Here is a 288,358-nt window from a genome sequence, read left to right as displayed (position 1 = left end):
TAACCCTTTTCTTTTCTGCTCATTTTAATAGCCCTGTTTTTAAGGATTCAGTCCTCTGAATTGATTCTTTTCTTCATTACATGGCAGCCAAACAGAAATGAGATGTGAAACGAGCCAAGAGATAACCGGCTAAATCGAGGCTTCAAACTCCAACCAATTTCATTCCAACCAGTTCCTTAGTGAGAAGCTGATTCTTGCTGTTATTTAAACCCATTATTTATTTTCATGACTTGTTGCTGCTCTCATTCTGCCACAGCAGACATTTCCAAAAACTGTTGATTTTCTGTTTTTTCTAAAGAACGCCCTCAAAATGTTTTGGTGACCTGAGAGACCTTACTGAGGCCTTCACCTCTCTTTATTTTCATATATTTGGTGATGGGCACAGGTGAGCTGGTCATGTGGCGGCTTGTTTTGTGTCTCATTATTGTTAGGCTGCTAATTAAGGTAAAATAAGCAACTAAGGGACCTGAGCCAAGTGAATTCAAACTAAGGCAAGAGAAGTTAATTAGCAGCTAAAACTGATCACACATTAAAAAGACGGTTAGAATGAAAACCTGCAGCCACTGCGGCCCTCCAGGCCCGGAGTTCGCCACCCCTGCCCTATGACATTACTCTGTAGAATCCCTCTGGCACCTTGATTTTTAAGAGTACAGTAATCACTCCTCGATTGCGGGGGTTGCGTTCCAGACCCCCCCACGATAGGTGAAAATCCGCAAAGTAGAACCCATATGTTTGTATGGTTATTTTTATATATTTTAAGCCCTTATAAACTCTCCCACACTGTTTATAAATATTCCCCACACAGTTATACAGCATAAACCCTTTGTATTCTCTTAGATATTAGATTCATTGAAATGATGTATGTAAACACACTGTTTATATACAGTAAAACCTAAATATTATTTTAAAGATATCGAGTGTCTTCCAATATCACATATGTTACAGACATTACGATAGACAGGCCACCAGCAATACGTACGTACAATGCAAGAAAAATAGCATACAGTAAATGTGTGTACAGTGACACTAAACGTACGTACATGTACTAAGTACTGTAAGTAGAAAATTAATTATGGTTACTCACCAACAATGACTTGTCCGATAACGGTGAGTTTAGTTTTACTGCACAACAAAGTAGAGCGTTACAACTCTTCTAAAGGAGCCTCTTCAGGCGACTGTGGAGCACCGCCGTTATTCTTCTTCAATCCAAATCCCTAAAGCAGATTCCATCCAGACTACTGCCTTATTACATCCACTTACAACTTGTTTTGCACCCTGGTTAAAAGGACACTGCGGCCATAGATCTTATATTCCTTTCCTACTTTTTAAATAAAAAGAATCGTAGCCTCATTGATGCCGTAATGGCGTCCTACAGCGGTGTAGCATTTCCCTTCCTTCAACATATCCAAAACGTTTACCTTTTCGGCAATCGATAGCATCGTCCGTTGGCGCTTGGGCACGGCCCCTGAGGCAGTAGCAGGAGCAGATCGTTTTGGAGCCACAATGAAGGGCTTGACTAAACACAAAAGAGCACAAAAGTTAACTCTTCACACAGCGAAACACGTTGATGCTGAATGAGCGAGACGAGACTTCCTGGTTAACGCCGCAGAATTAAATTCAGCGCTCCGTCGCTGAGCCATTCAGCACACAGGAACTTAACTCCGTGCTCTGATTGGTTAGCTTCTCAGCCATCTGCCAATAGCGTCCCTTGTATGAAATCAACTGGGCAAAACGACTGAGGAAGCATGTACAGGAAGTAAAAAGACCCATTGTCCGCAGAACCCGCGAAGCAGCGAAAAATCCGCATTATATATTTAGATATGCTTACATATAAAATCCGCGATAGAGTGAAGCCGTGAAAGTCGAAGAGCGACATAGCGAGGGATTACTGTACATGTTTTCTCTTTCAGAAAACTTTAGGCTATGTGATTCCACGCTGTCACGAGTGGGTGGTTTTACATGAGTGGGCCCTACAAGGCTCCAGCCGACCCGCATCCCTGCCCGGAATGCAATGAGTTTGGAAAATGGATGGACATTTAGAAGGTGCTAATCTATGTACAGTAGACTCAGACAGAATTCAAACCTCTACACCTTCTACACACTTAATTGAGTTGTTGACTTAAATATTAAGGTCAGCTCCTTGGTTTTACCAACATTAAGGGTGAGATTGTTGTCTTGGCACCAGTGTGTCAGCAGGAAAACATCTTCTGTGTAAGCGGCCTCATCGTTGATGCTAATCAAGCCTATTATGGTGGCGTCATCTGTAGATTTAATGATTTCTTGTATCTAGCTAGAAAATCATCAGTGAACAAAGGGTGGGTGCTTACTGTAGCACATTAGCTTGTGGAGTATCCATGTTGAGGGTCAGCATTGAGGAGGAGAGGAGATGTTGGCAGACGCAGCATAAGGTTAGGAAATCCAAAATCCTGGTGCCATGAGAGGTGCTTTGCTCTCTGAATAGTACTGTGGAAGAATTCTGTGAGGACACTGGGGTTCACATCCTGGTTCCTCCCAGCATGGAGTTTGTATGTTCTCCCTAAGTGTGTGTGTGTGTGTGTGTTTGGTGGGTTTCCTCCGAGTACGTTGGTTTCCTAATAACAACAACATTTATTTCTATTGCACATTTTCATAAAATTGATGGAGCTCAAAGTGCTTTATATAATAAAGAAAGACAAAATAAATAAGAAATTTAACAGTAATTAACAGAGAATAAAAGTAAGGTCCGATGGCCAAGGAGGACAGGAAAAAAGACAAAAACAAAAAAACTCCAAACAACTGGAGAAAAAAAAAATAAAATCTGCAGGGGGTCCACCCAGCCCCCTCTAGGCATTCTACCTAACATCAATGACCTCACAATCATTCGTCATCGTATTCAGAGATCACATGGAAGAACTTGATGATGATGATGATGGTCATGTGGACTTCTGGCCTTTAATCCATCATTTTGATTAGGTGGTGGTGGCGCAGATCACCATCACAGAAAACCGGAAAAAGAACAGAAGAGATAGTAGGGGTTAGTACGGATTACGGAGTCACCATGAATGATAATGATAATTAATTGAATATACACAGTTCAAAGACATGCAAGTTAAGTGGTTGGTGACTCTAAGGTCCAGGGATTGTTCCTGCCATGCTCCTTGTGCTTGCTGGGTCAGGCTACAGTTCACCTGTGACCCTGTCTTGGATTAGCTGGGCTTGGAAAATTGTATTTTGAAAAGTGAGGGGTTCCTGTCAACTAATACGCTGGTCAACATCCATTGTGCTACTGGGATTCTTTCACCTGTACTTTAACAAATTTTACTTGCTGATTCCAAATCTGAAAAGCGTTTTTGTCCAGCGCATCCCATTTTTTTAGTTATGATGTTCCAGGTCAGTAAAGGCGATGCATTTCAGCCTTTAAGAAATAAGTTTGGTCTCGAGAGAAGTGAAGCCAAAATGAAGGGAGGTGTTTTTGTTGGCCCTGAAATCCGTGAACTGATGCTTGACGAGGAGTTCAAAAGGAAACTGAAGCCCACTGAATCATTCGAGCGGGTTGTCCGGAATTTTCTTGACAGTCACAGAGCAGAGAATTATACTGAGCTTGTGGAGAACCTGCTGAAAGTATATTCGCTTACGGGAGCCGAAGGAGGAATAGGAATCGAGAAAAGCGGCGTGGGGTGTGTGGGAGGCTGCAGGCAGCGTGGGGAAGGGTTTGGAAGAGGACAAATAGGAATCGAGAAATGCTGTGTGGGCTGCGTTTGGGGGGACCGGTTTTGAAGAGGAAGCAGGACGAACCAGAAGAGAAATATATATATAAGATATATAGACACTGTGACGGACAGCCGGGTCCTATGCATGCATACGTCCCGGGGGAGCCATCATGGACATGGCAGTACCTCCCCCGGGACGCTTGGTGGCAGTCTCCCTGGCTGTGGATCTCTCCTCAATCTCCCCCGTGGCTCCATGGGACATGGAGTCCACCACAGCAGCCCGGTTGGGAGATGGGGTGGCCGCTAGGGGTGCTGCAGAGAACCAGCCACCACACTGGACGGTTTATCAGCCCCACCCGGAGGTGCAATTAAGGCCAGCTGGTCAGGCACCTGGAATACTTCCGGGTGGGGTATAAAAGGCCTGCCTCCCAGCAATCAGGGCCAGAATCGGGAGGAAGAGGACAAGGTTGCCTGGGAGGAGTGGTGGTGCCAGGAAGCGTTTGGTTTTTGTGTATTTTGTGCTTTGGACTGTGTTGGGCCTGTGGGACACGGGGAAGACGTGTGCCCACGGCTGAAGAACATAAAAATAAAAGTATTGAGTGTGAACTCGTGCCTCTGCATGGTCTGTGCCGGGTCGGGCGCTATAAAGCGCCTTTTTCACAACACACATACATGCGCACACACACTATAACTAATATGTATATAAAGAAGAGATTTCCATTTTTCGTTTTTAAATTTGTAAACCTTTCTAAAAACAGAATTTCCCTTTTTCTTTATCAGTTATTGTGTGTAAGTTGATGGACAAATATGGCAAATGTGTCCCATTAACATTAAATCTACAACACAGTAAAGTGTGCAGAAAGTGAAGAGGCCTAAATATGTTCTGAATGCATCCATCCATACATTTATAATCCATTTTATTATAGAGCTGTTGATTAATTCCCATTAAAACGTGCGATTAATGTGTGAAACATTGCGCAACTTTTAAATACATTAATCTGTCAAAAGCGCTTGATCATTTTCTGTGTTGTTTCTTGGTGATCATTGTGATGGACGGCCGGCATTTCAGTCCGGCCGGGACGTCCCTCAACAGAAGAAAACAGCCTTTTCAGGGCACTACAGCCCCCGGGACACTAGATGGCAGCTCCCCTGGATGGACATGGTTTCTCGGATTTCCGCAGGGCAGTGTGGGACATGGAGTCCGTCTCTTCAGCCTTGTTGGGTGCCAACAGGGGGAGCTCACCAAGAACCCAGGGAATATTACCGTGACGCTAACCTGGAAGTACTTCGGAGCCACGAGGACGGAAACCCTCAGTACTTCCGGGATACTAGAAGAAGGCATTTGACCCAGAGAAGGAATACTTCCAGGTCATGGACTTTAAAAGGACTGTGGGAAACCCAGCAGATTGAGCCGGAGTTGGGTGGTAGTGGAATGGAGCTGCTGGGTGGAGAGGAGGATTGTGTTTACTATTGATTATTGTATCGATTGGAGAATTGTGGAGTGTTTGGTGCTTGGTGCACTTTATTTGAAAGAATTATTAAAATTATTCTTATTGCTTTTAAACATGTGTCCTGGACATCTGTCTGGTGGGTTCAACGGGGCAACAGCGCCTCTAACATCCACACCATCTTCACTCCCACACACCAGTAGGGTTGCCACCCCTGCCTTATCACCCTGTATAGGAACATAAAAATGTACATTAAATCAATAAGAGACAAGTGATTTATGGAAATCAATAAGCAATGAAGCAATGAGACACCCCTGAGGAGTCGCAAACACCTGTGAGGCCAGTTGTCCCAAATATTATGGTGCCCCGAAAGGGGGGAGGGCCCACAATTTATGCAAATCCCTTTAAATAAAAGTCTGCAATTTCTAATTTAATCACAATGTCTGAATTGTTTGGTTTGTAATTTTAAACTGTGGAGCACAGCGGGAAATCAAGAAAAAAGTGTCTTTGTCCCAAACATCATGGAGGGCACTGTAACTGATTCTTCTGCTGGATTTTTTTTTTTTTGTCTTGTCAAGTGTTCAATATTCTTAGGTTATGTGCCATTTTTAAGTTGCCTGTTTATTTTTTTGTTGGTTATTATAATCTGAAGTCACCCAATGTCTCTTATTTTAGGCAGATGCCATCGTTGGAGCAAAAGAAAAGGAACACATTGCTTGTACAAAGTACAAATGCAAGTAAGTATCATGAAGCAGTGCAGTGACACTGGACAAAACATTACCTGCCTTCTCCCAGTGTGTGGATGGTAACACACGGGGAAATATATTTAGTGTGAATATCCCCTTGGGATTAATAAAGTATCTATCTATCTATCTATCTATCTATCTATCTATCTATCTATCTATCTATCTATCTATCTATCTATCTATCTATCTATCTATCTATCTATCTATCTATCTATCTATCTATCTATCTATCTATCTATCTATCTATCTCTTATACAAACAGATCATCAAAATTATTAATTGTTCTTCATAAAAATTTATAATGTGTGGGATTATATATCTTCTTTCTAGGGACTTTGGTGTCGTTTCACAGCCAACAACCCGTTGTAAGGTTGACTGTTGACTCAGTGAATGTGCTCGTGCTGGGGGCGCATCAGTGTGTCTTAGGTGGAGTGATGGTTCTGAGGCCAAGCATTTGCGCTGGTATCCGGAAGGTTGCCAGTTCAAATCCCATTACTGTCGGCAGTGATCCTACTCCGTTGGGCCCCTGAGTAAGACCCTTAACCTTAAAATTGCAGTGTATGTTGACTGACCCTACACTAAAGGTGACATGAAAAGACAATTTCTGCTCTGGGATTAATAAAGTGTGCCAAAAAAAATGAATCCGCTCACTCCAGAGCCAGGACAGGTTTCTGCATTGCACCGTTCACTATTTACCCTGAGCTGTTATTAAATGGATAGAAGACTGAATGGCTGCTTTAGCTGTTTTTGTCAAGGCTACTTAACACTAGAATCCCTGAAGCCTATGAAAATATTCGGAATGCCAGGCAACCTTAAACTCCCTCGCACCTAGTCAGCAGCGTCTTTGTTTTACAAATGTGTCAATTGGCACAAGCAGCAGGCAGCCTGTTATTTCATTCCCCTCATCGAGGCAGCTGAAGTCAGACGTAAAATTCTCAGAGCTGAAGTCTGCATATCTGGGAGTGTGGTGTCTGGATTCGTATATGGTAAATAATATATCGTTATTTGGAATACGTACATTTCATGTGTGCAAAATACCTGTGCTTCGCAGCGGAGAAGTAGTGTGTTAAAGAAGTAATGAAAAAGAAAAGGAAACATTTTAATAATAACATAACATGATTGACATTGTATATATATATATATATATATACACACACACACACGCGCATATAAACATATATATACACATATACAGTACAGGCCAAAAGTTTGGACACACCTCGTCATTCAATGTGTTTTCTTTATTTTCATGACCATTTACATTGGCAGATTCTCACTGAAGGCATCAAAACTATGAATGAACACATGTGGAGTTATGTACTTAACAAAAAAAGGTGAAATAACTGAAAACATGTTTTATATTCTAGTTTCTTCAAAATAGCAGAGTGAAGGCAAAGGGGCCAACAAGTGCTAAACACCTCTGGGAACTCCTTCAAGACTGTTGGAAAACCATTTCAGGTGACTACCTGTTGAAGCTCATCGAGAGAATGCCAAGAGTGTGCAAAGCAGTAATCAGAGCAAAGGGTGGCTATTTTGAAGAAACTAGAATACATATATACTGTATATACACATATATATACAAATCTACACATATATATATATATATATATATATATATATATATATAGGGGTGGGACTCGATTAAAAAAATTAATCTAATTAATTAGAGGCTGTGTAATAATTAATCTTGATTAATCGTATATAATCACACATGAAAATTTGCCCCAAATCGCAAATGTTTTTTTTAATTTAAAAGGGTTTTAGTGGGCGACAGAATTAAATAATAGACATGGACATGAATATTGTAAACTCAAGCTCTTTTAATTTCTGAAAAAAAAAATGCTTTTAAACTGCATTTCCATTCAAAACAGAAACAAAAATATCATCCCTGGCTAAAATTGGGCAGACTTAAAAATAAAGTGGTAGTTTAAGTACTTTAAGTATATTTTCATAATAGTATTGTCTTTAAATAATAATAACCAAAATTTCAACATAAAGTGCAGTTTTTCTTCTTAAAAAAATAAGTCAGAAACATAAAAGGTAATTTGACCAGCTTCACCTTTAAACTCTGAGTAACATTAGCCAAAATTATTTTGTACATTAGGCTAAAACAGTGTGATCATTGAACATTTTATAATTAGATGTAATTAGAATTACTAACGGTCACGAAAGTCCAATGATCCCCAGTAAGAGCCACAAAGTCCGCTTTCTGTAATGCATCTAATTTTGCTTGCTTTTCAGTGTGCACAAAACCACGCTTTTATCAAGACTTCGGTCGGGTAGTGTTTTGAAATGAAAGTTTCCTCCGATCAGTCGTAGGAACGCGCTTTATTCTGACTCTAACATTTTTGTAGCTCTGATGTGTGCATCAATGTAATCGATGTACCAGGAAATCATGCACTGACAAAAGTTTCCCTTTGCTTGGAATGCAAAGTGTGATTAAATGCGTTATTTTTTTTAACGCGTTATGGAGTACATGCATCGAAGCTTCTCAGCTGTGCTTGTGCTAAGAAAAGGAAACATTTTAAAAATAACGTAACATGATTGTCAAAGTAATAGTTTTGTGACCGTTATGAGTGTTGCTGTCATCAAGGATTTGATTATCATTATTTCTTTCAATCAGGTTCGTATTTGGAGGATGTGTTGTGTTCAAGTTATATTCCGTGTTTGTCAACCATTGTAAAGATAACAGGTTTCATTCATCGAAGTGTTCACCACCCAAATCGGTACTCGTCAATGTAAGATGTTCAACAGGCATTCCCAGGATTAAGTTGTGGAAATTGCCTGCGAACATTAGCGGTAGCGTGTGTATGAACTTAATTTAATCTTTTCCAATCCTGCAAAGTCAGTTGATGTGAGCCGCTCGGAGTACATACATCGAAGCTTTTCAGCTGTGCTCGTGTGATCTCGCGATGTCAACAGGTTCATTTAATATTAGCTAAGACCCGGCACTTAAAAGTTTCTTGCTACAGCAATTTTAACTCCGTTACAAAGTGATCCAAAATCTCGTTTATACCTTGTGTCTTTTCATTAAACTTGTATCTCGCGAATACCACATTCGTCGTAGGCATGACAAATGGCAGTGGGAGTGTGTCTATGAACTTAATTTAAACTTACTGTTCACACCGTGCTTTGTTTCCGCAGTAGCTGCACTTATGAATATGCTTGTATGCATCACTCGCTTCATAAACTTTTGCTGCCTTCTCAATTGTGAAATGGCGTTTTCTGTTCATTGATCTTTGGAGCTCTTCCTTGTTTTCTACGTACTGCGTTCACAGTCATTTCACGTGATAACGTGGGAGGCGTGATGATGTCAGACGCAACTCTGCCCCCCACGGCCATCAGGCTGAAGTCCATTACAGTATGTGTAGAAAAATAGGTTCCAGTTATGACCATTACGTGTAGAATGATACCTGCCTAACTTTTGTAAGTAAGCTTTAAGGAATGAGCCTGCCAAATTTCAGCCTTCTACCTACACGGGAAGTTGGAGAATTAGTGGTGAGTAAGTGAGTGAGTGAGTGAGTGAGTGAGGGAGGGAGGGAGGGATTGGGCTTTGCCTTTTATTAGTGTAGATATATATATATATATATATATATACACACAGTGATCCCTCTCTATATCGCACTTCGACTTTCGCGGCTTCACTCCATCGCAGATTTTAAATGTAAGCATATCTAAATATATATCACAGATTTTTCACTGGTTCGCGGATTTCTGTGGACAATGGGTCTTTTAATTTATGGTACATGCTTCCTCAGTTTGTTTGCCCAGTTGTTTTCATACAAGGGACGCTATTGGCGGATGGCTTAGAAGCTACCCAATCAGAGCATGTATTATGTATTAAATAAAACTCCTCAATGATATACGATATGCTTCCCGCACGGTGCTTGATTGTTTGCTTTCCTATGTCTCTCTCACTCTCTCTGCCTGACGGAGGGGGTGTGAGCAGAGGGGCTGTTTGCCTAGAGGATATGGATGCTCCTCTACAAAATGCCACTTTATCGCAGTGCTTCGGCATACTTAAAAGCACAAAAGCACGTATTGATTTTTTGATTGTTTGCTTTTCTTAGTGAGCGCTCTTTCACTCTCTCTGAAATTCTCTGCTCCTGACGCGCGCATTCCTTTGAAGAGAAGATATATTTGCATTCTTTTAATTGTGAGAAAGAACTGTCATCTCTGTCTTGTCATGGAGCACAGTTTAAACTTTTGACTAAAGGGTGTTATTTCATATCTAGAGGGCTCTAATAATGTTAACAGTGTGGGAGAGTTTATAAGGGCTTAAAATATATAAAAATAACCATACAAACATATGGTTTCTACTTCGCGGATTTTCATCTATCGCGATTGCAACCCCCGCGATCGAGGAGGGATTACTGTATATAAAATACAATGTCTGTATGTCTGTCCACTTTTCATGAAAGAACACCTTAACGGATTTAGATTTTGCAACCTCTCTCATGGTGCTAAGTATCATAGTTTGGTTGCGGTACCGATTTATTTGTGCAAATCTGAGAGAGAGACGCAGCAGGCCGATGGGAGGTGGACAGGGCCCTCTTCACTCACGTGCCATCCTCAGGGCGTATCTTACTTCCTCTTAGTTAGCGAACGAGAGAACTACTTAACGGATTTAGATCGGGTTTTTTTTCTATCATTTTCTTGAACATTCTGGTTGATTTTGCACCTTCTCTCATCACGCTAAGAATCATAGTTCGCTTGCAGGAGCGATATATTTGCGCTAATCCGAGAGAGGCTGCAGGCTGAGGGGAAGGGGAAGCGTGACATCAGGAGCGGTAGCCAGGCAGGGCACTTCTCACTGTCCTGTTTCACTGCTACACGGGTGGAGCTGCAGGGGATGGCTAGTTTATAATAATATAAATATAATTTGCTTGAACATTCCGGTTGATTTTGTGACTTCTGTCATTGCGCTAAGTATCTTAGTTCACTTGCAGTACCAATTTACTTGTGCGAATCCAAGAGAGACACAGCCGGCCGAGGGGAGGGGAGCAGGGGGCCCTCCTCACTCACGCGCCAACTTCGAAGCATTCCTTACATCCACTTGGCTAACAAACGAGAGAACTACTTAACGGATTGAACTGTTAAGGACTGGGAAGTCACTGTACCTCTGGCCACGTTTTGGAGCGTACCTTGCCTCCACTTAGCTAGTGATACCATTTTGTTTATTGATTTTTAAAGTTTGTCCTGTTTCACTACTACGCGGGTGGAGCCGCAGGGGACAGCTAGTTAAATATAAAATAATGCTCCGTTCCATTCACTGCGAAAGTTGGATGTCAGACCTGGGCATGATGTCACACTCGAGCTGACCATGTTCCATTAACACATTTGGAAAACCAATACGGACACCTTGCCTTGCTTTTTCAGAATAAATACCAGTTGATAACAACGCATTATGCCATGTTTTGCACATCCAGACATCATAGCAGCATATCCATGGATAGAAGTTGGAGAGTACTGTGTGTACGACTGATTTAACAAGACACAATAGACAAGTGTTAAAAATCAGTATAATACTGCAGCTTTCACTAAAGTTTGCAGTGTACGTCATTGTTTTGGATTGACATCATAATCTGACAGTGGATAAAGTCCAGGGGCCTCATGTATAAACAAAAATGTTGCGTAAGCCGGTTTCCACGGTCAAATCACGATGTATAAAACCTAAACTTGGCGTAATGCCATGCACATTTTCACGGTAGCTCCAACCCTGGCGTACACAAGTTCTCTGCTCGGTTTTGCAAACTGGCGGCACCCAGCGTCAAAGCAGTGCTACTGTTCCAGTGTTGTTTCCCTTTCTTTTTTAAATCCACATCCCTGACGCGGCTTTATAAATACACTGAAATTAACCGCATATTGTTTATTAGTTTAGTGCATCTGATTGTAATTAAACTGTAACAATATAATGGTCCACAGAATGATCAAACTATTCTAAATACCACAGCTGCTTTAGCGTTGTTACTCTCACTGCACTTTCTTCTTCTTCCTTCAGCTTACTCCTGTTAGGGTTGCCACAGCGGACCATCTTTTTCCATATTACTCTCACTGCACCATTCGGAGTATTTATATCACTGTATCTGAGTGGGGAATCGCAGATCTACAGCAGCTGATTGGAAAGAGAATTATCGATCTCTTAGATCATGCCTCTCAATGTATGCTTCACTGGGACTGGCGTGAAGGATAGAATAATTAAACATGTACAGTGGAACCTCGAGATACGAGTTTAGTTCGTTCCAGCACTGAGCTTGTATAGCGAATTTCTTGTATCTTGAACAAACTTCCCCATTGAAAATAATGGAAATCCAGTTAATCCGTTCCGCACCCCCAAAAATATCAACATAAAAATCAATTTTCCTAACAAATAACACTGATAAATAATATATACAAGTGGAACCTCGGTTTGCAAGTACAGTAACTTGGTTTACGAGTGTTTTGCAAGACGAGCTAAATTTTTTAATTCATTTTGACTTGATAAAACGAGCGATGTCTTGCAATACAAGTAGTATGGATACACTTTGTCTGCTGAGCGTCGTGTGAACATAACTGAGCTGATGGTTCTTCTCTCTCGTGCGCATCTCTCTCTCCTCATCTATCTCGCTCACTCGCACACGCCTCTCTCTCTCCTTATCTCTCTCGCTTGCTCGCGTATCTCTCTCCTTATCTCTCTCGCTCGCTCGCGCGTGCCTCTCTCTCCTTATCTCTCTCGCTCGCTCGCGCGTGCCTCTCTCTCTCCTTATCTCGCTCGCTCGCTCACACGTCTCTCTCTCTCTCTCTCTCCTCTTGAGGGCAATCGTCTCCTATTCTCCGTCTGCATGTTCGTGATATTTTTGGATACGCTTATACAGCGAACTGCTACAGCGAAACAATGAAATCACAAGTGCACAAACGCATAGATCCTCACACTACGGGAGAACAAGGAACACTGAGTGAGCTCACGGGCTGGCAGCGTCAGCAATCGGGAAACGCGTCACACATAACCACAGCCTGGCTCGTGGCTCATTACGCGAGCCAATGCTCATATTTAGATCCGAATTTTTCGCTCATACTTTCCTCTTATCTTGAATTTCTCGTATACAGAGGTGATCGTATCTAGACGTTCCACTGTACTACGAAGATATTTCAATCTTCCTTAAAAGTGGATGGCTTAACTTCTCTTACAGAGCTGATTGTGTGGCGATTGGGTATTTGGAGAAAGAAAGGTAAGGACAGGAATTGGGGGTTAGTACGTTTGAAAGAGACAGCACTGCTGCAATAAATTCATCGAAGGTCACGCCCAGTCACTGTGCCACCGTGTTTCCATGTTTAATAACGTGCTTTAACTCCTATCATCATGAAAATGATATCACGTATACGTCTCAGTATTTTAATTATTCAGAGAGCTGTAATATCACAAATGTAAAGAATTCTGTGTCCTGTCGGAGGAAGAGAAAGCCGGTTTAAGAAGCACAAGTGATTCACACACACTGAGCACATAGAAGATCAAATACAAAACAAAGCATTTAACGCGCTACTTTAGTTACGATGGGATTGAGAAACTGGTTAATTAAGTGATTTTAAGATGAAGTTTATGATGTTCTACTTAAATGACAAAGTAAACTACGTGATTAAAGTGGAAATTTTGAGATTAAAGTTGACATTTCGACCTTTATTCCACTGTGTGCCTATTTTTTTTTCTCTGTACCCTAATAAACTTTCACATGACACTCAGACGGTGGGCTACGATTTGCCCTTTTTTACGGCGACTCTGATATGTGACATCTTCTTTTTTATTTCGGGCACTGTGCGACTTTGTGAACGTGAGCTTTCAAGTTTCTCCGACATGCTATGTCACTCGATCGACTTCCTTTTCTTGTTTATACCACTGTTTAAACCAACAAATAGTACGTTTTTCTTTGCCTCCACTTGGTATTTCCTGAAATTCTGTTTTCCCCGGTGCTTTTCCCATTGTCTTTTCACAGAACGCTGAGCTTAAGAGCTGTTTATATTGATTTGCATATTCAAAGAGACGTAATTCTGGGAGGAGTTGGGGCGGCACAGCAGGCGCGTCCACAAGCGTTACTTTTCACTCTGACCGGGAATTCTGTAGAGGAAGAACATGGTAGTTGGTGAACGCACAGATTCCGGCATCTGGATTTTTCTGTGCGTAAGCACATTTCGGTTTTTGTGCTTACATCATATTATAGTGCGAATTCTACGCACGACGTTATGCATGAGACCCCAGGACTCTGTAGACTTGGACCTTCGTCCTTTTGAATAGATATCAGGAGCATCACACACCCCTTTCCAGCGACCTCATTACCAAACCCATGTCTCCCAATCTGTCTACTGACTTCATAGGAAGAGTCACCAGAGTTACATTAATGTCACTGCCGAGGTAAGTAAACCTCTTGACAAGGTCGACACTCTCTCCGCTGATAGACACGCTGCTGTGCCCATGAGGACATTAAAGGCCTGGCTCAGACTCCTCGCTTAGTCCCTTGAGCACCCCGATCAGATCCTCCATTAACTCCATGAAGACGACAGCATCATCAGCAAAGTCAAAACCATTGAATCTTTCTTCACCAACAGATGCCCCACAGCCGCCGGACCCGACGACCCTTCCCAACACCCAGTCCGTGCCAGCATTGAGCAGAGTAGGAGCAGAACACACGGCTGACGAACCCCAGAATCAAGTGGGAAAAACGCAAAGGTTCGGCCTCCACTCTGCACAGCACTCACAGTACCAGTGTACAGGCCGGCCATGATATCCAGCAACCTTGAGGGGATTCCTCAAAGTCTCAGGACGTCCCACAGGGCGGCTCAATCAACTGAGCCAGTTTATTACATATTGATTACTTGTATAACTGGATCAGGTAGATTTGTTACCTCATATTTGAGTCTGGGCTTTGTTACTTGTATGGCCTCCCCGTGTTTGTTTTGTCTGGTAGACCCCTGTGATCCTCCACCACTGTTGTGACAAGTAGCCTCATTGTTTGTGTTGACGATCGTGCTGGTGCAGTTTTATCTTTTTCTAATTTTTGATTCTTTTCTTGCAACATTTTCTTTGACGTCTTGAATAGCACGTTGAGCTACATCTTCTGTATGAAAATGTGCTGTAGAAATACATATTGTTGTTTGCGTGTGCTTTGTGGATGAGTGATTCTTACTTGTGCTCATTGCTATCTACAGTGGGTACAGAAAAAAATCCCCCCCTTCGAAATATTCACATTTTATTTGCTTTACAGCCTTAAATGAAAAAACACAAACCAATATTTTTTTCCAGCTTTACTTACTCAATGCAACCTCAAACATCCAAGTGAAAGACATCACAGCTACAGTTCAGAAGAATTATAAAAAATCAAACACAAGACCTACTGAGAATAATAAAGGACCCCCCCCCATGTCAATGTCATTTTATTGACACCCCTTTTGCTTTAATGACAGCCTTAAGTCTGTTGATTCTTCTCTATCAGCTTAACACACCTCGATTGTGTAATATTTGCCCCCCGCTTTTCATCACAGTTTAACTGTTCAAGTTCGGTCACATTGGCTGGTGAGCGTTGGTGGTCTGCTATCTTCAGATCTTTCCACAGATTTTCAGTGTGATTTACGTCTGGGCTCTGACTGGCCACACCAGGACATTCACTTTTTTCTCCTTCAGTCACTGTGTGGTCCATTTTGCTGTGTTCTTCGGGTCATTGTCGTGTTGAAAGGTGAACATTCTGCCATTTTTAAATTTTTGGCAGAGGGTAGAAGGTTTTCCTCAAGAATTGAATGGTATTTTGCCCCATCCATTTTTCCTTCTAGCCTAACGAGAGCCCCAGGCCCCCCACAATAAGATGCTGCCCCCCTCGATGCTTTACTGTCAGTATGGTGTGTTGTGGATGGTGAGCTGCATTGGTGGACCGTTTGGTGTTGAGGCCAAATAGTTAAATTTTGGTCTCATCTGACCAGAAGACCTTTTTCTACTTGGCATCAGAATCTTCAAGGTGCATTCTGGCAAAGCTCAAACGAGCCTTAATGTGGCCTTTCTTGAGAAGTGCGACCCTCCTGAACAAGCCACAATTGTGGAGCGCTTGTGAAATTGTTGCCACATGCAAACCATTAATGACCTCTCTGTGCCATCAAATCCTGTAGTGGCCATTGGCCTCTCAGTAGCCTCTCCTCCAAGTTTCCTCCTAGCTCTTCCATCCAGTTTGGATCCAGGGAGGGTCCTAGTATTACCAAACACTTCTTTATGATGGACTTTACTGAGCTCCTTGGGATTGATAAAGCCTTTGAGATGTTTTTTCTCCATCTCCTGCCTCGTGTCCGTCCACAACTCTATCCCTGAGATCTTTTGAAAGTGGCTGGACTCCCATAGTCAGGTGTTTGCTGTCAGTTGCTCTACCAAGCAAGGGAATGAATGGACCACGAACAGCTTCACTAATCACACTCATCACAACTGAGCACAGATGGGAGGAAGCCAGTAACCGCAATGGGAATGGTGGGCACTGACACCTGATTGAGTTTAGGAGGGGTGATCCTTTATTCATCTCAGTAGGTCTTGTTTTTTATTTTTTCAAATTCTTCTGAACTGTAGCTGTGATGTCTTTCACTTGAATGGTATAGTTTGCATTAAACAAGTAAAGCTGGAAAAATATTGGTTTGTGTGTTTTCATTTAGGGCTGTAAAGCAACAAAAATGGGAATATTTCAAAAGGGGGGATTCTTTTCTATACCCGCTGTAAGTTTGGATGGTCACAGTTCACACATTGCGGTACGTGAATACAACATGATACTAACCGTATTGCATTGGTTTAGTAAGTTATCAAACACATTTTACAGTCTTGTCAATCTTTTGCTTTAGGACTTGCCTTACCCACTAAGAGGATGCTGACTGAGATTGAAGACCTCATCAAGACTAGAACAGACCTCGGCTACCTGACACACAGCAGTGGATGATGTAGGAGTGCACCCTGACGGAAGAAGGGGTCTGTTCCGAGCCTGGGCTTTCCTGTTCCCGCCCATGCCTGTGATCCCCATTCCACGGCGGGTGCGCTCATTTCACGGCCCCCACACCACCTGCCTGCACTCAGCTTGCGGGCCCGTGCGCACCGCGCAGTTGGTACGCACCAAATACAATAACTTTGATCTTTACCTGAAGTCTCGTTGGATGTATGGCTTCATCCGCTTCCTGTTATACTTCAGCTGTAGCCTTTTCACTTCCCTCCTGTGGGTGGGACTCTCTGCCCTTTTCTGCTTGCAGTATGTGGGTATCCGGGTCTTCCTGCGGTTCCAGTACAAGCTCTCTGTTATCCTGCTGCTGCTAGGCCGGCGACGGCTTGACTTCAGCCTTCTGAATGAACTCTTCATCTATGGCATCCATGTAACCATGCTGCTTGTTGGAGGCCTGGGGTGGTGCTTCATGGTCTTTGTGGACATGTAGCTTACGGGTTTGAAAAGACACTGAAAACGGTAAATGTTACATTAATGGTGGACCATTCCATTTTATTTATTTGTGTGGAAAAGCTTTCCAATGCTGCATGTGTGGAGTTGCTATTAAAATTTTAAGTTGTTTTAATGATTTTGTTGTTTCTTTTATCATTGCGCTCAATCCACATTTTCCACATGGTGCAAAATTATTAACATTAATACAGTGGTGTGAAAAACTATTTGCCCCCTTCCTGATTTCTTATTCTTTTGCATGTTTGTCACACAAAATGTTTCTGATCATCAAACACATTTAACCATTAGTCAAATATAACACAAGTAAACACAAAATGCAGTTTTTAAATGATGGTTTTTATTATTTAGGGAGAAAAAAAAATCCAAACCTACATGGCCCAGTGTGAAAAAGTAATTGCCCCCTTCAAAAATAACCTAACTGTGGTGTATGACACCTGAGTTCAATTTCCTGATTACTGCCACACCTGTTTCAATCAAGAAATCACTTCAATAGGAGCTGCCTGACACAGAGAAGTCGACCAAAAGCACCTCAAAAGCTAGACATCATGCCAAGATCCAAAGAAATTCAGGAACAAATGAGAACAGAAGTCATTGAGATCTATCAGTCTGGTAAAGGTTATAAAGCCATTTCTAAAGCTTTGGGACTCCAGCGAACCACAGTGAGAGCCATTATCCACAAATGGCAAAAACATGGAACAGTGGTGAACCTTCCCAGGAGTGGCCGGCCGACCAAAATTACCCCAAGAGTGCAGAGACGACTCATCTGAGAGGTCACAAAAGACCCCAGGACAACGTCTAAAGAACTGCAGGCCTCACTTGCCTCAATTAAGGTCAGTGTTCACGACTCCACCATAAGAAAGAGACTGGGCAAAAACGGCCTGCATGGCAGATTTCCAAGACGCAAACCACTGTTAAGCAAAAGAACATTAGGGCTCGTCTCAATTTTGCTAAGAAACATCTCAATGATTGCCAAGACTTTTGGGAAAATACCTTGTGGACTGATGAGACAAAAGTTGAACTTTTGGAATGCAAATGTCCCGTTACATCTGGCGAAAAGGAACACAGCATTTCAGAAAAAGAACATCATACCAACAGTAAAATATGGTGGTGGTAGTGTGATGGTCTGGGGTTGTTTTGCTGCTTCAGGACCTGGAAGGCTTGCTGTGATAGATGGAACCATGAATTCTACCGTCTACCAAAAAATCCTGAAGGAGAATGTCCGGCCATCTGTTCTTCAACTCAAGCTGAAGCGATCTTGGGTGCTGCAACAGGACAATGACCCAAAACACACCAGCAAATCCACCTCTGAATGGCTGAAGAAAACAAAATGAAGACTTTGGAGTGGCCTAGTCAAAGTCCTGACCTGAATCCAATTGAGATGCTATGGCATGACCTTAAAAAGGCGCTTCATGCTAGAAAACCCTCAAATAAAGCTGAATTACAACAATTCTGCAAAGATGAGTGGGCCAAAATTCCTCCAGAGCGCCGTAAAAGACTCATTGCAAGTTATCGCAAACGCTTGATTGCAGTTATTGCTGCTAAGGGTGGCCCAACCAGTTATTAGGTTCAGGGGGCAATTACTTTTTCACACAGGGCCTTGTAGGTTTGGATTTTTTTTTCTCCCTAAATAATAAAAACCATCATTTAAAAACTGCATTTTGTGTTTACTTGTGTTATATTTGACTAATGGTTAAATGTGTTTGATGATCAGAAACATTTTGTGTGACAAAAGAATAAGAAATCAGGAAGGGGGCAAATAGTTTTTCACACCACTGTATGCATAAACTAAGGTTTTGTTTTATTGATGAAAACACATCAGAAGCCACTTTCCTTTAATGCTGTTGGGTTTTTTTCAGACTGAATATTCAGTCGTATGAAAAAGTTTAGGTACCCCTCTTAATTCTTTGGATTTTTGTTTCTTATTGGCTGAGCTTTCAAAGTATCAACTTCCTTTTAATATCTGACATGCCTTATGAACACAGTAGGATTTCAGCAGTGACATTAAGTTTATTTGATTAACAGAAAATATGTAATATGCATCATCACAAAATTAGACAGGTGCATAAATGTGGGCACCCAACAGAGATATGACATCAATACTCAGTTGAGCCTCCTTTTGCTCCTTTCAGCCTCCAGACGCTGTCCTCCTATAGCCTGTGATGAGTGTCTGGACTCTGATGGAGGTATTTCTGAACATTCTTCATACAAAATCTCTCCAGTTCAGTTCAATTTGATGGCTGCCTGCTTCAAATCATCCCATAGATGTTCAATGATATTCAAGTCAGGGGACTGTGACGGCCATTCCAGAACATTGGACTTCTCCCTCCGCGTGAATGCCTTTGTGTTTTGGCTCATTGTCCTGTTGGAATATCCAACCCCTGCTTCAGTAACTTCAACTTTGTGACTGATGCTTGAACATTATCCTGAAGAATTTGTTGATATTGGGTTGAATTCATCTGACCCTCGACTTTAACAAGGGCCGCAGTCCCTGAACAATAACAACAACATTTATTTCTATAGCACATTTTCATACAAATAATGTAGCTCAAAGTGCTTTACATGATGAAGAAAAGAGAAAAAAAAAGACAAAGTAAGAGTTAAAATAAGACAAAACTAATTAACATAGAATAAAAGTAAGGTCCGGTGGCCAAGGTGGACAGAAAGAACAAAAAATATTCCAGACGGATGGAGATAAGAATAAAATCTGCAGGGGTTCCGAGGCCACGAGACCACCCAGCCCCCTCTGGGCATTCTACCTCACATAAATGAAACAGTCCTCTTTTTATTTAGGGTTCTCATGGAAGGACTTGATGATGACAGTCACGTGGAAATCTGGCCTTTAATCCATCAATGTAGGAACATCACAGTGCTTTGTTCAGGTAGTGGTGGCGGAAAAACCGGGGTTAGTATGGATTTTGGAGCCACCATGAATAGTTATGATAATTAATTGAATATACAGAGCATCAGGATTAAATTAAAATGAAGTTATGAGAAGGCCATGTTACAGTAATGTGTTTTCAGCAGTGTTTTAAAGTGCTCCACTGTATCAGCCTGGTGAATTCCTATTGGCAGGCTATTCCAGATTTTAGGTGCATAACAGCAGAAGGCCCGCCTCACCAGTTCTTTTAAGTTTTGCTCTTGGAATCCTAAGCAGACCCTCATTTGAAGATCTAAGGTTACGATTTGGAGTGTAAGGTGTCAGACATTCTGAGATATAAGATGGAGCAGATTATTGAAGGCTTTTTAAACCATAAGCAGTATTTTAAAGTCAATTCTGAATGACACAGGTAACCAGTGTAGTGACATCAAAACTGGAGAAATGTGCTCGGAATTTCTTTTCCTAGTTAGGATTCCAGCAGCTCCATTCTGCACTCGTAATCGATTGATGTCTTTTTTGGGTGGTCCTGAGAGGAGTGCGTTACAGTAATCTAGTTGACTGAAAACAAACGTGTGAACTCATTTCTCAGCATCTTTAAATGATATAAGAGGTCTAAACTTCTAAGCTTCTTTCTCATCACCCTGCCATACAGATGTTCTTTGTGCAAGTTGAGCTGAATTGTAGAACAATGTCCAGATACACCATCTGCAGCGAGATGTTCTTGCAGGTCTTTGGAGGTGATCTGTGGGTTGTCTGTCACCATTCTCACAATCCTACTCATATGCCACTCCTGTATTTTTCTTGGCCTGTCAGACCTGAGTTGGTTTAACAGCAACTGTGCCTGTGGCCTTCCATTTCCTGATTCCATTCCTCACAGTTGAAACTGACAGTTTAAACCTCTCAGATGGCTTTTTTGTTGCCTTCCCCTAAACCAGGAGACTCAACAATCTTTGTTTTCAGATCTTTAGAGAGTTGCTTTGAGGATCCCATGCTGTCTGTCACTCTTCAAAGGAGAGTCAAAGGGAAGGAAGCACAACTTGTAATTGATCACCTTAAATACCTTTGACCACTCATGATTGGACACTCCTGTCTGTGAAGTTCAAGGCTTAAGGAGCTCATCCAGCATTGAGCAGTGACAGGCATTCAAATCAGCACAATGACAAGGGGACCCACATTTGTGCATAGCCAGTTTTTCACATTTGATTTCATTTCATACAACTAAATACGGTGTCACTAAAAATCTTTGTTCAGAAAACACCGCAGTGCTCAGATGTTCCTAGGAATTGAAAGACGTACCACTGTGATCTTTATTGTTGAAATGGAGAGTCAATTATTATGCAGGCTGAGAGGGGTTCACGGACTTTTTCATATGACTGTACAGAAAAAAAAAACTTTCTGCTTTGCTGGGTTTGTTAGTACTTTACGTATGTTAGGACTTGTATTGTAATAATTCTAGAAAGAGATTGGAAGAGCAAAACTCTGGTGGAAGTCAATTTGATTATCCTTTCCCAGTAACGGCACACTGAAAGATAACGTGCAGTGAATACACTTGACTTGAGCATTCCTAGTCTTCATCCTCTTTCTTTCTCTGTCTCTGTTTAGCATTTCGTTTGCTCAGAGGTTGATGTGCTTGCTGCTTCATGAGCAGCTCTTCTTCTCTCCACCCTAGTGGTCCGCTTCTTCTGTTCTTCCGTCGGTATCTTTTTGCATTAAAACTGATGAAGTCAGTGTTTGTGTTGCAATTACTTAGTAAGTTTTTTCTTAATTTTTCACTTAAGCTGACACTTAAGTCTTCAATCTGCCTCAATAAGATATTGTAACGACCGGTGGTTGAGTATTGAAGTTCTCGGAGCCGAACTCTACTGCGCACTTCCCCCAAGCTGGTCGGCCAGCGGAATGCCAGCACCATGCACGCAGCTGTACCTAGCTCATTAAGCAAGCGAGCACTCGTGTCCCATACACCGCATGACTCCGAGTGTCTCCGTACGTAATTGCATAGATGGAATCTAGCAACACACAGCTCTGTCCTTTTGTATCTCTTTATTAGAGCAGATAGTCAGAAACCAAGCTCAAGCTAAACACACTGCAAGGCCATTGTCAAGGTCATTCATAGAAACATCCCTCTCACTGATGGTAACTTGTTACACTTACTTATACCTGGGCTTCAAATGACCCAAGCCCACCCAAGCAACCGAAACATAAACACATGTAACATTTATAGAACAGGAAATCAATTACCTTGCTGGCCCAGTACAAACAGTAAACGTTACAGAAATATACCCACAATGCACCACCCTGTCAGCGCTGACTGCCGGGTCATTACACAATGAAGCGGTAGAGGAAATGATGGCGAAAGTGGTAGGGAATGAGAACCGCGCCCGTACGCATATGCCGCATTGGCCACCCTTTTGGCCGCTGCCGAGACTTGATTCTTCAATAAAATAAAATAAAAATATAAAGAGGAGTAACCTTGGAAGTCAATCATCAACCCCAAAGTGGATAGTAGATGTCACAGAGTATTTGTGTACCAAATTTCAGGTCAAACGGTTTGTGTGCTACAGGTGATTTAAAATCCCGGACAGACAAACAAACAGCCGCGGTAGCGTATTATATAAGACAGTGGCTCTCAAACTGTGGGACGGGCCCACCTAGCGGGGCGCGAAGATGTGAAAAAAAGAAAACAAGAATCGAAAATATGAAAAAAACATCTATCAAAACCAAAACAAATTAACTTAAACTACATTCTAATACTAGAAAAATAAATATAGAGTTAGATAAATGTCGTAAAAAGTTACGTAGGTATAATAAAATATGCATCTATGATATATCATTAATTAAAAAAGAACAAATTGGTATTAGTGGGCTGCTTTCAAAAAAACATTAGGGGGGCGTGATTAAAACTGTTATGAAAACTCGGGTTGCAAATACGTAAAGGTTGAGAAACGCTGATATAAGAAGATTACAAGGTGATCCCAAAATGAAGTAGCACTTTTCTCAAAGTCATTGTGCGAGGCAGTGGGGTCCTCCTTTGATAGGTGATCCCTTGTAGTTTTCATTCGGCCACACGCCTTTGTCCAGTGCACACCGTGCTTTCGCTGTCAACGCATTCTTCATAAACAACGAATCCATCATCACTACGCATGCAACGCGCCTTCCGAACGCACTTCAGCATTCCTCCTAACGGTGACGTCCCAAAATCGGAAAACAATTCTAAATTTAGACATTAACAGGAAATTTCCAGGCCGTCCTCGGATTGTACGAACGCCTGAAAACATCTGAGCTGTAAGGGCATCAATTCTGCAGTCTCCTAGACGTTCGGCGCACTTCTGCCTTCGGCGTTTCCTACACGTCTTTAAGGTGGATTTTGCACGAGGATCTTAATTTCCATTCATACAAAATGATGGTAGTGCTGGAAAAGCCGTAGGGAGTTGTGTGCCAACATTCTGCAAACCATTCATCGAGATACCATCGTCATGTGCAGCCACGAGGCACATTTCCATTTGAATAATTGTGTAAATAAGCAAAACTTTCTCTATTGGGCTGAAACCAACGCTCATGAACTTCATCAGAGATCCCTGCACAGTGAGCACACGTGTTACAGTTTGGTGGGCCATTGCAGAATTTGGCATTGTAGGCCCTTACTTTTTTGAGGAGGGGGTTAGCAACGGTCACCATCACTTCAGAACGTTACATTGAAATTCTAGAGAATTTTTTGCGGCCCTAACTGGAAGAAATGGATGTGGTGAAGGCCTGGTGTCAACAGTTCAGATCCATGCAAGTTTTGCAGGAGATGTTTCCAGGGAAGCTTTTCTCCCTACACGGCGATGTCGAGTGGCCTTCTCATTCGCCTTATCTCACTCCGTGCGATTTCATCTTGTCGGGTGATCTCAAGTCGAAGGTCTACACACACTGACCTCAAAACCTTGAAGCCCTCAAGGACGCTATACACCTTGAAATGGCCAAAGGAGTCATGCGAGCGTTCAGAAATCGTCTCGAAGAGTGGAACGCTAATGACTAATGAAGGCCACCACCTTGATAACATCACAGTAAAAGAAATCTTTTTTGTATATCCCTTTCTTGTGTCGTAATGAAATGTATTTTATCTTGCAGTGTTTTTGTAGAATCAATGTTTCAAATGTGCTACTTCTTTTTGGCTCACCCTGCATTTTAGGGGAAGTACACAATGACAAACACTTAAATGCAGAACTTCACTATGACGACACATTCTTGCACAAAATGTATTTTGAAATAATCACTAATGTCTTGTAATCGGGAGCCTATTTGCAATTAGATTTTAGTAGAGGTATTCTAGCCGGTATATTTATTTGAATTTTCATGTACTCGTGTACCATCCAGCAGTGCATGGCATCATCACCATTGGAACAGATTTAATACAAATGCCTTATAAGACCGGTCTAACAGGCAGAAATACCATCATCACTTTATACCGGGGTATGCAGCTCAAGTCCTGGAGGGCCGCAGTGGCTGCAGGTTTTTATTTTAAACTTTTTCTTAATTTGTTACCAGATTTTGCTGCTTAACTTCTTTTGCCTTAATTTTAATTGACTTGCTATTTAAGACTCAGACTCCTTAAATGGAGGGTGGCACGGTGGCGCAATGGGTAGTGGCACTGCCTCGTAGTAAGGAGACCTGGGTTTACTTCCCGGGTCCTCCCTGCATGGAGTTTGCATGTTCTCCCCGTATCTGCGTGGGTTTCCTCCCACATTCCAAAGACATGCAGGTCAGGTGCATTGACGGTCTGTATTTAAGGTTCAAGGTTTCTTTATTTAGTCGTGTTTACACAAGAAAACGTGAAATTTGCTTTCTCAGTTGCATCTAATAACAGACAGAATGAAATAAAACTGACAAATAGAATCAAGACAGGTTAAGGTGAGGCAGTTAAATAATACATATTGACACCAAAAAGAGAAAAAAAAAGGTTACAAGATATCTATCAAAAGCTTAATAAATATCTCCGATATTTCTTCTTGAAAAGTCGAATGGCACAAGGAAGAAAGGAGTTCCTGGAGCGATTTGTGTGGGTTTTCAAAGCGACTCTCCTTCCTGATTTACTGAAGTTTAGTTCTCCATGTAATGGATGTCTGTCATCCGTTGAGATGATTTCCAGTTTCTTTAACATTGCCTGCCCTCTGACATACGCTAGTCAAATCATCGCCATCAGCCCCAATTATTTTAGCTGCATACTTCATAATCTGCTGGAGCTTTTTTGAGTTTTGCTTCGTCAGAGTATTAAACCAGGCAATGAAACTGAAAGTGATGACAGATGGGATCAGACTGCGATAAAAGGACAACATGAAGTCCTTGTCTACTTTAAATAGTTTGAGTTTATGGAGGAGAAATAAGCGTTGGTTGCATTTAGAGAATATTTTTTTTTGTATTTGTATTCCAATTGGACAACACAGTGGCGCAGTGGGTAGCACTGCTGCCTCGCAGTTAGGAGACCCGGGTTTGCTTCCCGGGTCCTCCCTGTGTGGAGTTTCCATGTTCTCCCCGTGTCTGCGTGGGTTTCCTCCCACAGTCCAAAGACATGCAGGTTAGGTGCATTGGCGATTCGAAATTGTCCCTAGTGTGTGTGTGTGCATGCCCTGCGGTGGGCTGACACCCTGCACGGGGTTTGTTTCCTGCCTTGTGCCCTTTGTTGGCTTGGAATTGGCTCTAGCAGACCCCGTGACCCTGCAGTTAGGATATAGCAGGTTGGATAATGGATGGATGGATGTATGTATGTAGGTTAGTTCCTAAGTATTTATATTCAGTATTGTTGTAGTATTTCCCTCTACTTACCCTTTACCTTTTTTCCCCTCAAGGGTAAGTGTTCTTGTCAAGTTTGTTATCGGGTTGGTCTACTGTTGCACTTTAAGATGAACACTGTGGAGGACTGCCGGCTTCCCAGGCTGGTCCGCACCCCCAGGCCGCCAGGAGGAGCTCTCCCGATAGCAGGATCGTGCCCCAAGGTCCAGCAGGGCCTTATGGACTCTGTAGTGTTTATACACAGCCCTGGTGGATACCTTGGGGACTACCAGAAGTCGCTGTGGGGGGACTTATGGGCTCTGTTGTTCCTTATGACCCGGGAGTACGTCACGGTCACGTGACGGGAAGGAATGGCGTGCTCCCAGGGTGAAATAAAAGACTGATTGCCCTGACCCGGAAGGAATAAGGAACTGTGGATTGCTGGGACAGGAACTCCTCCGGGGCAGGGGCTATAAAAGGACGGTGCCTCAGTCCAGACACTGAGCTGTGCTGGGTGGGAGAGGAGCAAAGTGTCTGGGCGAGGAGGAGTGGTTTATTGTGTTGGAATTAGTGATTGTTTGTATGAGTATTGTGGAAGGTGCTTGGTGCACTGTGGGAAAAAATAAAAAGTCTTGGACTTTTACCTGGTGTCTGGAGTCATACCTGAGGGTTCAAGGGAGCACTAGCGCCCCCTACTGCCACAACACACACATACATAGCTATACGCATACACTCAGATCCTAACCACAACCATGCCCCATGAATGACACACACACGCTGATTAACCTTTAGCACTTTAAACCACACAAGTGCTTTAGGAATAACACAGCCTGTCAATCAGCACGTCAAGAGACTTATTTATTATCGGCACAAACAACAAACAATGTTTTAATGATATCTCAGACCTAAATGTTACTTTTGGTCTACAAGAATACATTTAAACATACAAAGACTCAGCACTCTTGACTATAGGCCATTTATCAGCCAAGAGTACCTTCTTTATGTCCTGTTCCCTACTATTGAGTAGAGCTCTCACCCTCAGCCTTAATACACCTCGCAGCACAGAGCGTATGGCAAACCTCTGGCTGCACCAGGTGCTCAAAGAAATCTAATTTATTACTTCGGTCACTCCAGACATTAAGACAAAGCATAGAAAGTTAAAAGCAGCATGGTATTTATTACAGGAATAATAATAATAATACCACTGGAACAAAGAATAATAGAAAATAGGTACTGATCGGAAAGTCTGGATATATATAGTCTTTAGATAAAGCTTACGAAAAAAGTAGAGATGACAAGGAATCAGAGATGTCAAGGATGAATGTCCCAGCGGCATTTGATTTAGCAATCGATGTTCCTGAAAATGCTGCTAACTGACGATCAGAAGAAAAACTGGTCATACGTGTCTTTGTTGTCTTTTCTGACGTCGCTCTTCTATCGTCGCTGTTTCTCTTCTTCTTCTGACTTTGTTTTCAAATGAGGCATATTTATTATGAAGTTTCATGCCGTGGTTTCACAACACATGATGGTTGCATGCACCTGATTGGCTGGCTGTCAATATGATGGATGAATTTTGCTCAGACTCTTTAATCTTTCTTTTCCCAGACTGTAAACCAAATTGTTGTCCCAGATGTCCATCCATAAAGTAATCAATACCCTGAGATTTTGGCTCAGTCTTCCTTTCCCAGACTTTAATACCATTTTAACACTATGCTGTGAACAACTGTTATAAAAGTGAGGTGTAAGGGAAGAGGAAATGCCTTTTTATTATTGTGCCTCCTACACCTGAATTCATCTTGTTGGGATTGAGCAAAATATAATAATAAAAATATAGAGAATAATATGTAGATTTTATACAGCATAACACAGTCCTAAATTGTCCCTAGTGTGTGCTTGGTGTTTGTGTGTGTGTGTCCTGGCACCCTGCCCGGGATTTGTTCCTGCCTTGCACCCTGTGCTGGCTGTGATTGGCTCCAGCAGACCCCCGTGACCCTGTGTTAGGATATAGCGGGTTGGATAATAACTGACTGACCGAGTGAATTATTTTCTCCATCCATCCATCCATTATCCAACCCCAACCTAACTACAAGGTCACGGGTGTCTGCTGGTGCCAATCTTAGCCAACACAGAGCGCAAGGCAGATAACAAACCCCAGAGCAGGGCGCCAGCCCACCGCAGGGCACACACTAGGGTCAATTTAGAATCACCAATGCACCTAACTTGCATGTCTTTGGGAGGAAACCCACACAGACACGGGGAGAACATGCAAACTCCACGTAGGGAGGACCCAGGAAGTGAACCCGTGGTCCCTAACTGTGAGGCAGCAGCGCTACCTGTTGCGCCACCGTGCCGCCCAATTATTTCCTCTCTATTATAAACAAAAATCTTGCGACTAGATGTGATCTTCTGAAGAGAGACAGAGAGACACTTCAGAGAGGCAGAGACACTTTCACTTCCCACGACACGACCAAGTCACGGTCAAGTCACGTCATACTGACATCCATTGGAAGCATGTTCCTGTGAGATGGTGACCTAAGCAAGGAAAGTAATAATCAACCCGGAACAAGTGGAATTGAAAACCTTGCAGGTCCAAAAATAAAAGAAATAAAAGACAAAGAGTAAAAGACACAGTAGAACTTCATAAAGACGTTCAAAAACGTTGGTGCCATACACATGCAGAGCAGGTTACAGATTATGACAGCAGTGGAATTCGAAAGGCTCAAAAAAACCCTTGGCGTGATACACACAGAGCAACATAAAAAATATGACAGAACTAAAAATTCAAAAGTTTTAAAAAAAAGAGAGTGAAGACCGCATTCGCGCAAACAAACGGAAATTATTACTCGGTGAAATAACAGAACAGCAAAAAGAGATCGAATATATGGACATAAGTGATATGTCGGAAATATGTATAGGGTGGTCCAGATCTAATTATGCAATTTTCATTACGCTATAACTTATTAAGTTTATTACATAGAAAATCACCTGAAAAATCCCGGACCATCGAGAAGTGTGTGAACTGACGACATGAAGAATTGTCCCCGCATAAATCAAAGTCATCCAGATGATCTGAATCTGCATAATTAGATCTGGACCACCCTGTAGATACTCTAGGGCTTTAAGGTTTAAGTTGGAGACTTGTAGATTGTGGGGCAGCTAGTGGCGCAGTGGTAGTGCTGCTACCTCGCAATAAGGAGACCCAGGTCCTCCCTGCATGGAGTTTGCATGTTCTCCCCGTGTCTGTGTAGGTTTCCTCCCACAGTCCAAAGACATGCAGGTTAGGTGCATTGGTGATCCTAAATAGTGTTTGGTGTGTATGCCCTATGGTGGACTGGCACCATGCCTGAGATTTGTTCCTGCCTTGCTCCCTGTGTTGGATGGGATTGGCTCCAGCAGGACCCTGTGTTAGGATATAGTGGGTTGGAAGATGACCGACTGACCCCTTAAATGTTTCTTTTTGCTTTGATTAGCAGCCAGACGACGGGGTACAAAACGAGCCAAAACATGACCAGCTTACCTGTGTCCATCATACACTATCTAAGAAAAAAATAAAAAAAGGATGAAGGGCTCAGTAATGTTGCTTCTGTTCAGATCAACAAATGACTGCTGTGGCAGAATTCAAGCAGCCACAGTCATGGAATCAAATAACAGGGTTAGGGAATGACAAGAATTGGCTTTGAATTAAGGAACGGGTTGCAGTTTGAGGCCCCAGCTTGGCTCACTGCACTTCTCATTTTTGTTTAGATGCCATTTAAGGAACAAAAAAGCAATTCGGAGGACCGAGTCTTTGAAAATGAGGCACTTAGAAGTTAATTAGCAACAGAAATTGGACAATAAATAAGGAGGAAAACCAGCAGCCACTGTAGCCCTACGGCGTTGAAGTGAGACGCCTCTGCTTTGTATTGTAGTAGTTAATGTAAACTGTAGTCTTGATTTATAATTTTTTATTAAGTTACATTACGATTGTTTTTTTCTTAGCATTTGTAGCACTTATATGGTTCTAAAGAAGAAAGGTATGGAAATCATTTTCTTGCGCCCTGTGGTGGGCTGGCGTCCTGCCCGGGGTTTGTTTCCTGCCTTGTGCCCTGTGTTGGCTGGGATTGGCTCCAGCAGACCCCCCGTGACCCTGTAGTTAGGATATAGCGGGTTGTATAATGGATGGATGGATAGAATCATTTTCTTTACAGCAGATAGATTTTTGCGATATGTTGTGGAATTGTAGGTTAAATAGAAGGACATTCTCGTATAGTAGACATCAAGTAAAACTGCATTTCTGTCCTTTTGGATTCAAATACAGTAATCCTAGAAAAGTTAGCAGCACCAAACATTGTGCTCAGAGATAGTTAACTCAGCCATCATTGTATTATGCTGTTAAAATGATAAGATGTGGCACCAAAAGCATTGTGAGTTAGAACTGGCCAAAATTCTAACAACATAGAGAAAACCAAATAAGATCTTCTCTATTATAAAATAAAATCTTGGGGAGGCAGACTAGGGAGACGAGACGTGATCTTCTCAGAAGACAATTTGAAGTCCTGCAAGAGACACTTTAACTTGCTCCCAGCTCTTAAAACAACGTCAAGCGACAAGCACAATACGCAGCTCGCAGCAGATGATCCGACCGCTTCTCCTTGCGTGTGTTCAGCCACCCTAACCCTCCCTCTTCACAACACGAGCAGCAGAGACACGAAGTGGCAAAAAAGACAGCGGCTGTACAATGTGACAGCAGCTGCCCCCCCTTCACAACGCGAGCAGCTTTATACATCCTGTGAGAAAGGGATGTAACCACGCCCGGGGCCGGAAATAAAGGACGAGTATTGTTTTTCCAACATCACACGAGACAAGGCAGTGAGCCATCATTTAAAACAAGTCCACGGACATCTAACCATAGCAGTTGTTGGATTGCTTTCGGCAGACACGCATCATGTGCTCCCAGCTCTTAAAACAACGACATGCGACAAGCAGAACAGGCAGCTCTCCAGCAGCAGAAAGCCAGCAGATGATCCGACGGCATCTCCTTAGCGTGCGTTCAGTCGCCCCCCCTTCACAACGCGAGCAAGAGATGTAACCACACCCGGGGCCAGAAATAAAGGACAAGTATTGTTTTTACAAAAGTTTTTAAAGTAAAAGTGAAAATAATGCATATGTAACAATTCTCATGAAAATAACAATCTCTTTAAATTGTATATCCGGTAAACCAAACACGGGGGTGGGCGAGCAAAGCGAGTTAGGGGGCGGAGCCTCCTAGTTATTAAAATAAAAATATAAAAGGAGATTCACTCGAAAGAGGCTCCCATTAGGATGAAGCAATCTGAACCAATAAAGATACACTCTATACCCTGACGTAGGTGTACAGTAATCCCTCGTTTATAGCGGGAGATAGGTTCCAAGGCCGGCCGCAATAACTGAATTTGCGAAGTAGGGACACCATATTTATTTAATAATTTAACGTGTATTTGGACGTTTTTAAACCCTCCCTGTACTGTTTACAACCCACCCTTTACTCTATTAATAACAGGGACAACTGTTAAGCAATATAAAATCGGTAGATAAGTTTACAGTTACTGTATAGTGAAGTACACGTAGCTATATATGACGTGATGATGGTGATGAATATGCTGTGCAGTAAAAATGATGACGATGAAGGTGATGATGACTTTTACTGCGCAGCCGATGACTGTATTTCCCGTCTCTTCAGATGGGGCACCTCTTCCACGGTTTCCGAAGGTGTATCCGTAGTAGTAGTAGGAACTGGCTCTTTTTTGCAAGGCTGCAAAAACATTGTGATCGGCAGCTGCTGCCGCTGCTTCTTTTTCCGGTCGAAGAGCAGCTTGTAGGCGGTCATGACGTCGGCGACCTTGTTGCAAAATTGGACCGATCGAACCCTAATCGTCGTCCCATTCCTGTGACCGCTCTTGCAGATCCTTAGCCAGTCTGTGGGATCTGGGCATCAACAACAACAACAACATTTATTTATATAGCACATTTTCATACAAACAGTAGCTCAAAGTGCTTTACATATTAAAGAATAGAAAAGTGAAAGATACAATTATAAAACAAAATAAATCAACATTAACATCAAATAAGAGTAAGGTTCAATGGCCAGGGGGGACAGAAAAACAAAAAACTCCAGACGGCTGGAGAAAAAATAAAATCTGTAGGGATTCCAGACCATGAGACCAGTCCCCTCTGGGCATTCTACCTAACATAAATGAAACAGTCCTCTTTGGATTTAGGATTCTCACGGAAGGGCTTGATGATGATGATGGTCACGTAGACTTCTGCCTTTTAATCCGTCCATCATTGTTGGAGCATCATGAAGCTTTGAGTAGGTGGAGGTGGCGCAGGCCACCACCACAAAGAAACCGGAAAAAGAAACAGAAAGAGAGTAGGGGTCAGTACGATTTTAGAGCCACCATGAATAGTTATTATGATGAATTGAACATACAGAGTATCAGGATTAAGTTAAATTACGATTAAAATGAAGTTATAAAAGGCCATGTTAAAGTAATGTGTTTTCAGCAGTGTTTTAAAGTGCTCTACTGTATCAGCCTGGCGAATTCCTATTGGCAGGCTATTCCAGATTTTAGGTGCATAACAGCAGAAGGCCAGCCTCACCACTTCTTTTAAGTTTTGTTCTTGGAATTCTAAGGAGACACTCATTTGAGGATCTGAGGTTACGATTTGGAATATAAGGTGTCAGACATTCCGATATATAAGATGGGGCGAGATTATTTAAGGCTTTATAAACCATAAGCAGAATTTTAAAGTCAATCCTGAATGACACAGGTAACCAGTGTAGTGACATCAAAACTGGAGAAATGTGTTGATTTTCTTTTCCTAGTTAGGATTCTAGCAGCTGCATTCTGCACTAGTTGCAAAGATTTATATCTTTTTGGGTAGTCCTGAGAGGAGTGCGTTACAGTAATCTAGTCGACTGAAAACAAACGCGTGAACTAATTTCTCAGCATCTTTCAGTGATATAAGAGGTCTAACTTTACTTATGTTTCTTAAGTGAAAAATGCTGTCCTAATGATCTGATTAATATGTGATTTAAAATTCAGATTACAGTCAACAATCACCCTAAGCTTTTTACCTCCGTCTTGACTTTTAATCCTAATGTATCCAGTTTATTTCTAATAGCCTCATTGTATCCATTATTGCTGATCACTAAAATTTCAGTTTTCTCTTTATTTAACTTGAGAAAATTACTATTCATCCATTCTGAGATACAAGTCAGACATTGTGTTAGTGAATCAATAGAATCGGGTCATCAGGTGCTATTGATAAGTACAGCTGTGTGTCATCAGCATAGCTGTGGTAGCTCACGTTGTGCCCTGAGATAATCTGACCTAACGGAAGCATGTAGATTGAGAATAACAGCGGACCCAGGATAGAGCCTTGTGGAACACCATATTGGATATCATGTGTCTTGAGTTGTAATTCCCACAACTAACAAAAATTTTCTCCCTGTCAGGTAGGATTCAAACCAATTTAAGACACTGCCAGAGAGGCCCACCCATTGACTAAGGCGATTTCTAAGAATGTTGTGATCAATGGTGTCAAATGCAGCACTCAGATCTAAGAGGATGAGAACAGATAAATGGCCTCTGTCTGCATTTACCCCAAGTCATTTACTACTTTAACGAGTGCAGTTTCTGTGCTGTGATTTGTTCTAAAACCTGACTGAAATTTATCAAGAATAGCATGTTTAATTAGGTGGTCATTTAACTGCATAATGACTGCCTTCTCTAGAACTTTACTTAAGAAGGCAGGTTAGAGATGGGTCTAAAATTTTCAAGAGCTGAGGGTCAAGATTATGTTTCTTAAGTAGGGGTTTAACTACAGCAGTCTTAAGACAGTCTGGGAAGACCCCAGTATCTAGTGACGGATTTACTATGTCCAGAACATTATCAATTAGCACGCCTGATACTTCTTTGAAAAACCTTGTTGGTATCGGGTCAAGGGCGAGGTGGAGGTTTTAATTGAGAGATTATTTTTTTAAATCAGGTAAATCTATCCTAGTGAAAGAGTTTAATTTGTTTATAACAGGATGTTGGGGTTTAGGAGGATCCTTAGTGTTGGGGAGATATACTATGTTATTTCTAATATCATTAATTTTTTGATTGAAAAATACAGCGACAGCCTCACAGGTTTCACTGGAAGCACTTAGGAGGCATTCCTTTGAGCTACCTGGGTTTAGTAGGCGATCAATTGTAGAAAATAAGACTCTGGGATTACTAGCATTGTTATTTATAATCTTTGAGAAATAGCAGCGTCTCTCAAGACGGACAGTGTTATTGTATTCTGTTATTTTGACTTTTAATATTTCGTGGTGGATAGTAAGTTTAGTCTTCCTCCATTGACACTCAGCTCTACGGCATGTTCTCTTTAAATCAGACACTCTTTGGGTCTTCCATGGTATAACAATGCTAGAAGATTTTTTCACTGTCTTTTCAGGTGCAACTATGTCAACAGCAGCTCTCACTTTGGTATTAAATTTTTCCACCTTACTATTTACATTATCCTCGCTATTATAGCTGGCACTATAAACGGACTGATTGCTTAAAATGTTTGTAAGTTTTAAAGCTGCTGCCGAATCAAAGAAGCGTTTTTTAACAATATGCTTCTCATGAGTGTTTTTTATCATTATTTCTATATTAAAAAGTAGAAGAAAATGGTCTGATAGACGAATATCAATGATCTGTTTTATATCAACTTTCAGTCCAAAGCACTTTATTCCTAAATGAATCTGGCTTGTCTAAATGAGTATTGGCATACAACAAGCGACTCTGTTTGTGGCGTGAGTGCAGAAAGGGCTTCTTTCCCATCACCCTGCCATACAGATGTTCGTTGTGCAAATTGCACTGAATTGTAGAACGATGTACAGATACACCATCTGCAGCGAGATGTTCTTGCAGGTCTTTGGAGGTGATCTGTGGGTTGTCTGTCACCATTCTCACAATCCTGCGCATATCCCGCTCCTGTATTTTTCTTGGCCTACCAAACCTGCTGGGTTTAACAGCAACTGTGTCTGTGGCCTTCCATTTCCTGATTCCATTCCTTACAGTTGAAACTGACAGTTTAAACCTCTGAGATGGCTTTTTGTAGCCTTCCCCTAAACCATGAGACTCAACAATCTTTGTTTTCAGATCTTTTGAGAGTTGCTTTGAGGATCCCATGCTGTCTGTCACTCTTCAGAGGAGAGTCAAAGGGAAGGAAGCACAACTTGCAGTTGACCACCTTAAATACCTTTGACCACTCATGATTGGACACTCCTGTCTGTGAAGTTCAAGGCTTAAGGAGCTCATCCAACCAAGTAATCAGCATTGAGCAGTGACAGGCATTCAAATCAGCACAATGACAAGGGGACCCACATTTTTGCACAGCCAGTTTTTCACATTTGATTTAATTTCATACGACTAAATACTGTGTCACTAAAAAATCTTTGTTCGGAAAACACCGCAGTGCTCAGATGTTCCTAGGAAATGAAAGACAAGCCACTGTTATCTTTTTTGTTGAAAGGAGAGTCAATTATTATGCAGGCTGAGAGGGGTTCCTAGACTTTTTCATATGACTGCATATATATATATATATATACAGTATATATATTGTGGCAGTAGGGGGCGCTAGTGCTCCCTTGAACCCTCAGGGATGACTCCAAACACCAGGTAAAAGTCCAAGACCTTTTATTTTGGTTCACAGTGCACCAGGCACCTTCCACACTACTCATATATCAATAAACTACTCTATTCACAAAACACTTAACCACTCCTCCTCGTCCAGACACCCCCACGTCCTCTCCCACCCAGCACAGCTCTGTGTCTGGACTGAGGCATCGTCCTTTTATAGCCCCTGACCCGGAGGTGTTCCTGTCCCATTAGTCCACAGTTCCTTATTCCTTCCGGGTCATTGCAATCAGTCCTTTTCTTCACCCGGGAGCACGTCGTTCCATCCCGTCACATGACCGTGACGTACTCCCGGGTCATATGGCACAAAAGGGCCCATAAGCCCCCCCACAGCGACTCCTGGTGGCCCCCAAGGTATCCAGCAGGGCTGTGAATAAACACTACAAAGTCCATAAGGCCCTGCTGGACCTCGGGGCACGATCCTGCTGTCGGGAGAGCTCCTCCTGGCGGCCTGGGGGTGAAGACCGGCATGGGAAGCCGGCAGTCCTCCACAATATATATATATATATATATATATATATATATATATATATATATATATATATATATATATATATATATATATATATATATATATATATATATATATGTGCAGTCAGCAGAGCCTCACCTGTCATCATGAAAATTAAAAAGCTAATAACGATAACATAAAATAAATGTGTCCATTGGTCTGTGCTGTAAATTTGTTTTCTGTATGATTACAGTAATTTTGATCATTTTTATAGTCACAATTGTTGAGTTGCCGCATTTCCTGTTCACATACAAGGGAGAAACACGAGGAGGTTCACCTCACCTTGGACTGCTCTCTCCCTCACATGCCGCAGGGGTGATGCCTGCGATTGGTGTGTGCCTGTTGCTGTCTCTCTGTATGTCGCCAAAGGTTTTCAGACACGTTTATTATACACCCTAACCTTCCACAGTCTGGCTAATATCTTTAATGAATGTGTGTGACATATTTAGTCTTGCTGATCGGACATAAAACCGCAGTGAAAAGGCACAAGGTGAGGCAGACAGTACGGTGCCAACCTGAAGGGGGCGCATGTGAGCCCAACAGGTGCTCGTTGCTGTTCTTCTACGCTGAGGCGCCAATAACTTCACGATATCAGAAAGTCAAGTGCACTGCAGCGCTCCATTTATTTTTATTTTTTGTTCCGACTGACTGCCAAAATTGAAGATTATGATTTTTAAAACTAAAAGAAAATAAGGAGGACTTTTACAAGAAAGTGACGGAGATTTTTGTGGAGAAGGATAGGCACATGGACTTCATTTACAAATAAAGGTAAGAGCATAAACGGTTTTCAATTTAATAAAAAATGGGATCAGACGAAGAAAAAAAAAAATCCAAAATTTTAAAACTAAATTTTGACCTTAAATAAAATATTCCTTTTCTTGAATGGTCTGTATTAAAATTGATTAAAGCGTCAGAATTAAAATCTTTTAAAAATAACTAAATATTTCAATTAAGGTCAAAACTGAAACCCTTTTTTTTTGTATATCACTCTAAACTTTCATTTGTATTGAATGAGTATGAATTGTGAAATTACAACAGCAAATTTAGAACACATGGAGGGTGAGGAGCAAATGCGGTCTCTCTCTCTCTCTCTCTCGCCGCTATAAACGAAACGTTCTTTCTTATCCAAATATGCGCCTCACCTGTTTATGTGTGTGTAAACAATGCTGATGAGATATGAAACATAACCCGTAGTCAATGTGCTGGCTGCCAACTGAATTGTGAATAAGCGACTCTTTTGGGTTCCTCTATTTGTAAATCTTACTCGGAAGGAGTCAGTGCCTCACCAGCCATGAACCTCACCGCACGTCACTGATACTTGTAGTCTAATTACACCAAAAAGTGGTAAATAAAATTTTCAACACAGCAGACTTATGAATCCTTAGACTCATGTTAACCTATAAATGAAAGGCAACCCCAGATCCCCATTTTGCTAATTAAGCTAAAGCAAATGTAACGGAAAAATCTGTGCACCTCTGTAGCGTGCGGCCAGGGCTCATGCCCGGCTAGGATGCCTCCATACTGGGAGCAAGCGTGGCCAGAGTGCTAACTCCCCCAGGATGCTCGATGGCAATCCCCATGGGTTGCAGTGGTGCCTCAGAGTCCCGCAGGGCTTCATGGGAGTTGGAGTGTGGCGCAGCCCTGTTGGGATCCGCAGGCGCCGCCAGAGGGTGCTGCTGAGCCCTTATGGGCAGTTCTTCCGCCACACCCGGAAGTACTGCCATAAACAAGTAATCAAGCACCGGGAGCACTTCCAGCACTGACAGACTAAAGAGATCGTTCCTCCCCCACACTATGCGACTCTTCAATTCCACCCGGGGGAGTAAATGCTAACATTAATTTTATTTGAATTTTTTTCATTTTTATTAATATTTAATTTAATATTGTTTCTTTGTATCAGTATACTGCTGCTGGATTATGTGAATTTCCCCTTGGGATTAATAAAATATCTATCTATCTATCTATCTATCTATCTATCTATCTATCTATCTATCTATCTATCTATCTATCTATCTATCTATCTAAAAGGAGCCAGTGGCCACTTCTCGGGGAGCCAGAGTCGGGAGGTTCTTCCTTTTAGAAGGCGTTTGCTCCCTAGTTGGAATAAGTTCTTTTGTAATTGCAGCGTTTTAAGTAACCGAAAACTATAAAGATATGATATTAAAAGGCGATATCTCTCCCATAGTGATACAGCGGTAAAAATCACATAAGAGAAAATAACTCAGCTTTCTTTAACTGACGATTTACGCTGCATTACAGACGGGAAGCCAATTGCAAGACAATACCAAGGTGGGATCTTGATCTATACAGTCTGCCATTTTTCGTTGCTGCGTTGGAAGGCTTTTCAGGACGGATGACGATATCACCCATCTGTCCATCGGCTTCAAAGTATTTGGCTGCTGTCCAAATCTTTTATACTGGTTTCTCCAAGTGCAGGCCCCCACGTCGGCAAATAGTCCATTACCAAACAAGGAAAGAAGATTTTGTGCTGACTATACAATCCTCCAGCTGTCTTTGTCTATCTTGTCCAATGCTTGGCCCAGCACTTCTAAATGCTGAGAGCCCCTGTGTGCTAACTTTGGCCTGGCCTGTACATGTGAGTGGATTTATAAAATTATTTTTGTACAGAGCACAGTGACATTAAACATATATTCTTATTACTGGAGGAGAAGCAATGAAGCTTGACCCGAGGAGTGAAGGAGTAGAAAGGAAAAGATTAAAGGAAGGGGTTCATTGTTTGTGCTGTGCTTGTGCCGGGACTGTGTTATACTTAACACCTTAACCTTAACGCCTTCCCCGTTCCCAACAAAGGAAAAATAAAAATAAAACCGTGAACTTGTGTTCCATGCGTGTCTGTGTCGGGTTCAGCTGTCGGTGTTAGCCTGGTGGGCCACAACATCATAAACAGGAAACATTTTGAAATGAAGATCCACCTCTTCCCCTCATTCATTGGTCAAGAGTCCTCTCCTTAATTAAAAAAACTCCAGTTTCCTGTTTATGACGTTTGTTGGTTTTTCCAGAAGCATTTAATTAACAATGTTTTAGCAAACAATGCAAGTGTTTTGCATGTTGTGGGCAAACGACTGGATAACTGACAAGTGTCTTATGTGGCGTGTATTAAAATGAGTTTTTTTCCCCCATAGACATTTTTAATATTGCTTAGGTTGTATTATATCATAAACTTTTTTTTTCTTCATTCTCCATGAAAACATGAGTTTTAAAAATGCTTATCTATCATTATTACACATAGGGTAAGTAACATATAAAGAAAATATTATTTCTGGGTAGTGTAATCCTTTAATTTTCATATTTTGTATACGGTGGGCAGAAATGTCTAAACACCACAAAGTAAAATAAATACAAAACTGCTAGCATAAGTTACTAACCTCAAATCTGATTCAACCCATGATATAAACCTCCCATTCCTCCTCGTTTCCTTCCTTTATGTCAGGCTAACTCTTGCTTCACCACTTCTAATTATAAACTTTGTGACACCATTCTGTTAGGGGATGAGGACAGCAACTTAATTGCACAATAAGATCAATGCTGAACTAAAGCTGGTCTCTAACTGCCAGAAATCAGACAAATAATGCAATGAAAAATATCCCACTTAATTATTGCCATCCATCCATCCATCCATTATCCAACCCACTATATCTTAACTACAGGGTCACGGGGGTCTGCTGGAGCCAATCCCAGCCAACACAGGCAGGAAACAAACCCCGGGCAGGGTGCCAGCCCACCGCAGTTAATTATTGCCATTGTGGATGAAATCTCAGACCCGACAGCAGGTGTGGTTATATCTTTATAACCACACCTGCTGTCGGGTCTGAGATTTCGTTCACAGTTTTGGCGCCCAAACGTGAGGCAGGAGACGGCAGACGGCTCCTCGTGCAGGATCGTCCAGAGGACCGTGGTGGAGCTGATTCCGGCCGGATCGGGTCCAGCTTCAGTAAATGTAGGATTGGCCTGCCTTGGGCGTTTCCTGCGTGGGGAGTCCCTGACCTCCTCCTAGCCGATACAAGGCACGACTTGACAGGCATTTCCATGCAGGTGGATGGAGTCACGGTGAGTAGATCGGGGGATTCCTGTTAGTTTGACTGGTGTGCTGGAAGTAATACGAATATAGAAGGAAAAGGAATAAAAAGCATATGCAAAATAAAGAATAAGAAAGCATACTGTATGGAAGATACATAGGAGGGTTCTAGGGGCTCACGGAAAGTGGCTTTGGGACCCTACTGAAAACAGTTTTTACCACACCTGCTGTCGGGTCTGAGATTTCGTCCACACCATCCATTATCCAACCCGCTATATCCTAACTACAGGGTCACGGGGGTCTGCCCGGGATTTCTTTCCTGACCCCTGTGACCCTGTAGTTAGGATATAGTGGGTTGGATAATGATGATGATGGATGGCAATAATTAGCTGCAGTGGGCTGGCACCCTGCCCGGGGTTTGTTTCCTGTCTGTGTTGGCTGGGATTGGCTCCAGCAGACCCCCGTGACCCTGTAGTTAGGATATAACTTGTTGAATAATAGATGGTTGGATTATTTTAGTATTGAGAGTGAATTTGATGATTGTAAAGAGTTTCATTTATGATTGTAAATGTCGTGTATGAGAAATGCACATTTTAAGGATGTAAGGATCTCTTGGTAAACTATGTTTGCAGTTCTGCCCTCGGCTTTCTGCTGAGCTTATTCTTGAGTATGCAACGTACAGTTGGCCGTTTGAGAGAAGCCATCTTGTGTCAAGTCAATGGTGACCTTTCTTAGAGTCTGGCCCTGTAACTTATTTATTATCATAGCGAAGCAGACCCTTACTGGAAATAGGAATGGGAGGTCAGAGGGTATGAGAAGGATGCAAAGAATAAATCCAGTCTCCTCTGAGTCAGCGCCAGTGAGGACAGTTGCCTCAATGAGGTTTTTGTGCAGAGATCCGATCTGAAGCCTGGTGCCGTTACAAAGTTTTGGTGATTGTAAGTTTTGTAGCAACATCGTTGGTGTGCCGACCTTCAAAAGTAGAGTATGCGGAGGCCTGCCCGGAGAATTAAGAATGTGAAGAAACTCTACCGGATAGTGCCCGGCGTCCTCTAATTCTACAATAGTCGACAGACTTGTATGTTTTTGTTTCGGAAGTTGTGAAGTTAGGTCATTTTTTGGTGTTAGAATAGCTCTCTCCCTCAACTATTAGACGTCCTTTTTTTCATGCAGATTTCGTAGGTTGGGGTAAACATTGTCAATAAGAGTTTGTAAGGTATTCACCAGGGGCCTCATGCATAACACCGTGCGTAGAATTCACACTCAAACATGACGTACGGACAAAAGCGGAAATGTGCGTATACACAATAAAACCCAGATACATAAATCTGTGCATTTGCCAACATCCACATTCTTCCGCTCCATAATTCCCAAAGCGTGAAAACTAATGCAAGTGCACGCGCCTGCTGCCACTCCCCAAACTCCTCCCAGAATTACACCTCTTTGAATATACAAATCAATATAAATAGCCCTTAAGCTCAGCGTTCTGTGAAAAGGCAACGGCAAAAGCACGGGGGGAAAATAGAAGAATTTCAGCAAATACCAAGGGGAGGCAAAGAAAAACGTACTAGTTGTTGGTTTAAACAGTGGGATAAACAACAAAAGGAAGTTGATCGAGTGACAGCATGTCGGAGAATCTCGAAAGCTGAAGTTCACAAAGTCGCACAGTGCCCGAAATAAAAAAAGAAGCTGTCAGATATCAAAGTCGCCGTGAAAAGGTGAGTCGTAGCCCACCTACGACATAATGAATATGGAAGCTCATTAGAGTACAGAGAAAAAAAAATATAGGCAAACAGTGGTAAAAAAGCACGAAATGTCAACTTTAATCTCGAAATTTCCACTTTAATGACGTAGTTTATTTTGTCATTAAAGTAGAATATCATAAACTTTATCTTTAAATCATTTACTAGTTTCTCGAATACCATCGTAACTATAGTAGCACGTTAAATACTTTGTATTGTATGTGTTCTTCAATGTGCTCTATGTGTGTGAATCATTACGTGCTTCTTCTTCCTCGGACAGGACACTGAATCCATTCAATTCATGAGATTACAGCTCTCTGAATAATTAAAATACCGAGACATACTTTAGCTTATCCTTAGTCATTTTAAATGCTAATTTGTTATTAGAGAAACCTTTATACAGTGGTACCTTGAGATACGAGTTTAATTCGTTCCGTAAGTCAAAATGCTCGTATCTCAAATCAGTTTTCCCCATTGAAATTAATTGAAATGAGATTAATTCGTGCCAGCCCCCAAAACACCACCCCAATTTTTTGTTAAATGTTTTCAACAGGAGAAAAATTTATTTATAATGAACAAATATTGTATACAAACAAAATAAAACCTAATACATAAAAGAGAATCGAAAGAAATAAACAGATGTTGGCGACGCCGATTAGCGTATTGTATTATTTTTTTCTTTCACTTCACTTTTGCTTAACTCAATTTTCTTCTTCACTGTTTTTTTCTTTTTTGCCACGCTTTCGTCACTTTCATTCACAGGGCGTTTCAACAGAAACCTGTAAAAGGAGCTTTGTTTCTTTCTCCCCTTAAGAATGTTTCTGAAATGAGTTAGGCGAGTGTCATTAAATTGCGCCGCCGCACGACCAGTTGTAACTTTTTCAGGGTGTGTCTTTTCTTTAAAGTTTGACACTTTTTCCCACAATGCAAACACTTCCTTAATCTCACTTGAAGAGAGAACCTCCTCCGCGATACCAATCTCCTGCAGAACCTCCGTATGTTGCCGCGTCTGTAGTTCTGTCAGCTCCTCTGTCGTCAGTTCCTCAGAATGTGCGGCGACAAACTCTTTGATGGCTCGTATTTCGAATTTTGGCTCGTAACTCAAGGCAAAAAAATCGACCTAGTGACGGCTCGTATCTCAAAAAACTCGTACATTGGGGCACTCGTATCTCAAGGTACCACTGTAATTGCATCAGCACCACTGACACCTGCTATTCTGTTCACTTTGTTTGCAAGACACTGGCTGTAAGAGCCCATCTTAGAAAGTTAAAGTTTTTAGTTAAACTCATATTAATGTTTGCTTAATCTGAATAGAATATACATTTCTTTCATAGTGTGACAGTTTAGGGCTTTGTCGTCCCCTTGAACCCTCAGACTATACGTCAGACACCAGATAAAAGTCCAAATCATGAATTTATTATAATAATAATTATAATAATTATTATAATAATTATGTGCACAAACACCCTCCTCTCCACAATACTCATAAACAATACAATTCTTAATCAATAAACAGTCCTCCACACTCCCAGACACGTTGCCACCCTTCCACCCAGCTCAGCTCGTTTGTCTGGGATTTCCCAGAGTCCTTTATTGTCCGTGACCCGGAAGTGCTTCTGAACCCTCAGTCCATGTGACTTCTTAGCACCTCTGGGTCAGATCAAAAACTCTTCTTTTTCATCCCGGAAGCACGTCATTCCTTCTGTCCATGTGACTGAGACGTACTTCCGGGGTGTAGGGAAAACAGATGTCCTTGTGCCTCCCTGCAGCGACTCCTGGTGGTCCCCATGGTAGCCAGGAGGGCTGTGCATAAAAACTTCGTTGTCCATAATTCCCTGCTGGCATTCGGGGCACCTCCATGCTGCAAAGAGGGCTCCATCTAGCAGCCTGGGGGTATGAATGACCGGCCATATCTCACAATAGTCATAACTTATGGTATAGTCTTTACCCCCTATAAGTTAGTAAGAGATAGAACCTTCTTGCTATAACTGAGAAACAGTGTGATAATAAGCTTAGTTGTTAAAACTGGTCCCAGTAAAGAGGGACTTGAAAGATCCATTTTCTACTCAGAGATGGGATAAGCATACAGTTTTCCGACCGTTTTGAAATGGTTCTGAAATGTTAAGTAAATAGTAACGATTTGAGATGTAACGAGATTTAAGCTTTGAACTGAACTTTTCTTAACATTCATTTTTTCCCTTTTTTGCTATTTTAATTTTCTTTTTTGTGTGAACTGTTTTACTTTGAAACTTAACTAAACTTTTAAAAACGAAGATATTTTGTCTGTGGAATCATTTCTGCGCATCAGGCTTTTGTTGAATGCCATTTTTGGAGTTGAAGCTGCTGAACTTTGGCAATTTTGGGAAAACGCAGCTACACTAGCATTCATAAAGTTCAGTTCTGAGTTCAAAGTATCCAAAATGAAAGTGCGTTCTCAAGAACTGATGTTTTGGTTTTTTTTTGCAGAATATTTTTTTTTCCCATGTGACAAGAAACTGAAGATTTCATGCAAAGGTGTCCATTACTGTCTTGAGAGATGAGGGCAAATAAGAGGACAAGAACATCGGAGTCTGTAGAGTGAGAAAAACAAATGCCTCACAGCTTCTCATTTGGCTTCTTCTCTAATTACATGTGGAAAAAAAACGGTGTTGTCTGCAGCACAGAAAAGATGAATCTGGGATGCTGGTCTCAGATGCAGAGTTTTAAAGAAAAAAAGCCATATGTGAAATTGGCAAATAAAAAGAAAAGCTTAAAAGGGGCAAAAGAACACAAACAGTGGACAGAAGATAACTGGAAGAGTGAAAATTATGTTAACATTTCAATGGCGGAAACAGTCAGTCAGTCATTACTCTACCCGCTATATCCTAACACAGGGTCATAGGGGCCTGCCAAAGCTAATCCCAGCCAGCATAGGGCACAAGGCAGGAAGGATGCCAGCCCACTGCAGGACCCACACACTAGGGACAATTTAGGATTGCCAATACACCCAACCTACATGTCTTTGGTCTGTGGGAGGAAACCCACGCAGACACGGGGAGAACATGCAAACTTCACATAGGGAGGACCCGGGAAGCGAACCCAGTTCTCCTAGCTGTGAGGCAGCAATGTTACCCACTGTGCCACCGTGCTGCCCATGGTGGAAACAATTTATTCACAAAGCATACTTCATATGTGCAACATGATTTATAGAAGGGGTCCTCAATCACGGTCCTGGAGGGCCACAGCGGCTGCAGGTTTTTGCTCCAACCCAATTGCTTAATAAGAAGCACTTATTGCTCAAGTGACACTTCTGCTTCACGTTAGTTGTCTTGCTCATTAAGATTTTGAACCTTTATTGCTTATTTTAGTCGAGAAATGAGGACATTAGAGTATCAGCTCAGGTTGGACGGTTGGGAGACAAAGTCAGAGAGGCGAGATTATGTTATTATGGACATGTGCAGAGGAGAGATGAGGGGTATACTGAGAGAAGGGTACTAAGGATAGAGCTGCCAGATAAGAGGAGAAGAGGAAGGCCCAAGAGAAGGTTTATGGATGTGGTGAGAGAGGACATGCAGGTGACGGGTGTGACAGAACAAGATGACGAGGACAGAAAGATATGGAAGGAGATGATCCTCTGTGGCAACCTCTAATGGGAGCAGTCAAAAGAAGAAGAAGAAGATTGCTTATTTTAGTCTTAAACAGCTGTACTCTTGGTCTTTAATTGCTCCTTATTAGGAATAACATGCAAATGACAAAAGACACCAGCATCTCTCCATTTATCTCATTTCCATTTACACCTCTGTGTGTATTTATCATGCACTATTGGGTTTAATTAAATACTTGGAAGGAAAGTGAAGAGAAAAAAGCGAAGGACTGAGAATTACTCCTCCATTTTTAGCCTTGAAATCATTTGGATGATATCCTTAGAAAGGGGAAGAAAATCAAGGATATGAGAATGAGCTGACATAGCAGCGTTAAAGCACTAACAAGCCATGAAAGTAAATTACTGGTAAGAATTGCAATATCTATCTATCTATCTATCTATCTATCTATCTATCTATCTCTATCTCTAAAAGGGTTGGAAGAAAAACCTGCAGCCACTGCCGTCCATCAGGACTGTGAGTTAGAGGAATGTCTCAACCTGTTCGCCATCATGTTCAACATTCAAAAACCAACGAGCAGCAGTGCCTTTTAAAGCCCGGACACACATTTTGCGTGGAATAGATCAGGGGTTCTCAATGTCGGTCCTGGGGGCCCACTGTGGCTGCAGGTTTTTGTTCCAATCAGCTTCAATGTTTAATTGGACTCCTGGGCTAATTAAGTGATGTGTTATTTGCTAGATTCTGTGTTTTGGGAAAAATGTAGAAATCAGAAAACTAAGGTTTAAAATGTATATATATAATAAAAAAATGTACCAAGCTGATAAATGAGAATATTTTCTTTTTTCTTTTTAATAATATTTTCATCTTGATTTTCATTCTACTTTTTGCCAGGTGTTCTAATTGTTTAATTAATTCATTACTTTCTAATTAAAGCCTTTAATTATTCAGTGTTGTTTGCCTGGCTGTCTGCTCTGCTGGTTGTCATTATTAAGATACAATGAAGGGAGCAAACTTCCCAGAGAAAGGGAAAATATAATGAAATCAACAAAAGGTAGTTAAGCATTTAAATGGAAATATTCCTAAATCTATACTAAGAAAAGGCAAAGCCCTCACTGACTGACTCACTCACTCACTCATCACTAATTCTCCAACTTCTCGTGTAGGTAAAAGGCTGAAGTTTGGCAGGCCTTTAAGTTAGGTTTCAGTGTAACTGGTTTGCATACTGGAAAAACTATTTGCCCCTTCCTGATTTCTTATTCTTTTGCATGTTTGTCACACAAAATGTTTCTGATCATCAAACACATTTAACCATTAGTCAAATATAACACAAGTAAACACAAAATGCAGTTTTAAATGATGGTTTTATTATTTAGGGTGAAAAAAATCCAAACCTACATGGCCCTGTGTGAAAAAGATTGCCCCTAAACCTAATAACTGGTTGGGCCACCCTTAGGCAATAACTGCAATCAAATACTTGCAATGAAATCTGGAGGAATTTTGGCCCACTCATCTTTGCAGAATTGTTGTAATTCAGTTAGGGTTTTCTAGCATGAAGCGCCTTTTTAAGGTCATGCCATAGCATCTCAATTGGATTCAGGTCAGGACTTTTCCTCCAAAATTTTGTTTTTCTTCATTCAGAGGTGGATTTGCTGGTGTGTTTTGGGTCATTGTCCTGTTGCAGCACCCAAAGCTTCAGCTTGAGTTGATGAACAGATGGCGAACATTCTCCTTCAGGATTTTTGGTAGACAGTAGAATTCATGGTTCCATCTATCACAGCAAGCCTTCCAGGTCCTGAAGCAGCAAAACAACCCCAGACCATCACACTACCACCACCATATTTTACTGTTGGTATGATGTTCTTTTTCTGAAACAGATGTAACAGGACACAAAAGTTCAACTTTTGTCTCATCTCATCATCTAATTGGGAAGGTATTTTCCCAAAAGTCTTGGGAATCATTGAGATGTTTCTTAGCAAAATTGAGACGAGCCCTAATGTTCTTTTGCTTAACAGTGGTTTGCGTCTTGGGTGCAGAGTCTCTTTCTTATGGTGGAGTCTGAACACTTTGAGGCAGGCCTGCAGTTCATGTCCTGGGGTCTTTTGACAGCTTGGGGTAATTTTTCGGCCGGCCACTCCTGGGAAGGTTCACCAATGTTTTAGCCATTTGTGGATAATGGCTCTCAGCTGGAGTCCCAAAGCTTTTCATTTACCAGACTGATAGATCTCAATTACTTCTGTTCTCATTTGTTCCTGAATTTCTTTGGATCTTGGCATGATGTCTAGCTTTTGAGGTGCTTTTGGTCTACTTCTCTGTGTCAGGCAGCTCCTATTGAAGTGACTTGATTGAAACAGGTGTGGCAGTAATCAGGCCTGGGGTGGCTACGGAAATTGAACTCAGGTGGGCCATGTAGGTTTCACACAGGGCCATGAGGTTTGGATTTTTTCTCCTAAATAATAAAACCATCATTTAAAAACTGCATTTTGTGTTTACTTGTGTTATATTTGACTAATGGTTAAATGTGTTTGATGATCAGAAACATTTTGTGTGACAAACATGCAAAAGAATAAGAAATCAGGAAGGGGGCAAATAGTTTTTCACACCACTGTATATACGGCCATAGCCTGCAGCTCAGTCGCCGTGTAAGGCGGAGTTGCGTCCCCCATCACCACGCCTCCCACATAGTTGGCTGCCTGCCCATATAGGGCCATCCGTCAGCAGCAATCCAATAGACACGCTGCCGCTAAATATTCACAGAAAAATCAAAAAGTTAATACCGGGAATGGGTGGTGAGAAGTCTATCGAGGTGGACTGGACATTTTTAACACATGGACTCTCACCCAAGAGGAAGCCAAGGTACTGAAAACTTATTATGACCGTTTTGAGATACAAGTTTAATGAGAAGACGAAGGGTATGACTTTTGATCATGAGTTAAAATTGCTGGTGAAGGACTGTGCTTATGCAAACGAAGATGAGATGGTCAGGGATAGAATAGTGTTTGGCACAAACTCAGCGAGAGTGCGACAGAACTTTTAAGTGCCGGGTCTGAGCTAACATTAAATAAACCCGTGGACATTGCGAGATCGCACGAGAGAGCGCAAGCACAGCTGAGAACCTTCGATGTATGTACTCCGAGCGGCTCACGTGAGCTGACTGTGAACGCAGTATGCAGAGAACAAGCAAGAGCTCCAAAGAGCGCTGAACAAAAAACGCATTACACAATTGAGAAAGCAGCAAAGAATATGAAGCGAGTGACGCATACAAGCATATTCATAAGTGCAGCTATCGCGGAAAAAAAGCACACGGTGGAAAAAGTCAATGTCCAGCTAAAGGAAGACAGTGTAAAAAATGTGGTAAATTGAACCACTTCACTGAAGTTTGCAGGACTGGGAAAGGTAAACCCGTGCATGCAGTGTGTGATGTCTCAGATAAAGAGGAAGACGAGCTGTTTATTGATGCAGTAAGAAAGGAACAACCCTCTGAAGCTGAACAAGCCTTTGTAGACATATCAATAGGAAGGCAAGGTGTAAAGCTTAGGTTTAAATTAAGTTCAGACACGCTGCCACTAAATATTCGCAGACAAATCCACAACTTAATACCGGGAATGCCTGTTAAACATTTTAGATTCACGAGCACCGATTTGGGTAGTGAACACTTCGATGAATGAAACCGCTTATCTTTACAACGGTTGACAACGAAGATGAGATGGTCAGTGATAGACTAGACAAACACGGAATATAACTTGAACACAACACATCCTTCAAATACGAACCTTTATTTGAAAGAAATAATGAGAATCAAATCCTTGATGACAGCAACACAACAAAACAATTACATTGACAATCATGTTGCGTTATTTTCAAAATGTTTCCTTTTCTTTTCATAATTTCTTTAACACAATACTTCTCCGCTGCGAAGCGCAGGTATTTTGCTAGTGTCTTATAAATTTAAAAATCATGCTGCGGTGCTTTCTTAATGTAGAATAAGAGAAGAGAAAAAAGAAATACTAGGTAATTAATTGAGATCACTGTTATCAGGTGTAGTCACTGATTATGAATCTGGTTGGAGCAAAAACCTGAAGCCATCGTGGGCCCCCAGGACCGACATTGAGACCCCTTGGAATAGATGATACCACAGTCTGTATTCTGTCCTTCAGGTCATTGATATCACGAACTCTCCTGCTATACACATCCATTCCTTCAACATACCCCATAATCAGAAATCACAATGTGACAAATTAGGGGAGTGTGGAGGCCATGGCAGTGGTCCACCATGACCTGTTCATCGACCTGGAAAGGTGTGGTCGAGATAAAAAGAATCCATTAGTGTTAACCTAATTTGGACTCACCCTGTATATTATTGTCAGCATTCTGCAATCATCTTTTCTTTGTTGCAGATGACACTGGGATTGAAGCCAACTGAGGACCTGTAAGGCATCTGCTTCTCAAAGTAAACACTCTGATGTCCTTGTCCTCTTACACCAGGGGTGTCCAACTCTGGTCCTGGTGGGCCGCAGTGGCTGCAGGTTCTCACTCTAACCCTTTTCCTAATCAGTCACCAGTTTTCACTGCTAATTAATATATTTTCCCTTCATTTTAATAGCCCTGATTTTAAGGATTCAGTCCTCGGAGTTGATTCATTTCTTCATTAAATGGCAGCCAAACAGAAATGAGATGTGAAACGAGCCAAGAGTTGACCTGCTAAATTTCAACATTAAACTCCAGCCAATTTCACTCCAGCCAGAAGCCAATTCTTTCTGTTAATTAAGTCAAGTTGGGCAGCATGCACTGGTTGCCACACCCACTACATGGCGAAACAACTCGGGATCCTGGTTGGCAGGGGGCAGAACCAGTACCTCCGTCTGGAAATGACCCTATATCTGCAGCAGCCAGGTGTTACGTGGGTGACCCCTTGGCCTGGTCCAGCCACTCGGGTCCCCAACAATGAGGATCTTATAAGTCGGATCATTGCGTCACATGGCCGTAGTGCCGTAACTGACGCTCCCTCACAATGCAGGTCATGTGCCTCATTCAGGACTCCTTGAGCAACACAAAGTCAAACCAACGGTACCCAAGGATTTTCCGGAGAGACACAGGAGTCCAGTCTTCATCTCAGGTCACTGGATAGCGTCCATGTCCCACAACCATATAGCAAGACAGGAAGCACCAGGACTCTAAAGACTTGGACCTTTGTGGTTATGCAGATATCGGGAGCGCCACACACCCCTTTCCAGCAACCTCATGACCCCCCCATGCTTTCCCAATCCGTCTACTGACTTCACAGGAAGAGTCACCAGAGTCACATGAATGTCAACGCTGAGGTAAGTAAACCTCTCGACGAGGTCAACACTCTCTCCTCAGACAGACACACTGATGTGCCCAAGAGGTCATTAAAGGCCTGGCTCTTTGGATTTTATCAGGACACTGGTAAGCCCCGACACACTCAGACCCCTCACTCAGAGCCTCCATTGACTCCATGAAGATCACAGCATCTTCAGCAAAGTCAAGATCCGTGAATCTTTCTCCACAAACAGATGGACCCCATGACCTTGCCCAACACTCAGTCCATACAAGCATTGAACAGAGTAGGAGCAGAATACATCCTGATGAACCCCAGAATCAACTGGGAAAAACACAGAGGGTCTGCCTTCACTCTGCACAGCACTCACAGTCCCAGCCACGATATCCAGCAACCTCAGGGGGATCCCACAAAGTCTCAGGATGTCCCACAGGGCAGCTCGATCAATTGAGTCGAACGCTTTGCGAAAATCGACAAAGGCTGCAAAGAAACTCTGCTGATATTCGTGTTTGTGCTCCATGTAAACCCTCAGTGCCAGGATGCGGTCAATGGTAGACTTCTTAGGTGTAAAACCAGACTGTTCTGGTCGCTGGTAGGTGAGCAAGTGATCACAGATCTTATTGTGGACAACCCTAGCAAAGAACTTACCCAGCAACGAGAGCAGTGTTATCCCCCTGTAGTTGCTGCAATCCAGGCGATCACCCTTCCCTTTCCAGATAGGGATAACAAGTCCCGTTTTCCTGTCAGTTGGGATTAAGCCTCTTATTTAATTCCATGGCCTGTTGCTGCTCTCATTCGGCCATTTCAAGACCACCATCAAGATGTTTTGTTGACCTGAGCAGACCAACATGGCTAAGATCTTCACCTTTCTTTATTTTCAGGTGAGTGGGTCATGTGGCGGCTCGTTTTCTGTCTCCTTACTGTTTAGCTGCGCATTAAGGAAAAAGAAACAACTAAGGGGTCCGAGGCGTCCTCTTAGATCTGAGTGCTGCATTTGACACCATTGATCATAATATTCTTAGAAATCACCTTAGTCAGTGGGTGGGCCTCTCTGGCAGTGTCTTAAATTGGTTTGAATCCTACCTGGCAGGGAGAAAATTCTTTGTGAGTTGTGGTAATCACATCTCAAAGACACATGATATCCAATATGGTGGTCCACAAGGCTCTATCCTGGGTCCGCTGCTCTTTTCGATTTACATGCTTCCGTCAGGTCAGATTATCTCAGGGCACAACGTGAGCTACCACAGCTATACTGATGACACACAGCTGTACTTATCAATAGCACCTGATGACCCCGACTCTCTTGATTCACTAACACAATGTCTTACTGGTATTTCTGAATGGATGAATAGTAATTTTCTCAAACTAAATAAAGAGAAAACTGAAATCTTAGTAATTGGCAATAATGGATTCAATGAGGTTATCAGAAATAAACTTGATGCACTAGGATTAAAAGTTAAGACGGAAGTAAAAAATTTAGGGGTAACTGTTGACTGTAATCTGAATTTTAAATTGCATATTCATCAGACCACTAGGACAGCATTTTTTCACTTAAGAAACATAGCTAAAGTTAGACCTCTTATATCATTGAAAGATGCTGAGAAATTAATTCACGCTTTTGTTTTCAGTCGACTAGATTACTGTAACGCACTCCTCTCAGGACCACCCAAAAGACATAAATCACTTGCAATGAGTGCAGAATGCAGCTGCTAGAATCCTAACTGGGAAAAGAAAATCCGAACACATTTCTCCAGTTTTGATGTCACTACACTGGTTGCCTGTGTCATTCAGGATTGACTTTAAAATACTGCTTATGGTTTATAAAGCCTTAAATAATCTCGCTCCATCTTATATATCGGAATGTCTGACATCTTATATTCCAAATCGTAACCTCAGATCCTCAAATGAGTGTCTCCTTAGAATTCCAAAGCTAAACTTAAAAGAAGTGGTGAGGCGGGCGGCCTTCTGCTGTTATGCACCCTAAAATCTGGAATAGCCTGCCAATAGGAATTCACCAGGCTGATACAGTAGAGCACTTTAAAACACTGCTGAAAACACATTACTTTAACATGGCCTTCTCATAACTTCAATTTAACTTAATACTGATACTCTGTATGTTCAATTCTTCATAATAACTATTCATAGTGGCTCTAAAATCCGTACTGACCCCAACTCTCTCTTCTGTTTCTTTTTCCGCGTTTTGCCTGCGCCACCACCACCTACTCAAAGCATCCTGATGCACCAACATTGATGGACTGAAAGCCAGAAGTCTACGTGACCATCTTCATCAGGTCCTTCCATGAAAACCCCAAATACAAAGAGGACTGTTTGACTTATGTTAGGTAGATTGCCCAGAGGGGACAGGGCGGTCTCGTGGTCTGGAACCTCTACAGATTTTATTTTTTTTTCTCCAGCTCTTGGAGTTTTTTTTTTGTTTTTTCTGTCCACCCTGGCCATCGGACCTTACTTATTCTATGTTAATTAATGTTGACTTATGTTTATTTTTAATTGTGTCTTCTATTTTTCTATTCATTTTGTAAAGAGCACATTTTTTGTATGAATATGTGCTATATAAATAAATGTTGATTGATTGATTGACTGAGTCACGTCAGTTAAAATGAAGGCAAAACGAGTTAATCAACAGCAATAACGGCTCACTGATTAAGAAGATGGTGAGAGTTGTCACACACGTGAGAATAGGGGGACGTTGTGTGGACCAAGTAAAGGTAATTCTACGCCAGGCCAGGGGAAGGCAGGGTGCATTAAACCTTCCCCTGCTATCCCTACAGACCAACCGCGGGAAAACCTATCAGAATCTAGAACATCACTTCTGGTCCCGGCTCCCAGGCTGATGTCAGAGAAACATCACTTCCGGTCAACCTACATCACTTCCAGTTAACATACATCACTTCCTGTCTGACCATTTAAAACCGCCATCTTTTCCAGCCTTCATCAGTTCTGCCTTGGACTCTCTACAATCAACTACTCTGTTAAATGAAAAAACAAACCTTTGCAGCTAGGAATATTATATGGGTGGCTGCCCCAAACCTTTTTACGTATGTCGAGTCTCTTCCTTTTTACAGAGTGAACACCTGTAGTCACTGTGGCCCACCAGGACCGCAGTTGGACACCCCTGTCTTATGCAGTTGTGCCTCTGGGCCTGCCCCTTCATTTTCTATCCTGTGTAGATCTCTTAAAGCAGGGGTGTCGAACTCCAGTCCCAGAGGGCCGCTGTGGCTGCAGGTTTTCATTCTAACCATCTTCTTAATTAGTGACCCGTTTTGCTGCTAATTTCTTCTTTTAATTAACTTGACTCAGGCCCCTTAGTTTTTTCTTTTTCCTTAATTAGCAGCCAAACAATAATGAGACACAAAACAAGCCGCCACACCACCAGCTCACCTGTGCCCATCTCACAATATCTGAAAATAAAGAGAGGTGAAGGTCTCAGTAAAGCTGATCTCTCAACTCAACAAAATACTTTGACAATGTTTTTATGAAAAACAAAAAATCAACAGTTTTGGAAATGTTTGCTATGGCGGAACGAAAGCAGCAACAAGCCGTGGAATTAAATAACGGGTTTAATTAACAGCAAGAATCGGCTTCTCATTAACAAACTGGTTGGAATTTGAAGCCCCAGTTTAGCTGGTCATCTGTTGGCTCGTTTCATGCCTTTATTTCTGTTTGGCTGCCATTTAATGAGGAAACGAATCAATTCAGAGGACTGAATCCTTCTAACAGGGCTATTAAAATGAAGAGAAAAAAGTGAATTAGCAGTGAAAACTGGTCACTGATTAGGAAAAGGATGAGAATGAATACCTGCAGCCACTGCGGCCCACTAGGCCTGGAGTTTGACACCCGTGTCTTAATTAAAGTATTAATAGACGCCTTTGTATGATATCTTCAGTCTCTTGGCAATCTTTCACATGGAATAAGCTTCATTCTGCAAAAAACAAATAATAGACCGACATGAAGCTATTTCATTTTGGCCATTTTTTAACCCACAAGTACTCATTAGGAATGCCAGTGCCTTGCAACCAAAGTGAACAGAATAGCAGCTTTCTGTAATTCTAATACAATTACAAAAGTTTCTCTAATGACCAATTAGCATTTAAAAGAACTAATTAAGGATACGCTAAGGATAGCTGACCATTAAGACACTGAGGGAATGGCTGCTGAGAATGGGGCTTTGCAGTCACATGTGAATCATAAATTCAAAATCAGTCATTTCAAGCACTAATAGCCATTAGCAACACTACTAATGTCTTGGCTGTATTTTAAATCAACGTAATGGTATCTTGCTATCAAATTTCCTGGGTGTGTCCAGACTCTCGACTGGCAGTGTATATGTAGAAGTACATGAGGACTAACTACCCATCGCTGATTGAAAGTCTCCTCACAAATATTCTTGACCTTATTCTACTCTCTAATTTGCAGCAATGGGAAAATGTGTCTCGTGTCAGCCCTTCTGAAATTCCATTTTAATACATACGTATGTACTTCATCATAGGAAAAGCAAAAATCTGCCTGCACTATCAGCTTTAGCTGTGAAAGTTAATGGCTAAGTGTATCTGAATCCATCCATCCATTATCCAACCCACTATATACTAACTACAGGGTCACGGGGGTCTGATGGAGCCAATCCAGGGTGCAAGGCAGGAAAGAAACCCCAGGCAGGGCGTCAGCCAACCACAGGGCACACACTAGAATCGCCAACATACCTAACCTGCATGTCTTTGGACTGTGGGAGGAAACCCACGCAGACACGGGGAGAACATGCAAACTCCATGCAGGGAGGACCCGGGAAGTGAACCCGGGTCTCCTTACTGCGAGGCAGAAGAGCTACCACTGCGCCACCGTGCATATCTGAATCATGTGGCTTAATTATATAAGCCACTAGCTGTCCCCCATGGCCCTGCCCACATAGTAGTAAACCAGGACAGCGAGGCGGGTTTGACCGGCTCCCCACTCCTGATGTCACGCTGCCCCCTCCCCTCGGTCTGCAGCCTCTGTCTCAGATTAGTGCGAATATATCGCTCCTGCAATGATTCTTAGAGAAGTCGCAAATTCAACTAAAATGTTCAAGCCAATTCTCGAAAAAATCCTGATCTAAATCCATTGTAAGAGATGGCCGGCAGCTCAACCCAGCCGGGACGGTCCTGTGATTGAATGATGGGGGATGGCAGATTTTCAAGGATACTGCCTCCCCTGAAATACTAGACGGCAGCTCCCCTGGAGTGTAAGGGTATCCCGGATTCCCGCAGGGCATCTTGGGACTTGGAGTTCAGTTTCTCAGCCCTGTTGGGTACCGTGGGTGCTGCCAGGAGGAGCTATGAGAGGACCAGAGGAGCCATGCTTCATCCATAGCCCAGGAATACTACCAAGTCACGTGGACGGGAGCCCTGAAGTACATCCGGGCTAATTAAAGAACTTTAATTCTCCTTCTGACCCGGAAGTACTGACAAGTCACATGGATGGAAGAGCAGAAGCACTTCAATAGTCAAGGACCATTTAAAGGACTGTTGGAGACCCAGCAAATGAGCCAGAGTTGGGAGGTAGAAGACAGAGCTTGCTGGGAGGATTGATTTTGAGAATTAAATATTATAGTGTTTATTTGTTTATTGTGGTGGAGGTGCTTTGGGCACTATACATTTAAAGAGAAGAAATTAAACAAATCCTTGGTGCTTTTAAAACATGTTGTCAGTGTCTGTGTGTCGGATTAAGTGCTCGTATAGCACCATCTAGTGTTACACCGTTAAGCAGGAACTATATGATAGATAGATAGATAGACAGATAGATAGATAGATAGATATGAATGGCATTATATCATAGATAGATAGATAGATAGATAGATAGATAGATAGATAGATAGATAGATAGATAGATAGATAGATAGATAGATAGAAGTGAAAGGCACTATATAATAGATAGATAGATAGATAGATAGATAGATAGATAGATAGATAGATAGATAGATAGATAGATAGATAGATAGATAGATAGATAGATAGATACTTTATTAATCCCAAGGAGGAATTCACATACTCCAGCATCAGTATACTGATAAAAACAATATTAATTAAAGAGCAATAAAATGCAGTGCAAGTTAAAAAATGCAAGGTGAAGAGTGCGAGGCAGGTATAACAGACAATAACTTTGTATAATGTTAACGTTTACCCCCCCGGGTGGAATTGAAGAGTCGCATAGTGTGGGGTCTCCTCAGTCTGTCAGTGGAGCAGGACGGTGACAGCAGTCTGTCGCTGAAGCTGCTCCTCTGTCTGGAGATGATCCTGTTCAGTGGATGCAGTGGATTCTCCATGATTGACAGGAGTCTGCTCAGTGCCCATCGCTCTGCCACAGATGTCAAACTGTCCAGCTCTGTGCCTACAATAGAGCCTGCCTTCCTCACTAGTTCTCTCGTTCGCTAGCAAAGCAGATGTAAGTTATGCCCGAAGGCTGGCACGTGAGTGAGGAGGGAAGGCCCACTGCACGTCTCTCGGATTTCACACAAATAAATTGGTACTGCATGTGAACTATGATACATAGCATGATGAGAGAAGTTGCAAAATCAACTGGAATGTTCAAGCAAATTATAGAAAAAACCCGATCTAAATTTGTTAAGTAGTTCTATCCATCCATCCTTCCATTATCCAACCCGCTATATCCTAACTACAGGGTCACGGGGGTCTGCTGGAGCCAATCCCAGCCAACACAGGGCGTATGGCAGGAAATAAACCCCAGGCAGAGCGCCAACCCACCGTAGTCCCAAAGGTATCTCGTCCTAGTGAGCTGAACGACTTCCGGCCTGTCACTCTGACGTCACATGCGATGAAGACCAAGGTTCGGCTGCTGCTTCACCACCTGAGGCCAAAGGTCCACCACGCCCTCTGCAGTTCGCATACCAGGAGAAGGTGGGAGCGGAGGATGCCATCATCTACCTGCTACACCGATCCCTCTCCCACTTGGACAGAGGCAGTGGTGCTGTAAGAATTATGTTTCTGGACTTCTCTAGCGCCTTCAACACCATCCAACCTCTGCTCCTTAGGGTCAAGCTGACTGAGATGGGAGTAGATTCATACCTGGTAGCATGAATTCGTTTGTAATGCCGCGTAAATCGTCAGTAAAGAAAGCTAAGTTAATTTCTCTTATGTGATTTGTACCGCCGTATCACTATGGGAGGGATATTGCCTTTTAATATCAAATCTCTATATTTTTCGGTTACTTAAAATGCCACAATTTAAAAGAACTTATTCCAATTAGGGAGCTTTTCCTTCTAAAGGACACAAGGCTGGTGAAGGAAATGATGTCGTTTATGCCAGAACTGGAAGTGACGTCTTTTGAACCGGAAATGATGTCATCGGAGGCATCAAAACCGGAAGTGACATCATGAGATTTCCCGGGAATGGTCTGCAAGGAACTGAGAGAGACAGTTAGCACACTCCGCCACCTTCTAGCCTGATGGAGCATTGCAATTATTCAAGCCCTTTAGCTGCCTCCTTTTCGTACATGTGTGACAAATTGTATGTACCATGTATACTGCACATATCACATTTTAAGAATGTAATCTAAGTAGACTGTCATGTAACTGCACATTGTAAGCATTTTAAGAATAAAATAGGATGAAATCTTGAAATACTGGATACTCTTCGGTCTGTCATGACACTGTTTGCCATCAAGCAAGTCAGATGTAGGAGGTATTATAATTAAAGGCATATCCTCTACCCTTACACCACACTTTTATAACAGTTGTTCACAGCATAGTGCAAAATTGGTATTACAGCCTGGGAAAGGAAGACTGAGCCATGCCTTAGGCCAGACGTTCTCAAACTGTGGGGTGCGCCCCCCTGGGGTGGCACTGAAGCTGTACAAGGGGGGCGTCAAATAAATGAACAAGACATCAAAATTAATTTTTTACATTTTTATTTCAAATTTAAATTTGCAAGCATATGATCACAACGAATGCATTATAAATAATATTAAAATAAAACATTTCTAAGGCATAGATCTAATGACTAATATGTGCCTACTTTAAAGTACACAACCTGTCCAGGTTTGGTTTGATATTCCAGTTAGACACTCTCAGCTCCTTTTCTATTTGAAATTTGTTTCTATGATGAGCGGCACCACTACTGCTGCTTTTATAGTCGCGTATTTTCAATCCAGAAAGTTCGACACGTATCAGCATCTGTCACAAAATTCGGGTAACAGTAGATCAGGTGATAATGCAGCGTGATTGCACCACATTGGCAGCATAGCCAATATTGACAAATTGAGTTAAATAATTTACTACGTATTGGGTTATTTTTTAGGATACAGCTAACAGAGGTACAATATTTGTCTAACGAAAATATATTCGTCTCACGCAGATTGACTTCATTGGTGTCCTCGTTTACGAGATTTTTAAAAATTAAAACATATTTAATCGTTTCTTTACATAAAAAAATTATTAAATAAGAATGAATAATTCATTCTTTGTTTTTGGGATTAGAATTACTACCAAAAACCACACAAGGCATTTTAACAGTTATTAAAGCACTTTAAAAAAAATAAATTGTAAATATTTCATCAAAGTTAGCCAAACACATGCAAATCTTATGGAAGTAAAAATGATTGGATACTGCGGCACCGCACTAGTATCATACCTTTGTTAGTTGTATCCTGGGTTATTCTCATCTATCTTATATTATGCAGGGGGCGCAGAATTATTCCAGGTAGAAAAGGGGGGACGCAAAATACGAAAGTTTAAGAACCGCTGCCTTAGGCTATTGATTACTTTATGGATGGACATCTGGGACAACAATTTGGTTTACAGCCTGGGAAAGGACATGAGGCAATGTCAAAAAACTTTATTATCTGGGAAAAAAAAGATTAAAGAGTTTGAGCAAAATTCATCCGTTATATTGACAGCCAGCCAATCAGGTGCCTGCAAAAATCATGTGTTGTGAAACCATGGCATGAAACTTTATAATAAATATGCCTCATCTGAAAGCAAAGAATTAGAAGAGAAACAGAGACGACGGAAGAGCGGCGTCAGAGAAGACAACAAAGACACATATGACCGGTTTTCATCTGATCGTCAGTTAAAAGTATTTTCATGAACGTTGATTGCTAAATCAAACGCCGCCCTGTGACATTCATCCTTGTCATCTCTACTTTTTTTGTAAGCTTTTTCTAAAGACTATATATATTCAGAGTTTCCTATCAGTACCTATTTTCTATTATTCTTTGTTCCAGTGGTATTATTATTATTCTTGTAATAAATACCATGCTGATTTTAACTTTCTATACTTTGTCTTGCTGTCTATAGAGTGATTGAAGTAATAAATTAGATTTCTTTGATCACCTGGTGCAGCCGGAGGTTTGCCATACGCTCTGTGCTGCGAGGTTTATTAAGGCTGAGGGTGAGAGCTCCACTCAATAGTAGGGAACAGGACATGAAGAAGGTATTCTTTACTGGGCTTAGCACAGTTAGAGCGGACATAGAAGCAAATACCTGTGGGAAGCAGAAAGGAGGAGGACTCGCTCTCTATGTGAATACAAGGTGGTGCAACTCTGGACATGTAAATGTCAAAATCTCCACTTGCTGCAGGGACATCGAACTGTTGGCCGTAAGTCTGCGTCCCTATTACATGCCCAGAGAGTTTGGACATGTCATTGTTGTTATTGTTTACATCCCTCCTCGGGTGGTTGTGGAAATAGCGGGTGACATCATCCATTCCGCTGTTGCTAAATTACAATACGAGGTGCATGTGCTAATCGCTGGAGATTTTAACCATATGACGCTGGACAAAACATTACCTGCCTTCTCCCAGTATGTGGATTGTAACACTTGGGGAAATAGGACTATTGACCTACTGTATGCAAATGTTAAAGACGCATACAGCGCCACCCCGCTGCCTGCGCTTGGGAAACTGGATCATAACCTGGTTCTGCTTCAGCCTCACTACAAACCAAAAGTGAGGGAGCTACCTACAACCACATGCTCATTCAGGAAATGGTCCCCTGAGGCAGAGTAGACTCTGAGAGACTAGAACTACGGACTTGGATATCCTGCAGGGATCTTATAGTGAGAACATTGAGGAGGTTGTTGACTGCACTACTGACTACATCAACTTCTGTATGGACATTGTAGTTCCAGTAAGAACAGTACACTGCTATGCTAACAACAAGCCATGGATTACAAGTGACATCAAGAGCTCTTTGAACCAGAAGAAAAGGGCTTTTAAAGGCGGTGATCAGCCTGAGCTCAAGCTCGTGCAGAAGGAACTCCGAGTCCAGCTCAGGGCGGCGAAGGAGCAGTACAGGAGAAAGCTGGAGCAGGTTTCAGAATAACAGCATGAAGGAAGTGTGGGATGGGATGAAGATCATCACTGGCTGCAGCTCGAAGCGGGGTGCCACCATCGAGAGAGACCTGGAGAGAGCAAACCAAATGAACAACTTCTTTAAGAGGTTTGACCACCCTAATCCACTTTCACCTCGGAGTACTGCACCCTCCACCTCTCCTTCTGCTGATTCCAGTATAGGAGAGAGTTTCCCCCACACCCACAATTACAGCAGCCCAGGTAAGCAGAGAGCTGAGGAGACTTCTTGCCAGCAAAGCAGCGAGTCCAGATGGAGTATCGCCATGACTGCTGAAGGCCTGTGCGTTGGAGCTGGGGAGTCCTCTACAGCGCATCTTCAACCTGAGTCTGGAACAGGGGAGAGTCCCGAGGCTTTGGAAAATATCTTACATCACCCTAGTCCCAAAGGTATCACGTCCTAGTGAGCTGAATGACTTCCGGCCTGTCACTCTTACGTCACAAAGACCATGGAGCGGCTGCTGCTTCACCACCTGAGGCCACAGGTCCACCACACCCTTGACCCTCTGCAGCTCGCATACCAGGTGAAGGTTGGAGCGGAGGATGTCATCACATACATGCTACACCAATCCCTCTACCACTTGGACAGAGGCAGTGGTGCTGTAAGAATTGTTTCTGGACTTCTCTAGCGCCTTCAACACCATCCAACCTCTGCTCCTTAGGGACAAGCTGACAGAGATGGGAGTAGATTCACACCTGGTGGCATGGATCATGGACTATCTTACAGACAGACCTCAATATGTGCATCTTGGGAACTGCAGGTCTGACATTGTGGTCAGCAATACAGGAGCGCCGCAGGGGACTGTACTTTCTCCAGTCCTGTGGAACCAATATACATCGGACTTCCAATACAACTTGGAGTCCTGCCACGTGGAAAGTTTCGCTGACGACACTGCTATTGTGGGCTGCATCAGGAGTGGGCAGGAGGAGGAGTATAGGAAGCTAATCAAGGACTTTGTTAAATGGTGCGACTCAAACCACCTACAACTGAACACCAGCAAAACCAAGGAGCTGGTGGTGGATTTTTGGAGACCCAGGCTCCTCATGGACCCTGTGATCATCAGAGGTGACTGTGCAAAGGGTGCAGACCTATAAATACCTGGGAGTGCAGCTGGATGATAAACTGAACTGTACTGCCAATACTGATGATCTGTGCAAGAGAGGACAGAGCCGACTATACTTCCTTAGAAGGCTGGCGTCCTTCAACATCTGCAATAAGATTCTGCAGATGTTCTATCAGACGGTTGTGGCGAGCGTCCTCTTCAACGTGGTGATGTGCTGGGAAGGCAGCATAAAGAAGAGGGACGCCTCACGCCTGGACAAACTTGTGATGAAGGCAGACTCTATTGTAGGCACGGAGCTGGACAGTTTGACATCCGTGCCAGACCGACGGGCGATGAGCAGGCGAGTGTCTATCATGGAGAATCCACTGCATCCACTGAACAGAATCATCTCCAGACAAAGGAGCAGCTTCAGTGACAGACTGCTGTCACCGTCCTGCTCCACTGACAGACTGAGGAGACCCCACACTATGCAACTCTTCAATTCCACCTGGGGAAGTTAACGTTAACATTCTACAAGACAAGAAAAACTCCCAAAAAAGGGGAAAAAATGGCAAAAACCTTAAGAAAGGCAGATTAAAGAGAGACCCCTTTCCAGGTAGGTTGGGCGTGCAGTGGGCGTCAAACAAAAAGGGCTCAATAGAACACACTACACAGAACAAGACACAAGTACTGTAATCCTCAATACAGTATAATAGTAAAATAAAAATATTACAAGTACAGAGCAGAATTTAACAGTAGGTGATATCCCATAATTCAGCACCACCACTGCGACACCATGTCTGCCTAAATCTCCTTTGTTAATTGTACACAAGCCCACCCAATCCAATGGCATTTGCTCTCCTCATTTAAAAAGCTTTATCTACATCTGTAATGTTTTTAAGTGATTGAGCATTCAGTTAAAAAATTACTGCACTTGGTGTTTGTCTAATTGACTGGGTGTAAAAATAGCAAGCTAATCCATGCCAGTTTGATTTTTATGTATTGTTATGTATGTTTATAAGTCACTGTGCAATGTTTGTTTTGTAAAATATGGCATTTTTGATATGGCAGGATCATTTTTCATTTAACTTCTGAGCACAGAATATGTTTCGGCATCAGGAGGGCCACCATCGTGCCATTTAATTTCAGCCGCCCCCTCACCCTATAATACTTTCACTTATTTTCTAAACCAGTGTATTTAAAATTTTAAATTTTTGCAATTTCCTTATTGTCAAAAAAAATTAAAGAAAATTTCTTCGTAGGTAGAAGAAAACTTGACTTATGCATTTAACGTAACGACAAATTTAATTTATTCATCACTAAAATTCCGATTATCACTACAAAAACTTCTGATTGATGTGCTGCGTACTTCAGCTGCCACAATTCACGTGTTGTGACTTGACCGTTTTTCTTTGAAGCAAGTCATCGACATTCAACGGGAAAAGACGAGCCCCGTGCAGAGCCTGCATTTTGTTGAGGGCGGCCGCGGCCTGTTTGTTCGGCCGCCTTCGTGCATGCACCCTTTGTACGACCGGCAGAACCGGGCCTGCATATACATACACGCACATATATATCTCTGTATATTTATATATAAAATCCACCATCTGTCTGTCTGTATGTCAGTCCGCTTTTCGCGACAGAACTACTTAACGCAGTGGTTCTCAACCTGTGTGGCGGGCCCCTAGGGGGGCGCGAAGATGTGAAAAAAAAGAAAACAAGAATCAAAAATATGAAAAAAACATCTGTTGAAACCAAAACAAATTAACTTAAACTAAATTCTGATACTAGAAGAATAAATATAGAGTTAGATAAATGTCGATAAAAGTTAAGTAGGTATAATAAAATATGCATCTACATTTCAAAAAAATGTTAGGGGGAGCGTGATTTAAACTGTTATGAAAACTCGGGTCGCAAATACTTAAAAGTTGAGAAACGCTGACTTAATGGATTTAGATCATGTTTTTTTCTATAATTTGCTTCAACATTCGAGCTGATTTTTCAACTTATAGTTCACTTGCGGTACCGGTTTATTTGCGTGAATCCAAGAGACACGCAACAGCCCGAGGGGAGAGGGTCGGTGCCATCCTCACACACGTGTCAGCCTCGTGGCGTATCTTACCTTCGCTTAGTTAGAGAACGAGAGAACTACTTTACGGATTTAGATTGTTTTTTTTCTTTAATTTGCTTGAACATTCCAGTTGATTTTGCGACTTTCTACTCGCGCCAATTATCAGAGTTCGCTTGCCGTACCGATTTATTTGCACAAATCTGAGATCTACGCAGTGGGCCAAGGGGAGGCTCCTTCCTCACTCACTCGCCAGCTTCGGGGCGTGTTCCTTAACTCTGCTTAGCAAGCGAACGAGAGAATTGAATTCAACTTTGTCTGATATTTAAAGTCAAGTGTTACTTAGGTCTTGATGAGTTTGAGTCCGGATATTCTCTTAAGTGTATGCCACATTGAAATGACAGATTGCAATTCAGATCGTGGATCGTGATTTTATGTTAAAAGGATCATGATATGATTTTTTGGAAAGATCGCCCACCTCTAATTTGACTAATCAAGTTTTCAGATTTATGTAGGATTCATTAACCCTTTGACGAGCTACTGGTAGCTCGTGAACGACGTGCTGGAGACCCCTGCTATACAGCCTCTGTGTTGGGACGCCACTAAGCCTGTCATTCAGATGCACCCTGAGGTATTTATATGCATCCTCATAACCTCCATATCTTCACCATTAATGAGAATCGGGGACAGAGTAGGCCTGACCTTCCTGAAGTCAATGATTACCTTCTTTGTCTTACTGATGTTGAGGTACAGGGAGATACGTTTGCATTATATAGTAAAAATAGTAGTTTCTCTTGGACAGAAAAAAATTTTAAAACTCTAAAATGTCAGATTTCTTGGGCATAAGTTTTGGATATTGCCTTTTCAATTTTGCATTTCGAATAAAGTTTGAGAAGTACATTTGAGAATTTATCCTTGTAAATATAATTTAGTTACATCTCAATATTGAATATTGAAGACAAATGTTTCTTTTTTAGTAGCAACTCGGGAAATGTCATACATTTAGAGTGGTGTTTGAAAGTTAGTGAACCCTTCAGAATTTTCCATATTCCTGCATAAATATGACTGAACACTGTTATGTTGTGGTATTAATGTTATCTAATTTGGGCAGTAGGGGGCACTGTACAAATATATATATAAATAGAACTGGAAGAGGGATGAAGAGAGTTCCCGGAAGGAGATTGTATGGGAGAGGCTTTTCTATAATAAAGAAGGTATTTGGAGATTTCTTTGTGTACTAATCAGTTTATAACAAACACATCATCAGATGTTTCTTTTATCTGTGGCACCTCTGCATGAGAAACACCTTTTCAACCTCACAAACATATGCAGTTTTTAATATCTGGAAAACATCCATCCATCCATCCATTCTCCAACCCGCTATATCCTAACCACAGGGTCACGGGATATGCTGGAGCCAATCCCAGCCAACACAGGGCACAAGGCAGGAAACAAACCCCAGGCAGGGCACACACACACATTAGGGACAATTTAGAATCGCCAATGCACCCAACCTGCATGTCTTTGGACTGTGGGAGGAAACCAGCGCAGACACGGGGAGGACATGCAAACTCCACACAGGGATATCTACCATCATGAAATACGACTTGAAATAAAACTGTCACTTTCACACGTTAAAGTTGAGAGGGTGGGCTCTAACACACCCTCTAGTTATTGATTGGTGAATCGATAGCACAAGAATTAATTAGGAAAATGCTTACTACTGCCGATGAAATGGATTCTGCCGAAGATATTTCAGAGAGAGAATTGAAGATTTATCGGAAGAAATTACAATGTTGCCTGCCCTTTTAGACTCCGATATAGATGAAACTATTTTTGAAATTATCGAAGAACAGGTGGAACGGACTCGACTACACTCCAGTTCAGGTGATGCAGTACCCTGCTCTGGACGTCCATCCTGACATTCCAGCTGAGTCAATAGAACACCTTCTGTTATGCGGTTTAAAAGTACGACAGATTGCAGATCTATATGGTGTATCGGAGAAGACGATCACAAGGTGAATGAGCCAGTTTGATATACGGCTCTACTGTATTAGTTTAGGTACTTTGACATGGAATGCCGAAAGCAGCTCCAACTAATATTTTGAGTATTTGACTCTTGTTTTACAATTTGAGGCATATGGCCAGCCGTTCATTCCAGCCAATACCCCCACACCACCAGATGGAACCCTCCCGGCAACATGGAGGTGCCCCGAATTCCAGCAGGGCATCATGGACATTGGAGTTTTCTTCACAGCCCTGCTGGATACCATAGGGGCCACCAGGGGATTCTGCAGGGAGGCTCAGAGACTTTTTGCCTTAAAACCCGGAAGTGCGTCCTGGTCACAGGAATAAGGGAAATGATGTACTTCCGGAATGAAGAAGAAGAGTTTTTGTCTGACCAGGAAGTGATAAGAATCACATGGGCTGAGAGGATCAGAAACACTTCTGGGTCAGGGACTATAAAAGGACTATGGGAAACCCCAGCGGGTGGAGCTGAGTTGGGAGGAAGGGAACAACACGTCTGGGTGTGGAGGATTGATTATTGTTACTGGATTATTGAGGATTGTGATTTATATGAGTGGAGTGGAGGGTGCTTTGTGCACTTTATTATAATAAAAAGTCAAATTATTGGACTTTTATCTGGTGTCTTGCGTCTGGTCTGAGGGTTCAAGGGGATGACAGCGCCTCTTATCTGTCACAGAGTATAAAGTCAGGTGCATATTCGCAGCTACTTTTTCAAACAACTTTACAGCTCTGATCAGTGGCATTAGTGATCGTCTTCCCCTTATTCTGCAATCTGTCGTACTTTTAAACCGCTTAACAGAAGGTGTTCTATTGACTCAGCTGGAATGTCAAAGGATGGACGTCCAGAGCAGGGAAATGCCTCACCTGAACTGGAGTGTAGTCGAGTCCCTTCCACCAGTTCTTCGATATTTTCAAAAATAGTTTAATCTATATCGGAGTCTAAAAGGGCTGCCAACGTTGTAATTTCTTCCAATTAATCTTCAATTCTCTCTCTGAAATACGTAATATCTTCGGCAGCATCCATTTCATCGGCAGTAGTAAGCATTTTTCTAATTAATTCTTGTGCTATCGATTCACCAATCAGTAACTAGAGGGCGTGTTAGAGCCCACCCTCTCAACTTTGACGAGTGAAAGTGACAGTTTTATTTCAAGTTGTATTTCATGATGGTTTGGAGGAATGTTACGGACAAAATGAAATAAATAAATAAGCAACGAAAAACATATTTCATGACACATTTATTTATTTATGCTCACATTTCACAGTACTTTTATTTATTTGCGGGTTGGATAATGAATGAATTTATTTGTGTATTTATTTATTTAATTTTGTCCGAAATATTCCTCCAAACAAGGGGAGTGGGAAGCGTGACGTCAGGAGTGGGGAGCCGGGAGGGGCCCTCCTCACTCACGCGCCAGCCTCTATTCGAATTGCTCTACAGTACCAGGGCTTAGCTCCCCTGTTTGCTTCACTCGCTCACACCCTCCCACCCTGGGGTGCATTAGGCGCCAGTGTCTCTGCCACTCGTGTTGTGGGGGCAGATGGTGAACGGAAGCTAAGGAGATTCAGTCAGATCAGCTGCTGGCTTGCTGCTGCTGCTGAGCTGCGTGTTCTGCCTTTCCTGCTGTGCGTCGATCATTTAAACGCCTGTACAGCTGCTGTTCTTTTGTCTCACTGCCTTGTCTCTTGGGACATTAAAGTGTCTCCGAGAAAATCATGTATCGTCTCCTTCCAAGCCTTCCAAGATTATTTTATTATTAGGTGCTTCCTGTCTTTAGAACATTAGAACATTAGAACACTCTGGACGAGAACAGGCCATTCAGCTCAACAAAGCTCGACAGTCCTATCCACATGTTTCCTCCAAGAAAACATCAAGTCGAGTTTTGAAAGTCCCTAACGTCTTACTGTCTACCACACTACTTGGTCGCTCATTCCAAGTGTCTATCGTTCTTTGTGTAAAGAAAAACTTCCCAATGTTTGTGCATAATTTACCCTTAACAAGTTTCCAACTGTGTCCCCGTGTTCTTGATGAGCTCATTTTAAAATACAAATCTCGATCCACTGCACTAATTCCCTTCATAATTTTAAACACTTCAATCATGTCACCTCTTAATCTTCTTTTGCTTAAACTGTAAAGGCTCAGATCTTTTAATCTTTCTTCATAATTCAACCCATGTAGACCTGAATCAGCCTAGTCGCTCTTCTCTGGACCTTTTCTAGTGCTGTTATGTCCTTTTTGTAGCCTGGAGACCAAAACTGCACACAGGACTCAAGATGAGGCCTCACCAGTGGGTTATAAAGACCTGAGCAGGACCTCCTGTGACTTGTACTCCACACATCAAGGCGCTATATAACCTGACATTCTGTTAGCCTTCTAAATGGCTTCTGAACACTGTTGGGAAGTTGATAGCTTGGAGTTCACTGTGACTCCTAAATCCTTCTCATAAGGTGTACTCTCGATTTTCCGACCGCCCATTGTGTATTCAAACCTAATATTTTTACTTCCTATGTGTAATTCTTTACATTTACTGACATTAAATTTCATTTGCCACAAATCTGCCCAAGCCTGTCTGCTATCCAAGTCCTTCTGTGATGATATAACGGATTCCAAATTATCTGCTAATCCACCTATCTTGGTATCATCTGCAAACTTAACCAGCTTGTTACTTATACTCTTATCTAAATCATTTATATACAGGTATATTAAAAATAGCAGCGGCCCCCGCACTGCCCCCTGCTGGTCACCACTCTTAACATCGGCCAGTTCTGATGAGGTTCCTCGCACCATCACCCTCTGCTTCCTGTGTTTGAGCCAATTCTGCACCCATCTAAAAACATCACCCTGAACTCCCACTTCTTTTAACTTGATGCCCAACCTCTCATGTGGCACCTTATCAAATGCTTTCTGAAAGTCCAGATAAATAATATCATAAGCTCCACTTTGATCGTAATAAGCTCCACTTTGATCGTCTTGCTATATGATTGCGAGACATGGACGTTATCCAGTGACCTGAAATGAAGACTGGACTCCTTCAGTACTGTGTCTCTTCAGAGAGTCCTTGGGTCCCGCTGGTTTGACTTTGTGTTGCTCATGGAGTCCCGAATGAGGCACATGACCTGCATTGTGAGGGAGCGTCAGTTACGGCACTACGGCCATGTGGCAAGGGTGATCCAACTCGCAGGATCCTCATTCTTGGGGATCTGAGTGGCTGGACCAGGCCAAGGGGTCACCCACGTAAAACCTGGCTGTGGCAAATAGAGGGTCATTTCCCGGAGGTTGGGACTGGACCACGTGTTTGCCCTTTTTGCCAACTGGGATCCCAAGCTGTTTTGTCGTGTGGTGGGTGCAGCAATGCGCTGTACCAGTGCATGCTCCCCAACTTGACTTGACTTGACATGGAAATGGGCTAGTCGTATAACCCAAAGTGAAGATTGAAGGCACTGTAGAGCGTCAGACATTTTACAGTGGATTTCCAACAAAGAAAAAAACAAGAAGGCACCCAAATGGACGATGGGCAGGTGAGATAAAAGTGACATTGGATGAGAAAAGATGCTGACTGTAATGTCTGCAATATTACAGGAGACGACTTCGGGGTGGAGTAAAGTGCATGTGCAGCTGCTAAATAATTGTTTCCCTAATTCAGATTTCCACTGACTAAACCCATTGTGGTGAGCAATTATGCATTATTACCTGTCCCGGGGCACTTCTGTAATAAAGAGCAGGCGCGCTCACTAAATAAAGTTCCCCAAGGGCAACATTTTTGGAATGAGACATAGCCTGTGCAGAGATTGGTTCAATGGTGTAGATTTGCATACCAGACAAACACATTCAGCTTTATATATTAGAACATAATCTCCATACGCATATTACACACAAACATGCACGTACACATTCTATGCTATGAGAGGGAGAGAGAGAGAGAGTACTATGAAGATACAGTGGCGTGCAAAAGTATTCAATCCCCTTGAATCTCAACCTGATTTTCAGCATGACAAACGATTCATTCAGTATTTTTAATGTGAGCTCTTATTGCTGTAACAATACATTGCCAAAGTCACAATAAGCCATTTTCTGTACATATTTAAATTAAGGAGAAAAATCTAAAGCTAGCGTTTGCATGACATATTTACATTTCTGTGATTTAGAAGCTCCAGGTTTACACCAATGACAAATGAATCACAAATGACGCAAAAGTCACAGTCATGTGACAGTCCTAATGAAACTTAATGAGGTCCTACTTGTGAGTCCTTTAAATCTCTCTGGATATAAAAAAGCCCCCTTTGTAAGGCGATAATCTGCAAAAATGAAGACAAAGGAGCACTCTGCTGATGTGAGGAACAAACTCATTGAAATGCACAAGGGAAGAAATGGCTACCAATAAAAATATCAAAGAGTTTGAATGTCCCATTGCACACTGCTGGATCCATCATTAGAAAGTGGAAGGTTCCTCACAGCACCCAGACTCTTACTAGAACAGGCAGTCCCTCCAAACTAAACATCAGAGCGAGACGTTGATATGTGAGGGAGGTGACTAAAAATCCCACAGTCACTCCCCGAAGTCTGAAGTAATCTTTGGCTGAAACTGGTGTGAAGGTTCAGGGGTCCACAATTTGAAGAGCTCTCCATAAAACAGGCCTCTGTAGGAAGGGAGCAAGAAAGAAGCCATTTCTTAAGAAAGTCCACATAAAAGCACGTATGGCATTTGCTACAACACAGGAGAAACAACCAGTTAAGATGTGGGAGAAGGTTTCAGAGTCAGATGAGACCAAAATAGAATTCTGGCCAAACTTCAAAGAGGTATGTGTGGTGTAAAACTAACACTGCCAATGTCTCAAGAAACACCATGCTATGGGGATCCTTTTTATGTGCTGGGACTGCTATCTCCCCCATGCTCTTAGATAGATAGATAAGAAAGACACTCTATATAATAGATAGATAGATAGATAGATAGATAGATAGATAGATAGATAGATAGATAGATAGATAGATAGATAGATAGATAGAGTGTATCCGTAAAGTATTCAAAGCGCATCACTTTTTCCACATTTTGTTATGTTAAAGCCTTATTCCAAAATGGATTAAATTCATTTTTCCTCAGAATTCTACACACAACACCCCATAATGACAACGTGAAAAAAGTTTACTTGAGATTTTTGCAAATTTATTAAAAATAAAAAAACTGAGAAATCCCATGTATATAAGTATTCACAGCCTTTGCCCAATACTTTGTCGATGTGCCTTTGGCAGCAATTACAGCCTCAAGTCTTTTTGAATATGATGCCACAAGCTTGGCACACCTGTCCTTGGCCAGTTTCGCCCATTCCTCTTTGCAGCACCTCTCAAGCTCCATCAGGTTGGATGGGAAGCGTCGGTGCACAGCCATTTTAAGATCTCTCCAGAGATGTTCAATCAGATTCAAGTCTGGGCCACTCAAGGACATTCACAGAGTTGTCCTGAAGCCACTCCTTTGATATCTTGGCTGTGTGCTTAGGGTCGTTGTCCTGCTGAAAGATGAACCGTCGCCCCAGTCTGAGGTCAAGAGCACTCTGGAGCAGGTTTTCATCCAGGATGTCTCTGTACATTGCTGCAGTCATCTTTCCCTTTATCCTGACTAGTCTGCCAGTTCCTGATGCTACCACCATCAGGCTTCACTGTAGGGATGGCATTGGCCTGGTGATGAGCGGTGCCTGGTTTCCTCCAAACTTGACGCCTGGCATTCACACCAAAGAGTTCAATCTTTGTCTCATCAGACCAGAGAATTTTGTTTCTCATGGTCTGAGAGTCCTTCAGGTGCCTTTTGGCAAACTCCAGGTGGGCTGACATGTGCATTTTACTAAGGAGTGGCTTCTGTCTGGCCACTCGACCATACAGGCCTGATTGGTGGATTGCTGCAGATATGGTTGTCCTTCTGGAAGGTTCTTCTCTTTCCACAGAGGTCCTCTGGAGCTCTGACAGAGTGACCATCGGGTTCTTGGTCACCTCCCTGACTAAGGCCCTTCTCCCCCGATCGCTCAGTTTAGATGGCCGGCCAGCTCTAGGAAGAGTCCTGGTGGTGTCGAACTTCTTCCACTTACGGATGATGGAGGCCACTGTGCTCATTGGGACCTTCAAAGCAGCAGAAAGTTTTCTGTAACCTTCCCCAGATTTGTGCTTTCTCAATTTTTTAATTTTTAATAAATTTGTAAAAACCTCAAGTAAACTTTTTTCACGTTGTCATTATGGGGTGTTGTGTGTAGAATTCTGAGGAAAAATGAATTTAATCCATTTTGGAATAAGGCTGTAACATAACAAAATGTGGAAAAAGTGGATGCAGTGGATTCTCCATGATTGACAGGAGCCTGCTCAGCGCCTGTCGCTCTTGAGACTGTGTTGGACTACCTGTGCATCCTGAATCGGCTGTAAGTACCACCTCATGCTACCAGTAGTGATAAGGACACTAATAAAAGAATCAGCCAGGAAGGATAAGGAGAGAGCAATTTTCTGTGGTCCCCGCCTACAAAACCATTCGTGTTTTAAGGGTTGTCTTGTTGTTGCCCCTGCACTGCACCTGTTGTCACTTTCATTTGCACCAAAGTAGGTGAACTGGACACACTGATATCCCAGAAGCTCAACTGACTTGGTGTTAGACTGGGATGATTAAGGGTTCCCTTTATTTTTTTGGGCATACACACACTCATAGGAAAAAAAAAAAAAGGGCGGAGTGGTGGATCTGAGGCTAAGGATCTGTGCTGGTATCCCGAAGTTTACTGGTTCAAATCCCTGTCACTACCAAAAGGCATCCCACTCTGCTGGGCCCTTGAGGACAGCCCTTAACCTTCAATTGCTCCAGGGGTGCTGTACAATGGCTGACCCTGTGCTCTGACCCCAAGGGGTATGCAAAAACTAACAAATTCCTAATAGAAGAAATTGCATAAGGCGAAATAAAGAACAAAAAAAAAAAAAAGAGTGGGCTCAGAAAGAATACAAACCCCTTCATTTTCTGCACACTTTATTGTGTGGGCATATAAATTTGCCATTTTTTCCATCAGTTTGCACTTAATAAACCATAATGAGAAAGTGAAAGCATGTTTTCAGAAAGGTTTTATACATTTGTTAAAAATTAAAAACTGAAATATCTCATTCACGTTAGTATTTAGACCAGGGGTCCTCAATCGCGGTCCTGGAGGGCCGAAGTGGCTGCAGGTTTTTGCTCCAACCCAGTTGCTTGATAAGAAGCACGTATTGCTCAAGTGACACTTCTGCTTCATTTGAGTTGTCTCACTTGTTAAGATTTTGAACCTTTATTGCTTATTTTAATCTTAAACAGCTGTATGACCTGCAAATGACAAAAGAGACCTGCATTTCTCCATTTCGCTTGTTTCCAGTTACACCCCTGTGTGTATTTATCATGCACCATTTGGTTTAATTAAATACTTGGAAGGAAAGTGAAGAGAAAAAAGTGAAAGACTGAGAATTACTCTTCAATTTTAGACTTCAAATTATTTGGATGATATCCTTAGAAAGGGGAAGCAAATCTAGGATATGAGAATGAGCTGACATGGCAGAGTTAGACCACTAACAGGCCATGAAATTAAATTATTGGCAAGAATTGGTTTCTAATTAAACAAAAGGGTTGGAACAAAAACTTGCAGCAACTGTGGCCCTCCAGGACTGTGATTGAGGACCCCTGATTTAGACCCTTAATTCAGTACTCTGTATAAGCCCCTTGGGTAGCACTGTCAGCTTTAAGTCTTTTGGGCTGAGTCTCTCTCTGTCTCTATATGTCTCTCTCTCCTTTTATGTATTGCTCTTGATTTTTAGGGTTGTTTTCATACTGAATATTTTTGCACTATATTTATAACTGTTGTATGGTATTACAGAGCACAATGGGTTCAAAAGTGTAAGTATGCTTAATAAGAATAACCTACTGTACCAGAACTGTCATAAGATAGCTGTGGGACACTTGCAATGAAATGCTGTAAGCATTCCTACCTTGTACCTTGTGATATTTAGTATAAATCATCCTTTCTTAAAGGTTTTTTAAAGCTCCATTTATTAAGTGTGTACAACATGTATTTTTAAAAATATCTTATTTTTGAGAAACGATAATACAGGGTGAGTCAGAATGAAGTGCCACATTTCAAAGGTTTATTTTGCAAAAATGCTACAAGAAAAAATAAATTTCATTATGACACAAGAAAGGGTATACAAAATAGAGTTTCTTTTTTCACTCTGTTTTAAAAATGATGTCTTCACGGTGGCAGAGGCGTAGCTGGGGTTTTCAGCGCCCGGGGACAACTGAAGACTCCACTTCCCCTCCTGTTTGCCAAAATGCAATGGGGAAGGGAAAGAAAATTTTTTAAAATGCATTTAAAATAATAGTATTTTAAGAAAAAAATTCATATTTTTTATTTTAAATAGTTTAAAATTTTTAAATATTTTAATTTTTTAAAGCACAGTATATTTTCAAGGTTTCGCTAAATTTACAAAGATAGAACGAAGTAAAATAATTAAGACAACAATGGTAGTTCAAAAATATAATTATCTATACTAATAAAAGGCTTGTGCCTCCTCCAGACCATGAGGGGGCGTCCGTCCTGGTTCTGTTGGGAGCCACGGGTCGAGGGCATGGAAGCCCTACCCTGTAGGGGCCCGTGGCCACCGCCAGGCGGCGCCCCGATGCCGGTTTACCCCGGGTGGTCTTTGGCCGGGGATGGAGCCCGGCCGGGACGCTTGGAGGACCAGAGGAGGGCGTGTGCCTCCTCCAGACCAAGTGGGGGCGTCCGTCCTGGTTACGCAGGGGGCCTCAGGTAGGGGGCTTTGAAGCCCAGCCCTGTAGGGACCCGTGGCCACCGCCAGGCGGCGCCCAAGTGCCTGTTTATCCCGGGAGCCCGGCACTTCCGCCACACCAGGAAGTGCCGGGGGAAAGACGACCGGGGAGACACGGATGGCTTCCGAGTGTGCAGCCGGCACTTCCGCCACACAGGGTGTGGCTACCGCTAAGTGCCGGGAAGCAGCTGGAACCCGTCCGGGTTCCCATAAAAGGGGCCGCCTCCCTCCAGTCGGTGGTGGACGTCCGGGAGGTAGCAGGACTGAACTGGAGAGAGAGGACGGGAGGCGGCCAGGAAGGCACAAAGACTGTGGGCCCTGGACTTTGGGGAAATCGGTGCAAGAGGCACTGGGGCTTGTGAGTGTGCACTGGACTTTTATGTTGTAAATAGTGTAAATAAACAGTGTGTGGGTTGAAAATATGTTGTCCGTCTGTGTGTGTCCGGGCCAGCGTTCGCAAAGGCAAAGCCCTCACTGACTGACTGACTGACTCACTGACTGACTGACTAACTCACTCACTGACTCATCACTAATTCTCCAACTTCCCGTGTAGGTAGAAGGCTGAAATTTGTCAGGCTCATTCCTTACAGCTTCCTTACAAAAGTTAGGCAGGTTTCATTTCGAAATTCTACTCGTAACGGTCATAACTGGAACCTACTTCTGTTCATATATACCGGCCATAGCTGCACCTCGGTCGCCGTGTGAGGCGGAGTTACGTCCCTCATCGTCACGCCTCACACGTAATTCAGTGCCTGCCCATATAAGGCCGTCCATCAGCGGCAATCCAATAGAACCACTGTACCGCTAAATATTCACGGGTGAAGGGCCGTGCTTATACAGACGAAAATGTGACGGTCAGGGTGGTGTTTGGGACAAACTCAGCGAAACTGCGAGAGAAACTTTTAAGTGCCGGGTCTTAGCTAACATTAAATAAAGCCGTGGACATCGCACAAGATGGCACCAGCACAGCTGAGAACCTCTGATGCATGTACACTGAGCAGCTCACATGAACTGACTGTGAACGCAGTACGCAGACAAAAAGCAACAGTTCCAAATAGCGCTGAACAAAAACCGAATTACACATTTGAAAAAGCAGCAAAAAATATGAAGCGTCTGATAAGCATATTCATAAATGCAGCTACTGTGGAAACAAAGCACACGGTGGAAAAAGTCAATGTCCCGCTAAAGGAAGACAGTGTAAAAAAAACCCGTGCATGCAGTGTGTCAGGTCTCAGATAAAGAAGAAGACGAGCTGTTTATTGATGCAGTAAGAAAGGAATCGATGAATGAAACCTGTCATCTTTACAACGATTGACAAACACGGAATGTAACTTGAACACAACACTTCCTACAAATACAAACCTGATTGAAAGAAATAATGATAATCAAATCCTTGATGACAGCAACACTCAGTAACACTCACAAAACAAATACTGTATATTGACAGTCATGTTACGTTATTTTTAAAATGTTCCCTTTTCTTTTTCATAACTTCTTTAACACACTACTTCTCCATTGCGAAGCACGTTTATTTTGCTATATATATATATAGTATATATATATATATATATATATATATAAACAGTATACTCCAATCTATATACTCTCAAATAAACGAACCATACGCCGTGGCGCAACGGAAGAGGCTTCGCCTCTAGTGCCGAGGTTCGATTCCCAAGAGGGAGTGCAGTGAGTGTGTACGCCTGATGAGCCCAGAATTAGGGCGAAACACGTGTTGCGTACTCTTTGCATTATTTGACAATAAAACTATTTCAATATATTTACTCTATATACACACACACATATATATATATATATATATATATATATATATATATATATATATATATACACACATACATATATATAGGCGCTTCCCGATTCATTTTACCCTCGCACTCTCTTTGACTGACGAGGCCGATTTCGCACCCCCTTGGTTTGAGAAGAAGTATGAAAAAATATGAGGTTAACGCAGAAAAACAGATCACCAATTGAAGCTTTATGAATAATCGATACTTTATTCGCCATCAATAATTGTTTTGGTAAAGCCATACTCAGTGTAATCCTCCTTCCATTTTCTAATTTTTCCGCGACTAGCCATGATTAAATGAATGGTAAAAAAGTAAGAGCGAAGTGACGGTGACTTATTGAGGGAGGCAGGCGACAGCACAATAGCAAGCAGGCTTGATGTAGTGCGCGTCAAGTCGATCTAAAATGCGCGATCAAATTCGAAAAAATATATCTTTTCAAGTTCTATTTGGATATAAGTAGGTTCTATTTAGTTGACAGAAATATCGTTGGTAGGAATGTAAGTTGAATTTAGTCTTTAAATTTCTATGGTGAAGAAAAATGTATGCAATGATGACTAAATTTAACTTACATTCCTACCAAAGATATTTCTGTCGACTAAATAAAAATTACTTATGCTGTATTTAAAATTTAAATGGAACTTCAACAGATACGATAGTTCATAATACCCACGCAGCACTAAGTGCACGTAAGAGCGGAAGTCATCTGTTTTAACAAGCAGTGTATTGCACTGATACGAAATAGCCTGCACATTTAATTATTTAGGAATGGATAGATAAATTAAGATTTTGTACAAATAATGCTTTTCATTTTTCATCCTCGATGGATTCTGGCACTCCCAGCAACAGCTGCTTGCACACCAAAGGGAATATATACTGTATATATATATATATATATATATACAGTATGTATATATGTGAATGTATGTGTGTGTATATATGTAGATATATATGTATATGTATATATGTATATATGTATGTATGTATATGTACAGTGGTGTGAAAAACTATTTGCCCCCTTCCTGATTTCATATTCTTTTGCATGTTTGTCACACAAAATGTTTCTGATCATCAAACACATTTAACCATTAGTCAAATATAACACAAGTAAACACAAAATGCAGTTTTTAAATGATGGTTTTATTATTTAGGGAGAAAAAATCCAAACCTACATGGCCCTGTGTGAAAAAGTAATTGCCCCCTGAACCTAATAACTGGTTGGGCCACCCTTAGCAGCAATAACTGCAATCAAGTGTTTGCGATAACTTGCAATGAGTCTTTTACAGCGCTCTGGAGGAATTTTGGCCCACTCATCTTTGCAGAATTGTTGTAATTCAGCTTTATTTGAGGGTTTTCTAGCATGAACCGCCTTTTTAAGGTCATGCCATAGCAATTCAATTGGATTCAGGTCAGGACTTTGACTAGGCCACTCCAAAGTCTTCATTTTGTTTTTCTTCAGCCATTCAGAGGTGGATTTGCTGGTGTGTTTTGGGTCATTGTCCTGTTGCAGCACCCAAGATTGCTTCAGCTTGAGTTGACGAACAGATGGCCGGACATTCTCCTTCAGGATTTTTTGGTAGACAGTAGAATTCATGGTTCCATCTATCGCAGCAAGCCTTCCAGGTCCTGAGGCAGCAAAACAACCCCAGACCATCACACTACCACCACCATATTTTACTGTTGGTATGATGTTCTTTTTCTGAAATGCTGTGTTCCTTTTACGCCAGATGTAACGGACATTTGCCTTCCAAAAGTTCAACTTTTGTCTCATCAGTCCACAAGGTATTTTCCCAAAAGTCTTGGCAATCATTGAGATGTTTCTTAGCAAAATTGAGACGAGCCCTAATGTTCTTTTTGCTTAACAGTGGTTTGTGTCTTGGAAATCTGCCATGCAGGCCGTTTTTGCCCAGTCTCTTTCTTATGGTGGAGTCGTGAACACTGACCTTAATTGAGGCAAGTGAGGCCTGCAGTTCTTTAGACGCGTTGTCCTGGGGTCTTTGTGACCTCTCGGATGAGTCGTCTCTGCGCTCTTGGGGTAATTTTGGTCGGCCGGCCACTCCTGGGAAGGTTCACCACTGTTCCATGTTTTTGCCATTTGTGGATAATGGCTCTCACTGTGGTTCGCTGGAGTCCCAAAGCTTTAGAAATGGCTTTATAACCTTTACCAGACTGATAGATCTCAATTACTTCTGTTCTCATTTGTTCCTGAATTTCTTTGGATCTTGGCATGATGTCTAGCTTTTGAGGTGCTTTTGGTCTACTTCTCTGTGTCAGGCAGCTCCTATTGAAGTGATTTCTTGATTGAAACAGGTGTGGCAGTAATCAGGCCTGGGGGTGGCTACGGAAATTGAACTCAGGTGTGATACACCACAGTTAGGTGATTTTTAACAAGGGGCAATTACTTTTTCACACAGGGCCATGTAGGTTTGGATTTTTTTCTCCTAAATAATAAAAACCATCATTTAAAAACTGCATTTTGTGTTTACTTGTGTTATATTTGACTAATGGTTAAATGTGTTTGATGATCAGAAACATTTTGTGTGACAAACATGCAAAAGAAAAAGAAATCAGGAAGGGGGCCAATAGTTTTTCACACCACTGTATATATATGTTTATATGTGTGTGTATGTATATATATATATATATGTGTGTGTACAGTACAGGCCAAAAGTTTGGCCACACCTCCTCATTCAATGTGTTTCTTTCTTTATTTTCATGACCATTTACATTAGTAGATTCTCACTGAAGGCATCAAAACTATGAACACATGTGGAGTTATGTACTTAACAAAAAAAGGTGAAATAACTGAAAACATGTTTTATATTCTAGTTTCTTCACAATAGCCACCCTTTGCACACTCTTGGCATTCTCTCGATGAGCTTCAACAGGTAGTCACCTGAAATGGTTTTATTTATCTGCCGAATGTCACTTCAACACAAGTCCAACAAATACTGTCGTAATTGAAGCAAACCATGAAACTCAAACCGATTACGACAGCAGCAATCCAAGCTGTGAGATTTGAGACAAGATTACTGTTCACATGGCCCGACTGTACGTTACATGCTCAGAGTAAGCTCAGCGCACAGCTTGATCATATTACAACCGGAGGGCCGAACTCACAATGTGGTATACAAAGAGATCCTTAACAAATAATTAGTGGTGTATTCTCACTCAGTTTAAAAAGGTTTAATTTTCTTCTTAATAAAAATTTTAAGGCAGTACCTCGCGGATATTTTGCTAGTATATATATATATATATGTGTGTGTGTATATATATTTATGTGTATATGTATATACAGTATGTAGATATGTATGTATATGTATATATATGTTTATATGTGTGTGTGTGTGTGTATATATATATATGACAGCAGCACTCATGACAATGACAAAATAATTTAATTGACAATCATGTTACGTTATTTTCAAAATGTTTCCTTTTCTTTTTCATTACTTCTTTAACACACTACTTCTCCGCTGCGAAGCGCGGGTATTTTGCTAGTTCTAAAATATTATTCAAATAGAACATTGCAAAAACTTAAACATTACATTGGATATAATAATACTGTATAATAACCTGAAAATGAAGTCAGAATAAGGTAAAAAAAAAAATAGTTTGATGCATAATGCTTTAAATGTAATTATTAACTTCAACGAGAAATTTTCCTAGCCTTTGCTGCTGCAAATTTATTGATTAGTTCATCAAAATGTCTGCTGTTGGTAACCTCCCGCTCCACACTCAGCAAAGCCAAGGCTGACAATATTTCCTGTGCCATGGATGATCTCAGGTAGGACAAGATAAGTTTTAATTTACTGAAAGATCTTTCACAACAATGGAGGTTCCAACAGTCAGTAAAATCTGAAGACCATCTCTCAGATTTAGAAATACATCTTCCCCATACTGTACAATAAAGCAAAGTCAGAAACAGACAAAAACATCGGAAAAAGATATTCCTCATACTGATGGAGTAATGGACTGAGTATGCACATATTTTTTATTTACTTTTTATTGCATTTAAGAATGGAAAACATTTCATTCTAAAATTTCAAAACATCAATTTGGCGCCCCCTAGATGCTGCGCCCGGGGACAGCTGTCCCCCCTTGCCCCCCCACCAGTTACGCCACTGCACAGTGGTGCCCATCATTAGCGATACACTCTTCAAGATGATTTCTGAACACTCGCATGGCTTAATTGGCCATTTCAAGAGGAACAGACACAATTTGGTGGTGAATATCGTCCTTGAGGGCTTCAAGGTTTTGAAGTCGGTGTGTGTAGATCTTCGACTTGAGATAGAAACCGTATGGAGCGAGATCAGATGAATGTGAAGGCCAACCGACATCTCCTGCAAAACTTGCATGAATCTCTGCTCCGTATGAACTGTTGCTCCATCCTGTTGAAACCAGACATCCACCGCATCCATTTCTTCCAAATAATAAAATAATCTCTTAAATAATCTCGCTCCATCTTATATATCGGAATGTCTGACACCCTATACTCCAAATCGTAACCTCAGATCCTCAAATGAGTGTCTCCTTAGAATTCCAAGAGCAAAACTTAAAAGAAGTGGTGAGGCAGGCGGGCTTCTGCTGTTATGCACCTAAAATCTGGAATAGCCTGCCAATAGGAATTCGCCAGGCTGATACAGTGGAGCAGTTTAACACACTGCTGAAAACACATTACTTTAACATGGCTTTTCATAACTGCGCTATTTTAATCCTGCTACTCTGTATGTTCAATTCATTATAATAACTATTCACAGTGGCTCCAAAATCCATACTGACCCTAACTCTCTCTTCTGTTTCTTTTTGTGGTTTCTTTGTGGTGGCGGTCTGCGCCACCACCACCTACTCAAAGCATCATGATGCTCCAACATTGATAGACTAAAAGCCAGAAGTCTGCATGACCATCATCATCAAGTCCTTCCGTGAGAACCCTAAATACAAAGAGGACTGTTTCATTTATGTGAGGTAGAATGTCCAGAGGGGACGGGGCGGTCTCATGGCCTGGTACCCCTGCAGATTTTATTTTTTTCTCCAAGCCGTCTGGAGTTTTTTTTTTTTTGTTTTTTTCTGTCCTCCCTGGCCATCGGACCTTACTCTTATTCTATGTTAATTAATATTGACTTATTTAAATTTTTTACTATGTCTTTTATTTGTTCTATTCTTCATTATGTAAAGCACTTTGAGCTACTTTTTTTGTATGAAAATGTGCTATACTGTATAAATAAATGTTGTTGTTGTTGTTCCAATTCTCTAGCATTTCAATGTAACGTTCTGAAGTGACGGTGACCGTTGCTCCCCCTCCTCATAAAAGTAAGGGCCTACCATGCCAAATTCTGCAATGGCGCACCAAACTGTAACACGTGTGCTCACTGCGCAAGGGCCTCTGATGAAGTTCATGAGCGTTGGTTTCAGCCCAATTGAGAAAGTTTTGCTTACTTACTCCAACCATTCAAATGGAAATGTGCCCCGTGGATTCACATGACGAAGGCATCTCGATGAACGGTTTGCAGAATGTTGGCGCTCAACTTTCTACGGCACTCCCAGGCTCTCCCAGTGAGCTCCTGTGCTACCATCATTTTGTATGGATGGAAATTAAGGTCCTCGTGCAAAATCAAGGACATATTGGAAATACCTAAGGCAGAAGTGCGCTGAACGTCTAGGAGACTGCAACATTGATGCCCTTACAGTTTGGATGTTTTCAGGTGTTCGTACAGTCCGAGGACAGCCTGGAGATTTCCTGTTCAATGTTGTACCCATCTGTCGACATTTAGCCACCCACCGAAGAATTGTTTTCCGATTTGGGACGTCACCGTTAGGAGGAATGCTGAAGTGCGTTCGGAAAGCATGTGGCGTAGTGATGATGGATTCGTTGTTTTTGAAGAACGCTTCAGCAGCAAAAGCACGATGCGCATCGCACCAAGGCATGCTGCCAACTGAAATGTACAAGGGATCGCCTATCAAAGGACCCCCCAACCCCAACCCACACGGCTGCCTCTACCTCACGGATGACCTTGAGAAATGTGCAGCATCACTTTGGCTTATCCTGTATAATATTTGTGGAACTTCACTACATCGTAAAATATGAATGCCTTATCATGCTTCAGTTATTTCTTAAAAAATGAATACTAATAGTTAAAAAGACATACAATTCTGAAACCTATTTAAATGATTACTGTTACTTCACAGGTCCCATTTCTCACTTTGCTACCGTCCATCAACCAAACCAGCAACACTTTCTTTTTTTTAACATCTTTATCTCTTGTGAGAGATGGCCGGCAGCTTATCCCGGCCAACATATCCAGGCCGCTAGATGGAGCCCTCCCTGCAGCATGGAGTTGCCCCGGATTCCCGCAGGGCATCATGGGAGATGGAGTTCTACTTCACAGCTCTGCTGGGTGCCGTGGGTGCCATCGGGTGACGCTGCTGGGCATTTCTATTTTCCCTGTAGCCCGGACGTACTCCCAAGTCACAGGGATGGAAGAATTGAAGAAAAATATAAGTCTTCATCTGACCCAGAAGTGCCATTAGATCACGTGGACTGAAAGACAGGAGCACTTCTGGGTCACGGACTATATAAAGGACTATGGGAAACTCAGCAAGCTGAGCCGGAGTTGGGTGGTAGAGTGACGGAGCTGCTGCGAGGAGAGGAGGATCATTATTGTTATTATTATTATTGATTTATTGTTTATGGTGGTGATCGTGGTGCCAACTGTGGCACAATATCAGAAAGAAGAAATTAAAATTATTTGTGATACTTTTACCTGGTGTCTGGACGTTTGTCTGTGGGGTTTAGAGGAGCGACAGCAACCCCTAGTGTCACACTCTATATATATAAAATCCAACGTCTGTCTGTCTGTATGTCTCTCCGCTTTTCATGAGAGAACTACTTAACGGCTTTATATCAGATTTTTTTCTAGAATTTGCATGGACATTCCGGTTGATCTTGCAACTTCTCTCATTTCGCTATGTATCATAGTTCGCTTGCAGTACCGATTTATTTACACGAATCCGAGAGACACACAGCAGGGTGGGGCCCTCCTCACTCACACGCCAGCCTCGGGGTATACCTTACCTCTGCTTAGCTAGCAAACGAGCGAACTACTTAACGGATTTAGATCGGGTTTTTTTTTCTATCATTTTCTTGAACATTCTGTTTGATTTTGCACCTTCTCTCAACACGCTAAGAATCATAGTTTGCTTGCAGGAGCGATATATTTGCGCTAATCCGAGAGAGAGAGAGGGAGGCTGCAGGCTGAGGGGAAGGGGAAGCGTGACATCAGGAGCGGGTAGCCAGGCAGGGCACTTCTCACTGTCCTGTTTCACTGCTACGCGGGTGGAGCCGCAGGGGATGGCTAGTTTATAATAAAAAGGTAAGAAACAACCAGTATGAAAAACGAGACAATAATTCAATTATAACAAGGTTGCAGCAATTAAAATATGAATAAGTAATAACAAAAAACAAAATAGACAATCAGGAGAGGTTAAATAGGTTATTATTAACATTAACAGTATAAACACTTTTCTAGTTTCAGTGAGGTTTAATGGAGTACTCCCCAAAAAATATACATTTTTTATGTTACTTACCCCATTTAGTTTGTAGTAATGACCTAGAAAAGTTTTTAATCTTATGCTTTCATGCAGAAAGAAAATTAACTTTACAATATAATAATAATCCATCCATCCAACCAACCTGCTATATCCTAACTACAGGGTCATGGGGGTCTGCTGGAGCCAATTCCAGTCAACACAGGGCACAAGGCAGGAAACAAACACCAGGCAGGGTGCCAGCCCACTGCAGGGCACACACACAAACACCCACACACACTAGGGACAATTTAGAATCACCAATGCACCTAACCTGCATGTCTTTGGACTGTGGGAGGAAACCCACGCAGACACGGGGAGAACAAGCAAATTCCACACAGGGAGGACGAAGCGAACCCAGGTCTCCTAACTGCGAGGCAGCAGTGCTACCCACTGCGTCACCATGCCACCCTCAGTCATTTCCCAACCCACAATATCCTAACTACAGGGTCACGGGGGTCAATCCCAGCCAACACAGGGCACAAGTCAGGAGCAAATCCCTGGGCAGGGTGCCAGCCCACCGCAGGGCACACACATACACACACACACACCCCAACACACCAAGCACATACTAGGGACAATTTAGGACCACCAATGCACCTGACCTGCATGTCTTTGGACTGTGGGAGGAAACCCACGCAGACACGGGGAGAACATGCAAACTCCACGCAGGGAGGACCCGGGAAGCGAACCCGGGTCTCCGTTTCCCCCCACAGTCCAAAGACATGCAGGTTAGGTGCATTGGCAATCCTAAATTGTGCTTGGTGTGTGGGTGTGTGTTTGTGTGTGCCCTGCCCAGGGTTTGTTTCCTGCCTTGCGCCTTGTGTTGGCTGCGATTGGTGCCAGCGTGACTCTGTGGTTGGGATGTAGCGGGTTGGGTAATGGATAGATGGATTTATAAGGCACTCTACATTTGTAGTAAACCTCAAAGTGCTACGTAAAAAAATTTAAACAAAGACACAACGAGATAAAAAGGTAAAACAATAATTAGAGGCAATCTTGTTAATATGCTTTCCTAAATTGAAAAGTCTTGAACTGTTTTTTAAAACAGCCCACAATCTGCTGTGTTCTCAGGCTGTCTGGTAGGCCATTCCAGAGCCGTGGAACAGCAACTGCAAAGGCTCGGCCACCCATTGTATGAAGTTTGGGAGGCGAAGGCAGCGGGTATTTTCAAAAAGGTTTCTTGTAGTGGATTGTAATATAAGAAGTTCCTTAAGGTATTGTTGAGCATTTCCATGGATACACTGGCGGGTGAGCAAACACAGTTTGTATTCAATACGGAGGTGAATGAAGTGACCAAAGGATTGGTGAAATGTGTTCATATTTCCGCACCCTCATCAGGATCCTTGCAGCACTATTTTGCATTTATTGGAGCTTTTGAAGGCTCTGCTGGGGATCCCAATGAGAAGTGCATTAAAATAGTCCAGCCTGGATGAGACAAAGGCATGAACCTGCTTTTCAGCTTCACAAAGAGAGAGGTAGGGACGGAGTTTGGCTATGTTTTGAAGATGAAGGAATGCAATTTTACAGTGGTGATGGAGATGTGCATCAAATGACAGCTGGGAGTCTAACTTGACACCAAAGTTAGTAACAGAAGCAGAGAAAGTAATGGCATGGCCAGTTAAGGAAATACAATTTATGGAGGAACGGAGTTGATGGGGGGTACCAATTAGTTTTGGTGCTGTTCATCCTAAGGAAGTTCTTGGACATCCAAGCCTCAATCTCATCCAAGCAGGAGGGAAGAGTTGATGGGTATATAATATGATATAACCCAATGTTGATCAATGCTATAAAAAATGAAATGATGTGAAAAATGTCCATAGAAAAAAAAGAGAAATTTATGGTGATTTTTCAAGCATTCATCAATATTTTAGCATAGAATACAAGTGTTTTGCATGTTTTGAGCATCTGACTGGTGTGGTGGATGGCCAGGGCCCCTGCCCAGCCGGGACGCCCCTTCAGCATATGTTCAGGGGATCAAGCATGGGAGACCCAATACCTCCCCCTGGATACTAGATGGCAGCCTCCCTGGGTTGCCGCTGTGTCACGGACTCCCGCAGGGCTTCATGGGAGTTGGAGTTTGGTGCAGCCCTGTTGGGTTGCGCAGGCGCTGCCAGGGGGTGCTGCAGCAGGAACTGCTGGGCCCTTGTGGGCAGTATTTTCACCACACCTGGAAGTGCAGCCAGGACTCAGCAATCAAGCACCTGGAGCACTTCCGGGCGCTTAATAAAAGGAACCAGTGGCCACACCTCAGAAGGCTGAGTCGGGATGAGGAGGACAACGCTTGACGGGATGAGTGGTGGAGAAGAGTTGTGGTGTGCTTTGCTTTAGTTATTTGGTGTGCTTGGGACATCTGTTGGTGAAGAGAGAGTCACTGATCTTGACTTTGCTGACGATGCTGTGATCTTCATGGAGTCAATGGAGGCTCTGACTGGAGCTCTTAAGAGACTGAGTGAGGAGTCAGAGGGTCTGGGCTTGTGAGTGTCCTGATAAAAACCAAGATCCAGGCCTTTAATGACCTCTTGGGCACGGCCATCAACAGTGTGTCTGCCTGCGGAGAGAGTGTTGACCTCATTGAGAGATTTACTTACCTTGGCAGTGACATTCATGTCTCTGGTGACTCTTCCTGTGAAGTCAGTAGATGGATTGGGAGAGCATGAGGGGGTCATGAGGTCACTGGAAAGAGACGTGTGGCATTCCCAATATCTATTCAAAAGGACGAAGGTCCAAGTCTTTAGAGTCCTGGTGCTTCCTGTCTTGCTATATGGTTGCGAGACATGGACGCTATCCACTGACCTGAGACGAAGACTGGACCCCTTTGGTATTCTGACTCTCTGGGAAATCCTTGAGGACCTTTGGTTTGACTTTGTGTTGCTCATGGAGTCCCGAATGTGACAAATGACCTGCATTGTGAGGGAGCGTCAGTTACAGCACTAAGGCCATGTGGCGCATTTCCCCCTGAGGGTGATCCGGCTCGTAAGATCCTCATTGTTGGGAACCCAAGTGGCTGGACCAGGCCAAGGGGTCGCCCACATAAAGCCTGGCTGCGGCAGATGGAGGGTAATTTCCGGAGGTTAGGACAGGACCACGTGTCTGCCTGGGGGGTTGCCAACCGGGATCCCGAGTTGTTTTACCATGTAGCGGGTGCGGCAACGCGCTGCACCAGTGCATGCTCCCCAACTTGACTTGAATTGACTTGATGTAACTAAATTATATTTACAAGGATAAATGTTGTGCACGATGCGTGCAAAATTCTTAAATGTACTTCTCAAACTTTATTTGAAATCCAAAACTTATGACCAAGAAATCTGATATTTTAGAGTTTTCAAATGTTTTTCTGTCCAAGAGAAACTACTATTTTTACTATATGGTGCAAACGGAACTCCCTGGACCTCAACATCAGTAAAACAAAGAAGGTAATCATTGACTTCAGAAAGGTCAGGCCTACTCTGTCCCCGGTTCTCAATAATGGTAAAGATATGGAGGTTATGAGGATGCATATAAATACCTCAGGGTGCATCTGAATGACAGGCTTAGTGGCGTCCCAACACAGAGGCTGTATAGCAGGGGTCTCCAGCACGTCGTTCACGAGCTACCAGTAGCTCGTCAAAGGGTTAATGAATCCTACATCAATTTGAAAACTTGATTAGTCAAATTAGGGGTGGGCGATCTTTCCAAAAAATCATATCACGATCCTTTTAACACAAAATCACGATCCACGATCTGAATTGCAATCTCTCTTTTCAATGTGGCATACACTTAAGAGAATATCCGGACTCAAACTCATCAAGACCTAAGTAACACTTGACTTTAAATATCAAACAAAGCTGAATTCAATTGTTCTCTCGTTTGCTAGCTAAGCGGAGTTAAGGAACACACCCTGAAGCTGGCGAGTGAGTGAGGAAGGACCCTCCCTTCGGCCGGCTGCGTAGATCTCGGATTTGTGCAAATACATCGGCACGGCAAGCGAACAAAGTCATAAAATCAACCAGAATGTTCAAGCACATTATAGAAAAAAACCCGATCTAAATCCGTTAAGTAGTTAACTCGTGAAAAGCGGACAGAAAAACAGACAGACATTGGATTTTATATATTATATAGGGTGTCCCAAAATTCACGCAAGAAGTAATTTTGATAGAGAACATAGGTTTTTAATTAAAAAATGTGAATAAAAAATTGTAAATTTTTAATTGATTCATAAAGTATACAGTATTGGGTTATGTATGGAATAGCATATCGGGTAAATGGCCTCCATGGCTTTGCACATACGCAATCTTTTGTTGAAATTTTCCATGACCGTTTTGCATAAATGTGGCTCAATTTCCTCCTTCAAGGCGTGGGTGGTCGTGGGCTTGATGGCATAAACCTTAGACTTCAAACCCCCCCCCCCTAAAAAAAGCCCAACGGGGTTAAATTGCATGATCTGAATTTTTTAATTAATCTCTGTACAGCTGATGAAGTTAAATCACTATTCTGACCATATTTTGTACGAAAATTGCGAAAAGTAGCTGCCAAACCTTCATTATTTTTAAAATATTGCTCAACAATGAAAACGCGTTGTTCTTTCGTGTAGCTCTCCATTTTTAATAACCCTGAACTGTGGGCTATCACGCTGTCTTTTTTTTTCATTGGCAACACTTTACCGCACAAATGGCGCCAAATTCAAATCTTGCGTGAATTTTGGGACACCCTTTATATTAGTTAACCTTCAAACTAATGTGCAGTTAAAGTCTCGACAGCATTTCGGGAGCTTAATAGAGCCAGCTAACTAGAAGAATCTTCACCAAGCAGCTCTGAAAATGTCTGCTTTGTTTGGGTCTCCATACCTCTGTGAGTCTGACATGAATGTCATCAAATCAAAGTCCAGATGAACACTTAAATGAGTGAACCTGAGGGTCTCCACTCCACCATACACCTCAGTGCCAGTACTCTGACTAACTAAAAAAGACATCACACATACAACTGGACCTGTGAATAAAGTGACACAGTGACATATGACAAAATGACAAATGAAGAAGTCAGATCTGTGGATTTGGAATTGCGTTGTTTTGTTTTGACAGCATTCGTGTTTTGATGCAATAGTGGGAGATGCATTCAGACGTACAAAATGCACTTGCAGGTCAACTCGATATTCTTTGTGATGTTTTAATGCAAAATGTGAGTTGTGGACACCAACATTTTGTAAATGTTCAGTCAAAACAAGCGTATTCAGCTTGGAATATGCAATGAGAATAAACGTTAGAAAACACGAGGAGCTCTCGGCCATTTTCAGGTGAATAAAGGTTGGAGACCCCTGCTGTATAGAATAAATTTCCAAGTTGCCTAGCTTTCCTGAAGGGGTTAAGGTTTTTTTTTTTTGTTGGTGTATGCAGGCCACTCTAACATGTTTTTGACCAGTCTGTGGTGGCCAGTATATTTTTTCTACAGTATGCAGTAGTGTGCTGGGGAAATAGTTATTAGTGTAAGTAATGCCAACAGAGTAAACAAACTGATTAAAAAGGCTGGTTTAATCTCGGGAGTCAGGCTGGACTTACTGGAGAAAGTGATAGAACAGAGGTCCTGGACAGTGGCTCTCACCGCGTAGGAGGTTTTGGTTGAACAGAGGAGCACATTCAGTAACAGACTGAGACGACTGTGTTGCTTCAGGGAGAGCCATGTGAGGCTGTTTCTACCCTTAGCCATCAGACTCCATAATGAGCCACCTCACAGCCAAGGTGGTCTTGTTCCCTATGTGCTGAATAGTACTGAGATGGTACAATAACTGACATCCTGTACTGTTAAAGTGTGGCAGTTCTAATCACTTTACACTTAGTAATACCTGCTCTTTATTAGTCTACTTACAGATCATTCATTATATATGTGTAACTGTACCTTGTTAGCTAGGGGGAGGTTGACATTTAGGCTTGGGGAGGCCAGATGAACCATAAAAAATAAGTCACAACCATACTGGTACATATTTATATCACATCTCAAATCATCTATACTAATAAAAGGCAAAGCCCTCACTGACTCACTCCCTCACTGACTCATCACTAATTCTCCAACTTCCCGTGTAGGTAGAAGGCTGAAATTTGGCAGGCTCATTCCTTACAGCTTACTTACAAAAGTTGGGCAGGTTTCATTTCAAAATTCTACGCATAATGGTCATAACTAGAAGCTATTTTTCTCCATTTACTGTAATGGAGTTGAGCTCGAAAGCCGTGGGGGGCGGAGTTTCATGTGACATCATCACACCTCTCACGTAATCACGCATTGCGTAGAAAACCAGGAAGAGCTACAAAAAGCGCTGAAGAAAACATGCATTATATAATTAAGAAGGCAGCGAAACAATTAGAAGCGAGCGAGTGACATATAAAAAAAGCATATTCAGCGGCTCACGTGAACTGACGCAGTGCGCAGACAAAAAGCAACAGTTCCAAAGAGTGCTGAACAAAAACCGAATTACACTGCTACGCTCAAATAGACAAACCACACGCCGTGGCAAGGATTCGCCTCTAGCGCTGACTCGAGGTTCGATTCGAGAGGATGCACTAAGTATGCGCGCGCTTCTCGATTCATTTTAGCCTCGCATCCCCTTGGTTTGAGGCATATGAAAAATATGCGGTTACGCAGAAAGACAGATCACCAATTGAAGCTTTATGAATAATGGATACTTTATTAGCGATCAATGATTGTTTTGGTAAAGCCATACTCAGTGTATTCATTAGATGAATGGTAAAAAAGTAAGAGCGAGGGGAGGTAACTTATTGAGGCACACAGGCAAAACCACAATAGCACGCGGCTCGATGTACTGTAGTGCGCGTCAACTCGATCTGAATTGCGCGATCACATTTGAAAAAATATATCTTTTCAAGTTCTATTTAGTCCATATGTGTCAAACTCAAGGCCCAGGCCACATCCGGCCAGTGTAATTATATCCGCCCGAGATCATTTTATATACTGTATTATTGTTATTAATGGCCGGGGATATGAAGCGCTGGTAACACAATAAACTACAGATCCCATAATGCAGCGCTTCAGCTGCCTTGCGAACACTTACCGTTAATCAAGTCTAGCTTATGATGCTGCAAGTTATTGCGAAGCTAGCCCACGATGCCAAAGAAAAGGTGATTCTGAACATAGAGCCTTTAAAACCGATGGGAGGCTGAGTATATGTTTACTGACATTGCGGTAAACCCGTGTGTCTCATTTGTGGAGCTAATGTGGCTGTAATTACAGAATTTAATCTAAGGCGGCACTATGAGACAAAACATCAAGATAACCTGAAAGACCTGAATGCAATGCACAAGATACAGAAAGCAGAAGAGTTAAAGAAGAATCTGACACTTCAGCAGACGTTTTTACCGTGCAAAATCACAAAGTGATTTCAAGTGAAGCTACTTTTATGGGAGACACAAATGCACCAGTGCAACTTGCCCCACTTTCCCTGTTGCCAAGTAATGTTGAACCAAGTCGGCACACGGTGTTCCCAAATCGCACTTTGCTGATAAACTGGCGCACTGCGCACTGAGTTGCACGGCGCTTTGGTGACTTTGAAGAACAAAAAGAATTTTGAGTTGTTTGCAACCCATTTGCCGTCGATGTGGAAACTGCACCTGTGCAGATTCAGATGGAGGTGATTGAGCTGCAGTGTAATGGCACACTGAAGGCAAAGTCGATACTGCAGGCCGCACAGTTTATTCACTCCATTCCCCAAATGCTCCAGCTCCGTCTACATGCGGCTCGAACCTTGTGCATGTTTGGTAGCACATATCTGTGTGAGAAGCTCTTCTCAGTCATGAAGACTAACAAAACAGCACACAGGAGTCGCCTCACTGATGAGCACCTGCAGTCCATCCTGAGAATCTCCACAACACAGAACCTCACACCAAACATAAACGAACTTGTTGCCAAAAAAAGATGCCAGGCGTCCAGCTCTGATAAAATGACATAAGAGCAAAGACAACTGAATGATTTGATTTGTTATTGCTGAAAAGAACACATTTTATTTATATTTCCAGGTTTTGTTATGCACCATGTTCATATTTGAATTTGTATAATTTTGACAGGATATATTTTTATGGAGAGCAAAATCTTTTGGGATATTTAAAATTTAAGTTTATTTTTATATAAAATTACATAAGAGTAAAAAGAAATTTGAATGTTTGTTTTTTTAACGTTTACTTTATTTCTAACTTGTATAATTTAGACAGGATATATTTTTATGGAGAGCAAAATATTATAAGTTATTTAAGGTTTGAGTTGTTTTTTTCCGGAATAATATTCTGTCGACTAAATAAAAATTCCTTCTATTTAAAGTTTAAATAGAACTTGAACAGATACGATAGTTCATAATATCCCGCAGACTTACGTAAGCGGAGTCATCCGTTTTAACAAACAGCGTATTGCACTGATACGAAATAGCCTGCCCATTTAATTATTTAGGAATGGATAAATAAATTAAGATTTTATACAAATAATGTTTTTCTTTTTTCTTCCTTGATGGATTCTGGCACCCCCAGCAACAGTTGCTCGCACCCCAAAGACTGTATATATGTGTGTGTATATATATGTTTATATATGTGTGTGTATGTATATATATATGTATTTGTGTGTATATATGTGTCTGTATGTATATGTATGTGTGTATATGTAGATATGTATATATATATGTGGATGTATGTGTATATGTGTATGTATATATATATATGTTTATGTGTGTGTGTATATATATATATATGACAGAAACACTCACAACAGTGACAAAACAATTACATTGACAATCATGTTACGTTATTTTCAAAATGTTTCCTTTTCTTTTTCATTACTTCTTTAACACACTACTTCTCCGCTGCGAAGCGCGGGTATTTTGCTATATATCATAAATTGTTCATAATACACAGTTACAATATAATCTAAATTTCAGTGTTTCACATTTCAAATGTATGAAAAAATATACAAGATCTGTTAATGATTTTGAAATGACAGAAAACGTTTTTTCTGCTTATTGTACTTTTGGCAAAATTAACGTTTTCTTATTGTTAAATCAGTAGAAAAATGTATGCAAGTTTTAATATTTAAGTGCTCTGGGATTGGGTCAGCTGTTTTAAAAACTGCGCAGGTTTGGCCTTTAATGTGTGTGCGTGACCACCTTGCGATTGACTGCCACCCTGTCCAGAGATTGTTCCTAGGTTTAGGAAATGGATTATTGAAAAGATGGAGTATTTTTGATTTACTTCATCAAAAGGACATTTTTGTTTACTAAATATTTTGTCATGGTTGTGTGTGTGATGTGTGACGTTTTCTCAGGTCAAGGTGGTACATTCAAGCATAAAATACGGACATGTCTGTGCGACTTTATAGTTATGTAAATATCTGTTAGAGGAGCTGTTTTGCCAACAGAATCAGTTATCAGACATATGAAAGAATTATATACAAGTTGAAGAGACCTCTCTCGGGCTAAATTTGAAACAGTAAACTAATATATGATTAAATTACCCAGAATGCTCCTGTGTTTTAAGGGTAGGTGGAGCACAAGAAAGAATAGGCAGGATGTATTAAATTGATAAAATCACTGCGTCCTTAAAATATTTCAAGGAAAAAAACAAACCTTTATTGGACTTTTTTTAGTAACATACTGCATTTGTTGTTGGTCTATCTATCTATCTATCTATCTATCTATCTATCTATCTATCTATCTATCTATCTATCTATCTATCTATCATATAGTTCCTTTCACTTCTATCTATCTATCTATCTATCTATCTATCTATCTATCTATCTATCTATCTATCTATCTATCTATCTATCTAAAAGAAAAAACAAATGCATTTGTTAGTGAATCTATTGCTAAAGATATTAATTCAAACTCCACACAGTTGGATCTAGGAAGCAGCACTGCTATTAATTTTATTTATATTATTATTATCCATCCATCCATCCATCCTCTTCTGCTTATCTGAGGTTGGGTTGCAGGGGCAGCAACTTGAACAGAGATGCCCAGACTTCCCTCTCCCCGGCCACTTCTTCCAGCTCTTTTGGGGGAATCCCGAGGCGTTCCCAGGCCAGCCAGGAGACATAGTCCCTCCAGCGTGTCCTGGGTCTTCCCCAGGGCCTCCTCCCAGTTGGACGTACCCGGAACACCTCGCCAGGGAGGCGTCCAGGAGGCATCCTGATCAGATGCCCGAACCACCTCATCTGACTCCTCTCGATGCAGAGGAGCAGCGGCTCTAATCTGAACCCTTCCCGGATGACTGATTAAGTATATTATTATTATTATTATTACTTATTTTTATCTTATTTTCTATCTATCTGTTATATTGCCTTGTCTACCTTCTCTGTATACCTCATAAGCAGCTTTTGCTATATACCCCTGTCTCATATGGTGCATTTACTACCTATATATCTCTACATTATATAGTGCATTTTCTATATCTTGTCTAGATCTCTACCTCTAATATATATTTAGTGCCTTTCACATCTATCTATCTATCTATCTATCTATCTATCTATCTATCTATCTATCTATCTATCTATCTATCTATCTATCTATCTATCTATCTATGTAAAAAAAAAAATTTAAGTGCATTTATAGCTAAGGATATTAACTCAAGCTCCACACAGTTGTATCTAAGAGCCAGCACTGCTATTATTATTATTATTATTATTATTCAGTTTTTGGATGATAACTTTAGCCAGTTTGATGTACAACATTTGAGATGCAATTGATTACATTTTTCCAAATGGGACACTACCAGATGTGACTTGCTCATAGTCACACATATGTATATAAAAAAAATAAATCAATCTATCTATCTATCTATCTATCTATCTATCTATCTATCTATCTATCTATCTATCTATCTGTTATAAAAAATAAATATAGATTTGTTAGTGCATTTTGGATAGTGCATTTATAGCTAAGCCTGTATTAACTCATACTCCACTCGGCTGAATTCAGAAAGAGGCACTGATATTACTATTATCCATCCATCCATCATTCAACCCGCTATATCCTAACTACAGGGTCACGGGGTCTGCTGGAGCCAATCCCAGCCAACACAGGGCGCAAGGCAGGAACAAATCCCCGGGTAGGGCGCCAGCCCACCGCAGGGCACACACACACACACACACACACCAAGCACACGCTTTTACCCAAAGACAACATTTGAGATACTACTGCATTCTTTTTTTCAATTAGAACACTGGCAGGTGCTCATGGTTACAGTGTGAATACCGGGAATTGAAATTATAACCGCATATCCACAACGCCACGCAAATAATAATAATAATTTAAAACATTGAAGCAGAGCCTAAGTTGCCGACCTTACGCTTGCCCATGGCACGGCGCGACAGGAGGGCTCGCCCCCTCTTGGGCATTTCGCGCCCGCTTCACTTCCTTACCCCTTCTCTCTCTCTTTATCTCTCACACACTCGGTCACCCACCCACCCACGTCTGCTCGTGCCCGTTCTTCTCCCGCCCTTTTCCCCCTTATCCTGACAATAGCCGGGTGCGGGCGTCTGTCCCTTTAAATGCCACGATGCTATGATGTCAAGGGGAAAGGAGGGGGGCACTGCAGTTCAAATGCAGTCCATGTGAGTTGCAATTACTTCCTGCAAAAAAAAAAAAAAAAAAAACAGCCAGCCAGCCAGAGAGAGCGAGTGAGAGAGAGCGAGAGAGAGAGAGAGGGGCCTGGACTCCTAGGGACCACGTAAAGTTTGCGTTTGAAGAAAATACTGCAACGCAGACCAGTGGTGGCGTGTCGCCTGGATGGAAGAGTAGAATTACCGCGGGTAAGCCGTTTTCTTCTTTTCCGCCTAAGGTTGGCGAGCAAGCCTTATTTTGATATTTTAGGAAATGGCTCGTTTTGTTACAGGGAGTGGACGGTTTCGTCCTGATGAGCGGTTTTGGCTTGTTTAATATGAGCAATAATAATACGTGAACGGGCTGAGATTGTGATCGTGTAGTTTTTATGTGTTTGCCCCCGAAGCCATTGCACATATTTTATAGATACATTTAAAAAAAAAAAAGAAAGTTGGCAAATGTCAAGTTAGAAGAAGTAAAGACTGCGATCCTGGAAAACAAAACAGAAGCCTATTTGTGCAGCAGGGCTCCGTTGGTGGTAGCTCTTTTGGAATGCCGTATTTGGACTAGTAAATGTGAACGGCGACCCCGGCGCTGTGTGATTTGGCGTCCCACAAGCTGCCAAGAAGTGACGAGGGCAGCAGTGAATGTACCTGTTTGGAATACACCGTCTGGGCTTCATAACAAGGGGCGTGACACGCTGTCTGGACTTTAGGGGGTCAGAGTCGCAAAGAATAACCTCAAATGGGATCGGGTGCAACTTTCCAAAAAAAAAAATAATAATAATAATAATAAAAGACATCTCCAGATTTGTTGACGTAGCGTTTAAATCAGGACACATCGTGATACGCTTGGGACGTCTTATGTACATTTACTTGCAACGCGTTCATCCATTTTCTTGATTGGCATTTCAGTTGTGGATTTTAGGGAGTCGGATCATAAATATCTAAACAGTAATTAACCCCGGAATGCTCCAAGCTATTTCTGTTGTAGAGCTGATGGCAAAGTGGTGCAGTGTTTAGAGATGCTGCCTCTTGGTTTGAATCCTGTGATCTTCCCTGTAGAACTGGCCCAGTTCACGGGACACAGGGCTGCATACATCACATGGGACAACCCAGTGCTACTGAACAATGGTTTGGGGAAATGCAGAAAGATGTGTCACTCAAGCTGATTGGCTATTCTAGTTTAACTTGATCTGGGGTGAGTTTGCAGATGATGCCACACTAGGTGGAATGAATGATAATCTGGAATCATTACAGTGGTTAGTTTGTATCTTTTGCGATTGCTACGATAGTTTTGTTCAGCTTCATTACAGAGTAACCATGGAAGATTGCAAGCCTGAGTTTGTGGCAGATCCTATTTAAGCTGATGCCACATTATGCGAGTTGTAGTCCTAGGGTACATCAGACTTGCAGACAGTCCACTATTTCTGATTGTAAATTTATAGTATTAGGGTGTTGTACTGTGTTAGCCGTTATGAATGTAGCGAGAAGTCCAGCAAAATGACCCCATTTATTGGCTAACTAAAAAGATTACAATATGCACGCATTAGAGGCAACTCGGGGCCCTTCTTCAGGCGAGATATAATTGTAAATTTAGCAACTGTGTACAGTTGTACCCGCCCCTTTTTCTGACAGCCAATAGCGTGCTGCCAGACAGAGCCAGCACTGTATGAAGGGTTAACAGGTACGGCGAGTTCAGCTACAGTCTCGGCCTTATTTAAAACACGAGACATCAGACGAGCTTACGTTCTGTTTGTGAGGTCCGAAACAAATGTGTTCCTTATTCGTTATTGCTGCATTGTATGCATTGTGCTTCTGGGCGAGTGTTTATTCGTTGTTAGCCCTAATGCATACATAGTCCGCTCCTGTGACTAAAGGCAAAATCGAACATATTTGATTTTATAGGAGCGAGTCGCAGACTAGTTAGAGTGAGTTGCAGGGTATGTCAGACTAAACGGAAGCGCGCCACTTGCTGCCTCCATTTTTCTAAGATTACGTAATTGAAGTCTACTCCAGAAAATCGCTGGAAATGTGGTCTAACGCGTCCTGGCCTTTGGTGTAAATAAAAGTGAAGTCAAAATGTTGGATTTGAATACAGAATGGTGGGTTTGAAACTTGAATGTATGCCTGATGAGAAGGACCTAGGAGTCGTACTGGATGTTTTACAGTCCACATCCAGACAGCAGTGAGAAATCATTAAGAAGACTAATAGGATATTGGGTACAATGAAGTTTTTTACACAATGTGTAGAATACAAGTCAAGGGGCGTTCTCTTTACGTTACTGTTAATAATGTACTATCCGTCCATTTTCTTTAATCTAATTTTTCAGGGGAGGATGGCAGGGCAGCAGCCTGCAGGGCCGTGCGTGGAGTCGGTAGATAAATCCTTCGACTCTGACTCCTTAGTTTCCGGTTCTTCTGACTCCGACTCTCTGAATACGACTACTCTGTATTTAATATTCTAATGTATTTTCCATGTTGATTGAAGGAAGGCAACATACACGTCACTTAACCACAGAACTACTGAATAGGAAGCTGACTCTCTCTACCGTATTGTCCAGTTGAAACAAAAGACAAGAACCCCTGAACACACATCAGGCCACAGCACACACCTCCACCTACATCATTACACTTGTTTACACTCACATGAACTTGGTTAAACACATTATATCTGAAATAAAATGAAAACACTTTTTGTAATGTACCCAAATCCAAATGACAATATGTGAACGTCAGGTTGTATAATAGCTCAGCTGAACTTCGCACTAGTAGTAACCCAACTATGCACTCGGCTTAATTCTTACATCAGAGAAGAACTTAATTATGACTTAATTAGGTCGTGTTTTACTAACATGCTGTGAGGAGGCGACAAAAGGATACGATCAAAGTGGAGCTTATGATATTATTTAGCTGGACTTTCAGAAAGCATTTGATAAGGTGCCACATGAGAGGCTGGGCATCAATTTAAAAGAAGTGGCAGTTCAGGGTGGTGTTTTTAGATGGGTACAGAATTGGCTCAGACACAGGAAGCAGAGGGTGATGGTGGTGTGAGAAACCTCATCAGAACTGGCCGATGTTAAGAGTGGTGACCAGCAGGGGGCACTGCTAGGGCCGCTGCTGTTTTTAATATCCATAAATGATTTAGATAGAAATATAAGGAACAAGCTGGTTAAATTTGCAGAGGATACCAAGATAGGTGGATTAGTAGATATTTTGGAATCCGTTATATAATCACAGAAGGACTTGGATAGCAGACAGGCTTGGGCAAATGAAATTTAATGTCAGTAAATGTAAAGAATTACACATAGCAAGTAAAAATGTGAGGTTTGAATACACAGTGGGCGGTCGGAAAATCGAGAGTCCACCTTATGAGAAGGATTTAGGAGTCACAGTGGACTCTAAGCTATCGACTTCCCGACCGTGTTCAGAAGCCATTAAGAAGGCTAACAGAATGTCAGGTTATATAGCGCCTTGAGGTGTGGAGTACAAGTCACAGTAGGTTCTTCTCAAGTCTTTATAACACACTGGTGAGGCCTCATCTGGAGTCCTGTGTGCAGTTTTGGTCTCCAGGCTACAAAAAGGACATAACAGCACAAGAAAAGGGTCCAGAGAAGAGCGACTGGGCTGATTATGGGGCTACAGGGGATGAGTTATGAGGAAAGATTAGAAGAGCTGAGCCTTTACAGTTTAAACAAAAGAAGATGAAGAGAAGACATGATGGAAGTGATTAAAATTATGAAGGGAATTAGTACAGTGGATCGAGACTGTTATTTTAAAATCAAGAACACGGCGACACAGTTGGAAACTTAAGGGTAAATTTCGCACACACATTAAGAAGTTTTTCTTTAATAATAATAATAATAAAAAAAATAGTTCATTACATTTATATAGCGCTTTTCTCAGTACTCAAAGCACTATCCACACAGGGAGGAACCGGGAAGCGAACCCACAATCTACCACAGTCTCCTTATTGCAAAGCAGCAGCACTACCAGTGTGCCACCTTTACACAAAGAAGGATAGACAACTGGAATAAGCGACCAAGTAGTGTGGTAAACAGTAAGACGTTAGGGACGTTCAAAACTCGACTTGACGTTTTCTTGGAGGAAATAAGTGGACAGGACTGGCGAGCTTTGTTGGGCTGAATGGCCTGTTCTCGTCCAGAGTGTTCTAATGTTCTAATGACTATTGTTTGTGTAATGGAACATTTGGACTTGCTGTATTTTTTTTTTCCCATTACAGTTTAAATTTTTTAGGAGTTGGAATCGGTACGTTTTTCCCGACACCAGGCACTCAAAATTGACTCCGACTCCACAGCCCTGGCAGCAGGAGCCTATAGTAATGCAATGGTGAGGCCTAACGTGGAGTACTGCGTGCAGTTTTGGCCATCATGTTGGAAAAAATGCATAGCAGTTCTAGAAAAAGTCCAAAAAAAAAGTGTAACTTAACTGATTAATGGACTGCAACCTATTAGGAAAGATTGAAGGAGTTGAACCTTTTTTAGTTTAAGCAAGCAGAGATGAAGAGGTAACATCATTTGAGTGTTTAATATTATAAAATAATTTAAGGCAGTGGAACAAAACAAGAACACCGAGACACCAGTGGAAACTTCACAACAGTAACTTTCACATAAATGCCAGAAAGGTTTTTTTTCTTCATACAGAGAAAAATAAACCCACACACTTGCTGAATAAATGACCAAGTAGTGTGGTCGAAACACAGATTGACGTTACTTTCTAGAAGTCCGGTGAGTAGGTGTAGCAAGTTTACTGGGCTGAATTTGACTAATGTTCATGTATGAATTGGATCGGGCAGGGAACATCCCAGGAAGGTGCCCGAGTCCAATTCTACCAGGACAGGCATTGGGCTTCCAGCGACCCTGAATTGGTTAAAAGGAGGTGGGGTGGTGGTGCTGTTTTTAATTTTTGTAAATTATACAGCGAGTAAAATGTTTTTGTAGATGTTGGTCATTTCATTTTCCCAATCAGAATGTCTAGTACGCTCCTAGGATTCCCCTTTCTCTGATAAACATCTACTCTGACAGGCAAATGCATTCTAGGAGACTTTTATTTAAAATCAGGCAATTTAGTTTTGGCAAGAAAACTATGAGAAAGCTGGAATCTTTGGATAAACCCTACAGAAAGGGGACTCCCACCTGGAATTGAATTGGGGATCCAGTTACAACACTGCGCCGGCCACTGGTAAACCTCACTGCCCTTTTCAAATAAAGAGATCCATTATATTATAATTTGTACTAACGGTGATCTGTGGCTTTTTCCTTCCTGTGCTTTCAACTACCAAGTAGTGATGTCTAGAGCATTTATTACCCGCACATTGAGATTTTCATCAAAAAAGGCTGCTGACCCATATATGAGCTTGAAATACAAAAGGCAAACCATGCCACTGAGATTGAGCAATCCGTTTAGAAATGAAAGAGAGAGAAATAATAAGTGAGATCCGAGCATAAAATCAAGTAACCACATTTCCTGTTTTAAGTGTTATTTAGTTTGAAATCCTCAGTTCACCTACTAACATTAGGTGCAGTAAAACTAAAATCACCGTTAGGTATATAATTAGTGTAGCATGTAGAAGTACAAACCATTGACTGTGCAAAGAAGATAAAAACGAAGGAAAAAGACAACTCCGTCTGCTTAACTCCACGTTTAGAGCTGTCCTGTCTGGAACCTCCTCACTAAGTGGTTAGTCTAGCGAGGTTCCTTTTTTACCATTCTAGCTTGTCTCTAACTTAATTATGATTAGATGGAAAATCTGTTAACCTCTCTCAGTTTCCCAATTATTTAGGGACATGCTGTACAATCTGAAAATATAATACCTTTTTTATTTTTCTTAATGTGTTTAAAGAAGTTAGTTACTCCCTCACAGCTCTGAGTTTGAAACCTGACCTTGTTACTATTGTGGGGAACAGGCCGGGCACAGACAGGTAGACATGATGTTAAGCACCACAACATGCTTATGTACAACTAGCTGAAGCCCGCCCTAGCATATGGCGGTGTAAGAATAGGAATGGAAAACGGTGAGAAAGGAATTCAGTATAGCAAAGGCTTAGGAAACCACCGTCGTAGTATAACGAAAAGAGCAAGGAGCGAAACCAATGCCATTGGTCGAGAGAGTACCTTCCTGTAGCAGGCTACGGAAAACATAGACATATATTAGATAGACGCCGCATTCACTGTGTTGCCCAGTTGACACGATAAGTCAGCGCTTCCGCCCTATTGCGAGTGGTAAAAGTGCCATCTAAGCTAATACAGGTAGACGTGGAAACAGGGTTTTCTGATGAAAAAACAATAACGTTTAAAACAGTATCGTTTACATACAACAGATTTTGGCGAATCGTTTACATGCAATTATTTATATCCATTTATACACTAAATACGTGCGTATCCCATGGTCTTAGAGTTGGTGGGCTGGGCTCTCTGTCTTGCGTTCACTCTCTGTCTTGCTTGCCCTTAGTTAGAGTTGGCAGTTGGGGCTTTGTGAGTTGGCGATCGTGGCTGTCTGTCTCGTGTGCGGTGTAAAGTCAACGTGGCTCAGAGGTGAATGTGGACAAAAACGACTGAGGCTGTGTTTGGTGAGCTGTTGTGTGCTCGGGACTCGGGAGGACAGTTACAGTTAGTGTGCGTGGCTCTGTCGTGCGTATCCCATAGTAGGAGGGTTAGAGTTGGCGGGCGGGGCTCTGTCGAGGCGGTTAGAGTTGGCGGGCGGGGCTCTGTCTTGCTTGCGCTCAGTGTCTTGCGTGCCCTTAGTGAATTATATATATAGATATATACAAGTGGGAAACACACACAACCCAGTGCCGTAGCACCAATCACCCTCAAGTCAAGGCCCTCAACACAATGTCTTTCCTCTCTTCAGGCCGCCTCTCTCCTCTCCTCCCGATCTCTGTCCTCTTCCACCCGACTCCAGCCATCGAATGGAGGGAGGCAGCACCTTTTATACACACCCGGATGCGCTCCAGGTATGTCCCGGCAATCTTCCATCGACACTCCCCCGTCTGGTGGAAGTGCCGGCTGTATCCCCGGAAGCACTCCGACGTCCGGGTGTGGCGGAAGTGCTGAGGTCCAGGGCTCTCAAAGCATCGGGGCATCCCCTGGCGGTGACCACAGGCCCCTACAGGGTTGAGCTTCAAAGCTCTGTGCCCGTGGCCCCCAAAGGTACCAGGGCGGTCGCCCCCATGTGGTCTGGGGGAGGCATAAGCCCTCCTCCGGTATTCCTCACCCCACCAGCCTATGTGCGACACTATCTTTGTGGTCTTCCAGTTTTCATACAGTGTGAATATGTGTATATTAGGTTAGCTGGTGACTTTATATTTGCTTGCATTACTCAGCATTTGTGTACGCATGAGTGTACAAGTAAAATCAATAAATGTACAGTAGAATATCGGTAACGGCGCACGATAATGTGCAGTGGATACACTTGACTTGAGCATTTATAGTTTTCCTCCTCTTTCTCTGTACGTTTAGCATTCGTTTGCTCAGAGGTTGATGCGCTTGCTGCTTCATGAGCAGCTCTTCTTCTCTCCACCCTAGAGGCCCGCTTCTTCTCTTCTTTTGTCGACATCTCTTCTCGTTAAACCGAGTAAGTCAGTTTTTGTGTCGCAATTACTTAGTACATTTTCCTTAATTTTTCACTTAAGCTGGCACTTAAGTCTTCAATTTGCCTCAAGAATGACTTAAGATATGAAGAGGTAGGGGAAGTGACGACGAAGGTGGGAGGAATGAGAACGGCGCCCGTACACATGTGCCACATGGCCACCCTGCTGGCCGCTGTCCAGAGTTGATTCTACAATAAAATAAAAATAAAAAGAGGAATAACCTGTAAGATCAATCATCACCCTGAAAGTGGATAGTAGACATCTCGTAGTATATGTGTACCAAATTTCAGGTCAAACGGTAAAATGGTTTGCGAACGACAGGTGATTTATTTATATATATTTATTTATTTATATATATATATATATATATTTATTTATATATATATATATTTATTTATATATATATATATATATATATATATATATATATATATATATATATATATATATATATATATATATATATATATATATATATATATATATATATATATATATATATATATATATATATATATATATATATATATATATATTTATTTATATATATATATATATATATATATTTATTTATATATATATATATATATATATATATATATGGCGCACGGTGGCGCAGTGGTAGCTGCTGCCTCGAGTTAGGAGACCGGGTTCGCTTCGGGTCCTCCCTGCGTGGAGTTTGCATGTTCTCCCGTGTCTGCGTGGGTTTCCTCCGGCGCTCCGGTTTCCTCCCAAATCCAAAGACATGCAGGTTAGGTGGATTGGCGATTCTAAATTGGCCCTAGTGTGTGCTTGGTGTGTGGGTGTGTTTGTGTGTGTCCTGCGGTGGGTTGGCACCCTGCCCTGGATTGGTTCCTGCCTTGTGCCCTGTGTTGGCTGGGATTGGCTCCAGCAGACCCCCGTGACCCTGTATTCGGATTCAGCGGGTTAGAAAATGGATGGATGGATATATATATATATTTATTTATATATATATATATATATTTATTTATATATATATATATATATACTATATATATATATATATATATATATACTATATATAATATTATATATATATATATATATATACACATAAAGATAATTGTGGGATTAGCAGGATAATACACAATTAACAAATTCTACAACAAAAATGTTACATTTGTGTAAATTTTCAGTTTCCATTAAAAATAACACTCACGTCTTGGATTGGAATGCCAGAATTCCAATCATGAATTGAATTAAATGGGTAAGAAAATTAATGTTTAAAATAATTTTTTTTGCCAGTCATTATCCAACCTGCTAAATCCTATCACAGGGTCACGGGGGTCTGCTGGAGCCAATCCCAACCAGCACAGGGCACAAGGCAGGAACAAATCTCCAGGCAGTGAGCCAGCAACACCGCAGTGCACACGCGTGCCCCTACACACCAAGCACACACTAGGGACAATTTAGGATCACCAATGCACCTAACCTGTATGTAGGAAACCGGAGCACCCGGAGGAAATCCACGCAGACACAGGGAGAACATGCAAACTCCACACAGGGAGGACCCGGGAAGCAAACCCAGGTCTCCTTACTGCGAGGCAGCAGTGCTACCACTGCGCCACCGTGTCACTCTAGTTTTTTTGTAAATCACTTTACAGAAAGGTAAATGTTAAATAACAATGGTGAGTAAGACGTGATCATTATAATGAGAGATGTTACAGTACATTCTCTAACCTCCGGCAACACCCAGCAAATCATAGCTGAGAGCAACACAAGTGGATGAAATGTTGTGCTGTGATGTGTTTGACCAATCACAAGTGGCTTCACCTGTTTTTCAAAATTACCGTCCACAATGATCACTGTGTGCGTCTATGCTTTACTGTTCATGAATTCAGCTCGTGAGTGCTGAAAATTTGCCTCTGCATGACATATAAACCAGCCTTCAACCATCAATCACTGTGTCAGGAGTTAGTCATTAGAAGGCCTCACGCTGGCCAGCTGCTCCATTTGAAACAGAGTGTGGAGCCAAGACGTTTCATTGATGACTCTAGAAGCTGTCCAGCCAAGGCTGACCTTGAAGTGATCAGTGCATTCGAGATGGTGATTAGAAACATTTGCAATTTTCAGTTTTTAAGTTCTCAAAATGTAATAAACGTTATATTTTACATTTGTATAGTCCAGGGATGGGCAATGTTGGTCCTGGAGAGCTGTGCAGTGGCTACAGGTTTTCATTCCAACCCAATTGCTTAATTAGAAACCAATCCTTGCCAATCTCAGATCTTATTTAATTTTATGGCTTGTTAGTCTTTCCCCTTGGGATTAATAAAGTATCTATCTATCTATCTATCTATCTATCTATCTATCTATCTATCTATCTATCTATCTATCTATCTATCTATCATATAGTGTCTTTCATTTTATATCTATCTATCTATCTATCTATCTATCTATCTATCTATCTATCTATCTATCTATCTATCTATCTATCTATCTATTTATCATATAGTGCCTTATCATCTATCTATTATCTATCTATCTATCTATCATATAGTGCCTTTCATATCTATCTATAGATCATATAATGCCTATCTATCTATCTATCTATCTATCTATCTATCTATCTATCTATCTATCTATCATATAGTGCCTTTCATCTATCTATCTATCTATCTATCTATCTATCTATCTATCTATCTAAGGCTCTTATATCGTAGAATTTTTCCTTTCTAAGGATATCATCCAAATGATTTGAAGCCTAAAACAGTTCATTTTCAGGCTGTCACATTTTTCTATTAAGTGTTTTATTAAATCAAACAGTGCATGATGAACACACAGAGATGTAATTGGAAAAAAGCTAGCTGGAGAACTGCTGGCTGATTTGTCTTTTACACATCATAGCTAATAAGCAGCCATTAAAACACTGAATGCAGCAGTTTAAGATTGAAATAAGCAATTAAGGGTGGGGAACCTTAACAAGCGAGACCACTAAAATGAAGCATCAAAATGTCACTTAAGCAACAAAGTGCTTCATCAGCAATAATTGACTTCTCATTAAGAAACTGGGCTGGAACAACAACCTGCAGCCACTGCGGCTCTCCAGGACCGACATTGCCCACCCCGGTTTAGCCCATTTGTCACTATTGTGAAGCTCATCTAGTGCTTGGCATCTCCCGCTTGACTCTAGTAGGACTGTGTTGTGTGTTTTCTTATACTTCATATGTTTTATCATTCTTCTTCTGGAACCTGACTTTTTGTGCATTAATGTCTAAAGTAGTTAAAACATTTTGATTTAACCAAACGCCATGCTAAATGTAGTTGGAAGACTGCTGGATGAGTTTGTTATTCATGTAGCGTCTAAGTCAAAAAACTGCAATGCTTCAGCTAGTTTTAGGTGTAATGTAATGTCAGCAACTGATGATAAAGAATAGTTCATGTAGTGAATAACTTTCTTTGGATTTCTTGGATTAAAAGATAGTGTACTTTGAATGTAACTGTTGTGACCGATAAGAAAACACAGAGAAAACAATCAGGGGTTTTGTTGGAATTCCCCGTGTAATATCTGTGTTTGGCCTTCCCAGGTCCTCCCTGCGTGGAGTTTGCATGTTCTCCCTGTGTCTGCGTGGGTTTCCTCTCACAGTCCAAGACATGCAGGTTAGGTGCATTGGCGACCCTAAATTGTCCCTGGTGTGTGCTTGGTGCGTGTGTGTGTGTGTGCATGCCCTGCCCGGGGTTTGTTTCCTGCCTTGTGCTCTGTGTTGGCTGGGATTGGCCCCAGCCAGACCCCTGTGACCCTGTAGTTAGGATATAGCGGGTTGGATAATTGATGGATGGATGGATATTTGGCTTTGTTGACTGTTGTAATTTGGTCATAAATGGCACAAGAATACATTTGACAAAGGCATTGAGTTTTCTGAAGTGTTCTATAGAAACAAGAAGTTGGATAAACACAAAACGGATCTGAATTGGCAGGGAGTGAAAAGGTGGAAATGACATCTTTCTTTGGTGGACGGGGTGACGTCATCAGTGGAAGCCGGAAGTGAAGTCATTGACGTGGGACCGGAACTGATGAGTATCACTACGGGATGGAGGTGATGTCTTTGATAATGGAACCCAGAAGCAGAGAGATCGTGGAGAGTACTGAGGTCACATGGATTCGAGGTACTTTACGGCTGTTCTACTTCCTTTTTTGGGTTGAAGAAAGAGAAAAGGCATTAAATGTTCCATCCCGGTCCCCTATCGTCTGTACTTTCATGCTCGTTTGGACCCTTTGGCTGCCCCTAAGTGCACGTGTTTGACACTGTGTATGATCTGACCACCACAAATAGTAGTTTGGGCTAATATGTCAGGTCAATAAACTGTATAATAATGTTTTGCTGATCCATTATTGGCAGGTATCTCTTAAGAAAACTGTAAGCCTTAAGGGTTATGAGTAGTGGCAGGTAGATCAAGGGCTTTGCATTAGGGTCATGATGGACTATTGCAGGAAAATATAACAGCACATGCTTAATGAGCTTCTTGTATTAACCTCCATGTTAACTAAAGTAGTATTAATGGTGCGTAAGCATTTTAAATGTAGAAGGTAATCAAAGTTTTACATGCCTGCACCTTTAACATTCAGCTGCATCTCACCAAAATATGAGTGTGCTGCATGTGGGCTGTATTGAAATAGATAGATAGATAGATACTTTATTAATCCCAAGGGGAAATTCACATACTCTAGCAGCAGCACACCGATAAAGAACAATATTAAATTAAAGAGTGATAACAATGCAGGTATAACAGACAATAACTTTGTATAATGTTAACTTTTACCCCCCGAGTCACATAGTGTGGGGTCTCCTCAGTCTGTCAGTGGAGCAGGACGGTGACTGCAGTCTGTCGCTGAAGCTGCTCCTCTGTCTGGAGATGATCCTGTTCAGTGAAAGCAGTGGATTCTCCATGATTGACAAGAGTCTGCTCAGCGCCCGTCGTTCTGTCACAGATGTCAAACTGTCCCGCTCCCTGCCTACAATAGAGCCTGCCTTCCTCACCAGTTTGTCCAGGCATGAGGTGTCCCTCTTCTTTATGCTGCCTCCTCAGCACACCACCGCATAGAAGAGGGCGCTCGCCACAACCATCTGGTAGAACATCTGCAGCATCTTATTGCAGATGTCGAAGGACGCCAGCCTTCTAATGAAGTATAGTCGGCTCTGTCCTCTCTTGTACATAGTTCATCAGTATTGGCAGTCCAGTCCAGTTTATCATCCAGCTGCACTCCCAGGTATTTATAGGTCTGCACCCTCTGCACAGTCACCTCTGGTGATCACAGGGTCCATGAGGGGCCTGGGCCTCCTAAAATCCACCACCAGCTCCTTGGTTTTGCTGATGTTTATTTGTAGGTGTTTTGAGTCGCACTATTTAACAAAGTCCTTAATTAGGTTCCTATACTCCTCCTGATGCAGCCTACGATAGCAGTGTCATCAGCGAAGTTTTGCACGTGGCAGGATTGTACTGGATGTCCGATGTATGTTGGCTGAACAGGACCGGAGAAAGTACAGTCCCCCCTACAGACCACAATGTTAGACCTGCAGTTCCTGAGACACACATACTGAGGTCTGTCTGTACGATAGCCCATGATCCATAGCACCAGGTGTGAATCTACTCCCATCTCTGTCAGCTGGTCCCTGATGAGCAGAGGTTGGATGGTGTTGAAGGTGCTAGAGAAGTCCAGAAACATAATTCTTACTACACCACTGCCTCTGTCCAAGTGGGAGAGGGATCGGTGTAGCATATAGATGATGGCATCCTCCGCTCCCACCTTCTCCTGGTATGTGAACTGCAGAGGGTCGAGGGTGGCGGACCTGTGGCCTCAGGTGGTGAAGCAGCAGCCGCTCCATGGTCTTCATCACATGTGACGTCAGAGCGACAGGCCGGAAGTCATTCAGCTCACTAGGACGTGATACCTTTGGGACTGGGGTGATACAAGATGTTTTCCAAAGCCTGGGGACTCTCCCCTGTTCCAGGCTCAGGTTGAAGATGTGCTGTAGAGGACTCCCAAGCTCCAACACACAGGCCTTCAGCAGTCGGGGCGATACTCCATCTCTTTGAAATGTCATGCTTTGAAAACGTTTCATATAAAATGTGGCAAAGGGGTGCTTGGGGATTCCCTAACCTTGAATAAAAATATGGGCTTAAATATTTAAACCCAAGGGAGAGAAAAAAGCACAAGGCAGAATATAAATAATCCAATAATCAAAACCTCCATTTGCATCTGTAGGCCTCATTTTACAGATTTAAAGGTTCCCATCTACTCAGTGGGATGACTGGCTAAGTTGTCAACTGTCCGAAACAGTATGCTCCCAATCGTTCCTACTCAATGTCTCATCTCTGACTGTACTACCCCTCTGCCAGGATAATAGCCTCACTTGATTAATCTGGCAGAGGCAGGTTTATACCCCAGCCAGCGGGTTATTTCGGTGGTAGACTTTTTGGGGATGTCCCCAGTAATTCCTTTGCCTTTTCCTGTCCCCGGCTCACAGGTCATTTTGCCGCACACATCCCTTAGGACAGTACTTCCCAAACTCCATCCTGGGGACCCACTGTGGCTGCAGGTTTTTGTTCCAAACAGCTTCTGTTTGTAATTGGACTCCAGGGCTAATTAAGCGAACTGTTATTTCCCAATTTCTTTGTTTTGGGAACAATATAGAAATTGGAAAACTAAGTTTGGTTAAGATAAAATTATATATGTATCAAGCAGTTATATGTGAATAATGTACTCTTTTTAATAATTTTTTCTTCTTGATTTTCATTCTATTTTTCTAGGTGTTCTAATTGTTTAATTAATCCATTATTTATTAATTCATGGGTCTGACACTAAAGTAGTTGCAGCCTTTGATTTTTCAGTGTTGTTTGCCGGGGGGTCTGCTCTGCTCGTTTTTAATTGTCATTAATAAGATACAACAAAACTGCGAGGAGAAAGAGAAATTAATAAAAGAGAGTTAAGCATTTAAATCTATAGCAAAAGCAAAAAGATTTCTAAAGGTCTTATAAATGTAAAAATCATGCTGTTGTGCTTTTCTGAATGTAGAATAAGAGAAAAAAAATAACAGCTAATTAAATGAGATCAGTGTTATCAGGTGTTAATAATAATAATTCTTTGCATTTATATAGCGCTTTTCTCACTACTCAAAGCGCTCAGCAATTGCAGGTTAAGGGCCCAACAGAGCAGAGTCCCTTTTGGCATTCGAACTGGCAACCTTCCAGTTGCCAGTGCAGATCCCAAGCCTCAGAGCCACCACTCTGTTGTCACTGATTATGAATCTGGTTGGAACCAAAATCTGCTGCCAAAGTGGGTCGCCAGGGCCGAGTTTGGGAAGCACAGCCTCCGGACAACCCTGTGCTGATATATGATGGTTTGGGGAAATTCTTCCAGGCCCACCTAATAACTTTCTGACCTTCCCCGTAGCATCTTGGGAAAGCACTGCATTCTTGCAGGCAGCACTCCTCATTTTGTGCTGGTGCCCATGTCTGTTGTCTTGTTAGGGTACTCCACATTTTATCCATGTTGTTTTTTTCTTCCACCTTTTGTAGGTTTTTTTTTTTTCTCAAGCAGGTTTGGCCAGGTTTCCTGTTATAACTTCTTATATTTTTTCCTCCTTTGTATCTCCTTGCCAACCTAAAGCCTGATCACAATGCATAAGAATGATAGTGACTGGAGAAATTTTATTCATTCTGGACTTCAATTATTGTTGCTTAATCTAGGCCATTTGAAAAAAAAAAAATATATATATATATCAGAGCTTTTTTATAACACATTCAATTCATTTTTGTATTTCATGGAATATACTTTTATATTACTTCGTTAGAAGGCTGGCATCTTTCAACATCTGCAATATGATGCCGCCGATGTTCTACCAGACGGATGTGGTGAGCGCCCTCTTCTACATGGTGGTGTGCTCGGGGGGCAGCATAAAGAAAAGGGATGCCTCACGCCTGGACAAACTGGTGAAGAAGGACCAGGCTGTATTGTAGGCACGGAGCTGGACAGTTTGAAATCTGTGACAGAGCAACGGGCGCAGAGCAGACTCCTGTCAATCATGAAGAATCCACTGCATCCACTGAACAGGATCATCTACAGACAGAGGAGCAGCTTCAGTGACAGACAGACTGCTGTCACCATCCTGCTCCAGTGACAGACTAAGGAGACCCCACACTATGCGACTCTTCAATTCCACCCGGGGTTAAACGTTAACATTATGCAAAGCTCGATGGTGCAGTGGTAACACTGCTGCCTCACAGTTAGGAGACCTGGGTTCGCTTCCCAGGTCCTCCCTGCGTGGAGTTTGCATGTTCTCCCATGTCTGCGTGGGTTTCCTCCCACAGTCCAAAGACATGCAGGTTAGGTGGATTGGCGATTCTAAATTGTCACTGATGTTTGCTTGGTGTGTGGATGTGTGTGTGCCCTGCGGTGGGCTGGCGCCCTGCCCAGAGTTTGATTCCTGCCTTATGCCCTGTGTTGGTTGGGATTGGCTCCAGCAGACCCCTGTGACTCTGTAGTTAGGATATAGCAGGTTGGCTAATGGATGGATATACAAAGTTATTGTCTGTTATACCTTTTATTTTTATCACTTTTTAATATTTTTTTTTTATCAGTATGCTGCAGCTGGAGTGTGTGAATTTCCCCTTGGGATTAATAAAGTATCTATCTATCTATCTATCTATCTATCTATCTATCTATCTATCTATCTATCTATCTATCTATCTATCTATCATATAGTGCCTCTCATCTATCTATCTATCTATCTATCTATCTATCTATCTATCTATCTATCTATCTATCTATCTATCTATCTATCTATCTATCTATCTATCTATCTATCTATCTATCACATTGGTGTCACCTTTTAATAAGAGGAGTATTATCTTGGCAGTTAGTAGTGGCATTGAGGGCTACAGCAGAATATGGAAAAATGTAACAGAAAAGAAGAGGGTCAGGAACAGTTCATGATGATTGCCAGGGTTTTATTTATGTGCAGACGACTAATACACAACATCACATGAAAAGCTAATTTAGCTTCTCTAATCAGGGTAAGCTAGACACAAATGATGAGTGACTCAGTCTGGATTTAAATACTGGGGTATCTCTGATACAGACATACAGATTTGGGCCTTGTAGCTTAAGACTTGGCCATCCACACTGGTTTTATTTATTTTTGAAATATTTACAAGACCAGTACCCTGAGGTCTTAATGTACACTGTGGTATTTATGCATTAATAACTTTTGTTAGGGAAAGAAGGGCCATGCCAACAAATTATATATCTTTCAGGATATCTTTATCTGATCTGGGGACCCTCCTGCTAAACACTTCATGGAAGGTCTCTGTCTTTGAACTGACATCTTCCTCTACCTTTGCTCTTAATACAGCCTTTAATTATGAGTGCATTACTGCAGTTAAGGTCAGCAGTCCTATTCGGTGACTAATTCTAGATGAGCCCATGGGCATAATTTATCGCAGACGTCTGATTACTATTGTACAATGCCTTGAAGTCAACTGAACAAAGACTTTGGTTTATGGCAATTCTGAAATAATGAATTGATGAAGTGAGGAGTTTAATTTCACAAAAGAGGCCTTAACCTATGGACACAAGGAAGGAGCGATTTATATGAATTTCCCCTTGGCATTAAAAAAGTATCTATCTATCTATCTATCTATCTATCTATCTATCTATCTATCTATCTATCTATCTATCTATCTATCTATCTATCTATCTATCTATCTATCATAGAACATTACTGCCATAGTTGGCTTTGAAAGTTGAAATTTCCAAAAATTTCCATCCATCCATCCATTTTCTAACCCGCTGAATCCGAATACAGGGTCACGGGGGGTCTGCTGGAGCCAATCCCAGCCAACACAGGGCACAAGGCAGAAACCAATCCTGGGCAGGGTGCCAACCCACCGCAGGACACACACAAACACACCAAGCACACACTAGGGCCAATTTAGAATCGCCAATCCACCTGACCTGCATGCCTGGAAACCCACGAAGACACGGGGAGAACATGCAAACTCCATGCAGGGAGGACCCAGGAAGCGAACCCAGGTCTCCCAAAGGTTACCACCGCCTTCCAAAAATTTGATTTGTTAATTTAGTTTTAGTTTTATTAAGTAATGTTTCCAGCATGTACCGATCCAAACATAAATCTCAATGTGTCCTGTAGGTGTTGCTGTTCCTTTTCTCGCATTATTTTGCACACACACTTCACATTTACTCAAAGAATCATCCAGCTTCCTTTGCAAATATGATGACCAAAAACCTTGATTTTTAAAGTTCTTTAATACCAACCATACCCCTTTCAGAAAGTGCGTCAGTAATGAGGATCACCAACAGCGATATAGGAGCAACAAGCATGCCCTCATGTGCACTCCAAATATTGAGGCAATCCTGGTTTTTCCCCTTTTGGAGCCAGCCGTTTTGTTCATAAGGTCCTGTCTGTAGATGAGTTAGAAGTAGCTCAGTAGCCACAAGTAGGGCAAGTATTGGTGTATGGCAGTCAGAAGCTTTCTTAGCTGCTACATCAGCAGCATTGTTCCCTTTGATTATGTACTCATTTCCTTTGTGATGTGCCTGACACTTAACAATGGCAAGTTTAGAAGGTAGCATCTTTGTGTTCATTAATGCAGTAATTTGAATCGAGTGTTTGGTGATCCATCAGTTTTCTTAAAGCCCGAGTTTCCATAATTCTCCAAGCAAATGACAGACACCTTGAGCATGGGCGTCTGTAAAAATGTTGGCCTGTTGATCTTGAGCCATCTTACAAGCAGCGCTAAGAGCTTTATTCTGTGCTAGTTGAGCTGAGCAAGGGTCGAGACAATGTTCAAAAAAATGGTCCAGAGGATGTTGCTGTACTACAGCAATGCCTGCATGGATTCCTAAGTGATCCCGAATGCAGGAGAAACAGAAGAGAGAGTAGGGGTTAGTACGGATTTTAGAGCCGCCATGAATAGTAATTATAATGACTTGAATATGCAGAGCATCAGGATTAAATTAAAGTGAAGTTATGAGAAGGCCATGTTAAAGTAATGTGTTTTCAGCAGTTTTATTTTAAAGTACTCCACTGTATTAGCCTGGCGAATTCCTATTGTCAGGCTATTCCAGATTTTAGGTGTGGAGAGGATTCAAGATCAGGACGTAATTTAGAAAAGATAAGGTAAGGTAATCAGCTATACATTCTTGTGGGGTACCCTTAAAGCCAAAAGGCATAGTTTCAGCTGCATTCAGGGTAGCTGGGGTGGTATCGGGATATGTCATTAGCACAGAATACTATAAACACCTGGCCTGCGTGAGGACAAACCTTCTCAAATCATATAGATAGATTGATAAGAACTTTATTTATCCCGAGGGAAATTCTTTTGTCATATACATGCTCAGTGCAACAAGAGGAATAAAGATAAGGTAATAAAGAGCTGAAAAGATCAGTAATAATAGTGCAAACAGAATAACTAAATAAACAGAATAACAAAATAACTCTAAACAAAATATCAAATAACTATAACTAATAGTTTGTATTATAACTATCTATATATATAATTCACTAAGGCAAGACAACCATAAAAAGCACGCCGGAAGGGGCGTGGATTCACTACAGCCGACAAGTGAGACACCTGCACACAGGAAGGAGCCACACCAACTCCAAGACCATTGGATACACGACCCTGTGCAGGGCCACGCCCACCAACTCAGACGACACAGAAAAATGGCGTCATTTATGTTCAGCCTGTTAGGAGAGGCCACATGCAGTGCAGGTCAGGTTAATGTCATGTACCTCCGAGCACGTTGACTGTTCATAGAAGCATGTTTCTGATGAGGTGAATCGCCATATGCAGCGTGTGAAAATTTTACAGGGTATCCCATGGGATCCTTAAAAGAATCCTTTAAAACTGAGGTTAAAGCACAATGAAGGAATCAGTCTTTAAAAACCAATAAGCCCTGTGTCTCTGTTTCATTACCGTCTCACCTGCTTCACCAATGCAGGCCCTGCAACAGTTGAGACGCTCTGTCAGCAGCTGACCTTCTCTGTGCCTGACTGGTTCACACAGAGGCAGCGCAAGAGAAAGCCGGGCCAGAGACAGACAGAGGCACACACAGGCAGTTGGTGGCCGGCTCTCCGTGAATTTCTCTTGCGAGCGGACACATGACCAGACGGTGTGTATGCTTCGGTGAGGGTGGACGCGACAGGACCATCTAGGAAAAATCATGTCGCAGATGTGAATCGCTGTATGCGGCGTATAGCCAGGGTGTCCCTGTGTCTTTCCAGAAGTGTTCAACCATCAATAAATAATTATGCGGCGTTTGTTATGCCGCGGGTTCACTATTGTGTTGTATTTTGCTCTCTCCAGAGTTCCATCTTTTCATTCACTTATTGTTGTATTCTCACACTAACCTGTTTTAGACAACTGTGTCATTCCAGAAGTGTTTACCATTCAATAAATAATTGTGCATGAGATTTGTGTCTAGCCTGTAAGCCGCTGAACCCCATTCAGGCTCCCACTGTTTTTGTCCCTACCCTTTGTGCCCACACGTTGACTGTTCATAGAGGCGTGTTTCTCACAGAGGTGAATTGCCATATGCAGCGTGTAAAACTGTTTGCGAGGGGTATCCCATGGGATCATTAAAACATTTCTTTACAACTGAGGCTAAAACACAATGAAGTGAGCAGTCTTTTCGGTTACGATGCACGACCGCGTGCACCATAGCAAAGTGTTGTACACGCTACATACAGCAATTGCAGACAAACATGCGTCTTCTTAGATGCTCCTGCACTTTGTACACACTGCACGCGCGCGGACGATTGTGTGTTGGTTCGTTTTGTGCATTGTTACAATGTTGCTTTTCTTGCTGATTTACTACATTACCGATTTTGCAAATGTTAAATTTTCTCCCTGTGATTAAAAATTATTACTGATTATGCGCGTATCTCTGATGTTAGCTAGTATAACTAATTTGTGCAAAGCAACAAACAACTATGACAAAAACTATAACAGATATAATAAAATTACAGATTATCAGTGCAGGTGGTAATAAAAAGTGGCTAGTGTTTATGCTATAAAAAAATGAGATAGCAGCATGTGATGATGAGAAGGATCACCTACAGAATGAGGAAGAATTATACAGTCTTATTGCCGCAGGTAGAAAAGATTTCCTATGGCGTTCGGTTCTACACTTGGAGGCAATGATGCTGTGCTCCGATGACCCATCATGGAGGCATGCATGGGGTGAGAGGGGTTGTCCATGATACCGAGAAGCTTTTTCAGCATTTTCCTCTCGGACACCTCTGCCAGGTTCTCCAGTCTGACACCCAGGACAGAACCAGCCTTTTTAATCAGTTTGTTCAGCCTGTTGGCTCAACTGTTTTGTGATGCGTATAATGAGTGACAGGGCACCCCATACTCATAGTGGGTGGTTTTTCCACATGAATAGAAAACAGCAGCTAACCCCTTGCTTGTAGTGTTATCCATTTCTCTGATGGAGTTGGGGTGGGTATATGTGAATGCCCTTCACTTGTGCCACTTAAATCATTGTTTTCTCCCACATCCTCCTTTTCTCTAAACACTGCAGTACCAGACACTATCAGGTATTGTCCTACTGAATAAGGCAGAGGATCCACTAGTGCTTTATTAAATTTATTCTCAGATTTAATCAGTTCTTGGGATACAAATTTCCATAACCTTTTTAATATTATCAACTGGTCTTAACCCTTGCTTTTAAACATATTCAGTACTTCTTTTTTCCTTTTCACTCTTTGCTTGTCTAAATTTCCCCTTATCTTTACGTTTATAATTTTTAATGAGAGTCTCCATTTCCTCAGACAACTATGCATTGAATGTGCTTGCTTCTGGCCATTGCATGCCTAACCTTTTAGTTCTTTTAGTCCATTTATCAGAAATAATTTTTTGCTTAAGGGAAATCATGCCATTAAGTTGTCTACTGCTTTAAATAGCGCTTCCATCTTTTTATCATTATTTTTGTCCATTTCTGCTGTATGGGTCCAATGACACAGTGTGTGATTATATACTGGTGCACACTTGTCCCAAGTTACTAATGCCTGTTTATTCTATACCACTGTTTTTAAGCAACTGGGCTCATACACATACAACTAGGTTTTCTACACAGTCGGACTCATATACATCCCGTTGTTTCAGAAGTTATAACCCTCTTTGTTGTGTCAAATGCCGCATCCTGTCTACCAGGTCACACTTACGTGATTGTCCAGGACAGATCCTCAAATATCCCCCTCTTGGAGGTTGCCTAAGACACAAACACACTCTTGTCACTAATTCAATTCCTTAACTCATTCTTTTCTAATGAGTGCTATTAGGTGTCTTCTTTTCTTGAATTCACTTCCTCGACACGGTGAAAAGCCCCAAAGCCTCCCTAACCCGACCATTCAGATCCCTATTGGTATAGTCCATCGACACAATATGGCAATATGGAGAAAACCACTGTCTTTGTCTTTAAACTTTTACTTTGTAACCCTCACCTTTTCACTGATACGCTTCCTCTACACAGCGGCGCAGTTTCTGTCAGTCACCTAGTTCCTTATATTCGTCCATCATATTAACCCTACAGACATTTAAAACTAATAGCAGAAATCTGCTTAAAGTTTTTAGGTGACCACCATCTATGAGGCTTAATGAGAGTCCCTTCATAGCTCTGGGTTCAGTTCACTTCCACTACAGTCTTGTTCATGACACCAAAAAGCTGTGTTGTGGCGGAGAAGAAACGTCAGAGATCCTTGTAAATTCAAGTAAGAAACAGCTCTTTATTCATACAGTAATGGAGCTTGCTCATGAAGCTGTATCATAAACATCATGGTACGTAGTCTTTTTATGTCCTTGTTCCAACCTTCATTTTGTGTAGGTAGGCACAATATTTTAGCCAGTCCTTCCTTTCTCCGAAGTAGACAGTTCTTTTTGCACAAACCCAGACTACCTCCTTCCTTCACATATTAAGTTCATACACAGGACATGCCTAAGGCTGTTTCTTGTTATACAGTATTTATAATGCATAGAAAACCATATACATTTTTAGCAGTGCTATGTGAAAAGGTACTACATATCCCAGTATAATGCTGTTGGACAGTTTCAGAGCACAGAGGGGCTGCTGGGAAGAAGATCGAGCCAGCAGGCCCCTTATTAAAAAGAGAACTGGTAAGACGCCGAGGGATTGCGATCGTCCATCTGTCTTTTCATATGCTTTTCTCGCACATTTGGATTACTGTTCCTGTCTGGATGTATGGTCTGTCTTGTGCTTGCCTGTTTGTGTGCATTTGTATAGATTTAATATGTCTTCCTCACTCCCAGTCGCCTCATCCCACACTGCCTCATGAAACCAGCAGGACAAACTTTACATTGCTTCTAGTGAACTGTTCACAGGATTTTTCACTCGCCCATCCATTGTCAACTGCCTCTGCTACACCGAACTGTGTCATTAGTGTTTATTGTTTGAGTCTATTGTTAGGTGTGTATTATTTACTGAGCTGTATTACAATTTATTATCGCCGTCATGAATGTGGGGAGGGTTGTCGCATTCATGTTTTTGTTATATTGCATGTTCTTTTTCCTTCATTTAATTAACTAGGGGGCTTTGCCCCCTACTCGCTTCGTTCGCCAACCCCTGTGTTTGGTTAACTGAATATACAATTTAAAATTTTTTTTTTATTTGGAATTGTTTCAATTTCATTATTTGCACTTTTACTTTAAAGCTTCATTAAAAACAATATTTTTTGGAGACACATTGTGACAACGCAACGTATAACTGCCCGTGAGTGAATATTGTTTCTGTTTCTCTAATAAATAATCCGACTTTTTCTAATGTTTGTCACTGTGATTTATTGATTGTCATAGCAAAAGCTATTCTCACAGTAAACTGTAAACATTTTAATACGAATGGCATATCACGTTCTCCTTTGGTGTGTAATGTTACTCGCGGAATATATACATTACCTTTTTTTTTGCTTGTTAAAATTTGCATCGCTTCTACGTGATTATAAATATACACCTGACCGAATTGTGTATTCTTTGAAATTCAACTCTTCGTTGCTTTAACTGTTGCGGGACCACTGATTCTCATAGCGTATGGCCTATTATTGTGTAAATCCACGTTTTGTGCATAAGAATGATGTGAATGTGAAAAGACTTTGTTGTCTACTCTTTGCCTTTTATTTCTGACCTTGATTTGTCCTGCTCTCTTTTCAATTACACCTGGTTCTGATGATTAATCACCTTTTGTTTTACGGTAATGCAATCTTTTCTATCTTTTCTTTGATACTGTAGCAACTGACATGATAAAGTGTCACAAAATTTATACAGTGATCCGTCGCTATATCGTGCTTCGACTTTCGCAGCTTCACTCCATCGCGGATTTTAAATGTAAGCATATCTAAATATATATCACGGATTTTTCGCTGGTTCGCGGATTTCTGCGGACAATGGGTCTTTTAATTTATGGTACATGCTTCCTCAGTTTGTTTGCCCAGTTCATTTCATACAAGGGACGCTATTGGCGGATGGCTTAGAAGCTACCCAATCAGGGCATGTATTACGTATTAACTAAAACTCCTCAATGATATTCGATATGCTTGATTGTTTGCTTTTCTCTGTCTCTCTCACTTTCTCTGACATTCTCTGCGCCTGACGGAGGGGCTGTTTGCACAGAGGCTGTTTGCACAGAGGATACGGACTCTACTCTAAAAAATGCCGCTTTATTGCGGTGCTTCGCATACTTAAAAGCCCAAAAGCACGTATTGATTTTTTGATTGTTTGCTTTTCTCTCTCTCTCTCTTTCTGACATTCTCTGCTCCTGATGGCGCTCCTTTTAAGAGAAGATATGTTTGCATTCTTTTAATTGTGAGAAAGAACTGTCATCTCTGTCTTGTCATGGAGCACAGTTTAAACTTTTGACTAAAGGGTGTTATTTCATGTCTTGAGGGCTCTAATAACGTTAACAGTGTGGGAGAGTTTATAAGGGCTTAAAATATATAAAATAATCATACAAACATATGGTTTCTACTTCTGGAACGTAACTCCCGCGATCGAGGAGGGATTACTGTACATGAACAATCGCTGACTTCGTAACCCCAAACACAAGTTTCTAGCACCCTCTTCAATCCCTCATCCCCCGCGTCTCGCCCCCCCACCCCTTACCGCATCAATCAATATCCCGCTATCAGTCTTCCGTGCTGTACTCCGCCCTCCCTCAATCGGATCAAACAGTCACTTAAAACCAAAAAGGCCACAACCTGGCTGGGATGCTGCAATACTTTCGAATTCCACTGCTTTCATAATCTCTTACCTGCCTTTATTTCTCTCCAACGCCTTTGAGTGTCTATTCTCCATACTGTCCTTAATATACTTTATATGTGTTGAGAGCACGGGATGTGTGTGCACTACGTGCTTTTACACGACTGAGTGTTTTTTGATGGATGTGCTCTAATATGATATCTGTTGTAAGTAGGGCATGTCTTGCAAGGCCCTGGGACGGTCTCTTGGCACCAAGTCTCATGTTTACGGTCCCTGCAAGACGCTCCGTGGCAAGTCTCTTTTTTGTCTCGCAGGTCTTTTAAATGTCTACCGAGAACTTCCGAAAATATCACGTATCGTCGCCTTGCTTTTGCTTTCCAGGATTTCTTTTTATAATCGAGAAGTATATTTCCGTATTATTTATTGATTCATTGGGTTACTAACTGTGTCTCTCTAAATGCGTGTGTGCACGCCGGGTTAAGGCTGGTTGTGTGCATGAAATTCCCCCCATAAAATAAATAAATCACCGTCTTTCTGATGGTATGAATCTTAAGGTCACTGTGGCTCCTACACATTCAATTAAGATGGTTAATTCGATAGCTTGATTATTAGCTCATAACATAACCTAAATGCTCATCGTTCACCACCCTAAGGTTGCATACTGACTTGGCAGGTGTTAGTGACAATGTGCTAAGCTGTACAGAGATGGAGAGTTGAACAGACTGGCTTGCTGGGAGAACAAGAATCTCCATCTTCATCAGTTTGTGGTGTAGATGGTGGTCCTTCATCCAGGTTGAAATATCAGTAAGACATGTGGAGACTCCAGCTGATACCGTGTTGACCTATGAAGAGAATGACAGATACAGCTGTGTATCGTCAGCATAGTACTGATGTGAGAAACCATGAGATTGGATGGTGGGGTCCAGTGAGGTGGTGTACAGGGAGAAGAGTAAAGGGCCTCTGTACATGTCTGTTGGTAGCTTTAGCCGGTCAACTATAGTCCAGTAGAGACTGTCTCAGTGGAGTGTTTCCTCTTGAACCATCCATTCCAGGGTTATACACAAGGTTAGACACACCACGTTCAAGTGTTTTGGAAAGAAAGGAAGGAGAGAGAGAGAGAGACTAGTATTTTCTGACTTGGGATGAATTTTTTGAAGAGTGGGAAAGGTGCCTGAGCTAAGTGAGGTGTTAATGTTGTATTGTAATTGTTGAGACAAGTCAGGTAGAGAGCCTGAAGGAGATGTGAGGGGATGGACATTTGGGGTGATTGGAGAGGTGGTTGGAAACATCAGTGGCAGAAAGTGGACAGAATGTGAAGAATCTGGGATGTGATTCTTGGGATGAGGCATAATAACTGTCCGTTATGATGACAACTGACTTCTAAATGCAGGCACCCTTTCCTGGTAAAGGATAGCAAAGTCATCTGCAGCCAAGGAGGATGAAAGAGAAGGCGGTGGAAGAGGGTTAAGAAGACAGGTATAACTGGAGAACAGAGAGTGTGTGTCAAAAGTGCTGTTAATCCGGGTCTGATAGAAGCTTACCTTAGCATTGTTGGTGGCAGAAGAGGAGGATGATAAATGAGATCGATACTTATCCAGGTCTGCCTGAGCCTTTGACTTCTTCTATTCTTCTAAGAACAGTCTATTGACTGGAAAGTGCTTTAAAAAGCCAGGGGCAGTATGGCCTTTCATGTGCAGGCCTGGAAGAGAGAGGACAGACGTTGTCAAGACATGGGGCAGCTGAATCCTATCCCAGCAGTCATTAGGCACAAGGCAGGAGCAATCCCTGGACACGACAACACATATACTCAACATATACTAAGGCCAATTTAGCAATGCTAGTTCTCCTAACCTGCATGTCTTTGGACTGTGGAACGAAACCCACGTGGGTATGGGGAGACCATGAAGACTCCACAAAACGAGCATCCAGGACGTGAAGCTCAGTTTCCTTACTAAAAGGCAGCGATGCTACCATGCCACCCAGCAATTGTATGCTGCAACAAAACTTCCATTAGTCACATGTTAGCAATGGCACACCAATGCAAACAACAGCATGGCTGGCACTATAAAAAAACAACACCAAAAATGGTTGCACCTATGAAAAGCAAAATGGTGGTACAAAAATAAATAAAAATGATGGTAAAATAACAGTCAAAACTAGAATTAATCTGCAAAATGTAAGTGGGAATACATTCTACATGGTACAATACCTCAAATTCATGATAGTAAAGAACATAAGATTTAAATGGAAGTACTATACATGTAAACAACAAAAGCCTTGTTTAATGCTCTCCCAAAATAGAAAAGCAAATGAGGAATGTTGGCCATTTGGGCCACATGTGCGCTTTTAGTTTAGCTTCTGTGGCACTTTGCTGTTATCAGGGCTGTGCTGTGCAGTAATGGCTGTTATCATTTGCATTTGACTATCTGAGTTGAGACATACGAATGTTTTATGTGATGACCCTGGGGCTACTTTTAAATTCAAATGTGAATGCCTTACATTTTGCATTTTCTTATTAATAAAATATTGATTATTTTATTATTACTATAGTGGAGTGAATCCAGTGTATGTTCTTCCTTTCTTTTTAATGGACAAACTTCAAGTGTTTACTGCAAAATGTCTATGCATTCTACCTTGTTAAAAGAGCAGGCTTCTCAATGATTAACTAACAACTAATGTATTTTCCATCTCGGTGAAACACATTATTTAAAATGAAAAACATGGCATAAAAGATTTAAAATGATTAAAAATATTAACCAGCAAAAATTGTCTGTTCACGTAGAAATTCAAAAATGATATTCTGTATTATTGGCCAGAGGAACAGAAAGATTTTCTACTTTTATTGGTGTTGCACTCATTGACCCTTTGAGAGTATTGCAAATATCTGTTTGTTTTTCTGACAGTTGTCAAGTTTTCAATACATCCTATTACATTTTAAAAGTCTCTGACATATGTAATGAAAACATTAATTGATGGTTTAAGGAATACTGTTTAAAAATTTACAAGGTGGACTTAATTCCATTAAAGTCTTACTGTTGTGGAATCTTAAGATAGACAGAAGGTCTTTAAGTAATCAACAGAATTTGGGACACCTGTGCAAATTGTTTGCTTCAGATTGCAAGGCTTCAATTACTTTAATTGTTGCAGAAAATCTGTATGTTGTAACCTATTAGTTGGTGTATTCTGAAATGTATTTTTTTCAGTTTTTGTTAACCTAAACTTTAAATTTAACCTCTGGCAGGTTGCTGCTTACCTTTTCACAATTTTAGATTATTCATTGCATTTCAACTTGTTAATTTGGAAGAAAAACTGGAAAAAATGAGGTGTTCTAAAACTTTTGACCGGTACTGTTTATAAACATATACCATTTTTACTCGCATACCACGAGCCCTCGTGTAAGACGCGCACCCTAATTTTTACAAAGAAAATCGCGAAAATTGTTTTGCCCCGTGTACGACGTGCGTTGTGATTGTATAGGAAGTGTTTAGAGAGAGAGCGCAAGCAGGAGAGAGAGAGAGAGAGAGCGCATGAGCAAGTGAGCGAGAGAGCGAGAGCAAGCGTGAGAGAGAGTGAGCGAGGGAGAGAGCGAGAGCAAGTGAGCAAGCGAGAGAGAGAGAGGAGTGAGCAAGCAAGCGAACGAGAGAGAGAACGTGAGCGAGAGAGCGAGAGAGAGAGAACGTGAGCAAGTGAGCGAGAGAGCGAGTGAGTGAGCAAGCGAGTGAGAGAGGGAGAGTGAATGAGTGAGAGAGCGAGAGAGAGAGAGAGCGCATGAGCAAGTGAGTGAGAGAGCGCATGAGCAAGTGAGCAAGTGAGTGAGTGAGTGAGTGAGTGAGTGAGTGAGTGAGTGAGTGAGAGAGAGAGCGTGAGTGAGAGCGTGAGTGAGAGAGCGAGTGAGAGAGAGAGAGTGATTGAGCCCAAGCAGAAGAAGAAAACATTAAAGAATTACATTTCCTCATGTATGACGCACACCTGATTTTCTAATGCTAATTTTCGGGAAAAAATGTGCGCGTAGTACACGCGTAAACACGGTATATAGTGTTTTTTTTTTTAATTCAGATGAACCATCATTGTAACCTAATTCTCCTTACCCATGTATTTATGTCAATTGAAAAAAATGCACTATATGTCAAGGTGTACCACACCATAAATAACACACTGTACCGATACAGTATTTAACTATACTTCCATTTTTTCATGGCCCAGTAGCAACAGTTTTCTCTCGCTGCCATATGTTTTTCTTCAGAATATTCCAAGTTCCACTGGTAAATATAACATTAATTTCGCTAAACAGCAGTTCATGGCAAGCTGTTTAGTGAAATGATGCTTCAGATTACAGGCTTCTTTAAATGCATTTAAATAGATGTATTTAATTCCATGCTGTAGTTCATTGTGCATAGCCTTCTGAATTAAGAGTAATTAAACATCAAATATAGGGTGAGCCAAACTGTAGTACAACATTTATCAAGGCCATTGCGTGAGGTAGAGGCAGCCAAGTGGGTTGGGGTGGGAGTCCTTTGATAGGCGATCTCTTGTAGTTTCCAGTCGGCAAAATGCCATGGTCTGGTGTGCACTATGCTTTTTCTGTCGAAGCTTTCTTCAATGACAACGAATCCATCCTCCTAACGGGGAAGACAATTTTTCAGTGGCTGACTAAATTTAGACAGACTGGTACAACACTGAACAGAAAATCTCCAGGCTGCTCTCGGACTGTACGAACGGCTGAAAACATCCAAGCTGTAAGGGCACTGATTTTGCAGTCTCCTCTAGACATTCAGCGCGCATTTTGCATGAGGACATTCATTTTCATCCATACAAAATGATGGTAGTGCAGGAATTTACTGGGAGAGACTGGAAGAGTTGTAGAGAGTTGTGCACCAACATTCTGCAAACCGTTCATAGAAATGCCATTGCCATGTGCAGTGACGAGGCACATTTCCATTTGAATGGTTGCGTAAATAAGCAAAACTTTTGCTATTGGCCTGGAACCAACCCTCGTGAACTTCATCAGACACCCCCGCACAGTGAGTGTGTTGTGCTACGGTTTGGTGTACCGTTTCTGAATTTGACATTGTAGGCCCTACTTTTTTGAGGAAGGGGGAGCAACGGTCACTGTTACTTCAGAACGTTTCATTGAAATGCTAGAGAACTGGAAGAAATGGATGTGGTGGAGGGCCGGTTTCAACAGAATGGAGCAACAGCTCGTATGGCGCGGAGATCCATGCAAGTTTTGCGAGAGGCTGATCTCCCTGCGCAGTGATGTCGGGTTGGCTTCACGTTCGCCTGATTTCGCTCAATCAAGTCGAAGGTGTACACACTCCGACCTCAATATCTTCAAGCGCTCAAGGATGCTGTTTGCTACAGAATTGCTGCTATTCCACTTGAAGTGGCCGAATGAGTCAGAAATCGTCATGAAGAGTGTATCGCTAATGATGGCCACCACCTTGAAGACCTCATTTTAAAAAATCTTTTTTGTATACCGTTTCTTGTGTCATAATGAATTTATTTTATCTTGTAGCGTTTTTCTAGAATAAACGTTTGAAATGCGGTATTTCTGTTTGGCTCACCCTGTATAAGGATTGATATGTATATTTTCTGTAGCTAAAACTTTCACCATGATGATATGAACTCAGGGCTGGTGATTTTTTTTTTTATTTTATTTTTTTTATTTTTTTTAATCAAGAATTGAATTATGTGATTTTTTTTTTTGGAAGTTTGTATTAGGGATGCTCTTATCTGTAAGCGAAAAAGGAATTCTGTCAGTCTTGCTTCCAGTTTACGGATGTAATAATTTAACAGATTAGCACATTTTTTTTTTTTATAAAAGTGCAAGTTTCTTTTTGGTCATTGAATCATTAAGTTTATTTTAGCTTGTTTTTATACAGACACCCGTTTCATCCCTTTGTTAACCAATGTTTGGCACAAGTCATTTAGTGAATAATAATTACTTATATATTTTACTTTTTGCATTGAATACAGCTCAGTTTGCTTTGCACAAGAATACGATGCCAATTGAACTGAGAGAGTATTAAATATTATATTGATACTAGTAAGATTCTACTGCAATAATAATAACATTAAGTACATAGAGTACCCAATATGTTTTTATATATTTATCTTACAGGTGATGATGTTATAGGGCGGCACGTTGGCACAGTGGTAGCGCTGCTGCCTCGCAGTTAGGAGACCCGGGTTCGCGTCCAGGGTCCTCCCTGTGCGGAGTCTGCATGTTCTCCCCGTGTCTGCGTGGGTTTCCTCCCACAGTCCAACGACATGCAGGTTTGGTGCATTGGCAATCCTAAATTGTCCTGGGTTTGTGTGCCCGGCACCTTGCCCGGGGTTTGTTTCCTGCCATGCGCCCTGTGTTGGCTGGGATTGGCTCCAGCAGACTCCTGTGACCTTGTAGTTAAGATATAGCAGGTTGGATAATGAATAGTGTAAGAAAGACACTATATAGCGCCAGACCCAACACAGATTTGACACGGGAGACACGTGTAAAATTAAATAAACTTTTATTTTCTTCGTCTGTGGGCTACGTCTTCCCCATACCCACAGACGCAACACAGTCCCAAGCACACAATAAACACAAATGTCTCTTCTTCTTTCTCCACCACTCCTCACCAAGCTTCCTCTTCCTCCCACCTGACTTTGGCCAACGAGTGGTGGTCGCTGGCTCCTTATAGTTCACCCGAAAGTGCTCCAGGTGCTTGATCCCTGATTTCCGGTTGCACTTCCGGGTGTGACGAATTGGTTGCCCACACGGGCTCAGGAGTCCCAAATACAGCGGGACCTGCGGGACCCAACTCCAAGTCCCATGATGCCCTGCGGGAACCCAAGGCACTGTTCCACCCCAGGGAGGCGTCCAGCTAGCGTTCAGGGGGAGGTATTGCAATGTCCAGGGCTGCTCCCCCTGAATATAGTGTGCAGGGGCATCCCAGCTGGGTAAGGACGCCAAGCTCCCTGTCACAATGGATGGATGATGTTATAGGGACATTATTTTTTAGCTGTAACTATGGCCAAATGACAGCGGAAAACATGAACACAAATCATCTATAAACATTTACCTGTGATGTTTCTTTACTGTGTTCACACAGTTGTGTACAAGTCAGGCAATTTTACCATCCACTCTTTGCACTCAATACAGTGAAAAAACAGCTACGGGGAACATTATTGCAAGGAGTGAATGTGAAGAGTGTCATCAGTCATGGTAGTGAGCAAAGGAGAATGGTTTTTGGCAAGATTTTAATGCAGGCTTTAATATTAGTTGATTTGGAAGATATTTAGAATGACCTCAGTCTTTAGTAATGCATGGAAAGCCTTAAAGAGTTACAGTCCTGTTGCTGTGTTGATTATTTTCTTTTATTTTACCACATCTGTGTCTCCTGTAGTACTCCAGTTGGATTTATTATTATTATTATTATTATATGTAATAGAAGACTTTTGCTATGCATTCCTGTAAAGCGCATGAGCAATGTCCAGAAAGTTCATGGCTCTCAACAAAATGATACAGGAAATGAATGGTTTTCTGCGGTGGGCTGGCGCCCTGCCCGGGATTTGTTTCCTGCCTTGCGCCCTGTGTTGGCTGGGAATGGCTCCAGCAGACCCCCGTGACCCTGTAGGTAGGATATAGCGGGTTGGATAATGGATGGATGGATGAATGGTTTTGCATGAGTTCATATGCTAAACATTAGAACATTAGAACACTCTGGACGAGAACAGGCCATTCAGCCCAACAAAGCTCGCCAGTCCTCTCCACTTGTTTCCTCCAAGAAAACATCAAGTCGAGTTTTGAAAGTCCCTAACGTCTTACTGTCTACCACACTACTTGGTCGCTTATTCCAAGTGTCTATCGTTCTTTGTGTAAAGAAAAACTTCCTAATGTTTGTGCGAAATTTACCCTTAACAAGTTTCCAACTGTGTCCCCGTGTTCTTGATGAACTCATTTTAAAATACAAGTCTCGATCCACTGGACTAATTCCCTTAATTATTTTAAACACTTCAATCATGTCACCTCTTAATCTTCTTTTGCTTAAACTGTAAAGGCTCAGCTCTTTTCATCTTTCCTTTATAATTCAACCCCTGTAGACCTGGAATCAGCCTAGTCGCTCTTCTGTGGACCTTTTCTAGTGCTGTTATGTCCTTTTTGTAGCCTGGAGACCAAAACTGCACACAGTACTCCAGATGAGGCCTCACCAGTGTGTTATAAAGACTTGAGCAGAACCTCCTGTGACTTGTACTCCACACATCAAGGCGCTATATAACCTGACATTCTGTTAGCCTTCTTAATGGCTTCTGAACACTGTTGGGAAGTTGATAGCTTAGAGTCCACTATGACTCCTAAATCCTTCTCATAAGGTGTACTCTCGATTTTCCGACCACCCATTGTGTATTCAAACCTAATATTTTTACTTCCTATGTGTAATTCTTTACATTTACTGACATTAAATTTTATCATCCACAAATCTGCCCAAGCCTGTCTGCTATCCAAGTCCTTCTGTGATGATGTAACAGATTCCAAATTATCTGCTAGTCCACCTATCTTGGTGTCATCTGCAAACTTAACCAGCTTGTTACTTATATTCCTATCTAAATCATTTATATATATTAAAACAGCAGCGGCCCCAGCACTGACCCCTGCTGGTCACCACTCTTAACATCGGCCAGTTCTGATGAGGTTCCTCGCACCATCACCCTCTGCTTCCTGTGTCTGAGCCAATTCTGCACCCATCTAAAAACATCACCCTGAACTCCCACTTCTTTTAACTTGATGCCCAACCTCTCATGTGGCACCTTATCAAATGCTTTCTGAAAGTCCACATCAATAATCTCCTCTGCTCCACTCCGGTCGTATCCTTTTGTTGCCTCCTCATAGAATTCCAACATGTTAGTAAAACACGACCTCCCTCTTCTGAGTCCATGCTGACTGTTCCTAATAACTCCTGTCCTTGCCATGTGTTGCTCAATCTTATCCTTAATAATTCCTTACATTAATTTTCCTGTGATGCATGTTAAGCTTACTGGCCTATAGTTGCTTGGATCTGCCCCGTCACCCTTTATATATAATGGGATGATATTTGCCATTTTCCAGTCCTTCGGAATCTCTCCAGTGCTCAGTGACTTCCTAAAAATATGTGTCAAGGGTTTATATCTGAACTCACTAGCCTCCTTAAGAACACGAGGATAAATATTATCTGGGCCTGGTAAAGTGGTATAGTGGGTGACATAAAATACGTTTATTGTAATGACACAACTGTTTTGTAGGCTACCCATAATTCAAAAGGATGTCATGTTCATTTTAGTTACACAGATGTACAGTAACATCTGAAAGAGCAAAAAAATGCAAAGAGCTTCATACAAGCAAAAGGAACATTAATATATTGTGAAATACAGGGTGAGTCAAAATTGTGTTAACACTAATGGCACCACTATGTATACACTTACATAAATCTTTTGTGGACAATTTAGATAGATAGATAGATAAATACTTTATTAATCCCAAGGGGAAATTCACATAATCCAGCAGCAGTATACTGATACAAAGAAACAATATTAAATTAAATAGTAATAAAAATGAAAAAAATTTAAATAAAATTAATGTTCGCATTTACTCCCCCGGGTGGAATTGAAGAGTTGCATAGTGTGGGGGAGGAACGATCTCCTCAGTCTGTCAGTGGAGCAGGACGGTGACAAAAGTCTGTCACTGAAGCTACTCCTCTGCCTGGAGATGACACTGTTCAGTGGATGCAGTGGATTCTTCATGATTGACAGGAGTTTGCTTAGTGCCCGTCGCTCTGCCACAGATGTTAAACTGTCCAACTTTAATCCTACAATGGAGCCTGCCTTCTTAACAAGTTTGTCCAGGCGTGAGGTGTCTTTCATCTTTATGCTGCCACCCCAGCACACCACCGCGTAGAAGAGGGCACTCGCCACAACCGTCTGGTAGAACATCTGCAGCATCTTACTGCAGATGTTGAAGGATGCCAACCTTCTCAGAAAGTATAGTCTGCTCTGACCTTTCTTACATAGAGCATCAGTATTGGCAGTCCAGTCCAATTTGTCATCCAGTTGCACTCCCAGATATTTAAAGGTCTGAACCCTCTGCACACAGTCACCTCTGATGATCACGGGGTCCATGAGGGGCCTGGTCCTCCTAAAATCCACCACCAGCTCCTTGGTCTTGCTGGTGTTAAGGTGTAAGTGGTTTGAGTCGCACCATTTAACAAAGTCTCTGATTATGTGCCACACATGGTACATGATGGTGAACAGGTTGAGACACGCCTGTAAATCATCTTGCACGTATGAAGTATGTTATGTGAATAAATTGTTTCCACCATTCAAATGTTAACATAATTTTGATTCATCCTGTATTGACCTGCATAATGCAACTTCTTAAAAAGATTTTGGGGTGTATGTTTAATGTAATGGTATCCATCCATCCATCCATTCATTATCCAACCCGCTATATCCTAACTCCAGGATCACGGGGGGTCTGCTGGAGCCAATCTCGGCCAACACAGGGTGCAAGGCAGGAAATAAACCCCGGGCAGGGCACCAGCCCACCGCAGGTCACACACACACCAGGGACAATTTAGGAACGCCAGTGCACCCAACCTGCATGTCTTTGGACTGTGGGAGGAAACCCACACAGACACGGGGAGAACATGCAAACTCCATACAGGGAAGACCCAGGAGATGAACCCGAGTCTCCTAACTGCGAGGCAGCAGCGCTACCCACTGCGCCGCCGTGCTGCCCTGTAATGGTATCCTTATGTACTAAATGTAAAAAAGCAAATAAAATGTGTAGACTATAATTTAAAAACTGTTGAATATAATAAATCAAGGGACATTGTGCTTATACATTACAATGACATCTGAAGTGCTTTGGCCATCACGCAACAAAAAGGACAAAGCAGCTATGCAGCTATAGAAGTTGTGCAGATAAAAGCAAGTAAGTGGAATCCTGGACTAAAGAGTTTGTAGTACTATGACAGGTTAATAGAATGAAGAATATTTGTCCTAAAGATCATATGTGGACCTAATCAGGGTCTTCAATGCCAATAATAAATGAATTAATCCAGCCGAATTCTTCCAGTGAAATTGTGAATTGTGTCCACTTTATGGAGACTAAGGAGAACTGCATGTAAGACAGCCAGGAAGCACCTCTTATGAGAAAGGGTCATGGGACTACAGAATCAAATAGATAAACTAGAAACCTTGTCCAAATTTTAAGGATATCTGGATGAGTTATTCGGACATTTCTCATCAGGACCGTGTCGTCTCCATTTATTATTTTTTTTAATGCCTTTATCAATTATTATTTTCTAATTTCTTACGTATTGTCCTTTCCCATAACAGTAAGTGTGTTTTTCACAAGGAAAGTTTTGCTCAGTATACCAAACAAGGATAAAGTCTGCTAAAAGGCTGACTTTGCAGCATTAGATATTGAAATGCTTTTTATTTGGTAAAAAGGTGTTTTGTAACACTATACTGCTTTTTGTAAGTAATAATTCTCAAGCATGCCCCCCAGAAAGTTTTCTCTACAGTATTTGTAACATTAGAATGAGTCTCTAACATTACTATTTCTTTATACTATTGATAACACAATGTTTTTGTTTAAAAGGTTCAATGTGGGAAACTTTCTATAAAGTTTTCTCTAATCACTATGCTCATTTTCTGCTTATTATCATCACAACTTGGATAATTCCGTGTGAACATTTGTATGCAAAGCAAAACCTGATGCAACACTTCTGTCTATCCCTACCTCCCAACATTTTTCACATGTCTTTGAATATTTAACACTAAATGCAAAATTAGGAGTTTCAGAAATGATGGAAGTGAAAGTTGGAAAAGGGTAAAATAAAGTCAAAAATAACTTATTCTACAAGTCTTTGCTTTGCTTTGATTGTAACGATTGGTGATACGGTATCATGCTGCCAGAGAATGTTTCGCCACTCAGATGTGTGCGTTTTTTGCTTTTGTTATTTGCATAGTCTATGAACATGATTATTGCTTGTGATTTACAAGCCCTTTTAAACATCCGAGCTAGTACTCGGGATTCAAATTTTAGCCTATTAAATATGAAGGTTCTTGGTCTTCACTGTATGAAATCCATCCATACATCCATTATCCAACTTAATATCCTCCCATATCCTAACTCCAGGGTCACGGGGGTCTACTGGTGCCAATCCCAGCCAACACAGGGCATAAGGCAGGAAACAAACCCTGGGCAGGGCACACACACAAACACACACCAAGGACAATTTAGGATCGCCAATGCACCGAACCTGCATGTCATTGGACTGTGGGAGGAAACCCACGCAGACACGGGGAGAACATGCAAACTCCACTCAGGGAGGGAGGACCCGGGAAGTGAACCCAGACGGGTCTCCTAACTGCGAGGCAGCAGTGCTACAGACTGCGCCACAGTGCCGCCCCTATATGAAATCAACACAACCAATCAGATTTAACTGGGTATAACAAGAAAGAAAGCTAGGAAATGGTTTTGAAGGGGAGACTTCCATGATGATAGCAAAATAAAACAGCAAGCAAACTCCTCTGCCTGGCATTTTTTCTAGCCAATGACACCCTTTCTAGATAATCAACCAGATGACATTCTGGCAAGACCTGCTTTACAAAGAGACATTGGAAAATGCTCTGATTGTTTTATTTCTCAGAAATGTGACTCACCACTGAGCTTCCAGAAACAGCAATACATCAAGTTGGCTTTTTTTTTGCCTTTTTGTATTGATCACACTTGGCTGTCAGGTAAAAGAGGATGGAGAACATGGCATGTGCTTATGGTAAATAAAGGAATGGTGTACAAATTTTAAAAATGTTTCTAAAAATTGTCCATTTGATCTAGAATATTTATTGATCAAGTCTCTCCTGTTTACCTTCCAAAGCAGTCCTCTAGTGTTTTATCGTAGTCGCTGTTTATACCAACTGTATGCTGAACAATCTGTGCAGCATTATCACTAAACACAAATGTTTACCTCCTGAGGGATTATTAATTGTTGCTGTGAACTACAACAAAAACAAGTTTTAAGTGTGGCTGAATGCAGGAATGACGGGTGAACTGTTCGATTATGTGGAGCACCAACCGGGTCATCCCATTAATTATGAGTCCAAAACAAATAAAGCTAACACCCATCTTGGCATGTTTGCACAGGCTGGAGCTAAGAAAAAATAAGAGAATCTATAAAATAGGAGGAAAACAAGGTTAATTTAAACTCTGTCAGTGCTTCAGGAGCTTCGTCTCACGGGTTGTCAGTCAGCCATGAACACACTCTCTTCCGGACACCCTGGGTCCTTCAAGGCGACCCTCTGGAAGGGGCAGAGTCAAGTGCCCACATTGGGTGGCTTTGTGTCGTTGTAGGAGAGTAGGAAGAGGATACTGTTAGCGATGGTTCCACCTCCCGTTCTGGCTGGTTCTTGCATATATTGGTCAAGGTAAGGAGGAGATCCTCAGATAGATACTTTATTAATCCCAAGGTGAAATTCCCATACTCCAGCAGCAGCATACTGATAAAAAACAATTTGAAATTAAAGAGTGATAACAATAAAGGTATAACAGACAATAACTTTGAATAATGTTAGTGTTTACCCCCCCGGGTGGAACTGAATAGTCGCATAGTGTGGGGTCTCCTCAGTCTGTCAGTGGAGCAGGACGGTGACAGCAGTCTGGCGCTGAAGCAGCTCCTCTGTCTGGAGATGATCCTGTTCAGTGGATTCTCCATGATTGACAGGAGTCTGCTCAGCGCCCGTCGCTCTGCCATGGATGTCAAACTGTCCAACTCTGTGCCAACAATAGAGCCTGCCTTCCTCACCAGTTTGTCCAGGCGTGAGGCGTCCCTCTTCTTTATGCTGCCTCCTCAGCACACCACCACGTTGAAGAGGGCACTCGCCACCACCATCTGATAGAACATCTGCAGCATCTTATTGCAGATGTTGAAGGACGCCAGCCTTCTAATGAAGTATAGTCGTCTCTGTCCTCTCTTGCACAGATCATCAGTATTGGCAGTCCAGTCCAATTTATCATCCAGCTGCACTCCCAGGTATTTATAGGTCTGTACCCTCTGCACAGTCACCTCTGATGATCACGGGGTCCATGAGGGGCCTGGTCCTCCTAAAATCCACCACCAGCTCCTTGGTCTTGCTGGTGTTCAGTTGTAGGTGGTTTGAGTCGCACCATTTAACAAAGTCCTTGATTAGGTTCCTATACTCCTCCTCCTGCCCACTCCTGATGCAGCCCACGATAGCAGTGTCGTCAGCGAGCTTTTGCATGTGGCAGGACACCGAGTTGTATTGGAAGGCCGATGTATGTTGGCTGAACAGGACCGGAGAAAGTCCAGTCCCCTGCGGCGCTCCTGTGCTGCTGACCACAATGTCAGACCTGCAGTTACCGAGGCGCACATACTGAGGTCTGTCTGTAAGATAGTCCTAAATCCACGCCACCAGGTATGAATCTACTGCCATCTCTGTCAGCTTGTCCCTAAGGAGCAGAGGTTGGATGGTGTTGAAGGCGCTAGAGAAGTCCAGAAACATAATTCTTACAGCACCATTGCCTCTGTCTAAGTGGGCGAGGGATCGGTGTGGCATATAGATGATGGCATCCTCCATGTTTACCTCCTGAGGGATTATTTATTGTTGCTGTGAACTACAACAGAACAAGTTTAAGTGTGGCTGAATGCAGTAATGATGGGTGAACTGTTCGATATTTGGGGCCCCAACCGGGTCATCCTGTTCATTATGAGTCCAAAACAAATAAAGCTAACACCCGTCTTGGCATGTTTGCACAGGCTGGAGCTAAGAAAAATAAGACAATCAATAAAATAGGAGGAAAACAAGGTTCATTTAAACTCTGTCAGCGCTTCAGGAGCTTCGTCTCACGGGTTGTCAGTCAGCCATGAACACACTCTCTTCTGGACACCCTGTGTTTTTCAAGGCAACCCTCTGGAAGGGGCGGAGTCAAGTGCCCACACCGGGTGGCTTTGTATCGCTGTAGGAGAGAAGGAAGAGGATTCTGTTAGCGATGGTTCCCCCTCCCGTTCTGGCTGGTTTTTGCATATCTTGGTCAAGGTCAGGAGGAGATCACATGCACGACAGAGGAATATTTACTCAAGATATGATCAGCATATCACCTGCCTCATGAGGAGTGCTAATACTCTAGATCACTACTACATGTTAGTAAAAGATGTATACTGCCAACTATTATACTATCTTGGACAATCCAATCAATCGACTGTACTTCTGCTTGTAGTTTATAAGTAGAATCTCACGTTGGGGAGCCATTGTAAGAAGTGTTTCAATGCTAGACAGATGAGGCAGAAGAAAAATTGTACAACTGATATGATTCTCTAAACTGGGACATAACTGGACACTTCTCATCAGAACTAGATGACACTGCATAACAGTTACAATGGAATTCATCAAAAAAGAGTTGATAATTGCCCACCTAAGAAAACAGTCTACATACACTCACCTAAAGGATTAATGCAATTATCTAATCAACCAATCACATGGCAGTTGCTTCACTGCATTTAGGGGTGTGGTCCTGGTCAAGACAATCTCCTGAACTCCAAACTGAATGTCAGAATGGCACAGAAAGGTGATTTAAGCCATTTTGAGCATGGCATGGTTGTTGGTGCCAGACGGGCCGGTCTGAGTATTTCACAATCTGCTCAGTTACTGGGATTTTCACGCACAACCGTTTCTAGGGTTTACAAAGAATGGTGTGAAAAGGGAAAAACATCCAGTATGCGGCAGTCCTGTGGCTTAAAATGCCTTGTTGATGCTAGAGGTCAGAGGAGAATGAATGGGCCGACTGATTCAAGCTGATAGAAGAGCAACTTTGACTGAAATAACCACTCGTTACAACCGAGGTATGCAGCAAAGCATTTGTGAAGCCACAACACGCACAACCTTGAGGCGGATGGGCTACAACAGCAGAAGACCCCACCGGGTACCACTCATCTCCACTACAAATAGGAAAAAGAGGCTACAATTTGCACGAGCTCACCAAAATTGGAGAGTTGAAGACTGGAAAAATGTTGCCTGGTCTGATGAGTCTCGATTTCTGTTGAGACATTCAAATGGTGGAGTCAGAATTTGGCGTAAACAGAATGAGAACATGGATCCATCATGCCTTGTTACCACTGTGCAGGCTGGTGGTGGTGGTGTAATGGTGTGGGGGATGTTTTCTTGGCACACTTTAGGCCCCTTAGTGCCAATTGGGCATCGTTTAAATGCCACGGGCTACCTGAGCATTGTTTCTGACCATGTCCTTCCCTTCATGACCACCATGTACCCATCCTCTGATGGCTACTTCCAGCAGGATAATGCACCATGTCACAAAGCTCGAATCATTTCAAATTGGTTTCTTGAACATGACAATGAGTTCACTGTACTTAAATGGCCCCCACAGTCACCAGATCTCAACCCAACAGAGCATCTTTGGGATGTGGTGGAATGGGAGCTTCATGCCCTGGATGTGCATCCCACAAATCTCCATCAACTGCAAGATGCTATCCTATCAATATGGGCCAACATTTCTAAAGAATGCTTTCAGCACCTTGTTGAATCAATGCCACGTAGAATGAAGGCAGTTCTGAAGGCGAAAGGGGGTCAAACACCGTATTAGTATGGTGGTCCTAATAATCCTTTAGGTGAGTGTATTTCATGGTAAAAAAATAATGAAATACTGGTAACATCAGAAATTTACTGAACATGGAGTATTGCATTTCATGATGGTGATAGAAAAGCATGCAAGAAGTGCAGCTACAACCTCCGGAAAGCATTTAAAGTGGATAAATATTAATTTGAAGATAAACTGGAGACAGAGTATTTCAGCAATTATGATTTGCACAAACTGTGGATTACAAAGGATGTCTGGTCCAATCTCTTCTGAATTTTCTCTCTTCAGTTAACTCAGCGCTTTGATTTCACTGCCAAGCTCCCCACCTTTTGAGTGCCTGCAGTGCCACATAATTCATCCTACTCTGTTTCTGTGCTGGGTATGAGGAAGATTTTTAAATGAATTAAAAAGAAATACCCCATGCATAAATGATACATGTCATATTTGTCACTTTCCTTATGTCTGTTGTAGTGATGGAGAGCAGAGGTTACAGAATTCTTGATACAATGGTCTTAAATGGAAACCCAGCTTCAATAACGGAAAACAATATCAAAATGTCTGCGAAAAAAATCTCTAATTATTTATGTTGCAGAATCCAAATTTCAGGTATCCAGTCATATTCTCAAAATGCTACAAATGCTTAACTTTGTTAAATTATTATTAATCAAACCACTTCAAGAAAATCCCCTCAGGCACGACAGTAGGGGTGTGTGGTACATCCATAGAAATGGGACATTTGTCAACCAATAGAAATATCTCATATATATTTCTGTGGACCCTGTAGTTAGGATGTAGCAGGTTGGAAAATGACTGACTGACTGACAAATATTTTAGATTTACTTCAGTTGATTAAAAGGGTGCTTATGAAAAGCACTATTAACCTAAATTGGGACAACAGAAGCACCTAAACAGGATTCAGTCTGAAATGTATATGCACATACATACCATGATATATGCATAATCATCCATCCATTATCCAACCTGCTATATCCTAACTACAGGGTCTCTCTATGGGTCTGCTGGAGCCAATCCCAGCCAACACAGGGCTCAAAGCAGGAAATAAACCCCGGGCAGGGTGCCAGCCCACTGCAGGGCACACTCACACACACAGACCAAGCACACACTAGGGACAATTTAGGACCATCAATGCACCTAACCTGCATATCTTTGGACTATGGGAGGAAACCCACGTGAACACAGGGAGAACATGCAAACTCCATGCAGGAAGCGAACCCGCCACCATGCATAACCATGATAACTTTTAATTATATTGTTACATACATTTTTGGTCATACTTACACAACACTGAGACAAGAACAAACAAGAGGTGCACTCATCTAGAAAGACAAGTCCTACATTGATGTGGTTATAGCATTGGTGTTAGGTCTTTTTTTTTTTTTAGTTTTGCTGCAACTCTGGACAAATTTACACTTTATACAGTGTCAAAATAGCCTTAAACATTAAAAATTGCTTATTATTTGCATGTTTGTGTTGAACGTGTGCAAAAACTGCAGCTCAGACAATTGTTTTGTTTTAAAATGCACCACTTCACAAAATACCTGTCCACCAGAAACTACAACTGTACTGGCCCTCTCAGAATCCTAAACATTTAATGTTTGTTGAAACACTTATAAAACTACTGCTAAGTTTATTGTGCTGTACTTTTACATATCCTGTTATTTATCTACTTTCTATTAGCAATATTTTTATAATCTTTGTACATTTTTAATCTTCTGTTCACAAAACTGTGTGCCAAATATTGATGCATCACTCAATGATTTTTATAATGCCACATTAAATGCAGTCATTTGTGTACCATATTAAGATTCGCAATGCAGGAAAGCCAGCTCTTTTTTGCGTAGTTGCACAGATTTTGTAAGTCTTCATATCGGTACAAATTAAACGAAACCACTGTGTTTTACATTCAGTTGTTATTTTTTTCCCTGATGAATAAGAATCTTCTTACATTCAAATAAAATAGGACTGGAGGAATTTGTTCTGACAGCCCTACTTTCTGAGTGGGATCCTAGAATGCAGTTCTTGCTTATCATTCTTTGGGTAATTCTGGGTTCATATCCTACAGTGGTGTGAAAAACTATTTGCCCCCTTCCTGATTTCTTATTCTTTTGCATGTTTGTCACACAAAATGTTTCTGATCATCAAACACATTTAACCATTAGTCAAATATAACACAAGTAAACACAAAATGGAGTTTTTAAATGATGGTTTTTATTATTTAGAGAAAAAAAAAATCCAAACCTACATGGCCCTGTGTGAAAAAGTAATTGCCCCCTGAACCTAATAACTGGTTGGGCCACCCTTAGCAGCAATAACTGCAATCAAGCGTTTGCGTTAACTTGCAATGAGTCTTTTACTGCGCTCTGAAGGAATTTTGGCCCACTCATCTTTACAGAATTGTTGTAATTCAGCTTTACTTGAGGGTTTTCTAGCATGAACCGCCTTTTTAAGGTCATGCCATAGCATCTCAATTGGATTCAGGTCAGGACTTTGACTAGGCCACTCCAAAGTCTTCATTTTGTTTTTCTTCAGCCATTCAGAGGTGGATTTGCTGGTGTGTTTTGGGTCATTGTCCTGTTGCAGCACCCAAGATCGCTTCAGCTTGAGTTGACGAACAGATGGCCGGACATTCTCCTTCAGGATTTTTGGTAGACAGTAGAATTCATGGTTCCATCTATCACAGCAAGCCTTCCAGGTCCTGAAGCAGCAAAACAACCCCAGACCATCACACTACCACCACCATATTTTACTGTTGGTATGATGTTCTTTTTCTGAAATGCTGTGTTCCTTTTCGCCAGATGTAGCGGACATTTGCCTTCCAAAAAGTTCAACTTCTGTCTCATCAGTCCACAAGGTATTTTCCCAAAAGTCTTGGCAATCATTGAGATGTTTCTTAGCAAAATTGAGACGAGCCCTAATGTTCTTTTTGCTTAACAGTGGTTCCATCTTGGAAATCTGCCATGCAGGCCGTTTTTGCCCAGTCTCTTTCTTATGGTGGAGTCGTGAACACTGACCTTAATTGAGGCAAGTGAGGCCTGCAGTTCTTTAGACGTTGTCCTGGGGTCTTTGTGACCTCTCGGATGAGTCGTCTCTGCGCTCTTGGGGTAATTTTGGTCGGCCGGCCACTACTGGGAAGGTTCACCACTGTTCCATGTTTTTGCCATTTGTGGATAGTGGCTCTCACTGTGGTTCGCTGGAGTCCCAAAGCTTTAGAAATGGCTTTATAACCTTTACCAGACTGATAGATCTCAATTACTTCTGTTCTCATTTGTTCCTGAATTTCTTTGGATCTTGGCATGATGTCTAGCTTTTAAGGTGCTTTTGGTCTACTTCTCTGTGTCAGGCAGCTCCTATTGAAGTGATTTCTTGATTGAAACAGGTGTGGCAGTAATCAGGCCTGGGGGTGGCTACGGAAATTGAACTCAGGTGTGATACACCACAGTTAGGTGATTTTTTAACAAGGGGGCAATTACTTTTTCACACAGGGCCATGTAGGTTTGGATTTTTTTCTCCTAAATAATAAAACCATCATTTAAAAACTGCATTTTGTGTTTACTTGTGTTATATTTGACTAATGGTTAAATGTGTTTGATGATCAGAAACATTTTGTGTGACAAACATGCAAAAGAATAAGAAATCAGGAAGAGGGCAAATAGTTTTTCACACCACTGTATATTGCAGTTCAGTAATGCTTGCTTCTATCTTTTGTAGGTAGAGTTTAGACTCTGAAGTGGATAAGTAGGTTAAGAAAGTGGAATTTTCTTTTTTAGGTCCATAATGTTTTCCATATTTGCTGCTGGTAACGTAAAATAACTTTGCAGTGCAGTCTTTTATATAATATCTATATCTTTATTGACCCCAGAGAATGGTTGATTTGGTTATATGGTGCATGAATTGTTTTTGTTAGAAAGATTGAAAGGTTGGATTGTTTGGTCAATACATTTCTAAGTCCATCTATTCTAAACGTTGTGGCAGTAGGGGGCGCTAGTGCTCCCTTGAACCCTCAGGGATGACTCCAAACACCAGGTAAAAGTCCAAGACTCTTTATTTTCACTCAAAGTGCACCAAGCACCTTCCACACTACTCATACGTTATTAAATCACTATTAATAAACACAATAAAACACTCCTCCTCGCCCAGACACTTTGCTCCTCTCCCACCCAGCACAGCTCAGTGTCTGGACTGAGGCACCGTCCTTTTATAGCCCCTGACCCGGAGGTGTTCCTGTCCCGGCAGTCCACAGTTCCTTATTCCTTCCGGGTCAGGGCAATCAGTCTTTTATTTCACCCCGGGAGCACGCCATTCCTTCCCGGGTACTCCCGGGTCATAAGGCACAACAGAGCCCATAAGTCCCCCCACAGCGACTCCTGGTGGTCCCCAAGGTATCCAGCAGGGCTGTGTATAAACACTACAGAGTCCATAAGGCCCTGCTGGACCTCGGGGCACGATCCTGCTATCGGGAGAGCTCCTCCTGGCGGCCTGGGGGTGCGGACCGGCCTGGGAAGCCGGCAGTCCTCCACAACGTGTTCAGTACATCCTTAAGCTTCAAAAATTCAGCAGAAATGATTAGAATTCTAACATACCATTCTCATGTTGTACAAGTGTACATGGTACAGAATTGGCACCAGTCTACTTAACAGGGCTTTTTTTTTCTCAGCAACCAAAATGAAACAGCATATACAATATTTTATGATTTTAGAAGAGTAATCTAACAGTAAATCTATTGATTTTTCGTAGGTTCAGAAAATGTATTCCCTGTTTTTGCTTTATGAAATGGCAAAATTAGCTCAAAAGTTTTAAGATTAATTGAAAGTAGAATTATTTTTCTTAATTAGTGCATTCATCTGCAGCATTAGTATATGGTTCTCTTTATGCTTCTTATTATTTAGGGTTGGTTAATGTTGGCTGTTTTAATTACTGTGGTCAGGGGAAGGGCCTAATTCAAAATACATTTGGGATGCCACATAACTAAAGTATTAGTTATTACTACGGTGTTAGTTCTAGTCATGTGGAATGAAGCACTAGTTTTAAAAATACTAGCGATACTATATTATCTACTCTTGAAATTTTTTTTTTTTTTTCACTGAAAAACTTTGGGACAGTTTCAGAGGGAGTCCTCTACCTTTTTTTATTACTTCGTCCTGCAAACAGCTATTGGTTTCTGGCATTGCATTAGCAGAGAGCTGGCCGGGGTTTCCCACTTCCAAAAAGGCCGTCTAGCGTTTTCTTTTTTGGGTACACTGCTCCACTACTCTGAAGGGCTTGTCTTGTTACGGTTTCAGTCGGCCCCATCGGTTTTTGTTTTGACAGTACACCTAATTCATTAGTTCATTAACATCACACTGGTGTGGAAAACGTGCATATTTATAATGAATTTAATTTGGAAAAAATCAAGTGGAGGCTGCCTTTCCCTGTCTAACCCTCATTAGACTGCTGTAGCTGAAAATTTCATTAACAGCGTCTTGTAGACGTCTGCAAACTTTTTCTCGCTATATTTTTGTTTTCTCTTAGTACTACCGATCGTCTTTTTAATATTTTTTTATATAGTGTGGTAGATAGGGGGCGCTCTCACTCCCTTGAACTCCTGTCCACGACTCCAGACACCAGGTAAAAATCCAAATTCTGACTTTATTAAATCTCCACAGTGCACAAAGCACACTCTCCTCCACTATAATCATAAATCACAACTGCTCAATAACAATACACAATCCTCCAGCTCCCAGACATGTTGCCACCCTTCCACCCAGCTCAGCTCGCCGTCTGGGAGCTCCCACAGTCCTTTTATATTCCCTGACCCGGAAGTGTTCCCAATCCCCAGTCCATGTGATTCTTAATCACTTCCGGGTCAGGTACAAGTCCTTTCTTTTCACCCCAGAAGCCCGTCACTTTTTCCTATGACGAACTTCCGGGTCATAGGGCACGAGGAAGTCTTTGTTCCTCCCTGCAGCTCCCTCTTGCGGCCCCTGATGTATCCAGCAGGGTCTTGTACGAAAACTCCATGTCCCATGACTCCCTGCTGGTCTTCGGGGCACCTCCGTACTGCAGGGAGGGCTCCATCTGGCGGCTTTGGCCGGGATGATAAGCTGGCCACATATCACAACAGTTACATTCCAAGAAGAAACAAAGGAGTGTTTGTAACAAGCTATTCATTTTGTGATCAAAATAATTCGGATATACACAAATAACATTGGGAGTACTGTTAACTGGATGATCAAAATGTTTCATCCCATTTCAGTTTTCTAAGCATCTATTATACTAGCATTTTTCTTTACTCTTTTCAGCTATTAATTCTAATTCACTCTTTCTCTTTTTCCCCTATCTATTTTATTTGTTTCACTTTTTGGGTTATCTTTCCATCTCCCCCAAAGTACACATTCTCATTTTTAAAGTTTAATCTTGACCCTGTTGCCACTTAAAAGAGACGCTGAGTTCGTAATAGCACATACAGTATGCAGTTTTATGTCTTTGGGGCTAGGATAAAAGAACATTTTTGGCTACCTGAAGGAGTATTTGAATGGAAAATGCTCTATTCCTGGCACATCTATACTAATCCTTTCCAGATATTAAGATGAACAAAATTCTGTTTTATGTGTGATTAAGAGCTTAGAATGAACAAAACAGTCCTTTAAAAATATCTTGATCTGTTTCTAGAATTAGATCAACATCTGGGTACATGGGTGTTGTACTTCTTTATATTTAATGTCTGGGCTAATTTCTATTTGAAGCATTCATACTTCTGTACTTTTCAAAATGTACATTTATATTCTACACGTTTTTTCTTGATTACCCTCCCATTTCTATCTTTGTATTCTTATAGCCACGGGAGCTGATCACTAATATTTGCCTTTATTTACAACAAAGTACTTTTCTTTTGGAATGATGTTATTATTCATAACTTAATTAAGATTCTTTGTTTCTTTTAATATTTTTGAGAAAATCTGTAACATCTTTTTTTTTTTAATCACCTTCTCGATCCTTCACCTTTACCTCCCTATTATTATGCAAATCATTATGCAAAAAAAAAAGTCTTTTACAATTCCAGTATCTTCATCAGTTCTATTCGCCTTTCTATTCTCATCTTTCATTTTTGTTTGCAATTTCCTGTTCCTCTTTCATTTTCTTAAGTATGAACACTAGCCTCTGTCTTTTCAGCTACCTCGCACTACTCGCACTTCAGTCTCACATCCATCCAGCCATCCATTATCCAACCCGCAATATCCTAACTACAGGGTCACAGGGGTCTGCTGGAGCCAGTCCCAGCCAACACAGGGCACAAGGCAGGAAACAAACCCTGGGCAGGGCGGCAGCCCACCGCAGGGCACACACACACACACACACCAAGCACACACTAGGGGACAATTTAGGATCGCCAATTCACCTAACCTGCATGTCTTTGGGAGGAAACCCACACAGACACGGGGAGAACATGCAAACTCCACACATGGAGGATCCGGGAAGCGAACACGGGTCTACTAGCTGCGAGGCACTGTTAGCCACTGCGCCACCATGCCGCCCTCAGTCACACAAGGCAGCATTTAATCTTATCAAATACATGTTTTGTTTAAATGATATGCTTGTTCTAACTCTTCTTGCATTTGTGAAAAGCTAGGGCCAGAAATATAAAAAAGATGAAGTCCCAGCTTAGACAAGGTTTGAGTCAAATGAACAAAATACAAGATGTGTGTTCTTTTTGATTCAGCATGGCTGTGGAGATCTGTACTCTATGGTTGCTGTGGTCCAAATGATGATCATTTCTTGTCTGTCTTTTTTTTATGTTGGCAAAAAAAAAAAAGCAGAGTTAAGTGGGAGTGGAAATGATGCCAGTTGTCTTAGGGTGGGATTTTCTCTGGTTTAGTAACAGGAATGGAAACTGTTACTATAACGAGTGTTATTAACAGTCACTCCGGTTTTCCTCTAAATCGGTCCTTATAAGACACTCGCCATGCCAGCATGATTAACGCTGTTCATTTGTTTTCCATTGTTGTTTACATTTTTCTCTTTTTCTTTTTAATTCTAGTTGAACACCACTCTGTTAACATGCCCACTTTTTAAATACCTTCCTTAGAGTTCTCAGTTTCTTTATTTTTAATACATTTATATTTGATTGTTTGACATTTATCGTGCTTATTGTCTGGGTCCACAGTAAAAAATCTTTTGATCTACAGAAAATATACCGGCTCTTATTGATGTTTATTTTGGCAGGTAACATTTGTTCTTCTAACTCCATTAGCTCCCTGCCACATAAATCTGTCTCCATTTTTTGTTATTTTCCTGTAAGACTCTATTAACTTAAAATCTTCTATAAGTTTCTTCATGAACAATGATTTTTTTCATTTAACTTTTTGTCCTTTTTTCTTTGGTGGTCAAATTATAACCATTTTCCAAGTTTCATGTATTTATTTGTCGGTTTACACACATTAATTCCAATCCAGTTTTAGAAGAGACTATCAAAACTTTTACCACATTCAAACTTTTGCATTCTAGCATCAGGGCTCTCAACTGATTCACTTACTTCTGCCTTTTTATTCTCATTGTCCTCAAGCAAACAACATATTTCTTAATGCCAATTGTTTTTCTACATTATATATTATTAGCCATGTGCGGCCAACTACGTTGCGCGTGTTAAAGTTGTCTGTGAAGGGCTCCCTGTTTAAATGCGGCTGCCAGTTGTGAACTGGGCCCTTCGTCGCACAGCATTATGATTTTTTATAAGGGAAACAAAATTACAAAAGAAAATCCTTGTATATTGATTCGATAGGAACGGCCTACTCAGAATCACTGTCCGAATCGTAATTATGTGGTGGTGTAGGAGCATTTCTGCTTCTGTCCGTTCGCAGTCCGTCTCGTTTTCACGATGCTATCGTTTCCTCTCACGTTGTATTCTCAACCTTTCTCCAATCTCGCAGGTTGCTTTGTGGCAATCCAAAGAGTAAGGCAACATACACGGAGCAATGGTTATAAAAGGGGGACACATAGGTATCCAGGCTCTTTAAAGCATAAATAGGGATCACTTCACTGACATGTGAGCAAGCCACGGTACAACTGTGAGACGCGCAGCACTCGCCGGCTACAACGTAACAATAATAATTTCCGGAACTTTCTGTTACGTTGTCATTCATTTTACCCCACTGTCTTTCTTTCATTCATATGTTACGTAGGCACGTACCTTTTATCTTCAGCAATCTCATTCTCTAACCAGGCCTCAGGAGCTAACCAGCGTAACACTGTCCGCCACCCCTTTCGTTATTCCAGCACATTGTTGACATCCGTGAGTAACAACAACATACTAAACTGGAAGGTGGTCTACGCATGTGTGGAATTCGCGGACAAACAAAGATCAAGATCTAAATGAAGATCTCTTTAGTTAATTTAAAGCACAACAGTTTGTTTAGTTTGAATGTCTGTGTTTTGAGGTGTGACTGGCGTACCACAGTCTTCAGTAGTATAAGCCTGGAGGAGATTCTTAATGCAATGCCTATGTTTTAGCTGTCTCTCTACTGCCATCTAGTGCTTCTTCTAATTCATTCGCAGACAAACAAAGATCAAGATCTAAATGAAGATTATATATAGAGACTAGCCAACCTGCAGCGTACCATACGCTGCATAATTATTTATTGATGTGTGAACACCTCCTGAAAGACACAGTTGTCCAAATGGGGAGGGTTTGAGGATTAAACTGTCAGTGAATGAAAAGATGGAACTCTGGAGAGAGCAACATAAAATTTGTCCGTGAGCAAAAACAGGTTTTGGCAGATACAGGCATATTCTTTTGAAAGTTTGGCCCTGTGCCTTATTAATAGTCATTGCAAACGCCAATCTAACAGGAAATTGCGCTCTCTATCTTGCGTGTGTCTTGCTTGCCCTTAGTTAGAGTTGGCGGGCGGGGCTCTGTCGAGCGTATCTCATGGTCTTACAGTTGGCGGGCGGGGCTCTCTGTCTTGCTTGCACTCACTGTCTTGCGTGCCCTTAGTGAATTATATATATATAGATATTGATTTGTACAGTCTATTTATAAAGAAATGTTAACTTGGTGGCATTTGAATAAGATAGATAGATTGACAGGACTTTAATTGTGTAGCTGTGTGTCATGTTAAAGTGTTTGTTTAAAGAAAATATTTAAAAAGAAGTAAAGGAAAAGTCAAAGTACTGAGAAGTATTTACGTTTTTTTTGAGATAGTACAGTTTATGATTTCTTGCAGAAAAGGAATATCTACAATATTGAAAACTGTTGCATAAAATACTCTGTAAATAAAGAAAAGTTTTGAGCCATCATTATTTATGAACTCCAAACTTGGACATCCTCTATTTACATCAGCTGGTGGAGACCCGCGTGCTCTTGTTAATGCAGAATGGCAGACTTAAGAAATCTAACAGAAGGTCTCCTTTCATCAGCTAGGTTAATTTAACATATAAAGCCTACAAAGCATTTCAGACATACCGATCAGTATACAGATAAATGGTATAATCTAGAAAAACACCTCTACCCATAACCTCCTGTTGAGGCTCATATTTTAATCCAAATTAATTCAAAACTCTGTTCATTTATTCTAACGTTATTTTTAAATTTGTGAGCACAATGTATTTTCAGTAATTGCTTTCAAGATTTAAATGGTAACATTTTCATAGCTAACTGCAGACAAAGAAATCCCTTTCACGTCCATTGGAACCTCGGGTGACGAACGTCTCTGAACACGTACATATCGGGTTACGACCAAGAAGTTCGCCAAACTTTTGCATCTGTTCACGACCAAACACTCGGGAGACGAACAAGCCAGTTTCCCTTCCGGTTCATACGAGCCAATGATTTACGCACATATTCAGTCTCTCCCTGTACAGTACATTGTTCTTGGTCAGACGTGCATCCTGCAGAGGGACTTTACCTCAAAACTGTAATCTCTTCTCCACCCAGTTCCTCCTCACTTCCTTCATGCCAGAACTTGACTCATGCAAGGTTAGTTTTCTTGGTTGTTTATGGTTAGTTTTTGTATAAATTACGGATTTTTCAAATGTTAATTTTTTCCCTGTGCTTAAAACTCATTAAAAAATAGTGTTTACAGCGAGCGGTTCGTAAGGCTGTAGCGTGAAGTCTTGCAATGTTAGTTTTCTCTGTTCAAGGTTTTCTCACTTTTATTCAATGTTTTTACATTTAGTTTACTATTACACTGTGCATTCTATGGTATAATTAACTATTTTTCTGCTTAAAAATCTTTAAAAAAATATATTTACATACAGCTCGTATGGTGTGGAACGGATTCATTGTATTTACATACAATCCTATAGGGTAAATTACTTCGGGTCACGACCAATCGGGTTGCGACCAGAGTTTTGGAACGAATAAAGATCGTGACCCGAGGTTCCACTGTGTCATTTTTTAGGCACAATACAACATTTTCAGACATATCCAGCATTCTTTTAACCCATTTAATCACTCATAACATGTCTTTTCAAACATTCCACCTTTTAAAAGCAGCATTTTCACCTTTCATTTATTTCAAACATTCTCTCAGTCTGTCTGACTCTCACTTCACTCTTTCTTGTGCGCACAGCTTTGCTGCGCTTTAAGATCTTTGCTTATTTTAAGTGTCTAGCTATTCAATCACTCACTCCCATTGCAGTGTTTGATAGTACCTTCCAAATCATTATACTTGCTGCTTTACCGTCACACAAATTTCAGCTTTTGTCTTAGACACTGTATGGAGTATAAATAAGTCTTGCCCTGGAATTTTTCTTTAACTGCTAGTTTTAGTAACCCGAATGTTTTGAATGTGCATCGGTACATACTGGTTTGCAAGTGCAGTTAAGCTTTCTGTGTTCCCATTTTTCAGATCTACAGTAACTCTTCAGGTACTTTTTACCCTTTGTGGTAACATGAGTTAAGAAAATCAGAGACAGGGAGTGGTTAGTCCCTCAGACAACACTCGACCAGGCTGCACTTAAAAGACCATTTAGCCACCTTCTCATTATTCAAACCCACCTGCACTCCGTGGCGCATCCCAGCAACTCCTTGAGACACAGTGTAAGCTGTCTTTTAGGTAGACAAGAGATCTCGGGTAAAGTTTTCCTTTTTGACCTCTTTTAGTTCACAAAAGTGAAACAAAAAATTCTGGTTTTAAAATTTTTTAATGGTTCCTGGAATATCCACACGTTTAGCCCAAAACTGTTGGGCACAGAAAAAATGTGATGACATCTGGGGTTTCAAGGCATCAAAACTGTTGCATAAAATACAAAGTAAATAATAAAGAATCTTGAGCCATCTTTATATATGAACTCTAAATATGGACGTCCTTTATTTACTCCAAATGGTGGAAACCCACATGCTCTTGTTAATGCAGACTGGAGAGAGCTAACAAAAATCCTTTGTTAATCAAATAGGTTAACTTATATATAATGACTAAAATGCATTTCAAACATACCAATCGGTATATACGTAGATATGTGGTATTGTCTAGAAACACACCTATATATTATGTATTACTAGCAAAATACCCGCGCTTCGCAGCGAAGAAGTACTGCCTTAAAATTTTTATTAAGAATAAAATTAAACCTTTTTAAACTGAGGGAAAATATACCAATAATTATTTGTTAAGGATCTCTTTGTATTCCACATTGTGAGTTCGGCCCTCCGGTTGTAACATGACCAAGCTGTGCACTGAGCTGACTCTGAGCATGTAACGTACAGTCGGCCATGTGAACATTAATCTTGTCTCAAATCTCACAGCTTGGATTGCTGCTGTCATAATCGTTTTGAGTTTCATGGTTTGTTTCAATGACGACAGTATTTGTAGGACTTGTGTTGAAGTGACATTCGGCATCTGTCAAGCGTTGTAAGCACACAACCGGTTTCATCGATAACTCCACATCCAGCTTTTGAGAGTTTAAACATTCATAAACATCAAAGTGTCCACTACACAAACCGTCACCTGTCAATCTATGATGTTTAAGAGGCATTGGCGGTTGTCAAAGGTGTAAAATATTTGGCCATTTCAGTACACTTGAAAGTGAGAACCGAACAATTCAGCGGCAGCCATCAACTCACATGCAGATCCATAGGTGAAGGGCTTAAGCATTTCACTCTTCTAGTGCTCCTGTGTAATATAATTATCTCCTGTACCGTCATCAGTCCACACCTTGAACCTGTCCCAGTCATTCAATACATAAGACACAATGTTCCTCCGGATATCAAGAGTGAGCCTGATATGGCCGTGCAATATGTAACAAAGAGAATGGAAAAGGCAGGTGCCATCTCCGGGCATGGAAACCACTCGGTAAGTGACAGTTCTTTGATCGATGGTGATCACCTCGATTGACATGTTAATGGGGGTACGGTTGGAATGATAAAGGAAATGGGTACCTGAACAATGTGAAGTAAGTCTAAAATACATCCACAATAACTATAATCATAATAAATGAACAATAAAACAGCGGAGAAGCCGTGGATTAAATAAAAAGGCTGCAGTTGTCAGCAGGGAGACGTGAATCCCGTGGCGATGCAAGGAAGGGAATGTAGAGACTGGAGCGACGTATGGCCTTATATAGGCAGGCAGCCAACAACATGGGAGGAGTTGGGATGGGGGACCCAACGCCACCTCACACGGTGACCGAGCTGCAGGCTATGGACGTATATATGTACGTAAGTAGGATTCAGTTAGCGTTGGGAACCCGCGTACCAAATTTCTTGAAGATTGGCCCATAAGTAACAAAGACCGTTGAAAAGTTCAATATGGTGGCCAACAGTGGCATCATACCACCGAAATAAGTACATACATTGGTTTCGGTTAGTGCAGGGAAACTGCCTACCAAATTTCGTGAAGATGGGGCCATAAATAAGAAAGTTCAACATGGCGGACGTTGCTGACCGTTATGCATAGAATTTCAAAATTAAACCTGCTTATCTTTTGTAAGTAACCTGTAAGGAATGAGCCTGCCAAATTTCAGCCTTCTACCTACACGGGAAGTTAGAGAATTAGTGACGTTGGAAAGTTCAATATGGCGGCCGACAGTGGCATCATACCACCAAAATAAGTATGTACGTCGGATCTGGTTAGCGCAGGGAAGCCACCTACCAAATTTCGTGAAGATGGGGTCAGCCTTCTACCTACACGGGAAGTTTGAGAATTAGTGATGTTGGAAATTTCAATATGGCAGCCGACAATGGCGTCATACTATCGAACTAAGTATGTACATAGGTTTCGGTTAGCGCCTTCCAGATTTCGTGAAGATGGGGCCATAAATAAGAAAGTTCAACATGGCGGATGTTGTCGAACGTTATCGACTATTATGACCGTTACATGTAGAATTTCGAAATGAAACCTGCTTAACTTTTGTAAGTAAGCTGTAAGGAATAAGCCTGCCAAATTTCAGCCTTCTACCTACACGGGAAGTTGGAGAATTAGTGATGAATCAGTGAGTGAGTGAGTGAGTGAGTGAGTGAGTCAGTCAGTCAGTCAGTCAGTCAGTCAGTCAGTCAGTCAGTCAGGGCTTTGCCTTTTATTAGTATAGATTATGTAAAGTCCCAAAATAATTAATCATTAAGGGTCATGGGTGAATACCTGGTTAAAAGAAATAAGACTTGTTATATGTGAACTGTTATTAGAGAACAAAATAATAAAGTCAATGTTATATATGATCTCATTGTCTAATTACAGTGGAACCTCAGTTCACGAACATCTCTGAACATGTACAAATTGGGTTACGACCAAAAAGTTCACCAAACTTTTGTATCTGTTCATAACCACACACTCGGGTGATGAACAAGCCAGTTTTCCTTCCGGTTCGTACGCGCTGGCAAAAGTGAATTAGAAGAAACAGGAAAGAAGGGAGGAAACAGGAGGACAAAGCCAGTGCAGGAGAGAGAGCGAGAGAGAGCGAGAGAGAGCGAGCGAGTGTGAGAGAGAGAGCGAGCGAGTGCTAGAGCGAGCGAGCGAGTGCTAGAGCGAGCGAGTGTGAGAGAGAGAGTGAGAGAGAGAACGTTTTTACATTTAGTTTACTATTACACTGTGCATTCTAAGGTATAATTAACTATTTTTGTGCTTAAAAATCTTTAAAGAAAATATATTTACATACAGTTCATGCAGTCTGGAACAGATTAATTGTATTTACATACAATCCTATGGGGGAAATTACTTCGGGCTGCCACCAAATCGGGTTACGACCAGAGTTTTGGAACGAATTACGGTCATGACCCGAGGTTCCACTGTACAATGTACTAGTACAAATTCCATGATGTCCTAGTTAAATACCCCGGCAGTTTCAAGTACATTTTTCTTTTACAAAAAGTAAGAATGCAACCTGTTTCTAGACATACTTAGTTATATAATTAAACAGTAAAGAAAATATTATGAGGGTGGCTAATGCAAAATGGCCGACTACCTCCGTCTGGATAGTGTTCCTTCACAAAAATACCTTTTATAGGACATTCACATGTTGATGGGTAAAATTGCTGCACTGTCTTTAGTAAAGTGGAATTAATGTGACCACAACATCAGAAGCTACTGTATATTACAAGATGGTGTTCAAAGAGCTATGGTGATTTGGTGGGATCATAGTGCCATAACCTACTAATAGCATTATTTTGTCTTGAATTATTATATTTTCTAAAATTTTCCTCCAGGACAAAGGAGGAATATTAGAGTTTTTATTAATCTAAAGTCAATTAACTTAGCAGTAGCAAGTGTGCCAACTTCTGCAATTTGCTAGTCCTTGGCAATGGCTGTATTAGCTATTCTCAAAACCCTGATGTCTTAAGTTCAGCAGCAATTCTTTTCCAGGCCTTTTTTTTTTTTTTTAATCTGGTTTCTAAACGCTTGTTTGTTGAATAGCACAGAGTTTGCATCTTCTAAAAACAGCTATCTCTTCCCATGTTTAAAAAAATCGCAAACATCCAATATGCCTTTCCAGTGTGGAATGGTGGGAAAAATGTGAACATTTGATGGAAGATTCTGTCAGTTGATGTTGTGTGCAGTACTTAGTGTCAGTGGAGGGAAAACTTTCTCTTGCTGTTTTATTGAACAGAATTGCATTTTTGCTTTGCTGCCAACTGTCTACTGCTAACATTTGAACACCGCACAAGGCCTACTTAAGAAGCCAGAGATGGTAATTGATTCAGATATGAGTTGGTAGGGCTGGACGATATGGAAAAAATCTGATCACAATAAACTTTTTCCTATCAGTCAATATCAATATATATCATGCTGTAAATGATATCACTATTTCTGTCAAGCTTAAAGGCTCCTTTTTACTCCTAAGTGAGATGCGAAGATATAAGGTTAACTTTAGTTTAAATATTATTTATTTTCTGTCAGAAGTTGAACATGACAGATGAACTGCAGAACATTATACAACTGTATTTCAAATAAATAAAATAGGTATATATAATGAATGAAAATTTAAAATGAAGCTGACCAGTCAAAAGCTGCTTAATTCTAAAAGCTGAAATGTACAACTAAAATCGTAAAGCTTTTATGTTTTACAGGAACACAAAGTAAACTTTTGGTCAGTTCCAAATAAATAAAGTAGGTATTAATACAAAATAAAATCTCAAAAAATTACCTCTATACTGTATTCTTTCTTTTGTATATATTCAAACTGTTGTAAAGGTTTGGGAAGCAAATCCACAAATAAATAACAACATTTATTTTTATAGCACATTTTCATACAAACAGTAGCCCAAAGTGCTTTACATAATAAAAAATAGAAAAATAAAAGACAATAAGAAAACAAAATAAGTCAACATTAATTAACATAGAATACGAGTAAGGTCCAATGGCCAGGGAGGACAGAAAAAACAAAAAAAAAAAACTCCAGACGGCTGGAGAAAAAAATAAAATATCTGTAGGGATTCCAGACCATGAGACCACCTGACCAGTCCCCTCTGGGCATTCTACCTGACATAAATGAACAGTCCTCTTTGGATTTAGGGTTCTCACGGAAGGACTTGATGATGATGATGGTCACGTAGACTTCTGCCTTTTAATCCATCCATCATTGTTGGAGCATCATGAAGCTTTGAGTTGGTGGAGGTGGCGCAGGCCACCACCACAAAGAAACCGGAAAAAGAAACAGAAAAGAGAGTAGGGGTCAGTACAGATTTTAGAGCCACCATGAATAGTCATTATGATGAATTGAACATGCAGAGTATCAGGATTAAGTTAAATTGAAGTTATATAAAGGCCATGTTAAAGTAATGTGTTTTCAGCAGTGTTTTAATGTGCTCCTCTGTATTAGCCTGGTGAATTCCTATTGGCAGGCTATTCCAGATTTTAGGTGCATAACAGCAGAAGGCCGCCTGCCCGCCTCACCACTTCTTTTTAGCTTTGTTCTTGGAATTCTAAGGAGACACTCATTTGAGGATCTGAGGTTACGATTTGGAATATAAGGTGTCAGACATTCCAATATATAAGATGGAGCGAGATTATTTAAGGCTTTATAAACCATAAGCAGTATTTTAAAGTCAATCCTGAATGACACAGGCAACCAGTGTAGTGACATCAAAACTGGAGAAATGTGTTCGGATTTTCTTTTCCTAGTTAGGATTCCAGCAGCTCCATTCTGCACTCGTTGCAAGTGATTTATGTCTTTTTTGGGTGGTCCTGAGAGGAGTGCGTTACAGTAATCTAGTCGACTGAAAACAAACGTGTGAACTAATTTCTCAGCATCTTTCAAAGATATAAGAGGTCTAACTTTTGCTATGTTTCTTAGGTGAAAAATTGCTGACCTAGTGATCTGATTAATATGTGATTTAAAATTCAGATTACAGTCAACAATTACCCCTAAGCTTTTTACCTCCGTCTTGACTTTTAATCCTAATGTATCCAGTTTATTTCTAATAGCCTCATTGTATCCATTATTGCCAATCACTAAGATTTCAGTTTTCTCTTTATTTAACTTGAGAAAGTTACTATTCATCCATTCTGAGATACAAGTCAGACATTGTGTTAGTGAATCAAGAGAATCGGGGTCATCAGGTGCTATTGATAAGATAAGTAGACAAAAACATTCTGTATATATCCTCAGTACAAATTCAAGCAGCTTTCAAATATAAACAAAATTGACAAATAAACTCAATTGTCGGTCAGCTTATGCTTTAAGGCAAAAGAAAAAGAAAAGCACAAGAAATGAGTACAGCACTTTCTTGGGTCTGGGACTGTAAAGCCTTGCATTGTGTGTGTGCTCTTAAGGATGGCACTGCTTCAGATGGTACAGAAGATTAGCAGTATTACCTGTCTTTCTGGGAACTTGCTGTCAACGCAGTTTGCAGTGCACACTACTCTGCTTCTTGTAGAACTTTTGAATAACGAAACTATCTTCCTCTGACCCTTCTTTTCAGCAATGTCCTCATCTTTTAAGCCTTGGGTTGTGTCCGTTGGGGTGTATTCCTTGGTAACGCTGATCTTTGAGTTTTTGTTAACATTTTCTCTCATCATTTTCTCTTTTTTCTTGCTCCCACTCCTGATGTACTGATGTTTATTGCTTCTGTAATCCAAACATTAACACATGTGCTGTCGCTCCTGTGCTCACTGCTGCGTGTGCGTCAGCCTCACCCGATGTGGCTGCACCTCTACTCTATAGTCACATGATTGGTTCAGCATGTCGCTATTCTCTTTAGCATTGGCTTTCTGTGTTGTCTGTCAACACTTGGATATTTTGCCTTTTATTGCACTAGAATATAAAATATAAATAACTAACCATGTGCGCCCAACTACGTTGCTCGTGTTAAAGCTGTTTGTAAAGGGCTCCCTGTTTAAACGCGGCTGGCAGTCGTGATCTGGACCCTTCGTCGCACAGCATTATGATTTTTTATAAGTGAAACAAAATTACAAAAGAAAACTCTTGGATATTGATTCAATAGGAACGGCCTACTCAGAATCGCTGTCCGAATAGTAATTATGTGGTGGTGTCCGTTTCTACTTCTGTCCGTTCACAGTCCGTCTCGTTTTCACGACACTTATCGTTTCCTCTCACAATGTCTTCTCAACCTTTCTCCAATCTCACAGGTTGCTTTGTGGCAATCCAAAGAGTAAGGCAATATTTACGGAGCAATGGTTATAAAAGGGGGACACATAGGTATCCAGGCTCTTTAAAGCATAAATAGGGATCACTTCACTGACATTCGAGCAAGCCACGGTACAACTGTGAGACGCGCAGCACTCGCCGGCTACAACATAACAATAATAATTTCCGTTATGTGCTGTTACGTTGTCATTCATTGTACCCACTATCTTTCTTTCATTCATATGTTATGTAGGCATGTACCTTTTATCTTCGACAATTTCATTCTCTAACCAGGCCTCAGGAGCTAACCAGCGTAACACTGTCCACCACCCCTTTTGTTATTCCGGCACATTATTGACATCCGTGAGTAACAACAACGTACTAAAGTTGAAGGTGGTCTACGCATGCGTGGAATTCACGGACAAACAAAGATCAAGATCTAAATGAAGATCTCTTTAGTTAATTTAAAGCACAACAGTTTGTTTAGTTTGAATGTCTGTGTTTTGAGGTGTGACTGGCGTACTACAGTCTTCAGTAGTATAAGCCTGGTGGAGATTCTTAATGCAATGCCTATGTTTTAGCTGTCTCTCTACTGCCATCTAGTGCTTCTTCTTCTAATTCATTCACGGACAAAGATCAAGATCCAAATGAAGATTATATATAGAGATAACAGCAACTTTAAAACAGTAGTATATTCATCAAGTAGTTACCCAACCATAATTTAAGTAAAATAGTATTGACATTCATAAATCAAAAAACACAATGCTCAATTTTTTTTTCTTTTCATTTTTTAATGAATTATAGACATAGGGAATCTACAAATGTAACAAGAAGTAGGGGTAATTTTATACCCGCTATATCCCAACTACAGGGTCACGGGGGTCTGCTGGAGCCAATCCCAGCCAACACATGGCACAAGGCAGGAAACAAACCCTGGGCAGGGCGCCAGCCCACCGTAGTATTTTATCATATGCACATTCCAAATTTATTCTCTGACTTTTTCTCTCCCGTAATTGAAACGCACTGCCTAAAATCAACCACAATAACATTTATTTCTATAGCACGTTTTCATACAAATTATGTAGCTCAATGTGCTTTACAAGATGAACATAAAAAAGAAAAAATATAAAAATAAAATTATGCAATACTAAGTAACAAAGAATAACGTAAAGTCCGATGGCCAGGGAGGACAGAAAAAAAACTCCAGACAGCTGGAGACAAAAAAAAACCAAAACAAGATCTGCAGGGGTACCGAGGCCACAAGACCGCCCAGCCCAGCCCACACTAGTTATTCTACCTAACATAAATGATCTAAATCAGTCCTCATGATTTTCAGGGTTCACATGGACGAACTTGATGATGATGGTCATGTGGACCTCTGGCCTTCAATATTACGTCAATGTCGGGACTGCATGGTGTTTTTATCAGAGCAGATACTAAAAGTAAAAATTCAAACATTGTTATATCTGTACTGTGTGTAATCCAATGTGTTTACTTGTGAGTTTTTTTATTTATTTGTCTTTTTGCCCTGATCTCTTTCTGATGATAATTAGTGGCATTAAACAAAACACACTGTTTGGGCATACAAGTGTCCAGGTTTGGCACTTTGAAAATCTGGTTACCCTGTGATTTATAATCAAGAGTGCCACATTCGGCTGGCATAATGGTCAGTCACATGTAATAAAGTTTGCGTTTCACTTCTGTTATTCCCTGATATTTACCATAACTAAATGGCTTTGCAAATCCTCTATCATGAAAATCACAATGACCAGACATGATGAAGCAAAGAAGGAATAAATGACAATTTTTAAAATTTGTTTTATTTAGGTTATGTTAACTGGCAAGTGCAAACTCTCATTGTGTGTGAATATGGTATATGTGTATGTGCATTTGTGAGTGAAGGGGCCTCTGTGGAGAACTATAGGGTGGTCCAGATCTAATTATGCAATTTTCATTATGCTATAACTTATTAAGAGAATTCACAAAAAATTCTTTTTGTTGCCGATAGATTGCAGCACCTGCCCTGCATTCCAAAATGGTGGGGAGACGGTTGTCAGTCGAACAGCGGGCGCGATGTGTTCGCCTTTTCATAATTGCATAATTAGATCAGGACCACCCTGTACAGTCCTGTTTTCAGCCTTTTAACCAATCCTGGCAAGATAGCCTTTTGCCCCCAGAACCCTGAAATGGATTGATAACGTTCAACAACTACCTATTGAACTCAGTCCATTGAGATCTGCAGTGTCTGCACAGGTCTCAAATGCACCTAAGTATTACATCACGAGTACATTGTCTAACTTATTCCATATAGTTTTTACTCACGTTTTTTTCACATAGTATTATAGGTAGGCGTCGACTTACTACCTACAGTATGCGTCTTATGACCATTTGAATTACGACTGCTACCGCACGTCGCGGGCACACAACAGTTTTTGCCATCAGCTCCATATGCTGTGACTTATTCATCTCGATCTTAGTTTATTACCTATTATTTGTTCTGTTACATTTGTCTTACAATTACAAGAAAAAAGGCAATTGATCTCAACACAAAAATGAAGGTGATCAAGCCTTATGAGGGACGAAAGAAAGCAAATGCAACCACATGTGACTTTAAAGTTATCTCATTGTAACCGTTGTTTGCCACACGTGCTGCACCGCTGCACTTAGGCTTTGAATCCGGTTAATTTCCAAAGAGTTTGTGGTGTGACTCATGATGTGCTGTTTTGTGTGAACTGCCACAAAGAGGTGATGAAACCACACTGAACTCCTTTATCTATTAATGTTTATTATTAACAGGCTGAAATATTAAAATAGAAAACATATGAGTTCTCAAACTCTCCCGGCACAATTCGCAGTTAACACAATGAACACAGAGAGGCTCACATTGATGACATAAAAATGATGATGAAAAGTTTGGCACCCATGTGAGCGACACCAGTAATGAAACCCATCCATCCATCCATTTTGTAACCCACTGAATCCGAATACAGGGTCACGGGGGTCTGCCGGAGCCAACACAGGGCACAAGGCAGGAACCAATCCTGGGCAGGGTGCCAACCCACCGCAGGACACACACAAACACACCAGGGCCAATCCAGAATCGCCAATCCACCTAACCTGCATGTCTTTGGATTGTGGGAGGAAACTGGAGCGCCCGGAGGAAACCCACGCAGACACGGGGAGAACATGCAAACTCCACGTAGGGAGGACCCGGGAAGTGAACCCGGATCTCCTAACTGCGAGGCAGCAGCACTACCACTGCGCCACCGTGCTGCCCGGTAATGAAACCCATCCATCCATTTGCTAACCCGCTGAATCCGAATACAAGGTCACGGGGGTCTGCCGGAGCCAATCCCAGCCAACACAGGGCACAAGGCAGGAACCAATCCTGGGCAGGGTGCCAACCCACCGCAGGACACACACAAACACACCCACACACCAAGCACACACTAGAGCCAATTTAGAATCGCCAATCCACCTGACCTGCATGTCTGGAAACCCACGCAGACACGGGGAGAACATGCAAACTCCACGCAGGGAGGACCCAGGAAGCGAACCCGGGTCTCCCAACTGTGAGGCAGCAGCGCTACCACTGTGCCACCGTGCCGCCTAGTAATGAAACGGAATAATAAAATAAAAAATAATTTACACAAAAAAAAAAATAGGAAATCTGGAAAATGTGCTAAGAATGGTAATTTTTAAAAAGGAGATAAAACAAACAATATGACTTAAGACAGGGGTCCTCAATCACGGTCCTGGAGAGCCGCAGTGGCTGCAGGTTTTTGCTCCAACCCAGTTGCTTAATAAAAGCACTTATTGCTAAAGTAACACTTCTGCTTCACTTTAGTGATTTTGAGCCCTTATTGCTTAATTTTGTCTTAAACAGCTATTTGAATTGCTCCTTATTATCAATAACATGCAAACGACAAGAGAGAGCAGCATTTCTCCATTTAGCTTATTTACATTTACACCTGTGTGTATTTATCTGCACTATTGGGTTTAATTAAATACAGTGGAACCTTGGTTCACGACCATAATTCGTTCCAGAACTTTGGTCGTCAACCGAGTTGGTTGTGAACCGAAGAAGTTTTCCCCCATAGGATTGTATGTAAATACAATTAATCCGTTCCAGACAGTACAAACTGTATGTAAATATGTAAATATATGTAAAGATTAAGCACAAATATAGTTAATTACACCATAGAATGCACAGTGTAATAGTAAACTAATGTAAAAACATTGAATAACACTGACACAAAACACCCAGGCTCCCTGCTCAGCTATAGGAGCTGGCTCGCTCGCGCTCCCTCCCTCCCTCAGCTACAGGAGCAGGCTGGCTGACGCCCTCTCTGTAGCGCGCACACGCGCACACACACACACACCCTGTACTCCCCCCCCCATCCCTTCCCTGTCAGCTGCCCCCTCTCTCTCTGCGCCTGCTCGCTCACGCTCTCTAATCTCTCTGTAGCACGTGCTCGCGCAGCATTTTTTTTAAAATGAGTTTTAAGCACAGCAGAAAAAAACGAACATTAAAACAAATCCGAAGTGCAGTGCATGCAAAAACCAACTCGCAAGCAACCAGAAAAGAAAGATTGCAGGAGATCACGCTATTAAACTTAAAGCCTGATCGCTGTAAACACTGTTTTTAAAATGAGTTTTAAGCACAGCGGAAAAAAGGAACATTTGAAAAATGATAAAAGTAACATTGCAACAAATCGCGTTATGAACTGAAAAATTTACTTTTGAAAAATCCGTAATACAAAAACCACCAAGAAAACTAACCTTGCATGAGCCGAGTTCTGGCATGAAGTGTTTTCCTTCAGGTGTTTTCTCTCTTGTGATTTCTTGGGTTTCTGGTGCTTTTAGCTGGTAGGAGTGAAAGCCTCATGCAGCCATTCCAAAAACAAACTCCTTGTGACCCAATCCTTCGTGTTTGCACCCCACATTACTGGCAGTCTGGCTTTGTTTACATCGTGCTGCTTGAAAGCACGAGGGTTCTCAGATTGGTAAATGAGTAAACTGGTAAACAGTTTTTCCACCTCTTGTAATTTCTTTCTTTACTTCGATTTCAATTTTCTTCAAAACTTTCTTCACTTGCTTAGAAGTCAATGGAAGGAGAACAATGAACAGAGCTCTTGAAGCCACGCGGCTTGCTAGCTTGCTTTCTCTCTCTCTCTCTCTTTCTCTCTCTCAGCACGTACAGCCTGCAGATAGGCAGGCAAACACGTGCAGCAATCTCCTCCTCCTCCTCCTCCTCCCCCTCCCCAGCAGGCACGTGCTCGCTCGCTCTTGCTCTCTCTCTCTCTCTCAGCTCAGCACAGCTCAGACAGGCAGGCAAGGGAAACTGGCTTGTTCGTATACCGAGTGCGTGGTTGTAAACCGAGGCAAAAGTTTGGCGAGCTTTTTGGTCGTGAACCGAGTTGTACGTGAACCGGGACGTTCGTGAACCGAGGTTCCACTGTACTTGGAAGAAAAATGAAGAGAAAAAAAGTGAAGGACTGAGAATTACTCGTCCATTTTAGCCTTCAAATCATTTGCATGATAGAAAGGGAAAGAAAATCTAGGATATGAGAATGACCTCACATAGCAGAGTTAATTTAATTTCATAGCTTGTTAGTGCTTTATTGGCAAGAATTGCTTTCTAATTAAGCAACCAGGTCAGAACAAAAACCTGCAGACACTGTGGCTCTCCAGGACTGGGATTGAGGACCTCTGACTTAAGGGAATTATTATACAGTACTATGCATATGGTCAGGTTTGAATACATATTCCCATTTTTTTACTTTACAGACTTAAATGAAAACACACAAAACAATATTTTTCCAGCTTTACTTACTCAAAATATCATAGCTACAGTTCAGAAGAATTTTAAAAAATAAAAAACAAGAAATACTCAAATTAATAAAAGATCACCCCCAATGTCAATATTTTGTTGACCTACCTTTTGCTTTAATGACAGCCTTGAGTCTGTTGATTCTTCTCTCTCAGCTTTGCACACCTAGATTGTGTCATATTTGCCCTTCACCCTTCTTTACAGTTTAACTGTTCAAGTTCGGTCAAATTGGATGGTGAGCGTTAGTGGTCTGCTATCTTTAGATCTTTCCACAGATTTTCAATGTGGTTTAGGTCTGGACTCTGACTGGCCACACCAGGACATTCACATTTTTCTCCTTCAGCCCCTGTGTGTCCATTTTGCTGTGTGCTTTGGGTTGTTGTCGTGTTGAAAGGTGAACATTCTGCCCATTTTCAACCTTCTAGCAGAGGTTAGCAGGTCTTCCTTCCAGAATCTGATGGTATTTTGCCCCATCCATTTTTCCTTCTACCCTAATGAGAGCCTCCAGGCCCCCCACAACAGGATGCTGCCCCCTCCATGCTTTATTGTAGGTATGGTGTGTTGTGGATGGTGAGCTGCATTGTGGTACCATTTGGTGTTGAAGTCAAATAGTTTGATTTTGGTCTCATCTGACCATAAGACCTTTTTCAGCTTGGCATCAGAATCTTCAAGGTGCATTCTGGCAAAGCTCAAACAAGCCTTAATGTGACCTTTCTTGAGAAATGCGACCCTCCTGAACAAGCCACAATAGTGGAGTGCTTGTGAAATTGTTGTCCCATGCACACCATTTGTCATCAAATCCTGTAGTAACTCCTTCAAAGTGGCCCTTGGCCTCTTGGTGGCCTCTTGGTAGCCTCTCTTACCAGTTTCCTCCTTGCTCTTCCATCCAGTTTGGAGGATCCAGGGAGGGTCCTAGTCATACCAAACACTTCTTTATTATGTACTTTACTGGGCTCCTTGGGATTGATGAAGCCTTTAAGATTTGTTTGTCTCCATCTCCTGCCTTGTGTCTGTCCACAACTCTAACCCTGAGATCATTTGAAAGTGGCCTGCCACCCATAGTCAGGTGTTTGCTGTCAGTTGCTCTACCAAGCAAGGGAATGAATGGACCAGGAACAGCTTCACTAATCACACTCATCACAACTGAGCACAGGTGGAAGGAAGCCAGTAACCAGGGTCTGCAGTGGGAATGGTGGGCACTGACACCTGATTGAGTTTAGGAGGGGTGGTCCTTTATTAATCTCAGTAGTTCTTGTTTTTAATTTTTTTTAATTCTTCTGAACTGTAGCTATGATATCTTTTACTTGGATGTTGGAGATTGCATTGAGTAAGTAAAGCTGGAAAAAATATTGGTTTGTGTGTTTTCATTTAAGGCTTTAAAGCAACAAAAAAAATGGGAATATTTCGAAGGGGGGATTCTTTTCTTGTATACCGGTCTGTCTTACATCTAAGATTGCCTTATGTCCGGTACATTGGAACTGAAAATGGTCGTAAGTCGACGACTACCTGTAGTGCCTTCCAGATAACTTATGTACTTGCAGTCACACACAAGTACAACACTCTTTAATACGGAAACCACCAAAAAAACTTAGCACTGCTATATTTTTGCAACTTTGTATTGACTTAAAACCAAAGCTTCAGTTCTTGTGATATCCTTGGATGTGAGTAGCGTAATCTAGAACATTGCACATTTCTAGGAGAAAAATGTCAATTTAGAGTGATCCTAATCTCCTTATGACTTGGGACTAGAATAGAAAAGTCCCGGAAATGTTTGGATGGTAGAGATTGCATTAGTCCAACAAAGGCAGTTTAAAGATTATAAAACATTAGATTGCACTTCCAGCATTAATATGTACACTGTAAACAAAAAAAACAAAACAGAATTGACAGTATTGTAGGTCTATAAAATGTTATTTTTACAATAAAAAACTGGCAGCTGGGTTGCCAAAATTGTACTGTAATAAATAAGGTGACAATATATTTAGGTCTACAGTATAACTTTGTAGTAAAAACTGTTTTCTTTACAACACATTCCAACAGAAATTCATGTAGTGTAATAAATATGCCAATCAATAAACCATTAGAAAGTATTGTCAGGGTTAAACCCCAGTACACGGCTTACATCAATAAAGTAACAACAACCAATAGCAAACACGTACCATTTAATTATACACATTGAAAACAATTGATTGTTTAAGGAAACTATGGCACATTGTCTGGTGGGGAAGTAAAGTTTGCTTTTGTGGTGTTTGGTGTCCTTACAGGTGTACCAGCTTATCGAATACAACCCACCGTAAATCAGCTTCCATAACCTCAAAAAACCTTCAGCACGCAGGGAAAAAGAAGTTTGTTAACTTGGTTTAAGTTTTTTTTCCCCACTATTCAAAGGTATGCGGTTCACCAGGAACACTACGGTAAAAGGGGGCGTGGCCTTACGCAAACATCGTAACTGGGTTTTACTGAAACAGCGCTTTACTGTTTTACATTTTACGGCCATTTAACAGTTTTGCAAAAAAAAAAAAAAGTTTTACGTGTAAAAGTTCGCTGACGACACTGCTATCGTGGGCTGCATCAGGAGTGGGCAGGAGGAGGAGTATAGGAACCTAATCAAGGACTTTGTTAGATGGTGCGACTCAAACCACCTACAACTGAACACCAGCAAGACCAAGGAGCTGGTGGTGGATTTTAGGAGGCCCAGGCCCCTCATGGACCCTGTGATCATCAGAGGTGACTGTGTGCAGAGGGTCCAGACCTATAAATACCTGGGAGTGCAGCTGGATGACAAACTGGACTGGACTGCCAATACTGATGATCTGTGTAAGAGAGGACAGAACCAACTATACTTCATTAGAAGACTGACGTCCTTTGACATCTGCAATAAGATGCTGCAGATGTTCTATCAGACGGTTGTGGTGAACGCCCTCTTCTACGTGGTGGTGTGAAGGACGCCTCACGCCTGGACAAACTGGCGAGGAAGGCAGGCTCTATTGTAGGCATGGAGCTGGACAGTTTGACATCCATGGCAGAGCGACGGGCGCTGTCCTATCTATCTATCTATCTATCTATCTATCTATCTATCTATCTATCTATCTATCTATCTATCTATCTATCTATCTATCAGTGTAATTGTAACACGTAATCAGTAAACTGTATTTAGCATATTTTGAAGGTAGAAAAATATTGATTTTACAGAACTTGGCTATAAAAAATAATGAAATGTATTGTTTAAGATATACAGGTAATTTTCATTAGAACATAAGGTAACTTTCCTTTTTTTCCGAAAAGGTCTTTTACTTTCACCATTTACAGTATTTTAACTGTTAAATTTACTGACATCTTTTACAGCGTAGTATACTGTTTCATTCCTTGAAAGACCACTTATGTTTTAATCATCTTTAAATTTAAAAATCTTTATATACATTTCATGAAATTGTATGAAACTACAGTCGCTCATGATCACAAACTGAGTGCAGAGTTTTGTGCCTGTGAACATTTACATTATTCTCATTTCTACCTTTTGAGGTAACTGTACAACCACACTTGGGCTTTGTATAAAATATCCTGACTAAGTGAACTTGATAAGCAAAGTCATTGCTGTGTAAAACTATTCCTCCCTATAGGTGTAACAAGAAGATTAGTGAGTTCCTTGTTCTTTCTGCATTTTTATGAGATCAGCCAAACTTAGGCGGGTATGAAATTTCTCCTACAGAAATGTTTTTGTCAGAAGGTTTTTTTCCACTCCCCTGTTTTGAACAGCAGCAGCATTGTTCATGAACATGCAGTAAGTCGCACTTTTCATTTTTTTTTTTTTTTTAACGGTCTTTTTTAATGTACTAGACACATTTCAAATGTAGACGTTTAACTGGCTATTAGATTTATAATCACCCTCTTCGACATTTCCAAATCCTTTCTAATGTGAGCTTCTTCATTTGTTATGTGCACTGTCCTTAGGAACGTCTTGTTACCTTCAGGGGTAAGAACTGTGATGTGCTCTATGAAGAAATACAAACATTTTCTCTGCTCCTGTATTTAAAATATCCCTTACTTGTGTAAATTTCATGATCTATTGACTCGATTTTAAAGGCATCTTGCTATTGTTACATTTAGCTCTGCAGACATTTTACTTGAAGCATTTTTCTAAAACTACTTTCATCCTTTTTGCTGCTGTCTTTAATGAATTTGCACATGCAGAAGGACAATAGTTCAAGATAGCTTTTTTTTTTTTTCTTGGTTCTCACTCACTGGACCTCAATGCAAACAGCAGAGGTTTAAAAACAAAAAGGCATTGAGATGGTTGTCAATTTGCCTAGCGCTAGTCAGACATGCTTTGCATAACAAATTCATCTGGATGTCAAATCTTCCCTTAAAGAATTTTCAGGAACAGACTTGATTGCTTTTTCAGTTTTCGAATAAAAGTAGTACACCATTCTGAAGGAGTCACTAGTGCTATTGTAATTCTGGCATTGCTGTTTTATGGTGGCGTCTATCACAAGTTGCTTGCGCCTAATTTACAAGCGGATGTTACTTCAAGTTTGCAGTATGCTCATTTTTGTTTCTGATCCGTTTCTCTATACATTTTATTACGTTTTTTGTTTTTTTCAATGCAGATATAACTATGTAAGATAAGAAGTAATGCTAGATGGGACACCGGTTCCATCATGGCACAAACAAACATAAGCAGACAACTTTTATATTACTTCCTTAGAAGGCTGGCGTCCTTCAACATCTGCAATAAGATGCTGCAGATGTTCTATCAGACAGTTGTGGCGAGCGCCCTCTTCTACGGTGGTGTGCTGGGGAGGCAGCATAAAGAAGAGGGACGCCTCACGCCTCGACAAACTGGTGAGGAAGGCAGGCTCTATTGTTGGCACAGAGTTGGACAGTTTGACATCTGTGGCAGAGCGACGGGCGCTGAGCAGACTCCTGTCAATCATGGAGAATCCACTGAACAGGATCATCTCCAGACAGAGGAGCAGCTTCAGCGACAGACTGCTGTCACCATCCTGCTCCACTGACAGACTGAGGAGACCCCACACTATGCGACTCTTCAGTTCCACTTGGGGGGGGTAAACGTTAACATTATACAAAGCTCGGTGGCGCAGTGGTAGTGCTGCTGCCTCGCAGTTAGGAGATACGGGTCCTCCCTGCTTGGAGTTTGCATGTTCTCCCCTGTGTCTTCTGCCTGTGTGGGTTTCCTCCGAGTGCTCCGGTTTCCTCTCACAGTTCAAAGACATGCAGGTTAGGTACATTGGAGATAACTTGTCCCTGGTGTGTGCTTGGTGTGTGTGTGTGTGCCCTGCGGTGGGCTGGCGCCCTGCCTGGGGTTTGTTTCCTGCCTTGCACCCTGTGTTGGCTGGGATTGGCTCCAGCAGACCCCCCGTGACCCTGTAGTTAGGATATAGTGTGTTGGATAGTGGATGGATGGATGTTGTTGGGGACCAAGTGCATTGAGGCAGCAACACTTAGAAGCTGGCCTTTTACCTCCTTTTCTTCTCTTTATTGTAATGATATTTGTCTTAATTGTTGTTCTTGATTGTGTATTGCTACTTGAGCAAATTCTCTGATGTTTTTTTCACTTATTAAGTAATGTCCCAATCGGGGAAAAAGTCATTAATCCCCTGCTGTGTTTCTAGAGTCTTGTAATCAAGATACCTTTTTTGCCCATTTGTCTGTGGGATTACAGATTGTTAGCCATAGCTGCAGTCTACTCATTCTGACATACATTGATTGTTACTTTATTTAGATATGGATTCAAAGAACAGCTGAGGCTTGCAGTGCCTTAGCATACTGCGATTGGCTGACCCCGGCTATAGTCTAAGCGTCCTGAAGGTTGACTAATATGTTCCTGTCTGTGCTGAGTGAAGTTTGACATGTGACTAAGCACAATGCTTTCATTCCTGAGCTATGCCTTGCAGTGATTTCTTAATTTCCTGTGTAAGTGCAAGGTACTTGAGGTTTTTGGACAGGCTGCCAAGAAACCTTTTTGCTCAGACAAGGGCTGCTTTTCAAATGGAGCTGATCAATGGCATTGCTTTTGTGGTAGTATGTAGACAAGTCTGGGGAAGGCATGAGAATGTGGCTAGTAGAGGGGCTCTATGCGTTACATTTCAATGTACAGTACTGGATCATAGTGGAAACAAAGCTGTGCATGCAGTTTTGTCTAGAAAACAAATTGATCATATTTAACTATTGCTATAGTGTACCCATGGCTTTGTAGTCTCTTATACTCTTCCACACTAGGGTGATTAACAGTTCCTTTAAAGGCAGAAGTGCACACAGTATAGGGTGGTCCAGATCTAATTATGCAATTCTCATTATGCTATAACTTACTAAGTTTATTACATTGAGAATTCACAAAAAAATTATTTTTGTTACCGATAGATGCCAGCACCTGTCCTGCATTCCAAAATGTCGGGGAGACAGTTGTCAGTCGAACAGCGGGTGCGATGTGTTCGCCTTTTCATAATTGCATAATTAGATCTGGACCACCCTGTATAAATGAGGCAATACCCTGCAAGGGATGGGAGGGAATAAAATTTGGTTCTGCATTTAAGAAAGCACATACTTTACTCTCAATGAGACGTATTTACTTTAAAGCGCAGGCTCCCTTGAGATCCTAGGCTTGGATTAAGTTGAGTTAGAAAATGGATGGATTGGTAATTTAAAAGGGGCAGTTTTGTATTCTAACCAAGGACATTCAGGTGTCATTTGTAAAAACCTTCTTGTTGGAAATGCATATGATGATGCACCAAAAATATAGTATTTATATATATATATATATATATATATATATATATATATATATTTGTTTTAATTATTGAATAATTGTTAAATAAAGCTATTACCTTATGAATACCTTATACGTTGTAGAGAAAAGCCAAGCAAAATGACACCTTTTATTGGCTAATTAAAAAGATTACAATATGCAAGCTTTCGAGGCAACTCAGGCCCCTTCTTCAGGGTTAGGGTTAGGATTAGGGTAGGGGATATAGCCAAAATTGGCAAGCACTGGTACACAGTCCAAGTCAAAAAATGCTTCTAATTTTATTTTTAGGTTTTATATATTTGCCGGTTGTTACCCTACCCAAAAAGATAAATCAATGATCCTTTAAGATATTTTTAATTTAACCTTAATGAAGGTTCAAACCAAGTAAAAAAATACCAAAGTACAAGTGGGAAATCTAAAAAAAAATGGATAAATAAATAAATATATCCATCCTATATCCAATTCAAAATTGGGAAAAACTAATCCAAAAACTCAGCCACTGCTTCCTCTTATTCATTATTTTAGCCTTATGTAAATTTTTATTATTAGGGTTATAAAGTCGTATTAACCTCAGGGTACCTATAAATAATCAATCAACATCCGGGCCTAATATTAGTGATATTATAGTTAGGGTATGGGGTGAGGGGTTGGGCATATCTTAGGGTTATATTGATCTATTTCAATTATTAACCTAAGAGACCTACAAATATGTTAAGAAGTTAGAGGAATATAACCCTAAGATAGGCCAACCCTACACCCTAACCTTAACATCACTAATATGAGGCCCTATTGTTAATAATTCATTATTCATAGGGTCCCTGAGGTTAATTTAAATATCCCTTTTGTTTATCCCTTGGGTGTTAGGGTTATGCCTCGAAAGCTTGCATATTGTAATCTTTTTAGTTAGCCAATAAAAAGTGTAATTTTGCTTGGCTTTTCTCTACATTCATGATGGTACAACACCCTTTGTATGTTCAATCAATCAATCAACATTTATTTATATAGCACATATTCATACAAAAAAATGTAGCTCAAAGTGCTTTACAAAATGAATAGAGAAATAGAAGACACAATAAAAGATAAACATAAGTCAACATTAATTAACATAGAATAAGAGTAAGGTCCGATGGCCAGGGTGGACAGAAAAACAAAAAACTCCAAAGGCTGGAGAAAAAAATAAAATCTGTAGGGGTTTCAGACCAAGAGACCGCCCAGTCCCCTCTGGACAATCTACCTAACATAAGTCAAACAGTCCTCTTTGGATTTAAGGTTTTCATGGAAGGACCTGATGATGATGGTCACGTAGACTTCTGGCTTTCAGTCCATCATTGTTGGAGCATCAGGATGCTTTGAGTAGGTGGTGGTGGCGCAGGCCGCCACCACAAAGAAACCGGAAAAAGAAACAGAAGAGAGAGTAGGGGTCAGTATGGATTTTGGAGCCACTGTGAATAATTATTATGAAGAATTGAGCATACAGAGTATCAGGATTAAGTTAAAGTGAAGTTATAAAAAGGCCATGTTAAAGTAATGTGTTTTCAGCAGTGTTTTAAAGTGCTCTACTGTATTTGCCTGGCGAATTGTTTTTTGATGAATAGAGATATGTATTTTTGAGGTGTGGGATCACAGGGAATTGGTGGTTAGTGGCACATTTTTGTACTTTTTGGAGGATACAGCAACACAGGGAGGACATTGTTTGTAGTCTAAAAAGTAATAGGATCATATCTTCTTTTGCTAGAATTAATTTATTCTTTGTTAAGTGTTGCTACTTGAATAGAATGCATATGTTCATAGTTGTCATAAATTATATAAACATGTAAAAGATCTGCCCACCCACCCCAAGTAAGTACAGTGGTTTGTATCAAATGTATTCCAATTTCAAATACAGGAAGTTTAGTAATGTAGAGCCTGTATATATGTGTAACTCAAAAGGCATGATGTTTTGTCACAACCAGATTTCTAAATGATGAAGTGGATTTGCTTTATTTTTGTACGCAGTGCGCGAACATAGTTTTAAAACGTATGCATGTTTATTGTTCTGATTAAAAATTTGCTGCCATATATTTTTTGTCAGAAAATAAAATAATTAAAGGCTTCAATAGTGTCAAACCATCTACAACCTTTGTTTAGAGCAAGTACAGATATTTTCTAAATTAATATGTATCAAAGTTGTTTATTAAACAGAAGACATAAATGCCAAAACTTGATAGTATTATTTTAAATGTAAATGTACAATAAAAAGTTTTCCATACTGTGTAACCCTGCAATAGAATAAAACATATGTTTGTGCCAGACTTTTGTTTAGTGGAAGCCAAGCATACGGTTTTATGATATGAATTTGATTAAGTGGTGAAATCCAACACCACTGCTTCTGCTGACGTTCAGTTTAACAACACTTGCCAGATTCTGCCTGGCTGCACTCATTGTGGTAGCAAAACTGAATCATAATGTTTTCTCATGAAAAAGAAGGGAAAACAACGATTGCTACTGATTTTGTTTTTTAACCTCACTTCTTGAAGAAGCTTTATAAACCTATGGTAATCTAATGACACTATATAAAAGTAGTATGACATTTAGTAAGCTGGTCAGTAGCCAAAAACAAGGGGGCACAAGTACCATCAAATGAAATTGCAGTATGCATTGGTAATGTGTAATTTCATAGGCTACTGTTGCTTTTTTCTTTCATTAGCTCAAAACTATGATCCAATGTGATGACATTTTCTGGTAATGGCTCCACAGTGGTTAATTAATACAGCTTTTGCATCTCTTTTAAACAGTTCTGTATTTAGCTCGTCCATCTCTCTCTCTCGCTCTGTTTTTCAGTGTGCATCTTCTCTTGCCTAAAAGCTGAAAACATGTTGGTTGCAAACAACTGATTTTTTTTTTTTTTACTTTAGAACCTGACCAGTGTTTCTGTACTGTTATTTCTTTTTCATCTCTACTTATAAAAGACAAAGCCCTCACTGACTCCTTACTAATTCTCCCACTCTCCATATAGGTGGAAAGCTAATTCCTTGCATTGTACTTAAAAAAGTTGGGTATGTTTCATGTCCTATTGCAACACCCATTGGTGGGGGGGGGGAGAACAGGTGTACCCCCTAACTGGATATATAGATAGGGGAAACCCCTCCTCACTATTTCTGCGACTTCCAATATACGTAGGAAGCCCAAATTTCCCATGCTCATCCTTTACACAGTACTTACATACGTTAAGAATGTTTTATTTCGCGCCATGCCCTGTAACAAACTTTCGAAAATAACGTCTTCTTTTTGGCGGTTCTCACCATAATGCCGCAAGGAACTTTCGGAACTGACCTCTCCTTTCGGCGGTTTCATTCCTTATTTCCGTTAACAGAGGATTTATTTCACGGCAGAGACGCACAAGCATAGACATATAAAGGTAGACGCCGCATTCGCTGTGTTGCCCAGTCGACACGATACGTCTGCGCATCCGCCGTATTGCCAGTGGCAAAAGTGCCATTTAAACTAATACAGGTAGATGTGAAAACCGGGTTTTCTGATGAAAAAGCAATAACGTTTAAAACAGTATTGTTTACATACAACATATTTTGGCGAATCGTTTAAATGTACAGTGGAACCTCGGTTTACGAGTAACTTGGTTTACGAGTGTTTTGCAAGACGAGCAAAATTTATTAATAAATTTTGACTTGATAAACGAGCGATGTTTTGCAATACGAGCAGTATGGATACACTTTGTCTGCTGAGTGTCATGTGATCACAACTGAGCTGATGGTTCTTCTCTCTCTCTCTCTCTCTCCTTATCTCTCTTGCTCGCGTCTTTTTCTCCTTATCTCGCTCGCTCGCACTGGCCTCTCTCTCACTCTCTCTCTCCTTATCTCGCTCGCTCGCTCACAGTGCAGTCTCTCTCTCTCTCTCTCTTCTCTTGAGGGCAATTGTCTCCTATTCTCCGTCTGAGTCTGTTTGCCTCACTCATATATTGTAGTCATCATCTGTACGAGCGTATACTGTTTACTACAGCATTGTGACTGTGTGTGTGTGTGCGTGCTGTGAAGTGCGAGTCCCCATCTTGCGCCTCAAAACACGAAGCTGAGTCTCATTACTTTAACAACACCAGCCGCCTTCAGCTTGAAACAGCAACAGCGCTGTTATTTATTGCAGCAGGATGTTTATAATGTTTCTTGTATCGCCCATTGACGGCAGGCGCTTATAGCATGTCTGTGATCTTTTAAATGTGCTTATGCGCTTAACTGCTACAGCGCTGGGAGACTGCGATTGCTTTGGGACGCTCTTCCGCGTGTCGTCCCGTTGGGTGGAATCCCACATGAGTTTAGAAACTCACTCACACCAGCCATGATTCTTTTTAAAGGTAAAGTGCAGGTTAATTTGTTTTATGTATTTTTACTTTATATTTTGTATTAATCATTTTTATATGAATAGTTTTGGGTTGTGGAACGAATCATCTGAGTTTCCATTATTTCTTATGGGGAAATTCGCTTTGATATACTAGTGCTTTGGATTGCGAGCACGTTTCCGGAACGAATTATGCTCGCAAACCGAGGTTCCACTGTATTTATTTATATCCATTTATACACTGATAATGGAAATTATTAAATAGTAATAATTATTATTTAATGATTCCTCCCATATAAGTAACATTTCTCGTACTGCCTTCTTCCATGTCCAAAACATTTCTAGACTATGTCCTGTTCTTAAGCAACACATTACTGAAGTATTTGGTTAATGCTCGAGTCACCTCACGTATTGATTGCTGTAATGCTATTCTATCTGGCATCCCACAAAAACCTACCCATGGCTTACAACTTTTTCAAAATTTTGCTGCCAGGATAATAACCGGCTGTTCTAAATCCACTGAACATATTGCACGGATTCTCTCTCAGCTTCACTGGTTCCCTGTTTACTATTGAATACAATACAAAATACCGCTCTTAACATTTAAAGCTCTCCACAGTCTCGTTCCCCCCTACCTCACTGATCTCCTACAGACTTACAGGATCTAAGTGAGTGAGAGGGAGTGTCATTTGAGGGTATTTAGTCTGGCAATATGGTGCAGCCTTAGTTTGTGGAAGACAGACACAACTAAAGACATGAGCATGAAATGATGGTTGTCAATTTCAAACTGTGTTTCCTCGATGTGCTCCTTGAGAAAAAACACATCATCTGAATCAATCTCAGCCCGAACAAACTGTTTAATCAAAGATACACTGACAGCTTGCCCTAATGTCGACTGTTGACTAACACGCTCAGCTACTTTGACCACCTTGACTGTACCCTCAGAAGGAATCGTCAAACCTCCTTTGTTTTTAAATGTGAGCAAGTGGTAGCTTTGATCATATGATGCCGGTACAGCATCTGTTGCCAAACTAGCATGGCACACATCACAGGACAGCTTTCTCAAAATCCCGTCAAAGGGCTACCTGACCTCCCACTGCTTCCTGAAGTGGATTTCTTTGGGAAACCTTCAGAGTTTGAGAAATGTTAACAGCTAACAACAATCTACATGGTTAGTGACTAAATACGTTTAGCCAAAACGTTGTTTGGAGGCTCACTTGAGCACATAAATGCGTAGCTTTGCTAGCTTAGCCTGGCGTAGCTAAAGTTAAGATTATAAAACAGGATTTTCTAATGGCCAAATATAACTAAAACAATTGTTCAGCCTTACCTATGAAATGTAATCCCCCGGGATCTGGTTTGGGGCGTACAGCGGTTTGTACAATCCCAATCAGTACATGCTTGAGGCATCTTTATCCATTACCACTCCACAGCAGTGCTACTCGCAATATGGTGGCGACGTTGACATACGATGCTGCTGGTCATGCGGCGTCTAGTAATTCTATGTCTATGCGCACAAGGGCCGCCCCCCGATCCCTCTTACATTTTCCGCATGGCCTCTGTCCGCGCACCTACCACGTGGTTGGCTCCCTGCCTATATACATTAACGACATCCCACGCTTTCAGCTGCTTGTATTCACAATCTTGTTCTTTCGGTCACTATCCACAGCTCATGACCATAGGTGAGGGTAACCCGATCTCGGATAAGTGGAAGAGGATGGATGGATGGACATCCCGTGCTCATGTGCCTCCACAGCCCGAGAGCAGAACTGCAAACGTCGTTTACAACGAGATCCTTACATCCTAAAAATGTGCATTTCTCATACACAGCATTTACAATCATAAATTAAACTCTTTAAAATCATCAAATTCACTCTCAATACTAAAATAAGCCTACGACAATTATATTGACAATCATGTAACGTTGTTTTCAAAATGTTTCCTTTTCTTTTTCAAAACCTCTTTAACACACTACTTCTCCGCTGCGAAGCACCTGTATTTTGCTAGTACACCATAACTGCCATTAGCCTAAAGCGTAGCTACGTCTCTTCCAGCCTCCCAAAATCGAGCAGCCTACTGAGTTGGCAAGGTAGGATCCTGGATGAGTCAAACGCTAAACAAAGTAAATTTCACAGTTCAACAAAGTTGATTTTAACAGAGCTTACTGAAAATTTCAAAAAGAATTAATCACAAAAATTCAGAAAAACCTTTTACAAAGTATACAAGCAAAAAGGGAAATTATTTTTTCTGTTTCAATGCAATCTTAGCTTTCTAATGTTAAACATCACTTTCTATACTTAAAAGTTGTGTTACTTTGCGTGTTGAACGTACATAGGCTTCACTTCAATACATTCACTAAGTTCCGTACATTCAGTGCGGTTTGAAACTGTTTGCCTTCCATGCCTTACCAGCTATAAGTCTCGAATTGATTTTAAAATCTTGTTGCTAGTTTTTAAATCTTTACATGGGCTCGCTCCTGCCTATTTATCCGAATTGTGTGTTTTACACAAGCCATCCAGAGTGCTTAGATCTTCTGGTCTCTTGTTGTCCATCGTACCAAGTGTAAAACTAAGGGGGACAGGGCTTTTGCAGCTGCTGCTCCTCGCCTGTGGAACTCTTTACCTCATCACATAAAGGAGTCGTCTACAATTCAAAACGAGATTAAAGACTCGTTTCTATTCACTTACATTCCGTGATCTTCAGTAATACTGATGGTTTCCTCATTGTGATTTTATAACATTACTTCTATTTATTATTTTATTTTTTTTATGTTCATATATTTTATTTCTATTTTTGTTATTTATGTTATTTTGTATGTTTTTTTATTTTGTTATTGTAAAGCACTTTGGCCATAGTATTCTTATGTTGTTTTAAATGTGTTATATAAATAAATTGACAAGTCAGATCATAGACAGAACTAGTTTGCTCCAACAATGATGGATGGATTAAAAGGCAGAAGTCTACGTGACCATCATCATCATCAAGTCCTTCCGTGAGAATCCTAAATCCAAAGAGGACTGTTTCATCTATGTTAGGTAGAATGCCCAGAGGGGACTGGGTGGTCTCATGGTCTGGAATCCCTACAGATTTTATTTTTTTCTCCAGCCGTCTGGAGTTTTTGTTTTGTTTTTTCTGTCCCCCCTGGCCATTGGACCTTACTCTTATTCTATGTTAATTAATGTTGACTTATTTTATTTTCTTACTGTGTCTTTTATTTTTCTATTCTTTATTATGTAAAGCACTTTGAGCTACTGTTTGTATGAAAATGTGCTATAGAAATAAATGTTATTCAGAATGACCAGAAATAATTAGAATATTCCATTTACAAGTTAGCTTCTAGGGCAGGGGTGCCAACACTTTTTCAGCACGCAAGCTACTTTTAAAATGACCAGGTCAAAATGATCTACCTACATTAAAAATGATATATATATACTGAATATACTTTATACATAAAATATATGTTGTTGTATGTTGCATAACTGAATAACCATTATGGCACAATACCAATTCAATACATTTATAGTCACTACAGTATTTGGATTTAATAATTTTCATGTGGGAAAAGACGGACTCTCATAAATAAGTAGAGCCGAAAAATGCAGTCAAGGAGGTCGTTCTTGGAAGGACTTCTTATGCTTAATGATCGAGTGACTCACCCGGAACGATGCTTTGGTGTGTCTTCCTTTACTTTTGAATTCAGCCGAGTGAAAAATGACAGCTGTCCGATTAACTGCGATTTTAGTTCCCTCTCCTTTCTCTTTCTCAGATCACTGTTCGGAAAGAAGTCAGTTTCGTAGTTTTTATGAACAGTTCGAAAGTGCCTTTCCACATTTTCCTTCTTTGGAATAGCACTGATAGATTGACAGATCAGACAAACGGGATTGTGACATTGTGAGAAAAAAAATCCTCTTCCAGTTCCACATCCAGCCCATACCCTCCCCAAACATTTTTTTTTTTAAATCCCTTCTTTAGTCGATACAAATTGGAAGGCTAACTAGATCACAGCCAGAGTTTTGCAGTAGCTCACGCGTTTGATCGTGCGTGTGGCATGACCAGTGTGTTAGAAGAAAAGAGATCTCAGACTGGCCGTCCTGTATGGCAATCAAGTGGCAAATGCACATACAAGTATGATAGACTAACGTTTTGAATGCAACGCGATCTACCTGCACTACCTTTGCGATCTACCGGTCGTTCGCGATCGATGTCTTGGGCACCCCTCTTCTAGGGGTTATTTAACCATAAAAACTTAACATTAACTGTGAACTTATATGTAGGCAAACATTTAAACACAACAAGGAAAATACTTCTATCAATTTAACATAACCTAACTAACTAACAAATGGCTCTTCCACTGCCTCTGGTATCTTTTTTCCAAATTCTCTTTTATCATCTACTATATTTATATTTGCCATTGTCATTGCTTGTTTTTTGTTTTTTTTTAAGTTACCATTTTCATTTTTTGTTAACTTCTTTTACTTTGTCATCCTCATGTACTAATGTGGTTGTTCTGTAAATGTAAGCTAATAATATATTTCTTGGTTCTGCTTTTATGTTTCTTACCACGTGCACATGCATTTTTCTTTAGGGACTTTAGTTTTTTTTTTTATTATTATTAAAAATTCAATATACATTTGATTTTGTTTTTTTGGGTTAATTGACAAATTATATTGGCCCTGTATGAGTAAGCGAAAGTGTCTAGGCTTGTGTGCAAGTGTGTCCTGCCGGAATTCCAAACAAGCTTTGGTGTCACTGGATTCAGTTTTCCCATGACTTAAGTTTTTTTATTATTTAGAAATGGATGTTTGGATGTTCTTTATATTTACTTTCAGCAGTCTGCCTCAGTAGAAGTACTTGAACTCTGTTCTTACTACACTTCCCGCTTCAGTGTGTAAACATGTTCTCCTCCTCTGTGACTTTTCTCTGTTTGGGGGTTTATAGGCCTTTAACTTTAATAGCATTGCATTCTTACATTTTCTCTTGCTCAGTTGAAGTGGGCCAAGTGCAGAAACTTGATCGCCCCGACAAGAAAAAGGTTTTAGGGCACTGCTCTGACCTTCAAAGAAAACAGGCCTCATGTAGCAATAGAGCTGCAAACACCTTCAGGTGTGTTAGGTTTCAGTCAATACAGCATATACCTCAGCATTTCATAGAAGGTCATTCATAAAATGGAGGACAGCTTTGGTGTTTGGCAAGTTTTCAGGCAGGCTGCAAAGATTTGGTAATGATAGTGACCTCTGACTGAAGTCTCTACCTTCACCTTTGGGCAGTGTATTCAAAAAAATTGTGAAAAGTGGATACAGGTACATTTTATTCTTTTATATTAAAGTTTTTGCAGGCTACATTAAATTGAAGAAGCACATATTATTTGTTGTATATATCAAATATCCTTTTATTTGGTTTATAGTTTTGTCCAGAAACTCATAATCTAGATGCATTTGATACACTATTTCCCCCAATCTCCACCAGCATCCCATAGTTTGTGTTTTGCTTTTCAGTTTAAAATACGTGAAAGGTTTCCTTCTCTATGGAATTTAAAATAATATCCCCTATTATCTTCTCTGAAAATTTCATTGATTCAGTTTTAGTGGAAGAGATTCCCGTTTGCTCATAAATATGTCTGGCTTGTATAGTTTTGCAGTTTTACATACTGTATATATAGAGTATAAAAAATGCTTATTTTATTTGATTATAAAAGCCTTTTCAAAAATTGACCACCCATTCATGGTATGGTCCTCTCTTCCATCAATCCATCCATCCATTATCCAACACGCTATATCCTAACTACAGGGTCCTGGGGGTTGGCTGGAGCCTATCACAGCCAAGAAAGGGTGCAAGGAAGGAAACAAACCCTGTGCAGGGCGCCAGCCCACCGCAGTATGTTGTATATTGACCTGTGAAATGGAGTCTTCATAAACCGTGCATCTAGTACAGGGGTCCTCAATCGCAGTCCTGGAGGGTCACAGTGGCTGCAGGTTTTTGTTCTAACCCGGTTGATTAATTAGAAAGCAATTCTCGCCAATAATTTAATTTCATGGCTTGTTAGTGCTTTAACTCTGCTATGTCAGGTCATTCTCATGTCTTAGATTTTCTTTCCCTCTCTAAGGAGATCATCCAAATGATTTGAAGGCTAAAATGGAGGAGTAGTTCTCAGTCCTTCACTTTTTTCGCTTCAGTTTCCTTCCAAGTATTTAATTAAACCCAATAGTGCATGATAAATACACACCGGTGTAAATGGTAATAAGCTAAATGGAGAAATGCCGGTGTCTTTTGTCATTTACATGTTATTGCAAATTAGGAGCAATTGAAAACCAAGGCTAAAATAAGAAATCGAGGGTTAAAATCGTAACGAGTGAGATCACAAAAGTGAAGCAGAAGTGTTACTTGAGCAATAAGTGCTTCTCATTAAGTAACTGGGTTGTGACCGTGATTGAGGACCCCTGATCTAGTATAATGTGGTCACTTCTTTTGTAAAGCATCTTACAATAATGTTTGCCCTGTAATATTAAATAAATAGCCGCCAAGTCCGTGAGATTTCAAGTGTTGTGTATACAATACAAGTGCTTTAAAAATGTCAAATTTGGCTTGCAGAGGGTTGAACATGTTAAACCTGACAGTGTAGCACTTTGCTATGATTCTGCCACAGTGTTAAAAGTCTGATGTCTTCTCACTTCTGTGGTAAAAACCCTCTAATGGAGGTGCATTTCTTATTCTATGCATTAATGAATGTGTGCTCATAAGCTGGGCTGGGAATAACGGGTGGCAGATAAATGATGAAAGTGTGACACATATGTGGTATTATGAATTGTGTAGGACAGTAAAGAGGAAACATTTTATGGACAGATATAGAAAGGGAGAAGTGTGGTTAGTAAAGATTGAGGGCTGGGTATATTACTTTGAATTCCATTGTAGTTATTTTATGCAAACGTAGTAATGGTATGCATGGCTTTTACAGTTTCTGGACCTTAGAAATCATTTGTTATTGCTATTCCATAGTTACTCTGAGTAACAGACTGTTGTGTAAGTTGAGGTGTAAAATGGGCAGTTTTGAGGTTTAGGATTTTAGAAGCAGAACAAACAACAAATAGGGTATGTGGGTCTATAACTTGATTTATACTTAACACAAGCTTGGCTGGTAGATCCTTTGTCGTATACAGTATACTTCACACTCTAGTACAGTAGATGGCATTAATGTACCTTTATTGTGGGATTTGAGGTTGCATAATAAGACAGAAAAAACATGGCTCAAACATTTCTTCTTTCTTTCATCTTGTATATCTTCAGCAAGTTTTTCTTGCTGTTAAGCTTTGCTTCTTTTGGTGCTTTTCCTTATGCTGCTGTTTAATGGTAGTATCTTTTGTGTACTTCCTTTAGTTTAAAGATAACTTTTGTTTGGAATCTGAGCAAGGTTGCTTTCTCTAACTGCGTTTTCTAAACATATCTGACATGATCAAAATTTCAACTTTGGGTTTTCAGTTAATTTGCTTGTTTTAGGTATCCCCAAATACAATTTTACATCAGGTTTGGAGCGGTGCCTGTCATTGGGTTGCCTGAGGCTCTGAATGTAACTTCATGAAGACACACACTCAGCAAAATCAATCATACAGAGTTAAACTTGCATGTTATTGTTAATATTGTAAAATGCTACAAGACTTTTGATTTTTGAGCACATGGCTTGCATTTTTGTACACATTTGTGTCCTAACAGCAGCAAAAATTGAGGAGAAGAAGAAGAATATACATTGAAAATTAAAATTCTGTTTCATTCCATGTTATATATCATTGTCCAGTAATATTTAGAGCAGAGAAAGTACAATGCTGGACAAGTCAGACTTTTTTCTGATTAGTCTAATCAGTGTTACCCAAACCTTTTCCTAGGGACCCCATACAGGTGTTTGACTATGGTTTATAATTGGACTCCCAGCATAATTAAAAGAAATGCGTGAAGAAACACTTCTGGGGTTCCTTTATACCAACAGCAATACCCCTGCATAATTCCGCACTCGTTTGAATTTTTTTTTCCCTTTTAATCTTTCTGCTGTGTGTTCAGACCATTGTGTGTGGGTATCTGTCTGTCTGTCTGTCTGTCTGTCTATTACAGGGGTCCTCAATCACGGTCCTGGAGGGCCACAGTGGGCACAGGTTTTTTGCTCCAACCCAATTGATTAATAAGAAGCACTTATTGCTCAAGTGACACTTCTGCTTCACGTTAGTTGTCTTGCTCATTGAGATTTTGAACCTTTATTGCTTATTTTAGTCTAGAAATGAGGACATTAGAGTATCAGCTCGGGCTGGACGGTTGGGGGACAAAGTCAGAGAGGCGAGATGGCGTTGGTATGGACATGGGCAGAGGAGAGATGCTGGGTATACTGAGAGATGGGTACTAAGGATAGATTTGCCAGGGAAGAGGAGAAGAGGAAGGACTAAGAGAAGGTTTATGGATGTGGTGAGGAGAGGACACCACATTGTCTTTTTAACTCGTATGCCTCACACTGAGTCGACTGCACCTACAATTTCATTGTTCCTTTGTAAAAGTGACAATGACAAGAAATATCTATCTATCTATCTATCTATCTATCTATCTATCTATCTATCTATCTATCTATCTATCTATCTATCTATCTATCTACTATATAATGCCTTTCATATCTATCTATCTATCTATCTATCTATCTATCTATCTATCTATCTATCTATCTATCTATCTATCTACTATATAGTGCCTTTCACATCTATCTATCTATCTATCTATCTATCTATCTATCTATCTATCTATCTACTATATAATGCCTTTCACATCTATCTATCTATCTATCTATCTATCTATCTATCTATCTATCTATCTATTATATAGTATCTATCTATCTATCTATCTATCTATCTCTCTATCTATCTATTTCAATTTGAAGATTTCTTTTCTTCTTTTCCAGCTGTTTTGCTCATTTAATCCACTGTTTACTACTAGGCGCATTAGTGGTTCCGACAACAAAATAGTTGTAGCCTTTCAGCATTTAGTGTTGTTTCCTCGGGTGTCTTTTCTGCTTATTGTCAATTGGTATTATTAGGATGCAGTTATATAGAAAATATGCAAGTTATTGTAACAGGAAAACAACAAAACATTGTTAGGCATTAAAAAATACAAATATTTCTAAATGTCTTATAAATGTAAAAATCACACTACTGTGCTTTTCTGAATGCAGTATAAGAGAAGAGGGAAAATAAGGAGAGCTACTTAAATGAGAGTAATTAGAGGTATAGTCATTAACTGCTTGTGAAACTGATTAGAACAAAAGCCTGCAGCCACAGGGAGTCTCCAGGACTTAATGTGTGAAACACTCCTCTAGATAAGTTGTTCCTCCTGTAACATTAATTTTGTTGGTGCATTTCACTGATTTGTGAAAGGGTGTTTTCTTTCTTGTTCAGAGGAACTTTTCTGTTCCTAAAAAGTTTAAGTACTACATGTTCTATGTTAGAGATTTAAAAATGCTCATTACATTTCTTTGACTATTTTTTTAGTGTAAAATTGCCCCCTATTTGCGATCTTTAATTTTAGGTAAGTTCTTAAATTCTTATTGAGATTAATTCAGCAGTAGGCATTACTTAACTGTTCACAAATTTTAAATGACTAATATTCCCCAAAAAGGAAGTATCTTTTATTGTGTACTTTTTATTCATCTAATTAATTGTGAAAAGTAATTATATAATTGATTTGTAATAAATGTTATTTTGGCAAGCCAAGGTGGTCTTATTAGCTTTCATTAAGATCCAGGCAATACTGTTAATTACTGCTGAGATTACAGAGACTCACAGGTCAGTTTAGCAGCAGTCTGTCATATTTATGTTCATAATAAGGAAACTGCAGTTGGCTCATTTAAAATGAACAGACAACACATTGATTAATATTTTGTAATTCAATAATACGCAAAAATGAAAATCCTGAAACGCTTTTCTGCAGGATTGTTCTTTATGCTGATTTATTTTTTTTTTTTTAAATTAATTTTATTGCACTCCAGACAAAGCAATCAAGTTTTTACAAAAAGAAAAATAGAGTTAAGAACAGATCCATGCTGATTTATTAAGCTGATTTATTAAGCAGATAAGACATGCATTTTCTTCTGTATTAAGCACATGTCTCATCAAAAAAATGAAGTGCTTTAAGTTAAGAGCTAAATTATAATCTATGTTTATTCCTGAAAAATCGTGCTTGTGTGTGTGTGTGAGAGTTTGTTTGCCTGTGAAGCACTGAGTGTTTTATGTTCTTGATAATGTGGGTAATCTCATCCAGTTTTCTTTTTTAAAAAGTTGCTTTTAACACTCAGCTGTGTTTTATGAAAACGTGTGTGTGTATATACAGTATGTATATATGTATATATGTATATGTCAGTCAGTCAGTCTCCAACCAACTAATATCCTAATACAGGGTCACAGGGGTCTGCTGGAGCCAATTCCAGCCATCACAGGGCACAAGGCAGGAAACAAACCCCGGGCAGGGCGCCAGCCCACCACAGATATGTTTATGTGTATATAGTGAATTCATAACTGCTTTATTTTCAAGAAACAGTAGAATTGTAATATTATGGGCAGTAAATGTGTGTATCTTGTTGTATTATTACCTATAGATCTCTGTTTTTGCAATTTTTTTGGTTGCATTATAGTTTAATTATTGAACCATTTATATATTTCAGGTTGCATTCATATTTTCTTAAGTGTAGGTAGTGGAAGCCAGCTAGACATTGGATTGTAAGTCTCTCACTTCTCTTTTCATGTATAATGGTTCTTGCAACACCTTTTTTTTTTCCTTTTGTCATGGTGAAATTTCTGGTAAATGACTTGGTCTCCATTTGGCCAGACGCCCAGTTAGATCACGTGACGATGACTGCAGCCAGTTTCTTGCCTGTTCATGTAAGCTTAGATAGAAATAACTTTAAAGTCTTTGTTTTTTAACATTCAATTCTAATAATGACTAATGACTCTTCATGCTAGGAATTTGGGTACGCTTATAATACACGTTAGCCTGCCATACAGCAGATGTGGATTCCTGCACATTATTTATGTTAAATTGTATTATCCAAAGAACTGCTGCCATACTGTTTTTGAATCCATAGGCTTACCTGTGAATACGGTTGTATGTATTCTATAGCAGACAGCTGGGTCCTTCATTATGAGCTCTTGATACGTGTCTAGGATTATTTTGCGTCCATTGACCAGTATTCTAAACGAAACTTTCTGGCACTGAAGGGAAAAGTTTTGTGACTGTGCCTTGGCCAATCGATAGTCTGAGGAGACATCCAGGTAAGACTTTCATTGTACTGTTTACATGATATTAGGCTTAAACTGGAAAGAACAGTGATGAGAATGATTATGTGGATGTATAGGGTGTCACAGTTATAGAATGATGAAAGTCGATTTGAGAGAAATACTTTGTGAATAGGTGATAGGCATTGTTCTAAGGAGAAAGAGACTAAGGTGGCTTGGCCATATGGAGCAAAATGCTGAAGGTGGTGACTGGGTGTAAAACGGATGCACCAAGGTGTTGGTGAAGGGGGTAAGGCCCAGGGGGAGGCTGAAGAAGACATGGTTGAAAGTGATGTTGGATGATATAAACAGTATGGGTCTAATCAGCAAGGATAATTAGGACTGCAGACGCTGAAGTAAACAGATTTGGAGAGCAACTCGCTCACCTGGGCAAACTTGAAAAATGACTGTTAAAAAAAAAAACTCTTAGTCCAGTTCATCCGTCCATTAGGGATTAGGGTAACGGGGGTCTACTGTAGCCAATCCCAGGGCACAAGGCAGGAACAAACCCCAGTCAGTGCGCCGGCTCACTAGGGACAATTTGGAATCACCAATGCACCTAACCTGCATGTCTTTGGACTGTGGGAGGAAACCCATGCAGACACGGGGAGAACATGCAAACTCCACACAGGGAGGACCTGGGAAGCTAACTCGGGTCTCCTAACTGCGAGGCAGCAGCACTACCCACTGCGCCACCGTGCCGCCCACCAGTTCATCCATCCATTTGCTAACCCGCTGAATCCAAATACAGGGTCACGGGGGTCTGCTGGAGCCAATCCCAGCCAACACAGGGCACAAGGCAGGAACCAATCCTGGGCAGGGTGCCAACCCACCGCAGGACACACACAAACACACCCACACACCAAGCACACACTTTAGGGCCAATTTAGAATCACCAACCCACCTAACCTGCATGTCTTTGGAATGTGGGAGGAAACCGGAGCGCCCGGAGGAAACCCACGCAGACACGGGGAGAACATGCAAACTCCACGCAGGGAGGACCCGGGAAGCGAACCCGGGTCTTCTAACTGCGAGGCAGCAGCGCTACCCACTGCGCCACCGTGCCGCCCACCAGTTCATTCAAATATTAAAAATAGAGCTTACTTAAATTCTCAAGCCTGGGCAATAAGGATGTAAGTAAAATAAGTTTTAAAACTTTTTTGAAAATGAAATCCATTTAGAATATATATAAAAAAAAAAAACCTTTCTCTGTGTAAACATCCAAGAGCCCGTGACAGCTTTTCATATTATTTCAGTACTTACATTTTTATAGAGTAATTAGAATCCACTCTTTCATTTTCTAGTAATTTGATATGATCGCCATCAAAACCTTTGCATTCTTTTCCATCTTCTGATGTCACGGCTATTTTAAATGCATTTTTCTGGTGCACACAGACTTTGTAAAGTTCTCTCAGAAAAGGCAAATGCTTTTTGCTGAAGGAGTCATTTCAGTCCTTTCCCAAAATATAACTAACATGAGTGTATGTTGCCATCCTCTTAAAATGATACTTAAGAACGATACTCATGAGAGGGAACTGACCCTACTAAATATAATGGCTTTGTACAGCAGGTGACTTAGCATTTTAAGCAAGTATTTTTTTTCATAAGTTTAGATTAGGTTTCAAGTTTCATACATTGACATTCACCTTCTGTTGTGTGCTTACCTTTTTCTGAGATTGTGTGTTTGGGGTCTTGTAATAAATATGTAAATGGCACATACTGGGACTGTGTAATCATTCTACCTGTAAATTAGTATCCATCCATCCATTATCCAACCCGCTATATCCGAACTACAGGGTCACGGGGCTCTGCTGGAGCCAATCCCAGGGCACAAGGCAGGAAACAAACCCCGGGCAGGGCGCCAGCCCACCGCAGTGAATTAGCATTGGAATGATAAATATTTGTAAATGTATCCTTTCCTTACATTGTACTTCTGGGCATGAGCACACGTATGAGACTAAGAACTGGTGTATTCCATCCATCCATTTCCTAACCCGCTGAATCCGAATACAGGGTCACGGGGGTCTGCTGGAGCCAAACCCAGCCAACACAGGGCACAAGGCAGGAACCAATCCTGGGCAGGGTGCCAACCCACCGCAGGACACACACAAACACACCCACACACTAGGGCCAATTCAGAATCGCCAATGCACCTAACCTGCATGTCTTTGGATTGTGGGAGGAAACCGGAGCGCCCGGAGAAAACCACGCAGACACGGGAGAACATGCAAACTCACGCAGGGAGGACCCAGGAAGCGAACCCGGGTCCCCTAACTGCGAGGCAGCAGCGCTACCACTGCACCACCGTGCCGCCCCTGGTGTATTCCACATTATGTAATTAGGTTGATCTTAATTTAATAAAATTCTTTCCACATTATGTAATTAGGTTGATCTTAATTTAATAAAATTCTTTCCAGAACATTCTAAATCAGGCGGCACGGTGGCGCAGTGGGTAGTGCTGCTGTCTCACAGTTAGGAGACTTGGGTTCGCTTACCCGGGTCCTCCCTATGTGGAGTTTGCATGTTCTCCCCGTGTCTGCGCGAGTTTCCTCCCACAGTCCAAAGACATGCAGGTTAGGTGCATTGGCGATCCTAAATTGTCCCTAGTGTGTGTGTGCCCTGCGGTGGGGTGGCATCCAGCCCGGGGTTTGTTTCCTGCCTTGCGCCCTGTGTTGGCTGGGATTGGCTCCAGCAGACACCCGTGACCCTCTATAGTTAGGATATAGCGGGTTGGATAATGGATGGACATTCTAAATCTTTTTTACGTTATCCCCCTTTTCATTAGTTGAAATGAGGGAAAAGGGCTAAAATAAAAAGCAAACAGAAATGACCAGAATTGGCCTCTCATTCCAAGCCGCTTGATAGTCCCCTTGCCATTTCCATCATGGAGGGACAGAGAGTAAGTATGCACAGCGAGAGTTCAAGAATGGGAAAAAGAGAAAAGCATTCAAATTTCAAATGCATGCTGCACATCTCAAACCCCACTTCCATTTATTTACGCATCAACCTTCTACTTAAGCATAAAATACTGAACAACTAGCAAAGCCTTTCTGCTTTCAGAGATTCCTAATGCATGGTGCAGGCCATGTGACCTGCAGTGTGCAGCAGAAAATGGAAAAATATGCTGAAAATTACATCGGCCAATTTTGAGCTAATGAAATTTGACATGAAGTTCAAAATTCCATGTAAACATCTCCAAGTTTTTGATTCTGTTTGCAAAACATTTTTCCTTGGATTTTTAACATCCCTATTCCAGATACCCCAATCCTTAAAGCAGAGCTATTCAGTTACATTTTCATTTGGGCCAGATTTTCAAACCAAGAAATGTAGCTGGGCCAGACATTTACAGCAGCTGGCAAGCAGCAGGAAATAACAAATTTTAAATCAACACAAATTAATGTATTTAAAAACATCCATCCATTATCCAACCCGCTATACGAGGTGTGGCAGAAAAGTAATGAGACTGATTTTTTATTTACCAAAGTTTTTCTTTTTTTCAAACATCAATGTTATCCCCTTCAAAGTAGTTCCCTTGGGCAGCTACACACCGATGGAGACGTTGTTCCCACTGTTGGTAGCAGCGCTGGAAGTCTTCAACCGGTATGGTCTTCAGCATGTCCGTTACACTCTTCTGGATGTTTTCTAAAGTCCCGAAATGACGTCCTTTGAGGACATTTTTCAGTTTAGGAAAAAGGAAAAAGTCACACGGACTGAGGTCAGGTGAATAAGGGGGCTGTGGAACCACAGGAATGCCTTTTGAGGTCAAAAATTCTGTTATGGAGAGGGCAGTGTGACATGGGGCGTTGTCATGATGGAGCATCCATTTGTCTGCAATGTCTGGTCTCACGCGAATGACCCTTTTTCTGAGCCTTTCAAGGACGTCTTTATAAAAAACTTGGTTGACAGTTGGTCCTGGAGGAACAAATTCTTTGTGGACGATTCCTTCTTTGTCAAAAAAACAAATCAGCATTGATTTGATCTTTGATTTACTCGTTCGAGCTTTCTTTGGTCAAGGAGAGTTTGCAGTGTGCCACTCCTGACTTTGCCTCTTGGTCTCAGGACCGTATTCAAAAATCCATGATTCATCACCTGTGATCACACGACTAAACAAATCTTGCTCATTAGCGATTCTGTCAAGAAGATCAAGACACTTGTTTTTTCGATTGTCCTTCTGCTCAATTGTGAGGTTTTTCGGCACCATTTTGGCACAGACCCTTTCGCATGTGCAAATGTTCAGTCAAAATTTGATGAACGGTAAATCTGTTCAAATTTAATTGTGCACTCAACATTCTTAATGTTAAACGACGGTCTGATCTCACAAGAGTGTTCACACGTTCGATGTTTTCATTCGTTTTCGAAGTTGAAGGCCTCCCTGAACGGTGTTCATCTTCAACGTGTTTTCTGCCTTCCAAAAATGATTTGTGCCAGCGAAAAACTTGAGCTCGGGATAAAGAATGTTCCCCATAGGCCTGTTTTAACTTTTCAAACGTCACACTTGCTGATTCTCCAAGCTTAACACAAAATTTAATGGCACAACGTTGCTCCAAATTCCGCTGTTCCATTTTGCGTGCCGCACAACCAAAAACACAATTTCGCTAATAGCAGTTACAAAAATCACGTAGTTAACGGAAGGAGTTGAAACTCGCACTGAGCTATGGGAGGGCACTGATACACGTGCTCTATCAAGGACAACAGCGCAGCGTTGCCAAATCGCTTGCAGTGTTGCCAGTCTCGTTACTTTTCTGCCACACCTAACTACAGGGTCATGAGGGTCTGCTGGAGCCAATCACGACCAACACAGGGCACAAGCCAGGAAACAAACCCCAGGCAGGGCACACACACACACACACCAAGCACACACACTAGGGACAATTTAGGATCGCCAATGCACCTAACCTGCATGTCTTTGGACACTTGGGAGGAAACCCATGCAGACACGGGGAGCTCGCCAGCGGCTCTACTTCCTGAGGAGGCTGAGGAAGTTTGGCATGAATGCCAACATCGCCTCAAACTTTTACAGGAGTGTGGTCGAGAGTCTGCCGATGAGCAGCATTACCGTCTGGTATGGGAGTTGCTCTGCCAGCAGCCGGAAATCACTACAGAGAGTGGTGAAGGCAGCAGAGCACATCACGGGCAAGAGTCACCCTGCCACTGAAGACATTTGCCTCCATCAGTGCTTGCATAAGACAAGCAGCATCATAAAGGACACCAGCATTCCAGTTGTTCTCCTTGTTACCGTCTGGCAGACGATACAGCAGTCTGGCTGCTCAGACTACAAGACTTAAGAACAGTTTTTACCACCAGGCCATTTGACTCCTCAACAGCAACACCTGAACACCCACACTTACACTTACATCACACTTACATTGCACTACTCACACACAAACTGTACCTGCACACACTTTGGATACTGACTGGAAGATACATCTACACTTTATGGAATATGCATTGTACTCTATAAAACATTATCTGTGCAATAACTGTGTCATTTGGCTAAGTGACTTGTTTTTCTCGTCATACACATTTCATTGTAATGTTGACCTTATGTTAACCTGTATATGACAAATAAATAAATGAATTAAAAACGAACATGCAAACTCCACGCAGGGAGGACCCGAGAAGCGAACCCAGGTCTCCTAACTGCGAGGCAGCAGCGCTACCCACTGCTCCACCGTGCCGCCCCATTTAAAAACAAGTCATGTTTATTCATTGTTTCCCTTTTACATTTGGTCACATCTGACACAGGCACATCAAAAATGTTTTAAAAAACAAAACAACAAAAAAAAAAAAGCTAGAACAGAATCTGAGGTAGCAGTAATACTCTTTTTTTCCATTTTTGAAATAATAATAAAAACATTTTGCTCACATCTGACCCAGGCACATCTCAAGGTGCATAAAATCAAAAAAGTGCACAGTATTAGCAATAACATTTGTTTCTCTTTTGAAATATGACATCCTACCCCAATTTAAATGGGAGGTCATGACAGACAAGGGATTTTTTTTCCATAGAACTCAAGTGACAGAAGTTAAATTTGAGTTCCACAACACAAAGCCTTTCCTGTTGAGATTGTTTCCCTGCGCCCCCTAGAGAAAAAACTACCTGAATAAATGTTTAAGAGCAAAGCACCACGTATGGCGTGAAAGTGGATCGGTACATTTATTTTAATGATTTGTCTTTAAAATGTCTGTACAGAGTTCTTGGATGTTAAGTAGTGAATTATTAATTATAATTATTACACTTATTTTTTTTTTAATAAATCTTTTTTTCCATGTTTCTTTGTTGATGAGCTTCCATTGAAGAATTTATTGGTAACAGAACATATATTGTGCACGCCAAAACGACTGAAGTAACAACTAACAAAGTGGCATTTTTGATTCCATTTTAACAAAGTTTACTCTCCAACATCAATCACAGAGCACCCCAGTAAAACGACAGTAATACACCTTCAACCCTAAAGCGCAGACTTCATCACATCGCTGCTCGTGACAAAACAGCGGGCAGGCGACTGCTCGTACATGTTTACTGACGGACAGGCCAGCATTTTGCATGGAGTATGCGTGAAATCAAAAGAGAAAAGGCGTTCAAAGATGGGCAAACACAAGGAGGAGGAGGTTAGGAGCACACACTGATACAGTGCATTGCTGCTCCCACCACAAACCAACTAAGGATCCAGATTAGTGCAATCAAACACAAGGAGATTGGTGACAATCACATCTTAGTGTGCCGTGCCAAATCAGAAGGGACAACTGAATTACACAGAGCACAGATGTTTTCATAACAGGTGACCTTTATGATGGGCAGAAGAATTTCAAATGTTTTGCATGGCTACTTTTTGTTTTGATGACTGGTTGCGTCATATTCAGCTCTACATTCATTAGTGTAACCAGCCTCTCGTTGAAATTCATGGCCGACCCTTCAGCAGCGCCATGTAAGTAGAAATATTTTCCTGTTTGCATCCTCAAGTCTTATGTCATTTTTGCCACCACTCCCTTGCACCCAGCACAGGGTATAAACCAACCTTTATACGGCTCAGGGATAGGCAAGGGGGAGCCTGTATCTTCACATATATTAACGCAACATCCGCTTAACAATAAAAAAAAAAGCACTTTTGCATCTGTTATAATATCAGTGGAACCTCGAGATACGAGTTTAATTCGTTCCAGCACTGAGCTTGTATAGTGAATTTCTTGTATCTAGAACAAACTTCCCCATTAAAAATAATAGAAATCCAGTTAATGCGTTCCGCACCCCAAAAATATCAACATAAAAATCAATTTTCCTAACAAATAACACTGATAAATAATATATACAAGTGGAACGTCGGTTTGCAAGTAACTTGGTTTACAAGTGTTTTGCAAGATGAGCTAAATTTTTTAATTAATTTTGACTTGATAAAACGAGCGATGTCTTGCAATACAAGTAGTATGGATACACTTTGTCTGCTGAGCGTCATGTGATCACAACTGAGCTGATGGTTCTTCTCTCTCTCTCTCTCTCTTTATCTCTCTCACTCGCTCACGCACGCGTCTCTCTCTCTCCTTATCTCTCTCGCTCGCTCGCTCGTGCGCGCGCCTCTCTCTCTGTCCATCTCTCCTCTTAATGGCAATCATCTCCTATTCTCTGTCTGCATGTCCGTGATATTTTTGGATACGCTTATACAGCGAACTGCTACAGCAAAACAATAAAATCACAAGCGCACAAACGCGTAGATCCTCACGCTACAGGAGAACAAGGAACACTGAGTGAGCTGACGGGCTGGTAGCGTCAGCTTGGGTGAATCCCCAAGTCGAGGCGGATCGGGAAACGCGTCACGCATAACCACAGCCTGGCTCGTGGCTCGTTACGAGCCAATGCTCGATTTAGATCCAATTTTTCGCTCATACTTTCCTCTTATCTTGAATTTCTCGTATACAGAGGTGATCGTATCTAGAGGTTCCACTGTAATTAGTTTAAAGTTTGTGAGGGATGGCTGGTGGTTCAGTTCGGCCAGGACGTCAATGAAAGAACAGAATGGAAGAAGGCAGCCTTTTTAGGACACTGCCTCCCCCGGGATGCTAGGTGGCAGTTCCCCTGGACGGCAACAGTTCCCTGGATTCCCTCAGGGCATCCTGGGACATGGAGTCCGTTTCCCTAGCCCTGTTGGGTGCCGTGGGTGCCGCCAGGTGGAGCACACAAAGAACCTGGGGAATCCTACTGTTACGACAACCCGGAAGTACTTTGGAGTCATGAGGACGGAAGCCCGCAGTACTTCCGGGCTTCTTCCCAGAAGTAGAAAAGGAACACTTTGGGGTCATGAACTATTTAAAGGACTGGTGAAAACCCAGCAAAGAGAGCCAGAGTTGGGAGGCTGAGTGACGAAGCTGCTGGGAGTGGAGGATTATTGTTATTGATTTATTGTATTATTATGTGGACTGTATCTGAAGAAAGATATTAAAATTCTTCTTGGTGCTTTTTACAAGTGTGTCTTGGACGTCTGTCTGGTGGGTTTCACGGGGCAACAGCGACCTCTAGCGTCCACAAGTTTCAATGATTTCATTCACACCTGGCAAACTAAGTAGAAATGATAATCACCAAAGCTTATTTTTGGTTGCATTTGAGACCATTTTATTTGCAGTTTGAAGCCCTGGGGATTACGGGTGGGCCACTCAGAGGTTGCTTCTGGGCTGCATGTGGCCAGCGAGCCACCATTTAAAATGGCCTGCCATTAAAGGAGAAGTTGGGTATTTTTTTTAAGTCAAGGTTGTTTCTTCACAATTATGATGTATATCAATTTGTCACATGAAATTCTGTACTGAAGTAAAGCAATTTTTATAAGTTTTTAAAAATACCTACTTTGGTCATGCACTTTAAAATGAAGGTGAAGGGTACAACGTTTCAGCATGAAAACAAAAGGCTTAAAGCTTACCAAATGTCCAGTTTAAAGCAACCAAATTTTCAATTTACTACAAAACCGTGCCTTCTGCATTTTTTTTTTTGGTATTTTGTATACAGTTTGGTATACTTTATTAAATAGTGTCACAAGAACGAGACATGGACAGATAAAGGTTTGGGGCATCCACCCGTATAATGTGGTATCCTGGCTGCAAAAGTCGTTTTAACAAATAATCAGCACTGAAGTGCATTCAACTGAGTCCAGAACAAGACTGAGGAAACAAAGGAAAAGGGGCAGGTTTTAAAGGGGGAGACAGGAAGTGAGGTCATATGGATCCGGCACGTGGTCTTCCACTATTGGTTCATAGCCGGACGTGACATCAGAGGGACTGGAGCTGGTGTGGCCGACTTCCATTGACTCAGTCCCGGAAGTGATGTCAGGAGAGCCAGGTGAAATCCTCCGGGAATGGTCTACAGGCAAGGGAGAAAAAGAGTCAGTGCACTCTGCCACACCCCGGTATGCCTCCGAACTGCCTTCAGTCAAGCCCTTTAGCTGCCTCCCATGCGCACGTGTGTGACAATAGATAGATAGATAGAGGAGAATTTCACAAGTAGTAAAAAGTGTCCTTGGAATGAGTCCACATAAAAGAAAGTGGTAGGAGTGATCAGTGAAATAGAGAAAAATAGAGAAAAAGGTAGAAAGATAGTCGTACACGGAGCTGCTGGAAAGGCTGCTACTCGCGGTTTGTGCCTGAGTCAATATGAAATTAATCCCCATACGGAACCTTTGGAGGTCAGGGTGCATGGTCAGCTATTGTACAGCCTCCTGGAGCAATTTTAAGGTTGAGGGTCTTGCTCAAGGGCCCAATAGAGGAGGATCCTTCCGGCAGTAATGGGATTTGAACTGCAACCTTACCAGTTACCAGTGTAGATCCTTAGCCTCAGAGCCACCACTCCGCCTTTTGAAGCGTACTTGTGACAAAATGAAACTCAAGTAATACATTTGATCACAGATTAATTTGCACTGTTTTCGTGAAGTAAGGATATGTTTCTTGTTCGCTTGTCTGATCTACACTGACTATTTGTTTGGAGGTAATAGAGGTATGGATGAGGTTCAACTTCCTTCAGCTGAACAGATCTAAAACAGAAGCCATTTCAGTTGGCACACCACACCATCTTCGTTCTTCTACCATCACCAGTATCACTTTTTCTTGTCAAAACATTCCTCTTTCTACATCTGTTACCAATTTGGGTGTTAAAATGGACTCTCGACTCACTTTTGACACCCACATTAAACATCTCTGTAAGTCATCTTTTTGCCATCTCAGGAACATTGCTAAACTTCGTCCAACACTTACCCTGGCAGATGCAGAGAGGCTTGTCCATGCCTTTGTCTCGTCCAGGCTGGATTACTGTAATGCGCTCTTCCTTGGGATTCCTGGCAAGAGTATCCAGAGACTCCAGTACATTCAGAACAGCGCTGCCAGGATCCTGATGAGGGTGCAAAAGCATAGCCACATCACTCCTATCTTGAAAACCCTTCACTGGCTCCGTGTACCACTTAGAATAGAGTACAAGGTTTCCCTCCTTACCCATCAGTGCATCTATGGATCTGCTCCCCTGTACTTGCAGGAACTCCTTATCCCTCATACTTCCTCACGCACCCTCCGCTCTGTGCATACTAACATTCTTCAAGTTCCCAGAACTAAGCTTAGCACTATGGGTGATCGGGCCTTTTCTTTGGTGGCGCAGAGGCTGTGGAATTCTCTCCCTGATTACTTGAGACCCCCACAGTCGATCGATGCCTTCAAACGAAACCTAAAAACTTATCTTTTTAGAAAGGCATTTTGTTAAATTATTTCCATAGATTATCTTGTTTGTTAATTTATTCTTATTTTGTAGCACTTTGAGATTGTTAAATATAAGGCGCAATATAAATAAAATGTCTTATTATTATTATTAGGAGGTTTGACATTTACCCGGGGCACTGCCCTAATAATGGTACTCATACTCAATTGTACAGAAGTTTATTCCTGACTTACAAACAAAAATTTATTGCATTATTTCTTTATATTGTTTGCTGCACTTGTGTGTTTCAGTAATGACAGCTGTTGAAGGAGAGGCAGAGCACATCCATAATGGAACATACATTAGTTTTAATCAGGTTCTGTAAGTTTAGCACAGATGGAGTCTGAGTATTGATATTCTAAAATGCTAAATGCTAAACAGCACTTGGAGACAATTTTTTGAGGTATAACCTGGAGGAAACTGCATCCCAGGGACTGAAAGGTTGTAGTGAAGGAAGACAGGTAGTGAGGTGAAGCGCACAGTGGTCAAATTTTAAAATGGCTGAATCTCGCAAAATTGTTTTTTTTTTTTTTTTTTCTTTTTCTAAACCAATATGGATATGTCATTTAGCAATATGTGTGATATTCCAAGATTTGGGTCAATGCTATTGGCTGGAAAAATTAACACATTCTGTAAGTTTTAATGTGGATTGGCTGTTCTGGTAACAGTATTGCTTCAAAGCAATAATAGAGACATAATAACCAAATTGTTTTTGCTCTCTCTTTATGTCCAGTGGATTTGATGTTGAGCTGCATCAACGTGCATCTGCAAAAGCTTAAAAAGATTATTTCCAGACTGACAAAAAGAAAAGAAAGTTGCAGACACAATATTTCAGCTGTATAGCCTTCATCGGGTGTAATGTGTTTTTGTCTCTTGACATTTTCTTCTTGCATGGGAATAGACTTCACTTTTTTCTTCCTTTTGCAGGTGCATGCTAGCGCAGCCCTTCACGAACTCCATTTTGTACAATACGTTCCTTCTTTGGTTGATCTCCTTCTAAAAAAAGGCTGGACTATAGGATTACAAATCATAATACAAGAATTTTCTCACAAGCTGATTCTTAAGACTAATGCTGGTATAAAGTGCTCCAGTTAGTTTCTGCTCACATGCCTTAGTTAACAGTTGTGACAGATAGGGGGCGCTATCGCTTCCATGAACCCCTGTCCAAGACACCAGACACGAGATAAAAGTCCAGATGTTGACTTTATTTAAATGCCACAGTGCACAAAGCACCCTCTCCTCCACTATACTCAACTATACACAAACCAATAATAACTACAATAATACAATCCTCCACTCCCTGACACGTTGCCACTAGTGATGAGCGAGCACCAAAGTGTTCAGGTGTTCAGTCCGAACACATCGCGATGTTCGTGTGCTCTACCAAGCACCCGAGTATAATGTAAGTCAATGGGAGACAACCTGCTCTGAAGAGGGAAGGGTGCCTGGTCCATTGGAAAAGGTCAGAAAGTGACAGAAACACCACCCAAATGGACCGACAACAGCATGGGGATGATGTCTGGATGCATCTTGGACTCCCAAGTCGCTGCTGGGAACCAGTTTGTCCGAGTTGTACGCCACTTTTACAGACTGACAAAAACACGCCCAAACCCCCCCCAAAAAATCTAATTTACTGGAAAAATGACGCTCTAAAACATGATATGCCAGTGCCTGCAGGTGAGCTGACGCTCTAAAACATTGTCGGGCAACGCACTGGTGCGCCATGGAATTTCTAGGGACGCCGCGAAAACTTTAGTAAAATATTTAAAATTGCTAGTGTTTTTGAACTTTGTGGTTGATTAAAAAGATTAGTTTAAAAAAAAAAAATTTATGTTGGAAAAACAGATAACGGAACACTTACGGAAATGAAGTCTAAGAAACGCGAGAGACTTCAAATGATCGACAAGGAAATGTGCATCTGTCTTTCGAAAGTTGATCCTCACATCTATCTCATATGTGATGAAAAACAATCTCAACGTTCACATTAATTAAATTTAAGATTTATCCTTTGATTCCTTTATTAATAAAATGTCTTTCAAACTTGTAAAATTAACTGTTTGTATTGGCGATTGTCCATAGATTTTGTCGTCATGACTTTATTTATGGGCAGTCCCTCAGATGCGCCGCAAAAGAAAATTTTTGGACTTAGTGCGCTGCAACTCGAAAAAGGTCGAAAAAGCCTTTCACTGCTCTAAAACATTATATGCGAGTGCATGCTATTTAGCACCCGATGACGTGTTCCGGCCAGTCAATCACTGTAATGCCAGTAGTAAATGTCAGGTGCTGGCAGTGAGGGCAGTACTTACCTACCCCTTGATTGGCTGTCTCCAACCCGCGAAACGTACAGCATGGCGCACGAGCACATGTGGTGCTCGTTCGAGTAGCGCCATGCTCCGAGCATAACGATGCTCGAGCCGAACACATGTTCGGCCGAGCATGTTCGCTCATCACTAGTTGCCACCCTTCCACCCAGCTCAGCTCCCACAGTCCTTTTATACTCCCTGACCCGGAAGTGTTCCCAATCCCCAGTCCATGTGTGCGGGTCAGGTACAAGTCCTTTTCCTTACCCCGGAAGTACGTGACTTCTGTTGTCGCTCTTCCTATGACGCACTTCCGTGTTATTAGGGCACATATGACTCTTCGGTCCTCCCCGCAGCTCCCTCTTGCAGCCCCTGTGGTGTCCAGCAGGGCCGTGTATAAAAACTACATTGTCCATGATTCCCTGCTGGTCTTCGGGGCACCTCCATACTGCAGGGAGGGCTCCATCTGGCGGCCTGGGGCTATTGGCCGGGATGACAAGCCGGCCAAAGACCACACAGTGCACTGCCATACACCTAAAGGTCAGGCTATTGCCTGTGGAAAAACAATGCTACAGTTGAACAATATCCATCAATCCATCCATATTCCTTTTTCAGGTTTTAATTTACCGTTAAAATAGATTTTTTAGGCACATCCACACAAAAAGATATATAATTATTAACAGATTAAAAAAATACATTTTTATGTATTGTGCACTTCCCACTGAACTGCCTCAGAGCACTTTATGCATCTATTACATTTTAATATTAAGCACAAACCCCATTAAGGATATAAATAATATATGCAGTACATATAGCATGCATTTAGACTTTAATGTGCTGTAAATTTCATGAAGCCTACGAGCTGGAGGTAATCTAAGTAAATGGTGATTACAATGCGAATTTAGCAGAAGAGTAGAGGAAACAGTATACAGTATATGCATTTTGGAGGGCAGACAGCCCACTTTCCAAGTGAGAACTGGAAATTCTTGGTACTCCCCTTGTTGGTTTCTCTGTATTCAGCAGTATTTCATACTGAATGGTATTATGCATGATTTTGGAGCATTCTTCTTATGGCCTTTTAACAATAATGTCCTTAAATACGTGATCTTTATCATATTGGAAAGTGATACTATCATGCACAAAGAAAAGAAAGAGACTAGGAAAGGCTTAGAAACAGATTTTTATAAAGATCAAAATAATTCTAGCTGAAAAGAAATGATATAATTAGAATAGTCACACCACCGTGTGCGTCTCAGGAACAGCAGGTCTGACATTGTGGTCAGCAGCACAGGAGCGCCACAGGGGACTGGACTTTCTCCGGTCCTGTTCAGCCAACATACATCGGACTTCCAATACAACTCGGTGTCCTGCCATGTGCAAAAGTTCACTGACGACACTGCTATTGTGGGCTGCATCAGGAGTGGGCAGGAGGAGGAGTATAGGAACCTAATCAAGGACTTTGTTAAATGGTGCAACTCAAACCACTTACACCTGAACACCAGCAAGACCAAGGAGCTGGTGGTGGATTTTAGGAGGCCCAAGCCCCTTATGGACCCCGTGATCATCAGAGGTGACTGTGCAGAGGGTACAGACCTATAAATACCTGGGAGTGCAGCTGGATGATAAACTGGACTGGACTGCCAATACTGATGCTCTGTGCAAGAGAGGACAGAGCCGACTATACTTCATTAGAAGACTGGCATCCTTCAACATCTGCAATAGGATGCTGTAGATGTTCTATCAGACGGTTGTGGTGAGCGCCGTCTTCTATTCCACGTGGTGGTGCGCTGGGGAGGCAGCATAAAGAAGAGGGACGTCTCACGCCTGGACAAACTGGTGAGGAAGGCAGGCTCTATTGTAGGCACGGAGCTGGACAGTTTAACATCCGTGGCAGAGCGACGGGCGCTGAGCAGACTCCTGTCAATCATGGAGAATCCACTGAACAGGATCATCTCCAGACAGAGGAGCAGCTTCAGTGCTGTCACCATCCTGCTCCACTGAGAGACTGAGGAGACCCCACACTATACGACTCTTTAATTCCACCCAGGGGGGGTAAATGTTAACATTATACAAAGTTATTGTCTGTTATACCTGCATTGTTATCACTCTTTAATTTGAAATTGATTTTTATCAGTATGGTGCTGCTGGAGTATGGGAATTTCACCTTTGGATTAATAAAGTATCTAGCTATCTAGCTAGCTGTTTATTTGTTCTAAGGAGAAATTTTAGCTTTTGCCGAAGGTTATAAAATACAGAAATACAGGGTACGCCAAAAAGAAGTACCATATTTCAAACGTTTATTCTACAAAAACACTACAAGATAAAATACATTTCATTATGACACAAGAAAGGAATATACAAAATAGATTTTTTTCACTGTGTTTTATAGATGATGTCTTCAAGGTGGTGGCCATCATTAGCGATATGCTCTTTGAGACGATTTCTGAATGCTCGCATGACTCATTCGGCCATTTCAAGGGGAATAGCGGTGATTTGGTGGCGAATAGTGTCCTTGAGGACTTTAAGGTTTTGAGGTTGGTGTGTGTATACCTTTGACTTCAGATAGCCCCACAAGAAGAAATCGCACGGAGTGAGATCAGACGAATGTAAAGGCCACCTGACATTTCTGTGTAGGGGGATCAGCTTCCCTGGAAACATCTTTCACAAAACTTGCATGGATCTCTGCACCGTGTGAGCTGTTGCTCCATGATGTTGAAACCAGACATCCATCACATCCATTTCTTCCAATTGGGGCCGCAAAATGTTCTCTGCCATTTCAATGTAATGTTCTAAAGTGACGGTGATCATTGCTTCTCCTTCCTCAAAAAAGCAAGGGCCTACAATGCCAAATTCTGCAGCGGCACACCAAACTGTAACCCGCTCACTGTTTGGGGAACTCTGATGAAGTTCACGAGGGCTGGTTTCAGCCCAGTAGCGAAAGTTTTGCTTATTTACACAACCATTCAAATGGAAGTGTGCCTCGTCGCTGCACCTGACGATGGCATCTCGATGAACGGTTCAAGAATATCCGTGCACAACTCTCTGCCGCTCTCCCAGTGAGTTCCTGCACTACCATCATTTTGTATGGATGGAAATTAAGGTCCTCTTGCAAAATTCTCCTCAAAGATGTGTTGGAAATGCCTAAGGCAGAAGCACGCTGAACATCTACGAGACTGCAGAATTGATGCCCTTACAGTTTGGATGTTTTCAGGCATTCATACAGTCCAAGGACAGCCTGGAGGTTTTCTGTTCAATGTTGTACCCATCTGTCTAAATTTAGCCACCCACTGAAGAATTGTTTTCCAATTTGGGATGTCTCCTTTAGGAGGAATGCTGAAGTGCGTTTGGAAGGCATGTTGCGTAGTGATGATAGGTTTGTTGTTTTTGAAGAACACTTCGACAGTGCAAGCACAGTGCGCACCAGACCAAGGCATGTGGCCGACTGAAAACTACAAGGCATAGCCTATCAAAGGACCCCCCCACCCCACTACCTCGCGCAATAACCTCAAGAAATGGGGTACTTAATTTCGGCTCACCTTGTAGTATAACAAACAACAAAATAAATCTCTTATATATATTTCTCTTCTGGTTCGTCCTGCTTCCTCGTCAAACCCCGTCACGTCACGTCACTGCCCTATATCTAGCCTGACTGCGTGACCTTTCACTTCGGCGGTGGCGTGACACCAATGGGGTCATGAGAGAGGAGTGGGGAACGCAGTAGTCCGAAAGAGGAATAGGACTCGAGAAAAGCGGCATGGGGGTGTATGGGAGGCTGCAGCCAGCGTGGGGAACGGTTTGGAAGAGGAGGAATAGGAATGGAGAAATGCTGTGGGGGGAGGGACTGTGTTTGAAGAGGATGCAGGACGAACCAGAAGAGAAATATATATAAGAGATTATATATTTAAAATGGATTATTGAGTGCAAACTGATTGCTATCCAAAATTCTGAAACAATCTTCATTCCCAGTATCTCTCTCCTTCCTTCCGACACCAATCTCCCTTTTAAATTTAAACGCACACAATTCCCACTCAGACTCGCCTTCTCCATGACTATCAACAAATCCCAAGGACAAACTTTTGCAAATATTTGTGTTAATCTACAACAACCAGTCTTCAGCCACGATCAGTTGTACGTGGCTTTTTCTAGGGTTAGATCTTTCGACTCATTGTCTGTCGTCTCCAGCAAAACACATATTCACAACTGAGTCTTTCAAGAAATATTTCTTTCTTCTCGATTTCTGAATTTCTTTCTCACCGTTTTCCGTTCCTATTCTTACTCCGCCGTATGCTACGGCGGGCGTCGGCTAGTAAACTATATTTAAACTTTGTAACAATCCAGTGTTATAGATTTTCAGGAGCCCTGCCCTGCCGGGACGCTTGGAGGAAGGACGGACCAGGAGAGTAGCATTATTCTTTCCTGGGCACCTGGACGGTCCTTGAACCCTGGAGGGCAGTGCTTCTGGTACACCAGGAAGTGCTGACGGACTAGGGATGGTGTAAGATCCGGAGTGCTTCCTGGTGCAAGGGCAGCACTTCCGCCACACTGGCGAGTGCTGCCGCAAGGACGTCATCATGCACGTGGAGCACATCCGGGGCAAGATAAAAGGGGCCGCCTCACTCCAATTGGGGTGCCGGAGTTGGGTGGAAGGGGATGGAGCTTGCGAGAGAGGAGTGGAGGCAGCCGAAGGACCAAGGACTGAGCAAAACCTGTAAATAGTTTGTAAATAAGTGTGAAATAAACGTGTGTGTGTTTTGGAGATCAGGAGTCGTGTCTGTCTGTGGCCAAGCTATCTCTGACACTAGTTTATGTGAAGGTTAATAGATTGAAAAAGCTAATATAATTAAACCACAAATATATACACTCTCTATGTGCGTGTGTGTATAAATGTGTGTACGTATAAAAATATTAAAATAACATAAACCTAATGGTACATTTGAAAATGAATTTTGAATTGTCACCATGCTTAATAGAAAAAGAGAAGTAGCCATTTGTGCAATGTGCTTGTGTCAGCAGCATTCAGCACATTCATTCTAATATCACTGTCTGCTTATATGCTGTTGAAATGTCAAAGTTATTGACTTTTTTTAAGAATGAGACTACTTTGTGAGCCCAAGCACCATCTATAGTAACTAGTGTGTTGCCAACATCGGATGACCTCATGACAGACGCAACAAAAAGATTGTGAGCACTAATGTTTAATTTAAAAATTTTTTTTTTTTTTGGGAAAAAATTGAAAGCCACTCATACAATTAGGTCCATAAATATTTGGACAGAGACCACTTTTTTCTCATTTTGGTTCTGTACATCACCACAGTGAATTTTAAATGCAACAACTCAGATGCAGTTGAAGTGCAGACTTTCAGCTTTAACTCAGTGGGGTGAACAAAACGATTGCATAAAAATGTGAGGGAACTAAAGTATTTTTGAACACAATCCCTTCATTTCAGGGGCTCAAAAGTAATTGGACAATTGACTCAAAGGCTATTTCATGGGCAGGTGTGTTCAAGTCCGTCGTTATGTCTTATCAATTAAGCAGATAAAAGGCCTGGAGTTGATTTGAGGTGTGGTGCTTGCATGTGGAAGATGACAACATGCGGTCAAAGGAGCTCTCCATGCAGGTGACAGAAGCCATCCTTAACCTGCGAAAACAGAAAAAACCCATCTGAGAAATTGCTACAATATTACGAGTGGCAAAATCTACAGTTTGGTACATCCTGAGAAAGAAAGCAAGCACTGGTGAACTCAGCAAGGCAAAAAGACCTGGACGTCCACGGAAGACAACAGTGGTGGATGATCGCAGAATCATTTCCATGGTGAAGAGAAACCCTTCACAACAGCCCACCAAGTGAACAACACTCTCCAGGGCTTGGTCGGCGTATCGATATCCAAGTCTACCATAAAGAGAAGACTGCATGAAAGTAAATACAGAGGGTGCACTGCAAGGTGCAAGCCACTCATAAGCCTCAAGAATAGAAAGGCTAGATTGGACTTTGCTAAAGAACATCTAAAAAAGCCAGCAGAGTTCTGGAAAACATTCTTTGGACAGATGAAACCAAGATCAACCTCTACCAGAATGATGAAGGCAAGAAAAAAGTATGGAGAAGGCGTGGAACAGCTCATTATCCAAAGCATAGCACATCATCTGTAAAACACGAGTCAGGCAGTGTGATGACTTGGGCGTGCATGGCTGCCAGTGGCACTGGGACACTAGTGTTTATTGATGATGTGACACAGGACAGAAGCAGCCGAATGAATTCTGAGGTGTTCAGAGACATACTGTCTGCTCAAATCCAGCTAAATGACGTCAAATTGATTGGGCGGCGGCGCTTCATGATACAGATGGACAATGACCCAAAACATACAGCCAAAGCAACCCAGGAGTTTATTAAAGCAAAGAAGTGGAAAATTCTTGAATGGCCAAGTCAGTCACCTGATCTTCACCCAACTGAGCAGGCATTTCACTTGTTGAAGACTAAACTTCAGACAGAAAGGCCCACAAACAAACAGCAACTGAAAGTAAAGGCCTGGCAGAGCATTAAAAAGGAGGAAACCCAGCATCTGGTGATGTCCAGGAGTTCAAGACTTCAGGCTGGCATTGCCAGCAAAGGGTTTTCAACCAAGTTTTAGAAATGAACATTTGATTTCCAGTTATTTAATTTGTCCAATTACCTTTGAGCCCCTGAAATGAAGGCATTGTGTTCAAAAAGTGCTTTAGTTGCCTCACATTTTTATGCAATCGTTTTGTTCACCCACTGAATTAAAGCTGAAAGTCTGCACTTCAACTGCATCTGAGTTGTTTCATTTAAAATTCATTGTGGTGATGTACAGAACCAAAATGAGAAAAAAGTGGCCTCTGTCCAAATATTTATGGACCTAACTGTAAATAAAAAAGAAAACAAACTTTAACTCCAGATTTTATTTTGCAAAACTAACGTTCGATTCTCAAAGGGCCCCTAACCACCAATATGTCTGCTACTGGCACTGGAAGAAGCACACACAACCACGCACACACCAGGGCTGATTTAGCAATAGTAATTCGCCAAACCTCCATGTCTTCAGCATGTGGGAGAAAACCGCAGAACCCAGAGGAAACCCACACGGCCACCAAGGACAACATGCAAACTCCATGCAGGGAACACCTGGTGTCCTTACTGTGAGACTACAGTGTTGGCACTGCACTGCCGCGCCTCTCTCTTTTAATCATCTTTGCCTCAAATATGTTGTTACCAAGCTTGAACTTGTGTAAGAAATATATGTGAACAGGCAAAATTAACCATTTGGAAGTCTTTCTTCCAGTCCTAATAAAAAATGAACAATGCTCCAAACTTGCAATATCTGTATTAGTTTTCCGTGCCTCTTATTATCCCCTCCTTGTGTTTTCTCTTGCGCTCTTTGTTCTAGTTTTACGTTGTGCTGATTCATAAACAAGCAGGCTTGCCTGTACGTCCTTAAAAGGAGGAGGTGAGTTGGGAGCTAAAGACTGGGTAGCCGCTGTAGCTTTCACAAATTGTCTTTTTATGGAATAGCTTCCTATGAATTTAAAGCTACTGTTGATCAGATCTTCCACGAGTATTTGTACTGTTTTCATCCATGCTGCTCATAAAACAGTGAGAGGCACTTAGTGGGCTGAAGTTTCAAGTGGTAAAAAGTCATTTATCTTTCACAGACTTCCTCCAGATAGTCTCTCCGAGCATGACTTGTTCGTTTGAACTTTTTTTCCCCAAGCCTTAGCTAATGTTGAGTTTGAAACTGAGTTCCAGCCAAGTCTGATGAATGACCATAATCGTGGTAATCTCTGGTGCATTTGTAGTCGATTAAAGGTACTTTTTTTTCAGATAATAGAAGGCATTTTATCTATTAAAGCTGTCACTGTGTCAAATTTCTTTTCATTTACTGAACATTGTGGTTCTGATTAATATTTTTTCTGAATATTAAAGTAATTATGACAATTTAGTGACAGCTTTCTACTATTTGTTAGACAAAGGATATGATTTATAGATAGATACTTTATTAATCCCAAGGGGACATTCCCATACTCCAGCAGCATACTGATAAAAAACAATATTAAATTAAAGAGTGATAACGATGCAGGTATAACGGACAATAACTTTGTATAATGTTAACGTTTACCCCCCGAGTCGCATAGTGTGGGGTCTCCTCAGTCTCTCAGTGGAGCAGGATGGTGACAGCACTGAAGCTGCTCTTCTGTCTGGAGATGATCCTGTTCAGTGGATTCTCCATGATTGATAGGAGTCTGCTCAGCGCCCGTCGCTCTGCCACGGATGTCAAACTGTCTAGCTGCGTGCCTACAATACAGCCTGCCTTCCTCACCAGTTTGTCCAGGCGTCCCTCTTCCTTATGCTGCCCCTCCAGCACACCACTGCGTAGAAGAGGGCGCCACAACTGTCTGGTAGAACATCTGCAGCGTCTTATTTCAGATGTTGAAGGATGCCAGCCTTCTAAGGAAGTATAGGATATGATGATATTTACATATTGAACATTTAAAAAATATAATCAGAACCAAAAACTATGATTTTCACAAGAAGAAGGAGAGTATATTTATTTCTAGAAGTTGTGGAAACCGTACCCCCAACACAGACAGACGGACACCAGGATGTATGAAACACGCTCCTTTATTTATTTTTCCTTTACTGCACCACAATGCCTTCTCTCATCAACTCTTTTCTTTCTTCTTCTTTCACCAACTCTTTCCTTTCTTCTTCTTCTTTCTCTTCTTCTTTCCCTCTTTCTTTCTCTTGGACCTCCTCCTCCTCCTCACAAGCTTCGTCTCCTTCCTCCCAACTCTGGCTCTCTGTCTGGAAGGAGGCGGCCCCTTTTATTAGGACCTGGATGAGTCCCAGGTGCTCCCCTTGACGTCACTTCCTGGTGTGGCGGAAGTGTCAGGAAAGCCCCTGGAAGCACTCCGGGTCGTCTTGGAACTGTTTCCGGGAGCACTTCCTGGTGTGGCGGAAATGCTGCCATCCAGGACTCCCCAACTGACCGGGCGCCCCCTGGCGGTGGCCACGTCCTCTCACGGCCATCCCAGCTCCGTCTCAGTGGCCCCCAAATAGACCTGAGCGGCTGCCTTCTCGTGGCCGAGGAGAAGTATTGTCCCCGTTGGGGACTGTCCAGGCGTCCCGGCCGGGCAGTGCCCCCGTATATCTGTGACAAAGTAAAGTAATGCTGTGGCCACAGTGGCTGCCTCACAGAACCAGCGTCTTCTGTTTGCATCCCTTGACTGTGGACTTTAGATGTTCTCCCTTTCTCTGTACCCATCTTTCTGTAGGCATTCCAGTTTTTCTCTCACGTTCAAAAGACTTGTGTATTTGGTTAATTGGTAACTAAATTGGCAAAGTTTTAGAGCATTTGTGCCTGGATGAGTGTGTGTGTGCGTGTGTGAACCCAGCAGTAGACTGGCACCCTGTCTAGGGCTGATTCCTGGAAAGGCTTTCCTGTGGCCCTGAATGGGATTAGTTGTGTTATGTACCGTACCATGCCAGACCTTACGGTTCCTGGTGGTTTGCAGGTTTTCAGACTAGTCACATCATTCTCTTTATTTTTCAGTTAAACAGGCTTCTACAGGATTTTTTATTTCTTCTTTTATCAAACTAAAAATTCCCAACATATTTTATCATTTTTTTTTTTTACCAGAGCTGCACAATTAATAACAATTAAGCAAGTTTGCTCAGTTTGCATGTCAAAAATCTGTTGTCTCATTTCTTTTGAAATACATTAGTCAGTTATGGATGATAATGAATGTGCAAGGTGAAATAACAGCAAAACAGCTGCTCCTTTTTGTCATTCGTTTCCAGTTTTATTTGCATTAACTCTTCATCTGTTTACCAGCATTGTTTGTAGATGTCCTGAATTGCAGATCCATCCATCCATTATCCATCATAAGTACAGAGTCACGGGGGGTCTGCTGGAGCCAATCCCAGCCAACACAGGGCACAAAGCAGGAAACAAACCCCGGGCAGGGCGCCAGCCCACCGCAGGGCGCTCACACACCAAGGGACAATTTAGGATCGCCAACGCATCTAACCTGCATGTCTTTGGACTGTGAGAGGAAACCCACGCAGACACGGGGAGAACATGCAAACTCCACGCAGGGAGGACCTGGAAGCGAATGCTGCCCACTGCGCCACCGTGCCACCCTGCAGATCCTCCATCAATTACTTTTCTGAACCTGTTTTTTTCTGCTATTGGGTCAAAGTGTAAGAAAACAAGTTCTCATGCATCACATTTGCACACCACACCAGGCTAATTCAGAGTTACCAATTTACACACACATGCACATCTCTGTTATGTTTGAGGAAATTGGAGAACCCATGAAAAACCTCAGTAAACTCCTAAAGATTATAAACACTCCACACAGGCATTGACTGCACTGGCTACCTTCAATTGCCAAATTTAGATCAGATTAGATAAACTGTACTAATCCCAGGGGGACATTCAGATGAATACAGCAGCAGAAACATAAAAAAAGATCCAGACTTACAGGACAAATAATACAGCCGTTCAATCCATTAATGTGATAGATAAATAAATAAATAAATAAATATATATTGTGCATAGGGGGCGGCGCAGTGGTAGCGCTGCTGCCTCACAGCATTGTGTTAATCAATGTAAAGTTCACTGGTTTATGAATACATATTTATAAAATACATAAAGACTGGCAGGTGTGGTAGCGCTGCTGCCTCGCAGTAAGGAGACTCAGGTTCGCTTCCCGGGTCCTCCCTGCGTGGAGCTTGCATGTCCTCCCCCTGTCTGCGTGGGTTTCCTCCTACAGTCCAAAGACATGCAGGTTAGGTGGATTGGTGATCCTAAATTGTCCCTAGTGTGTGCTTGGTGTGTGTGTGTGTGTGTGTGCCCTGCGGTGGGCCCTGGCGCCCTGCCCAGGGTTTGTTTCCTGCCTTGCACCCTGTGTTGGCTGGGATTGGCTCCAGCAGAGCCCTGTGACCCTGTAGTTAGGATGTAGCGGGTTGGATACTGGATGGATAGATTTTGTGCATATATTTCAAAATTAATTTAAAGAGTACATCAGGAGGAAGCATTGAATTGCTTGATAATAGTGGGTAGATAAGACCCCCAGAGGTGGAATAAGCCTTTGGCTAAAAGTGCTACAAGAGAGCACCTCCTGGGGCTGATGGAGACTTACCCCCAAATCAATTTCCACCTATTAATATATATATATATATATATATATATATATATATATATATATATATATATAGAAGTAACAGTTTGAGCCGCTTTCGTCCCCTTGAACCCTCAGACAATACGTCAGACACCAGGTAAAAGTCCAAAGTTTGGATTTATTATAATAATAATCTGCACAAAGCACACTCCTCTTTACAATACTCATACAAATAAACAGAATTCCCAATAATCAATAATCCTCCACTCTCCTAGACGCATTGCCACCCTGCCACCCGACTCAGCTCCCTCGTCTGGGATTTCCCAGAGTCCTTTATAGTCCTTGACCCGGAAGTGTTTCACTTCTCTCAGTCCATGTGATTGGTAATACTTCCGGGTCACATAAAAGGTCTTCTTTTCCATCCCGGAAGTATGTCATTTCCTCTGTCCCCGTGACCAGGATGTACTTCTTGGGTATAGGGCAAATACAAGTCTCTGAGCCTCCCTGCAGCATCCCCTTGCAGCCCCCATGGTATCCAGCAGGACTGTGAAGGAAAACTCCAATATCCATGATGTCCTGCTGGAATTCGGGGCACCTCCATGCTGCTGGAAGGGCTCCATCTAGCGACGTGGGGGTATTGGCTGGGATGAACGGCTGGCCAGCCGGCCATAGTTCACAATATATATACACTTCTTGTGCTCAAACTCACTACACAAAAGAGTTTTTAAAGCAGTTTGAAAGCACATGGGCATTTTGTTTCATTTTTGCCTTTTTGAGGTACATTTTATAGCAAAATAAATACAGGTAGTCCCCAGGTTACGGACATCCGACCTATGACTTACGAACGGGGCCGCAGCTGTGAAGCATGCGCCTCAATAACTGCCACTCCGTCATATTCGGCCTGGGGACGCTGAAAGACGTGGCTGGATGGATACTGGAGGGGGGCTTTTTCACTGCTTGCTCATTATAGTGTTCTTTGGGTGGCTCCTGGTGGCAAGCGGTGACCCGTGGTCCATAGTCACAGCTATTGCTCGTGTGCTGACCGGAGGCTTGATGCGGCAGTTCGCTGCCCGCCCACTACGCCACCGCAGCTACTGCTGGATGGAATGGGGGGGGGGCGTTTCACTGCCCACCCACTACACACGGCTGCCCCATTCGTTCTCGGTGGGCGACTGGCAATACTGCAAGTGGTGACCCGGTTGTGGCTGAACGGAGGCCATTGAGGGTGAACGGGGTGGCGGGGGGTAGTATTGTAGTGTGCCTCAGGTGGCTGCCTGTTGAATGGGGGCGGTGGTAATGGGTGATTCACTACCCGCCTTTGCCCGCAACATGTTCGTTCTTGGTGGGCGGACGCTGCAGGCAGCATACTGTAGTGGAGGTGACTGTGTGGTGGGCGAATGGTGAATCGCCCCTCGTTGCCCCATTCATTCTCAATAGCAAGTCTGCTTGTACTGTTACACACATAGCAGGAAGTTGTCTCTCATTTAGTACACCAGACGTGTTGACGACGGGTGCCTTCCTGCTGTGATGGCGTGTACAGTGCAGTGCAGAAGAGCTCATCTTAACCTTTTGTCTTCACTCTTCAAGAATGTCTCTGAAACACAAATCTGATGCAAGTGCTGGTGATACAGTAAAGAAGAGAAAAACCGTCACCATTGAAAATAAAGTAGAAATAATAAAAAGGTCAGAGAGGTGAAACTCCATCATTAATGGGCAGAGCACTTGGTTACAGTCGGTCAACAATAACATTTATTAATATAATGTACCTGTTCCGACTTACATACAAATTCAACTTAAGAACAAACCTACAGTCCCTATCTCGTACCTAACCCTTAGACTGCCTGTAGTTGTGTTTTGTTTTTAAAGAATCCATTTTGCTGGTTTGTGAGAAAAGATTTATAGACTACAGAAATGTCCCAAAAATGCTTGTTTCCTGTTACTACATCGGCAAAAGTGCATAGACTAGTTCTAATGAGTTAAGCAGAGGTTTTCACGCCCTTACGTAATTTAATATACAGAAATAATTGCTTAAAAAGATACACATGACTGCATTATCTTTTAATTATTGAGCAGTATAGTCTCTATGAGCAACAGCAGGTCAAATTGGGGTGAAATATTTGTAATTGAATTACTGGAAACCCAATGTAGCACTTGGGCTTCCACCACACAATACAAGTAAATTTGTGACTTTTATGAATACATGTCTTATCAATTTACTTACATCTATATAAGGATATTCTGTGTATCTGATTAGATATTTTACTTCACACTTTTATTTTCAATTTGTTGATGCTTTTATTAAACTTGCTTTACACATCATTTGTGTTCTCATTTTTACTGTGTTAATATCGGCATGTGATGTGACTTATTCAAAATCACAGAGTGAGTCAGAGGTGGAAAAGAGCCTGAGTGTGCTTTACTGTCTGCAGCCTTAGCCATTAAATCACACTGAATACAAAAACAGAAGCCTCTTAAAATGTTTTTGTTGAGCCTTGAGATGAAGCTACTTATGAAGCAACGGGGAAGTGATCTTTATATTTATTTATTTATGATGCGATTGTCTTTAATTTTTTTTTTTTCACATTTGCTTTACACTATTCAATCAATTATGATTATGAGATTGTGTATGGTGGTCCTCCCTATATAAAGTCTACTTGATTCCAATAATGCAAAGTTTTCTAGTGTGTTAGGTTTACTGGTGGGGCAGATAGGGTTACTTTGTTTGAAAGTTGTTTTGCTTTACAAGCAGCCAAGTTGTTTTGACACATTGTAAGTGAAGAAATACAGAAACTGATGTCCTGGCAGTCATCCATAGGCAGAGTTATGGGGGTCTCTCTAAGTGAAGAGAGATTGTCTTCAGCTGAATAAATGGTTACAGTAGACAGAGTAGCTGATAACTTTCTACTCATATATATGGTGCCTTTTTCCCCTTCCTGTCTTGTTGTTTAATACGTTCTCTTTCACTGTGACCTTAAATAACAGTTTCAGCCTATTGGCTTCTGTCACAGCGGTCCTTTGTTTCAATTGTCTCTCCAACCTCCTCAAAAGGCTGCATTCATCCTGCCCTCAGATATCTAATTAGTATGCACCTATCAGTCTCGGTTAATGCATTTATTTAAATATGGTAACATTTAGGTACTGCAAAAATGCATCTGTTACTCATTTAGTCTTATGTAACGAGACCTTAATAAAGGCTTAATAACACTTAAAAAAACATCATTAGATCAGTTATTCATCTTTGTGCATGATTCTTTTTATTTAAAAAGGAGGAAAAGAATATAAGATCTATGGCCACAATGTCCTTTAACCAGGGCGCAAAACGAGTTGTAAGTAATAATAATATAATAATACATTTTATTTATATAGCGCCTTTCCCATGCTCAAGGCACTTACAGAATATAAGAAAAAATGGCAGGGTATACAGTGTATGGCATTGTACAAACCAGATAAATAAAGAAGATTACGACAGTGAATTCAGAGAAAAAAGCCTAACAGACAACATAATTGATGGTCCAGCACACACACACACACACACACACACAGGTTACATGAGCATCTTAACATGGAGGTAAACTGAAAGAAGGGTAATAAAGTCAAGTAAAAGCCTTCCTGAGCAGATGAGTTTTGAGTTGTTTTTTAAAAGAATTCATGGAGTCAGCTGACCTGATTAATTTCAGGATGTCATTCCAGAGTCTGGGCGCTCGCTATACAGCTGAAGGCCCTGCTGTCACCCATGGAGTGTAGATTAGTGTGGGGCACAACAAGATTACCAGAATCAGAGGACCTTAGTGAGCGGACAGGCACATAGTGATGGAGAAGGTCACTGATGTAGTTTGGCGCGAGGTTATTTAAGGCTTTGTAGGTTATTAGTAGGATTTTATATTCAATTCTGTAAGACACAGGGAGCCAGTGAAGGTGAAGCAGGATGGTGTGATGTGCTCGCTGCTGCAGGTTCAAGTAAGGACTCTTGCAGCTGAGTATTGAATAAGCTGGAGCTGTGATAGAAGATTAGAAGGGGCACCTGCCAGCAGCGAGTTACAATAATCTATGCGGGATGTGATAAAAGCAGGGACAAGTTTCTCAGCGTTAGAAAAGGAAAGGATGAAAGAGAGATACAGCACACTTTGATCTGAAATCACAGAAGGTCATTTTAATATGCTACAACACTTTAGCCTAAAGCATTATCAGAGAAAAACGATGCTTCTCCATCATCAGCCCTGAAGACCATGCAGAGAATATCTCAGACTATGCAAACTAGCCTATTACAACAGTCAAGTATCATCATACTGCACAAGACTTCTGCATGCCTCAAAATGCCCAACATCGTACCACTGTCGAGGAAAATCAAATCGCATATCTAACTTAGATCCAGAGTGATTTTTTACTTTGTTGCCATTTCCTGCGAGATAGGCTGTGACCTTATGATGGTGATTTTGATTTAAACAGGTTTGAGAATGCATTATGGAAGTTGGACAGGTAGCTACCTATTTGTTACCTTTGTCAATATCTTCTTGGCCCCTTGTGAATTTCCCCTTGGGATTAATAAAGTATCTATCTATCTATCTATCTATCTATCTATCTATCTATCTATCTATCTATCTATCTATCTATCTATCTATCTATCTATCTATCTATCTATCTATCTATCTAATATAGAGTGCCTTTCTTATCGTTCTATCTATCTATTTATCTATCTATCTATCTATCTATCTATCTATCTATCTATCTATCTATCTATCTATCTATCTATCTAGAGTGCAGTTGGGGTTAGATTTGAAAGTGTAGTGGGGAGGACATACAACCTGGCAGTCCCCAGTCATTCCCTGTGGTATGAGAAACCCAGTGCCACAAAGCAGGACTCCTCAAGGGCACTTTGGGTGCTAGCTGGGTAACCCAGAAACATTTGTGAAGGATTTCCTGATCTTGGATTAAAATGCTCCTGCAGTCATTAAACAGGGGGCCTTCGAGCTGGGAGGGCTTTCTGTTAAATGGTTGGTCAAGTAAAGGAGGCTCGAAGCAAACTAGTGATTAAGGGGTAATTTGAAGGGCCAGAAGGCCTAGGTTATTGTTATTTTTAACACATTATATGTTTATGGCATAACTGTTTTGACTGTTCACCTGCTTTAGTAATAAAACCCTTCTCTTTTGTTACTTTTGTTCTTTTTGGTCATCATTTGGGGACAAAGTAGAAGCACCACCTGCCATCCACAGGATGTATCATGACCTTATTTCTGTAGACCTGCTCTAGTTTGTCATCTAGTTATCTGTAATTAAATATGCTCCTTATTAAGACAGCTATGTTTGAAAATGTATTACTATTCTTTAAGGACAGGTATTCCCATTAAGAAGACCTTGAAATTTTAAACAAAATATAATATTATCTACTGGACAGACATTAGCTGATAAAGAAAGAACAAAGCTGCAGTCATGTTGATATTTTTCATACTGGAGCTTATACTGGCTGACACCTCAGCCACTTTTCATTCATGGATGTACAAATATAGTAACCACATTCTCATTTTTTTCTGTTGAAACAACAGGAACTGAAGTGAGAAACAGTAATGAAAACATTACTTGCAGGAATGAGATGGCAGATCTGAAATGGTGGTGGTTTTGCAAGAATAAATTGAATGTTGCCATGAAAAAGCTCATTATGGTCAGTGTTACTGAAGCATAAGGAAGATCTTCTAGCTTGTTCAGCTTTCCAACCATTTTACTTTAACCAGTGCATCACTGAGACTGAAATAAAAAATGAAGAACAGTCTAACTTTCTCACGTTCCATAAGAAATAACAAACAAGTAAGAAGATACAGTCATATGAAAAAGTTTGGGAACCCCTCTTAATTCTTTGGATTTTTGTTTATCATTGCCCGAACTTTCAAAGTAGCAACTTCCTTTTAATATCTGACATGCCTTATGGAAACAGTAGGATTTCAGCAGTGACATTAAGTTTGTTGGATTAACAGAAAATATGCAATATGCATCATAACAAAATTAGACAGGTTCATAAATGTGGGCACCCAACAGAGATATGACATCAATACTTAGTTGAGCCTCCTTTTGCTCCTTTGAGCCTCCAGACGCTGTCCTCCTATAGCCTGTGATGAGGGTCTGGACTCTGATGGAGGTATTTCTGACCATTCTTCATACAAAATCTCTCCAGTTCAGTTCAATTTGATGGACAGCCTGCTTCAAATCATCCCATAGATTTTCAATGATATTCAAGTCAGGGGACTGTGACGGCCATTCCAGAACATTGGACTTCTCTCTCTGCATGAATGACTTTGTAGATTTTGAACTGTGTTTTGGGTCATTGTCTTGTTGGAATATCCAACCCCTGCGTAACTTCAACTTTGTGACTGATGCTTGAACATTATCCTGAAGAATCTGCTGATATTGTGTTGAATTCATCAGACCCTCAACTTTAACAAGAGCCCCAGTCCCTGAACTAGCCACACAGCCCCACAGCATGATGGGACCTCCACCAAATTTGATAGGAGGTAGCAGGTGTTTATCTTGGAATGCAGTGTTCTTCTTCCACCATGCAAAGAGCTTTTTATTCTGACCAAATAACTCAATTTTTGTCTCATTAGTCACTTGTCTAAATGAGCATTGGCATACAACAAGCAACTCTGTTTGTGGCGTTAGTGCAGAAAGGGCTTCTTTCTCATCACCCTACCATACAGATGTTCTTTGTGCAAATGGTGCTGAATTGTAGAACGATGTCCAGATACACCATCTGCAGCGAGATGTTCTTGCAGGTCTTTGGAGGTGATCTGTGGGTTGTCTGTCACCATTCTCACAATCCTGCCTCTCCATGTGCCGCTCCTGTATTTTTCTTGGCCTGCCAGACCTGCTGGGTTTAACAGCAACTGTGCCTGTGGCCTTCCATTTCCAGATTCCATTCCTTACAGTTGAAACTGTCACTTTAAACCTCTGAGATGGCTTTTTGTAGCCTTCCCCTAAACCAGGAGACTCAGCAAACTTTGTTTTCAGATCTTTGGAGAGTTGCTTTGAGGATACCATGCTGTCTGTCACTCTTCAGAGGAGAGTCCAAGGGAAGGAAGCACAACTTGCAATTGACCACCTTAAATACCTTTCCTCATGATTGGACACTCCTGTCTATGAAGTTCAAGGCTTCACGAGCTCATCCAACCAAGTAATCAGCATTGAGCAGTGACAGGCATTCAAATCAGCACAATGACAAGGGGACCTACATGTTTGCACAGCCAGTGTTTCACATTTGATTTAATTTCATACAACTAAATACTGGGTCACTAAAAAACACCCCAGTACTCCGATGTTCCTAGGAAATGGAAGACATGCCACTGTAATCTGTTTTGTTGAAAGGAAAGTCAATTATTATACAGGCTGAGAGGGGTTCCCAGACTTTTTCATATGACTGTACTTGGGGAATTTTGAGCTCCAAATTATGTGGAGTGTTTTGTCAAGTGTTATTGTCACACAACACTGACTAGCTACTTAAGAGTGTTATCACATTTGTACATAGTAAATAGGATCTAAATTACCTTCACTTGTGGAGATCTTCAATCCAATAATAAACGTGTGTTGTCTTATCTGCAGCCTTTCAGATTATACCACAGCAAGAAAGCATAAGCCAGATGTTTCAGAAATGTCATTTACTCTTTAGTTGTATGTGTTCTGCATAGCTAAATACCCCCAGTTGTCTTTCTTGTAACGACTATTATTTTGAATGTTTGCATTGTGTACTACACATTACGTACTGCATGGCAATGTGCATCTTTTATATTTTTGGTACTTGTACCAAGAGAACAATCAAAGATGATAATTCCAATATACTTGTTAGTTGCACATAAAACATGAATTTTAATAAGGCACAATCCACAACTAAAATATGGAATAAAATGTGAACCAGCATTTACTGATGACACCAAAATTATATGATGACAATCAAAGACTAAATAAATTGTCAAAACATTTCAAAACAATTTACTGTAATTGTTTTTATGTTTATGCAACACTATGATCCTCTAGGCAAACACAGTCAAGGGTAGTCACAAAGTAAACAGCTGTATTGCTGAGTGTCATTTACTGGGGAGATTACGTTTGTGCTATTCTCTTACCTAAAGGGCACATCTTTATCTAAAATGTTAAGCAAAGTGAACCTCAGTAGATGTGACCTGAAAATAGACCTACTTTACTTCCTTAGAATTAAAAGGTAATAAAATAAATACTGAAGCATGTATTTGGATCCAGCAAGGGGTGCTGTTGATTCAGAATTTGTTTCTTTTTAGGTATAGTCAGCAAGAAAAATTTCAAAGCAGAAAAAAAAAAAACAATAAAGGAAGGGTTGCGTGTAGGATGAAGTCTTTTACTGTTGATCTCTTAAATCTTCCTGTAAGAGCAGCTGATTTTAAAAATGGATGATTTTAGCTGGGTCACTTGAGTCTGTTGTCTTTGCTTGACTTTAAAAAGAGGAGTGGAGTGGAGTGAGATACAATGAAGATGTCTTTGTAAATTGATTTTTCCTTTAGTTGTCTTGTATCATTTGGGTTTTTATATCTTTTTAAATTCCTGTATCCTAGATTGAAGTAGGGGTGTCATACATCAATCAATAAATCAACATTTATTTATATAGCACATATTCATACAAAAAAATGTAGCTCAAAGTGCTTTACAAAATGAATAGAAAAATAGAAGACACAATAAAAGATAAACATAAGTCAACATTAATTAACATAGAATAAGAGTAAGGTCCGATGGCCAGGGTGGACAGAAAAACAAAAAAACTCCAAAGGCTGGAGAAAAAAATAAAATCTGTAGGGGTTCCAGACCAAGAGACCGCCCAGTCCCCTCTGAGCAATCTACCTAACATAAGTCAAACAGTCCTCTTTGTATTTAGGGTTTTCATGGAAGGACCTGATGATGATGGTCACGTAGACTTCTGGCTTTCAGTCCATCAATGTTGGTGCATCAGGATGCTTTGAGTAGGTGGAGGTGGCGCAGGCCGACACCACAAAGAAACTAGAAAAAGAAACAGAAGAGAGATTAGGGGTCAGTATGGATTTTGGAGCCACTGTGAATAGTTATTATGAAGAATTGGACATACAGAGTATCAGTATTAAGTTAAAGTGAAGTTATAAAAAGGCCATGTTACAGTAATGTGTTTTCAGCAGTGTTTTAAACTGCTCCACTGTATCAGCCTGGTGAATTCCTATTGGCAGGCTATTCCAGATTTTAGGTGCATAATAGCAGAAAGCCGCCAGCCTCACCACTTCTTTTAAGTTAAGCTCTTGGAATTCTAAGCAGACCCTCATTTGAAGATCTAAGGCTACGATTTGGAATATAACGTGTCAGGCATTCCGATATATAAGATGGAGCGAGATTATTTAAGGCTTTATAAACCATAAAACATAATCAAGTTAACTACATAACCCAATTAAGAAATCGTAGTTTAAAATGTATCACCTTGAATAATTTGCAAAATGGCAGAAGCAAGCAAACAATAGAAGAGGGTCTCAACAGAAAGTGTCAGTTGTTTGAAAGAATTTCACATAAAAGAAAATACAGTTATCTGTTGACGCCTGTGACAGTTTAGGGCCCCCTTGACCCCTTGAACCCTTCGGACCACTCGTCAGACACCAGGTAAAAGTCGAGAATTATTATTTATTATAATAATAATGTGCACAAAGCACCACGACTCCACAATACTCTAATAATATATCAATAATCCACAATAATTAATAAACAATAACAATAAACCTCCACTCCCAGCAGCTCAGTCACCCTTCTTCCCAACTCGGCTCACTGCTGGGATTTCCCAGAGTCCTTTTAAAGTCTTTGTCCCGTTTCCACGATTGTGAATTACCTCTGGGCTATAAGGAAAGTATAAGTCCCTGGGCCTCCCTGCAGCGTCCTCTGGTGGCCCCCATGGTATCCAGCAAGGCTGTGATGAAAGACTCCAAGTTCCATGATGCCCTGCTGGAATTCGGGGCCCTTCCATGTTGCAGGGATGGCTCCATCTGGCAGTTTGGGGGTGTTGGCCGGGATACACGGCCGGCAATCCCTCACGCGCCGTACCACTAAATTAGCATAGCATCACAGCCCAATTGCAATGTAGCAACATCTGAAAGATGGCATCTCGGTTTTAGCTACGACAACATTTGTTTTGTGTAGCACAATTTCATACAAAGAATGTAGTTAAAACACTTTACAAGATGACAAAGAAGAACAAATTGGAAACAGATAAAAAGAATAATTAAAACATTATATACCTCTAAAGTCTCTAAAAGTAAGGCCTATGGTATACTGTCATCCCTTGCCTATCGTGCCTATCGTGGAGGTTATGTTCCAGAACCCTCCCGCGATAGGTGAAAATCTGCGAAGTAAAAATCATGGTTATTTTTAATATATTTTAAGCCCTTATAAACTTTCCTACACTCTTATACAAATTTCCCGCACAGTTTTACAGCATAAACCCTTTGTATTCTCTTAGATATTAGGTACGATTTGTTGAAATTATGTATGTAAACACACTGTTCATATACAGTAAAACCTAAATATTATAGATAAAACATCGAGCGTCTCCGATATCACATATGTTACATGTTATGTTACAGTCATTACAATAGATAGGCTACCAGCAATAAATACGTACAATGCAAGAAAAATTGTATACAGTAAAATGTGTGTACAGTGACACTAAACATACCTACATGTACTAAGTACTGTACGTAGAAAATGAATTATGATTACTCACCAACAATGACAAGACGACTTGTCCGATAATGATGAGTTTAAATTTACTGCACAACAAAAGAGAGCGTCACAGCTCTTCTAAAGGAGCCTGTTCAGGCGACTGTGTAGCACCGCCGTTGTTCTTCTTCCGGCAGTCTTCAATCCAAATCCCTAAAGCAGATTCCATCTGTACTACCGCCTTATTGCGTCCACTTACAATTTGTTTTGCGCCCTGGTTAAAGGACGCTGCGGCCGTAGATCTTATATTCTTTTCCTCTTTTTTAAATAAAAAGATTCGTGGATTGATGCCATAATGGCATCCTACAGCGGTGTAGCTGTTCCCTTCCTTCAATATATCCAAAACTTTTACCGTTTCGGCAATCGTTAGCATCTTCCGTTGCCGCTTGGGCACGGCCCCGAGGCAGTAGCAAGAGCAGATAATTTTGGAGCTATAACGAAGGGCTTGACTACGCACAAAGATAAACACAAAAGAGCACAAAATTTAACTCTTTACACAGCAGAAGACGTTGATGCTGAATGAGTGAGACGAGACTTCCTGGTTAACGCCACGGAATCGAATTCGGCACTCCGTCGCTGAGCCAATCAGCACACAGGAACTTAACTGCGTGCTCTGATTGGGTAGCTTCTCAGCCATCCGCCAATAGCGTCCCTTGTATGAAAGCAACTGTACCAGAAGTAAAAAGACCCATTGTCCAAGCAAAAAATCCGCGTTATATATTTAGACATGCTTACATATAAAATCCGCGATAGAGTGAAGCTGCGAAAGTCGATGCGCGATATAGCGAGTGACTGCTGTAGTCAGATGGCTGGTGAGGACAGAAAAAGTAAAAAAAGGTGCTTTGTGGCTACCTGTAGACTATTAGCTTTGTCAGCCTACATAAATTTGTGGATATCTGATAGGTCTCGATGTGTTTCATTCCCCTTGTTTAAATATCATCCATCCATCCATTTTCCAACCCGCTGAATCCGAACACAGGGTCACGGGGGTCTGCTGGAGCCAATACCAGCCAACACAGGGCACAAGGCAGGAACCAATCCTGGGCAGGGATAACGGGCAATTTGGAATCACCAATCCATCTAACCGGCATGTCTTTGGACTGTGGGAGGAAACCGGAGTACCCAGAGGAAACCCACGCAGACACCATGCAAACTCCACGCAGGGAGGACCCGGGAAGCGAACCCAGACGGGTCTCCTAACTGCGAGGCAGCAGCACTACCACTGCGCCACCGTGCCGCCCTGTTTAAATATCATGACAAAAGTATTTTTACACTGCAAGCTCCAAATTGGATTTATTTTAGGTTATTAATGCTAGAACGAACCTTATGAACATTCTCAACCGAACTCGTATGGCACATAAACACAGCTTAATTACTTCTCTAACTTACAAATATTTGGTTGTACCTCTGTAACTCCAAGAAAACCATTGCCTGATGTCTTAAGATCTGTCTAATTGGGTTTCTGACAGAACTACACAAGTGGACAAGGGGAATTATTTTTTTAAGGTTTTGTCACTAAAACGTCAGCATATCTGCCTAACATTGCTGTATAATCAGTCCTTTGAAAATACAATTGAATTGAATTCCTTTTTTATTATTATTATTGTGTACAATACAAAAGATTCAATGTGCAACTCCTCCACAGAAAAAAACAATCTTCCCATGAAATGACAAAAATAGTACAATAAAAAATACAATATGAAAATATAGGTACAATGTAAATATACATTTAGTGCAAAGTGCTCTACCGGGAGCATTTAATGGACTGATTGAGTGTGTTTATAGCTGTTAGGATGAAACTGTCACTGAGCCTCACGGTCCGTGCAGGAAAAGCTCTGTAGTGTTTACCAGGTAGGAGAAGTTCAAATAGACTATGGCATTAGGTGAGTGGAATCCAAACAGATGCTGGTGACTTTCCTGAAGCAGCTTTTGCCTCCAGGGATGGAAGCTGCAACCCAACAGTCCTGTGCACTCTCGACACAACCCGCTGCGGAGTGCAGCAGAGATACCACACACAAATACAATGGGTCAGAAAACGTGCAGTGTTATCGGGTCAGCAGCACATGTCAATGGGGGGCCAGCTTTTTTCAACATTCTTAATTAAAACAACCATTGCTATGCATTCTTCTGCAGTGCCGTGGTGTTAGCTGTCCATGAAAGGTCCCTGGTGATGTATATCCCCAGGAACTTACAGCTTGATACACATCCTGTTTCGATGGATATCTTGTTCACTGAGCACCATCTCACTAGATTTTTCTCCTCCACTCTGTACGCTGATTAGTCATTATTGAAAATGATCCTAATCACTGTTGTGTCATCTGCGAATTTTGTGATGGTACTGGTGGAATATGCAGGTACACAATTGTGAGTGAAGAGGGAGTAGAGGATAAAGCTCAGCATACAGCCTTGTGGTGTGCCCATATTCAGGGTTATGGTGGAGAGGAAATGGGGGCGCAGCCATACCACCTGATGGTGCTCCGACAGAAACCTGAAAATCCAGTTACATAGTGGTATGCTGAGGCCCAACTTGTAAAGTGTATGGATGAGATGTGAGAGGACAACAGTATTGAAAGCAGAGCTATATTCTACAAATAGCACCCTCACATACACTGTGTGCACAATTATTAGGCAAGTGAGTATTTTGACCATATCATCATTTTTAATGCGTATTTTCCAACTCCAAGCTGTATTAACTTGAATGCTTATTGGATTTAAGCACGTCAGGTGATGTGTATTTGTGTAATGAGGGAGGGTGTGGCCTAAGGAGATCAACACCCTATATCAAGGTGTGCAGAATTATTAGGCAGCTAGTTTTCCTCGGGCAAAATGGGCCAAAAAAGAGATTTAACTGACTCTGAAAAGTCAAAAATTGTAAAAAGTCTTTCAGAGGGATGCAGCACTTTTGGAATTGCTAAGATATTGGTGTGTGATCACAGAACCATCAAACATTTTGTTGCAAATAGTCAACAGGGTCGCAAGAAACGTGTTGAGAACAAAAGATGCAAATTAGCTGCCAAAGATTTGAGAAGAATCAAACGTGAAGCTACCAGGAACCCATTATCCTCCAGTACTTTCATATTCCAGAGCTGCAACCTACCTGGAGTGCCCAGAAGTACAAGGTGTTCAGTGCTCAAAGACATGGCCAAGGTAAGGAGGGCTGAAACCCAACCACCACTGAACAAGAAACATAAGTTGAAACGTCAAAACTGGGCCAAGAAATATCTGAAGACAGATTTTTTCAAAGGTTTTATGGACCGATGAGATGAGAGTGACTCTTGATGGACCAGATGGATGGACCTGTGGATCAGTAATGGGCACAGAGCTCCACTCCAACGTGGAGGTGGGGTACTGGTATGAGCTGGTATTTTTAAAGATGAGCTAGTTGGACCTTTTGCATTGAAGATGAACTCAAAATCAACTCCCAAACCTACTGCCAGTTTTTCGAAGACACTTTCTTCAAACAGTGATACAGGAAAAGACCATGATTTTTATGCAGGCCAATGCTCCATCACTTGCATCGAAGTTCTCCACTGCGTGGCCAGCCAGTAAAGGCCTTAAAGATGAAGGAATAATGACATGGCCCCCCTTCCTCATCTGACCTAAACCCTATCGAGAACTTGTGGGCACTTCTTAAACGCTAGATTTACGGGGAGAAAAACAATACACCTCTCTGAAGAGTGTCTGGGAGGCTGTAGTCACTGCTCCACAAAAGCTGATCGTCAACAGATCAAGAAACTGACAGACTCCATGAATGGAAAGGCTTATGACTGTTATTGGAAAGAAGGGTGGCTATATCGGTCATTGATTGATTGATTGATTTTTTTTGAAATGTCAGAGATGTTTATTTGTACATTTTGAGGTGTTTGTTTATTATTCTCACTATAACAGATGAAAAGAAACAAGTGAGATGGGAAAATTTTCATTTTTCCTTTAGTTGCATAATAAATCTGCACACTAATAGTTGCCTAATAATTGTGCGCACATATGTATTCCCCTGATGATGTTCACACTCACATTTCCGTTGTGAAACATTTAGGTTTCAGGTTTATTAACATTTTGGATTGACTGATAGCACTGTGTTTGTTCCATATTAAAATTAATCCTCAAAAATACAACTTGCCTAATAATTCTGCACTCCCTGTATGTGCCCTGTCCCTCTAGATGTGTCAGGGTTGTGTGCAGAGCTAGAGAGATGGCATCCTTTGTAGATCTGTTTGCACTGTAACATGTCCATCTACTGACAGTTCAGACTACCGGTAACAAAGAAGATTCCTTATTTGTATTTGGACTCTTTCAAAAGCTGATAGGCTGAGGTTGGATTTGAGATATTTGATTGGAAAATGACACCCATCACTTTGCATTGAAAGGAGGCAGTTGAGTCAGTGAACAGCTAAAGCTGACCAGCACCAAATCACAATGGAAGAACCCTTTCAAGTAATCAATCCACCCATCCATCCATCCATCCATTACCCAACCCGCTATATCCAAACACAGGGTCACGGTGGTCTGCTGGAGCCAATCCCAGCCAACACAGGGCACAAGGCAGGAAACAAACCTCGGGCAGGGCGCCAGCCCACCGCAGGGCACACACACAAACACGCCAAGCACACACTAGGGACAATTTAGAATCACCAATTCACCTAACCAGCATGTCTTTAGACTGTGGGAGGAAACCCACACAGACTTTCAAGTAATCACTACATCAAAAAGAAGTAATTTTACCAAACACTTTTTTTTTTTTTTGTGGATAAAAGTTTGTCTGTTATCCAGTAGAAATTCCAGCTCTCCTTCCTGCCTGGTCAGAGTTGGCTGTGCAGCAGCCATTTTGACAAGCCTGAAAGAGGCCCATAGAAAAGCATGGAATATACCATTTTAAGTAGAAAATCTTATACATCAAGTTTTATGCCGTGAACTCAATGGCAACATCAGGTCAACGCAGCAGAGCTGAGTAGGTACCATTATCATTTGAAGAGCTTAAAATAAGGCAGATATTTAGAGAGACATTGAATAGCTTAACTCTTTCAGGGCTGATGTTGACTTTTGTCAAAAGGAGGACTTGACGATGGTAATCAACTGTAAACTGTGACAAAACCCACCGTTACATTTTAGTTGGACTCTCGTTGCTAGAAGGAAAGTTAGATTCATTGGTTTGACCGAGATTCCCTGCACTCTCGTGAGTTGCAAGGCGCACACCACGGCAAAAATGGCACTGACATCTGGCGAGAGATCAAAGCGGACGTGTAAATCCTTACCCGGACAGGAGGCTCCTAACAGGCAGATAGGCATCCCGGCCGGAGAGGAGAAGGGGATCAGACCTGGAAAGGAAAGACCAGAAGGAATGGATGGACAGCCCACTGAAAAGAGAAGATTTCGCTGGGGGTTTTTATCTCCCCCAGCACACTAGATGGCAGCTGCCCAGGATATCGGTGCCCAGTGGGAAGACATTAGGGCTGCTCTGCCGGACCACATCTCACTGGGTGCCGCAAGAGGGCACTGCAGGGAGACAAGCTCACTGTTATCTTATATCTTACAGACAGACCTCAATATGTGCGTCTTGGGAACTGCAGGTCTGACATTGTGTGCAGCAATACAGGGGCGCCGCAGGGGACTGGACTTTCTCCGGTCCTGTTCAGTCTATATACATCAGACTTCCAATATGACTCGGAGTCCTGCCATGTGCAAAAGTTCGCTGATGACACTGCTATTGTGGGCTGCATCAGGTGTGGGCAGTAGGAGTACAGAATGTTAATCAAAGACTTTGTTAAATGGTGCGATTCAAACCACTTACACCTTAACACCAGCAAGACCAAGGAGCTGGTGGTGGATTTTAGGAGGCCTAGGCCCCTCATGGACCCTGTGATCATCAGAGGTGACTGTGTAGAGGGTGCAGACCTATAAATATCTGGGAGTGCAGCTGGATGACAAATTGGACTGGACTGCCAATACTGATGCTCTATGTAAGAAAGGTCAGAGCAGACTATACTTTCTGAGAAGGTTGGCATCCTTTAACATCTGCAGTAAGATGCTGCAGATGTTCTACCAGATGGTTGTGGCGAGTGCCCTCTTCTACGCGGTGGTGTGCTGGGGTGGCAGCATAAAGATGAAAGACGCCTCACGCCTGGACAAACTTGTTAAGAAGGCAGGCTCTATTGTAGAAGTAAAGTTGGACAACATCTGTGGCAGAGCGACGGGCACTAAGCAAACTCCTGTCAATCATGAAGAATCCACTGCATCCACTTAACAGGATCATCTCCAGGCAGAGGAGTAGCTTCAGTGACAGACTGAGGAGATCGTTCCTCCCCCACACTATGCGACTCTTCAATTCCACCCGGGGGAGTAAATGCGAACATTAATTTTATTTTTAATTTTTTTCATTTTTATTACTATTTAATTTAATATTGTTTCTTTGTATCAGTATACTGCTGCTGGATTATGTGAATTTCCCCTTGGGATTAATAAAGTATCTATTTATCTATAATGGACTTCCTCGTGACTGGGAAGTGCTTACATCGGGAAATCGCCCTAGCACCGGACATACTCCTGGGTACATAATAAAAGGGACCACAATCCCTTTTCCAGGCGAGTCAGAGCTGGGAAGACATACAGCAACACTCAGTTGGAGGAGGACTGTGTGGTAGTGATAGTGAAATAAAGGTATTGTGAAGAGAGAAATCTTGTGCCTTTGTGCTTTTTGCAACTTTATGGAAGACGTGGTTTAATAAACTTTCCATTATTTGAACCCAGGACTCATTGTGTGTTTGTGTTTGGGGGACTGGGCCTCGTTGTCACCCCTGTTTCCATCACAGATCTGGGAAAGGAAACATGGCCATGTGCTTTTCACAATTTGGAATCACTCTAGAACTATGATGCATCTCAGGCCATCAGTATAAAGTCTTGCTGTGTAATCCATCCATTATCCAACCTGCTACGTCCTAACTACAGGGTTACGGGGGTCTAAACCAGAAGAGGCATTTATGTTGCTTGTTTATTTGTCTTGTTTCAGATACGGTACTTCTGTCTAAATATTCAGAGCTGCAGAGAGTCAAAAATATGTACAAAAGGCAGGTCCTTGCATAAGCATTAAAATATAATTGCTTCTTAGTTTCTTCTTCCATTAAAAAATTCTGGGTACCTTTAAACAATTTACCTAGTTTATTTACTTGTGACAATTTGAATGTGTAGCTTATTTTCATTATCTGTACAATTACTTGATTACCAGTACTGTAGGAGTGGCAGCTCTAGGTCCAGACTGTCAGGCATGTGTTGTTTTTCTTCTTGATAACAGTTTCTTAATAACAGTCTCTCTTGCCTATGTTCTTCATGGGTTTCCTAGAAGCGCCTAGCATGCTTCAGTCTGTTAGAATGTTAGGCATCTGTTCAGCAATAACATATTAGGCCACCAGCTGCTACAACATCTACAAAGTTACTTTAAACACAGTAATACATCCACACATTGATTGCTGCAGCACCCACAAATTGATTATGTTACTGTGATTTGTGAATAAGATCGCAAAACTTTTAACTCTGACCATACCAACGTAAAAGGCAATGCTCCATGAGAAAAGCAAAATGGCTTGTTATTCATGATGGAAAACCAGATAGGATTTCTTTGCATAAATTAGTGTGGGAGACCTGAAGTATCTGCGGTGGGTTGGCACCCTGCCCAGGATTGGTTCCTGCCTTGTGCCCTGTGTTGGCTGGGATTGGCTCCAGCAGACCCCCGTGACCCTGTATTCGGATTCAGCGGGTTAGAAAATGGATGGATGGATGGACCTGAAGTATGAACCATGTGTTTGTGTTGGTTTGTACAGATTTATTTCTTGTCATTTTCAAAATTGTCTTATGTTTTTTGCTCACATATTGTGTGACACAGCTAAAGTGTTAAATGCCGACTTTTTTTTTTTCTTCAAAACTGTAATTCAAGTCTGTTCTAATTTAAATTTAAATCAATTAATTCATCATTCATCTATACATCCATCCATTATCCAACCCGCTATATCCTATCTAGAGGGTCAAGGGGGTCGACTGGAGCCAATCCTAGCCAACACAGGGCGCGCAAAGCAGGAAACGAACCCCGGGCAGGGTGCCAGCCCACCGCAGTTAATTCATCATTGCAAACTTAAAATACCTGCGGTGGGTTGGCACCCTGCCCAGGATTGGTTCCTGCCTTGTGCCCTGTGTTGGCTGGGATTGGCTCCAGCAGACCCCCGTGACCCTCTTTGGATTCAGCGGGTTAGAAAATGGATGGATGGAAACTTAAAATACTGTACCATATCTTTTTATCAAAGCAGGAGCAGAAAATTCAGCCTTGAATGATAAAAGAACATTTGTGTTGGAAATAGGACTAAAGTTACAAAAGAGTATATTGAGGGTTTAATGAAGAAGTATTATTAAAACAGTACAACAAATGAACTTATAGGGTAAAATAAACAATTTTTAGTTTAGTTTATTCAAAAGTCACTGTAGAAATCTAAAGACACTGTAAAATATCTAAATATCATGGGTCAAATGTATCCTGTATGTCTTGTGCTCTTTGTCTGATGAGGTGGAAAGTAGCTCTTTTTTATTACAATACAATACAATACAATACAATACAATACAATTTATTTTTTGTATAGCCCAAAATCACACAAGAAGTGCCGCAATGGGCTTTAATAGGCCCTGCCTCTTGACAGCCCCCCAGCCTTGACTCTCTAAGAAGACGAGGAAAAACTCCCCTTGTAGGGAAAAAATGGAAGCAACCTTGGGAAAGGCAGTTCAAAGAGAGACCCCTTTCCAGGTATGTTGGGCGTGCAGTGGGTGTCAAAAAGAAAAGGGTCAATATAATACAATACAAAACAATACACAGAACACAACAAATCCTCAATGCAGTATAAAAATGACAATTTTAGAAGTACAGAGTAGAATTTAACAGTAGGTGATAATATAATATAATATGATTTGGATTTGTTTTGAGTCCTGGAGACCTCATCCTTCAAGCTGCCTCTCCCATTTGGCCATTCCACAGCTGAAACAGCGCTGGGCTAGCCAATCCGATGACAGGACCCCTCTTTCCCACGATTCCTGCGATCCTCCATCGGGGATGACTTTACCTTAGGCAGGCAAAACAACTTGGCAGGTGCGCAGTGGCACCAAGTGCCACATTTGAGTACCGAGAAACAGAATAGGTGAGGGTTACTAACAAATTCTAACTCTCATGTTACTTATGTTTAAGTGCTAATGACTAACAACAGAGATGCAGTCTGTACAGTTAATCAGCAGCTCTAGGCAGGGTGTGCTAAACTGAATTTGTGAGTCTTTGAAAGCTGAGACCAAAGGGGCATCTCTTATAGTAGCAGACAGACCACTCCACAGTTTAGGGGCCCCCTGTAACTAAAAGCTCGACCTCCCGCTGTTGTTTTATTAATCCTTGGAATCATAAGCAGGCTGGCATCTTGAGATCTTAATGTGTGCTCTGGTTTGTGAGTCATGATAAGTTCAGACAAGTAAGCCGGACCTCGGCCATTTAATGCTTTATATGTTAAAAGGAGGATTTTGAAATCTGCCTTAAACTTAACCGGGAGCCAGTGTAAGGATTTAAGAACTGGAGTTATGTGTTCATATTTTCTTGTTCTTGTAATAATTCTTGCATCCGCATTTTGGATTAACTGGAGGCTGAATAAAGAACAGTTTGAACATCCAGTGAACACCGCATATTAGATTACATTAGTACACAATTTTAGTCCCATGGGGAAATTCAAATGCATACAGCAGCAGAAACCTAGAAAACAAGGATACAATCTCACAGGACAAATAATACAGCCAGTAAATCAATCAATAAAAATAAATGTAGTGACTACATCGGAAACATTTAATTTCCTGATAGCAGTGGGCACGCTGTGGTGGAATGATCCTGTGGCTAAAAGTGCTCCAAGAGGGCAGCTCCTGGAGGGGATTTCTCATGATGGCATCCAAGTTCGCCATCTTCCTCTTTTCTCCAACAACTTCAGTATATCCAGGCATTGTAATTTACATTTTTTGATATTGCATTTGTGTCTATAATTGCCTCCTGACAACTTTGGCAGAATATTTCTTGAGTATTCCAGTTTCTTCAAGTATTGTAGTGATGTACATGTTAGCTTGATCTGCAAAAGCCCTAGTCTGAGTTGTGAACTTTTGTATGGGTGTGTGCTGTGTGGCTTACTGTCTTCCAAACCAAAGGTGGTTTCTTTCTTTCTTTCTTTCTTTCTTTCTTTCTTTCTTTCTTTCTTTCATCCCGTGCCCGCTGCCACCTTTCAACAGGTTATTCAGGTTGGAACCATGAGCTGACAACCTTAAACTATAAATGCAGGTTCAGGAAATATATGACTGGATGTAACTTTGTTAAAGAATCAAATACCAGTAAGTAATTTGATAATTTTGAAACATTTAAATTCATAAAGTTTAACTTGAATTAACCCATCATTTAATTTTATTGTACCCATTTAATCCATTTAACAATGAATTTGTTCTTTCAAGAACCTGTTCTGAACAGTATGCCAGGCTATCATAGGGCATACATGCTCACAGTGCCAAAATTTCCAACCCATTTATATATATCAAAAGGGTAAAAAATGAACACAGAAGGATGTGGTAATACATTTTCACTACATTATCCTGCCTTTTTCACTAGTAAATTATTAGTTAGACTTAAATGGGATCACATATTACTTTCCTATGTTTATAGTCAAGTAAGCACAATTCTCAGGGAGGAAGAAGGAAAGACATAAGAGAAATGAAAGACAAATTAGAGCTGGGTTGCAGAGTTTTTTTCCCCTCAATGAATATTTCTAAAGAGTAATGAGTACATCTTACATTGTGTTAATCAATTTAAAGTTCACTGGTTTATGAATACATATTTTTAAAATACATAAAGAATATGGGGACGGCACGGTGGTGCAGTGGTAGCGCTGCTGCCTCACAGTTAGGAGACCCGGGTTTGCTTCCTGGGTCCTCCGTGTGTGGAGTTTGCATGTTCTCCCCGTGTCTGCTCCGGTTTCCTCCCACAGTCCAGAGACATGCAGGTTAGGTGCATTGGCGATTCTAAATTGCGCTTGGTGCGTGGGTTGCCGCCCTGCGCGGGGTTTGTTGCCTACCTTGTGTCCTGTGTTGGCTGGGATTGGCTCCAGCAGACCCCCGTGACCCTGTAGTTAGGATATAGCGGGTTGGATAATGGATGGATGGATGGATAAAGACTAGGGGGTGTTAGTCCATGTATTTTGTTAGCAATTAGTTTTTGAACATTTCCAAAATAAAACATTCAATCAATCAACATTTATTTATATAGCACATATTAATACAAAAAATGTAGCTCAAAGTGCTTTACAAAATGAATAGAAAAATAGAAGACAAAATAAAAAATAAACATAAGTCAACATTAATTAACATAGAATAAGAGTAAGGTCCGATGGCCAGGGTGGACAGAAAAAAAAAAAAAAAAAACTCCAAAAGCTGGAGGAAAAAAATAAAATCTGTAGGGGTTCCAGACCACGAGACCACCCAGTCCCCTCTGGGCAATCTACCTAACATAAATCAAACAGTCCTCTTTGGATTTAGGGTTTTCATGGAAGGACCTGATGATGATGGTCACGTAGACTTCTGGCTTTCAGTCCATCAATGTTGGTGCATCATGAAGCTTTGGGTAGGTGGTGGTGGCGCAGGCCGCCACCACAAAGAAACCGGAAAAAAGCGGAAAGAGAGTAGGGGTCAGTACGGATTTTAGAGCCACTATGAATAGTTACATTAAATTAAACAAAAATAGTACAGAACATGTATTTTCATTTGCATCCTAAAGCAAACAACATGTTCTAAAATGAGCATTGAAGTATGAAAACATACACATGAGGGCACATGCATAGGCAAAGAGGGTACAGTTCTTTAAAAATGAGAAGTAAGACCTGATCACAAACGCTTAGTGGCCATCCTTGAACTGTTTCTACCTAGAGCAAAAAAAAAAAAGTCAGTTTTTCAAACATAAATTCATGAGAATGAGAGAACTTAGGCTATCCAGACAGCAGTGTGTTCACATACAGTAGTGTAACAAATTACTACTGCAATGACATCTTCAGACTTCTGGTAAAAATGGGATTGGGATAGAAATGGGAAATAAAAAAAGAGGAATAATTTTGATCATCATGTATTAGTTTCCGCCCTGCTCGGGGTTTGTTCCTGCCTTGCGCCCTGTGCTGGCTGGGATTGGCTCCAGCAGACCCCCATGACCCTGTGTTAGGATATAGTGGGTTGGACACTGACTGACTGACTGACTGTATTAGTTTCCTATTAATATGCTTATTCAATCATAAAATTAACTTGCTCATTACTTTTAGTGTAAATCTTGTAGCGGGGCCACATAGTTAGGATTGGGATAAATGGCTCCCCGAGCTCCGGTTTGCCCTGAACACCGCTGTGCATGAATGCCACAGGTGAGACGCCTGCTTTGGTTGCGCTGGGCAGACAGCTCAAGGGCCCGCTTGACCGACTCCTTCCCAGAGCCCCTAGTCCAGAAACCACCAGCTACAATAATTTGTTTAAAACGGAGGGATTTTAGCGGAGAATCCAACAGAGGTTGGTGAGTTCGACATCCAGACACGCCAAGTTATATAATGCCCGGCGTAAGGAAGCGCACTTTCAGCCGGGTGATTTGGTCTGGATTAGAGCTCACCATCTCTCAGATGCCAGCAAAAGGTTCTCCGCCAAGCTAGCGCCTAAATGGTTAGGTCCAGCCAAAATCATTTCTCAAACAGGTCCTGTCAATTTCCAGATTCATAGGGGTATCGGCACTGACTCCAAGTTAGACACCATCCATGTGGCCAATCTCAAGCCGTACTTCGGCCCTCCCTTGTCCAAGGTTGGGGGTGTAGCGGGGCCACATAGTTAGTGTTCAAATGTCAGTTCTGTGTGTGTCTCGTTTCATTGTCCCATTGGCTGTGTGTATGTGTATCAGTTAATACCGTCCCCATAAAGGAGGACGGATGATGGAAGGAGCCCGCAGCCGCAAACCTGGAAAACACCTGTGCTTAATTAATCAATTACTGCCGTCATTGACTATTTAAGAGGAAGGAGAGAGAAAGAAAAAGGACCGTTTTTTGTGTCAACTACTTCAACTTGCTTGCTGTCTCTTCATATTGCCCTTTGTTCCAGTTTGTTTTTCATTAATCCGGACTGTTTTTCAACCTGCATCTGCTGAGACCCCGGGGTCGATTCATCATCCACCATACGCCGAGGAATCACGGTGAGGTTGCTCCAAACGCCGGGAAATTCATACACCACAATTGCCGCTAGTTCAGTCATCCGTATTCAGGACATTTTAACTTTCGGACTCAAGTTCACAACCATTCTGTTTATTAGTCATTTTGTTGCTTGTGAGGTGTGTGCTATATGTTACAGGGACAAGGGAGGGGTTTTTGTATGTATATTTTTTGGTGCTGTCTTGAGGTTGCTGGGGTGGAGGAATATTTATATGTGCATTTGTTTTGTGGCATGTCTTGTTTCATTTAATTCATTTACTCCATTTAATTTTACATTCTGTTTTTTGTGTACTTGCATTTATACCGTCGATTGTGGGGAAAAGTTTAATTGTGTAGAGGTACGGCTTGATAGTAGGATTTCTCAGTAAATTATCCAGGCCACAGGTCTTGGAGGTGTAGCTGCCGGCTAGGTAAAGGGGTCGGCTGTTACAATCTTAATGGGATGTCCAGCTTGCAGTTGTATATAAAGACAGGGAAGTGTACTACAGGGGACCGGACAAGGGAGCAGCCCATTTACAACAACAACAACAGCATTTATTTTTATAGAACGTTTTCATACAAATGATGTAGCTCAAAGTGCTCTACAAGACGAAGAAAGAAAAAATATTAAAATAAAATTAGGCAATACTAATTAACAAAGAATAAAGTTAGGTCCGATGGCCAGGGAGGACAGAAATAAAACACACAAAGAAAAAAAAAAACTCAAGAGGGCTGGAGAAAAAAAAAACAAAATCTGCAGGGGTTCTAAGGCCACGAGACCACCCAGCCCCCAGTAGGTATTCTAGCTAACATAAATGATCTCAGTCAGCCCTTGTGGTTTTCAGGCTTCACATGGAAGAATTATATGATGATGGTCAAGTGGACCTCCTTCCTTCAATCCATAAATCCATTTAAAGAGAGGGCAACCCATTCCAGATAAATGATCATGATGTGATAATTGCACTTACTGTAAGTGGGTGATCTAGATTATGTAGAAGTCTGGGCGAACTTGGACGAATGTCAGTGAAATGCTAGGTTGTAACTACAGCATAAGCTTAGGAAAGGTGAATTTGTGCCTTACATGAAAGAAAACAGCCAGCCCAGAGGTTGCAATAGGTGTTAATCCTCTATAAATTGAAAACTGGGCTGAGTTGTCTAGGTTTACCCAGAGAACAATATATTCTGCCCTGTGGTGGGCTGGCGCCCTGCCTGGGGTTTGTTTCCTGCCTTGTGCCCTGTGTTGGCTGGGATTGGCTCCAACAGACTCCTGTGACCCTGTAGTTAGGATATAGCGAGTTATGGATGGACAATATATTCCCAAATGCAAATGCAAGTCCTAGAAATAACTCCAGATTTAAGCTTCAAATGTGCCCATTAACGTTGATTCAGGATGTGATTTGACGCAAAGGAAAGGAGGCAGAATTGTGAGGCACAGGTAGTCAGGCCCTCACCATTTAGCCAGTGGCACATTACAGCCTTGAATGGGAGGGTCTGTTATACAATTTGTGATTTTTCATGTAATTTTCTCTAAGACCTTGCTTTTTTTTTTTTTTCCTTTATTTCGTCTTATACAATTTCTCGTATTAGGAATTTGTTACTTTTCGCATACCCCTTGGGGTCAGAGTGCAGGGTCAGCCATTGTACAGCGCCCCTGGAGCAATTGAAGGTTAAGGGCCTCACTCAAGGGCCCAGCAGAGTAGGATCTCTTCTGGCAGTGACGGGGATTCGAACCGGCAACCTTTCGGGATACCAGCACAGATCCTTAGCCTCTGAGCCACCACTCCACCCTATTATTATTATTATACATTATTATTTAATGTATGTGCCACTATGAAGGTTTGCAGTCCCTACACTATGTTGCCCATTCCATTTTGAGCTCACCTGCTGCCATCAACGGGGTTATCAATTATACGAGGGATGCTCAAAACAGTTTCCTCACTTTTTTTAACTCTATTAAGAATTTCAAAAACAAATTACATCACTTTTCTACACTGTCCCTTTCCTTTGCAATGCAGTTTTCCCAGTGTCGTACCAACTTTTTAATGCCCAATTACTTGTCCTCCCGCCTTCGCCGTTTCCAACGAAAATACGAAAGTGCGAAAACTTTTTGAATGTCCCTCGTATTTGCTTCCAGACAGTATCCATAGCACATTTTTTAAATTGATATCATAGAAGGGCAATATCTCAGGGCATTTTTTTTACAAATACAGTCCTTATTGACACCTCTGTATCCAAGGTTGCCACTATCCATGGTCTCTGATGGAGTTATATATTCTTGGTGTCCTGCCTATGATACTTGGTGCCATTGCTATATTGACCAGCTGTATCATTATGGTCTTTGTATGTAAAATATAATTTCATTTTAAATATAAGATACATTTTTTATTCAAGGTACATTTATACTGTATAGAGCATGTTTCTCAGTGAACAAAATTTGTAATCCTTCTTTTTTTTTTTGCTTTTATATTTCCAGATGTCTTCTCAGTTGGATATCTAAGAACACCCTGAGGACCTACTGAATCTCTTATCGTCCCACATCATGTCACAGCTACTTCATATGGAGATCCCAAATTTTGGGAGCAGAGTACTGGGCTGTCTCAACGAGCAGCGACTGCTTGGCCAATACTGTGATGTGTCCATCTTGGTTAATGGTCAGGCCTTCAAAGCTCATCGAGCTGTTCTGGCAGCCAGTAGCTTATACTTCCGCGATCTTTTCAATGGTAGCTCCAAAAGCCTTTTTGAATTGCCATCCACTGTCCCACCTGCCTGCTTCCAACAAATCCTAACTTTCTGTTACACAGGAAAGCTGACAATGGCTGCTAGTGAGCAGTTAATCATCATGTACACAGCAGGGTACCTTCAGATACAGCACATTGTAGAGCGTGGCATGGACCTCATGTTCAAAGCTAATTCTCCTCATTGTGACTCCCAGACTGCTACTATGGAAGATCCAGGATCTGAGCCACAGAGTCCATGCAATAACAACCATGGTTCTGGCCAAGCCACCCCATTGCCCACTTCTGGTTGGTCTTGCACATTGCCACTACCACTGCGTGGCCGTATTAAACAAGAAGGGATAGAAGGCCCTCTGTCTCTTCAAGGGCTTTTCCAAAAGAGAGGCCAACCAGAACAGGTAGTACTAAGTGGCAAGCTTCAACGTACCGCCTCTCTGTACTATACAAGCAGCAGCGCTGGTCTGGCAGCAGCTCTTTCTGGAGTCCAGACATATCCTGCTACTACAGGAGAACGCTCTAGCCCTGGAGCCTCAAGTTTGCCTACTACCGATAGCCCCACTTCCTATCAGAATGATGAAGAAGAGTTTGATGATGATGTTTATGACAGTATCCCTGAAGAGACCTATGGACAGATGTTTGGCAGAGTACATCCTGGGTATTCTGGTATGTTTTTACAGTACTATTTGAATATTAATCATAAAATGTTAACATGTTCTTGTCCATTTTAGTCACTTGTTTAGTTTGGATCACCTCTTATGAAATACCACTTTCTCTAATGTTAGGTACGTTAAAGTCAATTTTAACAAAAACAATTTTTTTAAAAAGTATTGTCAAGCTTGGGTCACAAAGTTGCACAGGAGAGTACCGAAGGTTTTCCAAGGAGTAGAAACTTTATTGCTGCTCAGGCAGATCGAAACGCAAGTCTCTTTCAGAGGCGATCGGGCCTTGTAAGGAACAGCTGTCAAACTTGATGCATCGGCCCCAATTCCTGCTCAAAAGAACACAAAATCTTCTTCATAAAGATGGTACAGTGGCCCGGAAGCAGCGGTTGGAGCAGAAAGAGTCTTGGGGAAGAGAGACAGGAGAGTGAGAAAATAGGACGGCCATAGCTCAGTCTTTTAAATGTTTGATGCCCCACGTGAGGAGCACGTTGTGCGGTAAGCCAGCATGCCAGCAGCTGATCCCGCAATGAGGAACTGTTAAAGAGGGGGTATCCCCCTGCAGCAGCGGTTACAGTATCTAAATGGCTCACTGGGACAGTGTACATTGTAGCTAACAAAAAAACAAGTGTGATCCATGAATGGTCTCCTCTTGTTTGTGAAACTCAAGTTCTTATAGCTCACAGTAACAAATACCACTGGCCATCTTAAAATATTGGCATATGACAGTATGTGTATTACTCATGGTCCTAATCTAACTTGTTCTAACAGTTAGTTTCAAAATTATACCCAGATGAAATATGAGAAGAGAATATGAACTGAAACAGCATACAGACAGAATGTCTTCAAAAAAATGAGAAATAAACCATTAATCACACTCTGAAACTTATCTGTCAGGAGTTCAAGTAAAAAAGTCATGATGGGGAAAAAGAATCCATTTGGTCTGCAGTCAGCAAAATCTTTTGTTACACAAAAGTGTTCTATATTTAGCGCTCCTTCTAAAATGTATAGAAATCGCAGAAAAAAATCTCAAGAATGGAATAAGCAAGGGACACAAAAGTCTTAAAGGACAAATATTACTCATTTGAGCATCAAGATGCACCGCATGACCCAGAATACTGTGCTAAATCTCCTCAACTCTTTTAGGGCGGATGTCGACTTTTGTCGACAGGAGGGGTTGAGGGCGCATGTCAACCAAAGTCGACATCCAGGGATAGAGGGTGATAATCAGCTGTTAATGTCACGTCACAGGCATTCCCTCTATGCTTGAAGGAATGATAGACTCGTTGACTCGGCAACTAATCCTTGTGTGTGCGTGAGTTGCAAAATGTAAACAATGGCAAGATGGCATCGACATGTGACAAGGGAGCGAAGCGAGTGCAGAAAAGAAAACACTCGGCAGAAAATGTTTTGCGCATTATCGCGGAGTCGGACTCTGATTTTTCAGAATCAGATTTTATTGACAGTGATCAGGAGATCGAGCAAGAGAGTGAGAAGCCAGCCGGTGCCGCGCCAGCGGATCTGCTGCCAGTTGAGCGCCTTCGCGCAGCCGATGCATCTACGGCAAGGTTCGCGTGGGATAAATGCACAGACATTGATCCGTTGAGAGCCGATCTGGCTACTGCACTTCACAAGACGGCATGGCTTGCTGTTGGACACGACAGATCACCAGCTGCTGTACTTCAGGCTGCTCTCTCCTGATGCTGCTTTTCAGCTACCGTCAGACGGGACAAACAGGTAGGCAGAGAAATGTTTTGAATCGCGGGCTGCGTTTGCATCGCATTCTCGTTTTTCAAAGTGTAAACCCACAACAAAAGATGAGATGAAGCGTGCTGTGGTATTACAAATAGAGATGGGGCAGAACTGGTGATATAAGTTCAGGGAGCATTGGTCCAAACGTGCTTTGTCCCCTGGTGGCTTTGGACAGGTTATGCAGCATGGTGATAGGTACGTTCTGCTGCAAAGTTTTATTCACTTCTGTAATAAACAGAAGCAAATCCCACGGGGTGAGCCAGGCTATAATGCCATGCATAAAGTTCATAAAATTTCAGAAGATGAAAAGAGGTGACAATACGGTTTTCATGCGGGCAGAAAACTTGGTGGCAGTGGAATGGCACGATGGCAAAAGGGTGACTTGTCTCTCTACAGTACACACTAACAATACATGTGAGAAAGGGCAGCAACAGACAATTGAAAAGTAGGCACCAAAGCAACACGTATTGTAAGCAGTGCAATGTGGCAATGACTGAAATTGGCTGCTTTGAACATGCAAGACAGTAACATTTGTCAAAAGTAAGTATTTTTTGTTGATTTGATATGTTAAACAATTGCTTTGTGTTCTTTTTAAAAAAAATGTTAGTTTTTGGAAAAATATTCATCCCTGGGAGATAAGAAACAAAAAAAAAATTAGCCCTAAAAGAGTTAACACTACAATTACCAGAGCCTACTGTAGCGAGTTCCTCTTAAGTTGAATGAGGAGCCCGGCACACACAAAAATCTCCTACTCTTAGGAAAATTAATTCTATTAGGAACGGAAACCGACAGAACCTTAGCCCCAATTTGATGTCCTCAGCTGGAGTTGTCTTTTGTGAATTTATAAAAAAAAAATGGAAATAATCACCCCAACAATTCTTCAAACAATCAAAAAATATATATATATTATAAATCAAACAAAACAATAAACAGCCTTTTAAACAATCCTTTACTAATCTATAATAACTATACAAATCCTAAATAATATGCCACCCCCTTAAACCCTTTATAATATATTACCCAGAAAACAGCGAAAAGAAAAGAAAATGAAAGAAAGCAGGAAAGAAAGAAAGCAAGGCAAAGAAACGGATAGAATATCCTATTTATAAACGGTGCAAATATATTCACATGTACTTAACCTATATTACATCTATATTCACATATAAATTAGACACACACACACCCACAATCCCCACACGTTCCCCAGTCCCTTTTATCTTTGTTTTAGAAGTTTATATTCACACGGCCTGGGAAGTCTGCAGTGAATCCAGCGATCAATCCTGATGTGCGGCGTGGACACATTTACGGAATTTATATGTAAAGAAGCGATCTCACCGGCCTGGCGCCAGTTCCTTTATTGAAGGATGAAATCCGTCTCACCCGGGTAACTCGCCGTTAGCATCCATCCATGGCCGACGCCTGCTCCACAACAGAGAAGTAAAGCCGTGAGCTCCAAATATACTTTGTAAATGACCCAGATTATTTGTTCTATTTGATATTTTTTTTTAGATACTTAAATCCCTGAACGAATTATACCTTATAATGTTCATTAGACTCTTATTTTGAAATTGGGAACGGGCAACTTAACTTAAAAGGTTAATGAGAAAGTTATCGTTTTCCATTCATCTTTAAAATTAGCATCTAGCTGGAAGGCGAACAGCTCTTACGATGTGTCTATGGTAATTTGTGAATAAATGTGTTGGAATACCCCACCATGGTCCATTCGTCATGATTATTGAGTGCATCGTCTGAATAAAGTCCGGCTGGAATGCTATATCCTTTTAGGTTAGCAGGCACCCCTTCTCCGTGCACCCAGCCGTCCTTATTACGGAGTCTTGCTTGCTTTACTGCTGGCTGCTTCTTTCCATTCACCTTCTCAGCTCCTTATTTAAACGGTTATTCTTCTCACTTTTCCGCTCCTTCTCTCTCTTCTCCCTTCCTCCTTTAAAAAACGCACCTCCTTGCCTTTTTAAAGTCAGTTCCCCTTACGTCACACCATGGTACGTTTAGCAAGGACCCACAGGCATAGTTTGGCCCCCTACTTTCCTTAAAGACATACCCCACAGTCAGTTAATTCCTTGGACATAACCTCTAAAAGGAAGCAAGCGGCAGAAACAGTTAAAAGCACACAAAAAAAATATGTGAAAACTGTTATACTACGAGAAAACTCGTAGATCTGTCCCACCTTAAATCGCTTCTTAAATCTGTTTGCACCTCTCTGCCAGTGTCTTTTGTCTTCTAAATGTGCCGATAAAGACAAGCTGCAGGCAGCCAGCTATTCCATCCCCCCACCGACTTAGAATGTGCACAAACTTCTCCCAGCTCAGGTCTTGACTGATTTATCTGGGAGTGAAGTGGAGTTTTAGAGTGGAAATAATAGATTGTTATTTGGAACACACACATTTCATGTGTGTTCCGTTTCTACAGTAACCTGTGTAAACACATTTTTAAAACAGAAACGTTTTTCATTTACTAGTAGTAAATGTTACAAAATGTAGGCATAAACTATATAATGTATGAAGCCTGAAGTCCAAATATCAAAGAAACACTTTCACAAAAGGTACAAATATAACAGAACAAGTGCACTTTTATTCTAAAAATATAACTGCAGGAAAAAAAAGCCGCCTTAGCATGCGACATTGACACACATTTACTATGACTGCCTCCGTGGTGCAACAGTAACAGCTGCTGACTGGGAATCAGAAGGTCACTCCATTTTGAGAAGTGAACTGCTGTTATTCTTACTATTTTAGAATAAAAACATACATTTGATTTCAGTCTGTAACAGCCAGTGTAATTTTTGATACTTCTAAAGGTTAGCTTTGTTTTTTTTTTTATTGTTCAGTTTTATTATCTCAGCCGCGTTCACAAGCCCAAACACCCCCCTGCATTTCACCCTACTGTTTTCACATAGACACGCTATAATAGAGGTAAACTCAGATCATGACGACCCTCCTACATCGGAGCAAGAATGCACATCACACTTTTGCCATCGCTGTACTTTGTATATGTATATGGTTTATATTTTAAACACAAAGTTTACCTAAATAAAAAAAGAAAACTGCTGTGGAAATGGTATTGTATTGGTTAGGTGATTGTAGTATGTTTGGGTATTCCCTTAGTAAAGATCTGTAAGAAATCACTAAACTGGCTAAAACAGATTACTTGTCTTGGTAATCTCTAAATCATTTTTATAATTTGCAAATATTGCTATTTTTGTAGACACTGCATACTACAGATGAGCTTGTTACGCTCTAAAGCTAGTGTTTCCATTCCACAAATTAATTTTTATTAATTTTATTGCCAACAGATCTTCATTTCCTACAGTTAAAAAAAAAAATATGTTGCAGCGTTAATGCTACGTGCACTTTTAAGGAAAGCACCGGATTTTTATAATAGCATTGTCTCATCGCTAATATCATTGGTCAATATTTGGTTGTCTCCACACATACCGCTTAGAATTAAGGCCAAAAAGTTCAATCTTGGTCACATCACACCAGAGAATCTTATTTCTCACCATCTCAGAGTCCTTCAGGTGTCTTTTAGCAAACTCCATGCGGGCTGTCATGTGTCTTGCCTCTCCTCAGTGTGTGGAGACAACCAGGCACTGCTCATCACTTGTCCAATACAGTCCCCACAGTGAAGCATGGTGGTGGCAGCATCATGCTGATGGGGTGTTTTTTCAGCTGCAGGGACAGGACGACTGGTTGCAATCGAGGGAAAGATGAATGCGGCCAAGTACAGGGATCTCCTGGACAAAAACCTTCTCCAGAGTGCTAAGGACCTCAGACTGGGCCGAAGGTTTACCTTCCAACAAGACAGTGACCCTAAGCACACAGCTAAAATAATGAAGGAGTGGCTTCACAACAACTCTGTGACTGTTCTTGAATGGCCCAGCCAGAGCCCTGACTTAAACCCAATTGAGCATCTCTGGAGAGACCTAAAAATGGCTCTCCACCAACGTTTACCATCCAACCTGACAGAACTTGAGAGGATCTGCAAGAAGGAATGGCAGAGGATCCAGGTGTGAAAAACTTGTTGCATCTTTCCCAAGAAGACTCCTGGCTGTATGAGCTCAAAAGGGGGCTTCTACTAAATACTGAGCAAAGGGTCTGAATATTTAGGACCATGTGATATTTCAGTTTTTCTTTTTTAATAAATCTGCAACAATTTCAAAAATTCTTTTTTTTGTCTGTCAATATGGGGTGCTGTGTGTACATTAATGAGGGAAAAAATTAATTTAAATGATTTTAGCAAATGGCTGCAATATAACAAAGAGTGAAAAATTGAAGGGGGTCTGAATACTTTCCGTACCCACTATATATGCCACCTCCCATTCCTTCCAGGTGTCCCGGCTGGGTCTGTCCCCCAACTTTGTTAACTATATGAATATCTATCCTTAGACATTCCAGTTAATTTTTTAGAAGTACTAGGGGGCTTTGCCCCCTGCCTGCTTTGCTTGCCAACCTCCGTGCTTGCGTTTTGTGCTAGCCTCTTTGCGGTTCTGCCGCTCGCGTATGGGGATGCGGATGTTCAGTTTACTAACTATTTTACACTACAGTGAGTAATTAAGCATATTAAAAAATAGTCAAACGTAATAATTTGAAACTTGTTTCATGTTGTGCTAGAGTTATTTGTTGCAAAATACGATTTCATTCTGTTTGGCTTTGAAGTTAACGCACAAAAACTTTCACATTTTCGTCAATAGCGCATTGAATTGTGATTCTGTGTTTGGACTTTCATTGTGACAACGCAATATATAACTCCCCGTGATTGAATTTCGTTTCTTTCTCTCTATTAAATAAAACAACTTTTTCGAATGTTTGGCTGTGAGATTTGTAAATTGTTTTTGCAAAAGCTATTCTAACGGGAAACTGTTAACGTTTCAATACGAATGACATATCAAGATCTCCTTTGGTGTTTAATGTTATCCCCTGACTGCATTACCTTTCTTGGATACATCCATCTTTCTACAGTAATTTGTGCGGAGGAAGACCGGATGGTTTTAATGCTTGTAGATATTCTTCGGAATATTATAATATAAATTGATGTTTTCATCTTCTGCACGATCACCACCACCTGTTTCAGCATAGCGTATTGATATGCATTTAACCAATTTGCAGTGAAACCAATCGACATTTTTGTGCTAATTCATTTGACTTCGTTTCTCGGTGCTAGGATTGCCCGTGTACTCATTTTTACTGTTGATAACCCTTCCTGATTAAATTCTTCAATAACATTTGGACATAATACGTCTTCTTTAATTGGGAACTTAAAATGAGGAAAATGTTAAAATTTATAAGAGCTGAAAGAGCAAGAACTGCATCTGTCAAAACCATTCACACGAAGTAGAGGTGAGAGTACAGTGTGTGTGGTTTTCTATGGTTGAGAGGAATGGCGGGACTTGAAAAAATCTTCCAAAAAGTCTCTTCTAGTCGCAGGATTTTTTTATATAATAGAGAGACATTGACATCATTTGCTGTCATTATCTAAACTTTTAAATTGTACGGAATATTAAAAATGGCTTTGAGAATTTACCTTTTCTGGTGAATTAAAAACACTAATAGGGGGCAGAGTGGTGGCTCTGAGGCTAAGGATCTGCTCTGGGATCCCGAAGGTTGCCGGTTACTCTGCTGGGCCTTTGAACAACCTTCAATTGCTCCAGGGTCGCCGTACAATGGCTGACCCTGCACTCTGACCCCAAGGGGTATGCGAAAAACCAAGTAATTTCCTTCGGGATTAATAAAGTATAATAAAAAAAAATAATTGATACTGCTTTAAAAAACCTCATCATTGTGGATGGCAAGCAAAAAGGGATATCAGACGTAGGATATTTCAGTCTGCAATGGGCACTAAAGTCCCGACTGGCTGATTAAAGCATTTTATTTAATATGTTGTGACTTTCCAAGAAACCCCTAGATATAAGCCATTATAACTACCATACATTTGGGTGATGTTGTTATTAAACAGAAAGGGGATTTTTTAGGCTTTATGTCATAACATTATTTTATAACATTATTTCAGCGTCTCCAGCAGTCATGTGGCTTCAGAAGCACTTCCTTGCCCTGTTTAGCAAACAGCCTCTGTGCGAATGTGAGCTGCTTTTGCCAAAAAAGAAGCTATTGTTTGCTGCATGACTTTTATTTATTCATTTAACTGGACAGCATGAATTGCAGCTGTTGTGTATGTCTTGCAGCCTCATTAGAATTACTGGTCAATGGCATATATTTGCTTCAGGATTTGGAGAGATTCTGCATGCAGCATCTCTAAAAACTTCTGCCTTAAATAACTATTAATATGCACATTTAGAGCAGTATTTAGAGCATTGTGGTATTTGGCCGGCTTGTCATCCCGGCCAATACCCCCAGGCCGCCAGATGGAGCCCTCCTTGCAGTATGGAGATGCCCCGAAGACCAGCAGGGAGTCATGGACTTTGTAGTTTTTATCCTCAGCCCTGCTGGGTACCACAGGGGCCGCAAGAGGGAGATGCAGGGAGGACCGAAGATTCCTTAGTGCCCTATAACCCGGAAGTGCGTCAGAGGAAGAGCGACATGCTTCCGGGGTGAAGAAAAAGGACTTGTGCCTGACCCGGAAGTGATATTGAATCACATGGACTGGGGATTGGGAACACTTCCGGGTCAGGGAGAATAAAAGGACTATGGGAGCTCCCAGACGGAGAGCTGAGGTGGGTGGTAGGAGGGCAACGCGTCTGGGAGTTAGAGGATTGTATTTGTGATTAGTGTTTGGTTATTTATGAGTATAGTGGAGGAGAGGGTGCTTTGTGCACTGTGGCAAATTAATAAAGTCATATTTTGGACTTTTATCTGGTGTCTGGAGTCTTGGACAGGGGTTCAAGGGAGTGATACAGCCCTAATCTGTCACAGCATACATTATGTACTAGATTTCCAAAAAGTCCCTTTTCTCACGTGTCAGAGTTTGTCCCTCTTCAGTCTTGCTATTAAAGTTTGAAAAGTGCGTACTTCTATAGGGGTGAAAGAGAACTGAAAAAAAACTTTCTGTACCTTTTTGATAGATAGATAGATAGATAGATAGATACTTTATTAATCCCAAGGGGAAATTCACAAACGTTTACATGTCCTGAGTTGCACCATCTTGTATTGACATAGAGAGCGAGTCCCCCTCCTTTCTTCTTCCCGCAGGTACTTGCGTCTCTGTCCGCTCTAACTGTGCTAAACCCGGGTAGCTCCACATTAGCATCTGGGATGGTAGTTATTAGCCACGTTTCACTAAAACACAGCAAGCTGCATTCTCTGTAGGTTCTGACATTTTTCACCAGCACAGCCAGTTCGTCGATCTTATTTGGTAGTGAGTTCACATTTCCCAGGATCACAGAAGGCACCGACGGTTTATAACGCCATTTTCTCTCAAATTGCCTGGCTCTTATCTTATCTTTTATCTTTGCCCTGGCTCGGCTGCCCCAATATCGTCTTCTTACCTCGTCAAGTAAATAAGGAACCACACCGGCATGAGCATTTCTTCTCAGTGCTTTAAGCTGACTACTTGAATAGGCGAGTCTCAGAGTGTAAGAATCCATGTCAAGTAGTAAAAATAGTAAAAAAAGTAAATAAAATAAATAAAATAGTAAAAAGTGTCCAGGGAGTGATTCCACATAAAAGAAAGTGGTAGAAGTGATCAGTGAAATAGAGAAAAAAAGGTAAAAAGATAAAGTCATACACAGAGCTGCTGGAAAGGCTGCTACTCGGATGCGGCGCCGGAAATGATTTTTAATTTTTTTTAATCATTTTACATTTTTGGTATTAAGTAAGCAAAAGACAAAACCAGGTACTCAAAACCATGGCCATTTGGAGCAGTCTGGGGAAGCAGGAGTGTTTCCTTTTTGTGACTCACTTGCGACAAAGTTTGTTTTTATTTTAAGAACACCACAAAGTGGTCATTTTTTGTTTATTTGGGTTGAGAAGTACTCTGGCTGGGGGTGGTCTTCTTTTAGTTTCCCATACTTCTAGCTCTTGTGTTTTGTTTTATCATGGATTTTAGTGTACATTTTCAGCTAGAGTCCGACAAAGTATGGTGATCATCTTAATCATGATTCAGGTAATCTGATCATGGTTTTGAATGAATCATAATAATATCTTAATAGAAATGATATTCTGTCTGTCTTTTCATTGTTTTTTAGTCCAAGATAAATCTGATGTCTCAGCCATGCCCATTTCCTTGGAAAACCGTTCATGTGTACTCATTCGGAGAGACCTAGTGGCCTTGCCAGCAAGTCTCATCAGCCAAATTGGGTATAGGTGTCATCCCAAACTCTATTCTGAAGGAGATCCGGGTGAGAAGCTAGAGCTAGTAGCAGGTAATACTGTTCATATTTTGTTGTCTTCTTAAAGTAATCACATCTAATTGTAATCTTGACTTTACCTTGTATTTTTAATTTGTTTTACTTTATAAACACAATACTGTGCTATATTTCCTTGCCTGCTACATCAGTGTTTGTATTACCCTATGGTCATGAGCATGTATTAGTTACTATTGTATAAAGTTAAAGGCGAAGTTTAACAGACTTATTGGCATAGGCATATCACAATTTCTGATATATGCAGTGTTGAGTTTTTGTAGGAAACACTTTAAAAAGAAAAAGTTATATAAGCAATAAAATGGCATATAGGGACGTGCAATTGATTTTAAAATGGAAATTAGCCGAATTGAATATTCTTCTTCTTTTAGTTGCTCGCGTTAGGGGTCGCCACAGCGGATCATCTTTTTCCGTATCTTCCTGTCCTCGTCATCTTGCTCTGTCACATCCATCACCTGCATGTCCTCTCTCACCGCATCCATAAACCTTCTCTTAGATCTTCCTCTTTTCCTCTTGCCTCGCAGCTCTATCCTTAACAATCTTCTCCCAATATACCCAGCATCTCTCCTCTGCACATGTCCAAACCAACACAATCTCTCTGTCCATCCTCATCACACCCAATGCAAATCTTAGCATCTTTAACTCTGCCACCTCCAGCTCTGTCTCCTGCTTTTTGGTCAGCACCACCGTCTTCACCCTATATAACATAGCTGGTCTCACTACTGTCCTGTAGACTGTCACAAATTACTTCTGGCACTCTTCTCCACCCATTCCACACTCTTTCGCTTCTCTTCTACAAGAGAATTCTGCAATCCCCATTACTCTGTACTGTTGATTCTAAGTATTTAAACTCATCCACCTCAGCCCTGCATCCTCACCATACCACTGACTTGCCTCTCATTTATGCACATGTATTTTGTCTTGTTCCTATTGACCTTCATTCCTTTCCTCTCATGTCTCCACCTCTCCAGGTTCTCTTCAACCTGCTCCCTGTTCTCTCCACAGATCACAATGTCATCATAAAACATCACAGTCCACAGGGACTCCTGTCTAATCTTGTCTATCACCATTGAAAATAAGAAAGGGTTCAGAGCTGATTACTGATGTAATCCCACCTCCATGTTGAATGCATCCATCACTTCTACTGCAGGCCTCACCACTGTCAAACTTCTCTCATACATATCCTGTACAACTCTTAGGTACTTCCTTTCCACTCCCGACTTCCTCATACAATACCACAGCTCCTCTCGAGGCACCCTGTTATATGTTTTCTCCAGGTCCACAAAGACGCAATGCAACTCCTTCTGGCTTTTTCTATATTTCTCCGTCAACACCCTCAGAGCAAACATCGCATCTGCGGTGCTCCTTCTTGGCATGAAACCATACTGTTGCTCACTAATCATTACCTCCCTTCTTAACTGAGCTTCCACTACTCTTTCCCATAACATCATGCTGTGGCTCATTAGTTTTATCCCCCTGTAGTTACTACAGTCCTGCACATCCCCCTTATTCTTAAATATCAGCACCAGTACACTTATACTCCACTCCTCAGGCATCCTCTTACTTTCCAGGATTCCATTAAACAATCTGGTTAAAAACTCCACTGCCATCTCTCATAAACACCTTCATGCTTCCATGGATATGTCATCTTCATCAAAGGCCTTTCCATCCTCTTCATAGCAGTCCTTACTTCTTCCTCTTTGCTAATCCATTGCATTTCCTGATTCACTATCTCCACATCATCCAACCTTCTTTCTCTTTCTCATTCTCTTTATTCATCAGCCTCTCAAAGTACTCTTTCCATCTGCTCAGTTTACCCTCCTCACTTGTGAGTATGTTTCCATATCACCCTAACCTTCTGCATGTCTTTTCTAGCTCGGCCCCTCTGTCTAGCCCACCAGTCCTTTTCTCCCTCCTTAGTGTCCAACCTCTCATACAACTCATCATTTGTCTTTTCTTTAGCCTTTGCCACCTCTCTCTTCACCTTACACATTATCTCCTTGTACTCTTGTCTACTTTCTGCATCTCTCTGACGATCCCACTTCCTCTTTGCCATCCTCTTCCTCTGTATTATATTCTGTACTTTTCCATTCCACTACGAGGTTTCCTTATCCTCCTTCCTCTGTCCAGATGTCACACCAAGTACCCTTCTAACTGTCTCCCTTACCACTTCTGCTGTAGTTACCCAGCTGTCTGGTAACTCTTTACTGCCACCCAGTGCCTTTCTTACCTATTCCCTAAACTCAACCTTGCAGTCTTCCTTTTTCAACTTCCACCATTTGACCCATTGCTCTGCCTTTTCTCTCTTCCTCTTCTTGATCTCTAACGTCATCCTACAGAACAAACATAACAGAACAAGTGCACTTTGTACCTTTTGTGAAAGTGTTTCTTTGATATTTGAACTTCAGGCTTCACACATTATAAACTTCATGTCTACATTTTGTCAATTATTACAAAAACATGAAAAACGTTTCTTTTTTAACGTTGTGTTTACATAGATCGGGGTGCCCAATGCGACGATCACGATCGACGAGTAGATCGGAAAGGTAGTGCAGGTAGATAGCGTTGCATTCAAAAATAATTTTTTTAAATGTTAGTCTATCATGTATCCTCCCTATGGCACTTGATTGACATACAGGGTGGCCAGTCTGAGATCTCTTTTCTTCTAACACACTGTTTATGTTATCCCGCACACTCGATCAAACGCGCAAGCAACGGCAAAACTCCAGCTATCTAAGTGATCTAGTTAGCCTTCCAATTTATATCGACTAAAGAAGGGATTTAAAAAAGATGTTGTTTATGGGCTGGATGTGGAATTGGAAGAGGATTTTTTTCTCTCACAATGTCATAATCAAAGTGTGTTTGTCTGATCTGTCAATCTATCATTGCTATTCCAAAGAAGGAAAATGTGGAAAGGCACTTTCGAACTGTTCATAGTACTAGGGTGTTGTACCATGTTAGCCATTATGAATTTAGAGAAAAGCCAAGCAAAATAACAACAACAACAACATTTATTTATATAGCACATTTTCATACAAAAAGTAACTCAAAGTGCTTAACATAATGAAGAATAGAAAAATAAAAGACACAGTAAGAAACTAAAATAAGTCAACATTAATTAACATAGAATAAGAGTAAGGTCTGATGGCCAGGGTGGACAGAAAAAAACAAAAAAAAAACTCCAGACGGCTGGAGAAAAAAATAAAATCAGCAGGGATTCCAGACCATTAGACTGCCCAGTCCCCTGACACCTTATATTGACTTTCTAAAAAGATTACAAAATGCAAGCTTTTGAGACAACCCAGGCCCCTTCTGAACTGTTTATAAAAACTACAAAACTGACTTCCTTCCGAAAAGCAATCTGAGAAAGAGAATGGAGAGGGAACTAAAATCGCAGTTGAGACACAATGGAAGGCGTGTGTGCAACTTGACAGCATATGCTACATAGCAGGTTGAAAATTGTCTGTCAGACTTTATCTAATGGAAAAAAAGTAACAATTCGAGTGTTGCCCAATGTAATGGAATAAGAGTAGCGTTTCTTCTTCACAAATGTACTCAAGTAAAAGTAAAAAGTATGGTGCAGTAAAACTGAAGTACGATTTTTTTAAAAAGTTACTCAAGTAAATGTAATAGAGTAAATCTAACTGATTACTACCCACCTCTGATACTCAGTGTGTGTGTGTGTGTGTATATATATATATACCTGTATATACTCAGCAAAAAAAGAAACGTCCCTTTTTCAGGACTGTGTATTTCAACAATAATGTTTTAAAAATCCAAATAACTTTACAGATCTTCATTGTAAAGTGTTTAAACAATGTTTTCCATGCATGTTCAATTAACCATAATCAATGAATTAACATGCACCTGTGGAATGGTCGTTAAGACCTTAACAGCTTACAGAAAGTAGGCATTTAAGGTCACAGTTCTAAAACGCAGGACACTAAAGAGACTTGTCTACCGACTGTGAAAAACACCCAAAGAAAGATGCCCAGGGTCCCTGCTCATCTGCGTGAACGTGCATTAGGCCTGCTGCAGGGAGGCATGAGGACTGCTGAATAAATTGCCATGTCCGCACTGTGAGACGCCTAAGACAGCGCTACAGGGAGACAGGAAGGACAGCTGATCATCCTCGCAGTGGAAGACCACGTGTAACAACAGCTGCACAGGATCGGTACATCCGAATATCACACCTGCGTGACAGGTACAGGATGGCCACAACAAATGCCCGAGTCACACCAGGAACACACAATCCCTCCATCGGTGCTCAGACTGTCCGCAATAGGCTGAGAGAGGCTGGACTGAGGGCTTGTAGGCCTGTTGTAAGGCAGGTCCTTACCAGACATCATCAGCAACAACGCCGCCTATGGGCACAAACCCACCTTCACTGGACCAGACAGGAGTGGCAAAAAGTGCTCTTCACTGATGAGTCACGGTTTTGTCTCACCAGGGGTGATGAACGGATTCGTGTTTATCGTCAAAGGAATGAGCGCTACACCGAGGCCTGTACCCTGGAGTGGGATCAATTTGGATCGATGGCTAGGGCCATTCTCCCCAGAAATGTCCAGAAACTTGCAGGTGCCTTGGTGGAAGAGTGGGGTAACATCTTACAGCAAGAACTGACAAATCTGGTCCAGTCCATGAGGAGGAGATGCACTGCAGTACTTCAAGCAGCTGGTGGCCACACCACATACTGACTGGCACTTTTGATTTTGAGCCTCCCTTCATTCAGGGACACATTGTGAAACATTTTTAGTTTATGTCTTATGGTGTTGACTCTTTTAGTGTTCATACAAATATTTACACATTAAGTTTACTGAAAGTAAAAACAGTTGAAAGTCAGAGGACGTTTCTTTTATTGCTGAGTATATATATATATTATGGGGTGCCAAACAGGCAAATATAATGATTTTCGGAATATATAAAGTCAGTGTTTTGAATATATAACACCAAAACCTGAATATATAAAGTCAAAGCCTAATTTTATAAAATCAGCATTGGAATATATAAAATCATTCCCGAATATAAAAAATTTCCGCGCTTGTCATTTCATTCGTACTAGTGAAAAGCAAACTTCGACAGAAGCCACTCAGAGTCGATGGGGCTTGTGAGACTCGTCCAAAAATGTGCCCGTACAAAAAGAATAAATAAATATAGTGTTCAAAATGCCGGGTACATACATCATTTTGATTGAATTAACTGACCAGTGGGGTTTTTTTTTTAATATTTTTCTGAAGATGTTTTTGTTAACTTATTTCATTACGTTATATTAGGAGCTCATTGAGTTTGCTAAAAATGTGCCTGGGTCTTTTCAATCAATATCAATATAATCTGACTTTAAATTTATATATTCCGGAATAAGGTTATATATTCTGACGCTGACTTTATATATTCGGTAATGACTTTATATATTCTAACTCTGACTTTATATACTCAGAAATGACTTGATATAATCATGCTCTGACTTTATATATTTCGACGCTGACTTTATATATTCAGGTTTTGACCTTATATATTCCGACACTGACTATATATATATTCCAACGCTGACTTTATATATTCCGAAAATCATTGTAATTGCCTGTTTGGCACCCCATAATATATATATATATATATATATATATATATATATATATATATATAAAATCATTTGTAGGTAGATCACTTTGACCTGGTCATTTTAAAAGTAGCTTGCAAGCCGAAAAAGTGTGGGCACCCCTGACATAGATCGTTGTAGACACGGAACACACATGAAATGCATGTGTTCCAAATAACGACATAGTATTTATAAAAGATGTGATTTTGCTTGGCTTCTCACTCTATACAACTCCAAGCAACTGACACGCAGGTAAACAGACTTGAGCTGAGAAAACTGTGCGCCGGTGGGGGATGTGAAAGCAGATTGCTTGTTGTTTGCTGCTTATCAACACATTTAAAGGACAAAAGACGCTGATGGAGAGGTGAGAAGTGATTTAAGGTGGAACGGATCTACTAGTTTTTTCGTAGGCTAAGGTAATTCTAGTATTAAGGTTATGTGGTGTTTTTGGTATGGGTCAAGTTTCAGAACTGCAGTTACACCTGAGAGGAGCTCAGAAATTCTAGAGGGCATTCCTGATCCTGAGCCTCTTTACTGGTGAGTTGCTCATGCAGCTGTGCCACAGTTTATAGGATCACAACCGTTGATCATTTCTTTAGCACTCATTACTTCCTGTATATGCTTCCACATACTCCCCTGAGTACGCCAGTGTGAACATGTATTGCAGTAGGTAGCATCTGGGTAAAAATGATCTCCACACAAGGTAATCTCTGAAGACTCCAGTAGTTGTGGAAAGGCTATATTATTGGTTGTGACTTTTTTAACAGACAGCTAATTTACTGTGCCATATTTGCTCAAACTTAATTTTAGTATTTTATTGTGCTATTCCTGGTGTCATTCATTTCTTTTGCTTGCAGGAGCCAGCTGTTCAACAAAGCTTTGTAGGTGAATCAGACTCTTTTATGCTGTGGATTATTGTCTTGTTTAAGAATTAAATAAGAAGTTGCTGGGGTTCTATGCCTCAGTTTCTCTTTTGAGTTAAACATTTTCGTTACTCGCTTTAAATGAGTCTGCCACCCCGTTGTATGGTTCAGTCTTCACTAAGCTGCTGAAGTATGACAGGAATACTGGGACACATGACTTTGTCTGAACAATGGCCCCAGTTAGGATTCCTGTAATTGAATAACCAGGATCTGGCAAAAGACCCATGTTCTCAAGGGCCATTCTGCTGTGTAGCAATATTGCAGGCTTGTAGAGGTAGTATAGTTATGTGTGCCACTGAAAATTAGGGGTCCGTGGTATAGGGAGTTTTTAAATAAAAAAAAAAAAAAAATACAGCTCAAGCTCCATGGGTGTGCATGGTCAGGTAGCCCTGGGGTATTTAATGGGGAGATCAGGCTATTCACAATTAGGTTTGAATCTCCTCATTGGCTCTCCATGTGTCATAATTAGGATGCTATGCTTACTGGAGTATAAAGAAGCCTGGGTAGATTAGAAAGGAGAAAAAAGAATACAAAGGGCAAGACGGAATGAAAGCATTGAGAGAACGAGTAAGCCAGCCAGCATGGTAGAGAAGAGGCAGAATTATCAGTGGCCTCACAAGGAAGCGAGAGGAATGCCACTCCAGGAGTATTTCACTCCCATTGAGCTCCACAGAGAACCGGGGAGCAATCAAGTACTCCGGAGATCCTGCCAGACCAATGAGAGGTGGCATGACAATAAAGGTTTGGCCGCAGGCATCTGAAGGATAGAGGGCAGGATTAGATAGATAGATATGAAAGGCACTATATAATAGATAGATACTTTATTAATCCCAAGGGGAAATTCACATACTCCAGCAGCATACTGATAAAGAACAATATTAAAGAGTGAGAACAATGCAGGTATAACAGACAATAACTTTGTATAATGTTAACATTTACCCCCCCAGGTGTAAATGAAGAGTCGTATATTGTGGGGTCTCCTCAGTCTGTCAGTGAGCAGGATGGTGACAGCAGTCTGTCGCTGAAGCTGCTCCTCTGTCTGGAGATGATCCTGTTCAGTGGATGCAGTGGATTCTCCATGATTGACAGGAGCCTGCTCAGCGCCCGTCGCTCTGCCACGGATGTCAAACTGTCCAGCTCTGTGCCTACAATAGAGCCTGACTTCCTCACCAGTTTGTCGAGGTGTGAGGTGTCCCTCTTCATTATGCTGCCTCCCCAGCACACCACTGCGTAGAAGAGGGCGCTCGCCACAACCGTCTGATAGAACATCTGCAGCATCTTATTGCAGATATTGAAAGACGCCAGCCTTCTAATGAAGTATAGTCGGGTCTGTCCTCTCTTACACAGATCATCAGTATTGGCAGTCCAGTCCAGTTTATCATCCAGCTGCACTCCCAGGTATTTATAGGTCTACACCCTCAGCACAGTCACCTCTGATGATCACGGAGTCCAGGAGAGGCCTGGGTCTCCTAAAATCCACCACCAGCTCCTTGGTTTTGCTGGTGTTCAGGTGTAGGTGGTTTGAGTCGCACCATTTAACAAAGTCCTTGATTAGGTTCCTATACTCCTCCTCCTGCCCACTCCTGATGCAGCCCACTATAGCAGTGTCGTCAGTGAACTTTTGCACGTGGCAGGACTCCGAGTTGTATTTGAAGTCTGATGTATGTTGGCTGAACAGGACCGGAGAAAGTCCAGTCCCCTGCGGCGCTCCTGTGCTGCTGACCACAATGTCAGACCTGCAGTTCCCGAGACGCACATACTGAGGTCTGTCTGTAAGATAGTCCACAATCCATGGCACCAGGTATGAATCTACTGCCATCTCTGTCAGCTTGTCTCTGAGGAGCAGAGGTTGGATGGTGTTGAAGGCGCTAGAGAAGTCCAGAAACATAATTCTTACAGCACCACTGCCTCTGTCCAAGTGGGAGATGGATCGGTGTAGCATGTAGATGATGGCATCCTCCGCTCCCACCTTCTCCTGGTATGCGAACTGCAGAGGGTCGAGGGCGTGGTGGTCCTGTGGCCTCAGGTGGTGAAGCAGCAGCCGCTCCATGGTCTTCATCACATGCGATGTCAGAGCGACAGGCCGGAAGTGATTTTAGAGCCAGAGAGAGGGATCACAACTGTTGACGTGTCATCCTGGATGGAAGGCCCAATGGAGGAGCTCTGAGGAAGGAGAGAGTAAGACAAGCATGGCTATTAGGAGAATTACGAGAAAAGAGAAATTGATGTTTGACTGTTTTATTCATGGATTTTAACTTGCATTTGAAATTTAGTTATGAATGGCTTCTATCCTCACTTATGCACTGTGTTTTTATGGTCTGTTTATTATGGATGAAACTGCACTGCACTGCTTGCACCTGGATATTGTTTGGAGAGTAAAAGCACAAAGCAGTTTTGCACCGACTGGTGCTTGTCTGTTCTCATTGACCAGTGCATCTACAGATCATGATTGTTGGTGTCCTGGATCCAATGGGAGTATGCCAGCTACAAGCATTCCAGGTTTCACTCTAGCTATACTACTCATTGGGTTGAAATCTAAGTAATCAACATAGACCTCAGCATTAATGTTTGCAGTTCAGCCAATGCATATGTCTGTGTTATATTCCATTTGACATGGGATTTGTAAAAGCATGGTTAATGTTTGTGATGTACCATCTTTTGGAATGATAGAGACATAACAACTGGTCAGACACACAGACAGATCCACAGACATTGATCCTTTTATTAAGGTGGATATTCTTTTCCTTGAAATAATTTAAACAAAGGTTGAATGGTAGAAGATACCAAAAACAGTGCATTTGCTTTTGTTTTTTGGGGTTGGTTGTCCAATATAATAATTTTTCTCTCTGTAAAAGATGCCTCATGATTTTAACCATTTTTGATTTAAATATGGATGTAGGCAACTGTTTCTGATAGTAGTGTACATGCTGTGGAGGATGGCCGGTCGTTTATCCCGGCCAATACCCCCAAGCCGCCAGGTGGAGTCGTCCTTGCAGCATGGAGGTCCTCAGAAGACCAGCAGGGCATCATGGACAATGGAGTTTTTATGCACTGCCCTGCTGGATGCCATGGGGGCCACAAGAGGGAGCTGCAGGGAGGACCGAAGATTTCTTCGTGCCCTATGACCCGGATGTTCGTCATAGGAAGAGTGACGGGCTTCTGGGTTGAAGAAAAGAATTTTTACCTGACCCGGAAGTGATTGAGAATCACATGGACTGGGAATTTAGAACACTTCTGGGTCAGGGAATATAAAAGGACTGTGGGAGCTCCCAGACGGTGAGCTGAGCTGGGTGGAAGAGTGTCAACGCGTCAGGGATGTGGAGGATTGTATTATTGTAGTATTGTGAGTGATTTATATGAGTATTGTGGTGGAGAGTGTGCTTTGTGCACTGTGGCATAAAAATAAAGTCAACTTGAGGACTTTTACCTGGTGTTTGGAGTCGTGGACAGGGGTTCAAGGGAGCGAGAGTGCCCCCTATCTACCACAATGCGTAGTTTTAAGTAATCCACAGTTGTTTCATTGGCTGCACCTGATCAGTTTCTAGTGTGGCTTGACTTATTTTTCCCCAGGCTACAAGAAAGAATTTTGTTAAGATTCTAATGTGAAATAATGTTATTTGGACGCAATAATTATGTATTTATTTTTTCTTTTTATTACTATTTTATGCTATAGGTACAGCAGTGTACATTACTCGTGGCCAGCTCATGAATTGTCACTTGTGTGCTGGAGTCAAGCATAAAGTTCTCTTGCGTAGACTTCTTGCTACTTTCTTTGACAGGTAAGGCATTATTTCAACTCCAGAATGAGTATGTTCAGTTACTAAACTGTGAAAATGGGTAATAGAGGTTTGAATAATTTGAATGAAACGTCAGGCAAACAAAATGTAATTTTTATGTGGCCTTTAATTTTTATAAGTTAAATGTAAATTGTACATTTTTGTACATCTTCCAAATTCTTTGATGTTTTTTTGACAGTGTTGAACCTAAATCAGTGGTTCTCAACCTGTGGGGTGGGCCCCCCTAGGGGGACGTGAAGTAATAAAAAAGGGGCCGCGAAGATGTGAAAAAAAGAAAACAAGAATCAAAAATATGAAAAAAAAACATCTGTTGAAACCAAAACAAATGAACTTAAACTTCATTCTGATACTAGAACAATAAATATAGAGTTAGATAAATGTCGATAAAAGTTAAGTAGGTATAATAAAATATGCATCTACATTTCAAAAAAATGTTAGGGGGGGCGCGATTAAAACTGTTATGAAAACTCAGGTTGCAAATACTTCAAGGTTGAGAAACGCTGACCCAATCCTCCTCCAGCTATGTTCTTATTTCTTCAGAACTTCAGTTTCTTTGGTTACTGACACTTCCACTTACTTATTATAGGGTCACCTGTGTCATAATTAGGATGCTATGCTTACTGGAGTATAAAGAAGCCTGGGTAGATTAGAAAGGAGAAAAAAGAATACAAAGGGAAAGACGGAATGAAAGCATTGAGAGAACGAGTAAGCCAGCCAGCATGGTAGAGAAGAGGTAGAATTATCGGTGGCCTCACAAGGAAGCGAGAGGAATGCCACTCCAGGAGTATTTCACTCCCATTGAGCTCCACAGAGAACCGGGGAGCAATCAAGTACTCCGGAGATCCTGCCAGACCAATGAGAGGTGGCATGACAATAAAGGTTTGGCCGTAGGCATCTGAAGGATAGAGGGCAGGATTAGATAGATAGATATGAAAGGCACTATATAATAGATAGATACTTTATTAATCCCAAGGGGAAATTCACATACTCCAGCAGCATACTGATAAAGAACAATATTAAAGAGTGAGAACAATGCAGGTATAACAGACAATAACTTTGTATAATGTTAACATTTACCCCCCCAGGTGTAAATGACACTTCCACTTACTTATTATAGGGTCACCTCTCAATTATTTAACATTTTCTTCTTTGCTTATTGAGCATTCTGTATAACAAGCAAATGTGATGTTACATAATATGAATAGAAGAAATCGCTTCCTATTTTATGTGTATTCTTCCAAATTATTTGGAGACAAAATTAAGATGACCATTTTATTAGAAAAAGAAGAGTAAAAAATCAATTCAGTCTAGAACAAAATTTATTCATATTGCGCATTTTCATACAAATAGTGTAGCTCAAAATACTTTATAAGAATCAAGAAGAAAAAAAGAAAGTTCACAAATTTAATGTAGAAACTGAATCTTTGGTTTAAAATGTGCCTCATCGTAAGCTTGTTACAAAAGTGGTAGGATTTTACCAAAGAAAAACCTTGTTATTTTCCAGTGAAAATTGTTGTATTTAAAAAGGGTTGTACTTAAAAAGTCTGTACATTTATTTTTCAAACCTGTTTTTCTCCAATTTATTGAGAAGCCAAAGACTATTCTGGCAATAACAAATATAAAGGTGGTAGTCTACCATATGGCATATTAATGTATTTAAATCTGAGCTATTTCTCAAAGTCAACTAATGGAACACAAGCCTTTATTTTCAGAATTTCTCTCTGTATTGTATGATGCACGTTGCAAAGTGTATAAATGTATAGGTCCATCCTTTATATTTTAATGCTTATGCAGGGACCTGCCTTTTGTACATATTTTTGACTCTCTGCAACTCTGAATATTTAGACAGAAGTATCTGAAACAAGGCAAATAAACAAGCAACATGAATGCCTCTTCTGGTTACACTGCAAGACTTTATAGTGATGGCCTGAGATGCATCATAGTTCTAGAGTGATTCCAAATTGTGAAAAGCACATGGCCATGTTTCCTTTCCCTGATCAGTTGTGGCCTTCTTACATCTGTGATGGAACCAGGGGTGACAACGAGGCCCAGTCCCCCAAACACAAACACACAATGAGTCCTGGGTTCAAATAATGGAAAGTTTATTAAACCACGTCTTCCATAAAGTTGTAAAAAGCACAAAGGCACAAGTTTTCTCGCTTCACAATACCTTTATTTCACTATCACTACCACACAGCCCTCCTCCAACTGCACGTCCTCCCAGCTCCGAGTCGCCTGGAAAAAGGATTGTGGTCCCTTTTATTATGTACCCAGGAGTACTTCTGGTGCCAGGGCGATTGCCCAGATGTAAGCACTTCCCGGTCACGTGGAAGTCCATTATAACAGTGAGCTTGTCTCCCTGCAGTGCCCTCTTGTGGCACCCAGTGACCCCAGCAGGGCTGCTCTGCTGGACTACATCACCTGGAATGCCCACTGGGCACTGATATCCTGGGCAGCTGCCATCTAGCGTGCTGGGGGAGATAAAAAACCCCAGCGAAATCTTCTCTTTTCAGTGGGCTGTCCGTCCATTCCTTCTGGTCTTTCCTTCCGGGTCTGATCCCCTTCTCCTCCCCGGCCGGGTTGCCTATCTGCCTGTTAGGAGCCTCCTGTCCGGGTAAGGAACCATCCCCTCTTCTGGCTGGGATGCCTGTCCAGCCCATGTGGCATCTACACATCATATCCCTGGTTGCAGTCTTTTTGAGATGGATGTTACCTCAGTTATGGAAGCTGAAAGAGGACATACAATATTTTTTTTTCATTGTTTTCTCAACTTAACTGTATAATTTTCTGAAGGAAGTGTAATATCGTTAGTTTTTGTTGTTGTTTTTTTTTTTAAGTTATTTTCTTGAGATCTTAAGGAAAACAAAATGTATCCTTTGCATGACAACAACTGATTTTAGTAGCAGCAACTGATGAAAACTTGTGTGATAAGTACACAAATGTAAGGTCATTTGCATCATGGGTTTCTTTTAGTGGTCTAATCATGTTGGATGATTTGTTGCATTTCTGCGTTGCGTTGCTTTGTATCAGACTGCAACGACTAACATAGACTTGATTTCACTGCCGATACCTGATCTGATTATTTTTGGACAAACCCAAGCCCCCTCCCCAGCTGTGAGTTTATTATAGCTGTCTGTATGCCAAATGTAATGTGGTCCCCTTCTTCAGTGTCTCCTGCGTCTTATTTGCAGAATGCCCTCTTAGTCCAAACATACAGAAATTGTACTTCACACACAAGATCTTTAGTGACAGATTCCCATCAACTAAGCACTCGGCTATATGCTTAGGGAAACAGTCTGTTATCTCGAGAAAACAATAAAGAAAAGAAATGATACTGCACATTCTCGGTGTTTACAGTATTTGTGACATTGCCACAGGCTCATGCAAAACTTGTAAAGACTTACTCAGCTTTCTGTGTTATGTAAAAAATGAGTACCTTGTTACATAGCATCTATAGCTCTATTCAGATTATCCATGTATCCATTATCCAACCAGCTATATCCTACCTACAGGGTCGCGGGGGTCGGCTGGAGCCAATCCCAGCCAACACAGGGCACAAGGCAGGAAACAAATTCTGGGCAGGGCGCCAGTCCATCCATCTATCCATCCATTTTCTAACCCGCTGAATCCAAACACAGGGTCACGGGGGTCTGCTGGAGCCAATCCCAGCCAACACAGGGCACAAGGCAGGAACCAATCCTGGGCAGGGTGCCAATCCACCGCAGTCTATTCAGATTAGATTAGTTTAACACCAGGAGGTAGGATAAGGCAATTATTACTAGTGGATCTTAGTCCTGTCTGAGTTGCTCTTGTCATTAACTTTTTATGGAGTGCTTATTCACATCTAAATAAAGGTTACGAAGCTTTTTACCTTTTTTAAAAAGGTTATTAAAAAAAATATAACCCCAGGTTAAACTAGTCATGTGTCGATCAACATGTCAGTAAAAGTGTCATTTAAGCAATTCATCCATCCATCCATCCACCCATTACCCAACCCGCTATATCGTAACACAGGGTCACGGGGGGTCTGCTGGAGCCAATCCCAGCCAACACAGGGCACAAGGCAGGAACAAATCCCCGGGCAGGGCGCCAGCCCACCGCAGGACACACACACACAACCCAAACCAAGCACAAACTGTGGACAATTTTAGGATCACCAATGAACCTAACTTGCATGTCTTTGAACTGTGGGAGGAAACTGGACTACCCAGAGGAAACCCACACAGACACGGGGAGAACATGCAAACTTCACGCAGGTAGGACCTGGGAAGCAAACCCAGGTCTCCTTACTGTGAGGCAGCAGCGCTGCCCACTGCGCTACCGTGCCACCCCTGAGCAATTCACATATGTCAGAAGTCCTCAAATAATAATTACTTTATCCAATGCTAAAAGTGAGAAAAAAAAAACTTGTTTTTGTACATGCTAATTAACGGAGGACGGGTTATTTGTTCAAAGATCTTAACACTAAAATTACCAGAGCCTACGAAAAAAACTCGTAGATCCATCCCACCTTAAATCGCTTCTTAAAACCGTTCTCACCTCTCCGCCAGCGTCTTTTGTCCTCTAAATGTAGATAATAAATAATAATTTAATCAAACACAGGAACATATGTTAGTGTACAAGTATATCAAAACAAGTGCACTTTTATTCTAGACTATAAGTGAATAAAAAATAAAGCAAGTTACAGTAGGCGGTTGATTCGACAGCTTGCGTGGTGCAAGGCTTTTTTTCTGCAGTTATATTTTTGAATAAAATTGTTCTGTTATATTTGTACCTTTTGTGAAACTTAATTTGATATTTGGACTTCAGGCTTCATACATTATATAGTTTATGCCTACATTTTGTCATTTACTACTACAATATGAAAAACGTTTCTGTTTTAAAAATGTGTTTACACGGATTACTGTAGAAACGGAACACACGTGAAATACGTGTATTCCCAATAATGATCTATTATTTCCACTCTAAAACTCCACTTCACTCCCAGATAATCAATCAAGGCGTGAGCTGGGAGAAGTTTGTGCACGTTATAAGTCGGTGGGGGGATGGAATAGCCGGTTACTTGCAGCTTTTCTTTATCAGTACATTTAGATGACAAAAGACGCTGGCGGAGAGGTGAGAACGGTTTTAAGAAGCGATTTAAGGTGGGATGGATCTACGAGTTTTTTCGTAGGCTCTGGTAATTCTAGTGTTAAAGTATGCTGATGTGCAAAAGTTATACCAAAACTCTGAGGGATAATGCGGTTCGTGTATTGGGGTTTCTACTTGGAAGTGCAAACTGACATATTGCTCTTATAAATAAGGGTTGCTAATGTGTTCTGAACTGACGGTACACTCTAGTACTCATATGGTAAGACTGCGTATATGCTGGCATGGAGTACCAGTGCATACTGGCCCACCTTAAGCACTGACATTCCACTACCTTTTGATGTAAAACTGATTATTTCTGATTTTTCTATTCTGATTTTTAATCTGTCCATTTCTATAACCCCTTGTTTCTTCACTATTTTACACCCAAATATAGTGACTTGATGCCTTTTAGGGTAATGAGCTGTAAATTAAATGTACTTATCATTTGCATTTCCACTGACAGGTTAGCTTTCACCACACAGATAAAAATAGAATAAAGACCATAGCCAGTCACACTTGACTTTACAGCTTTGCAGACGTGACAGAGGATAATGACGGGATGAAAAGAGTACAGAGTGAAAAAGAAATGAAATAGTGGACATACACAAGCAATGATTTTTTTTTTTATTGTCTCTTCACAAAACGCTTCATCTAAATGATAACTTCTGCTCTTACCTCCTTGCTAATGAGGTAATGCATCTTTATTTTATGCATCACAAGCATTAGTAAATGTTTTTATAGTTACGTAATTAACCTGGAAAGAGACATAGTACATCTTTAGACTCTGGAATCTCTAACCAACTGTTATACAAATGATAATTAGGTTATGATTAATTAAGGTCCCATTTTACTTCCTTTGCATCATTTTTCAGAAAAAAAAAAGTCCTAAAGAAAATGCTTTAATCTTATGTGTACTGCATGTATGCTTAGAATTTCATTTTCAAACCTCATTACTCTCCCAATCCCCTGTAATAAGTTGGCTGTACTTTTCAGAAACACTCTGGCTAACAGTTGTGGAACTGGAATACGCTCATCAACTAGTGACCCTAGCAGGAAACCATTGGACAGCCGTGTTCTGAATGCTGTAAAGCGTGAGTTGCATTTACTTAACATTTTAACTTACAGTTAAGTTGAAGTGTCAGACTTTAGCTAATGAAATAAGAGTGTTTAAATATATTTTACTTTACTTTATACTGCCATGCATGACATATGCTTCACTCCTGGAGAGATTATAAATGGATGCAGCAAAAAATCCATCTTTGTTGGAACTTAAAATAAATCTTCATTTTATTTTGCCAACTTGTAGTATTCTAACTAGTTAGTAAATAATTTATTGATATTTAAAATAGACCTATTTTGATTTTTTACTGTAACACTAATTGGCCCATAAGTGCCCCTTGTGGTCGTTGTTGTTCCTACATACCCAAACACAGGGATCTTTTTATTATGTAGAGAAGAGTGATTTAGGGATTATAAAAACTTAACATGGCAAAACATCCAAGTAAAGTCATTTTTGCATGTTGGTTTACTGACACCACAACAAGGTTCAGAGACTGTATTATTTTTGAGCTGTTAAAAACATTATGTAAAAGTTATTTTTTTTTTATTTCTTTCAGTGGAAGAAAATTAGAGAACAGAGCATTTTGACTTTATAATCTAAGGAACCAATAATGTGCATTTAACACTAGAATTACCAGAGCCTACGAGAAAACATTCACACATTCTGTAGTTTATGCCTACATTTTGTAACATTTATTACTAAAATATGAAAAAGTTTCTGTTTTAACAATGTGTTTACACAGATTACTGTAAAAACAGAACACACATGAAATGCGTGTGTTCCAAATAACGATCTATTATTTCCACTCTAAAACTCTAGCAGTTCACTCACTCCCAGATAATCAAACAAAGCATGAGCTGGGAGAACTTAATGAACTTTCTGCGACGGTGGGGTGATAGAATAGCCGGCTGCTTGCTGCTTGTCTCAATCGGCACATTTACAGGACAAAAGACGCAGATGGAGAGGTGCGAACGGATTTAAGGTGGGCCGGATTTACGAGTTTTCTCATAGGCTCTGGTAATTCTAGTGTTAACCACCTTTGATATTTTATTTATTTTTTTAAGTACATGAATAACCTTAACTTCTGAGTCTTTTTTACGCTTTTGAAGATACTCACTTATAGTTTTTCCTGTTAGAAATATTGTTTAAATGTCACTTTCATGTTAGTAATTGTAAATGCTTGCCATAATAATGTTGGTTGCATGGAATTAGATTTATTTAAGCTTTTACAAATTAAACATCAGTATCAACATACCACATAATGACAACAGTAATCATCATTCTTCAACAGCTTATAAAGAATTGTTTAACTATGAACACCCTTATATTCATCAAATTGCAGACACCACTTAAAGGAAGAGTTTGGTATTTTTGAAGTCAGTTATTTTTTGTGGCATAAATTCATTTGTACTACAATAAGTTAAATTAAGTTGTATGTGTAAACCAAAAAAAACGTTCTTCCCACACCAGCTTACATTTGTGGGCCTTTGGACTGCTACCTGAAATAAAGTTAAAGCTTTAAAAACTGATTCAATTTTAAAATAGCTTTGACTTTAAAAATATCACATTCATCATTGTAGTGTCAAGATGTTCATGTATCTATGTGGGGTTAGCCTCTAAGCTGTTCACTGCGCTGTTAATTCATATATTCTTGTATATGTATTAGTATGGATGAAACAGTGACACAGAGGTGGTGATACTTCTTCACAACAAGGAGACTGGGTTTCATATCCTGGGTGCTCATAGTGTGAACTTTGCATGTACTTCGTATGTCCACATTGGTTTTCTCTGGGTGCTCCAACTCCCTTCCACAGTCCAAAGACATACTGTATGTATGTATTATATATATCTACAGTGGTCTGAAAAACTATTTGCCCCCTTCCTGATTTCTTATTCTTTTGCATGTTTGTCACACAAAATGTTTCTGATCATCAAACACATTTAACCATTAGTCAAATATAACACAAGTAAACACAAAATGCAGTTTTTAAATGATGGTTTTTATTATTTAGGGAGAAAAAATCCAAACCTACATGGCCCTGTGTGAAAAAGTAATTGCCCCCTGAACCTAATAACTGGTTGGGCCACCCTTAGCAGCAATAACTGCAATCAAGCGTTTGCGATAACTTGCAATGAGTCTTTTACAGCGCTCTGGAGGAATTTTGGCCCACTCATCTTTGCAGAATTGTTGTAATTCAGCTTTATTTGAGGGTTATCTAGCATGAACCGCCTTTTTAAGGTCATGCCATAGCATCTCAATTGGATTCAGGTCAGGACTTTGACTAGGCCACTCCAAAGTCTTCATTTTGTTTTTCTTCAGCCATTCAGAGGTGGATTTGCTGCTGTGTTTTGGGTCATTGTCCTGTTGCAGCACCCAAGATTGCTTCAGCTTGAGTTGACGAACAGATGGCCGGACATTCTGCTTCAGGATTTTTTGGTAGACAGTAGAATTCATGGTTCCATCTATCACAGGAAGCCTTCCAGGTCCTGAAGCAGCAAAACAACCCCAGACCATCACACTACCACCACCATATTTTACTGTTGGTATGATGTTCTTTTTCTGAAATGCTGTGTTCCTTTTACGCCAGATGTAACGGACATTTGCCTTCCAAAAGTTCAACTTTTGTCTCATCAGTCCACAAGGTATTTTCCCAAAAGTCTTGGCAATCATTGAGATGTTTCTTAGCAAAATTGAGACGAGCCCTAATGTTCTTTTGCTTAACAGTGGTTTGCGCCTTGGAAATCTGCCATGCAGGCCGTTTTGCCCAGTCTCTTTCTTATGGTGGAGTCGTGAACACTGACCTTAATTGAGGCAAGTGAGGCCTGCAGTTCTTTAGACGCGTTGTCCTGGGGTCTTTTGTGACCTCTCGGATGAGTCGCCTCTGCGCTCTTGGGGTAATTTTGGTCGGCCGCCACTCTTGGGAAGGTTCACCACTGTTCCATGTTTTTGTCATTTGTGGATAATGGCTCTCACTGTGGTTCGCTGGAGTCCCAAAGCTTTAGAAATGGCTTTATAACCTTTACCAGACTGATAGATCTCAATTACTTCTGTTCTCATTTGTTCCTGAATTTCTTTGGATCTTGGCATGATGTCTAGCTTTTGAGGTGCTTTTGGTCTACTTCTCTGTGTCAGGCAGCTCCTATTTAAGTGATTTCTTGATTGAAACAGGTGTGGCGGTAATCAGGCCTGGGGGTGGCTACGGAAATTGAACTCAGGTGTGATACACCACAGTTAGGTTATTTTTAACAAGGGGGCAATTACTTTTTCACACAGGGCCATGTAGGTTTGGATTTTTTCTCCCTAAATAATAAAAACCATCATTTAAATCTGCATTTTGTGTTTACTTGTGTTATATTTGACTAATGGTTAAATGTGTTTGATGATCAGAAACATTTTGTGTGACAAACATGCAAAAGAATAAGAAATCAGGAAGGGGGCAAATAGTTTTTCATACCACTGTATATGTATTAGATGGATATTTTCAAAGATGTATCAAGTAAGATCTATTGATTTGTGGATTAAACATGACACTTTTTTCTCAGTGTAGAAAATTACAGATATATATTTCTCTTTTCTTTTCCTGTTCAGTTTACTGTCAGAACTTTGCACCTAATTTCAAGGAAAGCGAGATGAATGTGATTGCAGCTGACATGTGCACCAATGCACGGCGTGTCCGCAAGAGATGGTTGCCCAAGATTAAATCCATGCTGCCAGAAGGAATGGAAGTGTATAGAGGTGCGACACAAGGGAGTGCTGGCATGCCCTTTGAATCCGATTTCCCAGTGCTGACCGCTGCTGGTCTTGGTTTTGAGCAACGCATCTATACTGAGCGCAAGGAACCAATCAGAACTCATCCAGCTCCTGGCCTTGAGGCCGAGTGCAGCTCTGAGCAGCCCTTTGAACACAGGGCTGTAGATGTGCAGGAGCCAGAGGTTGCAGGGGGAGAGGAGGAAGAGGAAGAGGAAGAGGAGGAACAGGAAGAGGAGATACTTGAAGGTGCAGATGGCCCAGAGGCGCCAACTTCTCACAACCCCAGAGATGATGTCGCAAGCCTTCCTCACCCTCCAGTAGGACAGCAGGAGGAGTTTACGGAGCAGCTGTAAAAGAAGAATGTACTAAGGGTGCAAAATAACATTTTCTTTAATTGGCCTGGAGAAATACACACTCAAACACCTTAATTTGTTTTGCAGAGATGTTGGCATCTGTGCAGGCTTATAAGCAGTTGGTATTAGTGGACAGATAAGCCACTTCCCAGTATTTTGTATGAATATGTGATACTAGGTACAGTACATGCAGTTAAAACAGAGTATAAATTGGTGAAGAATTGCCCCCCCCCCATACCCCCAAAAGTACTTTTGTAGAGTTTGATTTTTAACTGCTGTTCTCCATTATATTTGAGGTGACTTTTGTTTTTGTTTCCCCATTTTAAATTTCCGTAATCTGCGAGATGTATATCTAGGCTAAATTTAAATTTTTAACAGAGCTTTCCCAGTTGGATATATATTTTTTTTTCATTAGCCTAATGGACCCCAAACTATGCAGTTTTCTAATCACGTGTACAACTGGTCCATTCAAAAATAATTCTGCATCAAGTAAAGCTCTTCATAATTCTGTACATACCAAAATCAAACTTTCCTCTGAACTCTCCATTTTCTTTTGGACATTTTTGTTGTATGCTTGTCCCACAAGAGCAGACATTCTCTGTTGTATATGGGTCAACTTTGTCACACCCTAAATAGATAGATAGATAGATAGATAGATAGATAGATAGATAGATAGATAGATAGATAGATAGATAGATAGATAGATATGAAAGGCACTATAAGATAGATAGATACTTTATTAATCCCCAAGGAGAACTTCACATACTCCAGCAGCAGCATACTGATAAAAACAATATTAATTAAAGAGTGATAAAAATGCAGTGCAAGTTAAAAAATGCGAGGTGGAGAGTGCGAGGCAGGTGTAACAGACAATAACTTTGTATAATGTTAACGTTTACCCCCCCAGGTGGAATTGAAGAGTCGCATAGTGTGGGGTCTCCTCAGTCTGTCAGTGGAGCAGGATGGTGACAGCAGTCTGTCGCTGAAGCTGCCCCTCTGTCTGGAGATGATCCTGTTCATTGGATGCAGTGGATTCTCCATGATTGACAGGAGTCTGCTCAGCGCCACGGATGTCAAACTGACCAACTTCATGCCTACAATAGAGCCTGCCTTCCTCACCAGTTTGTCCAGGCGTGAGGCGTCCCTTCTTCTTTATGCTGCCTCCCCAGCACACCACCGCGTAGAAGAGGGTGCTCGCCACAACCATCTGGTAGAACATCTGCAGCTTCTTCTTGCAGATGTTGAAGGACGCCAGCCTTCTAATGAAATATAGTCGGCTCTATCCTCTCTTGCACAGATCATCAGTATTGGCAGTCCAGTCCAGTTTATCATCCAGCTGCACTCCCAGGTATTTATAGGTCTGTACCCTCTGCACAGTCACCTCTGATGATCACGGGGTCCATGAGGGGCCTGGGTCTCCTAAAAGCCACCACCAGCTCCTTGGTTTTTCTGGTGCTCAGGTGTAGGTGGTTTGAGTCGCACCATTTAACAAAGTAAAAATAATAAATAGAAAGCAGCTGAAATTCTGAACCTACGTATTACTTTCCTTTGTCAAAAAAATCGCTTTCGTTACTAAGTCTGCTACCCTGTAGGCAGGAGTAGCTAAAATCTAAAAATGATTTATTCATATACAAAAGTAATAAACTTTAAAAAGCAGAGCTTAGACGCTGATGTCATGATAATATTATAAGGGTAAGGCCCTTTGCTCCATTTTCTTTGGCGTTTCATGCCTAAGCAGATTCTTTTTTGTGTTACGGTCCAACTGTGGCACCTTTTGCTCTTGTAATTCATTTCATAATTTATTTCAGAAATATTTGTCAAATCTCACTACGTCAAGGTCACAACATTTAATTGTACTGGCCTGTTTCCTTTAATATAAAGCACTTTAGTGATCTGAATATAAAAAGCAACGCTCTTTTAATTTTACAGCGTGCAAGAAATATAATGTACAGTTTACGGGGGAAACCCTTTCATATTTTGGCAGAAGTTACTTTTTTAACAGGAGATATAGCCATTTAGCTGCAAAAAAATCTACATTTAGTAGTTACCCTGCTGACGGGTGAGCTAGCAAAATAATTTTAAAAAAGCAAGATAATTAATAGCTGTCTTTATGACCTAGGGTATGAGCCAAACAGGTATTCAGGGGCGTCTTCTGCTGGGGCAGTAAAGTGAGACCCTTACGTATAGGAGGAAAAATGTTCTGTATTGTGTAGGGTTGATGCTTATAGAAGTCTATGTAGGTGAAACACTCTGATTAATCTAGTAAACGTTTTTCTGGCATTTGCTGCAGCTTCCAGAGGAAATTCAACCCATGGGTGTCATAAATGTGCTTCCTAGGCCTATTTGTCAAACTTTGGTGGCCTGCTTATACAGTGGCATGCTTTCTCGTAGGACTTTCGAGAACCTTCTTATGCATTGTGCTGTATTTGTCTCTGTGTGTTGATTGGTTTCTCTTGTTATTTGGCCGTTTTTTAGAGGTCAACTTTTTATTGTAGGAGAAACCTTTGAGCATCTAGAGCAGACAGTCTCCATATGTGCCACTATAAGAAAATAAAAGAGCATTGTAGGATGCTTGTGACAGGTATCGATCAAATGGGGCCCACATGCACTCTTGTCTGGTGGATGCATGCGCAGAAATCTCTAGCATTTAAAAAGAAAAAAAAAAGAAAGAGAAAAACACTTATTTGCTTTTGCTGCCAAGCTCAAAAATGTAAAAGTGGCAGCAGTTCAGCTCACGCATGCACATGTCCTTAAAAAGCGCTTGCATGTGTAATTAATCGCCATTTGAATTTTGAGCCACTAACCTGCAATGCTGCTGTAGTTGCCTAAATATATGAACTGCTACGGGGGGAAACTAGAACAATCTTGACTGGTGAAGAGAAAGTTACAAAGACTAAGTTGACTAACTTATAAAACGAAAAAATAACTATAGAAAGGCTGCAGTGCAGTTTTAACATTTTTTTTAATGTTTAATAAAAAATAATCTTTTTTTGGATTTTGTGGAAGAACTGGGAAGGAGCTTGCCACTGGAGAAGCTTTAATGGGGTTAACACGAATGTGCAGTAAATGCTGGGGGAACCATATATTTGGCCTTTTTCTGGCTGTAACTTCATTTTTGTGTTTCTTGATTTCTGGCAACAAAGCCTTTTCAGGATGGATTAACAAAAAAAAAACAAACAAACAAACAAAAAAAAAAACACCCAAGGTTCTGCTGGTTTTGCACACAAGCCATCTGTCTTCCTGATTGGATGGGTAAGGGGATCTATGGGATTTGAAGTGTTTCTTGCCAGTCTGGAACTGGCAAATTTTGGGCCTAAATATTTTCTTTCTTTTTTTTTTTTTCTATTCTGTATAAATAATATGCTAAATTACCATTTGATTTCAAAATATGATTGGCTTATGTTATTTTCCAGTTCTTTCTGAAAATTGTTTTGATTTCATACCTTTTTCTGTTTCATTTGTGATTGTATTCCAGTTCTGTTATTAATACTTGCTTGAAGCAAACTTGATACACACTATTGTTTGTGGCACCTCTTTTTAATTTTGTTTTTGAACATCAGCTATAGGCCTTCTGATGTATAACTGCTGTGTACTTTGTTCAGGAGATTGGTGGGACAAGCCAGTGTGTGAACTATGGCTTTGAATCATCTATCTCGGAGGAATAGATTTTATTGCACTAAGACATTCTGCTTAGTTTACACGAGTGTTTAAAAATTATAACTACAGAATGGGAAAATATGAGTGAGTGTGGTACAGTATGTGTGGATAAATAAATGGAAAGTGCCTTTGCAAGCTCAAATTAGCAATTCTGAGTGGGTTCTGAAATGGGAAGCCGTGCACTTCAGATTATAATTAAAAAAGAGGAGACTTGTGCTATTCATCACATTTTCATATCAGAGCATCTCGGTCAAGAAATTGGAAGAAACTTGTGACAATTATACTAGTTTTAATGTGTGCTTGAAACACACCAACATACTGTAGCTAAGCTTAAGAGTAAACTGGAGTGATTGTGGTGAATAACACAATTAAATAATGTACATACAATAATGTTGGGTAGAATCTGGCCATCTCATTTCTTTCATTAATAGCAGGGTCATGCACTGTAGGAAGTAGTCACGTGCATTACTACAGAATATCATTTTTGAATTTTCATTATATATTTAAACACATTATCTTGAATATAATATCATCCCAAAACATGAAAAGGCTTGTGGATTACACAAAACAAACTTTTAAAATTGTTTCAGCTTTAAAAAACAATGTTTCCATTTTCTGTTGAGAAAGATAAATGTAATTTCTAAACCCTCCACATTTCTTCTTTCTGTGGATGATGCTGTTTAGTTTATTTTACATTTCATATACAGTGAAACCTTGAGATACGAGTTTAATTTGTTCCGTGACCGAGCTTGTAAGTCAAAATGCTTGCATCTTAAATCAGTTTTTCCCATTGAAATTAATTGAAATGAGATTAATTCGTGCCAGCCCCCAAAATAAACACCCCATTTTTTTGTTAAATGTTTTTATAATGAACAGATATTGTATACAAACAAAATAAACCCTAATACATAAAAGAGAATCTAAAGAACTAAACAGATGTTGGCAGAGCTGATTAGCATATTGTAATGTTTTTTTTACTTTCACTTCACTTTTGCGTAACTTAATTTTCTTCTTCACTATTTTTTTTCTTTTTTGCCACGCTTTCGTTGCTTTCATTCTCAGGGCGTTTAAATAGAAACCTGTCCATGAAGTTTTGTTTAGTCCTCCTCTTTAGAATGTTTCTGAAATGAGCAAGGCAGGAGTTAGTGGAGTGGTGGCTCTGAGGTTAGGGATCTGCACTGGCAATCTGAAGGTTGCTGGTTCGAATCCCATAAATACCCAAAAGAGACTCTGCTCTGTTGGGCCCTTAAGCAAGGCCCTTAACTTGCAATTGCTGAGCACTTTGAGTAGTGAGAAAAGCGCTATATAAAAATTAGAATTATTATTAAGTGTCATTAAATAGCGCCGCTGCACGATCAAATGTTTGGCAAGTGTCATTAAATGGCGCCGCTGCACGATCAGTTGCAGCTTTTTCAGGGTTTCTTTTCAATAAAGTCAAATGTTCGTCAAGTGTCATTAAATAGCGCCGCTGCACAATCAAATGTTTGGCAAGTGTCATTAAATAGCACCGCTGCACGATCAGTTGCAGTTTTTTCGGGGTTTCTTTTCAATAAAGTCAAATGTTCGGCAAGTGTCAATAAATAGCACCACTTCACGATCAAATGTTTGGCAAGTGTCATTAAATAGCGCCGCTGCACGATCGGTTGCAGTTTTTTCGGGATTTCTTTTCAATAAAGTCAAATGTTCGGCAAGTGTCATTAAATAGCGCCACTGCACGATCAAATGTTTGGCAAGTGTCATTAAATAGCGCCACTGCACAATCGGTTGCAGTTTTTTCGGGGTTTCTTTTCAATAAAGTCAAATGTTCGGCAAGTGTCATTAAATAGCGCCGCTGCACGATCGGTTGCAGCTTTTACAGGGTTTCTTTTCGATAAGAGTCAAGTGTTTGATGCTATTGGATGGCTCGTATTTCGAATTTTGGCTTGCAACTCGAGGCAAAAAATCGACCTAGTGACTGCTCGTATCTCAAAAAACCCGTACGTTGGGGCACTCGTATCTCAAGGTACCACTGTACTTACATTTTGTAAAGCATATTTGGTAAGTGTTGTAATTTACATGGTCAAAAAAGTCCATGTATTGCATTATTTTTAAAAATATATAACACTATAATTATTGAAAAATATGAATACATGTGTTTATCCCAAGGGCCTTACCAAATACACAAGCATTTTTGTGAATTTCCTATTTACATTATAATGTTGTTGGTAATCTAACAGTAGGCAACTATACAGGGGGTCTTCAGGTTACAACGTCCCGACATACAACATTTCGAGTTTAAAACGCACACTCCCATAAAAACTTAAAAAAATTGAGACGTGAGAAGGAATAAAGGTAAGGATTTTTTTTAACACTCATTTTTCTTTTACTACAGTACAGTGTACAGTATATTTATGTCCTTAGTTGTGTTTTCATGTTCTAGATTATGATTTTTCAAATGTGTTAGGATAGACAAGTGACTTCGGCTCGGGTGTGTTTCGACATACACCAAAATTCGGGTTACATCACTGTTGTAGGAACGGAACTGTGTCGTAACCCGAGAACCCCCTGTTGTCATATATTGCTACTGAGTTCCTAGCTGTATGTAAAGTTTGGGTCATTTTGGAAAACTTTGCTCATCTTGCTTTCTGTTTCACTTGAGAATGTGCACACTGAGGTCTAGAATGAAATGGATGTGACTGTCATCACAGCAAATGGAGCGCAGCTTTACAAGTATGATATTCTAACATAACATACTCAAGCTTGCTTTATCCAATTCGGAGTTGCAGGGGCAGCACATCAGTCCATGACCCACACCCATACTCCCATCGACACAGGGCCAATTCAGAAGCACCACTTACCCTAACACGTACAGAATACATCTGGGCAGGACATGCAAACTCCAAACAGACAACAATCATGTATGAGATATGAATGAGTCGGTCCTTGAGACAGCAATACTAAGCTCTGCACCACTGTTTACACTCTGTATGGATCTGTGCATTCATTTCAGTGTGTTTCTGCATTTTTATTTGTGCACAAAACGATAAATCAATAGCAGTACAGTTTGAAATAAGAAATGTAGACATGCTTCTTAGTGGGAACATAGCTTTTAATCCAAGCAAAAATAGGAATGCTGCAATTTTGTTGTACTAAGTGCAAGGACAATAAAAGGAATCTGAATTACTAAGCATGTTTCATAATCAGCAATTTCAATAGAAAAGAAAAGTGTTTGCCTTGTCTGCTGGCAACATTTTCATAGTTTCATAGGCTGTAACAGGATTTGATGTGCCATAAATTTGTTAGAACTTCCATATATCACAAGAAAAACATATTGCATTCAACAATAATGCTTTGCCTTACATTTATCACATTAAACACAGTTAATGCAGGAAAATTATATTCAGAGCACAATTTTTGAAGCATCTCCTAAGGTTACATTTGATTAGCCATATTGATGTTTTTCTTTTGTTGGTCATTTTACTATTAGTAGCTTTGAACTGACATTTGCTCGGTTGAAAAAAAGAAATGTACTAATTTTATGTTCTTAAAAGCTTGGTTTAGATTGAAGAAACCTGTTCTCTCTCACATTTTATGTTGTACCGAGTGCTTAGATTGGGCCAGTACATTTTTCACTTATAATGGTAGAGTGTCAGAATAATTGATCAGGCATCATTTTTTCAGACTATCACATACCTACTTGCATATTGCAGTCTTACAATTGTGTACATTTTGGACATAAAAAAGTGATGCTGCATCAGGTAACTGCAAAGAGTACTGCATCCAAAAAACAAAATGTTAATGTCTCATCAGGAAATATAAACATTTTTTACACAACTTTACTTCATGGATTCTTAAAACACCGCCATGGATTATTAATAAAGGTGGTTCCATAAAAAGCCCTCCATGTATGGTTTTTGAGTGGTAATGTTGTGAATGCAAAAAGCAACATGCCACCATGTTGCTAACACAGGAACCGACATTCTTCTTCTGTTGCTTCCTGAAAGAAGGGACAAGACAGGAGGACAATAGGATAGACATCTTACATTTCAATTCAGTTTTTCACTTCTAAAGTTTTGGAAACGGCAAAACTGAACAGCATATCAGTCCGTAAACACAGGAGATGTCACACAGCCATGACACAGCACTGATGCAGGAGTTTACTAGCACAGTTTTTATTCTTACTGAGATTCTGGTAATGCAAAACAAGTCATCAGTTTAAATATGAGGAAACGTACAAAATCCAGTACTTGTGCACAACGCCTCTTCTGCCCCTTTTGTTGCTGTTTTAGATCTGCCTAACATTGACCATTAGCACTAACATTGTCATCTTGGCAGTATAGTCCATTTTTGAAACACAGAAACAAGATGACATTTCTGAGTGTATGCACCTTCTTTACAAGAAATAATGCGTTGTCTTCTTTGTGGCATGGATACGGCCTTGTGAACGTTCCTTAATGCTTCCCAAAAACACAAACTGACATGTCAAAGCTTGCAAAATGACATTTTGTCTGCCGAGCTGAGATTGGCAAATCCTTCAACTTTGGTTAGTCTTAGGGAATGCGCTTTTATGAACACATTTTTTTTATTTTTAATGAGTGAGAAAAAAAAAAAGCCATTTTATTTTTTTAAATGAAGTTAAGAGTAAAGTTGTTAATGACAATATGCAAAGCACGTCTTGATGATTCCTTACTGCAAAATAAAACATTTTTTCTGAAACACTTTTCCTCTTGCCGGGGTGCTTAATGGAAACTACTGAACTGGGTAATGTGGCACACAAATGTGAGGACAGTTTCATTTCCATCAGGACTGGTATGGCCGCTTTGGCAGAAGTGTGTTTAAAAAATTAATTACTTTTTGCTTGCTGTTCAGCTGCTAGTCGATGTAGCCACTTTAAGAAACAGTGGAGGAAATGGTCACAAATAAAGTTGTCTTCAATTGACAAATCTTTGTTGCATTATTTGGTTTTTATGTGAGGAGGGTGAAATGTATGTGGTGCTGAGGGGGAAAACTGGTCCAGTACACATTGTACTGTAGCATGTCCTAGGAAGAGTACCCATGATGCTTTGCTAGAATCCCAAGCTGCATCTGGGTGCTGACTAAACTCGGAGAAGGTTGAATTAACATGAATATACTTTGGGATACCCTACAAAAATCCACAAAGTCATGCAAACGCCCTCACACATCAATTTCTGAAATATCCAACGTAGAGTGACGTGCATTTGTATTCTTTAGCTAGGCACACTTTCTCTTGCAATTCTTTTTCTCTGTGATTCATGCTGTAACATAATCCAGTTAGATGGCATGACAGGTAAGTAGCTGCAAAATATATTAATACTGTACCTTTACTTTCATTTAGTTTTGCCTTTTGTGGTAATATGTTGAGTTTGTTGCAAATAAATGAATTTAGATTTTGGAGTAAAAATGATTTAGAACTGCCTTACATGGCCACAGTGCCTTGTTTAATGAAGCTGTCAAACCACGTAAGCTGTGTAGACTGCCATTAGTTTGACAGTATTTTAAAAATGAGCTATGTGGTTTATATTACATATAGATATATGATCTATTTTAGTGGTGAGGCCTGAAATGTTAATCTTTATAATGTGTCATTCATGGCAAATACAATTGCAAAAAAAAGTTGAATATGCTGTGCAATACAGGATGATTTCCTGAGAGGCACATTTTTATGGGAGATACAGTGCATCCCAAAAGTATTCCCAGCGCATCACTTTTTCCACATTTTGTTATGTTACAGCCTTATTCCAAAATATATTAAATTCATTTTTTACCTCAAAATTCTACACACAACACCCATTAATGACAACGTGAAAAAAGTTTACTTGAGGTTTTTGCAAATTTATTAAAAATAAAAAAATTGAGAAAGCACATGTACATATGTATTCACAGCCTTTACCATGAAGCTCCAAATTGAGCTCAGGTGCATCCTGTTTCCCCTGATCATCCTTGAGATGTTTCTGCAGCTTCACTGGAGTCCACCTGTGGTCAATTCAGCTGATGTGACCTGATTTGGAAAGGCACACACCTGTCTATAGAAGGTCCCACAGTTGACAGTTCATGTCAGAGCACAAACCAAGCATGAAGTCAAAGGAATTGTCTGTAGACCTCCGACACAGGATTGTCTCAAGGCACAAATCTGGGGAAGGTTACAGAAAAATTTCTGCTGCTTTGAAGGTCCCAATGAGCACAGTGGCCTCCATCATCCGTAAGTGGAAGAAGTTCAAAACCACCAGGACTCTTCCTAGAACTGGCCGGCCATCTAAACTGAGCGATCGGGGGAGAAGGGCCTTAGTCAGGGAGGTGACCAAGAACCCAAAGGTCACTCTGTCAGAGCTTCAGAGGTCCTCTGTGGAGAAAGAACCTTCCAGAAGGACAACCATCTCTGCAGCAATCCACCAATCAGGCCTGTACGGTAGAGTGGCCAGACGGAAGTCACTCCTTAGTAAAAGGCACATGGCAGCCCGCCTGGAGTTTGCCAAAAGGCACCTGAAGGACTCTCAGACCATGAGAAAGAAAATTCTCTGGTCTGATGAGACAAAGATTGAACTCTTTGGTGTGAATGCCAGGCATCATGTTTGGAGGAAACCAGGCACCGCTCATCACCATTCCAATACCATCCCTACAGTGAAGCATGGTGGTGGCAGCATCATGTTGTGGGAATGGAACTGGGAGACTAGTCAGGATAAAGGGAAAGATGACTGCAGCAACGTACAGAGACATCCTGGATGAAAACCTGCTCCAGAGCGCTCTTGACCTCAGACTGGGGCGACGGTTCATCTTTCAGCAGGACAACAACCCTAAGCACACAGCCAAGATATCAAAGGAGTGGCTTCAGGACAACTCTGTGAATGTCCTTGAGTGGCCCAGCCAGAGCCCAGACTTGAATCCGATTGAACATCTCTGGAGAGATCTTAAAATGGCTGTGCACCGACGCTTCCCATCCAACCTGATGGAGCTTGAGAGGTGCTGCAAAGAGGAATGGGCGAAACTGGTCAAGGACAGGTGTGCCAAGCTTGTGGCATCATATTCAAAAAGACTTGAGGCTGGAATTGCTGCCAAAGGTGCATCGACAAAGTATTGAGCAAAGGCTGTGAATACTTATGTATGTGTGATTTCTCAGTTTTTTTATTTTTAATAAATTTGCAAAAACCTCAAGTAAACTTTTTTCATGTTGTCATTATGGGGTGTTGTGTGTAGAATTCGGGGGAAAAAAATGAATTTAATCCATTTTGGAATAAGACTGTGACAACAAAATGTGGAAAAAGTGATGCGCTGTGAATACTTTCCGGATGCACTGTAAGTGTCTTTTTCTGGCCTTTATGGTTATTCAGTGGGGGGCACTTAACCCTTCAGCCTTATGGTCTTACATTTGTTTAATCTTGTTGTTTTGCTTATAAAAAGTTACTTAAGCTGTGTTGACCTCTTGTGTTCTTGTATCTGCATATACGTCTGAAAACTCAGTAACCAATAATGTGTTTTGAATATTCATAACATAATACATTTGAATAATTTTAATATTTTAATTAGCTTGTTGCTTTCCAGTTCCAAAAAAGATTAATAATTTTGTTGCAGATTATAATATCCATTAAAATAGCTAGAGTCCTGTGCTCTCCAGCTCAAGTCTTGTATTTCTTATCATTTTTTTCAACAGACAATTAACTTTATCCTGTTCTTTCTTTTAGTAGACGAATACAGTCATACAGACTACACTAACATAACCCAACACGTGAAAGTCAGAATGGTTGAATGTCTAAGCAGGTAGACACAAGGTTGTCATTTCATGTCCCACCTTTGATACTGCATGACCCTGAGTGAGTCACTTGACCTGTCAGTGCATAAGTTATGAAAATATGTAAAATATACTTATGATCTATAACCCACTTAAACATGTTGACTAAATCATTCTTACTTTTTTCTTTTTAATTATGCAATACCATTTTAGCTTATGTGTTCCCAGGATGACGACTACAGTTGTGCTTGAAAGTTTGTGAACCCTTTAGAATTTTCTTTATTTCTGCATAAATATGACCTAAAACATCATCAGATTTTCACTCAAGTCCTAAAAGTAGATAAAGAGAAACCAGTTAAACAAATGAGACAAAAATATTATACTTGGTCATTTATTTATTGAGGAAAATGATCGAATATTACATATTTGTGAGTGGCAAAAGTATGTGAACCTCACGGATTAGCAGTTAGTTTGAAGGTGAAATTCGAGTCAATGGGATGCCAATCAGGTGTGAGTGGGCACCCTGTGTTATTTAACGAACAGGATCGACCAAAGTCTGCTCTTCACAGCACATGTCTGTAGAAGTGTATCATGGCACGAACAAAGATTTCTGAGGACCTCACAAAAAGAATTGTTGATGCTCATCAGGCTGGAAAAGGTTACAAAACCATCTCTAAAGAGTTTGGACTCCACCAATCCACAGTCAGACAGATTGTGTACAAATGGAGGAAATTCAAGACCATTGTTACCCTCCCCAGGAGTGGTTGACCAACAAAGATCACTCCAAGAGCAAGGCACGTGTAATAGTCGGCGAGTTCACAGAGGACCCCAGGGTAACTTCTAAGCAACTGAAGGCCTCTCTCACATTGGCTAATGTTCATGTTCATGAGTCCACCATCAGGAGAACACTGAACAACAATGGTGTGCATGGCAGGGTTGCAAGGAGAAAGCCACTGCTCTCCAAAAAACATTGCTGCTCGTCTGCAGTTTGCTAAAGATCACGTGGACAAACCAGAAGGCTATTGGAAGAATGTTTTGTGGACGGATGAGACCAAAATAGAACTTTTGGTTTAAATGAAAAGCGTTATGTTTGGAGAAAGGAAAACACTGCATTCCAGCATAAGAACCTCATCCCATCTGTGAAACATGCTGGTGGTAGTATTATGGTCTGGGCCTGGTTTGCTGCATCTGGGCCAGGACGGCTTGCCTTCATTGATGGAACAATGAATTCTGAATTATATCAGAGAATTCTAAAGGAAAATGTCAGGACATCTGTCCATGAACTGAATCTCAAGAGAAGGTGGGTCATGCAGCAAGACAACGACCCTAAGCACACAAGTCATTCTACCAAAGAATGGTTAAAGAAGAATAAAGTGAATGTTTTGGAATGGCCAAGTCAAAGTCCTGACCTTAATCCTAAATGTTGTGGAAGGACCTGAAGCGAGCAGTTCATGTGAGGAAACCCACCAACATCCCAGAGTTGAAGCTGTTCTGTATGGAGGAATGGGCAAAATTCATCCAAGCCGGTGTGCAGGAATGATCAAAAGTTACCGGAAATGTTTAGTTGCAGTTATTGGGGGGTCACACCAGATACTGAAAGCACAGGTTCACATACTTTTGACACTCACAAATATGTAATATTCGCTCATCTTCCTTAACAAATAAATGACCAAGTATAATATTTTTGTCTCATTTGTTTAACTGGTTTCTCTTTATCTACTTTTAGGACTTGAGTGAAAATCTGATGATGTTTGAGGTCATATTTATGCAGAAATATAGAAAACTCTAAAGGGTTCACAAACTTTCAAGCACAACTATATTAGTAGATTGGTAATATTTTTTTTTTTTACACTGTCCTTAAAATGTTGAGATAAATAGAAGGAGCTGCAAAATTTGAATGCTGTATACCTGTCTAGAATTTCAGTTGATCTATACTAATAAAAGGCAAAGCCCTCACTGACTGACTGACTGACTGACTGACTGACTCGTCACTAATTCTCCAACTTCCCGTGTAGGTAGAGGACTGAAATTTGGCAGGCGCATTCCTTACAGCTTACTTACAAAAGTTAAGCAGGTTTCATTTCGAAATTCTACGCGTAACGGTCATAACGGTCGACAACGTCCACCATGTTGAACTTTCTTATTCATGGCCCTATCTTCACAAAATTTGGTAGGCAGCTTCCCTGTGCTAACCGAAACTGATGTACGTACTTATTTCGGTGGTATGACGCCACTGTCAGTCGCCATATTGAACTTTCCAACGTCACTAATTCTCCAACTTCCCGTGTAGGTAGAAGGCTGAAATTTGGCAGGCCCATTCCTTACAACTTACTTACAACAATTAAGCAGGTTTCATTTCGAAATTGTCCGCGTAACGGTCATAATGGTCAACAACGTCCGCCATGTTGAACTTTCTTATTTACGGCCCCATCTTCACGAAATTTGGTAGGTGGCTTCCCTTAGCTAACCGAAACCAATGTACGTACTTATTTTGGTGGTATGACGTCACTGTCAGCCGCCATATTGAATTTTCCAACATCACTAATTCTTCAACTTCCCATATAGTAGAAGGCTGAAATTTGCAAGGCTCATTCCTTACAGCTTACTTACAAAAGTTAAGCAGGTTTCATTTTGAAATTCTACACGTAATGGTCATAACGGTCAACAACGTCCGCCATGTTGAACTTTCTTATTTATGGCCCCATCTTCTCGAAATTTGGTAGGCGGCTTCCCTCCACTAACTGAAACCAATGTACATACTTATTTCGGTAGTATGATGCCACTGTCGGCCTCCATATTGAACTTTTCAACAGTCTTTGTTACTTATGGGCCCATCTTCAAGAAATTCTATCGATCAAAGAACTGTCACTTACCGAGTGGTTTCCATGCCCAGAGATGGCACCTGCCTTTTCCATTCTCTGTGTTACATATTGCACGGCCATATCAGGCTCACTCTTGATATCCATTGTGTCTTATGTATTGAATGACTGGACAGGTTCAAGGTGTGGACTGATGACGGTACAGGAGATAATTAGACTACACAGGAGCACTAGAAGAGTGAAATGCTTAAGCCCTTCACCTATGGATCTGCATGTGAGTTGATGGCTGCCGCTGAATTGTTCGGTTGTCGCTTTCAAGTGTACCGAAATGGCCAAATATTTTACACCTTTGGACAACCGCCAATGCCTCTTAAACATCTTAGATTGACAGGTGACGATTTCAGTAGTGGACACTTTGATGTTTATGAATGTTTAAACTCTCAAAAGCTGGATGTGAAGTTATCGATGAAACTGGTTGTGTGCTTACAACGCTTGACAGATGCCGAATGTCACTTCAACACAACAAATCCTGCAAATACTGTCGTAATTAAAACAAACCATGAAACTCAAACCGATTATGACAGCAGCAATCCAAGCTGTGAGATTTGAGACAAGATTACTGTTCACATGGCCAACTGTACGTTACATGCTCAGAGTAAGCTCAGCGCACAGCTTGGTCATGTTACAACCGGAGGGCCGAACTCACAATGTGGAATACAAAGAAATCCTTAACAAATAATTATTGGTATATTGTCCCACAGTTTAAAAAAGTTTAATTTTCTTCTTAATAAAAATTTGAATGCAGTACTTCACCGCTGCGAAGCGCGGGTATTTTGCTAGTTGTAGTATAAATGCAGCTGTATATGGGAGAACTTGTAGTGAGGCAGTGGCATGGCCTGTCCCATACAATGAAGACAAAGGAGTACTTCACGCAACTCCATAAAAAGGGGACGAAAAAGCACAATTTAGAGGATGGAGACAAGAATATGTCCAAGTCACTAAATATCCAGTTGAATCAATCAATAAGAAATGGAAAGTGTACAACACAACTGTAAATTTGCCAAGAGCAGACCTACCACAAAAACTGAAGACGACAAGTAAGGGATGCCACGAAGAGACCTGTGAGAACTCTGAAGGGTTTACAAGCTACAATGGTTAAGATTTTAGAGATTGTACAGAAAACAACTGTTGCCAGAGTGCTTCACCAGTCACAGTGTTATGGGAGAGGGGAAAAAAAAGAGAAGAATTACACAGGACATCTTGGCAAGAGTTTGTCAGAAGGCACATGGAAGATTCTGAAGTCACTTAAAAGAAGGTTCTGTGATCTGATAAGACCAAAGTGGAGCTTTTTGGCCATCACACTAAACACCATGTTACACTGCACATGACCAAAAACATACCAGGCCCACTGTGAAGCATGATGGTGGCAGCATCCTACTGTGGGGATATTTCTCTTCAGTAGACCCTAGAGAGCTTTTGAGGAAAAATTGAACTCAGCAAAATACACGGAAATCCTAGAGGAAAACCTGATTTGTTTTGCAAGAAACCGGCACCTATTAAGAAGATTTGTTTTCCAGCAAGACAACAAACCCAAACAAAAAGACAAAGCTGCACAGGAATGGCTTCACAACAACAATGTGAATGTCCTGCAGTGGCCGAGTGCCAGTACGGTTCTGAATCCAATGTAGAATCTGTGGCTGGACTTGAACTGGGCTGGTGACTCAAAATCACCAAGACACCTGACAGAGCTTGAAGTTTTGCAGAGAAGAAGGGGAAAGAAGTCTCCGAGTTGATAGTGAGATGCCTGTGTACACATACTCAAGGAGGTCATGGATACTGAATACTGACTTGAAGGTGCTGAATACTTACACCATCAATTATTTTGTCTTTAATATTTGTAGTTAATTTAGACCACTTGAAAGGGATCTGTTTTCTTGTCGACATGAGATACTTGTTTTCTTTTGATCGGTTCCAAAAAAGTCAAATTAAAACATCTGTGATTCAATATTATATAATAATAATAATAATATGTGATCACTTCCAAAGGGGCCATAGGAATTGTAATTTGCAGTGTTCGCTGACATCTAACAGGTAACACCAAACAGTTCACTGTAGATGACTTTTGTTGACATTTAGAAACAGTTCTAGACTTCTAATCCATTGAGCTTGATTTTTATAGACTCCTGCTTTTAAAGAGTTTTAAAGAAGCCAATGACTTTTCCACAGTACCCTAAAAATGTATGTATTTTAAAATAATAGAGTACTTATTTAGAAAGCAATGCCTCATGAACCATAAAACTTGCAGATATACTAAACTGAGATGGAGTAGCAATCCTGGATGGTTCTTGCATTGTTGCCAGTGTGCCAGGCCTCAACAAATTTGTGATTAGGGAGCATCTGAAAGTGCGAAACAACTTGTGGCTACAGCAGGAACTTACGTGTGTCCAGTCCTTGGCATTTCACATTAGATAGATAGATAGATACAGTAGATATGAAAGGCACTATATGATAGCTAGATTGATAGATAGGAAAGGCTCTATATGATAGATAAATAGATAGATAGATAGATAGATATGAAAGGCACTATATGATAAATAGATATGAAAGGCACTATATGATAGATAGAGATAGATATGAAAGGCACTATATGATAGATAGATAGATAGATATGAAAGGCACTATATGATAGATATGAAAGATATGAGATAGATATGAAAGGCACTATATATGATAGATAGATAGATATGAAAGGCACTATATGATAGATAGATAGATAGATATGAAAGGATATGATAGATATGAAAGGCACTATATGATAGATATAGATATGATAAATAGAAATGAAAAGCACTATATGATAGATAAATAGATAGATATGAAAGGCACTATATGATAGATAGATAGATAGATATGAAAGGCACTATATGATAGATAGATACTTTATTAATCCCAAGGGAAATTCACATTAATCTACTCGGTTGTTTTATAAAAACAAATAACATTTATTTTCCACTTTATATATTTCCATGAATCTCAAGACGGACACGCGTAAGCTCCTGCTGCTATGGCAAGCCGAATGAACATTTAGAGAATTGAATTACAGATATCTAAAAATGCATCTATTTTAAGATATCTAAAAAGCATTTTATGTTATCTCAAATAGATTTCAAGATATCTCGAAATGATGTGCTGTACATTTTGAAATATCTGAAATGCATTTTAAGATATCTTAAATGCAATTCGAGATATCTCGAAATAGGTTCCTGTACATTTTGAGATATCTCAAAATCACTTCCTGTAAAATTTCCTGTTTTTTCAATGGGACTTCCTGTCTATTTTAAGATATCTGAAAATCTATTTGAGATATCTTTAAAATGTGCAGGAAGTTATGTTGAGATATCTGAAAATGAGTGGGAAGTTATTTTAGGATATCTCAAACTATAATTAAGATATCTCAAAAAGCATTTAAGATAACTTAAAATTCACTGTTGTTTGAGATATCTAAAATTAATTTCATGATATCTTAAAATGTGTCTCTGCTCCATTTCAGATATCTAACAATGTATTTCAAGATATCTCAAATTGTATTTCAAGATATCTCAATAGCATTTTTGAATATCTACAATACAATTTAAGATATCTGAAATACATTTCCAGATGTCTCAAAACAGCTTCCTGTCCATTTTCAGATATCTCAAATACATTTTCAGATATCTTATAATAAACAAGAAGTTCAATTGAAATAATAGGCAGTTTTACAGGAAATGATTCTGAGATATCTTAAAATGCACGAAAGGTCAGTTTAAGATATCTCAAAATGCATTGCAGATATCTTAAAATGTGAAGGAAATTATTTTAAGATATCTCAAAGCAAGTTTCAGATATCTTAAAAAGTAAATTACATTTTAAGATATCATGAAATTAATTTTGAGATGAAAAAACCGTGTGTTTCCAAAGCCTTATTAATCCACACACAAACTTACAATAACTTCCTAGTTCCCATAACTCCTGCTACCCAGCACCCCTTCTTAAAGTAACAAAACCCCATTAGAACTAAATAATAATCTAGCCCTATTCTTAATATATCTCTATAAACTAATCTTGAACTACAAATAAATGGAATATATTTTCAAATTTACTGAACATAATAATACAGAACTTGGCTCGTATAGCATCTATTGAAGAGCTACACATCATAAAATCAGAAAGGTTCCCCCACAAGTCAATGTAACCAGCGATCCTAACACACTTTAAATAGAAATTTCTTACTTGAAGCTATTTCACGACCAGTTTTTGAATAGCGCAGCTTGAGTGCACATGATGTGGGACGCTGACTCTGGACACCTGGAATGCAAATTGCTTCATAAAGTCCAAGAGCCTAATAAAGAATACCAACACAGAGGAAGACACACACACACACATGTATGAGGATGAAGAGCACAAATTTATTTACATCATGTGTTGATCTTTTCAAAAATAAGAAGACAAAAGTGATTAGAACTAAATCCATAAATACAGAAAAGCATCTACCTTGCCTATAACCTTCAACTAAAGACAATTTAAGCATTTGTATTCAATTCCCATTTTACAGAATCCACATAAAATACTTTGTTGTGATGATGGGAGGACAAAAACGAAACAAAATAGCATTATGTTATAAAAATACATTCTAAACTGTGTTATTTTTAAAATATTTTTAAATCAAATTTAAAAAAAAAACTCTGAAGGAACATAAGTCGCCCTAAATCGGGGTGTTCATAAGAAATGTAATGATTTACTTCATAAGGTAGAAGAACATAATAAACAAAAATAGTTGCATCAGATATTATAAATATTAAAATGTATGTTTCAGTTTCAATGTTTAAAGCCTAAGCATCCATCCATTATCCAACCCGCTATATCCTAACTACAGGGTCACGGGGGTCTGCTGGACCCAATCCTACCAAACACAGGGCGCAAGGCGGGAACAAACCCCGGGCAGGGTGCGCACAAACACGGGGGTCTGCTGGAGCAAATCCCAGCCAACACAGGGTGCCAGGTAGGAAACAAACTCCGGGCAGGGCGCCAGCCCACCACAGAAGTCTTAAGTATTCTTGATTGTAATAGAAGTTTGTCATTTTTCACCCTCTGATAGACGTCCAGAGAAGGCTAGCAAAGGATCAAACATCACATCATATCTGAAATGATACTCCACATGCTTGTGTTTTGGAATTTGCCATTTTTAACCTTTTTTTTAGAGGGCAAGGACCACTGGTGAAGAATTTAAGTGTCAAAAATATTATCACAGTAGCATAGGTAAAGGACAGTTAATTAAAACAGGCTCAACGTTTAATTCGTCTGTTTCAATCACGTCATATGTTTAGGAACCTCAGTTCATCAGACATTCTAGCCTTTTCATACATACGTGCTTTGTGTTGCCTTTGTTCATCATTGCAGCCCTCTAGACACAGAGTGCAGAAGTTTTATCATTTTTATATAAAGTATATAGATTCATGATCAGCAACATCGAAAAAGCATACTGCACATGCCTTTTTTTTTTTTTTTTGTGAAAAGGAGTCATTTTTCATATCCCGTTAGGTGGTGAACCCCTGGGGTCCATTGATGTGACAGGCACAACTTCAAGTCCTATCGATCATTTTTTCTTCATAGGATGCAAAGACATTATCTATGTACAAACCTCTAAGTAATTTAATCCCATACATTTTCCAAACATTAAAAGTTGTGTAAGTTAGAGATGGTAGAAAAAGGTGGTTATCATGTAGACATGCAAAAAATAAAAGCTTCTCTGTCTTGAAGTGCGTCCTACAGTGGTTGCATATTCTCAGTAAATGAAGGACAATTAAGTTGTTAGAATTTTGATAAACTTGTATTTTCTGCGATACAAAGCAGGATGTATTTCTATTGTGGACCAAGCTCATCAATTTGTGTCAATGTCCAGTAATCAAACTGAAAATTAGGTAGTGCCATGCCACTTTCTGCTTTAGGTTGTTGTTGGGTTGCCCTTTGGATACATGGGTGTTTTGAATTCCAAACAAATGAGGTTATGATTAAATCTAATTTCTTTAAAAATGATTTAATGGACTGTATATGGGGATGCTTTGAAATAGAAATGAGCTTGGGAAGGATTTTCAACTTGACAGTGATTCTCCCTGCTAAAACGAGATGGACGGTAGACCATCTATGCACATCTTGTTTAAGTATTGTGTGCTAGAGAGTTCATTGGAAAAAGCGCACTTTTATTCAAATTAATTTTGAGTCCAGATATCTTTTGAAATTCTGCTAGTGCTATTAGGACTGCTGGCACGGACCTTTATGGCTCTGATATACAGTATACAGTACCATGTCATCTGCATATAGTGATATGTCCCTTTCTGTTATTCCCCTTTGTCCCAGAAGCATTTTGTAAGTGAACAACCAATGGCTCGATGGTGATTGCAAAGAGCAGTGGTCAGAGGGGGAATCCTTGTCTATTACCATGTGCTAGTTTGAAGTAGTCTGAAATCATGTTGTTAATACAAATAACTCAACCATATCAAATGCTTTTTCCGCATCCAAAGATAATAAGATCTCCAGGGTGTTAGACTTTACGAATGAATAAATTGCATTAAGCAGGCATCGAAGATTGGAAGCTAAGTCTCTGCCTTTAATAAATCCGGTTTGCTCTTGTGATATTACTGAAGGAAGTACTTTCTCAGTCCTTACAGCTAGAACTTTGGAAAGTATCTTAATATCGTTATTCAAAAGTGAGATTGGTCTGTATGATGCACATTGTAGTAAGTATTTTTCTTAGGAAAGACAGTAAGTAATGCTTGGCAAAAAGTAAATATTACTAATAATAGGGGAGCTAACTTAATTGAGATTTTTTTAATAAAATCCAGCAGGGTAGCCATCAGGGCCAGCTGCTTTCCCACTCTGAAGTGAGTTAATAAGGTCTAGTAATTCTGAGAGTGTCAGAGGTTCATCCAGTTCCTGTGCACTGAGAGTAACTAGCTGTGGTATCTGTAATCGTCAAAAAACGCATTAGATTGTGTCTTGTTTTCTTTAAACTGACTAGAATATAAGGACTTATAGTACTCTCTAAATGTGTGCATTATATTTTTATAGTCAATGATTTTATCTTTGTCTGTGTTGTTAACTACTGATATTGCATTACGAACTG

General features: G+C 41.0%; 2 protein-coding genes across 5 annotated transcripts in view; both read left to right on the top strand.

Moving 5' to 3' along the window:
• The window catches only part of LOC120535083 (transmembrane protein 250), a 24,397-nt gene extending 6,960 nt beyond the window's left edge, over positions 1-17,437 (top strand). For 2 of the 3 annotated variants that reach the window (XM_039762636.1, XM_039762635.1), the window contains exons 2-3: positions 5,813-5,874; positions 16,720-17,437. In XM_039762636.1, coding sequence (XP_039618570.1) covers positions 16,879-17,298 — 420 coding nt within the window. In that variant the 5' untranslated portion in view covers positions 5,813-5,874; positions 16,720-16,878 and the 3' untranslated portion in view covers positions 17,299-17,437. Of the gene's footprint in view, positions 1-5,812; positions 5,875-14,460; positions 15,107-16,719 lie in introns of those variants that run through there. The other variant, XM_039762637.1, reaches the window with a different exon arrangement.
• A 78,401-nt stretch (positions 17,438-95,838) lies between these two features.
• On the top strand, positions 95,839-267,707 carry LOC120535082 (nucleus accumbens-associated protein 2-like). 2 transcript variants are annotated; one of them, XM_039762632.1, is made up of 6 exons: positions 95,839-96,264; positions 235,386-236,310; positions 246,214-246,390; positions 256,583-256,688; positions 262,830-262,927; positions 266,486-267,707. In XM_039762632.1, the coding sequence occupies exons 2-6, from the start codon at positions 235,452-235,454 to the stop codon at positions 266,998-267,000; spliced, it is 1,755 nt and encodes a 584-aa protein (XP_039618566.1). In that variant the 5' UTR covers positions 95,839-96,264; positions 235,386-235,451; the 3' UTR covers positions 267,001-267,707. The 2 variants fall into 2 exon arrangements, with proteins under 2 accessions (XP_039618566.1, XP_039618567.1); XM_039762633.1 differs by lacking the exon at positions 95,839-96,264 and adding an exon at positions 184,435-184,771.
• Positions 267,708-288,358: the final 20,651 nt, after the last annotated feature.

The sequence above is a fragment of the Polypterus senegalus genome, chromosome 9 (genome assembly GCF_016835505.1).
Source record: "Polypterus senegalus isolate Bchr_013 chromosome 9, ASM1683550v1, whole genome shotgun sequence".
Taxonomy (NCBI): Eukaryota; Metazoa; Chordata; class Cladistia; order Polypteriformes; family Polypteridae; genus Polypterus; species Polypterus senegalus.
Note: the sequence above shows the minus strand (reverse complement) of the source record. Positions and strands in the feature narration are given on the sequence as shown.

What these genes read in the sequence shown, in the direction of transcription:
- LOC120535082 (XM_039762632.1), top strand. Translation starts at nt 235,452, where the DNA reads ATGTCACAGCTACTTCATATGGAGATCCCAAATTTTGGGAGCAGAGTA. An exon ending in GAAGCTAGAGCTAGTAGCAG is followed by an intron (nt 246,391 to 256,582) that starts GTAATACTGTTC and finishes TTTATGCTATAG; the next exon opens with GTACAGCAGTGTACATTACT. An exon ending in CTTGCTACTTTCTTTGACAG is followed by an intron (nt 256,689 to 262,829) that starts GTAAGGCATTAT and finishes TGTACTTTTCAG; the next exon opens with AAACACTCTGGCTAACAGTT.